Source organism: Vidua chalybeata, chromosome Z, assembly GCF_026979565.1.
Source record: "Vidua chalybeata isolate OUT-0048 chromosome Z, bVidCha1 merged haplotype, whole genome shotgun sequence".
Lineage (NCBI taxonomy): Eukaryota > Metazoa > Chordata > Aves > Passeriformes > Viduidae > Vidua > Vidua chalybeata.
In genome coordinates this window covers 14,710,411-14,998,768 of record NC_071570.1, presented here as the reverse complement: position 1 = coordinate 14,998,768, position 288,358 = coordinate 14,710,411, and the positions used below count along the sequence as shown (strand labels likewise).

At 38.7% G+C, this 288,358-nt stretch overlaps 2 protein-coding genes and 3 long non-coding RNA genes across 9 annotated transcripts; all 5 read left to right on the top strand.

Annotated features, from left to right (window-relative positions):
* Window positions 1-33,384: 33,384 nt before the first annotated feature.
* Window positions 33,385-39,010, top strand: LOC128781906 (uncharacterized). The gene is made up of 5 exons (XR_008428557.1): window positions 33,385-33,670; window positions 34,491-34,579; window positions 36,111-36,251; window positions 37,055-37,199; window positions 38,185-39,010. It is a non-coding gene; the product is annotated as an uncharacterized LOC128781906 (long non-coding RNA).
* Window positions 39,011-133,015: 94,005 nt separating this feature from the next.
* LOC128781707 (translation initiation factor IF-2-like) lies at window positions 133,016-133,915 on the top strand. The gene is made up of 2 exons (XM_053931522.1): window positions 133,016-133,272; window positions 133,387-133,915. The coding sequence occupies exons 1-2, from the start codon at window positions 133,016-133,018 to the stop codon at window positions 133,913-133,915; spliced, it is 786 nt and encodes a 261-aa protein (XP_053787497.1).
* Window positions 133,899-227,966, top strand: LOC128781969 (transducin-like enhancer protein 4). Of its 3 annotated transcripts, none has more exons than XM_053932011.1 (20): window positions 133,899-134,002; window positions 134,431-134,528; window positions 135,642-135,705; window positions 137,106-137,150; window positions 161,508-161,570; window positions 169,528-169,602; window positions 184,608-184,809; window positions 185,216-185,232; window positions 213,826-213,945; window positions 214,491-214,544; window positions 215,562-215,714; window positions 216,895-217,027; window positions 217,294-217,487; window positions 217,678-217,754; window positions 220,930-221,179; window positions 222,253-222,500; window positions 223,394-223,541; window positions 224,172-224,322; window positions 224,642-224,718; window positions 226,224-227,966. In XM_053932011.1, the coding sequence occupies exons 1-20, from the start codon at window positions 133,958-133,960 to the stop codon at window positions 226,329-226,331; spliced, it is 2,322 nt and encodes a 773-aa protein (XP_053787986.1). In that variant the 5' UTR covers window positions 133,899-133,957; the 3' UTR covers window positions 226,332-227,966. The 3 variants fall into 3 exon arrangements, with proteins under 3 accessions (XP_053787986.1, XP_053787987.1, XP_053787985.1); XM_053932012.1 differs by having other exon boundaries at window positions 184,605-184,809; window positions 216,895-217,012; XM_053932010.1 differs by having other exon boundaries at window positions 184,605-184,809.
* Window positions 227,967-252,863: 24,897 nt separating this feature from the next.
* LOC128782039 (uncharacterized) lies at window positions 252,864-254,994 on the top strand. 3 transcript variants are annotated; one of them, XR_008428629.1, is made up of 4 exons: window positions 252,937-252,974; window positions 253,093-253,204; window positions 253,653-253,810; window positions 254,580-254,994. It is a non-coding gene; the product is annotated as an uncharacterized LOC128782039 (long non-coding RNA). The 3 variants fall into 3 exon arrangements; XR_008428628.1 differs by lacking the exons at window positions 252,937-252,974; window positions 253,093-253,204 and adding an exon at window positions 252,864-252,931; XR_008428627.1 differs by lacking the exon at window positions 253,093-253,204 and having other exon boundaries at window positions 252,944-253,051.
* A 6,100-nt stretch (window positions 254,995-261,094) lies between these two features.
* On the top strand, window positions 261,095-262,163 carry LOC128782476 (uncharacterized). The gene is made up of 3 exons (XR_008428801.1): window positions 261,095-261,211; window positions 261,615-261,661; window positions 262,065-262,163. It is a non-coding gene; the product is annotated as an uncharacterized LOC128782476 (long non-coding RNA).
* Window positions 262,164-288,358: the final 26,195 nt, after the last annotated feature.

Here is a 288,358-nt window from a genome sequence, read left to right as displayed (position 1 = left end):
CCCTTGGAACTTCACCTGACTGCCGTTACTTTTCAAATGTAAGGGAGAATGGCTTGGCTGAGCCTCAGCCTCAGCTGCCTCAGCCAATTCCCTCAGGACTTTGGGATGCGTCTGATTGGATAACTTACACTTGTGTGTGTTCAGGTTCCTCAGATGGTCAAAAACCTCATCTTTACTTACAGTGGGAGGGACTTCGCTTTCTCTGTCCCCATCCTGCTGACCATCCACTTGAGATGTGTGGGAAGAGAGGTGCAAACTGATGCAAAAACATTGTTTCACACTTGTTTCACACTTTTCACATTGTTTCATAAGCCTTTTCCTTGTCTATACTTACCAGTTTTTCACTCATGTTCATCTGTGTGGTTAAGAGTTCTTTGACCTTCTTGTAATAGCTGATAAACCTTTAGAAGCCTTTCTTATTATTCTTTGTTTCTCTTGCCAAGTTCCTTTCCATGCTTTGGCCTTCCTCAACACATCCCCACACAACTGGATTGTGTCCTTATACTCTTCGTAGATTACTTGCCCATGTTACACTGCCTGTACATTTGCTACTTGCCATTTAGTTTGACCAGCAGCTCCCGACTTAGCTATGCTGTCTCTTGTCACTTGTCTTCCTTGCCTGATTCCTTACACCTGAGGATCACAATCTTTTGCACTCTATGGAAAGCATCCTCAAAGATCTTTCCCACTCTCTTGTCCCTGAGGGCTGTTTCTCAGGGAATCCTACTGTTTAACTCCTTCAAAAGCTGGAAGTGTGCTTTCTTGAAGTTCAGGGTCCAGATTTTCTGCTTCTTCTGACCTATATCCCTCAGACCTGCAAACTCCCCCAGTGCAGCATTGGCTGCTTCCAACCTTGACATTCCGATTGGCTCACGTAGTGATTAGTGCCTACTAGATTCAGTAGCACATCCAGCTAGGGTCATATGTGTATGTTGGCAAATTCCTAAAACTTCTCCTGTTCTGCATCAAGTATTTTCTAATCTGCTAGTGCTGGAATCAGTGAAAATAGCCTAGTCATATACTTGATCCAAACAATCATGCTGAATAACTTTGGCTGTGGTTAGATTAGGATCAGGTGTTTTTGACAAACAACACTGTTCATTAGGCATGGAAGTTTCTCCCTGAATTCAGTTCCTCCTTAATTTTTAGAGCAATCAAATATATAGACATCTGGTTGAGCATTAGGCTTTTTTTTCAGAAAAATAATGCACAGCTTTTGACTTCTTGTGTAGTATAATGTCCCAATGAAATTTTTTTCCTACTTTTGTTTTCTGCCTTGCTGACTGTCTTTCCTTTCTTATTTTCTCTGCATCTTACTATACTGAAAACAGGACAAAATGCCTTACCATTTAATGAAAATGCAAACAATTTTGACTGGAGGGAATTTTGGAGGTGTTTGAAGTTAGATGGTAATGCTCACTTTCCCGCGCAACTATCTGCTTTCTGCTTTCAGAGGAACAAGGAAGCAAATGCACTGTGGTGAACACAACATTTTGTGCTGATAAGCCAATATTCTTTGGGAAAAAGGGGTGTGTCAGAGAGAAAGTAACCATATGGCTCATTAGTACACCATGAATCAGAAGAATGTCAAGAATTGTGAAGGCATTATGGCACAGAGTTTGGTGTCTCCTTAAGCCAACACTGCAGACCTATGAAGTGAGGTAGATGTCAAGCAAGAAAACTGTTGTTATGTTGACATGAGTACTTATTATACTCAATTCATTATTTATCTGGTCTGAAGAAGTAATCTGTGGCAATGGCTTGGTTAAATATTAGCACATTGTTGAGAGAAATGTACAAAATGTTCTTAAATTATTCATCTAAATTGAAATTGGGTTTGCTATTTTGGAGGTAAAGAGCTAGAACAAATTAGGTGGCGAGAACATTTAGGTTGCTTTGTGAGATAGCAGTGGAGATAAATATGCTACGCTGCATCTTAGACAAAATAATCTCAAACTTAGTCCAGCTACTGACATGTCTAACCTAAGTGTAAGATGTCTCAGTGTAAAACAATCCTGCAAAAAAATACTGTTGTAGCTGCTAATCACAGAAACTATCTCTACATAGACATACTAAACAGATTTACAGTTTTCAAGCAGGGCTTCTTTGCACCCATTAGGTGACATATTGCAACCTCAAGTCACCCATATCAGTCTATTTTTCAGTGCCTGCTAGTATTTGGTATGCCTATGCAGTCTTCCGCTCAGTCAGCTTTTCTAACTTTTTAGCAGTTAATTCTGAAGACTTTTTAGACTCTATGCTAGTTTTGGCTGAGATTGAGCTAATTTTCTTCACAGTGGCTGGTATGAGGCTGTGTTTTGGATTTGTGCTGTGCAAAGATTTGATAATACAGAGATGTCTTTGTGATTGCTGAGCAGGTCTTGTACAGAGAAAAGGCCTTTTCTGCTTTTTGTACTCCATGCTGATGAGGAAGTTGTGAGTGTATGGGAGGTTGGCAGAAACACAGCTGAGATGGGTCACCCCAACAGACCAAAGGGGCATTCCATATAATAAGACATCATGCTGAGGAGAGAAAGCTGGGGAATGAAGGAGCAAGGGGTAGACTTTTGGAGTGATGGCGTTTGTCTTCCCAAGTCACTGTTACATGTGATGGGGCCCTGCTCTCCTGAGGCTGGCTGAGTACCTTCCTGCCCATCGGAAGCAGTGAACGAATTTCTTTTTTTTTTTCTATGTGGGACTTTTGTTTTCCCCAATAAAGTGCCTTTATCCCAACCTAGGTGTTTTCAAGTTTTACCTTTCCAGTTCTCTCCCCCATCCTGTTGATGAAGGAGTGAGTGAGCAGCTGCATGGGGTTTGGCTGCTGGCTGGAGTTAAAGCACAACAGTGCTGGTGGGAAATGTCTCAGGCCTTTCCTTTTGTTTTATAATACAACAAATTTTGCTTTTGTTTGTTTGAATTGATTTTAGCTAGGTGGCAAGTATTTGCATTCTTGGAGATCATGATGAGTGTACTTTTGAAAGGAGGCTTTGCTTCCAGAAAAATAGTGGGAAATTTTGTACAATGCTTTTGCCTTTTTCTGGTTAGATATACATTCCATGATTAACTGCTGCTAAAATGAATGATTAACTGCTGCTAAAAATTGAAAGCTACTCATGAAGACAAGGCTTGATAAACATATAACATCATTATTTTGGCATGTCCTTTGAACCATTAGCCTACCAGAAAAATTGGTAGAGCTTTTTTGAAAACTTTTGAAGGTAACTTGGGCATTTGTATGACTTTAAAATATGAATATTGTAAATATGTGAGGTTGGATAAAATAACACCTTTCCATAAAAGGGGTTTTGAGAACAGAATTTCATATATGACCTGAATGTGACATGACTGCACAAACTACTTGGGTCCCAGAAGCAGGCTAGGGAAACACCATTCCACCAGCATCCACCATCAAGCTTCAAAAACAAGTTCAAGTGGAAATGCAGCTTCATGGAGAGTGAGGTGGACAAGCAACTTTCTTATTAGCTGTTTTACAACATACGATTTGAGTATTCCTCTAACTCCTTCACTAAATTCAATCAGTCTAGGGAGTAATATCATGACTCGGAGTGGGAGTCTTTGGATGTCAAAAAGTCTAAAATGACAAAGAACTTTTTCCAGGCAAGTGCTGCATACAGGGAAATCTTCATAATGGAAAAAAAAAAAAAAACCAAAAAAAAACCACAAAAAACAAACAAACAAACAAACAAAAAAAACCCAAGACCAGAGTGCACCCATTTTACTGCAAGACTAAAGGTCTTAACATTCAGAGGACTTTCATGCCAACTTTTTTCATGCCTTAACTGTTTTTGCATACTCCTTTCTTCTGGACACCTGTTGGATTACCAAAATGAAACTACTAAGTTCATCTTTGTTGTCAGTTCATTTTCTTCATGTCCTGTATTCCTGTAACAGCTCTTAACCATATGTCCTCTGAAAGGACATATGCATCACTACTTAAGAGATCCTGAGTAAAAATCAGAATTTGTATGAGAGGTGACATAATCTGGAAGATGAATAAGAGGAATAGGGGAATAAGGGGAATAAGAGGGAAGGGAAGTTCCGGGAAGGGAAGGGAAGTTCTGGGAAGGGAAGTTCTGGGAAGGGAAGGGAAGGGAAGGGAAGGGAAGGGAAGGGAAGGGAAGGGAAGGGAAGGGAAGGGAAGGGAAGGGAAGGGAATGGAAGGGAAGGGAAGGGAAGACTTATTCTACATTTCTCTAAGTTTCTATTTGATCTTGGGCAAGACTATTTGTTGCATCGCGGAGTTTGGGTTTAGATTAGGGTTTTTAATTTATGTTAAAATAAGTCAAGTTCTGTAATCCCGCATTTCCCCCATGTTGTTCCCCCCCGCGGTTTCTGGCCCCATGTTGCCTGCTGCCGGATTCTTACCCCTGTGCCGCTCCTGTAACCACCCTGCCGTCCGGCCCCGGGAAACCCCGTGCTGGCCACCTCAAGCCACACGATCCCGCTCAGCCCAAGGCTCGGTGCCCGCCCCTGCGGGGTTCTCTGGTTGGTCGCTGTTGCTGGCGTCACCGCCACGGCAGCCGCCCCTATTAGGCAGCAGGCCATGGATCCTCTCGCCCCGCCCCTCCATAAAACCCTATCCTGCCGGCACCCGGGCGCCATTTTCTCCCATGCGAGTGCCGGGAGCGGTCGCGTCTTTCCATCAAACCGCGCCATACGTGACCAATAAACCGTTCCTGCCAAGCACGGAGTAAATGGACAAATTCCTTACCTCTTTGCCGGATCCCTAGTGCACGGTAACAGAGGCTGGCCAGCCCACGCGCCCGAGACACGGAGCCGTGTCCGGGAACCCGCGGCAGCAAACCCCGGCAGCACGTGGAAGCTACGCCACAGCCGGGCTCCCAAGAGCCCCGTGCAGCCAGGGAGAACGAAAACCCACGCCGCACTATTGAATCACAGTTTCTCCAGGGCTGTCATTGAGTATATATATTGCTCATTTTCTGATAATTAATTTAAGATTTCTAGATCTTGATTCCTAGAAATGCTGCACACTCACATATGCAACTGAAGTTGATGGAACCGTTATTTTGAAAAAACTCAGTTTCAAGTTGGTTACACCATACTGATGGACACTTCAACTGTTTTGGTTCTGTTCTCCATGAATATTGATTTTTCAGTTGTAAAATACATACAGTAATAATAACAACATATTTAGTACTCTGGCTCAGTTGGTTAGAGCATAGTGCTATGACCCAGGTCATGGGTCCAATCACCTTATGAGCAATTCACATGAGAGTTGGACTTGGTGATCCTTTGGGTCCCTTTCAGCTCAGAATATTCTGTGATCTGTAATTAGGTCATGATTACAAGAAGTTAAAGAATTAAAAATGTAGATCAACAATATCTCAAAATGTTTCTTTAGATTTTTCATCTAGATTTTGAAGGAATCTATAAAACTGAAGGAAATACAAAAAAATTCATTAGAATTTGAATGGCTTTTTAAAATATTGCTTATATCACTCTTAGTAAGGCCAAGATAAAAATGCTAGGTTTTTAAGAACTGGAGTTAATTTTCTGATGTCTCTCTGTGGAATGTTTATCTTTTGAAATCTGAATTTTACCAAACCTGAATTTTACCTAAAATATTTTATGCAGTTTTAACAAAAGAATTCTTCACAGGGGTGCTGTGAAATTTATCAGTGCTTATGAACTAAGAAAAGTATACCTGAAAAAATATTTAAGGCTTTATTTTCATTGTTCCTACAGTGGGTTTTGGTTTTTTTGTCTTTTTAAAATGCTAAGGATGTCACCTGCTGTGTTCCTTAAAACAGAAGCTGGGATATTTTCTTGTGTTTTGTCTCTTCTTGCATTGTATCTGAACTCACCACATGAATGAGAACTGTAGTTATGACAGTGGCATGTTCTTTCATGTTTTCCTGCTTCAAATAGTGAAGTTTATATCTGGTGAGAGGTTTCCTGGGCAGTCCTGTCAGTGACAAGAACACTTTAGGAAGCTCTCCTTCTTCTTCCTGTCTCATTTATGTCAGAATTGTGTATCTAGCTGAGAAAATTATCAGCAAAATACCAGAAGCTTCTCAAGGTCATCTGAAATCATGTTTTCTTTCCTTATACCAGACCAACTCTTGTGTTGGGGCAGCTAAGGGGATATTGGAGAAGGGAAACTGAGGGGATACCAGAGAAGGAATGGTGGCTTCAAAAGACAGCCAAGCAGGGGACAAAGAATGTAGATTGCCAAATGTTACCTTAAACAAATACCTGTGAAATCTGGCTTAAACTAGAGCGAGTAGAGTTTAGAGATAGTGTCTTTCTAGGAACAAAGTTTACACATTCTTTTAAATAATGGATTGCTTTAATGTTGCTCAGTGGAAAAAAAAAATATACACATATAGTTAGAGAACAGAGCTGTACATACCCTAAGGCAGTTTCAAATGGAAAAGGGAAAAGGGAAACAGAATGAGATGTCGTTGCCAATATGAACCTCTACTGATTAAATTTGATCCTATGAGCTCTGCTGGGAAACACACAAACAGTACCTGGTAAACTTGCATCAGATACAACATTGAATAAACTTTACAAAACTATGAATGCTCTTATTAAGAAAAGGCAGAACAGCACTTCTATGGAAGAAAATAGCACACTACTTCTTTATTCGCATTGTAAACCCAGCAAAACTTTAGGTTCCAGCTGCCTCCTTTTGTCTTAGTAAATATTAAGGCTCAGGTCAGCTGGTAGGATTAAAGTCTACAGAGATTTTTTTTTTTTTATGTGTACATGTTAAAGACCTTTTACCTCATAGCTCAAGGACAGTTTTTTCTGTGGTTCAATATTCAAGATGTCTGTCAGCTTGATATACAAATACTGCAATTTGCCTTCTGTCATGGCTTAGGAATTATATGCCCCAATTTCTTGCTTTCAATGAAACAGCCCAAATCATGATCTGCTTACTCACTCCCTCATCTACATCCCCTGGCAGCAGGATAGAGAGGAGGATGGGAGGCACAAAGGGTAAGGGTCACAGGTTGAGATAAGAATAAATTACTGGAAAACAGCAAAGAAATAAGAAAATAAACAGTAGCAACTTCAATATCAGTAATGGAGGGAATTGGTGCAGTCTGACTGTTCCCTCTGCCATGGGATTTTATTTTATTTCACTAATCTAAAGAATCTTCTACATTCAAAAGAGAGAAAGTTGATGGCTTCTTAAACTTGTATACTGTTGATAAAGTGTGGAAAACTTCTCTTCCTTAAAACAATATACTACATCTAATGGTAAATCACCAGCAAATTCCATTATGTTAGTGGGCTTGACATGCAATGCTTATTAAATGTAGGAACAAAGCCACTTTATACATCATAATGTTCACATTACAAATTCACTTCTTATAATGGTGCTGCAAGTGTGTATGCAATTTTTCTGAACTTATGAAATATATTTCTGACACCTCAGGTATTGATGTATGCATGCATGATATTGTCCCAGTGCAGTAAGGGAGACTTAACTGATGTCTGCAAGATTTGATTTATTACAAGTAAATATGATTGCCTTCATAATCTGATTTTATTATGTTCGGGGCTCTCGCAGGTAAACTTTTAGTAGAAAGAAGAAGACCAGTTTTATTAAACCAGTCTATGTGCAAACCAAATCACTTATTGACAAAAAAGAAGAAAAGAGAAAAAATAAGAAAGGTCAAGAAGGATTAAGGATGATTTTTTTTTTATACCAAACTTCATTCCCCTACATGAATATTCTGGAATGCTGAAAGTAACTTTTTGTCTCTTATTAGACAAGAGGCCAGAGAACCAACCTGTCTGTGTCACTGAACCTCAGTAGAATTGAGGCAAATGCTACCACTAAAACTTCTGTAGTTGCAACATTATGTAATATTGTCTTGGAAAGTCTTGCCATAAAGTGTGGCATCAGATCTTAGTGTATTGTTCAGCAGAAGATAACATTCCATACACACTTCTGTGCATTATACTTTTTTTGTTTGGTTGGTTGGGTTTTTTTAGTATATAAGTATATAAGAGGTGACAAAGAAAATTCTTTCCTGAGAGGAATATGGGATTATTATTGACACATTTATGCAAAAAAACCAGAAAAATTTACAGTAGTATTCTGTATCTTTCCATGCTGCTGAGCCAATTATTATCCAGGTTAAATGCTGTCTTATTCCCCTGTGAAAGTTAAAATGTTCTCCAAATTGTCCAAAAAGAAAAAAAAAAAGTTTTGTTCTCTTTTATGTTGATGCAAATTAATACTGAGACAATCCAAAGAAGACAATATAGTTGTGGGCACGTTATTGTATGAGCAGAAGATAAATAAAGTGATTAACTAAAATAACTGTCTAACCAGTGTTTCAGAAAGCTGGAGAGCATCCTTTCCATAAAAACAAGCAGCAATTTAATAGTTGTTTCATCAGGGTAATTATCTGATTTGAAAGTGATGACATGTTAGTTACTGTGAGCTTCCCTTTCCTGGTAAGACTTTACAAGTCTGGTATGCATCCTACTATACTAAGCTGTTAAATTCTGTGATTTATAAGTCTGTGTATGCTCTTTTTGGCTACAAACATTTAGACCTCTAAATTTAATGTAAGCTTTTAACTTGTTAGCATTTAACTTAGACCACTAAATTTAGTGTAAGCCTTTAACTTGAAAAAATTTTTGAAGACAGTGTAGAGAACAGTATTTCAGAGAGCTGGCTTCTTTACTTTTCTGCTCATGTTTCAAAAAAAAAAAGAAAAAGTGACTTGGTAAAAGCTGCTGTTTGACTTCTTTGAATGGGATTGGAGCTTTTGTCCCATCTGTTTATTTATCATTAAGCTCCTTTTCAAATGTAAAAATTGGAAAAAACTTGTTTGATATACTACTCTGATTCTCTAAAATATAGTTAGCCAGCTTAATGACACTTTTGGAACGTTTCTGTTTTTGCTTTGTTGCTGATGTGGGTGGTAGGACAGTCAGTTTGGATGGACAACAGTAGACGAGCACTGAGGGTAGAGCATTATAGTGATGAAGTTTAATTTTTCCTTGTATATGCAACTATTTTCATATATAAAATTTATTGCATACTGCTGTTCAAAAACATCACCTAGAGATACTTTTTTAAAGTTGTTTTGATTGTTACTATATTCATGATGATTTCTATCCAGCAGTAGAACAGACCTATTTCCATAGGATGTAGGTGTCTCAGGCTTAATTGTTGCTGTTACCTATTGCTGTCCTTTAAGCAGTAGAAGTGGTAACTGTGCATCTACAGCTAAATCAGGGACAAGGGCATACCTCGGTTTCACTGAAAGCTGATTGTATGTGTTGTTTTTTTGGGAGTCATTCTTACACCACAACAAATCCAGAATCACATTCGGAGACTGAAAATATGTAAAACCCCAAATGTATAAATCTAAGGAGCAGAAATTCCATCATATCCAGGGGACAGATGAACTTATTTCAGTAGCTCTCAGAAATGGACTAGGAAAACCACCACATTATTAATGGGGGTGTATGTGTGTGTTTACTTGTATGAAATACATATTTAGATGCTGCCAGTGGGAAACACAGCCCAGCAATATGTCTTTATATTTCTTCAATGATGTTATTTCTTCGGCCAAGGGTAACAAAAAGTTTAGTTACTCTATAGACATAAGTCTCTGATATGGTATAAATACCATATGTGATGGTGGACAGTGTAATGGAATTTTATTTTTATTCAGTAGGGATGACTGTACAGAATCCATTAGTGGCTTTGCTTTGTTCTGCCACCTGTGAGTTATGCAGTCATTCCTAGCTCATGAAAATGAAGTATGCTGTCCTTCCTGCCATCAGAAACCCCATATTTATGAACACATACAATGGAAAATATATTAATGTGTATAGTACTATAGTTAATCTGTGGACCTTCAGGTATACATGGACTACACAGAACATTCATGTATAAGTCTTAATGTCTGGCTATATACACCCATAATTATATAGGCCTGAGGTCACCTTTTATGGTAAATGAATTTATCATTTTAATTGAAGATAGGCCAAAAGACGTGTTTTTACAGGGAACTCAGCCAACAGGCAGTTACCAATACAGGAACAAAGGCAACAATTTCTGTTCTAAACACTCAAATTGAAAACTTTGGAATGTCACATAATGCAAATGACACGCAGAGTCATAACAACACATTATTATCATTTATATTGCTTCACTTCATGACACAATCACTGATAAATTGAAAGTAAAATTACAATAGCAATGTGAATTGCTCTTCCCACCCCCCCCTCCTCCCCCCCACCCGTCTCTAATTTTTTTGGTAAATATAATCCTGGCTAGCATTTGAAAGAATTCATCATTTCCTCATTTATTAATTTCTTGTGAGTTAAAACTCTGTGTGATGGAGGACTTTCTAATACTAAAACCACACTCATTGCATAGAAATAAAGCTGTTCACTGCTCTTGTTTCCTGTCAATCCAGTATATTTCATGTGCACTTTAAGGAGAAGAGTCCATGGGAATTACAACTGAGTTCTTGAGGTGGGTTGCTGTCTTATTTTAAATTTCTCTATAAAATAGTAAATTCATTCAGGACACAAAGATCCCCTACAACGTTACAAGCTGGGGACAGTGTGGCTGGACAGTGTTCAGGCAGAAAGGGACCTGGGGATGCTGGTCGACAGCCGGTTGGATATGAGCCAGCAATGTGCCTTGGTGGCCAAGAAAGCCAATGGCATCCTGGCCTGCGTTAGGAATTTTGTGACCAGCAGGAGCAGAGAGGTCATTCTTCCCCTGTACTCAGCGCTGGTGAGACTGCATGTTGAGTGCTGTGTCCAGTTCTGGGCCCCTCAGTTTAGGAAGGACATTGAGATGCTTGAGCATGTCCAGAGGAGGGCAACAAGGCTGGTGAGGGACTTGGAATACAAGCCCTATGAGGAACGTTTGAAGGAGCTGGGGTTGTTTAGCCTGGAGAAGAGGAGGCTTAGAGGTGACCTTATTGCTCTCTACAACTTCCAGAAAGAAGGTTGTAGAGAGGTGGGGGTCGGTCTCTTTCACCAGGCAGTAACTGACAGAACAAGAGGACACAGTCTCAAGCTACGTCAGGGAAGGTACAGGCTGGATATTAGGAAGAAATTTTTCACCGAAAGAATAATAAAGTACTGGAATTGTCTTCCCAGGGAGGTGGTAGAATCACCATCTCTGGATGTGTTTAAAAAAAGACTGGACATGGCACTTGGTGCTATAGTCTAGTTGAGGTGTTAGGGCATAGGTTGGTCTTGATGATCTTACAGGTCTCTTCCAACCTCATTATTCTGTGATTCTGTGATTCTGTGACACATGAGTATAACAGATATTTGATACAAATACAAATGTTGTGGTACAGTTTTCTGTGAATTTGTCCTAGGTATATTTTAGCAAGCCCTGGGGTTTTTTTGGTTAAAGCTTTTCATGGGCTTTCATAAACCATGAAAACATCCATCAGCTAAGGAAGATTCAGTACCAAGAATTGAGGGAGTGAATACTCTTAGCAAATTCTCTGCCACTTTCAGTTGGAAGAAGGAGAGATATTGCAGCCTTCGATGACATCTTAAACCAGTGGTGTCTTGCATTTGGGAAGCTTGTGATAGGCTATGTGGGTGGTAAGTATGCTCAAAGATACATTAATGCGCTCCCTACAGTATTTTGATTAGAATTCATTGGTGTCTTATAAAATGGGAAGCAAAGTGGAAATGTTGTGTTGACTGCTCTGTTTACAATGGGTGCTGGCACTGGGACTTCAGATTTCAGGAAAATGGCAAAGGACAACATCTTCAATCAAAGAAAAATTATTGTACCTTTGTTTACAAAAGATTTCTCTAAGGAATATAATTATTCTTTTTGGTCTCAGAGTTTGGAAAATCAAGTAGAGGAAAGGGCTTAAATAAAAGAGTTTGATTTATATCTTCTTGCCATGGATGTTTCTGTGTACTGCTTAATAATTTCTCTCTCTTCAATGGTTTGATTGTAATGTTTTTTAATTATATGTTATTGTGTTCTTATTAACAACTCTTTCAAATCACTGCGGTCACTGTTGACAGCTAGGCTTTCAAACCAAAATCCACTAAAGTTGACATAACAAGAAGAGAATGCACTGGATGTAATTTCCATTTTCTTTTTATGCAAGAGGTTACCAACACTGAAGATCAGTTCTTTCCTTACTCTCAAAACAGACTCAAAAACTAAAAAACAAATTTTACAGAAAAGGTCTTTCCCAAAATGTCTTGCCTTACATTGCTGTATGATAATTCACGTCTCCTACATATAATATTATTTATTTTCTGAAAGTGTAACATAAAGAAGGCTTTAAAATAATGGACAAATTATAGCTCAGTAAGTAGTAAAACCACACATTTTTCTTTATATTGCAATATATCATGTTTCCTTAAATGAAACAAGTCCAAAATTCCACTGAATTTTGCATGTTCTAATATCTGTCTTTGTTAATGATTGATTATTAAATGATCATCAATTCCTGCAAAACTTCATCATTTGATCACTTTCAGCATTTCTACATTATAATAAAGCAGAAGAGCATAGCAAGAACATATGGGCATGGACCAGATATTTCCTGGCTCATATATATATATATATTACCTGACAATGTTCAAAGGGGCTACTAAACCCACCATTTCTTAGTCTTGATCTAGCTACTGAAGCTTAAAAGCAGATTACATAAAAGTTATCAGCCAAAGCACATGAACTACAGCCACCTGTGGTTTCTCTTTATTCCAAGCCCACGCTTCCATACAATTCCTTTTTCTAAGGACCTGAAAAGTCACATTGACTGTCCAATGGAAATGGGTCTGGAAATATATGCCCAGACATTTACTTAGGTGATTACTAAGAACGGCTTTGCTGTGGGATAGAAATGCTGGGAAGTCCTGCATTGTAGATTACTCATAAAGTTCTGTGGAAGCATTTATTTCTGTGATCATTCTGGGATAAGATTATATGTTAAATTCAATTATTTTTGCTCAATTTATTTAATTGTCTTTTTTTTTCTTTAAGGTAACAGTCTAAGACTATGTCCTCATGGTCTGTTACTCAAAGATATAGGTTTGCTCTGAACAAACTCTGAATAGACTAGATTTTTTTTGCATGAGTTAGCTCAAGACTGAACTCAAACTAATAAATTCTGCCTCTAATTGGTGCATATTAAACTGAGCTTTTTGCAATACTGAAGTATTATCAGGGTTTTGCATTCACACTGTTATGGTCAAGGAGAGCATGGGCAGACCAAGCTAGCTAAACAAATAAAACTTGTCCCTCTTGCTTACAACATTATTCATGTGCTCTATCTTTGAACACTTTATATATGCAAAATTTGTCTGACCTAAGCATATGACTAATGGTATTTCCACAGATTTTTGTAGCTTGGACAAAGTAAAAGGCTTTATGCTCCCAAAAAAATACAGCAAAGCCTGAATGGAAAAACCTCTTGACCTCACCATCTTTTACTGTCCATAAGTGTCCAGAGACACACAGAAATTTTCTATTCAGCTAAATAAAGTGCTAAGTGACTGAAAGCAGGGACTTGTAATGGGAAAATGTCAGGCAACCTCAAATTGATGCAACTTTATGAGTACTGTCTAGGAAAAAGCTGAGGATGTGCTGTTCATTCTTTTTAGTTCAGAGGAGCATGTGGTTCTAGGGCAGAATTACTGGAGGATCATTTGGCACAGACCATCATGAAAGAGTCTTCTATTTTGCTGTCTGTACAGAGATGCTGAGGCAGGGAATTGTGAAAAATTATTAAAAAACTCGACATGCATTATAAAATATGTGGTCTCTTCAGCTGTATACACAAATAAATACAGAGTATGTCTGATGCTATTTAATCCTAAACAGCATTCATTCACTCCACTGCAAAATGCAAACCTAAATTCAGACAAAAGTGTAATATTTATTACATGCAAATCTCAACACTAATATCTGTAATAGTGAAACTAACAACTTCACCTGAAGCTGACAGATGTCCAACATGGTGAATCACAACTTAAAACAGCCATAAGTAAGTCAGTGGGACATAACCAAGCAAAATATAGAATAAACTCAGTCTTTCTGATACAATGGAGTTGCCTGTTAAAGAGGGAAACTGTAAGGCAGTTTTCAAAGAAGAACTACTTTGAAGGTGCTATTGATCTCACAAAGGTGAGACTGAACCACAAAGATGCTTTCTTTAAAGTGGAAGACTTGCATCCTTTAGTTCCCACAGGCAAGGCTTGACATTAAATAAGTCCAAGGAAAATCCTGCATAGTCCTTCAAGTAAGGAAAGAAAATGCCTCATAATACATAGTATTATGCTACAATGAGAGTCAAGAACAATAGAGGAGGAAGTCAAAAGATGAATTCTAACCACATTGTGAAGGCCTGTGCCAAGGATAGGCTTTCTATATCGAATGCTAATTCTCAGATACATTTCAATGTCTTTTTGAGCCTGTTGCTCCACATAGTGCTTTTTGAAACTTTTTACATTGGTCAACATGTGAATAGTTCATCAGTAAACAAATTTAAATGTAATTGCTAAGGTGAGGAAAAGGAGTGTGAGGGGCAGAAGTTTGTGAAAACATACAGAAGTTGTAGATTATGCTTCTAGAAGAAGAATCAAGGTTTCTGGTTTTCCTGTCCCTGACTATAACAGATGTCTGCTTCTTACATCCTAGTGAAACAGGAGGCTTTCTGGATCCTTAATCTCTTATTCATGTTTGTATGAATGTGGGTGTTTTCAGGACATCCCTGGACAGTTATTAAACCACTGACCAGTGTAAGCTCTGCTACAGATGGATTTAATTCAAGACTGGTGCTATTATATTAATGGGTTTAATTTAAACAGGACTAGCCTTGCTGGCCAAATGACTGCCATTTAAATCAATTGGCTTAGGGGAAAAAACAGCCTGACCATAGCCATTAGCCTTCAATTTATTACTGTATCAGTTTTAAACTGGGTAAGGCATATTGCTCAGTGTCTGTCCTCCTGTCCTTTGGTGCTGCTTCCTCTCCCCACCATACAGTAATAAAAGACCTACAGGGCAAAGAAAAAAAGAAAATCTGAAACATCACATTAATTTAAAGTCAATGTTTCATGAGCAAAGACCAGGTATCTCGTGAAAGAGACTCTCCATAGGATCCAATACTTGCCTTTGATGTCAACTCATTAAATTGAGATTCAAATGATCTAACAGATGTATTAGTTTAAAAAGACATTTTACTGCATTTTTTTAAGATATAAAAAAGTCGCAACGTCTTTTTTTTTTTTTAACACATTTCAACCCGATTCAAATAGAAAAGCAAAAGGGAAGAAAATGCTTTAGATGTGCTCTTTTGATTTTTTCCAATCTTGCCTGAATAAAATGGAATGGGAGATCAAGAACACTCAATTAATTTCAACACTAGGTGTCAGAGGGAAAAGGAGAAGGAGGAGGAGGGGGGATATTATAGATGCACAACACTTAACAAATGCATAGATTGAAAGAAGGAAATATGGAGGGGAGAGAGATAAAAAACCATGTCTATATTTTATTGCACTCAGTAAGCTTTTCACTTGTATTTATAGCTGCAATTATATCTCAATGAGGTTTGTCTACAGTGTTGGCTTCACGCTAATTTTCCCCCTCACTGCATTCTTGGAATAGCCTCGGACTGTTTATGAACCAGACATATTGACCTCATTTACAGCTAGCAGTTTAAATCCATAATTTTTCCACCCACAATCCCTCTTTGACATTCCGGCAATGCGACCGGCTCACTGAGACTGAACTAAAAGTCTCACACTTCATTGAACACCATTATGCGGCTTTATGCTTATAAGCCTGTTTCCCTCAGCTGCCTTTCAGCTTTGCTGGAGATCTGTTTGGCCACAGGCCGGCAGTGATTAACTGGAAGAATCCAATAAATCAGCCTGTCAGCCAGCAGGCTCTCCTCACTGTGTCTACAAATCGACATTTGGATTTGCACTCTCTTTTTTTCCATCCCCCTTTGCTCTCCTTCCTTCCCTCGCCTGCCTCCCTCTCTCCCTCCTTTCCTTGCCTGCCCCCCTGCCTCTCTTTATTCAGCCCCCATCATCATCTCCCCCTCCTCCCTCACACACCCTTGTCGAGGGCAGCAGGTTGCCCCTTTTCTCCCCACTAAAAGGTGAGCTTGAAAGAAGGCTATTAGCATGGCTGGACATTGCAAACAGTCCTTTGGTGAAACTAGTTGGTTTTGAATTGTGTGCTATGCCAGTGGGCACTCTATTTCCCCATTTCATTTAAATTCCATCCTCCCACACTCCACACACACACACACACACACACACACACACACACACACACACACACACACATATCTCATTAACTTCGCTGTTCCCCTTACATAAGACAGAGAGTAATGGAGGTGATTGAGAGGCAGAGAAGATTGACTTTCTTGCACTGGCTTTCCCATCTGCTGTTAAAACAATAGGCAGAGAGAGCCCAGGAAAACAGGGGTACCTGCCACTGAGCACAAGAGCAATGGCTCATCAAGCTCTGTGTGACCTGACCCTTTCTGCTGCTTTTATATTAGAAAATTATAATTAGGTTCTCTGCTTGTTTGTTTGTGTGGGGTTCTTTTCCTTTGATTTCAGGTCTTTGATAAGTGCTGCACTGGCAGCTGGCCTGCTCCCACAATGGCATGCTTGTGGACACTTCCAAGTGTCTCTATCTGCCCACTGTTGTTACACAGGGATCTTGATTGCCCTTTCTCTCTTCCCTCACTTTGGTTGTGGTTCTGAGAGAAGGAAACCTGGACCCCAAGTGCCTCCTATTTCATGCGCTCTGGATGCCCAGACAGAGCACTTCCCTCCTCCAGCATGCTTCTGGGCTTCATTTTGGGCAGTGCTGGACTCTTCTCCATTGGTATACCCATTGGGGTCACCCTATTCTTCCATCCAGGATTACATCTGCTCTCCGAGCACAAATATTTTCATGGCGTCTGGAGGTTAAACAAAGTGCTGCCTAGCAGCTGGGGGAAAGGGAACCACCACAGACTGACATTTCCTGGGACAGCCTCACTGGGAGCTCTTCCTTGCCACCACAGCACGTGTGGCACAGAGGAGAAAGACCTAGGCTGAAGGTGATGAGCAGCCTTCTGTTAGCCAAGCAATTGCTAGCTGTGACAGGTGGTAACACTGGATATGTCTGCTGTCTCTCCAAATGCTCTCAGAAAAGAGAGAGAAAGCTGGACAGACCTGCCTGTCCCATCTTTGGATGAAATTTAAAAATTAAATCCCAAATGTTTGGGGTTCTCAAAATCACACAAAAGAAATTGCAAAACCTTGCAGGCTTATTTCTTGTCTCCTTTCTTCTGGGTAAGGATATTCACCCTCTCCTACCAACTTCTGCCAATCACAAGCCCTGTATTGAGCATCCAAGAATACACCATCAACCCTAATGCACACCACTGTAGACCCTAGTACAGGGAAGGAATGGCTACTGGGAACTCTGCCTGCCCCATTACCCATGGGTGTGCTGGCCCTCTGTCATCCCAGGATGACCTTTGACTAAAGCTGCCATTTGGCTCTGTGGGAAGACATTAGGTTATATCAGTAAAATTAATTGAAACTTTGATATGAGAGATGCAGGCAGGTCAAAAATATTAAATTTACAGGAAGTAGGAGGGTCTGGTAGCTCGTAATTACACCCCCACTATGAAGGCAGTATGTTGTGGGATGCAGGAAGACAGAATTATCCTGTGGAGTTTAACTGGTGGGTTCCTTTTACCTTCTCCTCAGATGGCAGCCAGAGTAACTTTCTCATCAAAACCCACTACTATCATAATTTTCTCTTCTTTATGGTTTCACTGGAATGGTGACTACTTCTCTCGCTTTTAATTTACATTGCATCGCTTTATTAAAAATAGATGAAAAAGGTGTGTGAAATGTCTTGCTTCAGGTCAGAAGATCATTTTATTTAGATCTCAACAAACCAAATATATAAAAGGAAAGAAAACGGAATTTTCATTGAAGTACAGTACATTGTTATTTCCCTATTTGCAAAAAGTCCTGTATATTCTTTGGCAATAACTGATAAAAAGTAAAAAATATGTAGCTGACATTAATTTTTTCTTTTTAAGAATATGTTTATACTGCATACAACTTCTTGCTATGCTTACTAACCACCTACCTAGCCACACTCCAGACCTTGATGTGATATTGTGGTGATGTATTTCTCAAATTCATTATAGACAAAAGGCCTTTCTGAAATTTGCTTGCTTTCTGTTTTCTCCTGCTCTCATGCTATTTGAAAGAATAAATCTGAGCTGAATATTTACTTTCTCAAAATTGTTCTATGTGCCTCTGACTTCATGAATTAAAAAAATCTCATTTTGCCTTTATATATCAGGTCTCTCCATTATTTTATTTTGCTCTTTGGCCTTTTCTATTTTATATTTATTTCTCTCACAAGAAAATATGTTAGGTCAAATTTGCAGACTCTGAAAATGCTTATGAATCAGTTTCTGTTATAGCATGAAATTTTGAAATTATTATGAGTTTTCCTTCTTTATAAAAATTGTACCAAGAAATTACCTACAAAATTTTTTTGTTGTTAAAACTTCTAAACTTCTAAACTTACATAAAATTCTTAAAATGGAATTAAAAAAAATTAAAAAGCAGCAGGTTTTGAGAAATCAAAATCAAAACTGTTCAAAATTTCTTTTTTTTCTCTGTCTCAAATTAATTTTCACTTTTCAATAAGCCCTAATTTTTAAATACTTTGTGTGCTAATCATTATTAGATCCCTCAATAGCACTGAATTTTAAATAAGTAATTTTGGGTTGATGTCAATGTCCTAATTTTAGTATATCTCACCCTTCTCTCTTATGTTCTGTTTATGTTCAGTTTGATATGAAGTAAAATGATATTTCAAGCTGGAGACTCTGAATCAGAAAGAAAATTAATTCTTTTATGCTTAACATACAGGTTTTCTTGCATTTTTTATTGAATGAAGAATTACAGCTCTATTACCAGACCTGTGCGCACCCTACAGCTGTCCTTAAACAGCCAGAGTAGAGCACCAGTAATTTCAGGCTCTTTCTACCTTTATTTCACTTGTTGATGTGGGGGATACGTGTAGTATCTATACAGAATATATGGTGAGGGAGGTATATATATACATATTACTGCCTTGGTAGCTGAGGACTTGAGAAAAGGAGTTCCAAGAGATTTTGTGGCTAGGCTGAAGGAAATTAGACAGAAGGAAGATTGCTGAGAATGCTTTCCTAGAATGAGCACATAGAAGAATACCCAAACCTACTCTAAAGTCTTACTAGCCATGGTCTGGGATTCCTGTTCCTCCTTGATACATGAGTTGACCCTTACAGAGATCCTGTTTGGTCAAGATCTGCTTGCTGTGTCTGGGCAACACCCAGAGAGCTTTGTACGGCTGGGGCCACTCAGGTGTATGTCCAAAGAAATTAAGTAGCTGTGGCTATGGCAGAGGTGGACAGAAGAAGCTGTAGGTTATTTATTCCCCTCAATAGAGAGTAAAATTCTGGTTTGCCTCTCTTAGCAACCAGAGTTGCTCAGGAGTGACTATGCCTCCAGTATTTTTGCTGTTTGCAGCATTACTTAGCACTGCCTGCCCCAGGGCCTGGCAGAGGTTAGGAAGAGGCCAAGCTGCCAGAAACCTGTCCCTGCTATGAGTGATAACTTGAGTCTGTACCTCTTATTGTGCTCCTAATCTCTCTGCTGCTTAAATGGTGTGCAAGAAGATATTTCTGAGTATTGGGATGTAAGTATTTGGGCAGTTTAAAACCTATCAAATACAATAAAACTGTTTGATTAATACTGGTCATTTTGCAGTACTGATCCTGGAAACATCTGCAAGGTAGCATCTACTACCTTGCAGTCTATGAAGGGGACCTCCCTAGCCAAATGGATATCTTTATGCTAAAAATGATGGAATTCAGTCTGATGTCCACCTTGAATCATGATTGCAAATGGCAGTATGCTATTTCTTTTTTTACTGACTTATATTATTGATTGCCTTTTGTGATTCAGTCAACAAATACACTAATCCTGGGTGTCCTTTCAAGCCAGATCTGGTGGGTCTAAGTTGCATCTAAATATAACCAAAAGGGAGGAACTGATTGCCTTTTAACTATGCTAGCTTTATTATTTCTGCATTATTTGAGCATCAAACTAAACTGTTCCAGCAGCTGCTGCTAAATTTGTAAGGCTTCAGAAGCTGCAAAACATCCTACTCTAGCTTAGATGGAAAGGTAAACCATTGCTTGATTTTTTTTTTTTCTGTACAGCAGAGTGCCTTCAAGTTATCTCATTAAGACTGTATTTCACAGCTATGATGCTGCCACTTCCCTGCAGGCCCCAATATCTTTGATCAGTTATACAGCCTGAAAAATAGAAGCTGGAGGCTGAGTCCCAGGAGGTACAATAACAGGTGTTCGTGGTCCCTTTTCCTGAGGAGAAGCTAACTAGTCTGTTCCTTGTCCTCTGCTGCAGAAAGAAATAGTCCGTTTTTTTTACACACACAGTCCCAACACTTCAGTTCAGACGTGTTGCTGCTCTGCCTCCTTCACTGGCCAGGTTCTGGCTGTCTTGGCAGGAGCAGGAGCACAGGGGTAGCAGAAGAGGCAGCATTTCAGGAGTCATTCTGACAGGGTGACGATGACAGAAGTGTAGTGCTGAGGGTTCACAGCAGTGGGAACAATAGCTGAGAATACCAAGTGCAGCCTGTAAATAGGGAAGGGCATGCTCCAAGCACCCTTGTCTCTTGCTTGACACTTGGCGCTGCTCAGAAAAAAAGAGTTGTCTGCTTTTCCTCTGCTGAGGCCTTTAAAGGGTGTGTGCTCTTGCCTGTATCATGCCCATATTCATGATAAATTGAACACAAAATCTTGTATGCTTTCTAAGCATATAATTTCAGGTATTAAATGGGCTACTGGAAAGCTACAGTTTATCTTGTAACTCTCATATCTCTCAAATAGCCCAATTGGAGCACACATAAAATCTGAATACAGAGTCATGTATGGCACCTTTTTAATTGCTAAAGTAAAGCACTTTCAATTGCTGGCAAAGAGGCTTCTGCTGCTGACATTAGAAAACGAGTAATATGTCTATACCGTAACCACTTAATTATACACAGAGGCATACTCATATAATGTGTCACTACTCTGTAAAAAAAATTCTGCCTGTGAAACTTGTACAGAGACATCCACAGAAATATGAACAGTATTGCATTCTCAAAAATGTAATTTTCAGAAGTGACTGAAAAAACACAGCTTCCTTCCTGTGGGGACTATCCCAGTATCAAAACTGGTTTTGTCCTAAGCTGAAAAACAGAAGAACAAGAATTTTTGTAGAACAGAATATTATCTAGGCTATATCAACTGTTATCACAAGAAGATATTTTAATTTCTGTCAGTGTGAAACCTTGTCTGCTTCATCACTCTTCAATGGAATAGCTTATGTTTTCTAATGGGAAAAAGACTAATTTGGCATAATTTTTTCCTGCCATTTGAAATTTAACTGGATTTTTTAATGAGGTGAGATGTTAACAGTTTGCTTTTCTACCTCCATTTGCACTCAGACATTAAAACTCCCTTCTTATTTTTGCAGAAACTGACCCAATAAATCATACATTAGCTGTTTGAATACCATTAAGGTATTATTTTTTTAAGGTACCTATCCTGCCTCTAGTGCCACCTAGAATAAAAGTACATTGTGATGGTAAGTATTGTGAGGAAAAATTACTTTCATTATCTGTACACAAAATTGCACCCTTTTTGACCTTTATGAAAGGTCAGGCAAGATCTGAGTGATACTATCCAGCCCAGACAAGGTTGTGGACAACTAAACAACATAATTTGTACTATTAACAGCTTTAAAAAATAATAATACCTGTGCTATCACCTGATTTATTTATGTTTGTTTGTGCACAGCTTCAGGAGCTGATAAGGCTAGACATGTGTGGGTGTAAGGTTCACTGAAATGGGCTGAGAAAACCTGAGAGATATCCCATTATGATTACTAACTAGTATTAAAGGGAAAGAAATGATAGGAAATAAGATGAACTAATTCTTCTCTTACAATCACCCCTAGAATTCCTTCTCTCCTCCAGCACAGGGTATTCCCCATTAGTGGGGTGTCCTTGAAAGAGTGGTCAAGGGGTCATATTGATCAAAATAAAGTGAATTGCCTATGACATAATACATGTATTCAAAGCAAGATATGCATAAATGGAAGGAAAATAATTAGTAATTCCAAGCGTCATGGTGATGATGAGACACCTGCAGGATAATCATCCAAATCAAATATTTGTCTCAACTTCTTCAGATGATCTATCTCTTCCAGCAGCCACTGAATGTCAGTGGTACAGAGCGTGTGCTGAAAGGCAAAGCTGCCAGCTTGACAAAGGCATGAATCCTTCTCCCACATGCAGCAGCAAAGTCCTCTTTCCCTCTCACTATCAAGCTTTGCCCTCAGTGGGCAAAGCTTAATGCCTGGCCACAAAACTTCCACATGGATACTCATAATAAGTTTGTAGAAATTATATTTCTTCATCTATACAGTACTTTCTGTAAAGGATATTGGCTTTCTGAGGCTTTCAGGGCACATCAATATGTGATATTTTGTCTCAGATAGAAAACTTCTCTGTTAAAGAACTGCTCAGTATTTTTAAAAGCTTATTCAAGGAAAGATTAGCTTGAAGGCAGGCCAAATATAGAACAATGTGCTGATTTTCCTCAGGTATCTAGGAAAATAATTAAGTTGGGTTTTCTCTCCCCTAATTCACTGAAAGGGCATATTCATTTGACTGGGAATTTCAACTGTGTCTAGGACAGATAGCTATCTTCCAAAGATTAGGGGAAATGAAATCAGACATTTGAAGAATGTTTCCAGCTTTGGCCTCAGTGCTGCCTTTTGCACAAGAATCATGGAGATTTGCACACTAAATGTAATTTATTTTTTTTCTACAAAAATGTCTAGTTCGTACCTTTTGTGTTGACAAACATTGCCACATTGGAAGAAACATTTACAAGCAATTGTGGATGCTTCCAAAATCCACTTGGGGTTCACAGAAATGCCTGCTGTCAGGTGTTATCAAGTAAAGTTGCTGAATCAATATCTAAATCTGTTTCCTTTCTGCTTCTAATGTTGTGGCCAATTTCCACGGTTGTGATATCCACTCTTCACTTTCTCAGCAAAGGTTTTATGTGGCTTTCTGGGGTCAGAGAAATAATGACCTGGAGTATGTGTAGGTTTAAGAGATATTTATACATCCTACAGGGTGTGCCTGCTTTTTTAACCTTCCTGACAAGAAAAATATCCTGAAATCAAATCACACATGTGAGCTAGAGCTTTCAAAATCTGTTAGATTTTGAGTAATCACATAGGCTCAGGTGACCATGAAAGTGAGTAATAATTGAACTTTTATCAATGAAAATGTCTCATGTAGAATTTCCAAGTCCAACTTATTTCTGAAAATTTGAAACTTCATGCCTGTGTGTAACTCCACTGTAGGCAGCAATAACAAAGTGTTCTGGGTTTACTCTCTTTCATGAGGTTAGAAACTCATGTGGATAAAATTTAAGTACTCTGAAATATAGACAATGAGTACATTTGTCATCTTGTCAGTCTACCTCCCTGTATTTAATTGCTTTTCCTGTAATTTAGCTGAAGACCATCGGAAAAAAATTTTAAACTAACAGACATGAACTCTCTCCCATCCTCCCTCGATGCTGCATTTTGAATCCTTTATGCATATGAATATGCATATAGTTGTGTATACTTTGGTCATAATTAAGGTTCAGAGAGAGATGGATAATCCAAGTAACTTCTTGGAAACTGCTGCTGTTTTGACTGACCCTTGTCTCCAAAACTTCTAAGATTTCAATTGTTCAGATTGTGGCTTACCCATTGTTTTGATAACTCCAGTTAACATGTTTTCAGATATAGCAAATATTATATGACCATACTACACAAATGGTTTGTGACTTCCCTCTGAGAAAATATGTGTTTAAACAACATAATTCAGCCAAGTTGTTCCAATGACAGGTACTTCTTCCAAAGTGAAATGAAAATAAAAGGACTTGACAGAAGGAAGCCACGCTCATGCTCATTTTAGCTTAGAAGTCTGTTTGCCCATTGATAGTGTTGCTACCCTAGAGAATGGGACAGGGATTGCCAAAGATGTTCAAGTTCCTCTTAAGGTATGCACCTCACTCATATAACTTATATATGATATGGATTACACGTGGCTTCTTTCTCCCCCTTGCCCCTCCCCCCCAAACTGATGAAGTAGTGGCATAAATTCCTAAGATCCTGTTTCTTATTCTTTAGCTATAAAGCTGGCAGAAAAATAAAATCCGTGTGTTGGGGTTTTTTGCTATGCATATCATGAGCCTAGAGATAGATCAGAAGACATTATGAATATGAGTTAGAGTGAATGTGGCAACAGCCTGTAGCCACACTTCCTTGGGCTGTAATCTTGTTAAATCTTGCTAGCTAAGCAGTCAGACATTTCCTGATACTTAAGTAGAAGGACTCAGGTGTATTTAGTAGGAGTGACTCTACTGAATTTGCTTGTTGATGTGGAGCAAATAGGTCACTGCTGATGGCATTATTGCTGTCTGTGGCTTCTAAATATGCTATTAGGAGAATGTGTCAAAATGAATTTTGAACTTTGAATGGAAAATCTCATTGCATAAGAAGCACTTTAAATATTATATCTCAACATAACTATATAACTTTAGCAGTAATTCCACTCAAATTCATTATTCAGTGGAACAGTTAATACTTCGTCCCCTTTTTTGTGGCATGCTAACATTTTTAGAGGGAACTGTTCTTCAGTTTGTGAGACCAATGGTTTAAGATTTGAGAGTGCATTTTTCTTTGAGTCACAGTAACATGCCTATCCCTCATCTTTTCTTCCCAGACACTGAACAGGAGAATTCAAATATGGTAATAAAGTAGATAATGAGAAAAAAAAATCTGTGTATGTAGACAGGAACTAAAAGAATTATGAAAATTAATTTTGCATGAGATCTGCAAATGAAATCTCATTGCTAATACTGATCAGTGTCTTCTTTGGAATTCTAATGTGTCACATCCCTAAGTTTGAAAGTGTTTCCTTCATTTTGTTCATGTTCTTTGTGAAATGCTCCTTTCTTAGAAACAATCCAGAACAATTTCAGCTATGACTTTTGACTCAATTCTTAAGCTTAGTTATTATTTAATCAGTGATTTCTCCAGAAAAGATAATATAGTTATCTGACTATATCCACTTCTATTTGCTGTTGACTTGAGGTTTTTTTACTTCATCCTTTCTGTTACATCAAGAACTTTTCACTGGGCATCTGACTGCCAGAATGTCTGGGAATGGTTTACACTGCAAAATACTGCACAACATACTTTAGTAGTCCATAAAATGCTGATGTGGAAGAACTTTGCTGCAGGTGATATGATGATACACACACAAGGTGATAGATTTAAACTAGCTTTAAAGATGCAAAAAAACCCCAATCTAAAGTTCCAGCAAGGTAGCATATTTATTGCTTTGTGCAAAACAACAGCAACAACAAATCTTTGTATTAATTGATTTTAATCCTTGTGTCTCCTGAGGCCAGGGTGAATTATTTATTCATGTTTTATATATAGACATTTCTTATAGACATATAGACGTGACCTTTGAACATCATGTGTGTACATGATAATAATCTTCAAATGAATTCTTTATGATTTTTAACTTTTAGTATTCCTACTATATCTGGTATAATTTTAATTACAAGAAAACTAGTCTATAAATCACAGGCCTTTAATATTTCTTTGACTATGTAATTTTAATTTATATACAAATTTATGTTTGTACATCAGACAGGTGACAAAAAGTATGTATTTTTTGTTAATTTCCTGTTTTGTTAATCTTATGGCTGGCAGATTTGGTCTTCTAAAGACTAAAGTTTAGATGAGAATGGATTAGAAAAGAATGTTTGGAAGCTAGATTAGATGAGCTTTTCACCAGATCCTGGCGTTTTTAGCTCTGCTGTGAGAATCTGTGGCAATGTAGTTGTGAAGGTAGGTAACTGCCTTAATTTCATGTCTTGAGTTTCATTTCACTTCAAGTCAGGTATTTGAGTAGTCTTTATTTTAACTTTTGTCTGGTTCAGGTTGTCCATATCTTGGTAATCTATGGGAAAAAAAATACCCCACCTTAGGAATGTTCATATTTACATTTCATTTACTGCCTTGTTTGTACCAAGTGATTCACATTGAATAAGCTGAAATTTTATACTCACCTATTCCTCAAAAAGCTAAATGATTGCATTTTTGAACTTCTATTATATCATATATGTATAGAGAGAAAAAGATAGTTTCTTTCAGGAAGCAAAATTTTCCCAATTCACAATTAAACAAATAAATTAATTTATAAGAGGTAAAGTGAGGTGCAATTTCAATGATTTAACACTATTATTTCAAAACTCCAAAGGTGGAAGTAATCTAAATTAGTGCAGTACGAAGAACTGGACACATTTTTATGTTGCATTCAGCCACTGGCAAGATAAATGTTTCTTCCCTGATTGTTTGTACCATACTGCTGCATAATAGCTGGGGCATCCTAGTGATCCATTCATCCATTTGACTGAACTTTCAAAACTAGCTAGGAGCCTTTACCCCCATACTTCTCTCTGCGTAATCTTCAAATTTTGAAAAGCCTGTAAAAGAGGAACATATTTTTACTGGCAGTCCTTTGCTGACAGCTTTATACCATAAAGCAGTTATGTTCACCCTTCTTCCCTCTCCAGTGTCATACTGAATATTTTTCCTGATCATTCTTATTTGGCAGTGCTCAGTCTGGCTTTTTAAGGGTCAGATAAAAATGCACTGTTCTGACAGGTGCTGGTAAAAAAAAACAAATATCAAAAATATTCATATTTCTTTGAACAAAAGATATTTGCTTATTTGGTGCACTTAAACAAAACCAAAACCAAAACCAAAAAAAACCAAAACCAAAACCAAAAAACCAAAACCAAAACCAAAACCAAAAACAAAACCACCACAGAGAGATCTTTAATCAGTGGGGTTCAAAACTTTTGAATCCCAAATCTTCAGGAAAAGTACTTGAAACAAGATGGGTGGTTTGTAGTTGTAGCTCTGTAAAGGCTGCCTGGGAATTATATTGAGCCTTGTGTACAACAAATACTCTGTGTGAGTTCTTCAGAGAGTACTCAGTGTGACAGGAAGGGAGGAACAGTATATGGAGAGCCTGAAATGACACTCTGCTAAAGTGTCTACCATGAATCTCAGAATCATGTCTGTGCAGAGCTATGTGAATCTGAGAAAACAGAACTGATGAACAAACTCAATATCTCCCTAATCATCTACTATATCAAATGCTTCTTGAGCATAGTTCAAGAAATATGTGAGATGGATAAACCAAGAATCAGTGACCTCCAAGACTGAACAAATAGAGCTAGAGACATTTTGTGAATAAAGTAGTTGAAAATGCCTGGGAAAAAGGAAACCCTAAAGATGAAGACATTTAGCATTTTTCCTCTGCAGATTTGGATTCTTTCCTTAGGCTATAATATGAATGGAAATTAATACAGTGATCTTTCCCAAGGATTTTATTCACAGCTGAGTAGGACTGTCTATATTGACCTCAGTGACAACCTGCCTTGGATTCCTAGTCTCATTTGGACTATTTCATGTTTCAAAACCTGTAATATAATTTGCTATATTTGAAAATTACTGCATTATAGGCATCCAGGAATAGAATTATAGGAAGAAAGGGAGTTCAGCTCCTGAAAACATGAGCAGCATTACTGTAATGTTTATTCAGCACTAGAGAAATTAAACATTTATTTTACAATAATTCCTGTCTAACTTGTTCCGCTATCATATAAAGACTGTTTTTCTGTCATAAGTCTTTTAATGAACATGAATTATAAAATTACTTGAGATTTACTTTCTTGGAACTTTTTCATCATTGATTTAAAGAATCAAAGGCATCAAGGAGATGGAAATATAAAGTACAAAGACTATAAAATATATAGAAACAAATCTATAGCCACAAACACAGAACTGGCTGTTCTAACGTTATGTTTCCCTTCCAACTTCACAAGAAGAAAGCGCTGAGCTCTCTCAGTTTTTCACAAAAGCGAACTTTCTCATATTGCAAGTCAACCCCAAGGATTCCCAAATATCTAAAATGATCTGTAACAGACTTGTTTTGCAGTCTTGTTTTCAGTCTTGTGCTAATGGTGCTGCATTTGCTCTGTATAACACAGATATCTGGGTTTTTTCCATCTCAAATTGCAAGGTCTTCCTTTTCTTCTAATTTCCATATTGATCTTTCTAAGATTCTTGTGCCATTTTGTTTTTGTATTCTGGGTCAATTTTTTTCCTGTTTTCTGTGTAACAGGTCTTCCCACATCAACAATAAAACGTTTACCTTCAACTAAAATAAGTAGCACTAAGTCATAAGGTACAGTCTCACAAGAACTTAGAATTTCATTTAGGGCAAAATAAAATAAAAACTTCTGGTGGTGCAGTGAAGCGCTTAGATATTCTTCTGATGCTTTTCTTTTCTTTTTCTTGCATCCTTGTGTTCAAAATGCAAAGCCCGTATTTTCTCTCATTGACTGATCACAGACAAATATGTAGGTAGAAGTGAGAAGGGGAGGAAGAAGAGAAAAGAGTTTGCTTTAGAAAAGATCTTTCCTCTGAATTCAAAGTATCCCAGAATCAGAATGATTCAAGCATCAAGGCTAGGCAGCAATAGCAACAACAAGCCAAGTTTGATGCCTATCCCTGATTATTCTTTCCTGACCTGTTTCTACCCCCAAGAAAGGTTAAGCTGCATGTGAAGCATAAAGAGGTCTTGAAGGGTCTAGCCAATAAATCCTTTCCGTTTTGCAGCACTGTGAGTGAAGGAAGACAGGTACAATTGGCCTGAACCAGCTTTAAATCAGTGACTGTTTTTTGGTTGTTTTGTTGATTTTCTTTTTCTTGATCAGCATTAATAAGAATGACAATAAAAATGCATCTGCTCTAAAGTGGCTTTGGTGGTTGATTTGTACTCACTCATCTCTTAGTTTCATAGATACTTAAGAGGCTTAAAGCCCTTCAAAAGCAGTATTTAAGGACTTGATCCATTCACTTTCTTTCCACAGTTCCCTTATTTCTGGTCCTCAAAAGATGTTTTAAAAACAAAGCTCTCCAGATAGTCTTGTCCTCTGTCTATGTGGCACCCTCTCTACATTTTCATCACTGTGATTCTGACACATTCATCTCTATCAGTTGCCCCCCCACCCCCCCCAGATGATTGCAGCTCTGTGATTTCAAAACTTGGATTTGTTCTAAATTTCACAGTAGAAATCCAGAGTGCTGAACGATTTTCATTCCATTTTTAGAACTTCTCTTCCTGATTGTTTCCAGATTTACAGCTTCTTGCAGGCTTCTGTTGAAGAGACCACAGGGACAGGGTCCTGGAGTAACCAGGAGATGTACTGGCTCCTCTCAGTGGGCAGAATGCAACAACAGCAAATGCTGTAGATGTTGAACTTTGACTTTCAGCAACAAGCTCCTTGACTGTCTCTTCCTGGGTTAGAAGTTCTGTCTAAATGCCAGTCAATCCCTTAGCTCTGTGTTTGCTTATCATCTTCTCACAACTACACCAGACCAGTCAGCACACCTGGGTGATTATTTTCCAATGAACAATTTTCATTTGTGTATTGGAGAGGTAGTAGAGTAAGCCAATGGAAAGTAAAGACACGTTCAAAGACAGTTTCAGAAAATGCTCTTCTGAGTGACATGTTTGTCATTGCCACCTTTGCAAAATGAATTATATGATTCCATCTTCCTTTCACACTGCTCGCCCAGTTGTAGTGGCTTATATCCTTACAGTGTATGTTTATTCTTCCTTCTGTACACAAATAGTAATACTCAATTTTTTCACTGTACTAGTGCAAACATCCTAATAACATCAGACTATAGATTGATTATATCTATGAATAGCTGTCTCAGATCATGCAGCAGATACTGAGGAAATGAATTTGAGAACACTGGAAAAATTAAGAAACCAAAAGATAGGAGCATTGTTATAGGAACAACAAGAGGCAAACAAACTTTCTAAACCGTGTATACATTTTCCAGCTTTTTATACATTTTTACATTTTTATACATTTTCCAGGGGTTTTTAAAGTTCATTTTCTTTAATGAAACAACACTTAAATTGAGATATGTAAATGTGCTTTTTCAACTTAAATGCTTGATTGCATTGATTTAGTGCACGGACTGGTCATCAGTAACTCACAGTGATTAATGCACATGCTGCTAACATCTTTTTCTTCCATGTCTTTTGTCATTTGGTTGCTCCAGTCAGTTTTTCAGCATTTGTAGATAATATATCTGAGAAGGTCAGCTGTGAGTCAAAGATGCTTGGCTGGCTCTATATAAGCCAGTCTGATATGAAGGAGAATATATCCAATTTCAGCCAATCTGTCCTGTGTACTCATCTGTTTGTTTGGTCACTAGCTCAGGAATCTGTGTTCCACAACCAGCTGTCACTAATTTTCTTATATCCTTTTTATCCTCCTTGTCATTTTCTCTGATTTATATATATGTTCTATGTCATATTTCTCACTTTTTCTCAACTTTGGTGTCTGACTGTTTATTCAGGATAACAGAAAATTGACAATACAGATGTGTAAAACATCCTGTGTTTTAAAGAGCATTGCATCTCCACATTCAGCTAATCAGGGCTCCTTTGTCCCTGGGTGATTAAGAACTTGTCCACAAAATGGTTTTCACATTCATATGTCACATGGACCTAGCAGTTGACTAAATATGAGTCTGTGTTTTATTTTCAACTGTCCCCTTGGGATATAACTGTTACAGACACTACAGTAACCATAGAATTATCCTTTCCCTTCCTCTCCCTTCTTTCACAAGGATCTGTTTTTACAGTATTTTTAAGGGAGACAAAAATAAAAATAGAAAAATTAAAATTAAAAAAAGTAAAAGATAAAGCACAATGCCCTAGCATCTCCTTATACCATCCCCCGTAACTTTCTGTAGTCAGTTTTAGATGTTAAAAGGTATTAGAAGCACCTTAGTAGAGAGAGGGCAAATAGGCTTCTAAAAAAGAAAGTAAGCCTAAGGCAAAAAACCTGAAGAGATGTCCTGAACTCTGAATTCTAGTGATACTTTTGGAAAAAAAGTCACTGTAAACCACAGTATCTACTGCTTACTTTTTGAAATGAATAAGCAATTTCACTATCCTTTGCTGAGAACAAAGTAAAATGCAAATGGTGACGATCTTTTGTAAATTTCACAAGTATTATCCATGTTTGTGGGGCTTAATTTGGGACAGAATTTGAATGTTTGTAGGAATTTTTTACATCTTACTTTATGACAAAAGGAGCCTTAAACTTATTATATCAAACACTTGCTGGATTACTTCTAAGAAATGTACTTGCCTCTCAATCCAGCCAAATGGATAAAAATGCAGTCGGCAAGAAAATGGATCCATAAAAAGAGAAGAATGGCAGTTTTTCAGCTCAAAGTTCCTCGAGCACAAACAGTATCACAACAGAACTGAACCCAGAAAGAAGAAGTTGTCCTACTTGTCCCTGAGAGCACAAGCTTATCCTTTCACTCTCCTTCTGAACATCCTTTAAAACCTGGCAGAACAAATGAAAGCAGTAACTAACAAGACCTTTTGTACGTCTAATTTCAGGTGGCAGTTTGTACTTTTATTATTTCTAAAGCAGCTTGTAAGATGCTTTGCATCTGATCTATGTTTTATTTATCTCTTGGTAAAGCTTTGATGGAATTTCTTATTTTCAGCTGTTCCGTTCTAACAATTGTCCACAAAAATCATGTCAGACTCCTGTCTTAGTGATGTCAGAGTTAAATCTTCAATAGCTTCCATGATTTATTCTTAATCTACTCCAGCTAGAAATCACTCTCAGCCCCATTGAAACTCATTATACCAATTACATGATGGCAGCATTTGTCAGAGTTATTTATTCACTATTTCAATGGAGAATTACTAGGTACGTGAAGATACAGTTGTCTTATATGTTAGCAGCAAGAAATAAGTCAGTACTGACATATTTACTATATTCTTTAGCTCATTTACACCTCTAAAGGTGACCATTTGCACCCCTAAAAAGCTTCATGTGGGTTTAGGTGTTATGTGTGTCATTGTGCATTGTCAATAACTGAATGTGGCTATATGCTTTTTCACATGTTGAAACAATGTAGGCACTTTCCTCATCGTGCTTGGTACCTAGTGGTAACTCTGTATTCACAAGCATTAATCATCCTTGATGCTGGATAGCAATGACCTATCTTCCTTGCCATTTATCATGGTAGAGGCTTCCTTTGTGTCCTGTGGGGTGCACTCATCCTTATTCTTGAGAACACACCCCTTCTACAGGGTGAAAGGTGAATGAGATTTTGCACTGCTTTTAGGTTTTCCTGTAATGATGATCCATTTGTTGTATATATAAAGTATCAAATATGGCAGTTTATATGGCAGCTGCCTAACTTCCAAACTGACTTGGAGAAGACAAGATCAGGGGAATTACATGACTTTAGATCTAAACACTTTACTGTAACACTGTTGAAATGGAGCATATGTGTTAAATACATAGAACATGGTATAGTTCATCTAGCTGGCACAGTTAGTCCAGCTAACACTTTTTGTCTGAGTGAATTCACGTCATTTTTTATATTTATTTGGTCAGGAGAGAGAGGGGTGGGGGTATTTTTTTGGCCCTAATTACTGGTACAAAGAAATGAAGGCAAATATATTTGTATAGCATAATTCATTACTATTGACTGAGATGAAACACTACCCTGAAATTCAAGGGTGAATGAAATTACTTTAGCTTGTAGGGCTAGACACTGTTGGACTGAGTATCTTGTTTATATGTTTGGAATCTTGGAAGAGAACAACTCTCTTCCAAGCATGGCACTGATGCTTATAACCTCTGCAACATTAGCAGACTGAGACAGCAAGTGTTTCAGACAAAGTCAAGACAAACTCTTCTTTAAAGGTGACACAAGAAATTATATAGATGACTACAGGTTACTTAGAGATGACTGGCATATCATGTTAATGTGATTACTGTATGGAATAATTGCACCTTATGTCAGGAGTTCTGGTGACATGGTCTTTACTCGTGAGATATTTCCCACTACCAAAAACCTGAAAGCATGTCAGCCCAAACTTCTGTGTTAAATTGTAAAATCAGTGACATTGTGTTAATATTTTTTTTTTCCTTTTCTCTCTCTCTGATCATAGAATTGGTCAGCTGTGCAGCCTGGGCTACAGAGCGTGGGAAACTGTGAGGACGGGTGTCTGGCAGCGCTCGCTGTGTGCGAGGGCAGCGCGGGTCGGGCCCGGCCCTGCTGAGGCGAGGCCCGGCGCGCACAGCCCAGCCCCGGGCCCGTGTCCCGGCCCCGCCGTGGCCGCCAGTCCCTGGCCCGCCCGAGGCCGGGCTCACACCCACCCTGGAGCCCCGGGCTGGCCTGGCCGTGGCCAAGTGACCGCAGGTCCCACCTGGGGGAAGGGCCCAGGAAGGCCAAAGGCTATTTAAACCAAATTCTGTGGCAAGCACACGTCCTGACCCTACCTCCTCTTGGAAATTCTATCGGCTGAACACCACTGGAACCAGCACTGGTAGCTATATTTGCTCTTTTCTACATCTTTTCTGTCTTTTTCTCTTTCTGCTTCTTCTTCTAATTCCCTCTTCCTGTAGTTTTGACAAACTTAAAATCAGATGGGCTTAGAATTTGTTTACTCCAGTTAAATGTGCTAAGTTAATCCTTTGTGAGAAGTTTTGTGCTGATTGGATGCTGCTCTACACTTTTGCCAGCATTCTCTGATTTTCTGAAGGTTGTCAGTAAAGTTTTTTGTTGTTTAACCCCTTGAGAATATTTTGTCAATATTTTTTTTTTGCATCTAACTCAGGGTACTACCAAAACCCGTAAGTTCTTTTAAGAGTCTCATCAAGCAAGATTCTGGGGCCTAAAAAGTGCATTTACTCACTTGCAATCTTCATGCTATAGTGTTGGTATAATTCTCACAGCAGTAAACCGAATACAATGTAAAGGCAGGCAATGTAGCTGCAGGCAATCCAGAAGACTCCTGGAATGCATGGAGGATAACTTCCTGAGGCAAGTAATAGATAGATGGCTCTGCCATTGGGGATGATGTGATACTCGACCTGATTGTCACCAACAAGTAAGTATCACCAATAAGTTTGCTGGTTAGCAGACCAGCGGGGGACATCAAGAAGCAGCTTAAGCTGCAGTGATCATGCATGTGTAGAGTTTGCAAACCTGAGGAATATGGACCAGGACCCTGAATTTTAGGAGGAGGAGTTAATCTATAGGGCCTGCTGGGAAACTGCCCTCTGGAACAGGAAAGCAGAACAGAGCTGGCAGATATTTATGGACGCTTTTCATAGAGTGCAACAGCTCTCAAATCTCATGTGCAGGATGACAGCAAAGGATGCCAAGAGACTGATATGGGTGAATCAAGAGCTGCTGGTCAGACTTAAGCATAAGAAGCAAATGAACGGTCTGTGTAAGTAGTAGGAGGTAACCTGGGAAGAATATAGGGACACAATCAAGTTATGTAGGGATGGGGTGAGGAGGGTCAAAGCATGGCTGAAGATTAATTTGACGAGATTAATAATAAAGGCTTCTGCAGGTATATCAGCCATAATGGGAAGACCAACCACATGGATGAACACAAGTGGTAAATGGTAACTATGGACAGGGAGAAGGCAGAGGCATTGCCCCATCTCTGGAATTGTTCAAAGCCAGGTTGTATGGGGCCCTACATACTAGAGCAACTTGATCTAGTAAGTGGTAACCCTGTCCACAGCAGGGACTATGTGATCTTTAAGGTCCTCTCTAACCCTAACAATTTTATGATTTTATAATTAATTCTATTCTATAAAAGTATGTATAAGTTTGCAAAATAATTAGACTTAGAAATTTGTACTTAATATTACAAATTAATTTGATTTGCTCAATTCAAGTCTCAGATGACAAGAGAAAGATAAGAAATAAACTTTTTAGACTGAATTTACTGGACTACATTTACAGGACACTTTTTGCAGTGTTAGGAACAGCTTGTTTTTCTTTTTACTTAACTCCTCTAAAAATAAAAATATAATGTTGGTTTTAATAAGTTAGATGATAGCTCGTTGAAAGAGTTAGTTGGATTTTTCTTTTGCTAATGGACATCAGAGAATTCCTCATTAAAGAATGCGTAAGGAGAATTAGGATGAAAGAAGTACAATTACTTTTAAATATCTGTCCCCAAAACCTGGGTATCAGACTGGTGATAGTCTTTATTTTAAGCTGGGTCAGCAAACATTACTCATGCCAGATGCTGTCCTCTATTTAATGCCAAAAAAGAACCTAATGGTTTATTAATTGCCATTAGGGTAACTGACTTCAAAATGTAGATCCTCTGTTTACACAGATGTTGTACAACCATGGAAACCATTAATTTCCCCCAGCAATTTTCTGCAAAGCTTCTTGTATGTTTTTTCTCCTGTGGTTGTCCAGGACTCTCAAAGCTTGGTAACATTAAGCACCTGCATATTTCACTGCAGTGTCTTATCTGTCCCACATGAAATGTCTTCTCCAGTGGACATATAGTATATTTTTGTCAGGTCAGACCTGGAGCAACTTAAAGACAATTAGAGCTCTGACCCAATGCTCAAGAAGAGTATTCTTCCAGGTCTGTTGGAGAACACGTTCTCTAATATCTGGATTATAAAAGGGCATTTGCGCACTGTTCTTGGGAGATGATCTGGCCATCACACTCAAGGATACTTTTATACTGTGTTGTCCTGAGTCAGTTTCTTTGAAGCATACATATTCACCATCAGAAAGAGGGTGTTTTCATCTCATCAATCCATTTCATAGGATTTCTGTGGGAGAGAAAGAAGATAGGGATTCCAATTTCTTCTCCAAAAAGCACATAAAACCTAACCTGACTTAAAACAATCGAGTTTAAAGCCCTGTTCTTTTTTTTTTTTTTTTGCCTATTTCATTCTTTCTGCGAATTCATATTCAAATTTACTTCTTTTGCTTTATAGCCTTCATTAATTCCAAGTGATGAGTGAAGTTAATGGGAAGTTTTCTTCCCACTGAGGTGCAGATTTAATGGATGCTTAAGAACACAGAGGAAGCCTGTCTCAAACTGAAAGCAAAGGGAATATGCATAGGCTCTTTGAAAGGTAAGGGTTATAAAAATAAATTGCTAACATCTTCACTGTTTGTTTCTCAGAGGCTGAGCTGCCACTAGTACATTATTCATGTTGTTTTTTTAAAGACACTAATTATTTTACATGATGTTTATTAAGACCTTTATATCAGCGCTATTCACCAGCTACCCAAATTCTTCAAGTGCAAGCAAAAGAAATAAAGGTCATCCACGGCTTTGACATGCTTTTGATGAATATGGTCTGTATAACATTTACCACAACTCAGAACAGAAGCCATTATTTAAGTAAAGCTGGTTATTGTTCATTAGTACAAAGAGTGTGCAGTAAATACAATGAAAGATTACTCGGTTTACTACATCTTTGTCATCCAAAGCAGCTCTATGAATAACTACAGGGATTTGTCTTTGAATGACTTATTTGCTTGCTGCCTAATAAATAATATGTAATTAGGTTAATATATTGTTTTCTAGTTATGCTAGCAATGTAGTAGAGGTAAATAAAAGGGTGATTTCACATACAAAAGAATGGTAGATAATTTTAACACAATCCCTTAAAACACTTGGACTCATTAGGTATGGCTTAAACTGCTGGGAGGTCTATGTGTAAAGGAAAATCAGGAGATAGGTTTAATGAGTTCCTTATTACTCAGGTCATGAGTTATTACACAGGTAGTATAAAACTGCAGCAACTATTATGCATTGAATAAAAGACCCTTGATGACCTGACACTGGAGAATGACAATATACTGTGCTAGATTACAAGTCTGGACGTTTTACTCAATCTACCAACATTTTTTTCTGGAACTTATATTTCAGGATCAACAGTGAATAAGTGTCCATTTGCATCAGCTGGCTCCACTGGAAATAAATGTTTGATGAAATGTCTTGAGAAGATCTCATGGCACTCAGAGGAGTTGCTTGTTTACTGTGTGAATGTTGAACAGGCTAAATGCCATGATGTGTAAGGGCAGTGACAAAAAACAGCAGTAGGCAAAAAAAATATTAGCTCTTTACTAAGAAAACAATGAATATGACGTCACCAGTGGTCCTTTAAAGATTAAAAGCTTGTTCAGTAATATGCTCACATACCAGCATCTTGTTTTAAAAGAAATTTAGGGATGTTCTTCAGGATGTTAAGACAGTGCATGTGTCCCTTAGGCCATTTTAGAATTCTCTTAAACTACCAATCCCAAATCATTCACCATTTGTAGAACTCAGTATTAGAAACAATGAGGAACAGTGGTCTTTAGACATCTGAGTAGAGGCATGAGTGATTGTTATTCACATGCAATTTTTCTTTTCTAATGTAAATATCTTACTTATTCCATAATGTCACAGGTTTTATGAATTTTCAAACTGGGTCTATAGAGAAAAAAATAAAATTAAATCATTATTTGCAGTCAAAAACATACTCAAATGCTTTCTCCAAGTCTTTTTGGGCTGACAGAGGAATTACAGATGAGGCTTAAGTCTCAGTGACATGGATCTTCTACTGTTTTTCCTTCAGTAGGATCTTTGTTCATGCTTGCTAAGCCTGTTTATAAAATATGTCAAATTCTTGGTCAATATATATAAAATATTCAATCACTGGTCTTTACCAGACTAAAATACTCGCCTGTGAAAGTCGCCACCTCACACAACAAGCTCTTTTCCTGACCCATACTTCTGAGGCAGCATGGCCTCTATTGTTGGCAGAGACCAGAGGAGAGGATGTTATTGTCATAATCACTAAGTTGCCAAGGAGATTGATTTGCCTCAATAAAATTGAAAAGGAATCAGATTTGTCAGGTGGCTGGTGATGAACTGGATTTGTCCACACAAATGATGGTTCCTATCATCTGTGAAAGGATGTGTCCCAGGGACAAGGGCTGACTTTGCTGGAAATGATAAAACTTTTCAAATTTTTTTATTCAACTTTAGTCAGGGCTTTGTTCTCCTTTGCTCAGGGGCAGAGGAATTGAACTTCCTTTTTAAAAGAAAGAGAACATTCTCTGTTCATCTGGTGATGCCTGACGAGCTACAAATTTGGAGTAGACAGAAGATACACAGGAGATAAACGTCAACGAACATAACTCAAATCATCACCCCTTGGAGAGGTTACAGACACCAGGTCTGGAAAAAGATTGATAAGAGAACCAAAGAATGAGGACCAAAGTAGCATTGAAGGCAAAGTGAACAATAACCAATAGGAAACTGAATACTACGAACTGTGTAATTTAAGACGAATGTTTGAGAAGTTCTTTGGGTTTTGTCTGTATACGTATGTGAAAAGTCTGGTAAAGAACCATGTGTGATGGAATAATTTTCACTGCACATCCCAGACATGTGTAGATGAAATTATTTCTATTGTGCATCCTAGCCAGAATAAAGTGATCCTTGATCCTCTAACATGAAAATATGTTGTTGGAGCATTTCTGTTTTTCACACATTTTGGTGACAGCTTGATTGAAAGAGGCTTTGTTGGTGGGTGTCAGCTCTCTTACTGTCTGTGCTGAATCCGGTTGAGATAGATCTAATGTTCTATGTGGTAACTCATAATGTGCTGCTTCTTTATTTCCTTATTTGGTAAAACTGTGTTGATACACCAGTGTTTTGTCTGTTGCTAAAAAATACCTGAACACCTTCAAGGTATTCTGTTTTTTGTCCCCTGTTCCCAAATTGAGCAGCCTTAGGAAGGTCAAGAAATTGAGAGAAGACACAGCCACAACATCTGATCAGATCTGACCAAAGCGATATCTTATACCATAATTTGTCGTGTTCAGCAACAAAAGTTCAAGGGAGGGGGAAGACAAGGAAGACATCTGGTCTGGTGTTTGTCTTCCCAATTAGCTGTTATGTGTGCTCAGGCTCTACTTTCCAGGAAGTAGCTGGACACTGACTACCCATGGCAAGTAGTAAACAAATTCCTTTGTTTTGCTTGCATGCACAGCTTTTGCTTCACCTATTAAACTGCCTTTAACTTGATCCATGAGCTCACTCACTTTCTTTCTATTGTGTCCTGATCCTACAGACGTGTGGGTGCTCAGTTGTTTGCTAGAGTCAAGCCACCACACTTTCCTTGTAAACTTGGGACAGGTAACATGCAGTTTTAGAAAAGTAGATTGTAACTCCAACCACAGTTCTAGGATTTCTTCAGCTCCTTTTGTATCTTGCATGGTATGTGTTTTGCACCACAATCTATTCTCAGCAATTTGAAAACCAGCTTGTATTCCCTAAGAGTGGCAGGCAACTGACTCTGCACACACTACTTTGAACATCTAGCCCTAAGGCTCTGGCAAATGCACTAAGGAAAGGAATTTTAGAGATGAGATTGTTCCTTTTGTCCTTACCTCACCCCATTGGATTTACTAGCAGCTACTATTCACTGTTTGGCCTGTATCACACACTGTTCTCCCAGTCCTGTGCATTGCCAGAGGCACAAAGCGACAGATAGAGAAAAGTGATCAATTCTCAGTTTGAAGTGAAATGGCAGGTCAGGAATAGGCAGGAATATAAAACATGACTTTGGTGTGCAACACTTGATATGTTTTGAAATCTGCAGTGTACCCAATTTGAGAACAAGCTGATACTTACCCCTCAATTGCATGCTTCCCAAGTACTTTCAGTCACTTTTCATGGACTATTTAGTAAATAACTGATTTTAGTACATGTTTAGCTTGCTTAATAGCATTATTTAATACTGTGCATTATTTTGGGTAAAATTGTTATCGATTTTTAATAGGGAACTGCATCAAACTTAGGACATATACTGCCTGATCTTCAACAGGTATGATTTAATTAATTAATTAATTAATTAATAATTTTGCAGGAAATGATCCTTTATTTATTGTCCCACTGCAAATTGATCCTCTGCATGTTTATTTAAATGCTCTAGACAACCATCAGTTATAAATTTTACATTATGTCCTTTTAGATCAGCTGCCTGCGTGAACAAATTTGAAATATATGGGTGTGCATAAAAACACATACAAAGAGGCCTCTGTTTAAGGCCAAGTTTCCTGTTAAAGAAGAATCTGAAAATCTGACTTGTAAGGGCCTTTCATTACCCTCCATCTTCCCTTTATATTTTTGCACACAGTGAAAAGGACCACCTCTAAGTGGCTATCTGAAGCCCCCCTCATTTTCCTTTTGCCTTCCGACTGCCACAAGGAGGAACCCCTTCCTCCACTGTGGTTCTGGCTTGGAGAAGATGACAGTGCAGGTGCAGTTGCTGTACCGTCATGCTAGCTGTTCCGAACAAGGCCTGACAAGGACTTGGCAAGGAATTGGCAAAGACCTGGCATGGACCTAGCAAGGAACGGGCTGCTGTGATGCCTGATCACTCTCCACCCTTAAGCTGAATGAACTTTTGGGGTGACTCTAGTGGTCTCTCACTGAAGACCCCTCATCTGCCTCATTACCACTGTGACAGATGGAGATTGAAAACCCCCCTCCCAAGGACTGAGACTGAGACCCCTACCACAGGGAGTGAGGAAAGGGATGGTGTGACCACTAATGACATGACCTGTTCTCCTTCAGTAATTCCAATGGACTTATTCTTCATTGTGTTCGTCCTGCGTTGGTGGTTTCAGTGGACTCACCTGTTCCCCCGCAGAAACTTCAATAGACTCTCATTGTCCTGCATGTTCCCCCCTCTTTCCTCTGTGGACTATAACTGGACCCCTGAGTTAACCAGAACTTCAGAGACTCCTCCAACACGACAAGACAGATCCCCATCGTCAGGACCACTGAGGATCTCGCCTGTGTTGGTAGCTATTCCCATACCCCTCTTCTCTCTCTCTCTCTATCCTTTTATTTCCTTTCTGACCCCACTATTGCATTTACTGTTTTGGCCCCTAATAAAGGTGCATTTATTGTGATTAACTAATAGTCCCCTGCTGTTTGTCTTTTGCACTTTTGGGATCGGTGAAAAGAACCATCACGATTCCTTTGCCCCTACGGGCAGATTGTGACACCAACATGGCCCCTTTTCAGTGTTTAAGTATGCCCAGTTCAGGGAAGTGAGTGCTAGCAAATAGTCTGGTTCATTCTGCTGAACCAGAATGAACCAGAATAGGAGTGAAGTATTTGCTTAAATGTTTTGCTAATGCACTTTAATGCAGTGCTTACATTAGTGCCTGTGTTAATTCAGCATCTATTAGCTGCAATTCAACAAGGTGATCAAGTAAGGGCATAATGTTACACTGCACAGTCCCCCTACTTCATCACCAGCAGCTCCTAAACTGGAAGTTAAGCATACATTTAACTATTTTACTGAGCTGCCTCTTTAGTGAATATGTTTTATTTAACGTTTTCTAAAGTTAATTTTCCAAGCTAAGTATTCTGCCTTTCTTTCAGTTCTGTTCATAGTCTGTGTTTGCCACTGCCCATGAAATAATTAATCAAGAGGGAAACAAATGTATCTTCTAATTAACACAGACAACATAAACAGAACAGTGGCATTCCTTAGTGCAGTAAGACAGCTAATTGTTTCCTCTCCCTCCAGTGTGGGAGAGACAAATGCACATGCAGGGAGGAAAGCTTTCTCCATTGTGCTGAAGGGGTTGTGCACTATTTATCAAGCTGACTGCTCTGTCATATCAGTGGAAGGACCCTGGAGAGCCCTGACCATGAGATTGAAGGTTGGTACCAATTTACTGCAACACAAATGCATTGAACAGGAAAGAGAAAGCTTCTAATCTCTTCAATTTTCTTACATTACCCTGAAGGCTAGGGAATTAAACAGTAGCTGGTGACAACTTTAGAGGATCCTGAATGCATGACAGGAAAAGTACTAAAATAGCTCAATAGTTTTATTTTACACATTATACACTTTATACATTTATACATTTTATACGTTAATCTTACCACTGCAAGAAAAGAAAAGGAGAAAAGCTTACTGAATTCAGTGCCTGTTTGGTTCAAATTTGTTAGCAACATTTATAAAAAATATATTAAAAATATATAAAATCAAACAGAACATATCCCAGGGTCTTGTAATTTTCTTTTAGTTCATTGACTTTGGCAAACTTTCATTGCATTTTTGATATTTAGCAGTGCCAGTGTCTGGAAAATCATTAGAACAGGAGAATTTGTAGTGCCAGTCACCTCTCATGCCCACTTCATCTAGAGTCCTTACACCAGTCTTTCCAGAAAAGTGTGAGAGATCCATCCCCACACTGTGCCAATGGGAGGAAATCAAGATCTTGTCCAAACACTTTGGCTAGAGAATGCTTTAAATGCCAAACATCCAGCCTTATTTCCTGATTAGTCATTTCTCATCTTGCATTAATTGCTGCAATGCTGAGTATTTATAGCTATATAAATGTCCATCTCCATCATTAAATCTTGCTTGTTTTTGATACTGCTGAATGCTGCATGGAATCCTCCTCTCTGAGACTGCAGTGTTAATTCACAAAAATATGAAAAGAAGGCATTTATATGGCATCATCTTCTACACAGATTTAATTCTTGCTCAAAACACAGAGCACCTTCCTTTACAAAGCTACCCACAGGAAAAGCTGTGCTCCAAGCGCTGCTAGCAAGATATAAATAATAATAGTGCCACATGGTTATATATAAATGGGAATAATCTTAAGGCATCCCTATACCTTCAATTTAAAGGATTGCTAAAGGCCATCATTTCCCATTTCCTAGTAGGTTGGGGGAGTCGGGAGTCACACAATAAAAGGATGTACAACAATTATTATAGCATTACCATTTGCAATCCTAGAGCTAAAGGTCAGTGTGGTTTGCTACTGTAATATTTCCAGGGATTTATAACTTGCCTGCATAAAATTTTTCTCCAGGTTAATATGTTTTACATTGAGTGTTAATCTGGATCTGATTTTTCTTTTTTGTCAGGATAAAACAACAAGAAAATGTTTCACTATAGGTATGAATGCTGTTCCAGTCCCAGGTTGTTTTAAATTTATGCTCTCTTGTAAACATACACATCTTAGACTTCACAACTCTGCTTTAGAATGTGAGATCTCATATAAAATTAGTCAAAGTCATTTCAGAGTTTGGAAATAAAATGAGAAATATAACACTGAAATTATCATTTTCATGTTTTATAATGCCTAAACATTTTTGTGTCTATACATGTATATCATGTATAGATTTTATTAGTCACAAAATGGCACATGTCTTAAACAGGTATTTACTCTTTCAACACTTGAAAAATAATTTTATCTGGACTATAAGAATTAGAGATCTGTTATCACAGGGCGAACATAACAGTTCTGCAAGGTAAGTACCCACTTCCTCCCAAGAGAGCTGCTAAGCATCTGGGCCTCAGAGCAGTAAAGTATTTGAGCATATGTTTTCCTAGAGAGCCCCTGGCAACTGGGGCAGGGGCTGATAGTCGCTATGAGTCATTGCCCTTCATTGCAAGGGCTTTTGCTGTCACTTGGGAAGATCAGTAGGGAAACTGCTGCCTCCCCAGGTCTGCAGTCTCTCCTCATCTTTACTTCCACTGTGATGACTTCCAAAAAGTCTCCTTGCTCCCACCCCGTGGCCCACCCAAGTGACCAGCTTTCCCTTTTCCACACAGACACATGTTCATTCCAGGTGCAATTGCAGCCCTTTCAGCTATCTTAGCACCTTCTGAGAATCTCACTGCAAATCAGTTTGAATGCTGTAGATTTAAAATAGTCTTCTTTAAAACCAGCTTCTCATGATACTGTTCCTTGCTAAGCCATGTTCCTTCATTAAAAACTAATCAGGCAGATTAAGTAGGTTTTCATCCTCCCACTTCCCACAGTTTTAAGCTTACCTTTTTTTGCCATGTAAAAGAGATTCATCCACACTAGAGTGCTGGTCCTTAGGACCAAGGAATATGGGACGTCTTTTTTTTAGCCTTTTCCCCAACCTTAACTTTTATCCCTCCTTCTTTTTCAAGAGAAATTCACTCTTAAAATGATAAACCCAGCCTTTACCAGGTCATGTGGCTTTGAAGAAAGAACAGGTATGAGGGGCTTCATGCTGTGAATTGCTGCAAGGGAGATACCTCTGTTTTCCATCCGAATCCATGTGTTCCTTGTACAGGAGAAGTCATCAATAGACCCTCGGAAACTTGGATCTGTAAAGGTCTCATTTTCCTTGTCTTTCTTTTCCTTCATTATTGTAATCCTTTTTTTTTTTTCCTGCATCTTGATGCACCTCATGCACCTCTGCATAGCTGGGGACAGAACTTCAGAAAGCACTTAAACCTTATCCTGTCATTTGAAATAATGATCTAATTTATGTTTGTTCTTGTTTTGTTTGAATTATTCCTTTTATGTGTCTTTTAGGGATTTTTTTTTTGTTTTGTCAAATTATGTAAAAAAATATTTCCAAAGGGAAAAAGATACAATTTCCATCCACAGTCTCATGAAAACACTAGTTTATCAAATGTTTACACTTTGCTCAGCAACTCAGAGTCTTTCCTCATACTAAAATATGCCTGAGACTTTAAGAAGTAGGTTTAAATACTACTGTTTCTAGTTTTAAATCACAAGGAAATAGATGACAGCAATCCACTAAATTGATTTGCAGTAAGATTGTGTCCCACCCTAGTGGAATTTTTCAGCTCTCTCTCAGTGTGTAAAAGCATTTCCTCTTTTAAACGTTCATTCAACGTGAGCCCGAAAGAAACAGTGCTTCCCTTTGTGCCCCTGTAAATTGTAAAACTCTGCAGTGCAGAATTATGACAATGAATTTAAAATCTGCTTTTCTTACATTGACTAAATTATTTCCTCTTTGTGAGGAGACTTCTTCTTTGCAAAAGCATGTTAAATCCCCTGTCTAGGCATTTCTTCTCTCCTTAAAAGGTAAATGGCCTTGTGGTGGGTTTTTTTTTTTCATTTTTCCCATTGGAAGGATTTTCTTTTTGAGTGTTTTCTATTAATCATTACCCACATTGTAAGATCTAATCCTAAGAAGCTTCCAAAAATGACAGAATCTTTTAAAATGCTATCTTTTTGAGCACAAATGCTAAAAGAATCTGTTTTAATGTGAGTGCAGTTTCCTGATACCTGCAGCTGTAATGCCCTTTCAGGTAAGAAATATCATGACATTTGATCTACTGTCATGGTGGCATCTGTGCAGTCTAACTCAGGACGGGTGGGAGAGATGACAAAATGCTTCTTTTATTAGGAAGGATAAGAATTAAATTGCTTTCTACAGAAAATGAAATAATGATGAATGAAGTAATTAGCCAATCAGTTTTTATGATTTGGGGTGTTGAATGTTTGGGTACCACTGTTAAGAAATGATGTAAGTTCTCTGAAGGTCTAATCCTGCAGATGCTGGGTTCCACTGATTTTTGGTTTGGTTTTGGCTTTTTTTCTCCCCAGGGCGTTAATTACAATGCCACGAGGGTATGCTTCTTACTATTTATGGAGGATATGCTTCTTAGTATTACTAAGAAGTAACTGAAGGAAGAGTATTTCACAAATGTTTTAGAAAACCTAGAACTGTCTCTTTGCTAAAGAATGCTGTCTTATTACTTGTATCTTCAGTAGGGAAAAGGATTTAGATTTTGGTTTCAGTCTTGCTGTGTACTTTCACATGAACAGGTTTGGTGTGGGCTACTGTATGCTGAATGAGGCAACAGAAAGTGGAACTGCATCACACATCCATGAAAATTGCTTGACTCATTTAGTAGAGCCTTTCTGTGCAGCCTGACATTTTCAGATTTAACACACCATCAATCTGACTAATTAGGCTGGGCAGAGGGCCGAGCTGAGGGCCACAAGGGGTTTGCCATGCCTCAGTCTCTGTGCTTCACTGTACTGTGCAATGGGAGCAGAGCAATGGGTCATGCACCCAGCTAGAGGTCACACAAATGTGCCTGTTCCCCTTGTCATGGCGCAGCACAGAGCTGTGACACCAAACTGCTGCAACCCTTTTGTGTCATCAGCCCAGTCCCACATCCACCAGTGATGTGGAGCTCTTAGCTGGAATAAAGATAGTACTCCACCGTGGGAAGGGGGGGCAGGATGTGTCATCACTGCGTCTAATACTGATACTGTTTACTGATACTGCTGGTGGCCGTCTCCTCTCCTTTTACTGATCAAGCTCAAACTCCTGAGGATCTGGTGGGCACTTGTCATTCAATCAGGAGTCTGAGCTTTATAGCAACTTTTTGTAGCCTGTCATAACATTGTCAAAAGCAGTCTTCAGAGACTGAGACTTGGAGGCAGAAGGCAGGTAGATGCATCAGGGAAAGCACCTGAGTGAGAAATGGCAACTGCACATAACACAGGCTTGGGCAGCAAGTTGCTGGAGGGAATGTGAGAAACTGCACTGCCATCTGAATATGTCTAGCTAATGGACCTTAATATGTGTGATGAGTAAGCTGGCTTAAAAACACATAGAGCTTTTACCTTCAGAAATAGGTTTAAATATTTCTGCTGTGATTTATCTCTTTCATAACATATTGGCAACAAGAAGTGCACTGGAAAGTGGGGCACTAAACAGCCACTAAATTAGTAGCCACATATGTTGTGGTTTACAGAAGAAAGTATTTTGTTTATTCAAATTAACCTGTAAGTACACAATTTCACAAAATAAAAGCCAGCAGCTTTGTAGGATCAGAAGGAGAGAAAGAGACTTTTATGCACTAAGAAACCAGCCCTATTTCTTATTCTGAGGCTTGATAATTTAAAAAAATGTGACAGCTAAAACCCACTGGCACATGCTGCAAAGAAGGATGTGATAAAATAATGCTACTCATCTTCAAGGCTGTCAGTTCAGCAATCAGTACTTCTATTCATCTCTGCGGCCTGCTAACTCAGTGCTACCATGCGATAGATAAACCCTAATCCAAGTGACAGCGTTCAAATCAGAACTGATTTGATTGTTCACATATGATACCACAAGACACCAGAAGCCTAAAGAGTTTATAAAAATGCCTGGGTGTCTCTTCTAGACACACGTCCCCTCAGAATATCTTGCAGTGTAGGATACACCAGCTCTTAAACCAGGGGTAATTTGTAGGTCATGAAAATGCTTTGGTGGCACAGTCAGTTCTTATCACAGTCTAACTCTAGCAAGAGAAGGGAAAGCTCAAAAATAAAATGTGGTTCAGACCATGTGAAACCCACCTATTCTGCTTTCAAGTCTCCCTTGCAGGAAGTGAAATCCTTTTCTTTCTCTGCAGAGACCAGACTCACTCTTGAAGAGATCAAACATGAATACATTTGTGTTCATGCATAAAGCAGAGTACATGGGAGAGTGGTTTTATGGCACGTCAGTATCCCGAAAGTCATCCTTGCCTCTCAGGATGCAACAGAGCTCCTTTCAACAAAAGCTGCAACAGAGCTACTATTCAAACCTGAGGTAGTAATTGGGATTTTGCAGGCATTCGGTGGGAACATTGCATTTCAGTTCTGAAACATAATTCTGAACAAAGAACTGACGATACTGGTACTTTGTGGAGATTTCAAAGTGTAGTGTGCCTTTATTTTCATACTTTTCACTAGTGTATCCTGAAGTTTTAGGGTAACACTTAGGAGAATAATTGTTCAAGCAGTTCAAGAAGACAATGGCAGTGAAGTAATTGAAAGCAGAATGTGACCTGTAGCTGTTCAAGATCAAGAACAAAAAACTGAACAACTTTTCAAGGAAATTGTCAAAGTGCTTGAATACAGAGTGAAATTATGGGACTCCAAGAGACAATGGGTTTTCCTCTTGTGTCTGGGTCATTTCACAAAACAAAGGGTAAAGTTCTCTTTGTAAAGTCATATGTTAAGGAGAACAGATGTCTCCATTTAACAAGGTACTTAAGCCTGTGTCTAGTTTCAATTTTAGGAAAAATTCTTCACTCCTGTGCTTTAAATACTCAGCTGAACTAGGATCTTGAAGCTAAATTGCTCTGCAACCAGACTTTGCATCAATTATATGATGACACGTATGCATTTCACATTATTGTACACATATGCATTGTCTATAATTAATTATTTGTTTGTTTGTTTATTAGCAAGATTGTGTGGTTCTTTTTCAATGGATATGAATGTGAGACAGGTTTTTCTCACATGTTTGATGTGAAGTGGCTTATTGGTCTCATAGTACTACTGTATAGCTTCTATATCTTCTTTTCACACTGATTAAAATATATAAATGTCTTTTTTTTTTTTCCTAAGCTTTTTCCTCTAAGATTTAGAGGTGCATGGAATAATATTTTTCTGAGGTTTTTCTCAAGAGAAATGCAATTTTAATTTGTCTGAATTATAGTATAATTATTTTCTTGGTGTTCTGCTTATTCTGTCTTTGGTTCTGCTTTTGTTAGTTGTTGTGGGATAAATGTTAATAGACAAACAGAAGTCCTGTACTGAAATATTATCAAGTTGTTTGAGAAAGAAAAAAAATTGCCATGTGCAGTATACAAAAACATACAGACAGCCTATATATGTACTTCGTGATGTCAGAGGAATTTCAGCACTTGTTAAATTTCCCGATACACTTCCTGATACACTTACAGCTCAGTTCTGTGAGCTTCAGGTATTTAAAAGTCTTTTAAATCTGATCTTTTGATTTTATTATAGGTGGTGTTTTTGTAGTACTTTAGGCTGGTATAACTATTGCTATCTTTATACTACATGTAGGTTCAAATTGAGAATTTACATTGCACTCAAAAATACAAATCTCTTTTGGCAAGTTTACTTGTGTTGGTGTCACCATCCCTGTCACATCTGAACTACATTGGATAGCTGTGGCCTCTATCAAGACAGAGTAGGTTGTCTCAGAGAGGTCACATTTCTCTTGTTCTCTCCGTATGAGAAGTTTTCTGACTATTTGCAACGTATCACCCTGCCCCAGGTTTTGATGTGCTTGGTCCTGAGTCACTAATACACCAGTATTTAACTGTTGAGACTCTCCACACTTAGCAAGGGCATAATGAACTCAGTCCTGGGGACTGAAATGCAGGCAGAGTCTCCAAATCTGTGCAGAAACTGACCCTGCCTATACTGAATGATTGCTGCTCAGTAACCACTGACTGGTTCGTCCCACTGTACAGGTACACTTGACAAGCCAGAAATACTTGATTTTGCCTGGGACCCCTGAGTATAACACCTGCTATGATTAGTGTTTGCTTTATTGCTAGTGAAAGGATCAACAACTTCTCCCAGAGGCTTGATTTTATGATTTTAAAGTCTGTTCGAATGAATAAACAAAAATTTACTGCACCTCTTTATTAATGGTTATTTTGATTAAAACCCTATGATTTTGCATTTCTAATTGAAGTTAAAAATTAGCATTAGAGTTTGTATAGTTTTTGTTTGATTTGATGGTAAGAAAGCTGTAACCTTGCTGAGAGGGTGACAAATTCAGATACAGACAACCAGTACTTGACAGGTTCTATCAGAAAACCAAACAAGGGAAGAGTATGTACGCCTGCTACCAGCTGTCACAGTATTGAACAATGAATGTTTGATGAAGCTGACCTGCAAATACACACATCCCTCTGAAAGTGAGCTTTAAGTACTCTCTGACAAAATCAAAAAGAAGAGGCCTTTGTTGATAATATATATAAATATATATGAAAAAATATTTATTTAGCTCTCCCTTTCTAGAAGTACATCAGTAAAATTTGAAGCATAATTCTATTTTTGCTAAATGAGATCTGATGGAGAATTCAAATTATGGTCAGATGGCAGCTGAAGCTGATGGAGATCTGTCTTTAACAGCTGAGATTAACTTGGACCATGCTGTTTGTTCCTTGAAAAGCTCTATTGTCCTCAAAAAATATCACAATGAATCTTGCAAATAGTACCATCAAGTGATGTTCTGAAGATTTTTTTTTTGTTTACTGTAATAGCTCTGTAGTTTTGCTACAAGTAAAAACCAAAACAAGATTGAACATAAACCAAATCCAAAGCAACAAAAAGCCAAAAAAACCCCAAATTTAGAAAACCCACAAAACCCCACAAAAATGGTTGTATTGTGTTTTCGTGTTTCTGTAATTGTTCTGTAATGGTTTGTCCCTCCACCCCCCATTTTCTCCCAATGATTTACCCCGAGCTTTCCCGCCTTTTCCTCAATGTCAATCTCCTCGAAAATGCCTAGTCACCCCCCTGTTCCCCTGCGGCTTTTGTTCCCTGCGGCCTCGGGCAGCTGGGAAGCCCGGCTAGCGCTGCCTTTTGTAAGACTGCGGCTGCCGTGTGCACGGACGCTCCAGGGCTGAGGTGTTCGCCTCACTGCTGGTGCGGAGCGCTCTGGCGTGGGTACACAGCTTTCGTAGCCTTACGCTGAGAGGAAGCAAAGGGACAAGAGAAGGCACATGTTGTCTGCAGGCCTGAGAGATTTTATTTCCCGTGTGGTCGCAGCGATGGGCAGAGTGACCATCCCCAGACAGTGCAAGGGCAAAATGGCAAATGGACAATGAAAGCATTGGGTTAAATAGGGGGCGGGCGGACAGGGGCAGAAATCCCCCTCGCCCAATAGGGACAGACAACGGGGGAGTGACAGGGGAGTGACAGGGGAGTGCTGTGGATCACAACAACCTATGGGAACATAACTGAGGTGGGTACAGTGTTCTGGGACAAATAGCAATGCAAATGTGGGGTGATTGATACAGAACTTTCAAGAAGAATCAGGGAGTGGCTACAAGATTGACATGTAAAAGCTCCTGTGGTAAGTAACTTGGAGCAAACCATTGTGGGGGAAAATAGGGGTACAGAGGACCGACCTAACTAACATTTATTAAAATCCCTAACTGAACCAACCCAGCATAGAACATTCCCCCCTTGGTTCCTTGTCCATCACTCGGCTCCCCATCCCACACTTCCAGAATCTTCTACCTTGGGCGTCAAGTGATTGGGCAAGGGTCAGGGGCCGCTCCCTTAGACTTCCCCTATTGGTTTTTGTTCCCGTCTTATCACCTTCCACTCCCCTAAATCCCCTCATTGGATAATAGGCATTCCTTCCCCACTGTTACTACCCCTGTATTTAAACTGTTGCCAGGGTGCAAAAAGCATTCTCGGCTGCTGGGTCCTTTGGTGTTCGGAGCTCCTCAGAGCCTGGATTAAACCTGAGCCTGTTTCCCCAGCCTTGAGTCAGCTCCTTTATTACCTCCTTGGACATTGCGTCTCCTCCATACCAGACTGACAGCAAAGCGCTCAGTCTAAGCCGCTCCCCAACTCTCCTCGAGATACAGGGGAGTGTCCCCTGCAGCTGTCTGTGCCACAGCTGGGCAGGCGAAGCCAGGGGGCTTCAGGTGGGCACAGTAGCAAAAAAACACAAAACCCCCCCAAACCAATCAAACAATAAAAACCTCAAACAAACACATGACAGCAAGAAAGTGTAGTTAGAATTGTCCAGCTTCAGTAAATACTTTGTACATCCAAAGGATAGTAACCCTCAGGCTAAGACAACTTTTATCATTAGAATGAAGATTTGCTTGTAAAGACAGTGCAGCAGGTCCTGGGTATATTATCCTATCTCATTGCAGTCAAATGAGGTTCTTTCCTTTGCCCTCTGTTACTGTTGCTTTTACCTTCTTGGAGAAAATCCTTTTATGTCTTTGTCCTTATCATTAGAATGCAGGTGCTAATGATATTTTTTAATCTGGAGGAGATTCTAACAAGGGACAGAGCATTTGGTACAAATGACTTCTTGAACTTGTCACGCTCTTGGTCAACAATGCTTAGCACTCATTGTTTTGTTTTACCTAGCTACAGCCCTGACATAAAATGTACCAACCCTTAAAGAATGAAGAGTAGCACAAAAAAAAAAAAAAAAAAAGCCTCAAAGGGCACTGATGTTGGGCTGCTTCTGGGCTCCGCTGTTTCTTTTTTTCGCTAGGAGCTCAGAGTTTGGGCCAGCTGTTCTAGGTATTCTATACTTTGTCCCTCGTCCTTGTATTGAGGAAAGCTTCATTTTGTGTGGAAAAAATAGCCAAGGACTGGATCCTAAGTAGACCCAAAAATAGGAGAAAAAGAAAAGTGCTTATACTCCAATTTAGGGAAACCAGTATTTACCCATCTAGTTATTTTTGCCTTTATAATCTCCTCTCTGACTCTGTCTTCTCTTTGCCAAAAGAAAGAAATTTAGACTCAGAGAGTTTAAATTACAAGTGACAGTAGGCAAAGTTTGGAGAACTTCTGTCTTTCGATAGAGTGGCTGATGTAGTGAGAATAACAGATGAGCCCTTTTGGAAGACAGATCTGCAGCTGGTCTGTTGTTTTTGGTTTTTTGTTTTTTTTTTTTTTTTTTCCCTCAAACATGTCAGTTAGTCTACATAATAGATACAATTTTTCCTTACAGAACTTGTTGTGCTAATAATATTCTCAGTTTCTTACAGTTATAACAGTACTAAATCAGTGCTAGAGATGATAACAACCCATCTGATAAAAAAAATAAATGATCCCATAAAATATGGGATGTCTGATCCCTCAGCTTTAATGCAAAAAAACTGTATTTCAAATAAGAACAAACAAACCACACAGAGTCACATGCTTTGTTGCACTTAGTACTGTAGTTTGAGAAAATTGTCAAAATACAATTTTTCAGAAGATTATTGGACTATTAGAAATGCCCGCTCAGTGTGGGATGTGATTCAAAAAATGCCATTCTGGCTTGGAAAAGGCAGTAGTTGAGAACTACTATCTTGAGTTCTGTTTCAAAATTTAAAGGATATTAATATGAATGACTTGCTTTGTTACTATTATCTACATGTCATTGTCTTGTGAGACCTTTCCTTATCTGCTGAGGCCAGTGTGCAAGTGAGCTGTTAGGTGCAATTCCACTGAAATCAATGGTGGTACCTTCCCCTCCTAGGATGCAATTTTTTAATATTTACCTGATAAGATGCCTCTTTCTTTTACTTTGCCTGTTTCTCATGGAAAAGGCAATTTTTCCCCCAGTGGTAACAATGGGAAGTTACATATATGCATGAGCATCTGGTTAGAGATAAAATCTGTAGCATGTGAGAGAGAAAAAATTTCTCCTACATCCTGTTCCTATGCAAATATTAACGGATTTCACTGACAAGCGTCAGAGAAAAACTTGTCAAAATTCTTTTACATCAATACTTTTTTTTCTATATCATAATGAAGGGATAATATATTGCAGTAATAAACTTCAGGGGCTTTGGTAATACGGACTGCAGGTGGCTAGTAAGGATAAGTGAACTGGCACACTGCCTGGCCTGGCATTTGCTTCAATAGTTCAGTTTTGGCAGCTTTTCTCAATCTGAGATTACTGCCTCCCCTTCCCACCTCTGATGTAACCTTTAAATAAACGAATGCCAGTGACAGACCAGGTATTTGAGTGGAGAACTGAGCTAATTTTTTTTTTTTTTCTTTCTATAATAGGACCATTCCCAGGTTACCTGTTGTTATAACCTGCCCGAGAAGGTGACAGTCACCCAGGCTTTTGTTAATATATCCCTTAAATAGATTGAGTGAAATGATAGATAGATAGATAGATAGATAGATAGATAGATAGATAGATAGATAGACAGATAGATGTTGCCCTGATTTTTAGAAGTGTTAAGTTTTCTTTTATCGTTCTTTTGAACGTTTTAAAGTTGTCATAAAACTTCTTTAGCCTTCTGATAATGTTTACATATTTGAGAGTCAGAGTTCCCACACAATTGCATGTATAAATAGAATAGTTTACATATTTCTCTGTAGGTGGAGAGAAATGATTGATTGATCTTTAGACCAGTGTGGTTGGAGAGGTGGTAATTCCATCCTTCAATCCATGGTCACTTTTGGAATTCTGTAAATACCAGATGTTTGAATAAAACTGTCTGTTTTTCTCTTTTGAACTTACCAAGCTTCTGTGAATTCATTTCGTGTCCAATAGCGATAGATAGATAGATAGATAGATAGATAGATAGATAGATAGATAGATAGATCCCTCAGATGGATTAGAGTGAAATGACACTCAGTGATTGGCATTTATAAATGTATATATGTAGGGTTTATTTTAAAATTGCTTGGTTGCAATTAAAAGTAGGTATGTAGATGTTTTGGTTATTATTATCTATAGTAATATAGCAATATAAAAGCATGAAAATATCACTTAAGAAATAATATAAGGGAAAGAAATAAAGGGAAAGAAAAGAAAAGAGTAGACAGATACCACTGCTTGTGGTTTCAGCAACAAGAGTTGATTGTTGCAGTTTAGATGTCCCTTGGTTGAAGTGATGGTCATAGTGTTGACCCCTTGGTTGTGGGGGAAGCCCACAGAACACAGAGTTCAATGGGTTATATACATCCAGGTTCACGTAGGAGTGCCTAACCATCTTCCCTGGTAGCAGGGATCTTTACACTGTCTGATGAAGCACTGTGGAACAGGCAGTCCTCCTATGGAAGGCCCCAGAAATGAGTCTGGGGGAACATCAGGGGTCTTTAATGGTATATGACACCTCCCAAGACATGACAGTTGCCTCTCACGTCAGTGTAGTTGAGTCAATTATGCCCCACCAGAGAGAATGCCCCAATACCTTCCTGACATTGTAGGATTAAGTCAGTTGTGTAAAGGAGGACTTTGGCAGAATAAAAAATGAGGGTGCAAACTCCGCCCCAGCAAAGAACCCTGCTGGCCCTGCAAATGGTTTGTTGTTTTGACTAGTTAACTCAAAACATTCCAATCTCTCACACCCTTGCAGTATGATCCCACATGCATGGTAGTACCAGACTGTGTTATTTTCTAAGCGTATTTTGAGAACACTGTTGAGTTGTATAGTCATTTCAGTAATTTTATCATATCAGGGATAATCTCTTTTGGCTATGTTGTTTAAAATTCCATCTCACTGGTACTTTGGAGAACAGCAGACAGAATAAGTAGCTGCCTGCTCTGAGCTATATCTACCTGACTACTGAAATAGTATTACAAGGAGACAAACTGGAAGCACCGTGTCCCTGTACGAGGCAGTGCATAGTCTTGGTTGGGTGATGCAGTCTCACATTGGCTTCTTTTGTAATTCTTCAGGCTGAGACCACAGACACCATGCTTGCCTCTGTGGAAAAGCAGAGGTACTCTGGTTAAGCCACAGCCATTCCCACAGTAGAGGCAATACAATTAACTTCTGATAGAAGAGTGCTGATACTGGTATCTCACTGGTTAAATGGTATCAGCTCATGTCAACTTACCTGTGTTTCACCACTGTGCAATGAATTATGAATCTGACAAACAGATATCCTTAATGATAGTAATAGTAATAGTTTATATATATCTATTAGATTAGTAAGTTTTTATATATATTATGAAGTATAGTTAAAATATTTGTAACTTCTATTCGCAATAATGCTCTAAAGATATCTGGCTAGTAAGTGCAACATTTAGGTGGATGCAGAATTTTGGAAGAAAATAATTCTGACTTTGCTTCAATACTTTTCCTTTCTTTTTATTACCTTGTGTGCAACAATCATATATTTTTATTATCCTTTGAGTAAGATGCTGTGATTTCACAGCACATTAAAAAAAAAAAAAGTTTACATTATTCTTCAAAACCTGTCACCTGTCATTTAAATATCTTTATTTTCTGACTCTGACACTGCCTTATTACCAGCATTTCTACCTTGCTCATACTTTTCATTATTTTCCTCATTTGCTCAACATCTTTGCTATTCTGAGCCACTTTCACCTATTTTTCTGTCCTTCTATCCCTGTTTCTTTCAATCCTCTTAACTGTCCTCTGTCTCCCTGCTCTCTCTCACACTCCCAGAGCTTGGTGCTGGGCCTGTGACTCTGTGAGATATTGAAGCTTACATATTTTTGTCCAGCTTGGTGATTTACATTTTGGATAAATTCAGCAGTGCTGTAGAGCTGGACCAGCAGCAGGGTAAATGTCATCAGCTGAGCATGCTGACTCAGAAAATGCTGCCAAGCCTCCAGCTTCAGAGGCTTTGCCCTGCTCCTTCAAAGAGGCTGAAATACTGTTCTGATATTCACTGCTCTCACCTCAGTGCCTCATGGTGAGCAGAACAAGCTATTTCCCATTGAAGGCCCCGTAGGGCAATAACTGGAGCGTCCCAAGGACCCCATGATGCCACTGTCATTACTTTCATTTAAGTGATGTCTTAGTTTCACCACACCTCAAGCTTGACATAGAATTTCTGTCCTCTCCCAGTTAGGCAGATGCTTCTATTACATCATTCCTCATTCTTCTCTTCCCTCCATGGTCTGACATGGTGAAAGATTTGCCTGCAGGAATGGCCCTGGCTGCTCCTGAACAGCTGCGTTGTTCATGGCATGACTGAACCAGGCTTGGTTGCTTATGGGTCTGGCTCTTGCTTTATGGGTTTCAATGCAGTTCAGCACTATGAAGAGTAGGTGTCTGTGGGAAATACAGCTTTGGAAATCACAGCATACTGGAAGGGCAAAATAAGGGCTACCGACATATGCACCAAAAAGACAACAGTGCCTATTGAGAAATAGTTTAAGAGAGACTGGGAAGACTGCAGCACTTGAAGAGATCTAAGCACAGTTGATTTGTACATAAGTTACATACAGTCTTACTTCTGTCTTTGAATGGGTTCTCTTGCGCAAAGAACTTAGCAAACATGGAACAAAGCTTGGGTCCTTCCTGGAGAATATAAAAATTCAAATATAGTCCTTGCACAACAGAAAAATAGTATCATTTACCTCCAGGTTAAATACTCCTTTCAGGTCAGAATGTTTTATTGATACTTGATCAGTGTATTGATACATTGTTTACTTCTACTTTTGCAGACTTCTGAAACACTTTTATTTTGCAATGGATTTTTTTTTTTTTTTTGATGGATACTAGGTCTTGAAATACTGACACTAATGCTTTGAGCAGTGGAAATAGGAGGCATGATCTTTTTCTCTGCCAAAAATTTTCCTCCTCAGTCAGGCTCAGTTAGTGACAATAATATTGGCGGCTCTCACTTTGGAATGCTCGAGGTATAATGTGATTTCAGGCTTTCAAACTTTTCAGGTTGAAAGGTTTTGGGGGTTTTTACTCTTTTTTTAAAGAAGAAAATCTGTACTGATCAAATTCTTATTCCTTGACTGGGTTACTATCAACTATCTTGTCATGAAAATCTCACAGCAAATAGAGACAACACATGCTCTTATGCTGTAGCTTGGCTTAGGTTCAGCATGTCTACATAGTTAGGACTTCAGATCAGTGTATTCATTTATAGATGACGTTTTACTGTCTACGTCTGTTTTCTTGTCCTGCACATGCTGCTGGCAGGACTAACAGATTCTATACTGCTCACAGCTAGGGGTTAGTGTGTTCATATCTTGTAGGCTATGGGTTTAATACAATTTTCTTTCTCATCCTGAGTTCTTCATGGTGTTTTCCCTTACTAATTAGTGCTCTGTCACTCTTTCTTGTTGGGGTGAATGGTACTAATCTCTTCTACTAAAGGAAGAATGGGGTAGCAAATGATGTAAAAAACATCACAATGACAAGGTGCAAATGTATGAGATACAGTAACAAATGTGGGTCACTTACCTCAGGAAGAGAAGAGAAGGACTTCAGAGACAGCTAAAGAGGCCTAAAAGATCAGCCTGAAGAAATCTGCCCATATGGAAAGGGGCTGAAAACAGACCTGTTTATGATAAAAATGGTAGGTATAGGAAAGGTAGGTAGGAAGGAATATAGAAGAGCGGAAAAAAGTGGACAGATTATGCTAGAACTCTAGATTTTAAAAATTATTCCTCTGAAGGATCTTTGAAGCACTGTTCACTTAGTATTGGACTTAAATAGGCCACAATTATCCTATTGGCTCAGACAAATGTCTCAGTAGTAAAGTACATTTTTTGACTATATGTTTTAAACTAAAATTAGTACATTCACCACTCTGTTATTCCAAACAGAGTTGGCTTTAAGCAACAGAACAAATTGAGTAGACTGTCTTGCATCTTTTCAAATTATTTCCAACATTCATCTGTGGCATTTTAATTAGGAAAGGAGAAACATAAGCTTCTACAGTCTTATTCTGATTTTGGGTGGCATTACCTACATAACATGCTAGTTTGGCTATTCTTGAAGCAACAGGGGGAGAGCTGAACTTGTGTTTATCTTAATGACCGTCATATGGCAGCTCTTTGAAAAAGTGGTTTTTTAGAAAGGATGCTCTCCATTTGTCTGGGAAGATATGGATTGACTGAGGATTAAGGGTGGATATGTCTTCTGAAATGTATACTGCAACTTTTTTGACTGCAACTTGTCAACACAATTAGAACGAAACACCTAGTTCTGCTTTGGGGAAATAGTGAGTGATAAATGAAATGAAAACAAGAATGTGGTAAATCTGTTTCTTGGTAGGAGAGAAATTAAGGAATAGGGGAAGAAGGGACTTTTAGTGTAATGAACTTAGAAATGAAAATCTGAAGACAAAAAACTACCACACATAATATAGATAATAACAGATGGTGGTATAAACACAAAATTCCTTTTTCTTTTAGAATTTGGGGAGAAAAATACCTAGCATGTTCGGCTGAATATTTTTTCCCTTTAAGGAGCTGCTTTTAGAAAAACCTGAATTTTTTTTTTAAGAAAAACCTGATTTTTCTTAAAAACACTTGCGCATGAAATTATTTGAATTGTATCTGTTCCTTGATGAATGGATGAACACCCAAATAGCAACTTTTATTTCAGTGGTGCTATTAATGTAAATAATTGTGTGTAAGTGGGAGTGAGAAAATTACAAATTTCTTCCTTTGCCATTTCTCTGAATAGCTTCTCTTTTTTTAAATTGACTTTAAGTGAAAGCATCTTTCATGCTACAATTCTCTTTTAACTGTTCCAAGGATTGGATAGAAAGCATTGGCACACTCAAGACAAATACCATTAGCAGCAGTCTAACTTGGTCTTCTGGCAGAAACTGTCAGGCCTGGGGTGGATGTTATCATTGAAACACTACCTGCACATACTGTATTCTTTTCACATGTTCATGGAGAAAAATATCTGGCAGTGTGACAGGGCAGACCTAGAATGAATGTTGACCTGTCCTTCTACTAAATCTTCCAGATTAGTGCACTTAAAGTCCTAGATACTTTATGCATGGAGGGCAGGTTGCCAACACTCCTGATACTTGTATTCCATCTGGTACCAGCAGTGGTTCCATTTAATCCATTATGGGAGAAAATGTAGCATTTTAAAATCAGTTCTCTGGAAATCATAAGCAAATTCTCTTCTCATGTTATTACTGTTACAGCCTGATCTCAATGAGATTGCTCTGAAGGGAATTCCAAATTCCAGCAATGGTTAGTTATGAAATTAGCTTGGCTGATTAAAGCATGGTGCTAATAACACCAGGGTTGTGGGTTCAATCCCTGTTATGGGCCATTCACTTAAGAGCTCTCTAAGGAACCTCTTGGTCCCTTTCAGCTCAGAATATTCTATGATTTAGATGTAAAAATAGTTATGATGAATTCCAGTGATACATGTTTTTGTTGGTAAAATGAGAACAACTTTGCAGTTACTACTTGATACTCATTTAAAGCAGCATTATTACCAAACAGCCATCCCATCTCTTCTGCCAAGTCCTTGTTCATGTGCCCTACTTCTGTATTATGCCACCACAACTAGCTGCACAGCCTTGTAGAAAACCATATTGATAAACCAATCAGCTAAAAATTCCTCTTGTTCCCCCATTTACTGTTGTTTTCAATTGAGTCAGGCTCCCAACTTTGTTACTTTACAAATCCTTTACTGGCACAATATAGGGATTGGTGTAAGAGTGGCTTCAAATGAGCAGTGGAACAGGACCAGGTTTGGGGATAGATGTGCACTTTCCTTGGAGGGTAAATTGAATTATATATTTAAATTTAGGCTTCTAGTTTAAACAAATTCAGAATTCTTTTTCCATGGACATTGTTCAGTTTTCATTTAATTTGCTGTTTTCCGCCAACATTACTACCAGTGAACATTTCTACGTTTGATCTGAACAGAAAGCATCAAAAGGAAACAACAAAGATAGAGGGTCTTTTTAATATCTTAACTTCAGTAGATTTTTTTAATTACTCTTGCCTAGATTTTTCAGTTCTAATTAGTTCTGTAGAATGATTACTGATTTATTTACCTGAATATAAGATTTTGTTGAATAGGCAAGTAGTACTTGTGATTAGAATTACGGGAAGAAATAGAGTTCCTTTGTTAGTTTTTTCACAGCTCCACTGGCATAAATAATAATCCTTCACCAATAAAAAAATACTCATTCTTGTTTCAAGATGAAGAAAATAGACTGGTCATTAGCCATAAATTGAAATTATCACTTTTATCAAAGTGAATACACTGGTAATCTACCTGTATTTAAAAGCTATGTAAAAAATAGTAGTTTTGCATCTTCTTTTGGCACTTACTCAACAAGGCGTGATACATGATGCAGTTGCCAATTCCCGAAAAACTTACTAGACAACATGACCACTTGTAAGCACAGAATACTAATGTTTAAATCATTATATCACCTACATTTCCATAAAATTTTTCACCAAGTATTTAATGCACTACAGTAGTATAAATACTTTCCCATATTAAGAAACTTACTCAAAAACTAGAAATAATAAAATGCTATATAAAGTCTTTTGCAAATTTCATGTTATTCCAGACTTGGATTTCAGCCAACGGACCTAAAATTTTAGAATGTAGAATGCTTCTCACTTTGTAATATAAGTGCATATAGAGGCAATGTATGGGACCAAATCACCTTCAATGTGAAGCAATGCAATTCCATTGAAGTCAGCAATTTGTAGCAGATGAGGTTATGGCCATATGCTCGTATCTATATGTATGTACTTGAAACACACCCATGTACTTATGTGGGATATAAAATCATGTGTGCATGTAACAGTGTAATCACATAGAATTGCTTTCTTCTGCAGCAAATTTTTCATTAGATTGGAAAAATGGAAAACCTTAATGTACTTTAGATATTAATTATTTCTGGTCATGAGAGGCATATGGTTTTTCATATCCCTCCTGATTTTTAGGGTGTCCTTTGCTGAAACAGTGCTGAGATTATTTGTCTGAAAGTCATTAATGATAGAAATACAAGACTTGAGGAGAGGAGGAAAGATGGAAGTTTAATTTCACTGAATTTGTCCATAGAGAATACACTCAGTTAATATTATGACTTCTAAAATGTGGTATGCTATTGAAAAACTATTTATAAAGCCTTGCTATACACATAGTACCTGGTATGTAAGATCTGTAGAACTATGGTTGAATAAAGGAAAGAGACCTTCACATTGCAACAACTGCAAGGTGTCAGGGCAGGAGATGGCTCCTTTTCCTCCACTGGCTGCCGTTTCAAAGGAGAGAAGATACTGATGGGAAGAAAACTTCTGAGCAACTTTAAAAGGAAAGTAGAATGGTACAAATTGCAAAACCTTTTGAAGGGAAAAAAGTTATCCATAAAATTTCAGGTGCAATGGATTAAAAGATTGAAGAGGTTGATAGACAAATGATTAAAGGAAGCATCTCAGGAGGCAGAAGGTCCCTCTCTCCTTTGTGTATGTACACTACTGATTTCCTTATAGCTGTTTCCATACTTGAAAGTCTTGTTTCTTTTTTTTTTCTTTCTTTCTTTTTTTTTCCCCCTTTTTTTTTCAGCTTGTTTGTTATTATGCTTTATAAACATACCATGAATTATTCCCAAGTGGACAACAAACTTAATTATTTTCTAAGCTACACCTTCATAAAACCAATATAATTCTGTCAAAATGAATGGATAGAATAGTACCATTATTTTGCAGAGTGTTAAAAACAGCCTTGTTTCTGCAGAGGCAGGATATCTGTTATTCTTTGAGCTTCCTATTATCTATATTAAGCCTCTAGGCTACTTGTTACTTCTATTGTGATTGCTAATGCATGTTCCTGTTTAGCACTGGTATTATCTCTTGCAGGTCCAGGGATAGCTTGTTCTATTTGGTGTTAAGTGCTGGTGAGATGCAATCAAATTTTGTACCTTCAGACCACCATAAGTGACACAGAAGGGGAAGATTCATCAACAGTAACTGCTTTAATGGACCTCTTCAGCGTGACAGAGTATTATGTGAATCACATATTACAATGAAATGTACCATTGAAGAACAAACTGCAAAACCTAAAGAAAAAGAAAGTATTCAGGTCAGTCAAATAGTGATCTCAGTTCTGGTTATAACCAATGCTTGTTTCCAATTCAGAATTAACAGGTCTTCCTTTGTCCTCCTGACTGGCCAACTTCTAATACTACACACTGTATCTTGGGTTTTGCAGTACTGTCACAGAATATCATAATGTATAAAGTTGATAGGGACCACAGTGGAGTCATCTGGTTCAACTCCTTGCTCAAGCAGAAGCATCTCAGAGCACATGGCACAGGATTGTGTCCAAATAGGTCTTGAATATCTTCAATGAGGGAGACTCCACAAACTCTCAGGACAATCTGTGCCAGTTCTTGATCATCTGCACTGTACTATGTTCCAGAAATGCTCAGCACTTTCTTTAATCTATCCTTTGTATATGTTTGATACACTTATGTTTTCCAACATCATTGCTTTACCTCCTTTTCCTTTTCCTCCCATTTTTCTCTCATTTTACTTATAGTGTACATCAGGGTTAGTTTTTCTTTCATGCCTTACTATTTCCAGCAGGTCACCACCTTCTTGTTGAGACACTCCTGGTTTAAAATCAAGCACCACAGGGACATGATGCCTGCTGACATAACTGGGGACTGAAATTCCTCAGAGCAGAGGACAAATTTGATAGATATTTTCTAACATTTTGCTTCTGGAAATATAGAAGAATAAGAAATAAGGCCTAAAGGAAATTTAAAGGATGAAGGATGACAATGAGGTACTCTTTAATTATTGCCAGAAAGAATTCAGATTTTGTTGATCATGACAGTTCTTACTAAACAATACACATTGAAAAAGATCCATATGTAGTTTTGATTCCTACCATAGGTTGAATACTTCTGAGGAGAATGTAATTTGTGGGAGAGTAATATGTGGAAAAACTAAGATTATCCTAAGTAAAATGCATTTTTAAAATATATCTCCTGTGAATAAATCCTCTGTGTTAAAAAATATTCAGAAATCTTGAGAGTCTGACGTAGCAAGAATCAAAAAATATGTGTTCACAAAACAACTGAAATGGTCCAGGCTTTGCCTGCGGAAACTTTTAGTCATTTCACCTATCTGTAACTACAGGTGAAAATTACAAGTATTATTGACTGTAGTCATTCCTACCTTCAGAGACAATGCTGAAGAGTTTTCAAGCTAAGCATCAAAGTGTATATAATCACATCTTGAAGAGAAGTTCATACTTTGCAAATTCAAATGAACAGCTAAGATTGTTATAGAGAAAATATGTCATTTTACCCTCTTTACAAATTGGTTAATGAGGTTCCATTGGAATAAGTAACTTCTCAAAGTTACTTCTCAAAGGTCACATAAGTCTGTGGCAAAACAATGAACTGAAATTAGCTCTCCAAGGTGCACAGTGTGACAGCGCAGGACTGTCTTTATTTCTATTCTCATGGTATTTGTTTAATCTCTGCTCATATTTAAAATTTCCTTTTAATCTTAGAGAATGTTAAGAAACCTCTTAAAAAAGCCAAAATCCTTAAATAGCCCTCCCAGCCTGTGTTCCTGAATGCTTTTCTGTCCCTTAGGTTACCATAGGAAGTCATGTTATGATTACATTTAATTGTATAGGCTCTATTCTTGGCAAAGAAAGTAAACCTTGACATTAGGAAACGTGAGGGGAAAATCTTTAAAAGGGAAGAAGGCGTTTCATATTGGAAAGATTTGCATGTGTTCAGCATTAGATAGAGAGGTTTAAACAAAACACATAAGAGTCTGAGCACTGAGGCTTTTCTGGATTCCCCACTGGGGATGTGATACTGCACTTGGTTAATATGTTATAAACACAAACAGGCTAGCACTTGCTGAATTTACACTGCACATTAAAAGTTTGAGGTTCCAGAGGGAATTCAGAATCCTTACTCTTAAAGGAACTGCTTTTCTCTGGGGAGATGTAACAAGCCACCGTTGTGATCAGCAGCAGCATGGAGACAGGCGGTTTCTGCAGTAGTAGAAACACCCATTGCTCCACTTGTTTAAACCACAAAGTCTGACTCTACTCTCCAATGCTCTGTGTACATGACTATTTAGTATAGATTGCAAGTCATTCATATGACATCTCTAAGAAAGGTCTTGTGATAAAATCAAAATCTGCCCTGCACTATGCAGAATATGCTTTAATAACAAATTGTTATTAAATTGTCTTATTTCTTCAATGTAATATTTTAATAAAAACTCTTTGGTATTTTTCTTTCTTACCAGTTTGCTAATAGAGTGATGCTTTTGACATATTTTTTAGAAAGGAGAGCATAATTCTGTTGTCCTAAACTATGTTCTACAACCGACAAGAAAATATTTTTGTTGTACATAAAGCTGTAAAAAACAGATCTAAAAAGAGGACGTTTAAGTGGGAGTGTGAAAATTTACATCCTTAGATCTTATATAGCAATCCTGACAATGGCTGTTTTGCTGTTGGCTAACCATCCCAATATTCCCTTTTCAGATGGTTCCCATCTCATACTTTCTACCAGCTGCTAGGCATCCCATCGGCTGTGCCCATTGGGATTTTTGCTGTTCCTGGGCACTCTCAGTGCTTACCGGTGAGCTTAGTGTCAGACACTCGGTGAAATCAGCAGAAGTTATGTGAAGAGGCATCTAAAACCTATGGTTTTGTGGTGACTCTTTCTTTATGGCTACAGCAGAGTCAGCAGCACATGCCTTCACCATGCCTCAAAGCAAAATTCTCACCCAACTCTAGCAAAGTCAGAAAACTTGGGCTTATTTGTGTCTAAGGTGAGTTTCACTCCTCATCTCCAATTCACTGGTTTACAAAGTGCCTTAAAATAGCTCAGCTGTCAAAGCCAATATATGAAGCCCTCGTCACTATACCAATGTAAATTATTACTTATCTAAAATTTTTTAAGGTGAAAATATATGGCATTGCAAAATGGCATTTGACAGCAAAATGTGACTGAACTGACTGATGTGAGCTTTCAGTCTGCTGTGCTCCTAGAAACAAATGGACTGCTTGCACACATCTCCAGTCTCCAGGCCTGTCTGTGGTTACTACAATGACTTCTCTTTGTTCTGTACTTCAGTGCTGTAAGAGTCAAGGGCTCATCTGTCATGTGCTATAGATAATCTCAAAAACACCTTAACAGACAACATATGAACCCCAAGGCTGTTTATATTCATGAAAACTATTCCCCCCACAGAGGTCACATTGAGTGAGATAAACCGTGTCATCAAATATTCAGCATACATTGCAACAGGGGTCTGGCATTGCAGGTGGAAGACTTTTTGTGAGTTGTGTCAAGGAGGACTGTTTTTGTCCTTAGCTTGATGAACAGTTGTACACAGCCAGCACTCTTGTAGTTCAAATGTAGATGAGAATACAAGTTACCACTATCCTCACTTCTCTGTACTGAAATGACAAAATGCATTTTCTCTTACCTGACTGCTTAATACCCAGTGAAGAGCAGATATACAAGTGTCGTGGTTATAATATGTATACAATAAAATAGACCTAATAAAGTTAAACAGCTGTGTGTCGGCAACATTGCAGAGGACTGTCTTTCTGTGTTGCAGGCTGCAATATGTACCTGACACATAATCAGGTCACAGGCTGTATTTGTACCTGTGGCAATAAAGATAATATTTGAAACTGATACAATAGCTACTTTTCCCCAAAATATTTTATGACCTAATCAGAGGAACACCCCTAGAAATTATTGTGTATTTACTGTGTAGTACTGCTGTTATCAAAATCTATCAACTACACCTGAAAATAAAAATAGGCATGTCTAGATATTTGCAGTACACTCCTACACATCCCACATCCAGTTTTCCCTTGACTTTAATGAGTTTTGGATTAGTTCTTTTGAAAAATTACTAATTAGTTCTATTTGAAAAAAAAAATTAAGGCTGCTTCAGTAGAGCTTCTTACAAGCATGTTGATATTTGTTTTGTCTTGTACTATCACTGTAAATAACTTCACAGCCATCACTGACACCTTGTATTTAGTTTTTACAGAGTTGATATGCAAAATGCAAGTACACATCAATTTTCTAACAAATATTAAGAGATAGCATCTAGCTAAAACTTGTTATGAAGAATTTAGTGTGCATATTTTGCCTCCACAATTGTTTTATTCTGCTAAATAGCCTATGCGGAAAACAATTTACTTATCCATTAAAAAACAAAACAAAACCACCATACAAAAAAAAACCCTAACAAAAAGCGCCCAAGAACAACAACAAAAAAAAACCCCAACCCTGTTTCGTTCTGTTTTGGTTTCTGGGGTTCTGTTGTCATTTTATCCTAAAGTGCTGTTTCCTCACATTTGCATCTACCAGCCTTTTTAATGTGATATTCCATTTAAACTGCCTTTTAATTGTATGTGCTGCCTTGGCAGAACATGACTGATGTACTAGCGTTAATTAGGGCTCCAGTCAGCAGCCTATGCCAGCTGGAAACTGAGAAACAAGCGTAAATTATTCTGTCATCAATCAACTCAAAAATGTTTGAATCACTAATTAGTTTGCAATTTGGGTGACAGTTTATCTGACGCAGGCGGTGTCAGAAACTTCAGATCTTAGATGAATAATTTGCCAGCAACAAGCACATATTCCCTGCTTTTAAATACATGAAGGTTTATCTGCATGTTGAAAGGTGGCTCAGCAGTCTTCATTAACTTCCAACTGGGACTATGTAAATCAGGAATCAGTGTGAGGCACTTCAGTCTGTGGTGGCTTAGCAGATGATATTTAGAAAAAGAAAGCTTCTTTTCTCTCTTTTTTTATTAATAATTCATAAACTGATAGACGAGAATGTTTGGGCTTTAACAGCTTAAAGAAATCACAATGGTTAAAAAAAAGAAGGCAATCACCCCCTTTTACATGAAAATTAGTTGTGCTGCATCTTGATGTTTAACTGATTTAGTCTCCTCCACTGTCATGTGTCTGGAATGTTAAGCAGTAAGTGATTAGCCCTTGTCCTTTAAAGCAGGATCATTATTGGGGTTTTATTAAATGGCAGACTTGTGTTTCCATTTAAAGGGTAAAGGAGGTGGGGGAGGGGAAACAAGAAATTGCTAACAGGAAGCAGAAAAGGTTACCAGTGTCTCAAAAGGAGAAACTATTCAACACTGTAAATGCAGTTGAGTGGGTCTTAACATCTGTGTTATTCTTATCTATAAGAGAGATAAGTTTAATATCTTGCAACACATACACCTATTCTATGTCCCATAGATAAAACAAAACTGTAAAAACAATTGAGGGAGACAGTATTACTGGTTAGAGAGACAGCAATGTGTCTTCCACCTACTCATCCATCCTTCTGGAACTGCAAGATGGATTTGATATGGAAAGGTGCTACAAGATCAGACCTGTAAGCTGACCGTGATGGTGCCAAATACAAAAAGCAGTTGAGGATAAGATTCTGAGGTTCTCTGTGGCTGGCAAAGGGCATGCTCTCTGCATTCAGAGCTTTGACTAGGTGAGAGAAGTGGGGAATATGATACTGTGTAATTACTATTAGCTAGTGCCACTCTAAGCACAACACAACAGTAGCATGCGTGGGGGTGCTAATGCTTAGTAAGTGTTAACAAAAGGATTTGAAGTAAGAAGTCAGTGACAGTTTGGTGACAGTCCTTTTCCCTTCTGTCCCAAGTCTCTCTGCTTTCAAGTTCTGTTTGTTATAGCCAGAACAAAAATGGTATGTCATATTTTCCGTGGTATGTCATATTTTTAACACCTTATCTACATTGGTTTAAAACTTTACTGAACTTTGTCTACTTTGGTACATTTTTTTCCAATATATTAAATAGACTTACGTAAAATAATTATGTTTTCAGAAATTTCTAGAAAATTAATTTTCTGCTTTAGGGGAGAAAAAAGCCCAACTAGCAAAACATATTGGTTTTGTATATGGCAAAATTTTTGATTCTTGGGGCTGCTTCATTGGGAATTTTTAGATGTTACAGGCAAAAATTTTTAAGGTCAGCACAATAAACAGTCTTCATGACACAGCAGTATTTTGCCTCATTTTAGTGAAAAGAAAAAGGCAAGGTTGGTCAAATTGCAATATCCTTAAACAACTTCACATCACCAAAGACCAGGAGAAATTAGCTGGAAATACAGTAGATGTGGTCTTTAGAAGTTCCCTAGCTGGGGGATGACATGAGATTTCACACACTTGCATGTGGCTATGTCCTGTGAAAAAATCAGTACTGTACTCGGCAGGAGGCTGCAGAACTGTCAGGCCAGCCAGGGTAACAGGTCCTCTCTCCTCTTGACCACCATTTCATCCCTCATCCAGGCTAAGTACCTTCCGTGGATAGTCCCTGACTGTGCTCCTTCTTAGCTGGGTGTCCAAGTGGGATTCTGAGGACTGGGAAATCCTGACTGCTGACTGCCCTACCTACAATCAGGTGGGAGGAAGGTGCAATTACAGAAAGCCCTATGTACAATACGTAGCCTAGGAGATCCAGGTTTCAAGGTATCAGATCAAGCACTCAACACAAGTGGCATATGTTACTTTAATCCCTCTGTCTCAACTCTCTGTCAGCACAATGCTGGAAAAATAAATTCTTGTTTGTTAAGCACTTTAATGAACTATATAAAAAGCACATGCAGAAATTAATGAGTCTGGCTTTAGAGGCAAGTTTAAATAGAAGAAAATAAGTAAAGGTTTGGACTCTCTGGCATGCTCCAGAATGATGGTAAAGCAAAATAGTGAATAACTGCTTACTCTGCAGGCTCTCCTCTATACATTGAGTAAGGCTGTGGTCTGCATAGGGACACAAAAAAAGCGCTACATGGGAATTTCTTTTAACAAAAACTATTTGCTTGTTTCTTTGTTTTAGCAGAAAATACCAGTTTCTCAAAACTGCTATCTTTTATGGCAAAAAGTTCATATGAACGACAGTTTTGTCAACAAAATGCCCAGAGCAGAATTTGTTGTCAAAAGGTAAGCTGGAGAGTGATAAACCCACTGAGGCAGACCCACTCCAGGGCTGCCCACTCCAGGGCAGCTCAATGGTAAAGCAACACTCAATGCAGTGCTACCATAGAAAAATTCAGCTGTCTTGTAGGAGTAGGTGATGGCTGGAGGTCATGCATCTGGCAACAGCCCTCTTTCTTCTGCATCATATACCTTTCTTGTTATGTCCTACTCAATATAGGAAGAAATTATGCTACTTCTGCACTTTCTTGACACTTCCCATCTTGCTTTCTACATCGCACAGGAGATCTGAGGTAATTCAAGTACTGGATGTCTGTTTCTTCTCTTTTTCTCTCATTGCTTTTCTTTCAAAAGGTCTATTTTTATTCTTAAATGGAATTTAAACCCAGCAGTGTTTTACTAATAAATAACACTGCTGGACCCTAGAAATCTTTTGACTCTGTAAAGCAAATGGACACATGGACAACTGTTGAGATCACTGTAATACTGTCATTTCTCCTCTTTTGACTGATTCTTCAACCTTAATACAGAAAGTACACATGCATACGCATCTGCCTAGTCTGTTGACACTTGCCAGAGTGTAAAACTGCAAACTCCATGAGATGTCTAACAAAAAAAAAAAAAAATCCCCAAATCAGTTTAAGCTAGTACATATGGACTATGTATTTATTTATCACAGTATTGACAAACGACTACAAAAATCACTGTCCTACTCTATATACTCTACATACAGAGTCCCTGTTCTCAGCCCTCTACAAACTAAATAGATGTGACAGATTACTGAGGAGAAGAAAACTGTTTCTTCTTCAAAAAGGAAAATGGCTGCTAATATGCAGAGAAAACTTTGTATAAAGTTGCACTGGAAGCCTTTGACAGCATTGGCAGCTGAGCAGCTGTATAGTGAATCCTAGCTTAAGGCTTTAAGCTCTTGATAGTTCTTTCTATTTGCATGAGGTGCAGAGAACTTCTACTTGTTCATGTTGTATTTATTTTTAAATGATTACAGACCTTTTATAAGTCTGAGGTCAGCTTCTCTGAGTTTAACTTATCTTAAAGACAAATTATGTTTGTGTTAAAGAGATCTTTGGACCAAGGGCAGGTACTTTGTCTTTAAATGCTCACTCAGTTCTAGAAAAATAAGAACTGTGAGAGGTTGTGGGTTTTTTTGTTTTGTTTTTTTTTTTTTTTTTTTTTTTTTTTTTTTAATTTTTTTTTGTTTTTGTTTTTGTTTTTGTTTTTGTTTTTTATGTGTAAGTTGAAGTCAGAAAATCCATAATTCTCATGTTGTCAGAAGCTGGTCTCAGGAAAGGCATACTGCAATTGGAGGAAGGGTCTGAGTACTAGCTCCATGTGGCTCAGCTGGAACAAGTCAGTTCCCAGAGTCTACTCTGTTATCTCAGGACTTGTTGGTGAACTACACTATCATGACATCAAGGAAGAAGAATGAGTTAAAATAATAAAAACAGATTGTTTAGAATCACAGAGAATAAATTCCTGATATGCCTTTTCTTGATGCCTGCTTAGCAGTTCTTTTAAATGCTATGAAGTATTTTAGAACTTCTTTGATTTTGTTTTTAGGCTTGGTTTTTTTTTATATTTTTCTATTCAATGCAATTATGTTTGTCATATGTTGTTGCTATTGTGAAAGGATGGAACCTTTACTGTTGGACATCAGCTGGCATGCTTTGTCACCTTTGAGGGAGAGGTGTTCCAGGAAAAGTGTTAGCTTTTGTTTACCCATTTACTGGCACTGATGCAACTAGTGAAGATAACATCTCAAACAGGTTTTGAAACTATTTTTTTTTCAGAAAAAGGTAAGTTTTTTTAAAACCAAATATGTTTCAAAGGGAGTACAGTAAACGGACTTTTCTCTCCTAGTTTGTTCTTCTGATTCCTTCCATTTCATACATCTTGATAGACAGAGTCAATGAGAAAGAAAGATGAGGGTGCAGAAGTCCTTAAACTCAAGTGAATATCCTTAAGGAAACCTGTTCAGAGACTAGTATGTAGACCTCATCACAGAGAATGAGCCAAGACAGGAAATATCTAGGGTAAAAATCATACTAATATGAGAGACTAGTGAAAGACTAGTGAAGACTAAAAAGGGGCCATGGGTCTGGATGAGCTCTTGTTTATGTTTTGATATTCATAGAATCAGAGGATCGGTTAGGTTGGAAACGACCTCTAAGATCATCAAGTCAAACCTATAACCAAACACCTTGTGAACTAGACCATGGCACCAAGTGCCACATCCAGTCTTTCCTTAAAAAACCCCAGAGAAAGTGACTCTACCACCTCCCTGAGCAGCCTATGTCAATGTCTAATTATCCTTTCTGTGAAAAAATTTGTCCTAGTGTCCAACCTGAACCTCTCCTGGCACAGTTTAAGAGTATGTCTTCTTATCCTGTTGCTGGATGTCTGGGAGAAGAGGCTAAAACCCAACCTGGTTAAAAACTCCTTTCATTAATTGTAGAGGGCACTAAGGTCCCCCTGAGCCTCTTTTTTAACAGGCTAAACAACAACAGCTCTCTCAGCCATTCCTCAGAGGACTTGTGCTCCAAATCCTTTGCCAGCCTTGTCATCCTTTTCTGGACACTCTCCAGCTCCTCAATGTCTGTCCTGCAGTGAGGGGCCCAGAACTGGACACAGCACTTGAGGTGCAGCCTCACCAGTGCTGAGTATAGGGGGGCAATCAGTGCCCCTGGTCCTGCTGGCCACACTATTGCTGACACAGGCTAGGATGCCATTGGCCTTCTTGGCCATTTGGGCACCTCTATCCAGCCTGTCCATGTCCCTCTGAAGGGTCTTCCCATCCTCCAGGAGATCAACACTCCCACCCAGTTTGGTGTCATCTGTGAATTTACTGAGAACATACTTGGTCCCCTCATCCTGACCATAAATAAAGATACTGAACAGGACTGGGCCAATGTTGATTCCTGGAGGATACCCCTAGTGACTCAATGACAACTAGGTGCAGCACCATTCATCACTGGTGTCTGGGCCTGGCTGTCCAGTGTTCTTAACCCAGTGAAGGCTGCACATGTCCAAGCCAGGGGCTACCAGCATTTCCAGGAGAATGCTGTGAGAGACAGTATTGAAGGCTTTAGTGAAGTTCAGATAGACACATCCACAGCCTCTCTCTCATCCACTGAACCAGTCACCCAGTCAAAGAAGGTGATCAGGTTGGCCAGGTAGGACCTGCCTTTCCTAAACTCCTGCTGGGTGGGCCTGATCACCTGGGTGTCCTGTATGTACTGTGTGATAGCACTCAAGATGATCTGCTCCATAACCTTGTCAGGCATCAAAGTCAGGCTGATCTTGCTGTCAGGCCTGTGGTTCCCTGGATCCTCCTTCTGGCCCTTCTTATGGATAGGCATCACACTGGACAGCTTCTACTCATCTGGAACTTTTCCAGTTAACCAGGACTGATGATAAATGATGAAGATCAGCTGAGTGAGCTCTTCCACCAACTCCCTCATCATCTTAGGATGAAACCCATCTGTCCCCATACACTTGTGAGCATCCAAGTGGCATAGCAGTCACGAATTACTTCCTCATGGATTACAGGGGGTCTGTCCTGCTCCCTCTCCCTGACTACCATGTTGCTCTGAGCATAGTTGCTCTGAGCATAACTAGGCAAAGAAGGCAATAAGTATCTCAGCCTTTCCCTCATCATTGGTGACTGTATTTCCCTCTTTGTCCAATAAAGAATGGAGTTTTACTTTGGCTGGCCTTTTGTTATTAATGTATTTTAAAAAACTGGTGTAACCAATAGCAACCAGATTAAGTTTCAGTTAAATTTTTGGCTTTCTAGTTTTTTTCTACATGACCTAACAACATCCGTATACACTTCCTGAGTTACCTTTCCCTTTTTCCAGAGGTGATATACCCTCTCTTTTTCCCTGAGTTCCTGCGAAAGCTCGCTGCTCAGCCAGGCCAGTCTTCTTCCCTGCTGTCTATTTGCACATAGGAATAGCTTGCCCCTGAAACTTCAATACTTCTTTTTCGATGTCCCACCTTCTTGGCCCACTTTGTTTTTAGAGGCTGGTTCCCTAAGCTCTCTGTCAGCCAGTATCCTGAATAGGCTAAAGTCTGTACTGGGGAAGTTCAGAGTAGATGTTGTGGTGCTCTCCATGAATGTCCTAGACTACCTCTTCTGTGCTGTGGTGAGTTTCCAGCAGACATTTGGCCAGTTAAACAAGAGCTAACAATCATGAAACATCACCATCACATCATAGAATAGTTCATCCAGCTCCTCATCCTGGTTGGGTGGTCTATAACAGACTCCCATCAGGATATCTGCCTTTTCAGCCTTCCCCCTGATTGTCACCCATAGGCACTCAACCTTCTCATCACTATCCTAGAGCTCTGTACAATCAAAACGCTTCCTAATGTACAGAGCCACCCCACCACCTCTCCTTCCTTGCCTGTCCCTGCTGAAGAGCTTGTAACCATCCAGTGCAGTGCACTTGTCATCCCACCACATTTCTGGCATCCTACCCCCAGGCTCATCTTTAGTGAGCTTGTTCTTATTCCCATGTCCCTTCAAGCCAAATGCTTCAGGTAGAAACTTGCATGCTGTGGAGGTCCTTGCTGGTCAGTCAGCAATTATAAGTATCTACAAAGTTGTTAAGTGGCTGGGTTGTCCATAGCCCCCTACTGATTACAGGGTTCAGCATGCTCCTAATGTGAAAGGAAAGCCCCCTTGGAAGTCTGGTCTTCTCTGCTTCCTAATCATTTGCTGCTTATGGAGAGAAAGAGTACTTAGGGCTATTTTTCTCTTCATCCCTCTCATCCTAGAGGACAAGTTGCAGGACATACTAACCACAGAACTAGTCTGCAAAATTTGATAAGTGCCCTGCCTCTTCAGACAATCTTGTATCACTGCTACTACGTTCCTAGACCTGCCTGGTGGTAGTGATGACATCCTTTTAGTTTTTCTTCATCTTTTTTAGGATAAAAGGAACTGTTCTGTACCCCTGCCTGATGATGCCTTCTTCCAGGTGAAGAGGGTTGCATGGCTAGTAACTGATCTGTCTCTGGCTCCTTGAAGTTAGCATGGAGCATTTTCATTTCAAGAAGTCTTGAGATATCCTAAAACACTTGTAAACTAAATACCATAGTTCTGAAGGTGCAGTTGGTTTTTTTTTTTTTTTTTTCAGGGATACAATGTATTTTAGAAAATATTTTCCATATCTCACACATTCTGTCTTTCTTAAATTGGACATTTATGAGGTATAATTGTTCATAATTCACTAATACTTAACAAAATATACCCCTGGAAACCTTTTAATCAACTGCCAACACTTTGGGCATGAAGGATCAACCTTTATGCCTCATATTCTTGCAGTCTTTTTGATCTCTCTATGATCACTCATTCAGAACACTTTCTTGCAGATTTTCTTCACTTACCCTTATGCTCTTTGGTTAGAGTGTTTAATGCCATAGGGGTGATCTTTCTAAGTAAGCTCCTTCTCTGCCCTCTTTAAATTCTAATGCACATTCACTGGATCCTGATCAAGTAGATAAGAACTGTTGATTGATCTTTACCTTGTATAAAAACAGTTAAAGAGAAATGTCTGTCTTTAGTTCTACCTCTAATCCTGCAGGTTTGAAATATCTGTAGGTTTTTAAATGAGAAATTGAGTTTTTCTGAACTACAGGTATATTTCCAGTACTTCACTGTTAATCTAACTTACTAATATGGGTTCTTTATGAACAACTGTTGCTTTATCAGCATGGTTATCAAAATCAGCTTCTCACAATACTTCTGATACAGTAGAAATTGGGGTGAGATTTGGGAATTTATTTATTGAACATGCTGGGAGGAGTTTATTACACTTTTCAGCATGACAAGGTTAAACCTAGGGCACTTAATATTGAGAAATTACATTAAATGCATGATTTCCATGTTGTTTTTGTCAGGTAAATAGATATTATTTCGAATTCTGTATCGTTCACAGTACTTCCTTTAGAACAAGGCAAACCTGGAAAATGTAGATAGTGTTTGTCACAGGCACAATGTGAAAGAAAGTTCTTTTAGTACTTACCAGAGGCTCCTTAATGTCTTTCAGTACTGACTCTTTCCACGAGCTATCATGAAAATTACAAATGTTCCCCTTTTTCTGTAATTCTGAGATAGTATCATAGCTGATGACACTTTGCTACCTGCTGTGACAGGCGATGAAGTGACTCAGCTTTGTAAAAACTTAAGAGGTTCTCCATCCACTGGACTTGTATCTCATCAGCAGGTAATGAAGCCAAGATTGTTCCACCTAACTTCTACCTCATCTGATATTAGAAACTCAGTGTGGATTATTTTGGAAAATGTCGGGACAGTGCTCTCTTCCTATGAGTCCTATTCCTGGTGTCTTGTACATCATATAAACACAATTAGAAACTATTTTCCACTAGTTTTAAAAAGTCTTTTGCATCTTGGTATATGTTATTTCTGATTACATTCTACTATGCTAGAACTTCTTGAAAATACCTGGTGTTAGATGTAAATTCCCCATTATGTAGACATATTTTTTTTCTCTTAATGCTGCTTTTATCCTTTTACTTTCAAAGGGTAAAGTAGGATTATGGAATAGAACTTTATAAAACTGCATAGTTTATACATTTGTATCATTCTGGATGTTGTAGGGTAGCCTGTTGACTTTTCACAAGGTTTAACTGAGCAACTGGCACAGCATTTTTAATGTACTTAATCAAGAAGTCAAGAATGTAGTCTAATATGCTTTTTCATTGTGATTTTGTTAAATGTGTCTTTAATCATTAAACAGATGATTGATGACTTCAGGAAAGATGCATTTTACACTAATACATAGAATTTGGGCTGCACTTTTCTTCTTGCATCCTATTTAGAAGGTAATAAAAGCAAAGATGAAAGATTCATCTTGTCTTTCTAGCATCAGATTGTCATAAAGTGCAATTTGGCCCACCTTAGCAGTAATTTAGACACCATGGGAAGGCCTGGTTCCCATTTTAATCAGGTTTGAAAATCATAATGGGGGAAAAAGGTAACTGGGTTTGCTTGATCAGACAGATGAACCATTCAGCAGCAAACTTCAGGCTTATGAAAATGAAATAATGAAGCTCAGAGTGTAAATTAGAATAGTAGAAATTACAGAAATAGAAACTGAGAAATATAGAAACTGAGAATCCTTGCATGAGCATTGCATGCATTCAGACCTTATAAAGAGAGGTCCTTTACAGAGAAGTATAGGAAAGCTGGTGAAGCCACAGAAATTCATAATCAAGACTGAAATTCTCAAAGCATACAATAGGTTTAAAGAAAGGATTTGAGAGGATTTCTAGTAGCACTTCTGTGGATAAACTTCCTGCAGTATTTGAAAATCTTAATCTAATTTTCTGAAGTTGGATAAACAATGACCAGAATAAGATATAAGAATAGCCTATATTTTCACATATGATGATAAATACTAGATGAAAACATCAAGATGGACTAAATCCATAATGAGGAATAAGATGATGACATTCAAAACAGAGAAAAAGGGACTTTTATTATTTTTTAATGCAGACAATGAGATATAGTTTAGCCATAAGATATTACTGCCCTCTCCATTGAAGCTTTAGCCATTTGTCACAAGATTTTTAAAACTAGTTAGGATAAAATACTAGGAAATATACTGCTATGAACCCTCCTGCAGTAAGGAAGGAGCAAATAGTGATATATTTACTTATTGTAGTTGCAAAAGCTTCATCCACCTAATGTCTGAGTGTTTCTTCAAATACTGTAACTCACTTATCTGATTATAATGAAGAAAGTAATTGTAATGAGTTGACCCTGGCTGAATGCCAGACATCCACCAAAGCTGCTCTATCCCTCCCCTCTGCAAATGGATGGGGAGAGAAAATATAATGAAGGGTTCATGAGTTGAGATAAGGGCAGAGGGAGATCACTCACCAAAATACTGTCATGGGCAAAACAGGCTGGAATAAGAGATATTAATTGAATTTATTGCTAACAAAATCAGAACACGATAATGAGAAGTAAAAACAGACCTTAAAACCACCTTTCCCCACCCTTCCCTCTGTACCTACTTTCCCCAGTGGTGCAGAGAGGCGAGGAATGGGGATTACGGTCAGTTCATCAAAAGTTTTTTTACACTGTTCATAGAGAGGAGTCATTCTCCTTTTCCATTGTGCGATCCCTCCTACAAGAGATAGTTCTCCATCAGCTTTCAACTGTGAGTCCATTCCTTGGGAAACAGTTATCCACAAAATGCTCGAATGTGGATCACTCTTCTATGAGGTGCAGTCCTACCAGGAAACCTTCTCTGGTGTGGGCTCCTCTCTCCTCAGGTCTGCAGGCCCCTGCCAGGAGCCTGCTCCAGCACAGGCTTCCCATGGATTCACAGCCTCCTCTCAGGCTCCAGCCTGGGTCTCCTCCATGGGCTGCAGGTAGATCTCTGCATCCCATGGACCTCCATGGGCTGCAGGGGCACTGGTGCCTCGCCATGGGCCACACCACGGACTGCAGGGGAATCTAAGCTCTGGCTCAGCCCTGGAGCATTCTCCTCTACCTCTTTCTCCACTGACCTCGTTATCTGCAGATTTGCTCCTCTCACATATTCTCACCTACTCTTTTCTAGCCACAATTACAACTGCCCAATAATTTTCTTCTTCTTCTTAAGTTTGTTATCACAGAGGTATTACCACCATTTCTAATTGGCCCAGCCCTGGTCAGTAACACATCTGTGACGGAGCCAGCTGGCGTTGGTTCTGCTGGACACAGAAGAAGCTTTTGTCAGCTTCTCACAGAAGTTATCCCTGCAGTCACCCTACTACAAAAACCTGGCCATACAAACCTAATAGAATAATTTATTATTTTTTATATACTATTTTGTTTTCAGTAATAATAGGCCTATGCCAAGCTTCCTTTCAGTTTTGGCTCAGATGGCCAACACATTTATGCCCATTCCCTCCCCATTAGGCCATTAAAATCCGTTAAAAGGGATCTGACTGAAATGGAAGAAACTTTAAATATGTCTTGGAGGGTTCATGTATTTGGAGTCAGAAGCACCAAGAGAAGAAACTGGATCTTGGTTCAAAATAAATATATAAGCAAAGCCATAGCAATATTCTGGTCCCTAGGGTATAATTTTCTCTCCTCTTGTAAGTGGGGTTGTAAATATATCAGAATATAACCATACTTTTTTCTACACTGTGTTTATGTTTCTATCATCTTTGGAAGAAACTGTGTTAAGGCTTCATAGATTTTTTTTTTCTCCACTGTGGGAGACTTTCTTTTTCCTACAGCTATGCCTGGATATTTAACTACAGGCAATAGCATAATGAGTCTAAGAAAATGACTATTGAATTTCAGAAACACACTTAAGTACTTCGCAGAGAAAATGTCTCTGCTGGGCTATGGTCTACTATTTCCAAAGTTCAAGGGGAAGAAAAATAATGAAGAATTGTACCTTTGATTATTGAAGAGCTGCAGCAAGTTTAATCCTTAAAGCTTGAAAGAGCTTTCTGTAAATCAGCCAATTTGTTGAAAACTCCTACCATGAGTATTTACAGACAAATCACTATATGAAAATTACTGTGCCCCACTGAAATCTGTAATGAAGTTATCACTGAAAAACCGTGGTTGTTCAGCCATGCTGATGATTATTTCTAGTGTGATCAGGTAGGGCTGGCCTGTGTAGAGCTTTATGCAGGCATTTGATTCAGGTATTGAACACCCAATCTACTGAAACTATTGAAGACAGATAGCTATTTTTTTTTTTTTTGGTGGGTATCTTATAAGGGCAATATTGTACTAGGTCTAGTTTAATTTCTTATAGTTATATTGATGTATTGGTCAGATGGGCATCTTTGGCACTGCAGGCACGCAAATGAGAATGCTCACCAGTGTTTTCTCTAATGTTATGTTTATTGCAGGTACACAGCTCAGCTATTAGTCAAAAGTATAAAGAAGCTCATTCTGACAGTAATGTGTTTTGATTTCATAAAACTAAAACATCTGTAGGTTTCAGGAATCTTAATTTCTGATATGGAAAAAAAACTCTGTGTATATTTATCAATTTTTCAAAGGCTTATATGTTGACTAGATATTTCAGATTGATGTATATTATATAAAACCTTTATTGTCTTTTTCTAACAAAGAAACAGAAAAACTAATTGAAGAAAAGAAGACATTTGTAGGTAGCCTACAAAGAAATCCCACTTGCAGGCAGAATTAATTGGCAGAATACTTTATGATGTGCCAATATATTTAGACGCAGCAAAGCTCTCCATTCTGGTAGAGCAGAATCTCCACCAGATTTCCAGTGCTTTGCCTGTCTGAAAAAACACTTGGTGGCATGGTGATTTTCATTGTCTGTATGTTTCAAAAATAAATTATCACGCAATTTCTAGAAATGAGAGAAAATTCTTTCAGGGGCTGTAGTTCATCTTAAGGACACAAAGTGAACTGTACGCTGGAATTACATGCTATTCTATAGCAGGGGCTGTTCACCATTTCTCAGACTTCAGCCCAGAGAATCACAAATTTTCATAGTATTTTGTAAAACAAAAGAACTTTGGTTTACTAGAGAGATAGGGCTCACACGTCTCTACCTATAGCTGCAGTTCATATTCATCGTGGTGAATGTAACAACTGCTAAAACACTGATAATCAGCAAGGCAGTAACTGTGGTTTTGCCCATCTTAAGGCAGCTGAGAAACTTATTCCATATAATTAGTCGAGTTTTGGTTTTAGAGAAAAAAAGCCCTTCATACTTAATTTTGGGCATCACTGCCCATGTTTCTCTTTTCTTAATTCTTTAATTTTTAATTTATTGCAAACTTAACTTTTGAAATATTCAGAGCAAAAATTTCTATGCCATGAGGTAAATAACCTATATGTCAATTATTTCAAAATAGCCTAAAGGGTGTAAGTGTCCAGGCTTCATTTATGACTTCCTCATTCAAAAATATTATCAATCCTACTCTAAGATGTCCAACTGAGGAATGGGAATCTTGTTATTAAATGTACAGTCATTTTAGGTATCTAATTTAAAACTATATGGCTAGCTTTTTCAGCATAATTAGCTATCATTTAATAGATTCAGAGGATTGGATTACTGATCTCACAGTTGTGACTGCTCAGCACTTTGCAGATTATTCAGTATGGTCTTAAAATGCCACCCATAAAATAGAAATGCACAATTAGTGTCTACCTATGAAAATATAGGCAAACTTTGGTTTATTACTTGTCTGAAACAGCAAAGTTGCTGCAGCAGTGACAGGACATCTTGGAAATATAAATACTGGTACAACACTGCTTTTAAAGCTAGGCTGTCTTAAGTATTGCACTAACCCTATCCCACTAGCCCTATTCCACTAGCCCTTTCATGAGCTCTATTCAGTGGCACCCCCGAACTCCTGCAACAGTTGTGAGAGGGATCCCATTAGCAATCTTTCTGTTACTTGACAACTGGAGTAACATGCCCAAATCAAACTTTTTCTTTATACTGAAGAAGAATGAGGTGAAAATAAATGCAGGGTTATGTAATAACTATGCTTCACTGACCGACATTGAAAATACTCTTAATATTGATATTTCTTTACTTCTGCGTGCTCATAATCCCACCAATCATTCTTTCAGTGAGTATATGAAATTTTCTGAAGTTTTAAAAAGCATTTTAAAGCATTGACTCCTCTTTCCTTTCTGTCCCTAAAAATCACATGGTATCAAACTGAGACATGAAAAGCATTGCCTTCCTGGACCTGTATCACTGCAGCCAAGGGGCAGCAATAGCCATCACACCTGCTGTACTTATTGGCAGCGAGGATATGTTCAATCTGATATGGACTTTAGGGAATGTGAGCAGGCACAGTTCCTTCTGGCTTTTTGAGTCCTGACACAACCATTCCAGCTTGTTTTTTCAGTTCTACCACTTAACTGTCATTGTTACTTTCTTCTTCAGTTTCCTAAAATAATTTCTAATACAAGCAAAAAATCTTCTCAGATCCACCCAAAACATTTTGTCTAAGCTTGCCAAAAAATTCATATTGAGGTGGTTAATAGCAAAGTAGAAATTCAGTCCTAAACTGAATGATATTATCAATATGATTGTATAGTAAAAACTACAAAATAACTCTAACAATAGGAAAGTGTAATATGAGCTCGCTTGCTCTTTTATCTCATCACTGTGATGTAATTCTGCCCATGGATTTACTGAAAGAAACAGGAAGGAAGAGGGAGTTGGATAAATGGCATCCTATCATTCACCAGGCTCAGATTTATTCCATATAGTCTGATATGATTTAAACTGAGCAGCCTCCACTGGCCACCAAACGGAAACACCAGCCCATATGTTAAGCTAGAATTGCTTCTGTGGGACACAAAGAGAATTCATCCCATATGCTCAATAAATTGAAGGCTTTAAAGTATTCACCACTTTCACTGGACATTTAGTTTATGCTTTGTTTAAGGATGACTGAGTTGAATACACCCTCAATGTGAAAATTGTAAAAGGCATACTGTTTCTCTGAAACTGTGCAATTGAATCTGAATTTAAGGAAAAAGGGCTGATGCATGATTGTGATGCATCTTTGTGCTTTAGAGAAAACTAAAGCTTCCACAGTCAATCTGCTGGGCTGTATATGCCATGGAGCAAACATTTGTAGTTGACACTTCCTGTGATTCAGGCAGTTTCTTTCTGAAAATCAAATTAATTCATGCTGCTTTTCTGCACCAGAATGCTTTTTTTTAGAGATTAAAAAATATTTCCTTATTCATTTTAGAATATGTTGGATTTCTCAGCAGTCACATAGCAGTGACTTAAACAGCATTTTTATCTGACTTTTATTATCTGATGGTAAGTGAAAGTGAGGAACAGGAAACAAGAAAAAAAAAAAAACTACAGCAGTGGTGTAATTGAAATGAGTTGGAATTTATAGTTGCCTAGTACTGAAGACGTTAAAGATACATTTTGTTTCAAAGCCAAGAAAAATTAAATAACAATGATCTGATTTAGGATAGTTAAGTGAGATTATCAGCCAAGAAATAGTATTTCATTTAAAGGAAGTACCCTGGTGACACCAACAATATCAATTATAGAAATGTTAGTAACAACAAAAACAATCTATTTTTTAACAAAGGTCAACAGTAAATCTATCTAAAATACGTAAGACTCATAAAAGTCATGGCTTTGAAACCGATGTTCACAAAGTCAGCATTTAAACATGAAGACACCATAAAATAAATGAAGACAGGATTAATTTAACAAGTTATCTCAAGAGTAGAATAAGGAAAGTGAATTAACAGTTACTCATGAAATTTAGAAGGACACTTTTTTTCTGTAAGGTAACGGAAAACAGAAGTGAGAACATTGTGTTGAATTCATTCACCAGTTAAGTTTGCTGACAGCTGTATAGATCTGCATGTGCAACAAGGCAGCAGAATCTGTTGTATTGTTATCAGGAAAGAGATCTGCCATAATAAAATTGCTATCTTGTTCTTGTATAAGAATAGAAAGCAAGCCTTATTCTCTCTGTAAAAGTTTCATACTGACTCAGCTGCTCCAACAGCATAGGTCCACAGCAGCTTTTAGGAAGACGGAATTTGGGAGAATCAGATGACATTTTTGCTGAAGAGCCTGGAACATTTCAGTGTCTTCAGATTAAGTCCATCTGGCTTCTATCTTGAGGCCACATATTTTTATTTTTTTTTTTAATCTAAATGGTAAGCAACAGCTATAAAGACAGTCAGTAATTTTTCATGTTTTCTCTTTTCATTCCCTGTTTACTTACATAATGGTTTTTCTCCTTCCTTCCTATTCATTCTGTCCTTGAAGGGAAGAGAGAAAGAGAGAAGGAAAGACTGAAGGAAAGAAGTAAATACTGCAGGAAAGATGGAAAGAAAGAAGGAAGAGAAGAAGGGAGGAAGGGAGGGAAGGAGGAAGGAAGGTGCGGAAGGAAGTTGCAGAGGGAAGTAAGGAGGGAAGGAGGGAAGTAAGGAGGGAAGTAGGGAGGGAAGGAGGGAGGGAAGGAAGTTGCGGAAGGAAGGAAGGAAGTTGAGGAAGTTGCAGAAGTTGAGGAAGTTGCGGAAGCTGCGGAAGTTGCGGAAGTTGCGGAAGGAAGTTGCGGAAGGAAGGAAGTTGCGGAAGGAAGTAAGGAGGGAAGGAAGTAAGGAGGGAAGTAGGGAGGGAAGTAGGGAAGTAGGGAAGTAGGGAAGGAAGGAAGGAAGGAAGGAAGGAAGGAAGGAAGGAAGGAAGGAAGGAAGGAAGGAAGGAAGGAAGGAAGGAAGGAAGGAAGGAAGGAAGGAAGGAAGGAAGGAAGGAAGGAAGGAAGGAAGGAAGGAAGGAAGGAAGGAAGGAAGGAAGGAAGGAAGGAAGGAAGGAAGGAAGGAAGGAAGGAAGGAAGGAAGGAAGGAAGGAAGGAAGGAAGGAAGGAAGGAAGGAGGAAGGAAGGAAGGAAGGAAGGAAGGAAGGAAGGAAGGAAGGAAGGAAGGAAGGAAGGAAGGAAGGAAGAAGGAAGGAAGGAAGGAAGGAAGGAAGGAAGGAAGGAAGGAAGGAAGGAAGGAAGGAAGGAAGGAAGAAGGAAGGAAGGAAGGAAGGAAGGAAGGAAGGAAGGAAGGAAGGAAGGAAGGAAGGAAGGAAGGAAGGAAGGAAGGAAGGAAGGAAGGAAGGAAGGAAGGAAGGAAGGAAGGAAGGAAGGAAGGAAGGAAGGAAGGAAGGAAGGAAGGAAGGAAGGAAGGAAGGAAGGAGGAAGGAAGGAAGGAAGGAAGGAGGAAGGAAGGAAGGAAGGAAGGAAGGAAGGAAGAAGGAAGGAAGGAAGGAAGGAAGGAAGGAAGGAAGGAAGGGAGGGAGGGAGGGAGGGAGGGAGGGAGGGAGGGAGGGAGGGAGGGAGGGAGGGAGGGAGGGAGGGAGGGGAGGGAGGGAGGGAGGGAGGGAGGAGGGAAGGACCATGAGGAAGGGAGACCATAAGGAAGGGAGGAAATAATACTTCTCCTTATTTCTTTGAACTAAAAACTCATGTATTTGAAATACATTCTTCTGTCAGCTGTTTCATCCTTTGTCATTCCTCTCTGAAAGGGTATTATGGTATGTGACTACCAAAAATCCAGGAAACAAGGACCAAGTTTTCAGTGAAGGTTTCTGTCTGTTTATATCAATCATGAAAACTGCAATTGCTACAGTGTCCCCGTAAACATTTGTTTTGACAAACTATTAGTATGCTGTATTTCATAATAAGCATTAAACTAATAAATAATGTCGAATATTCATTTACATACAGATCACATGTCCCTTCTTGTTTATTTTCAGCACCACATTCTAAAATTAAATTTGGTTTTTCTGCTTAATTGACCCTTTTCCTCTAGTCTGACAGAACTATAATAGTTCTCTTCTTAACCTCTAACTCTCTGCTCTTTAATTTTGCTTCATGTGTCATTCTGAGGATTAACAAAGCAGTCTTTGTGAATTGCAAACAATGCAAGTACCACAGCTTGAAAACCACAGCACTCTAACATGTAGTTACTAAATTACCATTTTTTTCACAGTGTAAGAACAAGAGTTTTCACTTTCATTCATACATGCTTGATTTCTTCCATAGGTAGAATAGTTATATGACCTGAGATGTTAACATGTCTAAGTAAAAATTCCCACAAAGCAATTCACAAATGTCACAAAGAAATATAAAGGTTCTCTGAGCAAATCTCATCTAATCATAATAAAGATCTAGGACCTACAATCCCCTTTTTACTGAGGCACTATGTTTTGCTGAAGTGCAGAATAATGACTTGGCATGTGGAGTTTCCTTAGTACTGTATAGGGCTACTAAAAATTTTCTGTCTGGTACATTGAAAATTGCCAACACCAAGCTATTTCTTCATTCACTGATCTTTCTCCTGTTTTGGATAATTTCTTCAGCATATTTTATCTAGGAAGACTTTTCCAAAAGTAGTTCCTGAAATATCTATTGGAAGAGCTTAGAGTTACTTCTTCATTGAAAGATTCTCTGTACAAACCAGACCCTTTGAGCTTATTATAACATACTTCGAGAAGATCTTGAGGTAGTGAAGTATACAAAACCAAACAACAGTATGCTAAGAGAAAAAACACAGAAGCATCTCACCTTAGGATGCAATTAATTGTATTCAAAACATACACCTAGTGCATATTTACTCAGTAATTAAACACAGTCGCTGAAGTCATGTTATTTTAACATGAACATTGGATTCTCTTCATAGTTAATTTCTCTTGTGAAGGGTGTAAACCTTCTCCTGAAGGCTGTGCATCCTGTTTGTATTGGTTTGACTGTGATATTAACTTAGTGTAGAGGAAAAAAACATTAAAATGTCACCAACTAGAAAATGCAAGCTTACCTGAATAATAATAATAGTAAAAATAGTGATAGTAATAATAATAATCTTAGTAATTATCATAATAATAATAATAGTAACATAACTATTTTATAGTTGACTGGCACATATATATCATAGTCTCTCTGCATTTTTAAAATACTTTTCATCTAATTAAATAAGACACTAATTTTGGAGAGTAACTTCCACTAAAGCTATCATTCTAATAGTATTGCAATTTTCCTCAAGGGAAAAAACCTTTTTGTCTACCATGTTGGGTTTTTTTAACACACAGGCATTTAATGTTTAAGTAACTTAATTATGATGCACTTCATAACACAAAAGTAACCAGAGCTTTCTGCTGAAATGATTTATAGCTTTTAGTCTCAAAAATAAATGGCAGTCTTTGATGTTTTCAGACATACCATAACAGTTAGTCCAAAGTGTGTTTCAATCTTGCATCCATCAGAGTTTTTTACAAATTTTGTTTTTCTCATTTAGACCTTGGAAAGCTGAGAATTATGTATGTTTATGATGGTTGCCTAGTTAATTGCTGAAATTTCTCAAGCTCTGTAGGCAAGCATTAAATTATTTAGATATATAGTTTATTTTCAGGTAATCCTGTAAGGAGTGAAGGATTTGATTGTTTTTTGACACTGTCTCCCATGTTACCCTTAGTGTCAAAGTCCAGAAGTGTGGACTGGATAAATGGATGGTGAGGTGGATTGAGAACTGGATGAATGGAGGATTCCAGAGGGTAATGTTCAGTGACACAGAGTCTAGCTGGAGGCCTGTCACAAGTACTTTGTCCCACTTGGATGAAGAGACAGATGCCTCCTCAGCAGGTCACTGATGATACAAAGCTGGAAGCAATGGCAAATAACCCAGAATGCTCTGCAGCCCTTCAGAAGGGCCGTGACAGGGTAGAGAGATAGGCACAGAAGAACTGTCTGAAATTTGATAAGAGCAAATGCAGGGTCCTGCACTTGGGGAGGAAGAACCCCAAGCACCAGTACACACTGGGGCTGATCTGCTGGAAAGCAGCTCTGAGGAAAAGGACCTGGGGTTCCTGGTGGACAGCAAGCTGTCCATGAGCCAGCAGCCTGTCCTGGTGGCCAAGAAGGCCAAAGGTGTTCTGGGGTGCATTGGGAAGAGCAGTGCCAGTGGGTTGGGGAAGATGATCCTGCCCCTTTACTCTGTCTTGTCCTTGTGAGCCCATGTGTGAAGAACTGTGTCCAGTTCTGGGCTCCCCAAGACAAGAAAGACATGGAGCTGCTGCAGCAGGCCTAGTCAGGGGCTATGAAGATGATTAGGGGACTGCAGCTTCAATTATGAGGAAAGACTGAGATACCTAGGAGGAAGAACTTGTCAATGTATTCAAGTATCTGAAGGGAGGGTGTCAAGAGGATGGAGCCTCTGCTTGGTGATGCCAAGCAATAGGACAAGAGGCAACAGGCACAAACTGATGCACAGGGAAATTCCGTTTGAGCACAAGGAAGAACAGCTTTACTGCGCAGATGATTGTGCACTGGCACAGATTGCCCAGAGAGGCTGTAGAGTCTCTTTCACTGGAGAGCTACAAGGACTGTTTGGACACAATCTTGTGCCATGTGCTCTGGGATAACTCTGCTTGAGCAGGGAGGTTGGACCAGATGACTCCACTGACAGTTCCTGCCACCCTTACCCATTTTGTGATTCTTGATCTTTATAGGTCTGTTCCAAGTTAAGAAATCCTATGCTTCTTTGGTCTTTCACCTTTTAATTCTTGAAGGGATAAAAGCAAAGGAAGTGTATGAGGCTATTCAGTATTCCTCCTGGCCTCCAAGAACATTGTTTGTAAGAGTCAAGGAGATAGAGCTACAATTTTACCTGTGCTTCCCTTCCCTCCTTTCCACAGCAATGAAGTAGTTATTCTAGATCTCAAACTTTTAGTTTTTTTTCCAAAAATATTCTTTTTCGTTTCTTTCCAACATCTGATCTAGTCCAAAATCCAGTCCTCCATTTGTTCCCCTACATATTTCCACTTGTAATGAATCTGTCTGCAGCAAGGATGACCTCAGAATCCTGCACAGTTCTTGCTTTCCAACTCCTGTTCCTGTCTTCCAGCATGGACACCTGAAATCCTCACTGCCCCCTTGCCTCTCAGACCTTTCAATCAGAACTCTTTGCACAACCCTCTACTCCAGGTCCTGGTGTTCCTAGAGCCCTCCTAAGCCCTCAGCCTTTCCCAATGACACCCTGGTGCAGCCATTACTCTCCATGAGCAGGGGCTCTGGTAATCCATCAGCTTTTGCACCTGTTTCCCACCCTAGCTCAGCCCCTGGATGCTGTTGTGCAGGAGAGGGGATGCAAGCTTGGCTCATATAGCCAAGGCTCTTTTAACAACCAGAGCACACCTCAAGCCACAGGTGGGCCTGTGACTGCTTAGCCCCCATTTCCCATAGCTAAAAATACATAAGACACACCTAACATGTGTGCCTCACTGAAAAAAAGGTTAGAGAAAAAGCATAAAGGTTAGAGGACAAGATGTTATTTTTCTACCACTTTTCACAGCATCTTTACCCTTTCTTTCACATAGTCTGCACTTCCTGGGCAGAGAGTTTTCCTGGAGCTATTGGTGACCAGTCTTCACTTAAGGCAAATGAAGGGCACCAGAATGGGAACAGTCAGTCCTTTTCCCTTCCCTTACAGTTAGCACAAAGACGACTCTGAGGAAGGAAAGTCTGAGTGAGGAAAGAGAAGTAAAGGGGAGGGGGAAAATACAGGGAATTGACAGGAAAAGGCTCTGCAATGATCTTTGAGCCAGACAAAAGAAAAGATCACTGAGAAGTCAGAGGTGAACATTTAAAGATTAAGAGATAGAGAAGAAAGTAACGTGTTTCACAGCAAGCATTGCAGCACTGTAATTCCCTATGTGTTTCTCACTGGCCATTTCTTCAGGCATTTGCTCCTCTTTTAACAACTCCCTGGAGACTCCCTGGGAGAAGGCTGCTGAAAGTACTGCATCAGTGAGGCATTGGGGCTAGCAGCAATTCTCATTTCTCAAAACAATCCCTTTACTCAGCTGGAAAGTCATGTGCTAGGTTTTCATCTTGTCTTTGTATATTAGCTACTGTTTCAGATCTTCTGATATCACAGCTTAAATAGGTAGGCTCTATGTGAAGGACATTCAACTTGGCAAAAGATAACAATCCTGCTATTCAACAAAGTGCACTTTGTTGCCTGCGTAGAAACACAGATTATTTGAAATGAAAGCCCATTATTTGGAACACATTGGTTTCAAAATTGACCATGCCTCTCTCTGTATTGTAAGAATTCAAAGTAAATTTTGATGACTTGTCATTTTGCACCGTTTCATCAGACACAAAGGGAAAAAATAAACCCACATCAGTTTATTTTTATTCAGTGATGTAAAAAGTTAGATTTTCTAATGACTTTTGTCAAGTGGTGTGGCTTATAGCTTGTCTACTAGAAGTTTCTTGTCCCTTTTTTTGCTATTAAAGTGTTTACCATCCTTCTCTTTAGTGATATGGACCCCTGATGTGTTCAGAAATCCCCTCCACTTGTTGTAGCTAAGGGTTAAATCTCAGAGTCTAAGAAAATGGGAAGCCCGCAGTCTACATAAAATATTGCAATGAAACAAGACTAGAAACAAATTTCTCTCCTGTGCATCTTAACTGAGACTGTAGCAGTACTTCTATTCTTTATCAGTGTAAAACTAGCATTTTTGACAGTGATCTGTTTGCTTCAAGAAGTATCCCAAAGTTGGGAATGATTTTTTGAACACAATTGTGTTTATACTCATCTCCCAGTTTTCCTTAATATTGGCCACAAAATGTATCCTGTGAATGAATGAATGAATACAAGACCAAGAAATATACAGAAATCTCAGGCTAACTCTTGTGTAGCTCTAAACTGGTTTTGTGTTTGACCTGGGAGATGTTTATTAATTCATGGCTTGCTCCCTGTTTTTTAATCAGAAATTCCGTATCAAATCTGAGCAACACTTTTGATGGAAAGTACATCTGAAACCACTGCACTTTTGGATAAACCTTCTTGTGTGTATTGGACATTTTTTCTATGAAAAGCTGTTTTATTAATAAAGTGCTTCATAATATTTGAAGCTGTGTTGGTGCCCTCAAACAAAGTTTAGTGAAAGAATTTGAGGGTAACAATGAGAAAGAGTAGGAGGTAAGGAGGACAGTAAGCTTTTTTCAGTATGCTCTAAGCCTGGAATTAATTGCTTGAAGCTATTTCAAGGGAATCTTTTTACAGAACCTTACACAATTTGGAATTGAGTTTTCATCCTCACCATTAGCACCACAAAGCAAAGACTTGCTTATCTATTTGTATGAAGTGAGAATGTTGTATTTCCTCCATACAAAAGTCGTTTGAACATTAAATCTGGCATTCTCTCCTAGACCTCTCTGCTTTCTAATACCAATTTGTTGTTCTGTTCAGCATGGGCTGTCACAACAATGTCAATATTTTCAGCTGTAAAATGCAATTGAGCCTGTGAAGTTTTTCCAAAATAATGCCATTCAAGCCAGACCATATGCTATAACAAACAGTATTTTCAGTCTGTTGGCCACCAGTGCTTTCATTCATTTTGGGATGCTTTCATTTATCTTTGTATTCTGTATGTAGAACATAATTCTGTGATATTTCTATATTGATCTTCAAATGTGTTTTGGTTGGAATTGGTTTAGCCAGGTTTTTTAGGTTAGTACAATGTATTCATACCAGAATAGCAGAACAGTGGTGGCTGATACTTGTGTTACTGGTTTTCCCTCAACTACCTCAGTTTACCATGCAAGTAAACAACCACTGTTAAGCCACGACCAAGGAAACATCTTCCGTATACTCCTAAATACTACTATTTCAGAAACAGCTACCTTTCCCCAGAGCTAATGCTGTAGAGTAAAAGGTTGCAATCTCACCAGAAAAAAATATAGCAAAAGGTGTTTGACACTAGAAGTCTTACTCCATAAACACAGAGAAAGAGTGCTGCAAGCATATGTGTTCTGGTTTATAAGACATGAACAAGTGTGGTCTTTTAACACTGTTCTTGAGATTATGTCTGTAAGAGCCTGATTTCACAGAATCATTGAATCACAGAATGCTTTGGGTTGGAAGGGACCAATATCTTCCATTTTCAACCCTCCTTCCACCCTAGTGGACATCTTTCACTAGACCAGGTTGCTCAGAGCACCATCCAGCTTGGCCTGGAACAATTCCAGGGACAAGGAGTCCACAGCTGCTCTGGACAAGACACTCGTTTCTTACCACCTTCATGATGAAAAAAAATTTATTCAAACTGGTCCACTTGAGGTGTGCTAATGTGACAATCATTCTCCGCAATGTAAGAAAGGTTGCTTGTATTCTGGTTGAATACAAGGAATGTATTCTTTTGCTGTTCTCATGTCTGTCTAAGCTTTTTATTTAGTTTTCAATCAATGGAGATGAATTTTTAAATTTTTTTTTCTCATCTGAATGGTCTCCAGAACACCATGTCCTGCAAATTACAAAGGCTCCTACCCTCCCATCACAAAAAAACATTGCCAAAGGTTTCTTTTTTTGCCTGATTACAGCAACTAGTTCTAATTTCTTTTATGCCCTCTGCCTTTCCAAGTGAACCACCTTCAGTTTCCTAGGTGGAATGATTATGCGGAAGCAGCATTCAGAGTGCTACAGAGCCCAAAGGGGAAAACCATGGCTTTGCCATCAGCCCTGAAAAGGGGCAGTGCGAATAGGAATCGCTCTATGTTTTACTGTTTGTCCTCAGTTTGGAGTAAGCACTAGGCACTAAGCACATCTCTCATGCAGCCTTGGCCCACACAGACCTGATGATGTAGGGACCCTCTGTCAACCCATCCCCTGCTAGAAGGTAATTCCAGGGGTGCTCTTTTTCACTGCTTCCTAGTTGACAGAGAAGTAAGAGGACACTTTAATATATACTACATTTCTATGAAAACCATGCTTCGGCACACAGATACATGACTTGACTTAAAGACACAGAGCACCAAGATGAAGCTTTTCTGCTTCACTGCATCTGCTGTGTTTTTGACCCACACTTACAGCTAACATACCTGCATGGTAGTGTTCATGCAGGGTAGCCCTCAGCAAGGGCTCTACCCTGTTGTGGCACAGGTTTGTTTCCTGCCTGGAAGGAAATAGTCTAAAGCCTGTCTGGACTGTAACTCTGCCTAGTTTTAAATCCTAGCAAAGGACAGCTACTGCAAAGTGTGCCCATATTTCATTGGTAAGAAGCAGCTAGTTTCCAGTATGGTATATAATGCATGCTCATCTTTTTTTTATACCTAAAATACTGTCATGCACTCGCACAATCTTATAATACACAGAATATATTTTGGATGTGCCTAGGTGATATTAAAAGATGTTTAATTTATTTTGTCAAAAATGCTTGCAAGAGACATGCAAGATATGTTGAGTTGAATCAAGGTTGATCAGGAAACATATACAAAAATGCAGCCACAAAGCACTTTGGGGCTATAGGGCTGCATGTTCATTTTCTTTCAAGTAAATTGGTATGTGTGCTCCATAACTACAGTAACAGTGGCAGATCTTTAGTCTGCTTCAACTCACTGTAAAACTGTGCCTGTCGTACAAAAGGTAAAACACTTCATAAAGTATTTTTCAAGAAGAATCTTCCATTTTAGCTGTCTATGCACTTTTATAGAAACACAGGTAATGCAAAAAAATTGTGGCCAGCAATGTTAGTTCATTCTTTTTAGACTTAGTCTTTAAGATTTTTGTTCGCATATCCAAATATCTTGTAGCAGTAACTGTTATTTAGTTGTAGGAAATTAAAACTAGCCTTTTTAATTAGGAATTTGGCTTTAAAAATGTTTTAGTTATAGCTAAGATGTATTATGAATTCAGCAGTTAACATGCAAAACACATCACTTAGATCAGGAGACAGGGAAGCCTCTTCATTACACAGTTCATTAACCTCCTGCCCCACAACAGTCTGATAAACTTATTCGAAGTTAGTTAGAGGTTAAAGAATGAACATTGGAATATAATCCTTTATAGAAAATATGCCATATTCTGGTATGTTGAAAGTAGATCTGTTCCCCACAGACATCTTTTTCTTTAATGGAGAGAGAGCAAAGTAAAGCAGGGCTCATTCTGGCAAGGTTGTGGCTCTGTCCGAAGAGCCTGTTATCTCCATGGAAAAGTCTGCAGTCCTGTTCTCACAGCTGACAAGACAAGAGGAATGATGCTTGGTTTTCTCTTTGTGAGTTCAGTTTCTTTCCTAAGGAAAAGTGCAGCAAAGACGAAGGGAAAAAAGTGAGAGGTGGATGATGTACACAGAAAGTTTATTAGGACAGGGCTAGGACATGTACTGGATTTGACAGCTGAAACATGCTTTCAGGTCCCCAGCCAGCACAAAGAACTACAAAATCTCATGGCACATAACAGCATGTCTTCAGACAGACATCGGTTGATGTCAAACTGATGTGAAATGAAAGCTTCTTTTCAGTTTGTCAGATCATGACTTTTTGATTTGGGCTGAGCTGGGCTAAAACAAAACATTCTGGTTTATTTTTTCTCATTTGAAACCAAACAACGTATTTTCCTTCCACATCAATTTCTGGTTTTTTGGAGTTTTTTTCCCCTACAGATATTTATTGAGCCTCTTTACAAATACCTGCAAAGGTCCAGTTAGATAGAAAATATCCAGCCACTTCCAGTTTTTTAAGGATTGAAATCTGTGTCTAATGTCATTGTAAGGCATATGTTTAGACTGCAAATGATGGAAGGCCCTCTGGAGATGATGGAAAACCCTCTCCTCTGCCCTTTCTGACTTCCTGATGCTGCAAAACATAATCTGACCTGCACAGCTTGACCAAAAGCTCAGCAAGCCTGGGGTATAACTTTAAAATGTCACTTTGAATCAAATCCATGTATTAGAAGGTTCTCTCCAAATCATACTGCTTTGTTCTTCTAATAATGTTTCTTTTCACTAAAATTGTAGTGAGAAAAAAATCATAGAGCTGCAGTACAAATGTTTTCAGCAGGATTTCATAAATCATTACCCTTAAGATAACTTTGAAGGATAGATTACTTGCAATACGAGAAACACTTTGTTTAGGCATTACCAAAAAACCAAATAAAATTTGTGTAATTTTGCAAACCATCTTACAACACAAATAGGAATATGCAGTCACATATTTAATCAGGGAAACAGCAAGAGAATGTGCCACGTGTGAACTGTGCCTAAATCAGCATTTTCCTAGGAGCTGAACATTAGCTGAATAGCTGAACTCAGCAAAATTTGCCTCTTACTGTTTCATGAAGCACTTCTGAAGTCAGCTGAAATAGTCAGAAAATACTATAAGCAAATCATAAGCATTCTCTAGGTACCTTTTTGCACAAAGTCTCAGGTGTTGATGTTTAGAATGCTAGTTCTGGAAGTAGTCACCTATGTCATGTTAGTCTTTTCCACTGCTTGGATAAACGAGAACAAATGTAGATAAAACCCTTTTCCTTGATAACAATTTTGTGTTGACTTCAAGACCAAGCCATCTCCAAAGATCGCCAGAGACAAAGCTGCAAATAGTTTGTATTTGCAGTTAAATAAAAGGCTTCCCTGTTCTAGAAGTAATCGTGAAGACATTCCTGATTTGCCTAGTAGTAGTTTCAAGTAATTCTTGTCTTATACATAGTTCTGCCAGACTTAAATTAAATACATGAATGACACAGAAATGTTTTACATTGTGTAAAAATATCACTTGGGTATAACTTAATTTGTACATTTCTCTAGAACTAGGAGAAACATCAACACTGCATTAGAGTCAGGATAAATTAATTTGGTTCTTCCTCTGGCTAAACAGACACAGTCTGACTAAATTTTTGTTAAAGATTAATATAGTCTATATATGTTTTTGCAATATTCTTAAAAATAATAACATTAAAATATAATCTCAGTCATTATCTGCCTTTCCTCATCAATAAAAAAGCAAAGTCTCCTAGAGTGTAGACATTATATAAATTGTACTGTTTAGTAATAGCAGTGTTCATTATGAGAGGCCTAATTATGGTCATAATTTACAAAAAAAGTCAGTCTTGCCACAGAAAGCATAATAATGAATGCCTATCTTTTTTAAAAATGAATGATTTTTTTTCTGAAGTATGAAGTCTACTGGTCTGAAGGATGTCATCACTTTTATTCTTCTCTTTAAAATAATATTAATGAAAAGTATATTACAAGTAATTGCAAAATTAGACTATTTTTAATACTGCAGTTGGACATGCTTGTTTATTTACTTGATAAACCATGCAAAATCCAGAAAAGGGTACAAGAATAAAAGACAAGTCATTTTTAGTTATGCAGGGATTATTCTATATGCAGGACCAAGTTGACCTCTTATTTACAGTGGTGCAAATAAATGGCAAATTTAATTATACTCCAATTTACAGAAGAATGGTCATGAACCTCCTTATTTCTAGGGACTAATATATAATGTGAGAAGCCTAAATAACAACTGTGTGTTCCTCAAGGGGAGATGTGCTCCAGTAGAGGAGTCCAACACAGTACTTATGTAAGGGGCTTAAACTGGGTTTATAGGCATGGGCCTAGGCTTTACAAACTCAAGATTCATTAGGATTAGTTTTAACAAGTCAGGAGGATGGAAAGCAGCTTTTAGCTTTCAGAATAACTTATATTTTAGATATTTTAATGTTTTTTTTGTAGCAGGCTTTGGTTGATGCGTAAATTGTACAATATAATTGCAAAAACAAAAGTTTGTAATGAGCTCACTGACATTTTAAATTTCAGTTTTAATTCATCTGTAGTAACTCTGAGTTTGGCGAAACATGGATTTTTCATTTAAAAGAGGCATTTTGTCCTTAGCTAACCTGGCAAAGCACATTGGAGGCTCATAATTTTGAAACTTCATAAAAATTACCTATCTGTGTTTTCTTCTTGCAACCAACAATATAAAGAATTTGGGATAAAAATTTTTTGTTCCACCATATCAAAGGAATATCTCTTTGTAACCAGATCTTTTTGTGATATCTTTTGGGATCAGAATTTACAAAGATGGTGCTTGGACTAGACTCAGAAAACTCTCACCCTTCCAGAATAAATTAGCAAACAAAAATGCTGTTGGCAAAGAAAAGGGTTTAGAAGCTAAAGTGTTAGGATAATTAAATGCATATTTCAGCAGTATTTATTTGGCATTGATTGGCTGAGGCCACTTACTGTGAAGAGTTGAATAGTTAATTCATGTGCTAGACATCTCCTAAAGGAGATGACCTTGGGGTCATATAATTGTAACAGTAATTTATTTAGTCGAAGCAAATGAATATGTTTTCAATTAGCTTAGCAGGCATTATAATAACACTATTGGGATTTATATTTGCTAATGTCACTCTGCTGTAAGAATAAAGTTATTGAATCTGTTTGCCTGCATTTAGTTCCCCAGTTCATGATTCTTCACAGAAGAGATGTAAAAGTTTTCTCCACCTGATTAATAGGTGACCAATCCAAATGCTGCAAATACTGACATAATCACTCAAGGGAGCTGTGGGATATACAGCAGTATCATTGGCAGAAGACAATGTTACTTACTTAAATCTCTCATGCTAATTTTTTCCGCCTAATATGTATTCTAAAATTTACCCCAAAAGTTGGTGCCTGATGTAAGGTTATTCCACCATTGGGGCTCTTGAAGTTTTATCACAGATATTTTATTCTGCTGGGACATTTTTTCCCACTGCTTTAATCTGCTGTCAGTATAAAATTGAAAAGCATCTAATTCAACTGTGCTCTACCTCAATAATGCTGCAATCCTCTGGTCTAAACTTCCTCATGTATTTTTTAATTTTTCAAATATTAATACATTTTCAGTCTTCACTGGTTGGAGTACATGCCAAAGAATGTATGACCTACCTGACACGGCAGCATATGATTGATTAATGGAAACTTGCAATCTAGAGTTGTCCATTATCACCAACTAAGCAACCATTGTGATTTTGTAGTAATTGCTCCATAAGAGAGCTTGGAAAAATGGGTCACCAAAAAAAAAAAAAAAGAAAAAAAAAAAAAAAAAAAAAAAAAAAAAAAGGAAATCTTTTCAAGGCTTGTCTTTCAGCAACCAGAAGATTGAGTAGAGGCTTATCGTGGCCAAAGAGAGGAGCCCAGCGTGACTTCCTGAGCTCTGCCAGGAGAGGTCTCTGCAGGACACACTACTGCAGAAAGGACCGGGCAGACTGTGTGTGGTCCCAGCCTTCCTCTGGCAAAAAGCACTTGATACATGTTGCGACTCAACTCTATGGTTAGGATGTAGGCAGATTAGCTTCATCACATGCTTCCATTTATAAAAATTAGAGGCAGGTTTGGAAATCCTTTAGAGTTTAGAAGTAGACTAATCAAGTTGTTTAAACAGTCTGGCCTAGTTGGTTTGCTTCATTTCTAACAAATACCATTCACATGCCCCAAGAAACATTTGAGTGAAACAAAAAGAACCGTCTTCTTACCCTCCCTGTGGCATTTACAAATCATGCAGAGCACTTATGTCCAAGCTTTATTCTCTTACGTATACACATGCTTAAACATTTCATTGAGCAGAGCTGACTATCACTCAGTCTGTAGAAGAATTCCTTGATTGTCTTATTTTTCCAGTCCTGGGGAATCTGCTCCCACCGTTTTCCTGATTGTAGGAAGTCAACACATGCACACAGCACTCCCAAATGTCAGAGGACATTTGGTGGTTGAGGAAACTTTGCATAACCTGCTTAAAATTCCATGTAATATAGAATATCTGTCCTCCAAAGTGTGCAATAGGCAAAACTGTGTTTAATTTTTCTAATATTTTGCAATCAGTGATGGTACTGAACTTAGCATATAGATACAAATAATTTTGTAGCCACTGCCATTTTACAAAAGTTTTCAAGGAAAAGATAGTTTCAAAGTACGGTCATTTTTCTGCCTATGTTGTGAAGTTGTGCAATTCTGTCTGCAGAGGTTTGGGAGAATTGTTTAGTTCTTTTCAGTCTCAAGCTCCCTATCGACTAGGATAATTGGAAAGAAGAAAAACCAAATGAGAAATTTACAGTCATAGTAGAAAACATTTTAGGAGCAGTAAGCAGTATATTTTCCATTTACTAGTCAGTGCTTTGAAAGAAATTTTTGGCAACAGTAAATGAGTAACTTTGATCAGGATACTAATTTTGGTGTTGGAACATTGATTTCAGTGTCTGTCTATGGACATTGGGGCTTGGCTAAAAAATCATCCATCCTTTCCAGTAGAGTCTCATCACTTCTTAATCACTAAAAGGTGATTAGGAAATTTTCACTCTGTCCCAGCTCTCACTCTACTCACTGTGTGAGGCCTCCTGTTGATGTTATATTAAGGCCTTTAGGCCATGACAAAGGCTATTGAATATTACAAGTTAATATGCACATACACCTTCAAATTAACAATGAGTAATCTTCACAACAGCTGTGAGAGTTCTGGCTTGTTGTATGAAATGCAGTATTCCATAAGTGAAAGAATATTTTTGTTCAGTCTTTCACTTTGAACAGAATAATTTTGAAGAAATATTCTGTATGTTATGTGTCCTGTTTTATAGCAAGTGCTGTAGTATTTTACAAAAGCAGTCTGGAACACCAAGGTTTACCATATGGATTTTACAGTGACTATTGTAATGTTTTGTGTGACTGCTTCATATAAGCACTTTCAATCTACCGAGCTAAACATTAGTTTAAATACTGGAGTGCTGAGTGCTGTAGGTCCTAGTTAGATCCAGTGTATGTAGGCAGAGCTTCACTGACTTGGAGGAATTTGAATCCACTCTCACCAAATCTGACCACGCCCATAGCAGTAACATCAAATTTCTTTATATGAGATAATCTGCAGTCTATATGTAACATATATGTAATAGAACATATTTTATTTCATGGCAAGCCCGGTATTTTAACTTGGTGGTGGAAAGGCTGGAAGAGACGGGTAGAGGAACTCTCTCCATCCCTTCACACAGGAAGAAGTACCAGAAAATCACTAAGATGCTTCCCCTATGCTGTATTTCTGTGATATGTCCTCCAGGAACTCCATATCCCTGGCCACATGCAGCCTGGGGGATAGTATCCCAACAACCAGCACTGCTGCCTTCAACCTTAGTCTCTCTCACAGTGACAGCAGAGTTCTTCAAAAAAATTGCTGCTCTCTGGCCTCTCCCCATTAAATTCTCTAGTCAAACAACAGTAGAAGGAAAAGATTTCCCTGCTAGTTGTGTTGTTCCATTTACCCATGTTCTGCATTTTATGCTCACAGAAATTCTAGTGACCACTGAAAAAAATGTTGTCTCAGATTGTAATCAACTGTACAGGCAAAAGCAACAGAACAGCAGATAAATTATGACATATGGAAAATCTGTGACATTTTGAGTTGTCTATTGAGAAAAATGCCACAGGTCTAGGTTTCCCACTGGTGTAGGTTATCTTTTATTGGCATCAATGGCACTTGGCAGATAAGCTTCCTTGGAAAAATTACTGTCTTACTGTCCAGATGGCTGACCAGTAACCACATGAGGAAATCATCATGCTCATGGTGGAACAGTAGGTTTTCTGAAGATAGAACACATTCTACCTCTTGGTAGAAAAGACACCTTTCATCTCTACAAGATTGAGATATGGGAATTTAACATTATAGTCTTGCTGAAATGAAAGTGCCATGGGTTATATCAGTACATTTTTAATAAAATTCTATTACATTGATCAATCTATGCCCTTAATGTAAAGCTGAGATTAATTCCCCAAGACACACTATGGAACCGTATTAATACTTGAAAATGTTTATTTTGTATTTGGCGTAACTAGTGTACCACTATAGAAAATGCTTCTATTGACCTTCAGAATACAAATTTGTTGGATTATCATGACTGACATATTCAGAATTACTCATTCTTGCCAAACATTGCATAACAGCTTTTTAACATTCTCTTTTCTTTCCAACTGCTTCCACTTTCATTATATGAAATATAGCTGTATTATATATGCCCTCTCATTGCCTTACATGTTTTTTTCAGAGTTCGAGAAGATTTACATTTGGATCTAAATGTTTCAGTGATTGCTCTGTTGGATTTCATTATACTAGTGTAGTTAATCAAAGCAGGTCCAGCCTTGCAACCATGATTCATTGTACTTTTTCTGAACTTAGTCATTTATACTGAATGAATATACACATTATCACCGGAGTACCAGATTTCCTTTAACAGCCTGCACAACACTGCACTGTAGTGCCTTAGTAAACTGCTTATGCCATGTGCACACTGCAGCTGCTTTTTTGTTTTCTTATTTTTTTCCCTTTTTGAGGAATTAATTGAAAGCCATTCTCCTTTCCAGGGGAATGAGGGACTCACTGGGTGTGCAGCCAGTGCTAGGGAGATGGTATTCTGTTGTGGTCCTAATGACTGCAATTTCACTATACACACGGATATTTTCAGATCTACACACTACAGGGATATTTACAGATCTACTACACATGCAGCTGGGTGCACAATAGTCATTAATGAGAAATCCCCAAATAATTGTAACTTGCTCAAGTTTGGCTGATGTTTATTCAACCACATGCTTAATAGTGTAGTTCAGTTACAGGCAAGAGAACCACTGGGTTTGGTATGGCTGAGAAAAGATTTTGCGGTTTCTGTTTCCTTCTCTTGGACAATCTAATCTTGGTTTTACCACTTCTCTTGAGAGATAAAATTCTTTTACCCTCCAAGAATCCCTGGAGGTAAAGATTTAAGGTAGTAGCCGATGTTACCTAATACTTTCTAACTATTTTGCAGAGTCTCATGCTGCCTAGCATCTGCATTTAATGTGCTGGCAGAGTTGAGTTAAAGCCTCAGCAACCTCTTTTAAATGCTATAAATCAAACACACAGAACTATTTAGCTGCCTAGAGGTGAAGATGGGTGTTTAGTAAGATTTATCTAAATGCCTAAACAGGTCAGGTACTTAATTCCCACTGAAATCGAATGACAGTACTTCCAATACCTCTGTAAATCAAGATGCTTGTACTTCTGCCAACAATGGATTTTTGAAATGTGCTAATACTAGCACATGCTATTGTTGTACTTTTATTCTCTGTCTGAACACTTGTGACAGTCACATGCTTTTAGTATAATGTGGAGGAAAGCAGTACTATGTGGAGGAAAGTAGTACTAGAAAAACCAGTTTTGACAAGTGTCTAGATAAAATTCAGGCACAGCTGACTATGGTTTCTCTGTATTCCTAATCTCTGTTTATGCACAGCTGGCTCATTACAGCATACTCTGTGTTCTTCATCATTTCCAATACAGGCAAAACACACTGGCTGTTAGGTATAAGGTGTGACTGAATGAAAAGCCAGTCCATGTAAAGAGAACAAAGGTGATTGTCCACTTTGCATCAGTTTCTTAGTAAAAGTAAATGTGGCAGGAAGGGAAAAATTATTAATCTTGTAGATAATTCAGTATGTTACTCTTCTGTGAAAACTGATGCCAGTTTCTAAGCTCATCTACTGTAAGTCTGCATTCAGTATGTTAAATGGATACAAATTAATTGGATACTGATATATAAGATTTCCTTGGTTACAAGTATCCTCCACTTATTTAAGCCCCCCCCCTCCCCAACAGATCCTCTGACACAGCTCCTTTTAGCCATTGTCATAGAAGAAGTATATTACAAAGTGAGAAGTGATTTTCACCTCCTCAAGCAACCCTGAGGACAATGGTTAGATAGCACAGCATGGAACAAAATCAATTTTGAGGACGACTATTGGATGGCTGTTGCTACTGTCAGCCTAGTTTTCTACTGCCTAGGAACTATTTCTCGTTTTAACAAAAGGTACCCAACAGCATCAAACAATTACAAAAAGGGGACATAGACAAATAGTATGCAAATATCTGCCCCTGGGATTGTCTTTGTGTCCTCAGTGTCACTTATCTGCCCTACCAACAGCATATTGTTAATTCATTCGCCTGCCTAAAAATGAGATTGTATATTGTGTGGCTATGTGATAATGACAATCCCCTTTTGTGTTTGCTTTCTACACTCATTTGAATGATTGCCTTTTACTGGCACAAATGGTCATAGAACACATGCTCCTCTGTCACATGCAGGGGTATTCACTAAAAACTAAATGTCATAGTCGCATGTGTAAGTATTTCTTTCAGAAGTATATGCTTGTTTTTCTACTGCATGAATAGAAAGAACAACTTATGACTCATCTGGCTCATCACAATTAAACAGTCCAACCAAGTTATCAAATACTTGCATATTGGTTTTGGATTCATCTACATGGTTAATAGTTACCTTTTTAAAAAATTATTTCATATAACAAATGAATCTGGAAAATGATGAGCTATTTGCAAAAAGAAGGCAACATGTGTCTGATGAAATATTAATTGTGAATTATTCACCAGACTCAAACTGGAGTAAGTGTTAAGATAAAAGATCTATAAACTCATCAAACATTCAACATTCAACAAAATTCACCAAGCCTGCTGCATCTTTTTTTTTTTTTTTTTTTTTTTTTTGTTTTTTTTTTTTTTTTTTTTTTTTTTTTTTTTTTTTTTGTTTTTTGTTTTTTTGTTTTTTTTTTTTTTTTTTTGTTTTTTTTTTTGTTTTTTGTTTTTTGTTTTTTGGTCGTGGCATTTCTGCCTATGAAAATATACACATGAATTTGCAAGATTCTACATATTTTTATGTTTATTTCCTGAACTAACAATTATTCAGCAGTTAAAACAAATCTATATTTCCAATAGATCTGTGGTGTTCTTTTTTATTGCTTTACTTCAAAGATATATTAGTATTTCTCATAGGTTAATGCTTCTTAGAACACATAGCTTAATTTCTTCCCAGTGCATATGATTCCAACAACTCCAACTCTCCAACAAGATGGGAAGATTATCCAGTCTTCCTGATATTAAGTAAAAAGAATGCAAGTAGGAGGAAGTAGTAGATAAATATTAATTTATCTTAATAATCCTTGTGATTTTATATTATTAACTTACTCACATGTAAAAGTTTTGTTATCTCTACTAAGCCCTGATTTGAGGGCATGCATTGTCCTCATACAGGGTGTTGAGCTATTTGCTTCTGGTGAAACTTTCCCCAATGTACGAGGGCTTATATATGTGAAGACAGCTGGGAATTTTCCTATGGATCCTAATATTGTAAAGATACACCTTCATAGATAATCCCTATTGCAAGCACCTTGACTGCATTGTGATGAGTAAATACAAATTTTTGGCCTTTTTTTAAAATATCTAAACAGTGGAATGTACACTTGTTGATTTTTCAGACCTAAACCATCATTCAGTTAGACTATTTTCTGCAATAGAACTTTCACCACAAAAAGTCTGACTACATAATTTCCTGATCTCTTTATAGAAAGTGATTGTATTTTATGACAGGCTAGAAAAGGGTTTATTGGGGGATAAATAGCCTTCTTAGATGGGTTTCTTGAGAGAAGTCATCTAGCAGATCACTTTGAAGATTGCTTTTTTAATCAGAAATCCTGCACATAGTTACACTCTGATAGGAAATACAGCATGGGTTTAAAAGAATAGCACCATCCTTTTTTGTAAAACATACAAAAAACTATACTGCTTTACTTCCAATTAGTGAGTAGGAAAAAAAATGTTATACTGAATATGAAAATATGTATTTTTAGAGCATTTAATTGTGAATACATAGAATTTTTCAGGCAAACACCCTCTTCCCCCAGTTCTTCAAAAATCTGACTTCTGAAATCTATAAATTAGGAAGAGGCAGGAAAAAAATCCTTTACTTTTTTTTTTAACATATATAGATAGTGTGGAAGAAAATGTCTATCTAAACATTTGGGAAGATGCTTAAAGTGTGTTCACAAACCCCAAAGCAACAGTTAGTAAGTCACCAGATGGAGATACTAGAAGGCGGCTTGTAAGTATTGATCTGTTGTGTGCTTTGTGATTGGTCATTTGTGTCTGTTGAAGGTGTTCTAATATTTTACTGTCAATGACAACAGAATCCTGGAGTGGGATCACTCCAACATTGTTAGCATTTCCTAGGATAGATGCAGGCCACATTTCTACATACATCCAGAAGCACTAAGTGTGAAAAGGCATCCTTCCTAGCCAACACAGTTAAGTGCTAGTTCCCAGTACAGTATGTCCAGGCACTTGAGCACAGGGTGTATTGGTCTCTTACCCATTCATTCAGATTTATTTATTTAATTAATGCCCTTTATAAAAATCAAATGCTTACAAAGTGCATGAGGAGACCTCAGGTGGGATGAATCACCTTTATCTTTTTCCACCCTCAGTAATCCTGCTATTTGACTCATGATAAGAGAAATAAACCCCACTTATCAAAATCAGGCATTTGAAAATAGCTATCTAATGGTACAGAAATGTGTCTTACTAATTTTTGATCCAAAGTACAGGTACATATATGAATGATCATTTCAGATAAACTAATTTTAATTAAGACTGACTGTAACTTAGGAAAATGTTATTTTAAGATAAAAATAAGATAAGTACCACCTGTATTCTCCAGCTCACTATATGAAATAGGAAGCATGTCAGAATACACCTCAGGGTATTAAAAACAACATATGCTCCCATCAACTGCATGGTACATACTACAAAAGCCTTGCTGCTAAGACTACATCAGAACTGAAGTGAACAGGAAGATCCTTTAAAATGATTAGAGGTTTTAATAATGAATTTTTAAAAATGAACCCAACCTAAGGAGAGATAATCTATGTCCATGTTATCTTATAACATCTCTTCATGATGTGAAAAGTCTCCTAAGCACTACTTACATGTACTTACATGCACAAAATTGTTGAGTTTCCTGCTATTTTAAAGGCTACATTTAAAAAATCAGGTTTATATAGGAGGTAAGACTGCAAAACAACCTGAGCAACAGAATGATAAGAAGAGATGAACAGCTCTTCTAAACAGTGTGTTTAGGAAAAGGGGGGGATTTCTAGAGCTTCAGTGTTTTATTTAGAGGCAGTACTGTTCTGGATATTACCAGAAAAAGGCCACTTTGAGGCTGAGTGACTCAGTGTGAATGGCTGTGAAGATTAGCCCAGGCTAGAGCATGATGAAGTGGGAGCAGTGGTATTTAATGCAAGGCCAGCAGGTGAGTGCCTCCTTGGGAGGTCCTCACAGATGACCCCATATCTGAAAACCTTCTGTATATGTTTTATGTGAGTCAATTGAAAAATTCATTGACTTAATAATCAGCACCTCCTTAAGTCCTTTCTTGAAATGGGTCAAAGGATACAGGAAATAAAAAATGCCAGACAGAGAATAAATAAAATAGGCAGAGATGAAATTAGTCAATGCAATTACATGCTTTGGTTGTTTTATCAAAAAACCAACCCACCAAACATACCCACCAAAGCCAAAACATCCCAAGAATACCTTGCATTTATTTATTTATGTCTTAGCTTTACTTGCTTCTTATAGAAATAGTCTGTGTTGCATTATTATTATTATTAGATTATTATTATTTAATTTTTCCAGAAAGGTACATTTTTTCTCTCTGACTCAGGGGAAAGTATGCTTAAAGGTAAGCTATCTTGGCAGTGTTCAGCCCTTTCTGTCATATTCTTCTGCTGTGCTTATATTAATTTAAATGTGTAAGCTGCAAAATTATTTTAGCAGTGTAAAGTTTTTCTTAGCTCAAATAAAAGACAGAAGACAAAAGTGTCACCAACTGTTATGGAATCTTCCCTGTCCAAACATCCAGGAGCCACTCTGGCAGTCACTCTCGTGGCATCTTCACAGCTACCCCTCTATGCTCACACAGCCAGAACAGGTTTCCTGACCAGCATGACCCCACATTTCCATAGCACACTCTGGCATCTTGATCCTTAGAATAATTTAATCTTGGTGCAATAACTAAATAAGAAAAGTAACAGCTTGAGATGGGTGCCTCTGAATAGACCCTGAACAAAGGATCCCCTGGGCTTTTACACCCTCACAGTCTAAGGAAAGGAAAGGAAAACTCAGGACTCATCTGCTCCTGCTGTGTCTCAGTGTCCCCCCACTTGGCCAGGCCACAGGTCCCCAAGCCCTTTGTTATGGAAACGGTCAGCAGTTCCCAGCCTATTGCCCAGTGCCCTCACCTGCCAGAGCTCAACCTGCAGCTCCTACTGCAGCTGCACCCACAGCTACCTGCACTGAGCATATTCTTCAAAAATCACCACCCTCCTCCAACCTACACACTTTATCCTAGGCATCATTAAGCTGGGTTTAATTTCTATTTACTTATTTTTCTCCAAATCCCTTGGGCCCTGTGCATCATTATCTTCAATGAACATCTTTAGTAAACAGGACATTTAAGTGTATTTGTGTTGTTCTGGCTTGTTGCAGTTGTTTAACTGATTGGATCACATGCAGCTTTGATCATTTAAAAGAGAAAAGGTTTTTACAGCAAAATACTGGAATAAATACTGGAATGTTTTGCAGCAGCAGAATAAAGAGAGAGTTGTATTCATTTTGTTTATTTTCTCAATGACATATCAGTTTTCAAATACCTTGGAGATTGCAGAATCCCTCCCCACACACACACACACCTTCTGATCATCTTGACTTTGAAGGTTCGAGGTTAATCACTTCCATTGCATAAAGAATTCATTTTTCCTTAAGATGAAGAATCTTCTGAGGTTAATTTCAAAGTGCACTTGAGTTGGGGCCTGCCATGGAATACTTCAGGTTACACCACACAAGATGTTGAACCTTAAATCTCTTGGTTTGTTGCTAGTCTAGGATAAGACAATTGTATTACTGATACCTACAGACAAGATTGGTTCTTTCTTGACAGTTCTGTAACTTTGGACTGATCTTCAAGTTTGAATATGAATATATTGTTCATCTGATGAAGTTTGCAATAATTACAGTTAACTTGAAAATTCTGCCTTAGTGGTAGAAAGAAATAAAGTGGTTGCTTTGAGTAAATCCATGCATGCTTAAGTAAAACAACAGCTCAGAATACTGAAGACTGGTTGTTCTATATCATATAAGGATTTCTTTATGTCTCAATATATGGGAATTTAAATTGGATTAGAACTGATTTGGGCTGCCCACAGTAAATCAGCATGCCAGTAGCAGAGGGAAGTGAGGTTGGTCACCTTCGCTCCATTGCTCCCTCCTCATCCCAACTACTAGACATAGATATTAGCTAGCTCTTTTTGCTGTGTGTATCCCATATAGTCATATCCCATAAAGTTCCAATCATTGGTTGGTGACATGATACTACATTTCCAGCTTGAGTGAATGAAAATCCTATCTGTTTTAGTTTTGGAAAATTGGTCCACAATCCAGAAGAAGTGAAGTTTTAGGGTCCAATCTTGAAAAAAGAAAGCTGAAAAGCTACATGAAGAGTGCACTCTCTCTCTGACATGCACATGGGCATTTGCTCACCTGCCTGTTGCTTGCAGCTCCAGTAATACAGACAAGCATTTTTTAATCAGATGTCAATTTTTTCATATGCCACTTGGAACTCCTGCTATGAAATTTTAAATGCACAAACATGGTTGGTTATACTCTTTGTATGTAGATATTCAACTAATATTAGTAATGAATCACTTGAGTTTTCTTTTGTATTAATTCTACAGAATGTTTTAGGTGAGCTTCATATCTAAGCACAGTGAATCTGAACAATGCTAATAAATCCCGATGGTAAGTTTTTACACTAATTTTGCTTAGCTAGAAGTAGCTCCTCAAGGCAGAGAGTCAAAGAGTGAATACTTGTGGAATTAGGCCCTGTATATATTAGGCCCTTCTTTCTCAGGGATTTCAACAGCATTAATTAATTCTCATCATCCTGCTGTGTGTAACTAGAAATTTTACTATCCCCATTTTATAAATGGATAAAATTAGTCATATAAAGGTTAAGTGATCTGTGCAAGGTCATGTAGTAACTCTGTAGCAGGGCTGAGAACAGAATTAAAAGTCACAACCTGTGTTACCTTGGGCTAATGACAAGTCCACATGCCATGTGTTATCCTTTCATAAATGATAGATACTCTGACAAGGGCTGACTATAAATTAAGTATTTAAGAGATTCTTTATATAGATAGCTCTTCATATTGTATGTATCATAAAGGGGTTCAGCTGCACCTGATCAAACATTGGATTCTCTGATTTGAGAAATAGCCTTGCCCAATTGGTGAAATGCATAACTTGCACGGCAAGTATACCAAATGCTCAGCTGATCCTAGTGCTTGGTGAAAAAGTCTGTGTACAAGACCATAGGGAAGAACAAGTCAACTAGATTAGAAGAATGAAAACAATTTCTGTGGGAGCATCTGAAATTAAATCCTTCCTTCCATCCTTAAGAGACCATGAATGCCTTGTGTAGGTGGAAAAAGAAAAGTTCTTGCAGGGTTCACAGTGAGTAGATTCTCCAAATCTCTGACAGAATGCAAATAGTTGAGAAAGTCTTCCATTGCTGCAAGACATAATTTCCTACAGTTGTCATCAATGCTGAAGCTAACAAAACTCTCAGTGTCTGTCTCATCTATATAATTCAGAAGTAATTTTATAGCTCTGGGATAGACATTACACTTCTTGCTTCTGCTTGTCACTGAATAAAAAAAGTGTCTGTGTTAAATGACATGGCCTTGACTGGACTTGTGGTGGTGGGGTGGGGAAACCATGACATTCAAGGCATTTATTTATGAAGAGGAGAAATTATGTATGTCAGTTTCAGATAAAGCTTATTGTTCCAACCTCGAGACAACAGACAAGATACAGATCTTAATAACTTGGCAATTTAAAGTAAAACAAAATGCGAGGGCAGCAAAAAGAGGAAGGAAAATTTCACTGCTTTAAAATAATTTAAGTTTTACTTAAATGTAATAAAAATTAATTATATAAGAAACTGGCTGAGTTACTAATAAGAAATGAAGTGTCAGATAGTACTATTGCAGGAGTTAGTAGTCAGAGGTCAATTATGTGTTTTTCTAGTTTGCATTCTGATGGTACCCAAAAAAGTCATCAAGATAAGAACTGGGTTATCATTTTTCATTTTTTTTTCTGATGTGTATTGTACTAGGCACAAGGAAAACACACAGTAAGAGCCATCCCTGCCCTGTCCCTTACAGTCAAAAACAGTTACTGGGATAATAAAAGGGTAAAGTAGTATCTCAGCGGTTTCATTTCCTTCACTTTTAAAAATTCATTTATTGTCATTTTTATTACAGTAATGGGGAATGAGGAAGTTTAAAATGGCTGAGGGAGATGAAGAAACAGCAGAAAATTAATTAGAAAGGAAAGAGGACACCAGAGTGCAGGTGTGGTAGGAAGGCTGAAAGTCAAAAGCAGAATAGGAGAGAAAGGATGGAACAAGGCTGGCAAGCAGGGAGCCAGATGAAGCCAGTTAAGTATTTTAGAGCGGCTGTAGGAAAGGGGCTTCCCTATATAATTTTAAAAGGGCAGGGACTCTCACAAGACTCCAAGACTTCTTTCTTTTGTGCTATATTGTCCTAGTGATGAACACCACTAAATTTTTAACACCAATTAGCAATGGCAGAAGCTTCAGATCAGTTCTGGTGCTGATGTTTTGGTTCTCCTGGCTACAAACTACTTTTACCCTTCCAGCATGTAAACCTGCCCCCAAATTGCCTGCTTCCATTATTTTTAATGACTGCAGAGATACTCTACTGGTGGGATGATTTTATTTTATCAAGTGGATTTGGTCAAAAATGTTGGGGGGAAAATGGAGGATGCTGGTGGGAAGGGAGGTGTGCAGTTAATATATTGATGTGAGGCCTGTAAGATCAGAGATAAAGCACAACCATTACCTTCTCATACCTTTGCATTACTAGCCATTACTGAATGACATGATGCAGAAAGGCTGTTAGAGAAGGCTAATGCCTATACAGCCAGTGTAATGAAGAAATGGAAGATTTAGGCACAGGAAACCACAGCTCCAACAGAAGGAGCTGAAAAGATATAGATAAGATTAGTGACATATGTAAAGGCACAGATAATGTGTGACAGAGTCTGCCCAGCTGAATAGGCTGAAGCCAGCAGTAATAGGAAGTCCATGTTCTCCCTAATCCTCCCAGATAAGCTGTTCCATCCAGAATTATCAGCCAACAATCTTCAGGGTATCAGGCTGAAAATGAAGTTTCAGACTGCTTTGATGCCTCATCCATAAATGAGAAAGTGCCTGAAGGATCTTTATTTATTCTTGCTCCCTCCGAAACACTCTTCAAAAAGTGCCAATATACTAGCAACAGATGCATAAAGCCTCGCTTACTTTGATTGACAGAACATGATATAAAGCAACTCTCACTTGACATTTCAGTTTCATAAGGCTTCAAACAAGTATATGTGTGCGTGTAACTTTAAAACTTCACAAGGAAAGGAAAGGGGATATAGGCAAATTTCAAGAAAATGTTTTCTGAGTAGAGTACAACACTTCCCTTGTTTCAAGATCTTGTATGACAAGTAATTTCACTGTATTGTTTCAGTCCTATGTTTATTAAATGCCTGCAATACTTGCACCTGTTGGTTTTTGTCAACTTTCAAAATAATTGATATATATGTCCCTAGGAAATATGTTTAATTTGAAAAGTTTAAAAGTTTAGAAAAAACTTTCAGAATATAAATCAGCATGAAAAGGAATATGAATTCATATATTTTTTCAAACAAATTAGAATTTTCAAAAAGGTAAAGGAAGAATTTTTGTTGGATTTTGTGTTTCTGTTCCATACAGGGATGAAGGGAGAGTGGTGGAACCCACCTGTTGTGTGCCTGTTTTCCTGATGTAACTACTGTAGTCTGACTCCCCTGAGGAAGAAATCTGGACAATGGTTATGAGAGATATTTGCACTGTGTCCTCATTAGTTTTTATGCTTTAGTATGTTTTTCTATTTTTACACATGATTTGCCTGGTGCTTCCAGTGACAATATATTCTAAATATGTGAACACTCCAGAACACTGACAAAGCTTGAGGATTAAACAATTTGTGCCTGGAGAGAAAGGAAACTACTTGAAAGAATCTATAACCCTCAACCCTTTATGATAGGATGCATCTGCTCTTCCTAATGAGGAATGCTTTTCACCTCTGAAAGAAAGAAAAAACCAAAACTCCTCTGTGTGTAAGTTTTGTTGGGGAAAAGAACAGAACCATGATCAAAGGGAACTGGCAGGTTTCTTACTTTTATTTACAATGGGCAACCAAGATAATTAAATAAAATACGACTAGCAGAAGAACATTAGAAAAGGGAAATTGTTCCTGGATATTATCAGGAAACTTCAAAGAAAGGGTGAAGAAATGTAGATGAAGCATTCCAACTTTTCTTTCCTCTGGTTCTATTTCCCCTACAAAAAGCTGTAAATTACCTGCCTCCAAACCTTAAAAAGTGCTGTTTGCACCTGTTAATCAATTGTCAAAAAAAAAAAGCTGCTAATTTTTGCAAAGCAACTAATATTTCAGAATACTAATTATACGATAAAATAACGAACAACTAGTCTTTTCAGAAATAATCATGATTTTCAGATATTGCATGACTTTTTAAGGCACTTTACCAATACTACTAGCACAATTGTTCTATTTTTCTTGCTCTTGCTTGATGTTATTTAACGTAACAAAGATAAATTATTGAAATGTCCTGTGTTATTTCCTACAGGGAAAGAGTAAAACTGAAGGAGATTTCTTTCTAATATTAATTGCAATACAGTTACATTTTGAGGAAGTATATGTGAGCTTTGAGAACACGAAATACATTCCTGATTGGTTCTCCATAGTGTTTTGCATTTTCCATTTTAATTTGTTCTATTGGCATGACTGTAAAGAATTTCTCTTTACTATGTATGCTGGTTAACCTGTGCTGAAGAATGGTAGCAGGTCATTACCAAATCACTTACAGGAATACACTCTAAAATCAATGCCCCTGCTACTGAATGCAATGACAGGCCTAACAGAAATCTCCAATCCAAGGAATTCTGTGGGAAAATCTGGGAATAAAGGAATGAATCTTAGCTAAAGCAGAATTAGAAAGGGAAATCAGTAGAAGTTAGAAGAAAGGTAGGTTTGGAAATGAATACTTCATCTTCATATGCAGATGAAAAGTGTATTTCTTGTCCTCCACTTACTGGGCCATTCATATCTTTTCTGAATTCCTAAAACAGACAACTTAGAAAACAGGATATCTTTGCCCAGCTTTTCATTTCAATATATTGTAGAAAACCAGAAATGTAGTTTTGTTTCTACACTCTTAACTATAAGGGAGTAGGAAAACTCCTGACTCTCTGTCCCGTTACTAGACTCCTGTTTGCTGAAAGATATTAAGAAGAAAAATAAACGAATATTGACATTGTTGAGTGTCCAGTTGAATACTGCAGAACAGTGGTGGGGTGTAATGACCACGTTCATGCTTGGAATCATGAGACACAAATGCAAAGTCCCACCAAGGTCAGTAGGGATTGTCCTTACTCAAATGACCTTGGAACTGAATCCTTTTGATGTATCTTTAGCCATCTTATCAATTCAATTAGTGGACTTCAACAGATGTTGGCCTTTTTAATTTACAGGTGACAGCCATTGTGATTGGGCTAAAGACAAGTCTGTAGGCATTGATTAATAATTTTCCTTTGCTGCAGATGATTCTCTTGTACATTGCAGCTAGATGTTTGTCTGTGGATATGGAAAAATGCCTTCAAGTACCATATATATTTTTAAGTGAATAGTTTTTGTCAGCCATGCTTTAGGATGAATTTCAACTGGCTAAGACAAAAAGCACAGTTGGAAGACTGCTCTTTGTGTACCAGTGAGACCATGCTTTGCCCATACATAATATGTGAGAGAGGGCAAAACAAGAAAAAAGAGATTAAGGGAAAAAAGATAGGTTCTGTTGATTTCAAACAACCAATTGAAGACATTATTTTGAGGACAAACAGGACATTGAAAGGATTAAGAAATCTGTTGGGTTTCTCAAAGCCTTATGGCAAGGCTGTTTCCTCCACCTATGAGGGTAGGTTAGACAATGAGGTGAAAGCTTGTAAACCTCCACTTTTTTGTTCTGCCCAATTTAGTTAATGTAACTGTTGTTCCCAATGTCTTCTGCACAATGCAAAACATGTTCTGGAAGCCCTGTCATGCTGGCATAACCTGTATTCCAAAACCAAAACATAACAAAACAAAACAGCAGAAAAAGAAAAAAATACAAAGAGGAGCTCAGCAAAGAGCTAAAGAGTTAAATAATTTGAAATGCCACAAAAAGTGCTCCCACAGTTTTAAAATGTTAATCAGTTATGAAAGTGTAAGTCATCCCCTGCTGATAAAGAAAATGAACACAGGAACAGAGGAAAAATTGGAGTTTCTGAATTAAGAATCTGTGTGGCTTTTCATCAACACTTGGTAGGCAATCCAAAGACTCAAGTCTGTCATCTAGCAGACTGGTATACATTTTGCATCTGCATTTTGCATTACATATGCACTCAGAACCATGATGCCTACCTGTGTTTCTGTGGTAGCCATTTTTGCTATGCAGGTGCTGGGGATGACAAAGGAGAGCTCTGAGACATTTAGAGGTCTCTCTGAAAGCACTGAGCTCACTGATTGCTTTCATTGCCAATTACCATGATTCTAACTCAGATAGTCCTATGGGAACTATCACCTGCCCTATATCCTTTGCTCTGGCTGATTTAGCTCAAGTAGAATAAGAGAGAAAGAAACTGGGAAGTTGTTACTGCTCTGTGGGTATTTGCAGAGACGGATCCTGGATTCCCACCCTGCCACAGAAGCCTCTGTGCAGAATGAAGGGGAGCTCTCTAAATCACATTAGCTTTACCTTGCAGTACATCTGCAAAGAGATTTTGTAGTTATTTCAAGTATCGTTTTTCTTTTGGTCTTCAGCCTTTGTCTTCCTATTTTTAGTTTTTAGAGCTTAATTTGATAAAGTGAGAAGAGAGGATGGTTAATTCTGAAGAACCAAGATGATGAGAACCCCACTCGGGGCAAGTCTTCACTATAAGGAGCACATGGCATAGTTTTTTTTCTGTAAATTATCTATTATAACAAAGCTGGGAGAGAGACAGCAAATATACACCATATTTTTTCTTCTTTTGCTGCAATCAAAAAGATGCCTTAAACTTCTTGCACAAAGATGAAAATACACAAAACAGACTTTTCTAATTTTAAACTGGCATTTGCTTTTTGCTTGTGTATTTTAAATATGTTGCATTTCATAGATTCAAAAGAGAGTGGGATGCCTCTCATGGCCCCAAGCAAACATCTCTATTTTATAAATCCTATTATGCATGGATGAAAAGCTAAGCTAATAACTAATTTTCACCCTCACAACACAGCCATCTCTGACAAGATTAAAAGCGATTGTTTCTAAGGGATGTTTGCTAACATTAGCTCAAAGTGGACAAGTGGGCAAGTCAGGAGGCAAAGTGCGATCCTGCACTTTGAACATTAGAACCAGGCCATTTTGGTACTGAACATATGAAAATATACCACATTCAAAAGACAGGAAAAGACATGGGCAGAGACCTCATCACATTAATGAACTAAAAGCAACAGAGGAAAAGACTGAAGAAAATGCCTAAATGATTTATAAATGAGCATTTAGTTTCATGCTGTCTGTGAATATTACACAATCTTTCTTCATCTTTATGCCCAAACTGGATGTATTGTGCACCACCACAGCATATATGAGAGTATAAGTAACAACTGTATAACAGAGAATAACTTCTTCCACATTCATATGTGTGCACATACAGAAATTTACCTCCTTATAGTGAAATAATATAAATATTTTTCATCTTGCTAAATAGAACCACTTAAGGAGCTCTCAATAGAAACAGAAATGGTATATCTGGTCATGAAAACCATTCCTTTGTTCAACTTCTTAATAACTGCTGTGGGTGCACTACATTTTAGCTTAGAGAAAATACTTATCTGTTTGTGGTCATTAAAGGCACTATGATACTTCCTATGGAGATGCTTGTGGAATGTCAGTGTCAAAGTTAAACTATAGCTTGGGTATCAAGGTCTACCTAAATTTTCTCATGTGGTTTGTCTGAGGCTGTTCTCTGTTTCCTTTTCTCTCCAGGATGGCCACGCAGTGCAGCTCTGAATGGCCTAATAATTACCACATTTTATCTGGTGCTGTATGTGACTGCATCTCAGCGGAGAAATTAAAGATTAATTATACTCATCCATGTTTTTCTAGTTTAGTTTTGTTGTTTTGTTTTATTTGGTTTGGGTGTTGGGGTTTTTTGTTGGTTTGTTGTGAGAAGCCAATGATGTTTGTTACTCCTCAATAAAGGTTGCCAGAGGCATATGGGGGAGGGGTTGCCCATGCGCCATGTCCAGGAGGCAGCCAGGAGATGGAGGAAAGCCTTGTCTCTGGGGGGACTTTGCCTGGCCACCAGTTCATGTCTCACAGGGAACAGGCAGTCAGCAGGGGACCACCGAAGGCACTGTACCCCAGAGACACTCTCCAGTCAGACGCCAGAAGGTCTCTGCCAATGGATGGCACTGGGACATCGGACTGGGCCATGGTCTCCTGTCAGCAGGCGGACTCGGGGAGGAGCCGAGGGCACAAAAAGTAACTGCACCAGGGGCTCCGGAGGCTGTTCTGGCCCTTGCCTTTCGACTCTTCTGGGGGCTTTTCGAACTTGCTTTTGAAATTCTGCCTTTTGGCTCTCCTGCCCTCGCTGGCTCTTGCTCGCCCTCGCGTCTGCCCGGCCTCCCTGAGTCCCTGACCAGCGCCCTGCCTGCTGCGTCCCAGCAGCCCTGTCCCTGCGTCCAGCCCTGCCCGCCTCCGAGCCTGACCGGGGCCCATCCTCGCCGCGACCCTGCCCAGGCTCCTGCCCTCCTTCCCGATCCCCCTGACCCCGAGTCCGGCCGCCCTGCCCAGGCTCCTGCCCGATCCCCCTCCCCTCGTGTCCGGCCGCCGCAGGAGCCGTGCCCCGGCCGGCAGCGTGCACAGCCCCCCCACAGCCATCGGGGACATCGGCGGCACCCCCCGACCTCCGGGGGTAACGCCCTTTTTCCCTCTGACTCCTCTCCCTCTCTCTCTACACCCCCCCTTACTTTCCCATTTTTCTTCCTCTTGCTCTGTCTTCTCTAAAGACAGCCCTCTTTAGTGGTGTATCTCCTTTTTATTTTGTCTTTTTGTTACCAATAAACGGTTCTCAGATACAGCGTTTGCCTCATTTGGCTTAATTTCCTTCCCAACCGACCATTTTTAAAAGAGTTCATCGCTGTTCCCCACACTGGAACACGACACTTGTGTTTTGGGGATTTTCTTTCTGAAATGCTGTGCACCTTTAGAAGTCTACTGAGATTTCAGGGCTGTGAAAATACTCTTACTCATTATCATTACTAGCAACACGGAGATGCTGTTTAAATAAAAAACAAGGCTAAAAGTCCTGAATAAGAGAAAAGACATCAAGAAATTACCCTTATAATTACTGATGACTGCAGGTGAAATATAATTGTAAGGTTGACACATAAATTGATATGGCCATTACCAGACTGTGCAGCTTGTGATGTATCTCTTAATGTCAGAACAAGATCAATTGCTCATTTTGGCCAAAGAGACAAGAGTGGATATTGCCTGACCAGGACCAGTACTGAGTTTACACCACTGTACAAGAAGCAACTGCAATTTTTATCAATGCAGTTAAGCTAGATTTAAACTAACTCTGATCTCAATGGTAGTGTAGCTGTAGAGATGCAAACTTAACTAGTTAAAGGCATTAACCATACCCATTTTCCCATGGTTTACACCTCTCTCTCCAGAGAGCCGCTGTAACCCTATTTGTTCAAGTAAGTTTATTCATAGCAGAACTGAGCATTTCTTTCAATATTGCTGTCACACCTGGAGTGTGACTTCTTTTGCCTCTGTTTGAGTGGTACAACCATCTGGAAAACAAATCTAGCTGACTTGCTGAAGATTACCCATTTGTTAAAGCACCTGCCCGGAGTATGGCCCACAATACCTGACCTTCAGTTCTGAGTGATCCCACAGAATCTCAGGTAGTCAGCAATGACAGAGAGTTTTAGATGGCTCTATTTGATGCCAAACTCAATCTGGCCTCTGCCAGTCCCAAAATCACAAGACTGTAAACATAGATTCAGGCCATGCTTTTCCCATCTTTCCTTGTAGTTCAGGCAGACAAAGGGCTTATCCAGCAGCTGTACACCTACTGATTAACTCAGAAAAGTCTCTTCTTAAACAATTTAGAAATTGGACCTAAAAATAAAAATAGTTTATATTTAGGATATTGTAGTTGAGAACTGAAATCTGAAAGCCTAGGACAGCAACCTTAAAATGCAGCCTTTTCCCCTTTGTTTATTTTTCCTTCTACTCAAGAAAGAATAATTTCTCAGGGAACAAAACACACTTATTTATAACACAGTATGTAATCAGTTCAATCTACCCTCTACCAATAGAATCGACAAATTTCTACTCAGAACACTGAACAGAAATACGTAAAAATATGACATGGGCCCTTCAGAGGTTTTCAATTATTAGTTTTGTTGCACTGCACAAAAGTGCAAGCTGTCATTGTATAGTGGCCTTTTTAAAATTCAGAGTATGAAATAGATGAGTTTTCTCCATACACAGATGTTAAGCCCTACAATTGCAAGTTGTAATCTCTCCCTCTTTTTAATCTCCTTGTTTCTTTAATGATTCTTGAATCATTTTACATAGATGGAAAATATAACAATGAAAAGCATCAGAGCCCATGGAACAGGATATGAATCTTTGGGATGCTCTGTTTCTTCTCCAGGCTATGTCATTAGCTCCCCATGTTGCCACAAACGGGTCATTTGGGCTCCCTGTTATGCAAAGAGCAACAAGACCACTCATCCATGTTTTAAAAAATTCTGAGGGAATAAAATTGGATTTACTTATTAAAAAATTAGACTGATACCAAAATTCAAGACTGAAATAAAATTCATTATAATAAATATTATTCGTAGTAAGAGTTTAAATGCAGATAATTATATATAACTTATTTAGATTGGCACTTTTTATTAAGTATATAAAATAATTCTACTTCATATCTTTATTTAAAGATGACAGTAAAGCCAAATGAACTTCTCATCTAAATTTGTTCCTGTTGTTGGAGGCTACCATATCTTTAAAAGTCTGCTAGTGTGGTGATAGATTCTAAAAAGTGCCTGTTAATATAACATGTTTGTGAACTTCACCCAGTACATAATTATTTAATAAGTTTTTTAGACTAGGGAGAACAATATAAAAATTATAAAACTTATAGTCTTGAGTTATAGAACAGAGTCATCTTGTGCACAGAGTTCAGAGATCCCTGTTATGTCTTTTAGCTTCAGGTAAAGACATTCTTAAGCACAGTGACTGGGAACAATCTATGTTTTCACACTTCCATAGGAATTAGTACTTCCAGCATAAGAATGTGAAAAAACCTAGCTTAAGATATGGTGTTTGTCACATAAGCCTTTCCAAGATTGCAAAGAATATAATGGTGTCTGAATTTGTCTTGCCCTTTTGTAGTCAGCCGCTCCTGGGAATATGGTATAGGACATATACTTTCTTTAAAACTCGTACAATTTTTGGCTTGTAATGAGTACTTGTAATGAGTACTTTCTGCAATTAATGCAGCAATAAGTATATTGTCAAAGAAGTTTAAAAAACTGTACTACAATGGTAGACTCTTAAAGGATTCGTTTGTACCAATGCTGCCATAATAGCAAATAGCAAAAACTTGAACATTTCAATATATTTTCTAAAATATTAGCAAATGTGCTTTAGAAAAACTCTGTAGAGATTGATGTAAAAACAGAAGTACTATGCTGATATGCTTTCAGCCATATGTTATGTTGTTTTATTTTTCAGCACATGTCATCAACAGTTTTCTTTTGGTATGATTAAAGAACCATACACATTCACTCAAATAGGGTATAAAGAAATCTGTGCTTCTTTTTTTCTCTAGTTTTCAATCCTTCATTTTGTCTGTTCTCTAAACAAGAAACTAGGAATGTTCTCATGGCTAAGATGTATATCAATTAAAAGTGAAGTATGCGCTATAGGAACACTAAAAACTTCAGCATCTTTCAGATATGTATATTAATGGTAGGAACCTGATTACAACTCCAGGGAGATACTGTCATTGTCACAAAAGGAAAAATACATATACAGATAACTGGATTAAATAGAAGCAACTATTTTGGGTTACTGAAATGAGCTGGTAATGGTATTGCTGTATACACTCTTAGCTTTCATTACTGGCTAGAGGAAAACATTATTATATAGACTTGTGTTTTTCTGGCTGGGCTCCACAAATGCATCAAGATAAAAAGAACTTTGATTTTTGAAAGGATTTACAATAATGGTGCAAAATCTCCTCACACTCACTAATGCCAAAATTAGAGATTGATGCAATAACATAAAGCCACCGGACATATTCTACCAACATTTTCCTGATCCCATGAAATCTCCTAAGACAGTTTGTACTAAGATGGAAAATCTTTTAAGGATGCTGATTATATTCATTATAGCCAGTTTGCACTAGAACACCTATGCCTTCAGCACAGGGAGAAGGAACAGCCTCATGGGAGGGTAACTACTTTCCATATTTTACATGTTAAACACTGAAAAATCATGACTTTGGCCAAAAAGTTCTCTACCAGTGTTAAAATAATGAGGATTTCTGGGAGCCTTTTTATAAATGCACCATTCAGATTCTTCTCGGATGCCCTGTGATTGTCTTCCTTCAGAGAAGGAAGGTTGTGTGGAAACTTCTTTTTGGCAACTAGAGAATCAAAGGTTGCTCTATAAAAAAAAATTGTAGACACTTTGGCAGATCCACAGCTCTGAATGTGATCCCTGATCTCCAGTGTGTGGAGCCTAGAGATCTTGCTTTCATACCAAGCCCCACTTATAACTGTCCTTAGTGCAGTTCAGCACTCTTCCAAAGCATTATCAGAGCTGAATTTGTACTATGTCTGTGTACTATTTGTACTATGCCTTTTTATTTCTAGTTTTGATTGGCAAATGTGACTGCTTCTGTGCCTACAGAAGAAATGTGTTTTGGCCATATTGATGTTCACAACAACCAATATGACAAAACTATCTAAAAAAAAAAAAGTATCAAATGCCTAAACTGTCCTAGATATTGCTTCTCTTAGTAACGTAACGCTATTTTACTTCAGAAGGTCTCAGGTTTCTGTGGAATGAGCATTCAGCTTCTCTAGATCTGCCACTACACAGGTACTGCTTAGTCTGTCTGGGGCAACTATAAGCAGACAGAGTGTGTGTTTATATACCATGGACACAGCAAGCTGGGAGCAGAGGCTCTTCCTGTTTCAGCTATGCAAGTGCTCAGTTAATTGATCATGGATTTAGAGAGTAACACAGGAGCAAGATACAAGGTGTGCATGTCTAAAAACATAATGCACAAATGTACCATCACAGGGCATGAAAACTTTTAGAAGGGCCTGGGACCAACACTATTTTGTAGATTTGGTGCTAGCACAGACTTTTTTAAAGTGAAGTTGAGAGTTTCATGACAAGACTTGGAGCTGAGAATATAATAAAAATATCAAGTACTGCAAAGTTGTTGTAATATTATAATCACCAACACTGTCATGCTGAAATCCTCCCTTCACCAATTCAGCAAGAGTTTTACAGAGGACCTGAGAGGGAAAAGGACTTCATGTTATGTTTTTATAGGTGATATAAAACTATGTTAGTCTTGACCTACTAATTTCAGCTTGCCTACTAGAGCCCTGGAAACTTTTTTAGTGATAGCCTTTTTAAACTAGAAGAACTGTTTAAATACAAGTTTCTTAAATACTGAAGACCAAGCATACCTATGTGTCTTTACACATATATGTCCAGTCACAGAAACTGCAATTATCTTAAAAAAAAAAGAAAGAGAGAAAAAAAAAAGAATTACAAAAAATAGAGAAAATGTACAGTACAGACAGACAAGAAATGAGATCTAATATATAGCTTCTGAAAAGAACAGAGAAGTTAACCCAAGGATCTTGGGTATGTTCCAGTTTAAATAATTTAATTTTAGCTCTTTGAATTTCTTCTGTAATTTCATACAGATATAGAATTTTTCAATCCCTGTCCTAAGATGTTGTGTAGATTTGCTGTTCATTAATGAACAATGCCATTTTCCACTCAGGCAAAGCTTAAGTCATACATAAACTACCTGGATTTTATCAAATTAACTATTAAGAAAATGCCCTAATTCCAGCTTAGTCACATGTAACTTCTCAGGTAGTTTCACTGGTAAAAAGGATCATGGTTCTCTAAAGTTTTACTTCTTCTCTTCAGATTAAATATCTGAGATTTTGATATTACAACACACAGCAGTGATATCTATTGAATAAAATAAAAAGTATGTTATTCAGATGACCGCAAAAGGAATTGTGTTATTGTAGGCAAAAACATTCAACAACATGTGTATCTTCCAAAAAAAAAAAAAAAAGGGAACAGTTTTTCCTGAATTTTACTCTGTCACTGGTACATTTTTTCTGATGTTCAGCCTTTAGTGAGTACATTATGGACTTCTCTAGGGAGCCGAAAATGTGTTTTTTAAGTAAACATGAAATGCTTTGATAAATGAAAACACTCAAATGAGACTGCTATTGGGGGAAAAAAATCTATTCAGTTAAAACTCTTGTTCTATCATTTAGGATAATAATAAAACCCTTTATCCCAAAAGACTGAAACAAATTTTGATTCATTGTGGCCATACTGCACAGTTCTAAAAAACTAAACTGTCATATTGAATATAAATAATGTATTCCCATAGGCTAATCAGAACAAAATGAGAAATTGTCTAGTAATCAGTATTTTAATGCGTTAATAAAAAGAATCCTCAACTTTTCAGTATAAATATTCCTGTATCACAGATAGTCATCCTTTACTCATTTAATAGGAAACAAAGAAACCTCTACAAATAAGCCACCCATCTTCTGAATATTGACCTGTGATGGTAAATTTCAGACCACTGCTTGAAATAGTCTTACCTAATTCCAGAGGATTGTTTTTAGCAAAACCCTATACTTCTTACCTTATACTGTTTTAAGTTACACCTTGAAATCTTATGGCTATGCAGGGATTTGTTTTTATGGAGATAAACACCCAAATATCTACTTTTAAGTGAAAGCCTTATGTTTCAGCTTTAAAACCCAGACTTTAAGCCCAGTACTACAAGGCAATATGCACTGTTCAGCAGTGCCTGCTTTCTCCAATAGGCTCCTTGCAATTAATTTGAGACTGCTCTGTAAGTGGAAGATGCAACATACATTTTTACATGCATTTCTTGTGTACTGTACTACAAGTGATAAAGCTGATGTTAAAAGTAGTGTTGAGCAGGAGAGAGAGAACTTCAAAAATGTAACATGTAGTAGCCTCATTGCAGTTGCCTGAGGCATGGTGGTTTAGAGCTCTATAGATTTTAGCTTTGAGAAAAATAAAACTAATAAATATGAGCTACAAGAATGAGTCATACACAGTAGAATTTGAAAAGTTTAGATAACTAAATAGGAATTAGTTAGTGATGGTACCTCTAAATCTTGAGAGATCTCTTGCCCCAAAATGACTTTCACAGAAATCTAAGTCCACCAGTTTTAGCTGGATTGTTGAGTTCCTAAATCAGAAGCTCTGACCTCAGCAAGTTTGTAAAGGACACCTAAATCATACACCTAACAATCTGCTAAAAGTCCAGCAAAGCATTTAGGCATGACCTTAATTGTAATGTAGTGATTAGCTGCACTGAATTAATAGCACAACTCATGGGCTCAAAGTTAAGCGAACACTTAAAGCATTTTACTCAGTTTCAAGTATCAGATCAGGGTTTCCCAGTGCTGCTTTTCAAACACTCACAGATTTGTAGTTATTGTGAGACTAGAACAAGTGTTGATGTCTAAGAAATCCCTGAGCTCTGTTAAAGCCAAGGAGCACACAAATTGCATGCCTTTGCAGGGATTCCTAAATTTACATATGATAACCTTGGAGCCTCTTCCTGAAATAAAATAAATAATTTATAGAATCCACAGTCCTATAATGCCAATTACAGCAAGTATTTTCACACTTCCTTAACCAAACTGAAAATAAATTGTCCAAAGCCAGACAGTGAGTGGCGAAGCTGGTATCAAGCTTTTACTATCCATTTATTTGATCCTCACTTTGCTTTGCTATCTGATTCAAAGATTTAAACACATTTGTTTGACATATCAGACTTCGGGCTGAGGTTATTGCATTTAAGCTAATCAACCCTAGGTGGAGGAGCTCTAAAATTCTTCCTTATTTTTCTTGTGCCTTTAGTTTCCAGGACGGGAAGTAGATGAACTTTTTAACTTGGAAACATAGTATCAACTTTTAGGATTCCCTAAGTGAAAGAATGTGCTACAGTGTGCGAGTACAAACTTCTCCCTCGAAAATCCAGAGGAAAAGCACATCTTGTTGGAGGGGGATGTGGATGGTCTTTGTTCCAAGTGTGCTTCTAGATACTCTTACCAGAACTGCACCTCCATCATCAGCTCTTTCCGCTTAAAGTGCACCTACTCCTGCATTGTCATGAGGATCTGCATTCTTCTCATGACAGAAGTTGTGAGCTCCAACACTTTACTGTATGAAATAGCATTCTAAACATTAGAATCAAAGGCACTTCTGTATGAATCAATTAGCACTCTTAACCTCTTAACTATACTGCAGTCTGTAATTTGACAGTTATCATTAGGAGACCCTATAAAACTAGTACAACAGATGTGTGCACAGTGCCCTCTAATTCAGAGTAATAATCTTTCTACAATTGTGTTCACTGTTGTTCATTTAACTTTAGGAAGAAAAAAAAAAGAAATTTATCAATGCAATTGAATGAACCCAGTATTTACCTCTCCCTTACCATCTCATATTAAAAAATTACAGAGCATTTTTCATTATATCTGTTTGGTAAAGCCAATTGTAAAAGGCTGGTATAGAAAATAAGTGCAGAACATTTAAACAAAAATACTCATGGAATTTGGTAGGTATACAACTTTTATAAACTGTTTCCTGCTGGGTTACTGTATTAGGAGTCTCAAAGCTTCCTCCAGTTAAGGTTAATTTATTGTTTATATTAGCACATATGCCTTAACAACATAAAGAGCATTTCCCACAGATCAGTTGATAAGACGCAATATAGAGAAAGGGCCAAATAATGTTTATTACAGTTTACTTAGTAAAGCTATGACTACAATACTCAACTGCTGAAGTCAGTGAAAAGACACCAGCACAACACAATCCCAGAAAATGCAAGCTGATATAGCACAAAAGATTCTTTGTTTAAGAGCAGCAAAAATTTCCAGCAACTGTCTGAAGATGCATGGCATAAGAGAATGCAATTAAATAACAGAACAAATCCAATCTAAAGGACAATAATTATAAACTAGGACAGGGACATTTTGTTTTAAGTGCACACAATGAATTTTAAAGATCTTTCTTTAGAAGGGGAGTGGGATGATGACCAAGGAGCTAGGGAAGGGCTAAGGCTTACTATCTAGGGCCTACACTGTGTACTCTCTGTGTTATCTTTGCAGATGGAGATCTGCATAGTCAACATCAAGAAGGGATGAACTGACTGAAGGAGGAAGTCCTATGGAGACAGGAGGATGGTCCTGTTTTGGCTTTGAAGAATGACAGAATGGCAGAGTCCTATGACTGGAATTTTGAAGGACACCATAACAAAGAAAAATTAACTTTTGCCTGACTAAGGGTTATTTAAATTGTAAAGTGCACATTCTGCATATGTTAACAAGCTCAATTAATTACATACTATGACACGTATTACTATTGTACACAACTTGCTACCTGTATCTGCTACATGTAATACAGGAGGAGGGGAATAAGATTGGACTGTATATAAGAAGGGTAGAAATTTCACTTAAGAGGAAAACTCAAAAAAACTTGGGACAGAGGACTGGCTACTCTCCTCCTTTTTCTTCTGACCAGTTTAAGTTTCTAATTATTATTACCCAGGTTAACACAATGTTACTGTTATTGTTAGAGTTCTATCTCAGCTAGTGCATTTGTCAACAGCAATTCCTAATATGTATTTCTGTTGCTTCAATAAACTGCAATATTCATGAATTTTTGCTCCCAAGGCTCTTGAACTCTGAGGACCAGCTGGAAAACAAGAGAGTTTATTTTCTGCCAGATTTCTTAATTTTAATGAAAAAAGTATTATGGAGGAGTGACACATTTGATGGATGAGTGGGTTCTGAAAAAATCCATTATCAATTACTTTTTAGTGTTTGTTTCTAGTCCAGCAATTTTTATTTGAACAGGCCACATGTTAGTATGGTTTTGATTGCAAGAAGTGACTGACTGTTCTTAAACGGGGTACTGTTAATTTGCTATCTTCAACTTCATCCCTCCTTTTTCTGATAGGGATTTTGTTATGTCAGGTCCTGTTTTTAAATTTAAGGGGAAAAAAAGTCATGAAAAAAAGTTTGTTTAGTAAATTACTCCCTGTTTTGTTTTCAGCCAGCTCATATCAAATTCAATCCAATAAATCTTGCAAGTTATTCTGAAAATAAGCAATTTAATTGCCCCTCAAATTTAGCCCAAATCAGTTTGACCCTGGGGGTTGCATCCTTTCTCTCTTTTATACCAGTGTTCATCCAAAGCAGTGCTATATAACCTGATGGAGTCACTTGAGCTACAAGCAAGTAGGGAGTAAATCTTCATTCATTGTTTCCTAAAGTAAACTTTACAGAAGTTCATGAGATTGCCGTGTTGAAAGGATTTGTTATCAGGAACAAAATGTCATTGTTTACCTTTCAGGCAGGTGTGGGCTAAAGGGCTGGCTGATACCTGGAGTGACAATCACTGCATGCATACCCAGTTATATAAATAGATGGAGTCCTTCAATAACAACCATTTCCTCATTACTTTCTTTAGTTATGATTTGTGAATGTCCATTTGTCAGTACCCAGTGAAGTGCATTGTGTTCAAATTTCATGGAGACCAGACTCTGACCCAATTATAAATCATACCTAAAAGAGAGAGCAGAGTCTCCCACTAACAGAATCCACTCTTCTCTGCTCCAGGAGAGTGACAACAGCTCTCCGCACAACACCATCCCACAGTGTGGGAGGGGCCCCTGCACTCCCGTGGGAGGTGGCAGAAGTCTAAGGGGACCTGTTCGGCAAATACTGCACCCTCCCTAACTAATGTCAATCAGCGTTTAATGTACTCCCCTGTTCTAGCAAGTTCTCTGTTTCTGTTACCCTCACTGGCTCCTTTTGTAAGACTTCTTTCCCGTGCCCTCATTGGCTTTGTGTATGTCACCCCATCCTTGCTCCTCCCCTTAGCCCTTTCCCAATTGGACTGTTTGTACCCTAACCACGCCCACTCCTCTCCTGTTATATACCCAGCCCTGCCTTTCCTCGGGGCTCTCGGAGCCTGCTCCCTCCCTGAGTGGTTGTCTCCCTGCACCCTTCTCTTCTCCCTCATCCTCTGCCTTACCCCCAATAAACCCTCGAGGAACATAGCAGCCTGAGTGACCTCTCGTCCTTCTGGTGGAGCTATCCGTACCCCATCAGTGCCCCCTGCGGACCGGCCAGTCGAGGGTCTCTTCGCCTGACTGGGCACCCGGGCTGAGGCGCCAAAATACACCACAGAAGATACTCTGGAGTCCCCACTGGGCTTCTCTTTTATATTGGGGGCAGGAAGAAGAAAAAATATATTTACAGCAGCTATTTGCTGAATTTGATCTCTGCTAAATATATGTATCTTTATCATATAGTAATTCCATAGCTACTATAAGAGGTGTGTACATATTACTTCTGAATTATGCTCCTAAGGAAGGGCTGAAAGAAATAAAGCTGCCTCACAATACATAGATCTAAACTCCTGATTCCTGTGCTGGCAGAGTCTGCAGTATAATGACAGCATGCAATTCGATTTCAATATATAATTAAAAATTAAAAGCGAAATGGTGTCTTCACCTTTTCAGAGGAACTAGGAAATTTTCAGTATAGGATGAGAAGTGAAGTACAAAATCTTATTTACACTCGGAAAAGAAGTTTAAAATATTTTTTTGAGGTTCTATATTAGATAATATTTTTGTGCCACTCAATTTACTTAGTTTTGCCAAAGTTAATGTTAATAGAGCCACTATAAAGAACATTAAGCTAAAGACATACTATATCCAGTTAGAATTATTTTTCTTTCTTTTGGCCTCTTACCCTTCAGTATGAAGTACCCTTTTTTCATCCTATTTAAAGCACTTTGAACTTGTAGAGTTAAGTTGGTTTGTATAGTTCTCTTGCATGTTAAAATATAAACAATTTGAAAATGTTAAGTTCCAAACTGGTGGTTTCTCTTTCATCAAAGTTATATGACAAAAATCTCCTTTTCAGCTTAGTATTTAATTTTGAAAAGTTAACGTTTTGAAAAATGTGGAATAGTATTTACTGCACCTAGGAAAATGTCAGTTAAAAAGTTAAAGAATTTGATTTAGTAATTAAGATGTGCCAGAGACGAAATAGTGACATATTTTAATGGCATTGCAAGGGCTGGGAGAACTTCCTTTTCATTCAAGGCCACAGACTGCACCTTGAGTAGCAAAAATATATGCTAAGTCTATTCACCTCATCTTCTAAAACGGTTAGTAAACTCCTAACATTGCAGTAAGCATTGAAACCTTGTTAGAGAGATTGAAAGGCAAGGTAGAATGATAAGCCACATGTTCTACTATAGTCATCACTCCTGATAATGAAATCCTTGTTCTTTTACTGGGGTCAATGCAAGAGAAGCTCTGTTGTGTGAGTGGTTGACTTCCTTGTTAAAACTCTGGATTTTAGCGCATACACTTTCTTACAAAACTATCTGATTAGTTTTCTGTAAGCTAAGAAAATTGTGTATCTCATGTTGCAAATCAAGTGGTGGATTTTAAGTTATTGAGACTAAGGTGTTTCTTATGAATAAATGCAGTAAGAAACTGCATTTCCTATCAGGGGTATAACCTGTGATGTAGACACAATCTGACTATAACTGTAAGAAAATGCTTTGTTCAGGTCCAGTTTTGTCAGTTCAAGCCTTATTGCATTCATTTCATGTTTACTGCAACTAAGAATATAACCACAAAATATGGAATAAGCAGCCTTATAGCTATATGCATTTAGCAAATATTGCAGGTGGGCCTCAGGACTTAAGTCGCTTGACTAGGTAGCACTCACATATTGAACATTATAAAAAGACTTAAACACAACTTAATGATGGCATAGGACTTTATGAGACTTCTCTAAGAGAGTTAATGTTTTCCTCCCGAATAATTTTTTGGGGTTTGGCCATGGATAAAAATATTCGCTGCTGTTGCTCCCACTCAGAGTCTGCCCGAGTGACCCAGCTAGAGGGGCACTACGAACAGCAGAGGGCACTCCCTTGGGATCCCTCAGGTTTTCCAGGAATGCCTCTGGAGGATGGAAGATGTACAGCTTTCCACTGAAGAAGCCGACTCTCACTGAGGGTAAAAATCCAGGAGTATATTGGGAACTCACACGAGCCCAACTACTCCCAGGAACACCCACCAGCAAGAGTCTTGAGAGGGACTCTGCAAGTTTATGAATGGGGGGTGGAAAGGGGAGGGGAAAAATTCAACAACCAATGGGATACACCTCGGGTGTGGCTCTCAATAAGAGGGGCAGGGATGACAGCATATCAGGGAAGGTTAGGGGAGAGACCCCTGGTCCTTGCCTAATCACTCGACGCCCTTGATGGAAGCTTCCAGACTGTTGGGATGGGACGTCGAGTGATGGACAAGGCACCAGGAAGGGAATACAGGAATGACTCAGCAGTTGTACTGAGTCAGGGGGCAGGTTCAGGGAGGATTGACATGGGTGAAACCATAGGGGTAAGGAGAGGGTACAGGAACATAGACATAGGGATAACCAAAAACAATATATAACAATATAACATATAACAATATAATTCGCTACTGCTAGTTCACAGATATAACTGCAGAAAGAAGCAATGACTAAGAAAAATTACATTCATTGCAAATATCTGCCTGAGCCATTTTGCACCATGTAAGTTTGCAAACCCAGCTTCTAGTACAGGATAACTAAATATTATTCTTCCTGCAGAAAATAATGCCAATGTACTTTAACACAGCTTTTCCTGCCATATACCAAGTGCAGTTCTTGTAAGCAGAACTATGTCATTGCAAGAATTCTGCATGTAGTGAATCAAGTAAACTCAGATCATAATCCAAACCACCAATGCCTGTAAAAGAACTAAATAAAGTGTGACTTTGGCAATGTAAAAGAAAAAATACTTAAATGAAAAATAGTTTCGAACATGGAAAATTCTTGTTTTGCAAGGGAGTTAGATATAAATTGGTACATAAATCATTGCATTATACATAGTACCATAAAGTCTCTTAATGTGCTTACCAGCAACAACATATCCCTAAGGTCACTGACTAATTGTAGGTAGGGAGTGTTTTAAAAACTTGCTGAGACAGGGTCACTCGATAGCACTTGTAAAACAACAGATCATAAACTGTGTGTCATGCTGTTACATTATTCCACCAGTAGAACCCGACTTAATACCATCATTAAAATTTTTAAGCAGAGAAAACTTAGTTTCAATTCAACTAACAACCTCACTGAGTTTATCTTTCTGAAAGCTAAGAAGAGCACTTGTTACGCATTGAACTTAAATATGTATAGAGATTTAAGATTTACTCTGGGGCATTCTGAACTGATTATCAGTTTAACACTTTATTTTTATGAGTGTCTGTGATTCTGTGCGTGTGTATGTGAGTATACAGCTAAGAAAGTATGGTGACCTTGTAACTTGGTCCCAAAATAAACTAATAAGTTGCAGTGCTAGGCACAACGGTCTTGGTCTTCAGCTACAGTCATTCCAGACAGGGAATATGTGGGGTTACATATAAAACAGCTTCAGGATTGGAACCTTTCTTAAGGGTGCTGATAAAATCTGTACTAAGGTTATGATGTGAATGTAGAAAAAAAAAAAAGAATCAAAGGAGTCTGAAAGTGGGTTAGAAAATTTTCCATGGAAAAGAGTGTTTTTTTCACTTATTCAATTAAGTACATATATAAGCACCTATTGTTCTGTTGACTTCACTCTAAACTTTGAATGTAAACAAAAGCAGGCTAGTTCTGAACTATTAGGACTAAATAACCAGTTGCGTTTCTTGACAAAATAATGGAAGTGATATTTTGCAAACTCTGGCTCCTCTGAGATATTTTATAAGGGTTTTTCTACACCAGTCAAAACTCAGCACACTTACTGCATACAAAACTGCCTCAATATTTCTTGCAGTCAATTCAATTATGAAAAATCATTAGACATATGTGTAAAACATTTAAAATTTAGCTTCTCCACTTCTGAAGTAACAGTACAGGTTATATAACCTACCCCAAAAGATTTTTCATAAAAGAAGGAAAAAACAAGGAACTTTAAATACAAAACAGCCCATATTTAAAGATCCATCAAAGCTGTGTCAGAAGTGACAAAGGATAGGAAAACAGAATGACAATGACATTCTGATCTTAATTCACATAATTTAAAAGTTATAGCACACTTCCTCTTAAACTTCTGAGTCTCACGGATCTTGGCAGAATGCTGTGAAACAGTACCAAAATAGACATTGATTAGTTACATAAAGAGTTAAGTATATGGATATACATGTATTGCTGTAGCTTTGCAAACCAAGTTCTGCCTTACTTTTAGCTACACAAATTCACTTAAGACCAAATGGGCAAGCAAGACCAAACACTGGTGAAGCTTCAATCAACATTGCTGGTAAACCGAGAGGCGCAAGAAGACCAGAGATTGTTTTGACCAAAAAGCTGTACCCTTTTGCCTTTAGGTTTGGAGCTCTCTACCTAATGTCAAACTCATGCGGGGCAGCACGGAACAATGAATCCTGCTGTTACTTGCAGAATTCAATTTCCTCAGATATATGATTTATTTTATAACTGGACTTATCCTTCTCCACTTTGTGGATTTGATAGTGATATCCACTGTGAACACTCATCAGGGTTTCTAAAGATGTTTGCAGCTCTGTGGAGTGAATTGTTCTGTTCTGTTCCTGCACAGCTTTCACACTCTCAGTGACAGCCACTTAAGCATTTCTAGATTTGGCAGCCATACTTCAGAATGTCAAGACTTGGTCCAGGCATATGGAGATTGTCCTCTATTTCAGAGGAGTTGGAAGTGCTCCTCTGTTTAGTGAGCGGTGCTTGTGATTGATTTTTTAAAAGCACTTTTAGTGATGGAAGATTTAGACATGTGAGAAGCAGCATTTTCATAATTAGGCAGGTGTTCTATCATGAAATCTTTAAACAATATTTAGATGTCTCAATCCCTATGGAAATCTGATTATGACCTTGGTAAATATAAAAATTAGAGCAGAAACTACACATGCAAGTAGACTGGAGGCTGAGTACCACAATACATAACATGTAGATATTTTTGGTGGCATAAAAACAGAAGGTGACAGGGATGGACATATTGTGGTCCACTTTGCCCTTGCCATTTGCACTTGCAAAATCTTTTTTCAAAAGGATTAAGGATCTATTGTGTCAAACTGCTCTAGATGCTAGTGATGCACTCACCATAGAGGAGCAGATTTTAGTTACAAACTCCAGAAAAAAGTAGAATTTCTACTGTGTGCCTCTTGCAGCTGAGTCCTAGGCAGCAACAGAAGATGGATGCCACCTTCATCATCACCACAACTGTTCCACTGGATCAGTCCTTGAAGATCGCTTTGCAAGGCAAAACCTCAATGGTAAAACTTTGGTGGCATGTCCTATCAAGGTCTCAAGGTGCTCAGTAGCTGCAGGCCTTAGCCGAGATTTGTAGGCAGTAAAGAAATCTGTAGGCTGTAAAGAAAATTTACAGCCAAACCTCTAAGCATACGTAGTTTAGCTACCATCATTAGGGTATTAATTGCTGAGTGTATGTTTTGAGACTATAGATTTGGTATACAAGCATCAAAAATTACATGACTAAACCATATCTATTTTGCATGCAGGTTTAAACTGCAACTCATCAGGAATACAAACTGCTTGAAGGCAAATCTAAGCATGATAGACACAGAGAAGAAAAGAAACCCAACAATATATGAGCCTATCCCTCATGTATGCATCATTGCACAGCACTGCCTAGAGAGGAGCTCTGCAGAAAAATTGTTCTGGGGTTTTTTTAGGACACAGCACTACTACGTGCGAAATCGTTCCTTTTTTTCGGGAGAGTGTGTGTGGAATCAGGTGTTCACGTTCCAGCTCTTCAGTGACAGCCCTGGAAAAAGCATGTGACACTCAGGGCTGGGAAAACACTTTCTGACGCCTGCTCCCCAGCCTGCAAAACGCAGCAGCCGCAGCTGCTGCAGTGAGATGAAGCCGTAGTTTCTGTCCTTCCCTCCCCACAGGTCGCTTCCAGGTGTGTTTACTGTACGCTCCAAAACGTGCAGTACGCAGAGGGCGCAGCCGTCCTATGAAGCCAGGACAAAACGCCCCGTCGAACACAAACGTGGCATTACAATAGAGCATTTAACGACCGGGTCTTGAAGCGTTCCTCTTGCGAGTGGAGAACACCCTGGCCCTGTCACCGCTTCTTCGAAGAAAGTCGGAGCTCCTTCAGTAAAGCCGAAAAAAAAAAAAAAAAAGCCCAACAAAACTTAAATCACGTCGCATTCGGCGACTGTAGCAGGGCATCGCTCAGCGTGCCCAGTGGCACTGGGAACTGAGGGAGCCATCGGGCGGCAGGGGCTGCCTCGGGAGAACGGCCGCGACCCCTCCCGGGCGCTGGGAAAGGCCCCCGGCCCGGCCCGGCCCGGCCCGGCCCACCGAGTCGAGAGCAGGCGGGAGCGCCCCGCCTTCGCGGCGGGCAGCGCAGGGGCAATTTCGCTGCCCGTCAACGAGGGCACCGGCGACGCCGCACCCGCCTATTTAAGGCGATGTTGCCCCTCAATAACGCCCGTCCCCGGCGGTGTCCGCGGGCGGAGCGCGAGGCGGAGCCCCCTGCCGCCCCCCGCTCCCGCCGCGCCGCCGCCCCGCGCGGAGGAGGAGGAGGCGGCGGGAGCGGCGGCGGCGGCGGCGACAGCCGACACCGGCCCCACGTTACTTTGATTGACGGCTGAACAAATGTTTCCCCTGTTCGAACGCCGGCGCCGCGGAACGCCGGCGATCTGCGGGCCCCGCCTCGGGCGGCGGGCCAGCGGGGGCGGGGAGGCGGCGGAGAGCCTTCTGATTGGTTGGAGGTCCGCGGCGCGTCGGCACCCCACGTGGGGGAGAGTGCGGGGCCGCCCCTCTGCCCGGGCCCGCGCGCCCATTTGTCAGCGGCGAAGTGATGGGCATTAGTGCCGAGAGGCGATTAATGGCAGCCCGCCGCCCATTGGTCGCCGCCGCCGCCCTTCATGGGGGGCGAGGCTGACGGCGTCGCGGTGCTTGATGGGAGAAGTAGTCCTCGGAGCGGCTGCATGCGTGCAGTCTTGGCGTCGGCAGGACTGTGACTCCCAGGATGCCCCTCGGCGGCGGCCTTCCGGCTGCTGTGAATATGTATCAGAATGTTAATGACGAGCCGCTGCTAAATTTGGTCAAAGGAGTCACTTCGGCAGAGCGTGCTGTGGGAGCGGCGGGGAGCAGCGATCGGGCTGGACCGGGCTGGGCAGGACACGGCTGGGCTGGGCCGGACCACGCTGCGCTGACGAGCCGAGTACGGGGCTCCGCTCCGCGCGTCGCCGCCGGCACCACCGCCACTTCCCGGAGTTTCGAAAGGCGCGGAGGGAAAAAGAGAGAAAAACAAAAAACCCATAAATAAAGCTGCCCAGACCGTACCGTATTTTTAAATCTTTCTTGCTCTTTAATTTTTTTTTTCAATTAAACCAAAAGGCGGTCGAGCAGCACTAGCGGGGGAGATGCGGTGCGGGCGGTAGCAGCGAAGACCGGACCGCCGCACAAAAGGGCACCGCACCGCACGCACCCCCGCCGCAGCAGCGGAGCAGCCGCCCGACCGCCGCAGCCACCGTCCCCGCCGGGGCTCCGCGGCCCGCTCCGCCCGGCGCCGGGAGAGCCGCCGGCAGCACCAGTAAAAGTTTTCAGGAAGGGAGGAAAACTGCCGGCGGGGGGAATCTCCGGTGGAGCGCGCGCCGGCGGAGGGGCTTTCCCCGCCCTCCTCCACCTCGCCCTCCGCCGCACGGGGCTCGCAGCCCGCCGGAGCCCGTGGAGAGGCGGCGGCGCTCGGGAGAACCGGCCGGCGTCGCCCGCTGACCGCCCCCGGGGGATGTGGCAGCGGCCCCCGAGCGTCGCGGACGCCGCCGCCGTCGCGCCTCGCTGCTGCCGGCGGTGCCCCGCCAGCCCCGGGGCGGCGGGGCCGGGGCGTCCCTGCCCGCCGTCTCCGCCGCCGCGCCTGCAGCCCTGATCCCCGCCGCTCCGGCCGCCAGCGCCCCCCGAAGCGGCGTGGATGATCCGCGACCTGAGCAAGATGTACCCGCAGACCCGGCACCCGGTGAGTGGCGGCGGCGGCCCCGCGGGCAGCGCTCAGGCGCGGGCACCGCGGAGTTGTAGCCATTTTCTTATTGTTGTCCGCCGCGCCGCCGCCGCCTCCCAGGGTCGGGGTTGGCTTGTTTGAGTTGCCTTCGCTCGGTGCGCTGCGGTCCGGGCGGGAGCCCCGCGTCCCGTGGCTGCCGCCGGTGCGGAGGGTCCGAACGGGCGACACATCTTCCAGCGCCCGTGCTGCGCCGCCGGCGGACACGTCGGGGCAGCATCTCGGTGCGCTTGGGGCATCGCGCCTCCGCCCGCGGACGAGCGGAGACCTGGGGGGCTGCGCTTCGGCGGAGCCCCGGTGCGAGGGCCGCGGCGGTGGACGGTGGCGGGCGGGAGGTGGTGACCGGATGACAGGAGGCGATTAAAAGACTTGATGTTCCTTGCTTGCAGGCTCCTCACCAGCCAGCTCAGCCCTTTAAATTCACCATTTCAGAATCCTGCGATCGGATTAAGGAGGAGTTTCAGTTTTTGCAGGCTCAGTACCACAGGTAAGATTGCCTACTTTGCCCGAGCCCTGCGCGGTCTTTCCTCTCGCCGTTTTCAATGCCGCGCCGGCGGGGCGCGGGACCTCCGGCGGAACCGGGAGCGGGGCGGACCCACCCGAGCCAGGCGCTCCTCGCCGGCTCCTCCACATCCCGCTCAGCTCCCGACCCTGGGGACGAGGGGCTCCTGTGGGCCCCGAGCCGAGTGGTGCGAGCGGATTTTCTTGTTTTCCCCGCGTTCCGTTTTCGTTCGTGGCTTTTTTTTTTTTTTTTTTTCCTTTTGTTTCTTTTGGTCTTTTTGTTTACTTTTGGATGCGGAGTAGGGGAGGGCGGGTGTTGATAGAAAAATACGTGTCTGGTTGGAGTCGTCCTTTGCTTTTCTTCGAAACGCCGCTCAGGACAGGCATCTTGTCTTGGCTCGGCCCCCTCGCGCCTTTCATTGACATGTCAAGTGCTGATAACCTGGAAGTGAGGCGGCGAGCTGTTTCATTATCCTTAGGTGGAACAGCGCTGTGTCCTCAAAGTGACAAGTGACTTCTGGCAGGATTGTTTAGCAGGCTTCTGAAAACAAAATAAACACTGGAGGCGTTGGTATTTACCACGGTATTCATTAAATTACACGCAGTATTCTACTTGCAGTTCTATCATCAGTAATAGCAAAGAGCAAAAATTCAAATCCACAAGTTTTTTTTCTTGAAGCGGTAATGTTCATTTGATTCTTCTCTGGGTCGAGTAAAAGAAAGAGATGTTTCTAAAACACGTAAATAAAAACTCTGAAACCCAAATTACGTTTTTGTTAGTAGCTTCTCAAGCTTAACTGTTAAAGATACGAACCCCTGTGTGCTTCTTCTGTGAACCAGTGTCTGTTCAGCTTTTTTGTTAGAAAAATAATTTTCTGTGTATGTCTGCTGTTCTTTTAGGAGATGAAGATGTTGCATAGTATCCCTTGAAAATGGAAAAGTGCAAATCTCCATCCTAAACTCCCAAGCAAGTGCTGGAATATGCATTTGTATTTGGGTAGTAGAGAAATGTTTGAAAAGGGGAGCAGCCGGTGCTCAAGAAAATGTCACTTTAGTGTTATGAAGTACCCATGCTTTTTCCTTTTTGTCTCTTGAACAGTTTAAAGCTAGAATGTGAAAAACTGGCCAGTGAGAAGACAGAGATGCAGCGACATTATGTCATGGTAAGCAAGCTGCATAACAAATTCAAATGTCTATTAGCCTGGTATACTGAGACTGACATACATTTGGATTGCTGGAGGCAAACAGGAAGATTGTAGTAGCACTACTGTTGTTGAGGTTGCATCAGTGCTTCCATTATGAATCAGTAGTTTCTGGGGTCTTTTGACTTTTTTGCAGCTGTCAGTATCTGTGTGAATCTGGCTTTTTAACCTTTTAAACAATTGAGGATGTTTCTTCCAAATGCTAGCAAATCACTTTTCAGCCCTTTCAAACTGCATGCAACTTCCATAGTGTACCTGGGGATGATTTCACTTTTGTTGACTTTTTCTAGTGGTCATATCTCTGTAAAATGGTTCTTGGTAGTATTTTTTCCTATGATGGCAGTAAGACAAAATTTTACCTAAGTGCATGCAAATCCAAAGTCTACTTCCTAGAAGAACTGTTGCTCTTCAGCAGCTGAATCATTGTTTCATTAAACTGAGAATGTCAGGGATCTCAGCTGTGAAAGGGATTTCCTCAGTTGGTGTGGTCTACCTGGTTAAATAATGTGCGTAGAAAGACATCTCTAAATAGGTAATTGTGTGATGGATCATGGTAATTCTAGAGGAACTCTTGCTATCTCTTCTCTTGTACATCTCTGAAGGATTAGCCGTTTTCCATATGCACATGACAAGTAATACTCTTGTATACACAGAAAGAGTAAATAACCTTGAAAAAATCTTAAGGGAGAGCACAAGCAAATTGTAAGGCTCACAGTTGTCATTTTAATGCCTGATATGCCTAAGTCTTGGAGATTGTTTGGTATTAACATTGCACACTGAGCAGAGTTCCCTGCAGAAATCGGGCACAGCAGGACATACTTAGATTGGTGTGTCTGCTCTGGCCCTGAATTTCCATGCTCTTTCCTTTTCTTTTTTTTTTTTTTTTAATACCTGCAATTTAATTACATACTTTTTTTTGTGTTTTTTTTTTAATTTAAAATATTGAATCGGTCTGTTAGACATTGCTGATTTGTATGTTTATATGCTTGAAGTACTTTGGGTGGTTTTTTTGGCATATTTTATGCGTGCTATTGAATAGAATCTTCATAATTTTCTGTTTCTAATCCTTGACTCTGCTTGTGATTATTTTTCATTATTTTTTGTTGGCTGTTTTTGCCTTGTTTTACAGCTGTTCTTTGTTGTAAATGTGACATGAAACAATGTAGATAAAGCAAAAAAAAAAAAAAAAAAGTTTATTCTGAGATATGCTCTTGGCAGCTCCAGGAACTCTTCAAGGCAAATTAATGTCTGTAGGTCTGTATGTCTTTGTACAGATGATGTTTCAGTCAAAGTGAATTCCAAAATAGTTTTCACAATTGCTGGTCTAAAAGGTCTAATAGAGTAATTTTCTCTTTTCTTAGTATTACGAGATGTCCTATGGGCTGAATATAGAGATGCATAAACAGGTAGGTAAAGAATTACTTTTGTTGTAAGAATGGTCTGTATAATTTCTCCCATCAATCTTAAAACACTCGTATTCTGTCTGACTTGCCTTAATTGCACACTTGAGTGCATCAGAAATTTTTTTCTTCACCTAATCTTGAATCTTCTGTCTCATGTTTGGTATACAGACTCTTTGTAGTTTACGGTCTTGTCTGCCAATCGTGCATTATTTGATTGACTTTCCACACGCAATTTTTGCACATGCAGGCATTCCTATACTTGACAGGGAGGGTGTCTGTGAGTATGGATGGGTTTGTGGGTTGTATCTTCTTTTCTATCTGGTCTCAGACCTTTGGGGTTTATTTTTTGGGATGTGTGTATTAGGAAGAGGAGTGTGTGTGGAAAAAAAATACCTGTTTTTGTTAACCTGGGCTGATTTAAGCTGGAGCTGCAAATGCTGTTGATGTTTCCCTCAGGCTGCTTACTTGGGCTTCTATCCAGAACCAATGTGTTAGCATCTCAAACACAAAGGAGTAAAGGAGCTTTCTGTGAGGGTGTAAGCATAGAATCACAAAATGCTTTGGGTTGGAGAGGACCTTAAATATAATCTGGTTCCACCCCACCCTGCCATGGGCAGGGAACCTTCTGCTAGATCAGGTTATTCAAAGCCCTGTCCAGCCTGGCCTTGAATATTGCCAGGGATGGGGCATCCTCAGCCTCCCTGTTCCAGTGCCTCACCATCTTCATAGTAAAAGAATTTATCGTAATATCTAAACTGAACCTGCGATGTATTCAGTTTAAGGCCATTTCCCTTTGTCCTATCACTACATGCTCTTGTCAAAGGACTTTTACAGCTCTCTTGTAGGCCCCCTCTAGATACTGGAGAGCTGCTATTGGTTCTGTACCTTGAACTCTAACACTTAGGCCGAGATTAGCAAGCGATTAGTCAGCTAGAGCATGCTAGTATAAATTAGAGTTTATTTGATAATGTGTGTTTTTTAACCTTCTCTAGAGGAGAATGCATTGAATATCTGACCTCTTTTCCAGTGAGGGAACTTTTTTTGTAGTGGAGTTTAATACTGACAACTCATTTTAGCAAATGGTTGAGCAATTCGCCAGCGTTGCTGGGGAGTGTAAACTGCAGAAATAAAGAAATGATTGGATGGAGAAGAAAGATCGCCTGAAAATTGGTTTGTATGGGTTTTTGTTCAAAGTTAGGGATTTGCAACTTCTCTGGGTTTGGAAATAGGATTTCTTTATCTTGTTGATCTTTATCGGCAGACATAGAATTCCAAAGATTTTTCATGTTATTTATTATATTTTGTATTCCATTAGCATGTCAATACCAAAGAACTGATTAGGGCCATTTTTGCCAGATGGCATACATATGAAGACACTGGGATTTCCCTCCTCAAAGCATTTTGCATCTACAGCTCCAAACTTATGGAACCTTGTACATACAAGTTATTTTACAGACATATATAGATCTTCTGAATTCTGTGGGTCCTTCTCACAGATAGTGTTAAGACTCAACAAATGGCTGACAGGAAAAGGCAGTGATTTCAGCAGATCAGATTGTGTGCACATGCTGATTCTCTGGACCTGATCCTTGTCGCGTGTGCTGATGGAAAGATTGGTCACTGACTCTAAGAGGTGTTGGGTCTGTTCTAAAATGAATATCCAGATTGTTTCAGGTCCCATTAGAGTAAAACAAAAAACAAAATAAAACCAAACAAATCCTCAATCAGTAAAGCTGTAGATATGGAAACAATTCACAAAGACCAGAGTCTTTACAGGCCACCTACAAAGCAAATTCTTACAGGCGTTTGAAAGCAAGCATTGCAGTGAAACTTGTTTATATTTCTAGATACCCCATTTTTACAGCAGTGCTTTAGACTTACACAGACAGCACAAAATTCTTTGCAAAAAATCAGCTTGCAAGTGCAATGTGTAATGGAATTGTATTAAGCAAGGGGAAAAAAACCCACAGCAAAAGACTTTTAATTTCTAAACGCTTTACTTCAGATATTTTATACATTTATGGTGATGGAGTTGTCAGTGGTACTCTGCAGAAATTAAATACTTAGTGATAAATAAGTGTGGAGATTACAAAGGACTGGGTTTTAATTGAACACCTTTTTCCATCACCATTCATTTTATTCGGGTTTTAAGTATTGTAGTCTCATGCAAAACACTGAAATATTTTGTCAGACGATGAATCAAATTAGTTGCGGCTAAGAAACTTGTTCACTTTCATTCTTAAATCTGATATCAATTTCCTGTCTTTCATATCTTCCTTTCTATTGACACAGTGTTGTAGTTTTCCTTTCTCCTCTTACCTCGGCAAATGCAAAATATTACCATTTTCCATTATGATCACAGTATTGCGGTCCAGTTTGGTCTTTGTGTAGATGGCATTGATTGCTTCATTCGATGTGTGCAAAGCTTTTTCAGTCTACCACCTTAAATTCCCTTTTCCTCCTCTCCCATCTTTGAATTTCACTCGGCTGAAATTGAGCGATTCACCCTTTTTTATTTTCCTTCTCCCTCGCCCCCCCAGTTTTCTAAATTCAATCATATAAAAAATCCTGAGGGCAGTTTATCACATTATGAAATACAGACAGCCCTGCAAACCACCTACTTATTATATTTTCTTTCTTTTTTTCACTTTAGCACAGAGGCATATCTGTCTTTATTTGTTTTTCTGGGCAAACAGCCTTGGTTCCTCTCAGGTTCTTTTCCAGATATACTCAATGGATGCCCTTGTAATGGAAAGCAGGCAATAATGCGGTGAAGTTGCCCTTCGGCTTAATTGGGCCTAGTTCTCAAGATCAGGTTAGGCTTATTCACTTATTAGATTTGTGTCTCAAAGGGTTCAAGAGCAGGACTCCCTGGAGTCCTTGGAAGTACCCTAGTAATTGGTGGCCCTGATATTTGAAACCTTTGTGTATTTTTCTGTTAAAGCTTCTGTTCTTCTTGGCTGCTTCCAGCCACAGAGTATTTATTTTTAGAGAAATTTTTCACTGGAACAGAAAATGATGTGTGATAGAGTCATGACTCTGTGACTTAGCAAATTGATAAAAGGATAAACGTGCAGAAAGCAGCAGTAGTCAGTGTGCCTGTGTGGCTGGAGGCAGAGAGGGGGGGAAGAGCATCGCTTTTCCCACCCCTTGTGTGATGCTCATCATCAGTCATCCTGTGTTGATTTTGATAGAAGACTATTAAAGTGAAACCTATGGGGAATTTGTCATTCTGAAAGGAAAGCTAATGTAATTAGTACCAATTAAAGTACATTTAGTAAATTGGATTTAATCTTAATTAAGCCTGCATAATGTTGCCAATTTTTAACAATTATGTTTGAGAACATAATTAATTTAAATTTTGGTAACTGAGTAAATAGCATAAGACTGGTAGAATTATGCATTTGTAATTTTTTAAAAGACAAATGTAGGGTATGTTGTCACATGTGATGTTATAGCCTAATATACTAAGCTGATTTTTGATATTCTGTATTAGGATCAATACAGCTTCAAAATCAACACGTTCTGGAAAAAAAAATACTAGATTAGGAATTTTGGGTTGCAGTATAAGCAGATATGTCCCTACTGTTATAAATTTTAATATCAACATAATGGTTGAGTATGGTCTAAAGATGCCCATTTGTTACTAAGTTGCTTTTATAAACATTTTTAAGAGGCTCAGTTGATAGTTTATGAATGGTTAATTGACTGATTTGTGTTTCTAACATAGTGTTGGTGCTTGGAGGTGGTCAATGGGTTTAATTTCTGAAATTAGAGTGTTTTAATGTTATGGTAAACAATTTATTTAAATTGCTGTAATCAAACACCCTTGCTGCATGTTTAATTGAGAATTGTAATTGTAAAATAAGTATCTGTATTTGGCTATAGACAAGAGATATTTATGAATGGGACTGATGAAACGTATAAATAAGATACGGCATTAATTTTTTATTTTATATTTCTTGGAGATGTTAATACATAAATTATTTTTTGCACTTTTTGCCTAGACTGTCATCTTTGAACTAATTCATGTACTAGAATGTTGAATTTCAGCATTTTTGGAAGGAAAATTTAGGTCTTCTAAGAAGTTGGGTATTAAAAAATAAATGAAGTGTCTTTTTAAGATCACAGGGAAAAAAAATCAGCCCAATCCATGTAAATTTTATTACAAGACTTGGGTAGCAACCCATTTGAGTGCTGCTAAAATATTAATTGGATAGAAATGAAAGGGTTCTGCTAGCTGATAGGATATCATAATCATAGCTGCAGTAGTCGATGGTAAATGATGATAAATGGCATTAGGAACCTTTTAGCAAGCTGTAATAACTACGAGGAGGGAAGCAGTATGGATTTGCATTATATCTGATACCCTCCAGTACCAAGTGGATTGCCAATACTGCTTGTTTAGCATTTTCTAAGGGCAATAGGATATTGATTTCTGTCTTACAAGGAATAGCTCTATTTTCACCATTGAAAAGTATTGCAGGTTGTTAAGAAGAAATTGACTTGAAGAGGCCTGACTGCTGCCCATCATGGAGCAAATAAAGCAAAACTGCCGAAGCATGGTGGAGCAGTGAGATGGGGCCCTCAGCAATTTGTTGCTATTAATTTACCATGCTCGACAGCAAATCAATCGGCATCTACTTCATCTGCTGGAGAAAATGCTGTCCAGGGCAGATAAAAGGCCCTGTGTGGTACAGGGAATAGACTGGATTGGCCAAACAGAGCCTGCAGTTAATGTGTAAATAAGTGAAATCAAGGCCACTGTTACCAAGAAAGCTGTTTTTAATTAGGTTAGGGCTTTATAGTGAGCTATTTAAGAAAGTAGTATGGAGAGTAAGGGGAGATTTATTGCTGACTGAGTTAATATATGGGCTCTATGACATCCCAGCCTTTACTCTGCTTGCTTCTTAAGACTTAGTAAATTATTTTCCTACAGGGCTAAAGATGGGAATCAATTTGTTTAATTTAGGGCAGAATTTTGACTGGTTTTCATCTTCATGGTGATAAAACATACATTACAGAGAAATGTTTTTGTATGCTCTACCTGTGCAACAGAAAAATACACTCCTCTTTCTTCTCTTTATTTTTTTGGCAAAAACCTGGGCTTGGCATGAATGCATGTGCATGCATGTGTGGACTTTATTTTTGACACATTCAGTAGCTGACTATATGTTGTCTTGCATTTGAAAAATAGCTGGAAAGCCAACTAAAATTATACTGACTGAATTTGTTCTCTATTGTAAACAGTAGGAAAGATTTAATAGAGATACAGGCAGTGGGTAGTCAGAACTAAACGGAAAAACTTTAAAGTAAGAGATTAGGAGTGAAATTTTGAAGACTGCAGCTCACACAGTACTGTTAAGGAGGAAAAGAAAAATAAGTGGCGTTTTGATTAAAGTCACAAAATGTAAAAAATAGGCTGTCAAATCAGTTTGACAGCTGAAGCTTGTTTGTCCCAGTTTTAGGTTATTTAGCCTCTGAAGCCAGCAGAAAAGCTTAGAAGCTTATGAAAAGTTGGAAAATCTGTTATTCTGGAGTTAAACCAGAAACCTTTTACTTGGTAATAGCTGCTAAATTCTGTGCTTTCTGTGGTGCTTTTTAAGGTTCTGTGCTTTCTTTTCCTCACAGCTGTTAGGCAGCTGTTCTGTGGAGAGGTCCTGGTAATTACTGAGAAGTTTGTTGTTGCTACTACTCCATGAGTTACTGTTGAAATAACCTTTCCCCTTGCAACTGCAGAATATCATGTGTGACGACAAGAACTTCCATATAATCCAGTTTTCACTGTTCATCAGCAAAGTGTCGTTTTCTCCCACTTGTTTAGGCAAATTCAGACAGATGCTTAAGACACAGGAAGTAGCACAAAACATGCTGAGCAAATGTTTAAATTAAGACATATGCTCTGTTTTTACTGGCAAAAGGCTGTGCTCTACAGTGCTTAACATAAAAGCATTTTTCTACCTTTGAAAGATACTAACTGCTGTGATGCTGCCTCACTGACTGTATTAGTTTATGGGCTGACTTGCAATTACAGAGGAGGCCAGTGGTGACCCTGTGGTTATGGTCACCTAACAGTTCCCCTTATTAAAAATCCTTGCATTTTTATTTATTTTTTTTTTAATTAAAGGAACTGCTATAAAGAAGAATGTTCCAGTGAGAACCTTCAGCCCCTTTGGGACAGTGGTAGAGGAGGGAGAAAGTAGAGGGAGGGAGAAAGGTGATGTGTACCTTTGCAGTGAGAAGTTCCCCTCCTGCCTGCCACCACTGCTCTTTGGGTTGTCCAGTGTGGCTGGAAATACAACACAGACATAAGGCTCCTTTTGAATAATCAGGACTTGCTATCCACCAAGCAAGACAAGCTGCGTCACCATTTTGTGTATAACTTTTGCACCATTTTGTGCGGTGAGATTTGCTGTCCTTCTAGGGGCAAAAAAAGTAGTGCTGAGGTCATTCAGCACAGGAAAAAAACATTAATTAGCAGATAGGTTTCAGAGTGAAGTATTGCTTTGCTGGGATGCCCAGGCTTTACAGCATTTGTGTAAACTTGATCCTACCCTATTGTGTATGTGCATTGTGGTGCAGGTTTTAGTTATACACTCGCTGATCTCATTACCAGTTTTCCTAGAGGAGCTCTTTCATTGCACAAAATAGACATTAGGAAAGTAGAATTAAGACTGCAGAGCTGATTGTAAAGCTGGTTTAAAAGTGTTTGGCTGCTTGTCTCAGTTAAGGAAATAACTTCAAACATAAGGATTCAGGCATGTGAAATAATTGCCATTGTAAGCTCCTTAAGATTCTGATTTTGATTTATGTTACAAAATGTGAAGGGGCTGCTTACACCAGTCAGTGACATTGAGTACCATAGACTTGGTGAATTAAAACTGGTGAAAAAATTTTAACATCGAGGTTCTCAGATATAGAGAATTCAGAATTATCAATTTGGTCTTACTTTTTTTTTTTCTTTCTTTTATGGATAATTGTAGTATACTGTTTATGGATGTAATAGCGAATTGGGCTGATCAAAAATGTGGGTCCGTTTGTGAGCAGTGCAGTTGTTAAAAAAGTTACCTTGGTGGTCTACAGATTGTGTACATCTCGTCACTGACTTTCAGAAAACCTGTTCAGCCACAAGGTGCAATGGGAGCAGAACAAAGATGATAATGTGAAATGTGGGCTATAAACTGTTGCTTGCATTAGTTCGCAGGTGACAAAAGTGTATCTGGAAGCCAGACCTATCTATAGTCAAGAAATGCTGTTCTAAGTCAGAAATTGAATGTTCAAGTTAAAAATAAATCTTTGTTTTAAAATGCAAAAATATGAATTGGTTTTAAGAATATCTATTTGTCTTTCTGTTTATCTGTGTTCTTACAGGTTTTGTCTTGGTTCATGGTGATAGTTCTACAGTTTCAGTGGTACCTAGTGGAAGATGTCTCTGCCTAATGGCAGGGACTAGATGAACTTTAAGGTCTCTTCTAACCCACTGTATTCTGTGTTTCTACTTCTTGTACTTCTCTGAATTTTTTCCCCTGATAACTGTTTGTCTTAGTGGTGGCACAAACTGTAGTTCAGTGTAGCACAAATAGTTTTAGGCATAATGTCAAAAGCAGGTGTCCATATTCCTTTTGTTTAAATAATAGTTTTTAAATATAACTGAAATATGTAACAAATAATAAATAGAACTCTAAATAGTGATTTCTTGCCTGTGTGGATAGGATTTCAACATAAAAATTGTCTTAGCCCTGGACAGATACATAATGCTCTGGTATTGAACACTGTGGTGTTATGGCTAAGACACTTAAATAATGCAAATGTCAGGCAAGTCAAAGTTATAGTCCTCATACTAAACTTGAATTGGTCTCTTTATGGTTATGTAGTTGTATGGTATGCTGTATTGCCAACTCCAAATGTTAAATCATGCCAGTCACTGAAATATCATGAGACTGGCTGAAAATTAATAATGAGATAAACATAATAAGTTTGGAGTTCATTTTACTTCCATTTTCATTTTAAGCTGCCAAACTGTTCATGTCTCATGTTTCTTAGATTTCTCTCTTCTTTCTTCCATAATTAGTTTGTTTTGCAAGTAAGGAGGAAAAAATACCAAGATTCAGGATAAAGCCAATGGAGCGGAGTATGAGATACAGCTGACAATTTTTTGTCGTAATTTCCAGCTCTCAGAAAATGTGTGAGGTGTACTCTCCTAAGGAATAATAGTACCAAACTGAAAATATATAAAGAATCTTTCTGGAACTACTTGTTAAGTTTTTGTGTTATAAGGTGGCAGAGGTAGGGTGGTGACAGTTCTTCATGTGTTAGAAGGAAACGGAGAAAATAGTTTGAGTGCTGATCTTCTAAGTTGGCCTCTCTTTTGGTCTATTTAAATAGCTTCTCTGCACAATCACACAGACAGAGGTTTTTGACATTTGGTGCAGTAGATTCTAATTCTTCAAAGAAGAAAAACTTTTCACTGTTATGTTTGCGATGTGAAACATTGGCAGTAAGAACGTGTGCTTTTCTTTTTTCTTGTGTTTGCTTAAAAAACTTTGGCAGAACATCTCACAATTGAGCAGAAGTAAAAGTTTGTCCCCTTCATGTTATAAAGAAACTGCATAACACTAGGCCCTGCTGCTAGATTTTGTCTAGTATGTATTACTTACTGTGTGCATGTCCTGAATGATTACAGACAGCATTTAATTTTTAAAAATGCTGCTCTCTGTCTAAAGTATAGTAAACCTCTTTTATGTTACTCTGCTTATGGATGTGGCTTGGCTGTTTGGAGACTTTGCAAATGAGAAAAAACCCCTCTGACCCCATTCTAGCTTACCCCAGAAAGAAGTGATTGCCCTAGGGCTGAGTAGCCAGTGAAGGTGTAGTACCATAGAGGGGGCAGGACTAAGCTGTTGCTGAGACATCATCTGCATTTCAATTACAGGTGTAGCCCATGGTGCACATATACTACAGCAAAAGCGTGCTTCAGAGAGCAAACAAGATGTTATCCATTTGTCTTTTCTGACTTTGAGCCCATAAGCAACAAGTCAGAACAAGGCCAATACAGGTTTCTCTGCAAATTCTTAAAATATTGTGGTACTTGTCAGCAGTCACAGTAATGCTTTTCAAATTTAACACTGACCATTTGAAGACCAGGAACAACAGCAAAAAGGCATAGCTTGGGTCTATTGTGTCCTCAGGGCAGTTGGTTTCCTCAGAACTCAGGAGTGCCCATGGAGTTAACAGCAACAGGCTCAGTTGTGGATGAGGGGAGGAGCAGGTAACCTGCTCAACTGGCACAGTGGTGAGATCCTTGTAGAGGGTGGTAGAACACTTGCTTGATGGTGCACAGACCTCAGAGCTGGCAAAGTCAGGGTTACAAGATGTTACTGACAGTTGCTCCATGGCTGAAGCTGTCATTTGCTATGTTAACTTGACAGTATTATTTAAAATTATTCATAAGGGAAACTTGAGTGAGCTTTTAGCTGGGGGTTAAGGATGAGAAAGCATTTTGATTACACTTTTTCAAGTCTCTTTGCTTCTTGGCAGGACAGGTGGATCTTCATTTTTGCACATTCCTTATAATGAGATAGACAGTGGGAGTTCTAATTTAAAATATTTTGATATCTAGTTAATCTCTCTTTCTCAGTAACTTACATGTGCTGGTAAACCAATTTCTCCTATTTATCATGCAATTCAAATGTTACTTTTTAAAACCAGTGGGAAAACAGAGAAATCTTTGAGCAAAGTTTTTATCTTGGATAGCCACTTTTCTCCTTTCCTACCCTTTTACAGGGGTGAATAAGAAGTTCAAAGCCATGCTTCATATTTGAAATGATTCTCAACTTCTTTTTGACACAGTGCTGTTTTCCAATTACACTTTCCTATTAATAAGTGCAAGGGAGACAAAATAACAAGTGCTGTATTTTCACCTTTCTGCATTGAGAGATCCTGTGTTGGAAGTGGACTAGCCACCATCTTGCTGCTTGACAGCCAAGAAGCCAGTGGCAGCATGGATTCCATGTGGGCGTTTGTGTCCAGCAGCAGAGCCAAACTGTGTCGTTTCAGTTAAGAGGGATTTGAGTCTTCACTGTAGTTTTATGGTGGCTGCAGGAGGCAAAAGTTTGGTACTCGTCCTTCATGAAGCATCTGCAGAGAAAGTCAGTGTTACTGTTTGTTCTGTTTTGTGCTCTGGATAACTGCTGATGCTTATCCAGGGGCTTGCTTGCCTCAGATCCATGGAAGAGGCCATTTTTAATTTAGGACATCTGAAAATGGGGTGGCTGGGGTTTCTCCAACTGTGAGTTTGTGAGTTCTGCAGCCCTTCGCAGAAGTCTTGTGACTTTTCTGTCTCTGACTGAAATGGTAGTGATAGGTATATGATGGGGTGTGACCTAAGATTTAGTTTCATAACATGCACTATTAGATAAGAGATTCTAGAGAATCTCTGCATATTGAATGAATATGTGTTTGCTGTGGAAGGAAGAGGACTTCTTCCAAACCCATGTTCACTTGTGTAACAAGGTCCAGCAGTACCTTAACTGCTTTGGAGTCTCCTTTGTCCTTATGCTCCAGGGGTTATCAGGAGATATAACACCACAAATACTTGAGCTGTCCTCCTGTCTGCAGTTCTGTTAATTGTGTTTGGAGATTGAAGTTGGAAATTGCAGAGTCAAGTCTTTGTGATAACATTTAGAGAAGGAAAGAAAAGAGTGTAAGACCAAACCTGGCCAAAACACTTACACTTTTCCATTTGAGGGAGAAGGCAAAGAAAAGGGAATGTTTGGAGGAAGCTGTTAAATTGGTTTTCTTCTTACATCTCCTACTTCCCTGCAGTGCCATTCACTCTGTATGAGAACCATCCACTTTCTTAGTGCCCTCTTTGAAAGATGGCACTGTGCTGATGTGTAAAAGAGAGTCAGCTACAGCACCACTAATGTCGGGTTTCTGTAATTTTGTAGAGCATGTAACTAGATACAAAGTAGGTACCTTTTCTTGAGATACACATCCACAGTCTTGAATAACATAAGGTTTGAAAGACTTCGGGCATAAAACACTCCCTGTATGCTTGTCTCAGTGTGTTAACAAAGGATAGTTTGTCTATTCTTATACTCAGTTTGACCAGTAGACTTTCTGTCCTGATTGTAGAAGGGTGTTGCAGTCTGAACATGTTGATTATTTACAGTTTTTATCAGTACTTCCTAATTCCTGCTAGCAAGATGTATGTTTCTGTCTCATCCTAAATATTATCTAAAACAACAGCAAAATCAAGCATTGCTGAGGCTTTCCTGCTTATTTGCTGTATTAAATATCTTTGGCAACTTCATCCAAATGTCAAGGGACTTTTTATTTCAGAGCTACCTTCTATGTATTTATTCTTGAAAAGCAAATTATGTATAAGTTCTTGATTTAATTAATTCAAGAGAGGTACCCTGCTTCCTTTGCATCTCCCTGCTTTAAGTTTTTTCTAGATGTGGAAAACAAAGCTAGTAATGTGTCTTGAATGTGAAGAACATAAATTGGATATTTTCCATTGGTATCTACAAGGCAGTTAGTTTTCTTACCCCCACAAAGTTCCCTGGTTTATCTCTATAGACTAGTGACACCAAAAAATGCATCCTGTTTCAGTTGTTGGTGGCATAAGAAAAGGTCTTACAACTGTGTGCCTGTGACATCCTAGAAATTTCTGGGGCGTGGTTCCTTTCTGGCATTTTTTCCTAAACCCACAATCTGCCAAGGACTCAAATTGTTCTTAGGTTTGATCATGTATATAGAGATGTAAAAAGCAACAACGCCACAAGACTGTACAAGAAGAGAGACCCTGTGAGCGTACATGTGGTTGCTTTTTTCTTTCTGAGGTTGTAGATTCCTGTTTGAGGATGAGTTTTCAAGCATGTATACAAGATGCTTTTAAAACTAACATAAGCAGCCTTGCTATTGTACATCTAAAGAACCTTCGTCCATGGAAAGACATGAGACTTTTCTTTGGAGATACAAATGTCTAGCTTCTTTGCATATGCAACATTTTTTTTTCAAATATTCTTTCAGTCAAATGGACATAGAGGCCTTACGAATGTAGGAATTGTCTTTTGTTTAGTTGCTGTTAGCTCTATTTTGTGCTTGGAATTCAGGTTTGTATTTCATCTGAAGCCTTGATTTTTTTAACATCTCTTTGTGTAGGTGAAAGAATCCTGGGGTAATCTTAGTTTACACATTTTGAAAGAAAAATGAAGCGGTAAGTATGCACTGCATTAAGGGTCAAGAGGGTTTTTTTCAAGCCTGTGACAGACCTGGAGGGCCTGAAAATCTGTAGACACAGGAAATACCTCTCTATATTAATATAGAGCAAGGCAGAAAGCTTTGCATCATCAGATGGATGAGATGCAGCTGCCAGGATCTGGGGTTTGGAGGTAAGCTAGTGTAAGTTTCTGGACTATGCTGTCAAGGGATTCCCGTGAGACCTTGGGTAAGCGACTTTGACTGCTCTCTACAGCAAGATGGGAGCGATGGTGCGGGTACTTTTACACCACTGGGCTGCGGAATGAGGGCAGACAAGTGCTTGATGTGTATGGTGTAAGTGAAATGGTACCAAAGAAATGTAGCACAGATTGAGGAATAGGCATTCATAGCGGAATGTTGAAGTTGCAGGAATGTCTCAAATCTCTCATTGCTTGAAGTCACCACAGTAGGTGCTGTCAGGACACGTTGCTTTGACTTAGTAGTTTCAGAATCACTTTTCAAAGAGTGGCATCTAATGTTTATATCAAAGTAGGAGCATAGTATGGATTTTTCTTAAACAAGCTGCAGGAGACAGGACTCTTGATTCATCTTAGTTCAGCTGTTTTTTTGTCTACTAGCAAGACCCATGTTTCTTCTGTCCCAAGAAAATGGCTGATATACCTAGCAAAAAACACTCTGGTTTGTGTGAAATTACTAATGGTCCACTACATCTGAAAGAGGAGAGGTGCATTCTGTGTTGTCCTCCCTGGAAAGACTCTGGTCAGCTGGATGACTTGTACTGCGTTACAGTCCCTGCCCAAAACCTATTTACATGGTTTAGGCTGTGGTGTTTTTTCATGTACATTGGTTCTAAACAGGGACTGCAAAAGAGACTTTTCTTCTCCAGGGGAAGCAATGAGCGTATTTCCACTTTTCACAGAATCTATGAGACGAGGAAAGAGAAGTAAAGAAAGAATATTATTAAGTGATGTATAATTGGTCCAACTAAACTCTTTAACCACTAAGCTGTTACACGTAAGTCTGTCTGATCTCCAGTCTTTTTTTTTTTTTTAATGTGTTGCTGCTGTATTTTATATCTGAATAAAATGCTAGCAGAGGTTCTCAGCTGTCTGGGGAACATGGCTGGAGAAGCACTGAGTTGCAGGAGTTGCAGGGACAAGGTTTTTGCAGGGCTGAGTTGTGAGCTGTGACAAAGAACTCAATATTTAAGCCAAAGACTCAGCAGGGCTAGTGGGTAGCTTCAGTGCTGAAGATGGAAACGTGTATGTGCTTTTGGTGACTTCATCACTGTGTCATTCCTGAGTGGGGAGACTAGGGGCTAAAGACTAGTTTGGGATTTTTCTGGTAATGTGCTTTGTTTTTTTTTAGGATTCAGAGCTGCAGTTACATAGCTATAAGTAAGGGTAGAAGCTCCCAAGTGCTTAGGTATTCTAGAAAACCTCTTGAGTATTTGTCTGTTGCTGACCTTCTGCAGAATTGCATGTCTAGTCTGTTAAGATATTTTTAAAAATCCCATTACATATCTTCTGGAGACTTCACCTGTGGCTTTCACTGCTTCAGATCTCTTTCTGGGAAGTGGAAGTAATACTGTTTCCTGAAGCATTGCCCTTACCACAGGGGATTGTTTGGAGAGCAGTGTGTTAAGAAATGGGAGGTGAGACGCTATTACATGGGAGTCACTTAGAAGTGGCTGTGTTTATCTAATACGGTGGTATGCTTGGGACAAAGTGCTCTTTCCCAAGACAGTTTTGTCCTCGTTTTGTTTCCCACGTGAATCCTGCTACCTTCTGTCCCAGCTGCAATTAACAGGTTCCAGAAATGTACCCGTCAGTGGTAGTGCAGTTAATGCTTTGGTTTGTATTGCAGAAGTTTGCCTGTGGTAGTCCATCTTCTCAGCCTCTGTCCTCCATTTGGACAATGTGGTAATACTGTTTTTTTTTTACCAGGGTGGGATTTTCTGGGGAAAACCAAAACAAAATTTCTTACCTTGTGGTAGTATTCATGCGACCTGTGTGCCCAAACCTTTACAATGCATGTGTAGCTATGTGTGAGTGGTTGCAGTGCAGGGGGATCTTGGTTCTCTGGTAGAAGCAATTACATTGTAAAGTTAGGGATAATAGGGAATTTGATACACTTTTCTGTGCTGGGTGGTTCTATGTGGAACTATTAGTCTGAGGCAGGATCTTGGTGTAGCTCTCTAATAAATAGTTTCTCAATCTCTTTTTAATCACGATTGTATTTTTACCTGCCCACTAGACAATGAATTCCTCAAGGCTCTTTCTTGATTTATTTGTTGCAGATGTTGAAGGAAGGAAGGTAATGACAATGAGAGATGTCAAAAGATTAGACAAACCAGCTTCATATTCAGTAGTCAGGATCACAGCTTTGACTGAATCATCACTCTTCAGTATATGAATACCCTACACGAGAGAAGCTGTAAATGTAATTTGAGCATAAATGCAAGTTGAACTTCTGCAAATAAGTACTAGTCTAAGGAGTCTCTTCAATACGCTGTAAAAGAAAGGTTTGATATTTTGCTCTCTCTGCTGCAACGCTGCTCTGCTTTTCCACTTTGATGAAGCAGTGGAATTTAGGTGGTAAAGCACGTCACTTTCTGTATTTGAGCATCAGTTCCTTCTACCTATTGCGATTACCCTCCCTCAGAAGGGAGTCAGCTTTGGATGCAGAACAGTTACGAATTCAACAAAACTATAAAATCTCTCAGTGTACAGTGTAGATTAGTCAGTAGAGCTGGAGAAAGTCTGATTTACAGCCATAACACAGGTTCTGCAGTGGATATTGAGAGTAATTCTGTATTGCTTCAGACTGCAGAAAAATAGCACTTACTTTAAATACTTTTTTTACAGGTACAGAGTGGTGTTTGGTGCATGTGGATGGTATTTAAGAGTATGACTGAAGTACACACAGGTGTACTTGAACAGACTTGCTCAGGTCCTAATAATTGAGGAGTTGGCAAGTTTTTACTGTGCCGATTATTCATCCAGCTCCTTGGGTTATTCTGTAGATAGTTTAAAGCAACTTCGGTTTTGTGTTCAGGAACAGAAGTTATACTTGTCATGGTAAAAGTAATTGTATCCCTTGCTGGGGACATAAAAAATAAATATTTTCTCTCTTCTCTTTTCCTTGCTTTCACCTACACTTGGTGTGTTATAGTAGTGAAAATGGGCTTATTTCAATAAATAAATAAGTAATTTTAAACTTATTCACTTTATATTGAAGTATACTATTTTCCAACCTATTCTCACATCTTCACTGTAGCTCACGCAAAGGAAGCACAGTCTGAGCTATCTGCCTGTCGTCAAACCTATTTTCCATCCTACTCCTCCCAGCATTTTCTGCTTCTTTTGTGAAAAACAGATAATGATTTTACACAAGCAGGTTTGCAAACTGTCAGTAGGTAATTCAGTAATTTTAAGGTTTCCTTTCTTGTATTTCTGGTAAATTTCTAGTGTAAACAGAACAGCACAACCAAGTCTCTACTTGTCATGGGAAGCTGCTATTACAAAAAGGAATAATTATGATAGTTTGTGCAAACCAGATTTTCATAAACCAGAATATATCCAACTTCTGTGTATTTTTGTGAGTAAAATGTTAGGATTTGAATGAGTATTTTTCATGTAAATACTCGCCTGAAACCTTTTTGATTAAAAGAGTGGCAAGATTACAGACCTAGCAAGCTAAATATGAAATTAACAAGCTCAGAGATTGCATTTTGGTAAACCATAGAATTATTCCATATCAAAAAGCCAGAAATGCATTAAATCCACAAACAGGGCACGGAAATGTGGTTTTGCTGTCTCTCATTCTGTCTTCTATAACTGAAAAAAAACATATATTGTTTTGTGAGTGTGGGTTTTTCTTCACAGTTTTGACCACAGTATTTAATTTCTTCATTTGATCAGTACTGACTTGGTATGTTTGCCACTAATTTGCACTAGTTTATGTTTATTTATTGTTTTGAATTCACTATGAAGTTGGATATTGGTAATTTGATTTACCAGACATCTAACAGGTGGCTGTAAAGGCTAGCTGAAACTTCAGGCTAAACTAATCATGATACTAACCTGAGAAGTGAAACGTTTAGGATATGATTGATACCAATATGACTTGATGGCAGTGTAGTGGAAGAAGTGAAACAGGGTGCCTTATGTTGCCCAGAGAACTACTGATATCTAATAAAATGAGCAGCTTGGCAGAAATGCTGCTGCATGGTCTTAACTGTGCTTTTGTTTTCTGACTCAAAGGAGTGCTCAGAAAAAGTCTCACCTTGGAGATTTTTTGTGTCTAGGGCAGAAGTCTTCTGTGCACTTTGAGCGGGCAGAATATGGCAGTAGTAATGAAAGGGGTGATCCTGCATTTGGGTCAACCCTGTGGTAAACTGGGCCAGGGATGGTGTGGGTATTTGAAAAAAAATAATTGTTTCATTTGGGAGTGGACTCTGCTTCATTGTGGTTAAATTTATTGCTTAGTTTATCACATGCCCACAAAAATGTTATCAATAGAAGAATGGCACAAGAAGGATGGTGCAAGAAGGAGCTGGATTAAGGGCTACTTCTATGGATTAAGGCATCTTCTGTGCCTAGTGCATCATAACTGGTGAGTGTGTAATCCATGTTTCTGGCCCATACATATTTATAATAGAGGATCATGGGTGTGAAACTGATACAACTTTGTGAAGGAATCGTCTTCTGACTAATGCCTCCTTTAATATGAACATATTTAAAGAGAACTGCTTTAATCACATGGTTAATATGTTTAGAGAGTTATTTACCCCCTATATTTGCTTATATTTGATGTGTTTACCATGTTCTAGATGCTCTTATTTGAGTTTATAGGTGTAGTATCATGAAAAGCACATTTAACATATGGTGTGTCTTGAGTATTTGTCTGAAATCAATGCAGTTCGTAGAGCTCTCCACAAAGGGTGATCCTGCAGAAGTTACACACTGGAAAACGTTCCATGAAATCTACATTTCCTAACCAGATAGTTCTTCTTCCTGTTCTGCTTTTTATGGCATTGTCTTAAACGTTGCTTTTCTACAAAAAGTTATTTTGTGTCGAAATCCCTTTTAGATGAAGTGTGTGCGAAAACTTCAATAATGCTGCCGTAATTTAAAGACAAATGTCATTAGGTATTGCTTGACTCAGATTCTATCTGTTCTGGTAGGAGTTTTACTGGGGAAAACTGGGGAAATGCCATTCAAATGAATTGAACATCAAGATGTACTTAGTGTATCCAGCTGTCCTGGATGAGGGAACTTTTTGTGAACATATTAAGATGCATGTCTTAAAAATGTCTTAGCATTTGCTTTGCAAATATGTCTTCTTAGGAAGGTTGAAAAGAGAATTGTAAACTGTTCATTTCTGTTTTCCTACTTGCTGATGCAAGTTGATACTAACAAAGTACCATCAACTTCATCAGGTGACAGGCTTGATGCATGTTTATATGTCACCCTACTTGACTTGCTTTTTATTGTCTTAATCATGAATGATTCAGGATGTATCCTTTTGTGCTCAGTTCAGCTCTATATGATTCTTGAGACATTAAATAAAAGCTGTGTCTTATCAATTCATTTCAGCAGCACACAGAGCAGTACATTAGAAAATTGATTTTGAGAAGTCTGCCACTCCAGTTTATTGCTTATGCTGCTGTTTATAGTATTTTTTTTGCAAAATAGGCAAATAAATTAACTTAAAAAAAACTAAACTTGCAAAGGGAAAGTTACATCACTTTATGAGCTTAGCTGGGATGTTTGTAAAAAAGCTGGTAGGAAAGTGAGGTGGAGAATGCTACTTGTGGTTATATGGCAGTCTGGTGGTGGTGGTTAATTGTATGTGCATTGCTAAAATTGTTTCTCCTAAACATCAGCAATTGGCTTGGTGAAGAAGATCTTTTTTGTTTAGTGTCCTTCTTACCGCAGAAGGTAAGAAGGTCTTTTCCCTCCATTTGATTTAACTGCAAGGGTAGGCTCTTTGTGTCTTGGTTTCCAAACACTATTCCTTTAGGGCTGAAGAGAAATTTCATATTCAAGGCTTGTAGTATTTCTTCCCGTTCTGTAGAACTGGAGTAAGCATTTCCAGACAAAAGTCTGTGATTAAAACAAAACACATTCTTCTTTATGAATGAAGAGTTAATTTTCTGTGAAATACTAAGATTAGCTTTTTTGCTTGCTTTATTCAGAATCATGCTATGTTTCATACAGTGTAATAATGTTTTTTTGTTCTCACTAATTTGTGAAATGCTTGTTTAGGGTGTGTGCATGTGTTCTTGGTAAGCACTTAATAAACTAGATTGATCTTTTTGGCAAAGGCTGCATTGTGTAGAACAAATTAAACCTGAAATAACAGTTGTTGCAGATTATTTTTCTGAAAGCGTAATTGCATATATTCTTCTTCCTACTGGCTGCTGAAATGGGTTTCCCAATAATGTTTTATTATTCTGGTTTATTTCAACAATACATATATAGTAGTTTTGTTTCTATTCCACTGACAAACCTAGAGCCTCCAGTGGTAATTCTTTACCAACAATTTTTTATAATTGTAATAACCATGGAACTTTGTGAAATATAGTGGAAATATTTTCCCAAAGTTTATGTGCTATAAATAAAATCCCAATTTTCTTTTTTTCCACAGAATCATTTATGTTTTTTTTTCCCAGGAAAAAGGGAGTGCAAATAGATATTTTTCAGCAACAAATTTATTCTGAACTCCCTATCTATTAGAACATTTCTGAATACTTTAAGATCTGGAGTTTATATGACTCTTTTTTTTTTTTTTTTTTTTTTTTTTTTTTTTTTAATATCCATCAATGCTAAGAACTGGGGTATGTACTAAAATGCTAATTAAGACATATGAATATGCTTATGTCCTATTTTAGCTGTGTGTGGCAAGGGTAAATGGAATTAAACCACTATGTTGCCCTCCTGAAAGGGATTTAGGATTCTAATGGTCAATTACATGCTCCTCTTTTCCTACAGCTGATAGCTATGGAGCCATGGCTGTACTGCAAGGACCAGCTTTGCTGAACCTCCTTCATAGACTGGGTCACCTCATGTGGCCTAAGGTATAGCCTTGTCTGTAGACTTACCTTTGAACATTTTTCAGAACACTTTATAGGCACTTGTGAACTTAAGTTGTCAGGTTTTTGGGTGTATTTAGGAAATAAAGTACCATTTAACTGTCAGGTCAAAAAGATTTTGCTGTCTGAATCAGAAACTTAAGTTTTTGCTCTTGTGTGAATCCTTGCAACAATTGTGAGGAGACTTTTAAGTGATATAGGTCTTCGTAACTTTACTGGGATCAGATTCTGGCACAGTGATTTTATTATCATCTCTTTATATGCAGAAAAAAAGAAAAAAGTTAACATTGTAGTTAATAAATATTTAATCTTTCTCTTTTTAAAATGATGCCACGTAAGTGTCAATGAAAAGATCAAAATTTTTAAAACAGTGTCTTGTAGGTATCTCCTAAAAGATGCAAACAGTACAAGCTTGCATTACATAAGCAAAAAGGCAATTCAAGACCGAGCCTTTCCGTTCTGCTTTTCCTTCATCTTTTCTGGTTCCATGCTGGTGTGTTTTTATGCAAAACCAGGCATCTTCTGTGTTCAGGGAAAGGAGTAATAGAAGTGTCGGTGTTTGTTAACAGATTTGACAAACTGTGGCAGGCAAAGCTATCTTTTTTATATTTTGGCATGAACAGTCACCCTTTTATTGGGCCATTAATGCTGTTTCAGAGCGTCGCTCTGTATCCACAGGCAATAATTTAGCAGTTGTTTATCAGGACCTTTCATAAAGCTTTGAATAGTATTATAACATTCAGTAACACTAACAACAGCATTTCGGAAAATGTGCCAGTTTACATGGGATATCCATGAATATAGTTGTTTGGGAATGCATGACCCATATAACCCATAAATGTAATTGGAATTTACAGTGCTGGCATAGGCTGATGGATAGCAGATTAGAGCCCTGATTAACCATGTGATTCACAGGCTGGGAATATATTGTCCTAAGAAAGATTCATTAGATGCAATCAGAATTTCAAGTGGTCAGATGAAATTCAAGTATGCTGTTTGCTTTCCTTCCTCCTCACCCCCCCCTTGTGTTTTTCTTTTTAGGTTGCCCTTGTGCTCATTTATTTATTTATTTTATTTCCAGAGCTGGAAAATACTACTTTGATGAATCTGTTCCTCACCCTAAAGCTGTCTGTCTGTTATTCATCAGAAAGCAGGTCGCAGTTCAGTGAGCAGAAGAAAAGATTTTAATAGAAGCTGTGCCAAGGGCTGTAATGCATCATTTTAGGGCCCTAATTACATTACAATGACAAATATCAATGGTGACAACAGCAATAACCTACATCCTTTAATGGCTATGCTGGAAAAGGAGTTTGGGCACTGCGCCATCAGATTCAAAACATCGGCCATTAGAAGTGTGTGTGTCCACAGCATTGCTAGCTGATAACTGGAGCCCAGTGGAAGGGCCTGTAAATAAATGAAGCCTTTCTAAAGCCTGGTCCTGTGGGACAAAAGAGGTAAAATTAGATGGCTGTGGAAGCAGCCATGTTTCCGAGGCAACTTTGACTTTCTGTGTGAGGAATTGGATACCTGGTTTTATGAAATCATACTTTCTCCTTCTCCTGGCAGTTAGACTGATCATGCAAAACCCATTGACCTGATGCCTAACAGAAGAAAGAAATTCTGAGCTGTTGTTCAAATGTAGGGTTGTAAAAATGTGTGTGAGTGGAAATGTGAATGTGTGCTTTACCTTGTGTCAGAGTTTGTACCTTAGGCAAAAAAGGAGTTTCCAGGCTTCCTTCAGGAGTACTAGGAATAGGTCTACTGAGATGCTAATCTATGTCATCAGTACCTACACCTTCAAGCTTCAGGGCGGCATCTCAAGAAACTCACCCAGCTAGCTTCTGGCAGCTAACACTTTTCTTTCTTTATGTTTCTTTCTTTCTGTATGTTTTGTGGCAGACAATCAAGCCTGTTGCTGTGGCATTATCTCCTGCAGTTAATTGCTGAAACAGTTGAAGTATTGAGACAGAGTGTACTTCATATTTACTGTGTGAAAATGTTTGGTGTGAGACTTCTCTTGGTGCAGAACGTGTACCTTCCTATCATTTGTGCATGTACACAGTGTTTTCCTTTATCCCTTCAGACTGCATGTGGTCTCCTAAGGTAGGCAGTCTGCATCTCAGTCATGCTGTGTCTCTGCAGTCTGCTGCTGTTCAGCTGGGCTGTTTCCTTGCTACCTGAGTTTGGAGGATGATACCTATGCACAACTATGCAGCTGGGGATGCTTTTTGTTAGGGAAAGTGAAGACTGTTTTAATAAGGAAAAATGCAAACACTTCAAGATAGCAAGGGCTTTTTGGCTTTGTTGCAATTGGCCTAGCAGAGAAATGCTGCTGAGGAATGTTTTGACATCACTTGAAGCTGTTTTAGCTATTTTTCTTCTCCATAGGCTAAGCTGGGTGCTGTCTCCATCAGCTCACTTCCCTGTATACAGCATGAAAGGACTCGTTCTGCACTCCAATGGGATTGATACCAGGAGATTTATTGCCGTTGTGTAATTGTGCATATTCAGCCACCTGTTTCCAGTTACAGCTTTTTAGAAAACTCTTTTTAGTTGAACATTTTCCACGTACAGAATATGCCAGAGGTGAATTTTTTATATAAATACTGAGCAAATACATTTCAGCCCCATTTTGGCCAGACAAGCAGTAGAAGAGAGACATACTTCTCTTGGGGAGGGGGGAGAGAAGTGATTAAAAGAAAAACGTCATAACTGAAATAACTTGAAATATGGTTGAATACCTTACTTGAGAAGAAATGCCTCAAAGTGAATTGAATAAAATTATTTTTGTTGACTAAGCTATGTTCTAGCTGAACGGTAATTTATTGGTTTGATGGGGAAGCCAGTGAAGTTTTACAGCCTGAGTTACCCAGGAGGTCAAATAAGACAATTGTAACAGTCCCTTCTGGCCTTAAAATCTATGAATCTACAAGCTTTTTAAAATTAGACGCTGAGCTCCTGCCTAGCACTTTGAGCTGGTTTTGTTCTCAGTTCCTTAGCAGTGCAGTAAAGGTATCCAGCTGAGGTAGCTGTAGTAGAAAAGGGGTTTTCCAAAGGCTACTCCCATGGAGCTGTGCCGGGCAAGGTTGTGACAGGCATTTTAAAGATGGGGAGGAGTTACTTTGCAGTGGAAGAAAGCATGTTGTGCTTTTTTTTTTTTAAACAAAGGCACATGTGTGTGTTAAATGGCAGGTCAGAGTGGCTTCAGCTTACGCCAAGACGGGGGCACTGGGGAATTTTCTGCTATGTGGAAAAGCCTTGAAGAATAGAATGTGTAGTTTTCTCTCTGGCTTTAGGGCACTTGGGAGATTTCTCAAATAAAATAGCAGTGTAGCTGAAACCCAAAATTTGGAAATGAGTAAACTAATGGTGTTTGAACCACTAAGAAGAGGTACTTTACAGCTATGCATTGTATTACAGTCTACATTTCCTTAATCAAATGCTGTTATTCAAGTAATGCTGTACTGGATTGTGCAGCCTTTCTGGCTGAAGCATAGGTGCACACGACTTGTCACTCCCTGTGCTGCTCTGTGTAACAAGTAGTTAATAAATTTCCTTGTCAACTAGTGTAGTGAATGCTGTCTGATTAATGGAATATTTAAGTTTTGCCTTGTGGGATATCTGATATTATACATGTATTTGCAGTTTGTGGATAATTTAGATTTTTGCTGAACAGAACATATCATAAAGTATCCTATAAGGTACCTATGCTGCTGAATAAATAAAAAAGATGTAGTAAACAAATACAAAAAAATCATTAAAATGCATAAATTTAATGACATGAGGACTTGCATAAACAGTGAAGACCATTGGGGAGATACAAGGACAGTTTAACATAGAAATTGCTATATAAATAGCATATGGAAATCTAGGTGGATTTCAGAGAAAAGGAGACGTATTCCAAAATAACATGTATTAAGTTGTGTGTATCACACAGTATGCACAAGGGGGCAGAGTTAGTTTCACATGTGCTCTTACCGCTTGCAAACTATGCCTGCTGGTTACATAGCTCTCTAACAGTAACATTCCTTGAACCCAGACTAATTTTATATGAACTTCTGACTTTTTACTGCTACTTGTGAGCCTCTCTGATCTACACATTATTTTCCAAGTGTTTGGCATTTAAAAGACAAGATAGCAAAAAGGCTGGAAGGTTTGCTTTTAGCAGAAGGAATGCTAAATTGAATGTTAGTATGTCTTCATCCCATGATTCATGACTTTGCAAGAGGAAGATTCTGTCCAATCATAAAATGAGGAATGGATCCTGGTTAGAATTTAATGTAAGAAAATTAAGATTTATGGTAGGAAAGTCTATGTGGCTTTGAATATTCTGCTTCTGGAGCTGTAATTCTTGTGTTATTTAAAAAGATCTCCTGTCTCTATTGAGATTTTCATATTAAATACAGAGAATTTATCTCTGGTATGAAAATAAAACATCGTGTATGTTATTTTGTAGTTACAGTTGCCACATAAAAGTAACTACTACTGACCAGGAGAATAGATAACAGCAGAAGTGTTACAAGACTGCAGTATTCCTTTCTGAAATATAAGGTAGAATGATTATCAGTAAGATTGTATATTACAATGCTAATGTTCTCATGATATGCACTGTTACAAGTAAATGGTGTATTTGTTCCCTTTGCTTACAATGGCACTGCTCTTATTTGAAGAGATCCTTCCTTTTGCGTCATAGGAGAGAGTTCAGTTTGATACACAGAATTTTGTTTATCTTTTTTGTTACATCTCCTGAAGATTCTGTTCTTTAAATTCCTGTGATTGTGTAATCAAAATTAAGTACTCTTTGTATCACTTTGTACCACTTCAAAATAGTGGTTTTTAAGGAAAAGATTTTAGCTAGAAATTACTAGCCTTCTTAGTACATTTGGATCCATGTGCAAACACTGTTGTTATTTTGAGAACATCTCAGAGAATGGCCAGAATTGAAAGAAAACAAATGTCTCTTTAGGGTTCATGGGTGACAGTTGCATTTGATAATTTATGTAATTGAAATTCTTTTTTCTTGTGACTTGCAGGCAGAAATTGTCAAGAGGCTGAATGCTATATGTGCACAAGTCATTCCCTTCTTGTCCCAAGAGGTAGGTAGTCATTAGTACTGCTTCTGATCTAAACAATTGCATCATTGTATCTATTACAAAAGTGGAGCTTTCTGTTGAGACTGTTTCGTTATGGATCTCTTGGCACTTGTAGATGACTTTCAATCGTGCTGTTATCACTTAATCATCATTATCTTCAAGTTTATTATAATATCATTTAAATATATTTATGAAATTGAATGTGTTGTAATGTCAAAGCAGAATTTTAGTTTAAATATTTATTCTTTAACGTACAGTGTAGTTTCTCTTGCAGTTATGATTTTGTGGGCCTGAAATCAAAGACAGCTTGCAAAAATGCTAGAAAGGCATAGTTTGTGCTCCATCCTTGGCAATGAACATTAAAGTTTGGCAGAAACTTTTGTTTTGGTACAGGAATAGTGATGTCCAACACAGCAGGCATAGAAACACAGTTTTTATGTTGGCTTTTTTCTCTCTGTATCCCTGATTATTTCCTACCTTAAATCCTTTTATGTTTTTGTATATCTGGGGAATATAAACAGAAAATTGAAACTCACTATGAGCTAATTTCTCTAACCATTAATTTTCTCCAAATTATGATTTGCTAGTATTATTGTGAGTACACTGTAGGTAATTTAAAAGGCACTGAGATTTAGGGGAGTTGATGGGAGTTAATGAGGAAGGTTCTGAACAAGTAAATAGGAAGTGTGGTTCATGAAAGGAAACCTTTGCTGCATAATGGCATCCCTTGTCCACCCCTCTGAGGGAGATGGACTGAATACTGGGATCTATTGGTGCAGGTTAGTGTGCATCAGTTTAGCGCATGGTTTAATTTCAGTACAATATGTAGCTGCAAAGACAGAATTGAAAGGTGTATTTTTATGTATTGCATCCTTAAAATGTCATGCCTCAGAACATGATATGATCTTCTCCTGGCTTTTCAGTTGTTACATAAAATCCTGGTGCTTTTCAAGAGAGCTGCTCAGCTGGCTGCAAATGAGAGGCTGTGTGCTCCATGTTGCTGTTCAGCTAATGAGCTTTGTGCGTGCCACACCTGTGTGTATCTGTGTGTCTTTGAAACAAGAATTATGCCATCAAAACTAGAACCTAACAGTATTTGTGAGTGTCACTGTACCCTCTGCTTATTGAGATGGATTTGTGGAAACTAAACTATGTGGAATGTTCTTGCTCCATTGCTGGAAGACCAGAATTCAAGTCCTTCAACAAGAAGCTGTTTTGTATTTTGACTGCTTCAGAGTCTCTATAGGTGTAGTTACATGGTTTTATTTGCTGTTCGGAAATAGCATACCATATATAGACAGCAGGGAAGGATTGAGAGGGAAAGCATAAAAAAGCTTTTCATGTGTCTTGACAGTGCAAATGCCAGTGACTTTTTTTTGTAATGGGTTTAGGAAAATCTTGATGATTGTTTGACCTCTTCTAGTAAGAATACATATTTAAATCAGTTTATATTGGCATACGCTGATGTGTCAAAAGAGAACTGAGCTTCAGGTTTGAGTATACTGATAGTCTTGGTTTCTCTCTAATTTGTGTCTTTAAAAAGTTAATGTCTTAATGGAAGTCTCTTTATTTCATCATCCAGATTAATAGAGAATTGAATTGCAGCATGCTTTTGCTGTTTATGCATTTTACATGCAGTCTAATTGTGGAATAGTGGCTGAAAAATGTGATCAGGCTTCTTTATATTGTGCCTGAGGGAAAAATGAACAAAATACAGTGGTTGCATGCACTGATAGCAACATTATTGTCTCATAATAGCACCAGGTTAACTTGTCTTATTGCTTGTTAACTTTGTAAGGAATCAATGGCTTGTGATAACTCACTCAGAAGAAAGAAATTGTGGGCAAAATCACTAGAGGTCTTGTGAAAAGGATACATTGGTAATATATCACCCTACTGTGTACTACTGTTTGCTTTGTTTCTGGGGGCAGTCCAATAAAGTATTCAGTAATTCCCCAGGTCTCAGTCAGTTTTATTGTGCTGTACATCATCGAAGCATATATTTAAAACAAAGTTTCTAACCTGCCTAAACACACAGTCAACTGGTACCTTCTTTTTACATTTATTCCAGTTCAGGCAGACTGTAAAAAACAGCACCAAGAAATACAAGCTTCCCATTTTTGTAGGAAAGAGTGATTCTGTGGTCAAAAATGTGAGATGAACCTCAGGGGCAATGTGTATTCAATTTCTGCTGTGGTTTTGGGCTTCCTGTGCTGCAACAGTCATTTTCCACCTCTGTGTGATACTGTGAGATACCAGTGTGCTCAAAGTAGTTCCTATTGCATAAAATGAAAGGGGTGCCTGCATGGGTGTAGGTTGTGGTCATTCAGTTTATTTAGTTTTATCTGCTGCAGTTGGTAGTTCAGTGTTCCCATGCTTGAATGACCTAGCCAGTACAGTGCAATTAATTTTATGTCTATAGCCATAGACAGTGCCTCTGCTAATTGACACTTCTCAACTGAATTTACCAGCTTCAGCAGAGTATGACACTTTCACAACCCTGTGGCTTTCAAGTTGGGGCTGGTTCCTGTCAGCTCAAGGTGGTATGCATGGCTGGTTAAAACCTTTGGCTATTATTGTGGGCTAAGTGCTGAATGACCTCAAGTGTTGGATAGTGGCATTTCTTCAGTGTGTCTGGAGACACATATCACAGTCACCTTCTTTTGAGTAAATACTGTCTGTATTTATATTCATGAAACACATGCAAGCTGGCTGATGTACAGCAAAGGCTGTAGTTGTGGCAACTTGGAGCTCAGCACTACTTGCAAAAGCTGCTTGAGAAGCAAGTATTGGTCCCTGTCAACTCACATGCCTCAATGTAAGCATTTTGGAAGGCTGAAGGAGGCTGTAATAAACTTTTTTGGGGGGTTCACTTTCCTTTCCAACTGCCAGTGAGCTAGCTAATAACAAGCTAGATGGATTGTTTTTTAACAGGCATCTTCAGTTCCCTGTGCCCATTAAGGTAGTCAGATATACCTTCTAGTATAATAAAATGCAAAGCACTGTCATGCAAACATCAAAAGGAAATTCTGCTTGCAGTCTTTTTTCAAACATTTTGATATTAGTTGATGGTTTTTCTTTTAAGAGGTTGATGTGGACCATAATATGCTTGCTCTTCTTTGTACATACTTGCCCTAGAGGTGTTCTAAAGTCCTGTAAATTTGAATGAGGAATATGAGATCCATTATGTAGAAGGAAAGTGGGAGTTCTTATGTATTGATCAAGAGGAAATAGCTTTTGGTCTGAGATGTTAGATTGAGAAGACAAAATTATTTGCCTCCATCATAGACTTGCCCCAGACTAGAGCTAAACAGTAAATGCAAGGAAACAGTGAGGTATCTGTAATCCTTCTGCCAAGGAATGCATCTCATTAGCATTTCATGCATGTATTGTTAATAATGCTCTCACATTTTTCTGTAGCAGTTATTATATCTTGTCTGAGTTATGGTGCCTGAATGCAGTGACCCACCTTGTCCCTTGTAACTTTTACAGTGTGTGCTGTACTCCATGGTAAATGTGTATTTGCTTTCCAATTCTCACTAGCATTTTCGGCACGGCCTTGTCTCATTATGCTGTCTCTAGATAGGGCTTCCAAGAAGAGCAGTGCTGTAGTTCTTAAGCAAGACCTGTACTACCTCTAAACATATCATAATACAACAAAATAATACAAGTAAGAAATAGCAGAGGCTTGCATCTTCAAAGCAAAATTTTCAGTGAGTTTTGGTTTGGATATTAGTGGTGATTCTGAAGACAAGCTATAATTAGGAGTTTTTAACACCAGTATAATTGTGTGCGTGCCTGGGGGAATTTTGGCGGCTCACTTGCTGTCAGCAGAGCTCCCCTGTCATTGGGAGTTGTGGAGAGCTCTGACATGGTATAAAAAGCCTGGGAATTTTCCACCTGTGCATTAAGCCAGGGCTAAGTGACAAGTGTGTGGTGAGACAATGTGATGGTGAAAAAACCTAGATTCTTCTTGTGGTCTCTGTAGTTGTTGCTACACACTGTGAAATTTAAAAGAAGTGATTTTCCAAAATGAGGCAAGTACAGGCACAGTGCTCATTATAGAACTCAAAAAGGAGAGAAGAAACAAGAGAGTAAGTTAGAAAGGAGCAGCAGTACTAGTCTGCATGACAGGTGGGGCAGGGTATTGAGCTCATTGCTCTTGCATGTTAAGTGCAGTGTAAAATACTGTTTTCCCACAACTGAAAAAAAACTCAGCTCTATCATTTGCTTGTGTGCACAGACGAAGGCTAGCATTAAATGTGTGTGAAAATTGCAACCCCGTGTCTATATTTGGTTGGATTTTTTTTTTGTTGTTGCTGTTTTTACTGGGCTGTAAATCGCTACATGATCACTTGATGGACAGGTGGATAGGTACTGCTTGGTTTTAACATAATGCTGCTTGTTGCTGGTGTGCTGGCTCAGGAGGGTGTTCAGGCACATGTGGTAGGTATTGGAACCATCCATCCTTGGATACCAATTCAGGCTGGGCCAGCCAGCTGCCATCCTGCTCAGTGGGCCCCTGGGCTCCCTGCCCCTCATCTTGGTTTGGGTTGCAGTGGGTCCCTGGACACCCAGCTAGGCTCCTTCTTTAGGTGTAGAGATCCCCACTTGTTTCTATAGCCATGGCTGCTAACATGGAGCCCCCAGCCCACCCCAGTTTCAAAAAGGCTGTGAGCAGACAGCTCTTCAAAACTCTGCATGGGGTTTTGTGCACCGTTTTTCACTCAAGTGTGTGTTTTTTTGTCTGTAACTTGAAGTAGTGCCAGGGTCACTCGACCCTGGGTGGTTTTGGGAGCTGAGGAAGTGCCTCCTCTGTTGCTGCAATGAGCTGGAAGTGATGGTAAGGCTAATTACAGATCATCTATTTTGAGTCTTTTGAATATAAAGCCACTGAAGATTAAATCAATGTTAAAGCAGCTAGCAATAAGAGTTTTAATTGTCTCTACTGTAACTAATTTAGGTTCAGTGTTACTAGGCCCTTGGGTTTTCTCCTCTCTTTGAAGTCTTGATCCCAAACCTATTAGAATCAATGCAAGATGGATTGTGTGACTGCTGTGGCAGAAATCTGAAAGTGGTGTTTTAGTAGTCCATCCCTTCACCTTCTCTTCCTCTGACCTAAGAATGAAATAACATTCTTCCCAAATTCTTCTGAATGCTATTCTTTATGTGTTTACTGTAAGGGAACAGAAAACACTCTAACTCTTGTGGAGTTGACTTATTTTCCAAATCCTAGATGCAAATTGAAGTAATTTCTACAGTAATTTTGATAGCTTTAGGCCAGATTCTGTAGATGCCTTAGAAGTTTTTCTTCTCTTGGGAAGAGGATTTAAGTAAATGGATGTTGGATTAGAACACTCATATATACAAGAGCTTTCTTTACCTCAGTGCAAAAAGCATTGCCTATGGTAGGAAAGAAAAGATGACAATAAACCTCTCAGTAAATGCTTTTATTTAAAAAAGTAAACATTTTAAAACCTCTGCTTTGTTCTTTTGGGTTTTTTTTTCAATGAATTCATGAAAAATTCCATGGTGAATGACTTCTACCAGAAAATAGTGGTGTAATTTTTATAGTCACCCTGTTGACATACAGAGTCATGGGTCACCAGGCTTGCAGCTATATAATCGATGAAAGCTGTACCTATCCTTAACAAGTGATAACCTGGAGCTGATAACACATTATCAGGAGCTTGAATATCATTATTTCCTTTTTTTCTGGTATCTGTGGCAGGGGTACACTGCATTTTTAATTTTTAAATTCTTTTTCTTGAATACCAAGAACATTGTTTACTGATGTTCAACCTGCTTTTTAGTTTTCACATTGTCTTCTTATAAGACAGATTAGGCAGATTTTGTTTATATTGGCAGTGTAGTTTTACAAAACTCTGGACAGAAATTGTGTTTCTGTTTACACCTAAAAAGTAGCAGTATTCTAAGTGGTCTCCAGTAATTTCCTTCATTCCCTTAAAAACAAACAAACCCTAAAACCATTTTCTTCCTTCCAGGAGTGTTTGTAAATTACAACCTTCATTACTTGCATTTATCTGTTTTTCTTAGTTGGGATCAGAATTTCTTAGTGTCGTTGGTTAGGAATGGCACTCCCCAGTTTAGTGTTCCCACTAAGAAGAAGACCATGCAGCCACTTCCCCCACCACCTTCCTTCATGGGAGAAAGAATTTGAGATAATAACAAATTACTAGAAACAGCCATGAGATAAGAAAACAGACAGTAATAGCAAAAATGCTAAAAACAAAAATGTACAGAGAGAGGCTCATATACAAGCAAAATTGCTCACCTAGCCCAGGACCAAAAACCAATGAAAGACAGATCCTCCAGCTGCCATGCTTTCCTGGACCAAAAGCAATTTCTTCTGGAAGCCCAAGAGTCCCTTATTTTTGCCCTGAAGCAATGAGGTGCAGTGGTATAGAACAGCCCAGACACACCCAAACCTCATGGCTGCTGCGTAAAAATAACTCTGTACAGGCCAAAATCAGGACATACAGTTATGGGTGGGTTTTAGGTTTGTTTTTCCTTGCCCTGAGAAATTTTATGCAAGAGGGCTTGTAAGTGAAAATGCCATTTTTGTTTGTGTGTTGCACTGAGAATTGTGAAATCTGGGCCTGCCAAGCCCCTGAAGTAGCAGCACCCTTTTTTACAGCCCCTCCCCTTTTAGCCCCTCCTGCACTGGGGCTTAGGGTGCTCCCTGGGGAGTCCTGATGCTCTTCACCTAACTCTTGAGTTGGAAGTGGCCTTGAGGATTTGTGTCCTTGTTTTATTTTATGCAACTTCTGGCTTCTGCTGAGGATGCAGAGGAGGAGTTGCTGTACAAGATGGTCTGTACCTGGGCTCTGTTCTGCCCCTATACACAGCCATGGGAGGGCAAACTTGAATCTTTAAAGGGACCTTCGAAACTTTTCTCTTAAACTTTGTGCCAATAAACATCTGGATGTTAGTTTTGATGCAAAGCTCATGTTTCATTGTTACAGTTTTTGCACCCCTCCAGATTGTCAGGACCTCCCTCCTTTTTTTCTGTTCAACCTGTGGCTGTAAATCAACAGTGTCTCACTCTCAGTGATGATCACACAACCCACTCCACAGTTCTCCATGACCCCTCCTTGCACCTATTTGTTCCGTGTCATCCTGATTCTGCGAGGCTGCCTGTGAAGATTAATTTGCCACTGGTGGAGGTCTGAACAGGCATGGATCTGGTTGCAAGATGAGAACCTTATTTTCTTTGTAGTTGATGTTTTCAAATAAATACCAGCCAGCTTTCAACATACAGCCATTTTGAATTTAGTGCAGGAATACAGTATCACTCAAATTCATAAAACCGCTGGAGTTTGTAAACTGCGTTATTAATTAGACCATGTGTTTTTGATGGACTTTTTTAAAGCTATTAAAATTTACACGTTGGGGATTGAAATAATTAGGTCTCTTTCACATGTTTGATAGATTTTGTGAATGTTATTTTAAATTTTCTTCTTACTGTTGGGCTGCTTTGAAATGTACCTAGAAGGAGAATATGTATATTCTTCAGTGATGTGGTTGCCGTGTGCTTGTTGAAAAGACACACCTTTCTTTTCAGAAAACTGGGTGGGGTTTCTTCATAAAGTTTCCATGGCTGTAAGGAAAGAGGCTTACATTTGAAGATGGCATTTAAATTCAAAAGCACACTCTGCTGATGAACAAAAGGAAGACAGCTTCCCATTTAGCCAGGTTGTGAAAGAGCTCTTCAGGAAGCAAAGGTGTAATTCCCAGCATGTGATGGCATAAAGATAAAAATCCTCCCCTTGCCTATGTATTTTTACTTATGAACAGACTATGTGACTGTCTATTAGAGAACAGTTACTTCAAATCCTGCATGTCTTAGAAAAACAGATAAAAACAGTAGAAGTAAGAATCTGTGCTTAATAATTTAGAAAGCAAATAATTTTACTCTGTTTCTGATCTTCATTTATAGCACCAGCAACAAGTGGTGCAAGCTGTGGAGCGTGCCAAACAAGTGACCATGGCAGAACTGAACGCAATCATTGGGGTATGTGGTCTTTCCATTTTAGCTCTGATAGTGTTTGTAAATAGCTCTTCATTTTCTTTCTCTCTTGCATGAACTCATTTCCATCAGGTGGGGAAATGTTGTGGGTAGTGGTGAAGTTCAGTAGCTTGATCTTCATAAAAGCGGGTTACTACCTGAAGACTTTTGCTTGCACTGTGCCAAGAAGAGTAATGGAGTAATTAATGTCTGTGTTGTATCTATTCCCCAAAGCAGGCTCAGTATCTGTTTTTTTTTTTGTTTTTTTGGTTTTTTTTTGTTAATTGTTCTACTTAAGTAACATTGTTTCCTTTGTATACCAACTGCCAGTCTGCTTCTGCAGCTGCGGTAACAGGTACCCTTGATATAATAGACTTTTTTCCCCATCCTTGCTGCCCACATCTTTTTCTGCATGTTGGTTCAAGACTCTGAGTATTAACCACAGTTTTTATTTTTACATCAAAAAATAGCTGTTACTTTAAAAAAACAAAAAAAGCACCCACGTACCAAACCAACCAACCAAAACATGCCCACGAAAACCAAAATACCCAAATATACAACCAAGATCAGCAGCAGAAAAACTCATCCCCAGTGTGCTTATAGGTATCCTGCTCTTAGTCATCTATAAATACAGGTGTGTGGAGCCCTTTTGCTGACAGTGGTATTAGCCCAGTACAGAAATTTTATAGGTGTGTTTATATTTTATAACTGAAGAAGAGACATAACAACAAAAACTCTGGCTGTTCACACTACATAAAATAAGGTGAGAAGTCATAGCTTAATAACACATTATTCTCCTGTATAATTATGCAGCTGAAACAAGCAGTTGTTTTAGTTATTCTAATGAAGACACTACAACTGTACTTCTTATCTTCTGCATCCTCCCAAATGCTTTTTCTTTTGTGTATAGATTATACATAAAAGTATTTTTCTTTTTTTATTCAGTGTATCATGCTCACTTTGAAATGCTAATTATTCCATTTACTTTCATTAAAATTCAAATTGCTGAATGAAGATGTGGATAAGGGTCGCCAAATAATCAGTCTGAAGTGAAGATACGGCTTCAGTTATGCCTCTGTCTTTTAACAAGGAAATCAGGACTTTCTGATCATTGCTGACAGTAGTTTAGAGCAGCGGTCTGATTGTAGCTTGTTTTTAATAGGCTGTTTCTTACTTTATTTTGTATACCTCTGACCACAAGAAAGCACTGGTAGTCAATTAGAAATTATAAATGGAAAAGAGTAACCCTTATTTCCTCTGAAGTGCCCGTTAGAAAGAAGGGGGTGATCAGAGCGCATCGTGTAGAATCATGAATAACATTTGTTGTATGTCTATTATGCTCTAGTGGGGAGAGTGGGAAATAAATAATTTCCCAATTAGTTTTCATTACCTAACCAAAAATATTGCCTTTTATTAACATTATTTGCATTAAGTAAGTAGCTAAAGGTTGGCTTTTTTGTTAAAGTTTTTATATGTGTGTGCAGCATGTGCATTTGTGGCACGTGTGTATATGTGCATGTGTGGTTTTGTGTGTATGTGCACACTCATACTTCACAGTCTACCTGTGCATGTTTTTGCCATTCACCTCTGTTTGCATTAGAGAGGCTGCAAAAAGAAACTTGATTTCTAGTAAAGGAAGCAAGTGTAAAGTGTGTGATGTTACAAATACTGGCCTTCATACTAGTTACTTAAATTTGCCCTGCTTTGTTGGACCACTAAACCACACAGAATGAAAATAAACAGATGAGACACTTGTCTGGGAGCCTGGCAGTAATTCTCTTGGTCTTCCCCCCACCAGAGAGAAGTAAATTTTCTTTTCTCTTTCTGTCTGAATTTATCTTTTCATGTCAACTGAAATTCTATTGTCTCAAACTTCTCTAAACTCTCAGACTTTGGGTTTGTGCATTAAAGTCGGCCAGCCCTTGCCTCCTTCACAAGCCTGATTTTTACCTACCTTTTTTTGCTCAGCCGTTTTATGTTGACTTAGGAAATACTGTGTGTTCCCCTTTAATTTTAGAAAAACAGGAGCAATACAGCAATAAATTGTGTACTCATTAGGTTTATAGATAAGTAATCTCATGCAGTCTTTTAGTGATTAATTTTTTAAAAATGGAATAAACAGGAGCACAAGTTATCTAATAAGCTTATGATCATATTGCAAGAATCCCACAACAGTGTAATGTCTGCACTTAGAGAGATTTAAAGTCTGAAAATGTAGCACAGGGCTAGAAAAGGCTTGTCATACTTTGTAAAGTGAATACCAATAAAAATAAAACAATTAACATAATTGGAAAGCATGGGGTTTTTATGTATCTGATTATGTTGTCTTATGTTATTTTTCTGTTTAGTAAGTCTGGCAGGGTTTGTGTTCTTTTAACCCTATGGTATTTTAAAAGCTTCCAATGTTTGTTTAACCTATTGAACTATGTATCAGACAGAAACAGAAGAAGCATTTGGAGTTTTTGAAATAAGATTGTAGCTTAGGTCTCTCTTTATTTTGTGGCATCCTATTTGGTTCACCTCACTCACACTAAACTCTCTAGGTTCAAACAGAGCAACTTTGGCCTTGAGTTAAAAATTCATGCTACCAGAATGGAGTGTGGCTCAAGGAAAGAACTGAAGGTGCACAGATCCTATCTCTCTTTGTGTTTCACATGTATATATTTTTGTATGAATGTGCTCTGATTTAATGGAATCTGATGAAGCACCTTTTAACTTTACAATATTATTCTATCTTCATTGGTAAATGAACCAAATCACTGATACATGCAGTTTAAATGCAAAATACTGAAGTGAGCCCGGAACCCAGAGAGACTGCCTGTTCTCCTGACAATAAACTAGTTATGTTTAATGGAACGAAGCAGAGTTATAATGACTTCTTTCACAGGTCATGTTCAGTTTAAAACTATTGATGGGCTCAAACAAGTTAAATATCATCTATCATCTTCTGGAGAGATGCAGTGAGAAAAGCTAAACCAAAACTGGGTATATCATAAGCATGCTGCAGGAGGACTGTAAAATCTGCAGGCATCCAGGGTCTACCTCTGGTGTTTGCCATGGGCAGTGTGTTGCAGCATTCTTGCTCAGGGCAGTCTGTAGTGCACATCCAGAGCTACTTTTTCCTTTATTAATAAACTGAGTCATCTAACTTTCTTAAAATGTTGGGTTTGTTTTCTTTAATCCATTATACTATACAATTGGAACATGCTGTGTGAGTGTGGTTACATTTTAATAAGGGAACCAGGGAATTAACTCGTAACTTTTTAGGAATTTTATCTGTTTAAAATAGTAATTTTTCAACTGCAGTTGGGTAGTAAGGCAGAAATGAAGGCTTGTGTGCCTGCTTATCACATGGAGAGAGATAAATGTACCAAAAACTTAAGAACAGGTATGTGATGGTGTTCAAAGAAAATGCAGTTTAGCACAAGAAATGCTGAACCTCAATTTTTAGTAGTGACATTTTAATGATAGGAAGTCTGCAAAATTATTTGCCATCAATTGTGAAGGCAATAACAAGCCTTGGTGGTTTTTCACACCCTCTGTGTTAAGTGCTTTCAGAATGACAGCGTAAACTGTGTTGGAGAACTCCAAGGAAGTAAAACTGATTAAAATGTTCATGCTTGAATGGTGCTGATGGAATAGTTCATTTGGACTTTCTCTACCTCCTGCAGCTCAAGCTGAAATATTAAAATTCAGTGAATTTAAATCTCTCTCTCCTCAGCTCAGGAAAAAAACATTACATTTTAATAGGTTTTAAACTCATAATTCATTGGTTTGGAGCAGCACTATTAAATCTATTTAAATATTACGTGTATTACTAAGGAAATGATTGAAATAATTCTTTTTCTTTACCATTCTATGCATCTGGGTGAAAAAAGAATGGCTTTGGTTTAATTTTTAAGCATTTTGTTTTATCATGCCGCTTTTATTATCTTCTTAAAAAATAAGCAAATGGCAGTTACTGAAAGAAAGGACTCCTTCTGTCTTGTCACATATAATTACTATGTTAAAACGTTTCTTCTTAAATGCACTGTTTGTCACAATTTCTACCCTGTGTTTGAGGCCAAGGTGCTTGTTTGACCCATCTCAAAAGGTCTGTAATTTTTGTTTGCTTTCAAGAGAGTGATTGTTTTACAGCTCTGGAGAACAGCAGCTGTTTAGAAAATAGGCACGGAAGCCTTTGAAAGCAGTGTGGTACAGATAAGTACACACAACTTGAAATGAAGAGTTGGCCTCAGTGCCTGCCATGATTGCCGTGACTCCTTGTCTAGGGTTGCAGATGCCAAATGCTGCTTAACATGAAGAGGCATCTCCTGCTCCTCTCAGATGGCGGCTTGTTTCTGGCTCATGTGTGTGGGTGCTGTGAGGAGGAGTGAGGGTTTTCTACTTGAACCAGTACACAGTTTGTATGGAAAAGTTGTTCCTGCCCAGGTGTGTGAATTCATAAATGGTGGTGTCAGGGAGATTGAGCAAGGGCAGTTAGAACAAATGTGTTGTAGCATGGGACAGCAGACACTTCTTTCTCCAGCCCTTCTTTTTTGCTCATTCAAGGTATGACAAGCAGTGGTTGAAGCTTAAGTTCTGTAAAACAAGTTGGTGGTCTGCTGTATGTTGTACACAGGTTGTTAAAGTGGGACAGTAGAGGTTGACTTAATAGCTATATGCTTCGAGTTATGTTTATTTGTGTACCCTAAGGAAATCCATTGCTCCCCATTTAATTACCCTCGTTCGCTGAGTTACTGAGTGGTGATATGCTTCTGCAAATATTTTGATTCTACCTAGAGACTGAAATTGATTTGTAGAAAGCTTTTTGGGTGAACATTTTTGGTTTTGAATTACTCACCTGAAATCCAGCTAAGTTAAAGACACCCTGTTTTTTGGTTACAAAGAGGTGTTTTTGAGGAATTTATCATCTTGTTCCTTTATTCCCATGTGCCAGCCTCAGAGAGAGCCTTGAAGGTGAGGTCTGATTTAAATAAATCTCTTCCATATGCAGCATCTTCATTTAAAGAAACTGAAAATTATCTTTTTAGGGATTTTTGAGGGAATTAATTGGAATGTAAGCAATTTCCAGGTCCCATATTGCTGAGGATGGATTTTAAATACTGTTGCTACACTTAGAGTGGGCTGACACTGTCTTCTACTTTTTGTCCTGTTTTCAGTAGCTGTGGTAGCTAGTTGAATTTATATTTGTCTATCACTATATGAGCAGTCAGTGGTGTTGCAGTATGAAGTGCTGACCACTTACAGTGTTTCACTGCCAGTATGCTGGTGCCAGAGGCCTTTGCTCATTCTGCTTAACTAAACACGTATGACACGAGTGCTGTAGCTTACACACCCGGATCTCATCAGGCAGAAGAGCTGATCTTGGCCTCCACATTTCTCAGGTTTTACAAATGCTGGTGTCAAAGTTGTGTGACTGTTGTATCTCGTTTTTTAAATTAGGGTTATTCAGTGCAGATATGAAGAGTCTTGTGATATTTTTGTGATATTCTGTAACATGAACATTTTTATTTTATTTATGACTTGTATTTTATTTATTACTTACATTTGTGTGCTTTCACTTCTCACGCTGTAGAAAGCAGACAATACTGTTGCCAGTGGGGTCTGTACTCCAGTAAGTGGAAGCTGTTGCCAACCATATACAGTTGTGTTGTGCTCCATTTTCGTCTATTATATGCTATGTATTGCCTTCAGTGATAGCTTTATACAGTTTTCTGGAAAAAAAAGAAAAAGTCTATCTGTTGTGTTTTGAAGTAATATGAAGACAGGGATTTTCCAAAACCACTTGACTGCAAAATTAGCAATGTTTATGTACTCATTTACAATGCTGTCTATTTGAATAGATAACCTTACTATACAGAATGGCTTAAAGAAAGGTGCTATTATATCATGGTTTCATACTATAGGAGTTCTGATACCATCCCTAAACAAGGTCATATATTTGCCACCTATACTTCTTCCCAACCACACTTCGTAGGCTTCTGCCTACAGCAGTGAATGAGGACCAAGACTCTATTGTAGAGTAGGTCAGTTAAATGTTTGCTTTGCTTCAGGTGGGTGGATAGTACTTTTCATGTCTTCAGTCTTAAATGTAGGACCAGAGCAAGGGCTCTAGTGCTTAACTGGGATGGACACTGAATTACTGCATAAGTAGAGTATTTCAACATGTTAAGTCCATGGGCGAAGAAGGAATTTAGGAGGTCTTAAATTCTTACACTGTCTGATATTTCAGAATGTTTGATTTTTGTAAGCAAGGCTGTTATTTGCTTATTGCTTGGCGAATTCTCCATAGTCATGGCCTTGGGTGTATGAATGCATCACAAACACTGATGAACTAACTCAAGGAATGTTTGTGGAACAGGGGTCTACTGCTTTCCCTATTGTACTTTGTAAAGAGGCTAAGGCAAAAAGAAAGTTGATCCTTCCACAGTCTTGGGGCTGCAACTTAAATCCAGGTGATTTTGATCCTTGTCAAGACCTTTCTTTATCGAAGCCACTGCAACCAGGAAACTGCACTAAAGCAAAATAATTCACTTTAAGTTTCAGTTACCTGGCTAATGGGCACTACATTAAAGAGGCAGAACACAACATTGTGTAGTGAAATCTGCTTGGAGAGAGGTAATGGTATCCACATGTCCCAACACTTATGGATAGAGGCTGCTCACCTCCAAGAAGAGCAGGCATTACAGTCCTCTGCACAGGACCACAGCTGCACCAGAAATAGCCATCTTTACAGACACAGAATGGGTTGGAAAGAATGGATCAGTCTGCACAACCCAGGTTTTTATCTCAAGGAAAGACGACTTGCTGAAATCCAACACAGTGTGTACTTGTGTGCTGTAAGCATGAAGAAACATGGTGTGAGCACTTACAGTTAAGGAATCTCTGCTTCTCAGTAATTGCTATGTAGAAATTTGACTTGGTAAGGATTAACATGATAATATGCATTAGAGAAATGTATCTGTGAGATGCATAACATGCCTCTATTTTATATTCTTACATTATATTACATGGCTCTAAAACCATACCTTGTGAGGAATCTTAGAAGTGAATTTTAGTTGCCACTTTTAAAAGCTCTGGTAATAGAATTGCATATAGATTTAGCCACTTGAACCTCTCTGTGACCAGTGCCATTGCTTAACTTCTAGCTTTTATTGTTTGATTCGTGATACATTTCAGATGGTAACTTTTTCACTTTTTAATGCACGGTTTCAGGAACTATTTACTGTGGTGACCCTAGAAGATTATTTAGAAGTCTGCTGGGAAAAGCACAGACGTTACTCTCATTTATAAAGGAAAGGACCAAAATTTACAAAGTCCCAACAGAGATGTTGTCTTTTTACTGTTAGTCCAGAGGAGAAAAAAATCTCTTCCCAGTGTCTATGGATAGGACATTAGTGGAGCATTTGGTAAATAAGGTACCTGAACCAGTGTTCACCTGCTTAGACAGAGATTAATTTTGCCATCTGTTTATGCATAGCAGAATACACAGATTTGCTGCCTTGTTATTTTTTGCACTGGTCTGTGTGAAAAGATTTTGAAGCAGAGGTTTGGTATGTCAAGGCACCTATCACACTACTGGCACACCTCATGGCAAGGCCTTTAGCTTACAATTTGTGGTTTCTGCCTTCTCTGGCAGATGTGGATTTTCTTTACCTTAAATAGAAATGGATGGGGGAGAAGGAAGAAGAGAGTTTTAAGTTCTGTGATTTATGTGGGAATTTCTACCCTTCATTAAATGATAATAGAAAGTGATTTTGAAGAGTTTAATTTTTCCTCCCTCCACCTCCAGTGTGAAATTGAGGTGAAGTCCTGCAATCAGAAGAAGGAACTCTAATACCGTGGGAAGGTAAACTTAGCCTTTTGCAGAGGACTAGGGTTTTCCCTTTGTAAGATTATGTCCAGTTCTTGGCCACTAATCTTTTATTTGTTAGTAGGTTGTATTAATTTTTTGTTCTCTATCTATGCTGTTTCGCAGGGTGAAAAATAGTCATTAGAGTGGAAGGGAGGACAAATGATGAAACATGTACCCTGACAGATGTTCCCATATATATGATTAAGAACGGAAATGTGCTCTGCATATATTGCCTTTTGTCCCACAGTATGATTTGGGAGATGACTTTTTGTTCCTAGATCACTTAAAAGATATTTGAAGCAATTTGTAGAGATATGATTCTGATGGTTTCTTTGTTATTTATGTAGGAGCTCTAAATGCTCCTTTTCTGATTAATGACAGCTATCGATTTTTTTCCTTCTCCCCTTAGTTTTGTCAGTAGGGCTTGATTTTCTTCTGTGGAATCAGCATCCTCAAAGACATAAACTGCTGAATCTTAGAGAGCAAGTAGCATGGCATTTGATTCTTAAAAAAAAAAAAAAGAAAAAAGCATTATGTATGCTATCCTTATTATTATTACTAGTCTGCTCCTTATTCTGTCTCCTTTTTCATAATTTTTCATTCTTATTCCTGGATTTTTAAGGTCTGTGAACAGACACATCCAAATTTTCTAGTAGATCAGTTGCATCTGAGCACTTAGAGTTTCCATGAATTGCTGATACATTTCATAGAATCACAGAATTTTTTTGGAAAAGACTTCTAAGATCATTGAATCAAACCATCAGACCAATACCACTGTGTTCACAATTAAACAGTGTTCCCAGGTGCCATATCTAGAAGTTTTTCTGAGTGCTCCCCCAGTTATGGTGGTTCCACCACCTCTCTGGCCATGGAGATGCATGTTCTGATGCATGACTGTGTTTTCAGTGAAGAGGTTTTTCCTAATATCCAATCTAAACCTCCCCTGGCACAACCTGAGGCCATTTCCTCTCATCCAATAGCCAGTTGCCTGGTAAAAGAGACTAACTTCTGCTGCACTAGAACCTCCTCTCAGGCTGTTGTAGACAGTGATAATGTCTCCCGAGCCTCTTTTTCTCCAGTCCAGACAGCCCCAGCTGCCTTAACCACTCTGGACTCAGGTCTGGACTTGTGTTCTGGACCCTTTCACTTGTTCTGTTGCCCTTCTGTGGACACACTCCAGCATCTCAATGTCTTTCCTGAATTGAGTGGCCCAGAACTGGACACAGAACTCCAGGTGTGGCCGCACCAGTGGGAGTACAGGGCAATGTTCCCTTCCCTGCTCCTGCTGGCCACACTATTGCTGATAAAGGCCAGGATGCCATTGGCCTTCCTGGCCACCTGGGCACATGCTGTCTCACGTTCAGCTGCTGTCAACCAGCACTCACAGCACTCTTTTTCCACCAGTCAGGTCTCCAGCCACCCTGACTCCAGCCTGTAGCAGTGCATAGGGCTGTTGTGACTTGGTCTTTTTGAACCTTATTCTGTTAGGCTTGGCTCATTGATGCAGTCAAGAACACTCAGCAGAGCCTTCCTGCCCTCCTGCCCAGTGTGGTGTCATCTGCCAGCTGAATGAGGGGACACTCAATCCCCTTGTCCAGATTGTCAGTAAGGTTGTTCAGCAAAGCTGTCTTCAACACTGAGCCCTGGGCTGCCAGCTGGTGTAATTCTACTCACTAACACTGCGGCCCCAACCTTCCACTCAGTTTATCCTGCAAAGAGTGCATTCATCCACACCATGAGAAGCCAGTTTCTCCAAGAGAATGCTATGAGAAAATGTGTCAAAAGCTTTACTAAAGTCCTTATAGACAACATCCACAGGATGTGGAGGATGTGCTTTTCATAAATCCATGCTGGCTGGGCCAAGATGGCCTCTGACCAGCACCTTTCTCACTAATCCTTATCTGTTCACAAACAGCAGGTCCAGTAGGGCACCAGCCCCTGTTGTCCACTCATCCCTACTGTGTCAGGAAATTGTCCTCCAGGAACCACCTGGACTGTTTTCTTTCTGTTGTGTTGTATTTCCAGCATACATAAGTTGACATCCCTTATCAGAGGAAGGGCCTGTGGTTCTGAGAATTCTGCTAGCTGCTTATAGAATATTTTGTCTGCATCTTCATGTTAGTGGTCTGTAGTAGGATTTCCACCAGGATATTTCCTTTTAGTCTGGGTACTGTAATAATTTTCAAAATGCTTACTCTCCCTTTAAAGAGTAAGGGTAGTAATTTGTTCTGCTCTGCATCAGTACCATTGTTTCTTTATGCAAACCCATTATTTGGGATATATCTATGTAGCTCCAGAACCATTCCACTGGAGGAACTGCTATATGACTCTCTTTGTGGGCTGTTTTGGTGTCTTGTATCATAACATCAGAAAAACTTTTTTTATTTGTTTTTTAAATATCTGCCAACAGAGAGAGAACAGTACAAAGGAAGTACAAACAGTGCAGATCACATCAAGGATGTGAACAGGCACAACAGCTAGAAGTTCATATAATCTTAAGTACACTCGTAACTGTGTATGCCAAAGAATTGCCTTTGCTGGTTTTCAAACCACTGACATTGATATGGTGTACTCTTGAGCCATTGTTTTTATGTCTTTGTTTTCTCTTCATCTTGGGTTCTGTTTTGTCTGTATGTTATTTTACTAATGATTCACTCTGAGCAACCAACCACATCACTTAATTCATTTCAAACAAACAGTGAAACTATTTGATTCAGCTTTTTTGAGGTCCTCTTCTAGCAGTGTTGCAGGTACGAGTAGTGAACATATGTAAAAATATAAAAGAGAAAATATGTTTTTGAGACATTAGTTTGTTAACATTAGAAATTTCTTCAGGTTAGAGTAGTATGTCCAGGTTTTTTGAGTAATGGCCGTGACTTCTCAGGGTCTGTAAGAGGGAAAGAGGTAGATTAGTGCAACACAGAGCTGCTTGGAAAGTATCCAGTAAAAACTTGAACGTCTTCCAGGAAAATAAGCTTTGAATGTGCTGACTATAACAAGAGAGCATTCAAAGCTAATTTGTTAGTGGGTTTGTTAGCACATTTTACTTAAAAGTTGATCTCTTAAGATGTGTTGGGCAAAGAATTAAGCTAAGCATCAAAATTTAGAATGATGGTTCTAAAAATTACTGTTACTCAGATAAAAACCTTCAGCAAATCTTTTTTACCTGTTTGTGTACATGTGACTTTGGAGTTATTTTATTCCTTACTCTAGACAGCCTAGAAGAATATATAGAAAGGAAATACCATTAGTAGCAGCCAGATGTTATCTTTATTTGACGTGTGTTAAGGTGTTTTGAAAGCTTTACTTCAGGTTTTTATTACTCAGCTGATTTAAATTATCATCTTTCTAAACTTATTGCTAAAAAGAATGCAGTCTTCTTTTTTTGGCTTCTTTCTGATTGCTGTGTTTACACTGTGCTCTTACATTTTGTGTGTGTTGAATACACCTTAAAAACATTGCAATCTATTTTGTAATTCCATAGGGTGTATTTCTTGCTAGTAACTGTTGATGTTTTTATTTTCAAATAATTCTGGAAAATTTACAGCATCATAAAGTCTACCTTTCCAAGTTTTCACCTATTGTGCATTAATGCTGAAGATGTATGCTTGACTTTACACATACTGTAGTCAACTGTGATGGGATTGTCTGAAGTTAACCACATGCTACACATGCTAAGAGTTCATAAATAACATGACCAAAGATAACAAATTAAAGAGAAGATGGAGAAGGGGAAGAGAAGGCATTACAGCAACTTCAAAAAAATTATGTAGTTGCTCAGTTGGCTCATTTTCAGGCTCATTTTTCAGGCTTCCCTTGCAAGTTTTTAAATTGTGTCAGGTTTTATGATCTAAATTCATACTACAGGCAGAAATAAGTGTGGACTTTCTTCCATAGTGAATATTTCTTTGTGTGGAGAGTAACTGTCTCCATACTTACTCCTCCATAACTTTGGCATTTTGATGACTAGAGGAGCTACTTATCAAAACACTTTTTTACCACTTCGTAGTATTAATCTCATGCCCACTGGGCTAAGGAATTGCCCATTTTTCTATAACTTCCCATTTAAAGAAAAAGCTGCATGTAGGCTGCCTGATGCTCACCAGTGATGCCCATAAGCAGTGGAAAAACAAAGTCAAGCTGTTATTGTGTAGGTATTTTAATACAGTAATAGGAAATGACAGAGATGTCACTTCATCTTTACCTTCTTAACTAAGCCTATTAGCAAACAGCCTTATTAATTATGTGATTATATACTTTTATTTCCCTTTCCACTTATATATTTTGAGAGCAGAAACCTACTCAGTGTTTCACTTGTTTCTGGATTTGGACCAGTGCCTCATTTTTAGTGTTCAGCATTGCCCCTTGTATTGGAGGAGTCTTTCATAGTCTTTCCCGTACCAATCCAGTCATAGTCCACGATCCTCCTTCTGTTGTTGTTTTGCTCTCATCCCATCTAACAGTATGCAACAATACTATCCTTGTGTGGTACGAGATGTGGAGCTATGCTGAAATTTAGCTTAGACTTATTTCGCAGTCTAGTTTTCATACCAAAGCATTTTCTTTCTGCTGTTACGAAGTGACTTAATGGCACTAAAATTCTGCTGTATAAGTGAATGACACTTTGTCACTTCTGAGGCCATATTCTTACCAGATTTCAGGTTCCAATTACTTCTATTGGAAGAACTTGGTCTCTTCAGAAAAGCTCTCTATGGCAGGAAGGCTCTGGGTTTGGTTTTTTAATTCACCACTCTCTGCAGTTATTTTCAGAGCTCTCTGCAATTCAACTTGCAGTGAAAACACTGATTTTTGGGCAAGAGGGACTGGGGCAACCCAGCTGTTCTGGGTTATCTCAAGCTGCTAGGCTACTACTCTTAAAGACAATTATGTCTGAGTCATTAATGATATTCAGTATATCCAAGCTTCAGTCTGTGCTGTTGTCTTGCTGAGTGAGCTATGTAGAGAGATTCCTAACAAAGAGAAGTAAAAAAGGGCATTACGTTCACAGTGTGGTTTTCTTCCAGCTCTTTGGAAACCATCCTATGTCAATAGAGGAGGTCATATAATGCAAATTAGGTAGGTCAGTAGGCAGTTCTGTATGGATTGTACAATAGTGTGTAATGAGCGTTCCTCTTCAGTTGACAGTATAATAGTTAACAAGGGGAAAGCTCACTGTTGATATTCTCAGGCTCTTCTCAAAGTCTTTACTTTAAGCCACTGGCAGATTCAGACAGAAATCTTCATGCACTGGTATAGCACATTCTCAAATAGGAATAGGAAATTCCTTGTTCAGAAAAACCAGGTAGCAGAACACAAATTATTCCATTCATCCCTTTTCTTTTGCTCGTTCTTCTCCTCCCTCCCCAAGTCAAGGCATGCCAGATTGTTGTAAGGCAGTCCTTTTCAAACCCTGAAGCTAAACAATACACTATTTTCTCTGACTTTGTTTCATTGTAGTTAATTTAATATTCTGAAGAATGAAGAATGATGCCATAAGAGCATCAAGCAAGCAGAATGGGTTTGATGCATTCTACAAGAAGGAGCACCTGCTGGAATGACATGGGTTCGCAAGCAGGAAAAAGATTTACCCTTGCCTCCTTCTTCCACTTGGAAGAATGTTCTGTCTGGGTTTTTGTTTGTTGGGTTTTGATTTTGGTGTCTGCCTCCCACTCTCTTCTGTATTTTTATTCCCCCATAGCTTTCTTGCCCTATTTTCTCTGGTACTGGTCTGGATTAGATGATGTGTGCATGCTGCTGCTAATCTGATTCCATTGCAAGAGGTTTGTTTCCAAGCAGAAGAGAAGGATCTGTACTTTCAGGGTGGGGTGTCAAGGGAGCTCTGTGTAAAGTGTGCTGCAAGGGTTATCTGGTGTGCTGTGACTTGCAGCCTTTTACTTTCAGCTCACCTTTATATTAGTAAGTCCTAAAAGTTTAAAGTGGAATGGTTTTATGCAAAGTAAGTTAGTTTTTATTTCTTCTAAAGTCCTGTGTACAGTCATGCAGGTGGGAGAGAATAATCCTAGAGGACTTAGGATTTGATTTATCCTGAGCAATAACTGCTTGAAAAAGAAAATTTCAGGGGTAATGTGGTTTTTCAATGAACAGAAATTAGTTGGATAGTTAGTGTATAAGCCTTAGACCTAACCAGATCTCTCTCGGGATGTATTTAACTAAACTTTTTCACCTGTTTGGTGTTTGTTGTTGATTTGTCAGGGTTTTTTTTCCGCTGCCTTCCCAGCAAATAGGAACAGTCTATCTACCCCACAGTGGTTAGTATAGCACAGAGCTTGATGCAGCCCTTGTTGAGGTCAAGAACTCCAATTCGAACCTCTCAAGGGCTTTCTCTCTGTGTTGCCAGTGTACTGGTAAAAATGACTTTAAACTCTTGTCAGTGCAGTTACTGGTGCATGCATCACAGTCCCACTCAAATAAACCTGTCACAACACAGAGTCAGCAGCTAGAGAAGAGTACAAGGGCAGGCCTCTAGCTTTTCATTCGAGCATCACTAAACGTGCACAGAGTGCCCAATTATTTCAGCATTATTGAGCAAGCCTACAAGAGGACCCAAGCCTTGCTACATTAGATTTTCTTTAGTAATTTGCTCAAGTACCGCTGAGGACACTTAAAGGGCTTAAAACGGTGGCTGCAACCAGTTTCCTTTTCTGGATTGTTAATTCAGGTTTTCTCTTTCAAATTAACTTTCACTGCATGCTGTGCAGTAGCGCTAGGAGAACTGTTTAACACTAATTTTCTCAATTTTCAGCTTTTTTTTTTTTCATTATATTACTGCTTTTACAGTTACATATGTTTTGATTAGATGTGTACATGGTGCATTTCTACTAGAAAGAGAAAAGCATAATACCTTTGTCAAAAAAATAAAAAATTCACCAAAATGATAACATTCATTTGCTTTCTTTTTTTATTTTTTAATTTCTGTTGTTGTTGTTTTCCAGCTCAGTCTGAGTTTTACCAAATATGTTGTGTCCAAACATCTGGACATTTTTAAGGCACCAGGATGTTTGTGAGCATTGATATCTTGGATCGGTTAGATGCATTGATTGATCTGATCAGTCACGGTTAATGTAGGTGATCAGTTAGGCAATCCCCAGCTCTCTGAACAAATTCAATATCTGTGTTATGTTTTTCACAGCAGCAACAACTCCAGGCCCAGCACTTGTCACATGGACATGGTCTTCCTGTGCCGCTCACTCCGCATCCCTCGGGCTTGCAGCCTCCAGCCATCCCACCCATTGGCAGCAGTGCTGGTCTCCTGGCACTCTCCAGTGCACTGGGGGGGCAGTCCCACCTCCCAGTTAAAGACGAGAAGAAGCACCATGATAATGATCACCAAAGAGGTAGGCGCTGCCAAAGGAGTCTGTGGCTTTGGTTTCCTTCTTTTTTTTTTTTTTAATTTTCCTGTTTAAAGCAAGCAAAGGAGGAAGAGGGAGGAGAAATTTTCAGAAGAGTTCCTAGCTAATTACTTTAGTGTTTATTATCTAGCAGTAGCCAGAAATCATGTTCAAATGCTAGAAATCCAGTTTCATAAATCTGGCTATACACCATTAATAATTAACTGTACAGAAAGTTAACATCTGTGCAATTTCTTATTTAACAGACATCAGGATTCTTTCTTCAGAGTATGATAAATGTATAATTTTATGTAAACTAACTAGTATTTTTCTATTTCTTTCTTCCCCCATATGCTCATCCCCTGCCACCATATCTCCCCCTCCTCACGCACGGGGGCTGCTCTGCACGCAGACAGAGACTCCATCAAGGTAGGATTCCATTTCGTAGGTGTAAAGGGTAGCTCAACAGAGCTGTGTGAACACTGTATTTTTCTGAAGTGTGGCGCAGAGTGGTGGAAAAAGTCACAAACTGGAACTGGGTTGTGATGCTTGTGTTGATTGGCAGCACCCTGCATAGCCTAGTGTGTCACATTTAGGCAGTGGCTAGTAGTGGGGCAGCTAGGATTGCAAGCAACATGCTGATGAGTGAGTTTACTGGAAGAGCACTAAGGCTGTTCTTGGGTGGAAAGAAAGGTCTGCCTAGAGTCTGTGTCCAAGCTTTTGGGACAGAAAGAATAAGCCAGTAGTCTTAAGTCATTTGGACTCTCTGTATTGTAATTCTGGTATTTCCTTATAATGCAGTTGAGGAAGGAGAGCTATGGCACTTACAGGGGGAGATGTGGGGTACTGCCTGCTGTCCTGTAGTTGGAGAGGAGTAAGCTGCCCTTCCCTCTACCCTGATGAACGTGGTATGGAAGCTTGCACTGAGGATTCTGCCTTCGTTTTCTAAACATTAATTTTCAGGTTCTTAGTGACTCTGCAGCATACCTGTATCCTGTGTAAGGTGATGTTCATAAGTAGATGTAACATACCTTGCAACTTGCATAATTTTGAGTATTCAGTAATAGATACAAGTATGATTCAGTGAAATGTGGTGCTTTTCCATACTGATAGCCATCAGAGTATCTCAGCTACTCCTGGGGTTTTCATGCTGTAGATGGAGAGATGTGTGTTAGCCCTGTCCTCTTCCTTGATGGGTCTGCTCTCCTAGTTTGCTTGGTTTTCAGAAACATAAGGTCAAGCCTTATTAGGTGCTGCTGATTGTGAAAAGATACACTTCTCTTAGAAATTGCAAGACCTGTACCAACCTTATGGAGCACTTAGAAACAGTTTGTCAAGTTTCTAGTGATGCTTTTTTTAGGAAAATATAATATATTCTTGGAGTTGGGGAAGTGATGAAAGAGATGTTCACAGCATGAGTCTAGTGTTCATTAGACAAGATTAGCAGGATATTGTCAGGCAGATATTACTAGTGTTCCCTTATGGTGTTGGGAGAATCATGGTTCTGGGTGCAGGCTTTGCCCCCACTAGAGGTCTGTCCATCCAGGGCTGACACAAGAGGTGACACCTTGGTTCCTTGGCAACTACAGGTGGGGACGTGTCCCACAGCCTATCCCAGCACACTCATTCCGCCACTGGCACTCCTGACATGTCCCAGCCAAGCGCAACTGAGCCAATAGCTGTCAGTTTTGCTGTTACACACATGGCTCTGCATAACAACCAGGAGCTGACAGGAACTGTCAGTTTTCACTGTGAGCAGAAAAGGCACTGAAGCCGTCTATCTGCTGACATAAGACAACAGCGTGTTGGATTTCACTTCAGCCTCTTTGTCATGAGGGCTGGAAATGGCTAATACTGCTTAATGTGATGAGGTGGAACCACACATTTATGATGATTTCCGTAGAAAACCGAGTCTTCACCATGAACAGATAAGTTTAGTCCATTTCCCTTTTTCCTGCACTCAAAATAACAAATGCAAGTGGGGTGGATACCTAACTGTGAGAGAACAAACCCATGTGGTTTCTTGAATGACTTAGCTTACCTATATAGTTGAAACCATGATGATTTCATTCAAGAAAGTGACTTGAGAACTGCGAATATATGCCATTCACTGTTTCTAAACAATATATGCTAGTCGTGTTTCTGTAACACTTGTGAGGTGTTGGGGCGTTTGTGCTGGCATGGATGTTAGGGTGAGCATTTGTACTGAAAAGGCTGATTTTTCTGAGATTGATTCAAAAGTGCTGTTACTCATACAGCTTCCAGAAGGAATGAAGGGCATCTACTTTGTGCAGTTTACTTTGAAATGATAAGTAGATGTTTGTCTTGCACGGTGCTCAGGTTGTGAATTGGCTTGTGTGTCAGCATTATGGGGCTTATTGCCAGCTTTGTAAGGTGAAATAGTTTGCTGATTTCCTTGAATGTTTTCAGTGATGCCCAGAGTAGCAGTTAGTTGCTTGTTCAATCGATCCCTCCTCCCTTAAGTGGTTCCTGGTTAAGAGAGGCTTTTTATGATTGTCTGCTGTGTGACTTGAGACACTTCTTGTCAGCCAGAACCAGCTGGAGTCTGTGTGCTTGTATGAAATAATTTATTCATGCAGGATAATGCTCCTTAACATTTAACAGGTGATGAACGTGACATAAATTTCCTTCTTCCTTTTAATTTTTCCCTTTCCTCTTCCAATGTGCAAACAGGCAGGCTGTGGTACTCTAAATAGTAAGTAATTTTTGGCCATCTGTCAAAAGGAAATTTCAATACAAATTTAAATTAATGATGCCTGAAATTTTTTACAGCTCCTCTAAAAGCCTCTAATGTGCAGAAAATTCTGAATCTGCTGGTAGTAATTAGTGTAGCATGTAATGAGGATATGGGCAATGTTATACAGCCCCAGTGTAACGTTTTGATATGGTAGCAAAATTTTGATTTATATAAGGTTGTGCCTGGGTTTAATTGTGAGAGACACTTTAAAGTGTTTTCTTGCTGATATAGATTATTAAGCAGAGTGGATTTTAAAATAGCTCATGATGTGTAAATTTATGCTTTAGTGTGCAATTCAGATAACAAAGGTCCAGTACACATTACTACAAAGAAAGGAATTCGGCTGAAATGACCCATTTCTTGCCACTGCTTACAGTACTTTGGATTTGCTGGGCAGTTTTCTTACTGAAACTTGCTGTCTCTAGCTGTGCTAGCTCTGACTCTCCTCTTAGTTCAGGCTGGGGAAAAGGCAGTTCACATCACTCTACCAGACATGACATGTTATGCCTGATCCTGCCCAGCACCTCCCCTGACTGAGTAGTTCACTGCTGAAACTGAGTAGTCACCTTCAGGTAACATGAGATTGTCAGGAGCTGTTCCTAAATAATAGATCAGCATTGACACAGCAAGCTCTGTGGAGAAGGGCATCTTTAGGAGGTCTTTGATTTCTTCTTGGATCCAGTCCTCCAAATTCTTTGCAAAGTTTGAGGTATGGGAAAATTCTAAACGCAGTAAACTGGGTCATGGGAGTGCTCTTTGTGCAGTGGCAAGGCTGTGGAGCAGACAAAAGGAAGGGAAGGGTGGCATGTGCCAGGGCTGTGCTCAAAGTGCAGCCCTGGCTTAAGGGCTCTGAGGGAATATAATGTGTTTAGACAGAAAGACAAACAGCTCTGCAGTAAACCAAACAGCTTTTCATGGAGGACTTGGTGTGTCTCCTTTTCAAAGCCATTAAACTTCTTTTTTTAAAAGAGGAAAAAAAAAAAAAAGGGAAAAGGATTATTATTTTAAGATGATTCTTTCTTGCAAATTGCACTTGTACAATTTTTTGTAGTTTTTTTCCACCTCCTGTGAGAACTCTTGGTGTAGGAGACATAGCCTTCTTTCCAGCCCCAGTATCGTCTCTGGGACAAATGTGGCAAAAGTTTCTCTGGTGCTTCACAAGTTCCTTTTCTAATACATTCCCTTGGGAGAAGCTATGGAAACATCTTGTGTAAAAAAGCTCCACCTGACAGAAAGTAGTGTAGTGCTGGCACTCTCTGCCCATAACTCAGTGCAGCAAATGGAATGAAGGAGCTCCCAGATGGTGGCCAGGCTGTGCGCCTGCCAGAGGTAGCCTGGATGTCCCTGAGCAGATTGTTCAAGAATGTTAGAGTCTCCTGAAACATGTGAATTCACACACAGGATCCAACATGTGTAACTTTTTATCTTTTCTAGTGTAGATCTCTTATTCTTTATATGCCTGTTATGCTCTGCCTTTCTTTTGGGGTTGGTTGGTTTGTTTCTTTGGGTTGTTTTTTGGTTGTTGGGGTTTTTTCCTTTATCTGATTTTTAAATTATTTGGGGCAGAGACTATGCCTATAGTAAGACTTGCCAAGGCAGTGAAACCTTTTTTCACTTTGATCTGTTTCAGCAGTAACAAGTGCCAATAATTGAAAATTGCAGTCTTGTGACAGGAATAAAATAGTTTGAGATTCCTCTGGGGGGAAAAAAAGAATTTTAGAAGAAAGATCTGAAATAATGCATCAAATGGAGCTTTAGGGTGGATTTCTGGCCAACATACTGGTGAATTGGGAGAAGTCTGTCAGGGCAAATTGAGGTGAATTTAGAAATAAAATTACTTTTGCCTTAATCTGTGTGAAAGCTAATAATTACATATGTGGGCGATATAGGGAAAGTGAATGGATGTGATTCCCACATTCCATTTACATTTGTGGTAGCAGGTGCTCCAGTGCTTCTCAAGCTTTTAGCCACTATTAAGTGTTTAGACCTCTTTTCATTTAGTTGTGAGTAGGCTGCTTACTCCTGAATCTGTGAGTAACCTGATGCTTGGAGGAGTTGTGTGAATGCACTTCTGGAAAGTACAAGATATTTTAAAATAAAAATGCCCCAACATACACTATAAGACTTCTGGATATTACCAAATGTAATTAGGTTGCTGACTTTGTTCTTCTGATAGAGGAACACCACATAAGCTGCTGTTATGTATTCTATGGATTTTGCCCTAATTGTCAGGTTTCTTTTAATTGGACTTCCTCTAGAAGTCTGAGTGTCCTGCCAAATGTCTCTGCATTCAGTGTCTTGTAAACAAGCCAAAAAATGTGGTTACTTGTTACAAACTTAAAGAAATTTGCAAAATTTATTTCCTGATCATTTTGTTATTTCGCCAATTAATCACCATTCAGCTAAAAAGCACTTCACAGGCTTGTTAAAATCCAGACATTTCACACTCACATCATGGATTCTGTTTGTACCTTTTGCTGTTCAGGAATGAAGAATTGCATTTATTTTGCTTTCTCTTATGATGAAGCGGTAGTTTTAAACAGAGCAGATTTGAACTACACTCTCTGCAACAGGTGTGTTTTTGATGTTCGTGGGTGTTTTGGGGGTAGCATTACCAAATAATAATGAGTAACTTCTGTTGGCTTCTGATACAGTAATTTTTTCAGTATTAATTCATATCTGCCTCTGGGTGTGTAAGCTGTGCCGAATGTAACAGGTGCCCTAATTCCAGAAAATGTGTTGTAATTGTTTGTTTGTGGAACAGATGAATAAATATCTGTGGGGCATAGCTGGTCCTCAGGTGGTGAACGTGAGTGGATTAATGATGTGATTGAGTGCGACATGCTTGTTTGTTGCAGTCTCGTCCACTAACTGTCTGCTGAAGCAGAACAAATATTAATTAGCTAGTCCTGTTGGTTGTCTCAGTCTATCTTATGGAGATGATTTTTTGGCACTGCTTTTTTTTTCTTGATAATCTTTTCATGGCTGAACTTGTAGTATGTCATTCAAGCCTTGTGGTTTTTAAAAGGAACATGAAACTAAACCTCAGGTGTGTATCTCCCTGCTGTGTTTTTGTCTTCTTTCCTCCCTCCCCCACCCCAACTGAGTTTTAAATTTCTTTCATTTGTGCAGTTTCACATCTTTAGTCTTTTTCAGGAGGTCATCTGGGAAGTTTAATTTAGTGTAGAGTACTCATATGAAAGTGACAGCATGTAATCTGGCATCAAAGAATTAGCTGCTTCTGCTAGTTTTGATGGCTTCACCTCTCTTACCCAATAGATTCCTGCCCACTTCTGTCTATTAATGGCACACTGTCCTCTTATCTTACAGCTTTCTGCATGTTACCATAGGGTGATTTTTACTCTGTGGTGTGCCCACATTTGGTCAAATTCCCATAGTGCATCCCACTGTCAAGCTTACATATTGCCACTTGGTGATTTAGGGTAACTCAGATATTCTTTCTCCAGATGCTCTCCTCACCCAGAAGGCAAATACATACATGGGCTGTAATTTCTAACCTGAGCAGTCATGTCTAATTATTTCCATGGCAACAGACTGTGATGTTGATAACACAGGATTATGATTTCACATAATGGAGTTGGAAGAGGAAGTTTGCTGGAATGAGGAGGTGGGTGGAAAGGTCTCCAGTGCGAAGGCTTTGACAATATAATAGCTGGGAGAAGAGAAGTAAAGGGAGGAAATTTGTTTATTCTATCTCTTCAAGTTCTCCGTATTGTAAGCATGCAATTAAAACCATACTTTACATGCTGTTAATTCATGTCTTACACTAGTTTACTCATGGTGGATGAGTTGGAATGAGGAACACATTTGCAGGTCAAGTTACATAGGTGTTTGTCAATGTAATGGGAGAAAATAAACAACACGTATCAATTTTTGTCAAAAGTGGGAGACAGGCTAGGTTTTTGCCTTAGAGATTTCTGCTGGTGCTGTGATTTTTTCCTTTTTTTCTTTTCGAGTATGTAACATTTTGATTTTGTCTCTAAAACCCTTAGGTCCAAAGTAACTTGAAACATCCCTTATTTTTACATGAATCAACGGATTCCTTGGGCATGCAGATTATCTGCTAAAGGGAGAGAAGGAGTGCGCCTTCTGGATTCAGTGACATGTATGACATACATTGGAAGTTTCTGTCATATGGGTGAAGTCACTGAATGCTAATAGTATATTTGTATTGCTCTTATCTCTGTTCTGGCACTAGTAAAGGAGCACATTCCTAGTCCAAGATGATTAGGTTGATTTTAGAATAAGTTTAGGGAAATGGGTAGTCTGACTGATATGCAAGTTGTTATGCAACATTGTTGAGTGCAACATGAACTACAAAGTTTTAGTTGTGCTTTGAGGGGAAAAAGCAATTAGACTGGCCAGCAGGAATTGGCCATTGAGGGAAGTTTGCAGGAAAATTGCACTGTTTCCTGCCTCTCTTTGGTACAGCTCTAATTGAGTCGAATAGTTAATTAAATATCTAAAGCTCGATTAGCCTATTCTGCATAGCAATTTGAAAAGTTCTGTCTTTTCTTAATCGACATTTGGCCTTTTGAAGAACAAAAAAACTGGAAATGCTAATGTTTTTCATCCAACTAAGGGAAGAAAATAAAAATGTCTCCATAGCAACAAAGCTTCTTTCTACATGGTTTCCTAAAATACGCCTGAACCAGAAGCAGATGCCTGATTTGAGAATCTTGCCTTCTTCAATGTAAACAAATAACTTATAGGCAGGTGTTGGAAATAATATGGAAATCCTATTAAAGAGCCCTGGGTTCCTGTCAGTCAGGAAGCCCCTGCCACAAAGGGGTTGGTTGTCTGAATAAAGGAGGCAGAGTAAATTCTCATTAGGCTTTAGCTTTTCCCAGGAAATTATTGTCTCTGCATGCTCTTTCTCCTGCAAGTCTGAATGCAAGCCGTTTCTTCTACTGATCCCTTCTGCCTCTCTTCTGCTGGATTAGTGCTTGATGTCAGTGGCGGCTGTTGCTGCTTGGGGCACTGTGTCATTTGTGATTTTAACCCCTGTTACCTCCTGCCTGCAGCCTTGCCTTGACTGGTGAGAGGACAGCTAGGGGAGATACCTGACACTGAGAGCAAGGGAAGTTCTCTATGTGAATTTATAAATTTTGGTAAAGGTTTTGGCATGGATGGTTTGCTGGTGTCATGTACTGGGCTTTCAAACAAAAGTGTGTTTTTTCATGTGTCATGTGGCTAGAAGGTTGATGAAATGGTCTTGATTCTTTTTAATCTTCTTTTGAAGAAAGTACCTTTGAGAAAAGGTACTTGCCGTCACTTATCTGTTAGTCTAGTGTGACACCTTTGCATTTGCACTTTCTGATGTCAATTTTGTCCCAGGCATGGCTGTACTGAGGTCTGCCCTACAACAGCTTATCTGCCACCTTACCTGCAGGCTGTAAACTTCAGTGCAGGGCAGGTGGGAGCAGGTGCTGAGGACATGCTTTGTATGGGTCTCTAAGCTGGAAACAGAGATGATGTGTTTGCCTCCTCACATCCTGTGTCTGCATTCCTTGTCATGCCAGACATAGTGGTGCTCTTAATAACACTCTGAGGGTTAAATGTGGATAAACACAAAACAAGGCTTCTGAAAAGCCTGAAGATTATCATGCAGCATTTCTCGGACTATAGCCCCCGAGACGCACTTCATAAAGCCAATAAAGCGCACACTGGTGGTCTCCTGTTGCCCTGGCAACGGACCACAGGGCACCGTGTGTGTGAAATGCATGAACATCTGCGAATTAATCTTTTTAAGTTTGTTCTTTCCTTGGCACCAGTGGAGCTGTGGTGGCTGGTAGCAACAGGGCCAGAGCTGGAGGGTACCCCAGGGATGCCCCAAGCTCCTGGCAGAGGGGGTGGAGCCAAATCCTTCCCCAGCAGTGCTTCCCACAATGAAGGGATTGAAGGAATTCGGCTTGATGTCATTTTTTTTCTGAGATGCTGTTAACTTGCATTTGGGTGCATGAGGGGAAGAAATTTAAAAAGTATTTTTCCTAATCTGAGGTATTGTTTGGCTTGTCAGTCTTACATGAAAAAATAATCCAAGAGGAAAACTGAAGTAAACTCCTGTGTTCACACAACATTTTTACTGGACTTCACCACTCATGTGCTTCACTGTCACAAGACTGTAGAAGAAACAGAACTTGAGGGGTAGAAAATCTCACAGAAATCGTAAAAGGGAGATGTGTAGCAAAAGTCAGCAGTGTGGCAGTTGACCCTGGCAAGGGGCCCAGCTACAGTCATGCTTAAGAGATGCAGATCCTGGAGATGGTATTTTCCATTGCCTCCTGAAGGAATTACAGAGATCACTAGTGCAGGGGTTATTGACTTCCTGTCGGTTTCCTGTTAGGTGCTTGGTGTTCTCTTCCTTTGCCTTCTGCCACCCTCACCCCTGCTGCAGTGCACCAGGGTACGGGTTTTACGTCTCGTTCCAGAAGCTGTGCTGGCTGTTGGCTCTGATTGCTGGCTGCCAGCTCAGGGCTTGCCCCAACTTTCCACCAAGTCTCAGGGAGGACTGTAGGGGGAACACTGTGAATGTTTTATCATCAGCAATTGCAGGATGCAATCAATGTTTTAATGAAGTATTGGAAGTGAAATGCCACTTTAATCTGCTAATTGCATTAAAAGGACAGCAGATTACTCTTCTTTTTCATCTGCAAATTTAACAAAGAGTACCAAGGAGCTTTTAAGTGAGGTATAGCAGCCAGTCCAGTGCTACTTGTTTGCATACGAATATTATTAGGCACAGCTGCACCTCTGTTTTTCTGCCACACAAAAGGTGATGAATACAGCTGTGGGAGTGTTCTTAATGCATACTTATGAATAAGTGGGGCAGAGGGGTAGGAGAAGGAAAATATTCAACATGAATTGTTCCTTTTTTCCATTAACCGGGTGAGCTGTCTATCATAGATTCACCATACAGAGAAGCTGGCATGTTTCAAGCCACTATATTGTTTGAAAGAGAGCATACAGTATTTTCTTTGCTATATTAATTTGGACAGATCAAAATAAACAATAACACTGGTTTTGCTAGCAGGGTCCTGCTTTGTCAGACTGGCATGTTCTGCAGAGCTACAGTGCAGGAATATGGAAAAAAGTCCAGGAGAGGTGTCTCTCTCCCAGTTACAGCGACCCCCAGAAGGGTTTTCTTCAGTTGTGTGTGGTTTGTGTTTGGCACAGACCACACACAGCATAAAACTCTTCAGCTGCAGCAGTGTATTCCTGAGTCCTTTTCTCTTTTTATTATATTAACAAAGTGGACTGACTGTATGGAAATCATTAGTTACATCGACTTGAAAAGCCAGTGCTGACCTAAATAACATAAAGCTTTGCCTTGTGATCTTCCAATACCAGGCATTAGGAAATCATTCTATCTGGCTTGTAGTAATTGTACCTATGTGCTTATATTTCTTCTTTCTCCCTGATACATTTGTTGAAGCCATATCTTTAGATTCGATACTTCTGTCTCACCTCTACATTTCTTTTAAAAATATCAAACTGCAGTTTATTTTAGCCCTGGAAGAAATTAATGTTTTGCTTTTCTTCCCTGCTTTGAGAAAAGTTTTGAGCCATGACCTCCAACTACTATTTTGTAATGAGTCTTGCTGTCCAATACTGCAGTTATTGGAAGAATTCAGTGTCTGAATAATTTAAAAATAATCTCTTTAAAATCAACTACAGTAAGCATTGTGAGCTTAGAGAAACCTTCTGTTATTTCCTTGCAGTGCCGTATTTTTCTGAGTGCCTTGTCAGTATATATAATTGACGTGAGAGTAGCAAAGGGACCCCACCTTAAGTATAAAGGCATCTGTCCATGATCAGTTTGTTGCCCTTAGAAAAAGCAGTGTGTGCTCACGATCTAGGGTAGCCTAAAAGCTTTGTATCACACTGCAGGAGTTTGAAAGCAGTAAAGTTATTTTACAGACCTGTAGGACTCTGGTGTGCTTTTATGAAGGTTTTCTGGTTAAGAGCGTTACCTTCAGCTCTGGCGAAGGCTGGGGATGCTGTTTTTCTACACTTCTTCCTGTTCTGCTGGATGAGGAACAGGAGACACCATCAAAAATTGTGATGTTATCTCTCTTTCCCATTCTGTCTAGAGTATCTAGCATCAGACTGTTTCTAGTGTATCTAGCATCAGAGGTTTATCCCATTTAATCTGCATAAGTCACAACTCTTTTGATATGAGGTGTTTTCTGTTGTACAGTACCTCTGTTGTGTCTTTGCTTTCTGTGGACCTTAAGCAGTTTTACAAATCCTGCAAATGACTATAACAGTCCTGCTAATAATAATAAACAGACTTCGTGTTGTAAATAGCAATAACCTGATTTTTAATAGTAAATCTAACGGAAGTTTTCCACCAAGTAGTGTAGGGCTGTAGTGGGTACTAACAGCTGTGGTGATCACAGCGTGATGGAGCTGCTGCTATTTAGTAGAGAAATGTTTCGTGATTGTTTTGGACAGAAAGAGGAAGAAAACTTTATTTGATAGAAGAAGTCTCTCATGTTGACAACACACAACACCAGATTGCTACAGTGCAATCACTGCAAAGCCGCATGTTTTGCAAACAAAATATGTTGCAGATTCTAATTATAAAAACAAAAATATGTTCTTTAATTTGACATACATAGAGAATTTCTCTTTTTCTAAGCCTTAAAACTGCCAGGAATCCCCTCTGGAATACTAGTTGCTCAGCATGCGCAACTGTTACTGTAGATGTCAAGAATAAAATATTCATAAGTGTATTTGATGTTGTATTCTGGCTCAAGATACATATCTGTCCAACACTGCACTGTGATGTATATGTAAACTGGTCATAGGAAAAACATTTGTTCATATCTGGGGTTGTTCTTGCCAGTAATGAGATTAAATCAAAACAATCACCATTTGTTACCTAATTTGCCCATTTTCTTAATGTTTGCTAAAAGTTTAAAAATAATACATTAATGTAATGGAGCAAATTGTGACAAAAGCCAGCAAAATCGGGGAAGCTCACATCTGAAGGTGGCTGTTTCCCATATTTAAATGGCAATGAAAGTAAAACATGTAATGGATTCTATGCAGTAAGACTGCTTTGTCCTGCTCTTTGAAACTGTAAACATGAACCTGTGTGAAACCTCTGGAAGAAGGTGAGTGAACATTTGAATTGTGTCAAATGAACTTGGGGGGCAGTAGAGGAAGAGAGATATGTGCGAATAAATGCATGTTGCCTCTCTGCATCCACGTGTCTAACTACTGTGCTTATTTTTACCTACACTTATATACTCTCTGGAGAGAACTCTTTTACAATTTGCATGAAAAAAAGGAAGAAAAATTGTACACAACCTTGATTGTGCTGTATAGAGATCAAGCAGCTAGTAAATTGATGCATGCCTAACACTTGTATGTTAGAAGCTGTGTGTTCTTTATATCAGAAGCAAGGTGTTAGAAGGCGTTAATCCTCTAAACATGAGTGCTTTTCAAGATCACAGGTTACCATTGCCCTCTCTTACGTCAGAGTGTGCCTTATGTTCCCTTTTCTGCTGTAGGACATCTGGTGGTTCCATGGAAATATTTGAAGAGCCATCGTTTAGCAGTTTGAAGGGAAAGCCTTGAATAATTCACATAACAAATGATTAGGCAAGCACTTGTCTATCTAACTGAATTATTCTGCATGTTTGCTGAAGCAGTTAAGCAGCAGAACAGCATTTTCTTCTCTGGAGGCTTTACAGTGGTAGTATTGACCCACCTAGTTATTGGGTTTCAGCCTTTTGTTGACACTGTTGTAAATGAAAGCAGTCTGGACAGGCACTGAGCAGCTGGGCTGGATAATTGTGAAGGATTCATGCTTGATGCTGTTACCCTCAGTGTTTATAGTGGGTTGTTTGCTTTGACTTTTGTTGAGCTGTTGACAAAAGCATTAGATACAAATGGGAACAAATAAAGTGGTGAGATGCCAGGAGGGCTTGGCAGAAATGATGATTTTCATTCCAACTTAAATGGCAAATGTCGGCACTTGTCTGGATGGGTAAAGGAAGGTGTATTCAGCATTTATGTGCTTTTCCCTCCCCTTTCCCTTTCTTTCCTTACTGCTAAATAGTTTTTGGCAATCAGGTGAATAAAAACAGAGCAGAGGCAATTTCACCATTACCTTAACTCCTTGGCACTACGTTTTTGAATCTCTCTCTGACTGTGGATGTCTTGCTGGGAAAATCCAGTTCCCGAAATGAAAGGATTAGTATATAAAGGGAAGGGGAGAAAAAAAAAAAAAACAGAAAAGGATGGGAGTGTAGAACGGCTAGAGATGAGGAAAGAGAGGCTTAAATAGAACAGTATACACTAAGTAGTATAGCCAGCAAAATTGAAGTCATTTACTGGAACACTTTTAATTTGGTTTAAACAAAATACTCTTTTGTATATTCAAATGGGGAGTAGCTCAGCTGTTGTGAAGCCAGAAAATTAATGGTATTTTTAGTGAAATAGCAAACGCATGTCAACAACATAGCTGTGGATGATAATGTTGGCATTTTATTCATGAGGAATTATCAATGCAGGTTACTGGACAACATAGTGTGACTGGAATGATTGAGCACAGGGGGGAAGCAGCTGTCCTTCTGTAAAACGATTTCATTTTACATTTATTCGAGAAGAGAAGGAGACAGAAAGAAAGCATTTAAAAAAATATATCTGAGATACCTATCCTTGTGGTTTCTGGGTCCCAGAGACTAACCTCTTGACCTCTGTCTGACACATAGTTTTCTGGCTATCCTTCTTTTCAAGTCTTTCTTGAGGAATGGCAGAGAATAGATGCAGAAGAATATCATCACATTAGAATATCTTTGCTGAAAAGGTAGTTTTGGCCCTGGAGGAGCTCCAGGCTTACTCTAGCCATCACTGGCACTTGAGTTTTGTGCCTGAGTATTGTTTGATTGGGACCCATAGTGCATCTAATGTGTTGTGAAATATGGTTATGCTGGCTGGTTGTGGAGCAAGTTAGCATATGATCTGGAAGGTCTTGCCTCTTGGCAGGAGAGATGCTTTGTGTTTATTATTTTGACTGTAGTTTTCTTGTAGTGATCAACTTCAAGGTGTTGTGCAGGTCAGCTGGAAAGTGGCAAGTCAAGTTCACAGGGGTGAAGACACCACTGCCGTGGAAGAAGGCGGCGCTGTTCAGTAGTGCTGTCTGAAGGCATACAAAGGTATTCCTTGCCTCTGCTGTAACATGTGCACTTGCTGGTATCTGAGGTAGCCACAGGGTTTTGGGGTACCAACAGTGTGGTATGCAAGGTATTTTTTGTTGCCTGCCTTCATGGATCTTCAAGTTGTCCTAAAATCAAACGCCATAGTAGCCAGGTAATCATGGTATTTATGGACCCATTTTGAGTAATCATCTGTAAGTGTTTTCATTATTCACCTTTGTTATGGTTGCCGTATTTTTCCTGCTCTCATCACGATAAGAAAAGACGGGAAGCACAAAAAGAGATAAGGAAGAAATTGCCTTTTACTGCTGTCACTGCTAACATGCAGGATGTTTGTTGTGTTAAACCATAGCCCTGTTGACATCAGCAAGAAGTGTTTTGCCCAGATGTTAAATACTGTGAGATCAGGCCTAAATTTGTTGTTAATTCTACAAATATCAAAACAAAGGGTAGAAATACCGAGCTATTTCTAGCAAACCTATTTAGGAGTGGTGTTACTGTACATATCAGTTTGTGCATGATGAATCCCCAATTCTTTTCTCTTTGGAAATACACATAACAGTTCTAAAGGGAGCTAAAGGTATTATGATAGCAAATTTCAACCTCGATTGAAGGTAAAATGAGGACTTTTTGAAATGCAGGTACTTAAAGCCCAATCAAAACAAATATATTCCATAACCGTGTTTGAACAGCATTTGGAAAACACAGTTTTGGATCGCCTAAATTGTATGAGAATTCACAAAAACTAACTTCTGAATGTTCTGTGGCATTACCTTACTTTTTTTAGACACACTTGGATAGTTTTGTGTTTTCATGTGAAATGTACTTTCCCCCGTACTTAGTTACACAGAGTTAGCTCGTTAGGGTAATCTGCTTTGCCTGCTGATCTGTAAGAAGTTTTGCCCCAAGTTTGCTTGGAGTTTCACAGAGTTTGGACCAGGAAACAACAAGAAGGTGCTTCTGGAATGAATTTGCATTGAAGTTACAGTAGTTTTGAGTGGAGCAAGGAGGGAAAGAACTGGTGTACTACATAGGCTGAGATTGAATTGGACTTACTCAAGTCACAAAGTGATTATGCATCAAGGGGCAGCATTTTTCTGCACTGTCTGGTGTGAGATAGTACACAGCTGGAGTTCTAAGCTGGCCAGACAGGAATAATAGTGAATGTGGGAAAGAACATTCAGTAATAGGAAGCACTAAAATAAGATGGAAATAACAGTATAGCAGATAGATGAAGCCCTAAATCAGTGGTGCACATCCTTCAGCCACAGAAGGTCTTAACTGGCAGCTTGCCATGAACCAGTGGGCTGCACTATTTTGAATATAATTTATATTGGATTATAATCAGAAAAGCACAGACTGTTTGTTTTTCATACTTAAGTAGTGCTTTAAGTGCAAACATTGCATAGCAAAAAACCATAAAAGACACTGTACCTGGTGGGTTATAGTAAACAAAGTGATGATGGAAAGACTGGCTCTGCATTTCTGCAGAAATCAGGGCGGTTCATCTGACATCTGGCTGTCTTTGGGAAATTTTACACATTCTGAAGTAGGGGCTTTAGGGTCACACAGTTTGGCTGATGAGTTTTAAATACAATGGAGAAATACTTCCTCTTTTACATTTCTTATGTCTGAATCATACAGATTTATGCAAACTAAGAATTGGCTAAAGTTCTATGTTTGTAAATTTTCTGGAGTTTAGTACAGGTACTCTGTTACAGCAATTGGATTGCTCTAATCTTCTAGTTGTGTTTTCACTGATAGAAGGAACATTGATTACTCCTTCCTCATTTTTAAATTTCAGTCTAGCATATGTAATAGATCCATTTTGGTGATATCAGAGTACCTGTAAATCTTCAATCCATGAATCCTCACAACAACCCTGTAAGGGAAAGAAACACTCTCTAGACTTCTGAAATTACCCTGCTTTTTGAGGCATGAAGAGGAATTAATTGACTTCATGTGATCAGACAAAAGAGCAGACTACTAAACCTACATTACCAAAATACAAGCAGTTTTCCAACCCCACTTTTAATTTTTAGCTCAAGCATCAATGTTACTTTGTGATCCGTCTGTACCTAATTCTTCCTTTTGAAACCTCGCAGTGATTTTGAGTCCTGTTCTTGGCAAGTACTTGCATACTTCTAATTTGACCATTTAGTCCTTTTGAGCTATTTCCAGTTTCATTTGACTGTCTAATTTCTGCATGTTTTTGCAGAAGACAAGCTTTGGTTGAATTTTTCATCCTTCCTTCAAGCTTGATTATACTGTGTTTCTGTGGCTCCTTCCACAGCAGGTTGTTGGACACAGGACTGAAAGGGATACTGAGCATGTTTTCAGATCATACAAAACTGGGAGGAGCTGTTGACTCCCTCGACGGGAGGGAGGCCCTGCAGAGAGACCTCAACAAACTGGAGGACTGGGTAATCACCAGCCACATGAAGTTCAACAGGGGAAAGTGCTGGACCCTGCATCTGGGATGGGCCAACCCTGGATGTATGGACAGACTGGGAAATGAGATGCTGTAAGCAGTGCCATGGAAAGGCACCTGGGGGTCCTGGCAAGCTGAACATGGGTCAGCAGTGCCCTGGCAGCCAGGAGGGCCAACCCTGTCCTGGTGTGCATCAGGCACAGCATCACCAGCCGGGCAAAGGAGGGGATTGTTCTGCTCTGCTCTGAGCTGGGGCAGCCTCACCTCGAGTGCTGGGGGCTGGTTTGGGCTACAGAATATGAGATAGACATTAAACTGTTAGAGAGCATTTAAAGGAGGCCAGTGAGGATGGTGAAGGGCCTTTGAGGTGAAGCCGTATGAGCAGTGGCTGAGGTCACTTGGTCTGTTCAGCCTGGAGAAAAGGAGACTGAGGGGAGCCCTCATTGCAATTACAATTTCCTCATGAGAGGAAGAGGAAGGGAAGTCACTGATCTCTTCTCTTTGGTGACCAGTGACAGAACCTGAGGGAACGGCCTGAAGTGACAGGGGAGGTTTATGTTGGCTGTTAGGAAGAGGTTCTTCTTGCAGTGGGTGGTTGGGCACTGGAACAGCTCACCAGGAAAATGGTTACAGCACCAAGCCTGACAAAGTTCAAGAAGCATTTAGTGTGTGCTCTCTGGCACATGGTGTGACCCTTGAGGGCGGTGCTGTGCGAGGTCAGGAGTTGGACCTGATTATCCTTGTGAGTGCCTTCCAACTCACCATATTCTGTGATTCTGTGATATGTAGCTGAATCAGCAGAAGCCACGGCACTGTTGGGAGGTTCCTGGCAAAGGGAGTTTGTGTTTGATTGTGTTGCTCACCCTGGGCTAACCAGCTGTCACACAGCATATATACACTATGTAACAAAGAACAGTGCTGAAGCCCCAGGGTTAATGTTAGCCCCTCTGAGGGCCACACCACCCACCAGCAGCAGTGGCTCTAGACATCCCGGCACTATGCCTGAACTCTTCCTCTGTGTTACTTCCAGCCTAGGGCCACACAGGCAAGGCTCTGCCACTTTCTGTGCATGGAGCAAGATTGTTCAGCTGCAGATAAGGATTTTGGGCATTGTGCTCCACTGACTGTTAGCAAGGTGCCCAGCAAGCCCAGCTGCTGCACAGCTGGAAGACTCTTCCAGACTTTCTGCAAGGCTGGGGGAGGGGAGCAGCCCTAGAGGTGGATGTGGGAATGTGATTTTTGTCAGTAGTGAAAGTGCCCAGTGGGGAGAGCATACAGGCAGGGAAGAAGGATTTCCATCGTGGGCTGGATACAGTTGTGCCTGCTGTGAAAGAGTTTGTTACACTTTCTTACTGTAAAGGCTCCTTCTGGTGCTCTAGGTGTCTTTAAATGAAAATCTGCATTTTCTGTCAGAACTAAAGTCTATGCACAGTGAGCATTCTGTTGGTATTATCTGTCACAACAAATAATGAAAGCTTGTCCTGCACTTGAACCCTGTAATATGAAAGGGGCAAGGAAAGGCAGTGAAATGAAGGGGGACAGACTAGGTAAGTTCAGAATCTGTCCCCATGTTCGCAGGAAACAGTAGTGAAGACCCACTTTAAAATTCAAGGTTTTCTATCTTAAAAGAGGACTTAGCCCATTACCAAGAATAAGCAAGGTTGCAGTGCAAGGAAACTCAAGCAGCTCAGTAAACAGTGGTGTGAGTTCCAGCTCAGCGTCTTAAGTTCTGGCTAAAGACATGCAGGCAGTGCTCTGTGTACTCAATGTAAAGCCCCACTCACTCTTCAAATTTGAAGATGATGTGTGCAGAGATCATCATTGTAGTCAAGCCTTGCATTAGGAAACACTTTGTTAGGTATTCTGAGTAGTGCCTTGAAAAGGAATGATCTTGGTAAGCTGTTATGGAGAAGAAATGCACTGACAAACTATTGTAATTTGAGATTTAGTAACTTCCCAACAGAGAAGCCCATTTTATAAGTCACCCCATGTGTTCATCTCAGCTCCTTTTAACCTTCTCACCTGGATCACTGTTTACAACTAAATTCATTCTTGACTGTGCATAAGATCAAGCTGCCTATTTAGGTGTCCTTTAAAATGGGGGTGTTGGTTTTTGCTGTACTCCAAAGCAAGTAAAAAAAAATGCATGTCTGCACTGTTTCACCCAGTCAGTGGGTGCCTAGAGGAAATTATATGTATTGAAAGAGCCTGTGGAGGCTCTCCCTTAACCCTGTAATTCCAGCTTTTATAATGCTGCTTGGGCCTTTGATCTCCACACTCCTAATTGGCTCACAGGGAGATTATTTACAGTCAACAAGAGAAGTACATTGAACTTGTCATTTTAATAAACTTGTTACTTGCCAGCTTCTCCAGAGACATCCCACATGGAAATAAACATCTTTCCTTTTGTTTTATAAATGAATTTTTAAAATGGTTTCCTGGAACCTTGATTAAATATAAGGTCTTTGCAGATCTAAATCCACACCATAAGTATTGCTTGGAAACATGCTTGGTGTTCTTTAACATGTACTTAATGCTAGATTAGAGAACATAAGACTTTTTTTTTAGTCCCCTGTTTCTACCAGCTCATTTCTAAACTATTTGAAATAAAGAGCCTGAGCATGTATGGTATTTTAAAAACCTTTCACGTGAGATTTTTAAAACAGATCAATTTCAGTATTAGAGTGTTAGCAATTCATCAAAGGAAAATTCAATTCAGGATTGTGTAACTGTAATAATAATGTATTATATCCGTCTTGAAAATTATTTTAACAGTAGAGTTGAACCTAGTGAATTACATAATTCAGGAGCATTTGCCAGAATGCTGTTTTAGGAATATTACTGTAGTCTTCCCTTAAAAGCAGGTGGAAAGATGAATCGTATTATGAAGCACTTAAATGAGAGACAAGAGTCTTCAGAAATTACCTAAAATAACTAATTTGAATAGAATAGAAGGTCATGTGCGTGCATGCCAAGTTAATCACATTTAACTACTTGGCAGAGTGCAGGGGGAGTACAAGAGGGAGATTTTTGCTTTTCCTTTTCTCTAACCTAAATTAAAAATGTATTGGCTACTCATTGCTAACACCAAAACATTTCCAGCTAGCCTGAAGTCAGTATTTGATTGTGCTTTTAAGATTTTAAAAATAAACAGTGAGACCTATCTAATATAAATAATGGAATGCCCAGAGAAGTAGAAGCTACTGCTGCTTCTCTTGGCAAAGCTCTGTGATGTTCAGGAGCTGTAATGCATCTAAAATTCTGGCAGAAAGGACCATGTGTTTTATTTTTTCAGTCTTCAAAAGTAGGTGTTACACTTATGATGTGCTATTATATACTGATGTAACTGCTTTAAGGATGACTGCAGAATCTGTGTTCCCACCCCTCCTCCATCTATTCCACTTATCAGAGTTCATTAGTGAAGAATGAAACTGAGGACCATTATTTTTGCAGCAGGCTGAGGTCCAGATTCAGAATAGTGCACAGTAGGCATCTAAAGTTCAGCACATACATACATTCCACTGATTTATTTTTCTGCTTTGTGACTTCCATAAGATCAAAGTGTGTGTCTCAAATCTGGCATCTGCTCAAGTGCTTTCCTGAATAGGAAATGGGATAATTTCCTGAACAAGGGTCTTGGGAACATGAGTAAGTGAGGGTAGATGAAGTGAGGCAGATATAATGGGCTAGGATATTATTCGGGCAGAGAGGAGAATAGTAGCACTCAAAGATTTTTTTATGGAAGATATTTTTAATAGATGGTTAAGAGAATGTTTTGTTTCAGAATCAGCATGACATGGAATCTGCAAACATTTAATAGCACCCAGTTATGTTTTATTCACACACCCAGTTAAGAGTTTGGTTGGATAAGAAATTCTGTTTTCAGTGGACACTTACCAGTGTCTGTGGCTTCCTAAATTGTGTAGGGTACTAAAAAAAACCAGAAAATAAATCAGGTCTTCAGAAGCCACACAAAACCTAATGGAGAAGAGAGGACCAAATTGGTAATCTCTTGCTTAATACTGGAGAAAAACATATGAATGTGTTTCTGCTAACAGAAGCAGTCAGGATGTGGAGTGAGTGTTTCTGTTGAATTTTAGGGGGCTTTTTGTAATCATGGTAGCATTTTGAAGGTTGTTTTTTTCCCCATCACTTTTCTACTGATCAAATCAGGAACAAATATGATTACGAATGGGGATAAGGGAGATAACTAGTCATAACATGTAGAAAGAGATCATCAGTTCCATTTGTGAATTATTCAGTTAAAACAATAATTTGCTTTGTCTTCTTATCATCTCCTAGGCCACCTCTGCAGCAAGACAACTATAAAATCCTTTAGAGACAAACAAGCAGAAGGGAAGAAAATGAAAGTGTTTTTCCCTGGAGGGTTGGTACATATGGATAGATTGGAAGGGAGCAGAAATGTGAAGACTCAAAACTGATGTCTTTGCCATGAATATAGCCTTTGTTAGATAGAATCAAAACTGAAAATGTAGGATACTGGGGCACAATACCTGATGGAGGGAAGCTAAATTGAGTGTCTTGTGGGACTGTCTTCAGATGTGATCTCTGTGGTTTTAAAGCAACAACAAAAAAAAAAAAAGGCACATTAGCAGTAGGTTAGATCCTTCTGGTCAAAATGGAGAATAGATAGGGAATGTAAGTCCCAGGAGAAAGTTGTTAGGACCTGCCTCATGAAAACTGAATCTACTAAAATATCCCTGGAGAAAGCAACACTTAAAGCCTGATCATTTTGCTGCTTGAACATGGAAAATTTAGGGGGTGTAGATGTGTGTATTTTTTACCTCCTAACTTTTGTTGCCAGTACTGAAGGGATTTTTATAAACCTTGTGCCTTGAGATGCTGCAGGAAAGTGTTTGCATTCAACTTGGCTCTGTGCCTTACAGTCCATTTCAATCACTTTGCAAAGTGGAAGGATAACAGTTCTTCTATGGTGCTTGGTCTGAAAAGAGGACTCTGAGCGAAACCCAGTTATTCTTCAGAGGGATTTCCTGATTCTTGCAGGAAAAGAGTGTAAAGCATACTGACACAAGCCTTTAATGGTTATCATAAAACATTCCCTCTGTAGTGTTTTATAGAATTCTGAAAACTAACCAAGTATCCTTGTGTATTCTGTTTGAATGCAGTTGCTGTGAAAAAATAATTAGTGTTGATATTCTGGAGATATGTTGGATGTTGGGAATTTTTATGCATGTCCGTCATTGGCTTTTGAAGAACAGTAATGGAGTGCTGCTGCTTTTCCTTGCCTCATGGCATGTCAGTGATTCAAAACCTGTAATACAGACTGGTGGCTATTCTTCTCTCTCTCTTTTTCATGATGGTGAGCCCACAATTAAATTGCTGTATTGAATGCTTCAGCTAGATGAGCTTTTTCTCTTACTCTGTGATTACATGCTTTCCCTTGCTCTTTCTGCCTAGTTAACTGCCCATAGTCTCTATTCTCTGTTTGTGTTTCTGTTTTGTTAGAGCTGCTCAAATTGTTTCAGGTCTCTGCTAAAGGAAATAGCATGAAAGATCAGTAATTGGAACCCCAAATAAATATTTGAGGAGAGGAGGACTATAGTTTCACGTTTCCTTGGCACTGCTCAATTCCTCAGGTTTCCGAAGATATTTACCCTGAATTTCTGTAACTTTGATGACCTTTGACCCTTCCCTTTGAGTAACTCTGATTTCGGTTACAGTAACATTTAGAGGCTTGCAGTCTTTGATGACCAACATGCAGGTGTGTCTTAGATTTTCACACTTTCTAAAATGCCAGCGGGACATTTTTCTCTGGTAGCATCTCCGGGCTTGTGGTGGTGGAACACTTCTCCTTTCTGGAATCATTAGGGTTGATACTCCTTTGCAGACTGCATAAGCCCTGGGGCTCACCTATGCTATTGTCTATAGCAGTTGCAATTTGTACCTTAGCAGCTTCTTACAAATCTTTTCACCCCATCCAATTTACCTACTCTGCTATGTTCTGAAGCATGTATTGTTATTTTAGGGTCTGGTCAAGGGAGGAGATAGAATCACAGGGTGGTGAATGGAGAGAATGGATCAAGTGAATTTCTCTGTAGATTGAGTGGGGGTGGATGTTTGACAGTGCCCAGGTTGTCTCACTGTCAATTAAATTCAATGTTAATGAGTAGCAAAATGTGGGTGAGAACAGACTTCCTAGTAAATGTAATATTGTGAACTTGGAGGCTTCTGTAAACCTATCAGAAATGTTTAACTCTTTTCCTGCCATCTGTTTCTTTTTCTTTCGTTCCCTTCTGAAACCAAGTCCTGTTCAAACTGTTCTGCTTTACCAAAGGGTGCTTGTTCCTCTTTGCACATTTGATTTCACTATCTTAATGTGCCTTTGCTAGGATATACCTTAACCTAAACCTGGCCTTCCTTTTTTCACTTTCATCTGTGTTCTTCTGCTGCTCCACTGCTTGTCTTAAAGCTGCATTAGTTATCCCCATCCTTTGACCCTCACAGTGTCAAGTAGTGATTAGGCCTTATGCATGTTATGTCCTTCAGCCAATGATCAGTGGAGAAGCTGTATTTTAAAGGATTTATTGCAAAAATCCATCTGCAAAAGACTAGCCATCAAACCTGACCATTGCTTTAAACATCTACTTTCTTGTCACCAGTATGAACCTGTACACCAGGAGGGGCCAGAGAAGCATTATCACATGCTAATAGGATTATACATCAAAATTGCTAGGTATCTTGAACTATTGCTGTGTGGCCCTCTCAGCTTTTCCAGCAAATTGATAAGAATATACTGAAATACGACTGGAATTAATGTGTGCAACTGTAGTAGTTTATTGCTTCGTTTTATCACCGATTTCATAGCAAGTAGACTTTAATGTTTTTAATTAGCTCAGATTAAGTGCTCCAGTGGTAGCACCAATGGCAAGCAGGTCACTAGTGTAAACAGTTACATGGGCATTTTTATGAAGTTACACACACATATACATAACAAACACACGTATCTATATCTCTTGACGTAACACTTATGAGAATGCTTAGATTTTGAAGACTGCTGACCCTGCATATTCTCTTTTTTCTGGACTTTTTTATGGTCTTCTCATTGCTCTTGCAGGCAGCACTGCACATCCAGACTTTGATGTTTTTTTATGGCACTCTTATCCTCTAATTAACTTCATTCATTCTGCAATTAGTGAAGTTAATTAGTGGTTAAAAATGCTATATAAAACTTCAAAGTTTGCATTTTAATCATAGTTTATATTAAAAATACTTACCACACGCTTGATGCAGTTAGCTCAGACCAGGTCATGTGATATTAAAACCAGCTTTGTTCTGTATCTTTCCTAGCTAGTCAGTTGCATTTTTCACTGACAATTTCTGAGGCTTTTTCTGGAATCAGAAAATGCAGCCATAGAGAAAAGGCAGTGAGTAAGATTTAAAAAAAGGGGTTTTTTTAGGTTGGGCAAGCAGAGAGACAAGTTTGGAAAAGGGGGACTTGAAAATATTAAAGAAGTCCACCATGACCAGTGAGTGACACATGTGGGATTGACACTTGCCTGCCAGCATCCTCTGATGAACCATTTTTGGTAGTGCTGTGGTCCTGGTTGTACTGCCTGACTGTGTCAGCCTGATCATGACCCACTACATAAACCTTAAGGTCAGGGCATGGTAAAATCTGCTTGTCTAAGGGCTGCAGAGAGTGTGTGTTGAAAAATTGAAGCAAAGAGGACGAAATGTCCATCCATGCAGATACTAGGATGTAGTAATAATAATAATAACATTGCCAGCAACAAAATGGCTGTGTGAGTGTGGGTGACTTCAGGAGGTAGAGTTACTATGCAGATGCTCCATTATGGTATCTGTAGATCAACCCACAACATTTCACACCATATTCCTGAGTTTAATCAAAGTAATGCTTCTCTGCATATAGATGTATCTAAATGAATTCATTTTTTAAACAGGTAGACTGGTGTTACCTTAGAGCCCTTATGCTTGCTGTGTGGGAGCCCTTGGCTGCAGTTTCCTCCCTGAGCACATGGTCTTCTGGGCTGTATTTACACTGCCTCTTTTTCTTCTGCCCTGGCATCACCTATCTGGTGGGACATCTCCCACCTCATGCCAGAGCAATCTTCATCTCACCCTTAGGGTGCCAGAAGTCTTAACCCTAATTTCTTACTTTCTTTTCTTTTTTTTTTTTTTTTCACCTCTGATATAAGCTTACAGTCTTAGGCAGCTTAGTGCTCCAAGTCCAAACCTAGGGCAGTGCCTGAGTACAAGTTCCAGTGCTGTTACTTCCATCTACAACATTGGCATCAGCCAACACAAAGCAGCATTACTGCCTGGTCATTTCACTGTGATGCGTATTGTATCCATTTTTATAGTTTCTTTTATACTTTCAACAGTCTTTATAACAGCAATAATGTCATTCAGATAATTATACTGTAATTGACCTTAGTGTTGAGCATCCTTGGCTTTTACTGCAGTTTGCTTAATACTTCAGTATGGTCAATTATCTTGTAATTCCCACTTTGTTGGGAATTATTGTTTTAATTATTCCACTCCAAATACATCATTTTGGCATAGTAGTAAGGGTACACTGGGGAATGGTCATACTCGTGAATGCTTTAAAGAGTTACCAGCTTTAACGTGTAGGAAGGCTTTTCATCTTGTCATCTCTAGTCATTACTTTTAACACTGATTTCATTTAATTATCACTTAGTGTGCTCAGGCCAGGTCTTATCTGGAGAAGTCAGCATATGGGGAGTTGAGGCTTGCAGCTGGGTGGCTGTACAATTTGATTTATGATTTGCACACTGATTGCTGCCACATTACAGTGTGAGCTGCATATGTTGATACAGCTAAATTCCAGTAAAAGGTGGGGGTAAAACAGTGATGGTTTTTTTTCCCCCCCAGCAATTATCCCAAACAGACAGTGAGTATGCGGGTAAGAATTTTATGGCTGCATAGGAGGCTTGTGTGGCTCTCTGGATACTGGTTTAATTTGCACCTGTATGGCACTGATACTCCGCCAGGAGCAGCATTCTGATGGTGTTGGAGAGAAAACAGCACAATCCTTCTGGTGGGAGACCATTTCAGTTAGCACGTGCTCAGCACTGCCCAAAACGAGACTGAATCATAGCATGCTATGCTCTATAGCCTAGTATGAAAAATACTGTGGGAGCAGCACTAGAAAGGCACTGTTCTACTTCTTAAGTAAATTATGTGAACATGGTGATGTGCTCAGCCTTTCTATAAATGTATATGTTCACTGTTTTTTTGTCAGCATTTTGTGATGTATTTACCATGAATAAAAATGTTCCACCGAAGCAGAAAATGAAAAACTGGTATGTTTTGCTCAAACACAAACTGAGTGTAACCTACTTTCACCAAAGAGTGTTTTTTCCTATGTGTGATGTAATTTTTACATGTGAGCAAACTCAGCATTGTTTAGTAGGAAAATGCTACTCTTCTAGTAGATTAATGCATTTTATTGAAGAAAACAGCAGTGTAAAAAGACTTCATTTCTCTGTAAATTTTAATAGTTACTAAAACAAGGACTCTGGCCCATTAAGTTACAGCCTGCCAAGTCACAGTGCTGAATCACTTAATTTCTCTAAGTAACTATCCTATTCCAGCTTCTTAAAGGCAGCTGTTAGGAGAGCACTGGTGTTTTAATCATTGAACAGGGCAGAATATATCAGCTGAGCAGTGTGTTTTGATGGGGTTTTCTTTCACCATCTGCAGATATAAGGACCTCCTATGGAGTTTGTGGGCTGGCACACTCAGGAGCCAAGGTGTGGGTGGTGTGGGATTATTTGCAGGAATCTGATGTCAGTGGAAACCATGAGGACATTGTTACATCCCAGTATTTCTCAATGAAGGTAGGTCCTTGTCAGTGCTTACAGACTGAAAAGCTGTTACAAACAATAGAGGGAACTCAGTATGAGTAATACTGTTGTCTCTCACAGAGTGAACATAGTAGGCATTAGGTCCATAGGAAGATCTAGACCATAGCTCATTGTCTATGTATGTGACATATCTTTATTACTTAGCATAAGAGATAAATTTAGATCTATCAGCAAAAGTATCAGAGATCCATCCCATGAAGTTGCTGATCTTAATGTGGCAAGTGCATTTCATGTTGAAGGGAAAAGAAGGCAGTTCTGCAGGGGTATTGGTGCAAGGAAAGGGGTGTGACAGTTAAAAGTGGGAGTGTTTAGATTTGGTTTGTAGTAATTGACTCGTGAGGCAAAATAATGTCAGTCCTAGTACACTAGCCTAATTTCAGATTGGTGAAGGAGGTTCTGCCTGCTGTCTCAGTTTTTTCTGCTGATGTCAGGTAAGAATACTGCAGGAGGATCCTTTCATATTGGTATAAGGTCAGATCCATCAAGGAGTAAAACCATTAAGCGGTGTGTATTGCCCCAGTGCCCAATGTGGTTCTCATCCTTTAATGTGCTAGTGATAATTAGCTGCTTCATCTTTCTAGTAGGGACCTTCAATTTATTACTTTATTAAGTAGTGAAATCAAAGATTAAAATGGTATCTATAGCACATAGCTAACCAGATTGTGAAAAATGGAACTGTATGGCTTCAGATTTATGAAAATAAATATTTTTATTTAAATAAGTGCAGTAGTTTAATTCTTTAGACACCACTTTAATTTGTAGTTTATTGGTGATTATTTTCCTTCGTTTTAAAGCAAATTGCTTTCTGTAGGGTAAAGTTGAGAAATAATGAATTGAATTCACATTACAAGCTACTGCCTTCCAAATTCTAAATAAATATAAATGTAATAGGAGCTTAGTATAAAAATCTTTTGCAAAAGGCTATGCTATATCATTGCAGGAACAAATACATTTTTCAAGTCATCAGTTCATTTAATGTTGTGTCTCTACTTGGCCTTTATTATAAGGGCTTCTGTACCCTGGCACTGCTGTCTCCAAATGTCTTAACATGTGTTGTCGCTTCAGAGCAAAAAATAACTTTGTTAGTTTGTGTTATTTGCTATAATCGTTGATTAATGATCTGCTTTAAACTAAATTAGGATTTTAAGATGTATTTGCACAGTATAGGAAAGGCACAGGCTGTGCCTTCAACACTAGCTTTGTTCTAAAATTTTTATTTCCTCTCAATGTTCTTAGAGGGTAATTTACAATTACCAGTCAAAAATATGGAAGATTTTTGCAAATTCTACCACTAACCTAAATTCTACCACTAATGGTTAGGTTAACCATTAACCTAAGCTGCTGTTCTCAAGAGCTGGAAATTTCAGCTGTATCGCAGTAGGTAGTAACATTCTCTTGTGTGACTTGGGCAATGACCACAGCTTAATTTCTGTGGTTAAGTTTTTATAATCCTTACCAGAAGGTTGTGATATAATAAGGAAAAGAAGAAATTTTGTAATAGTGATGGAGCAGAAGTTACTCAGTGTAAATGTTAATTTCTTGGTTTGTATTTGTGTAAATAGCTGTACTAAAAACCCCAAAACCAAATTGCTATATAGTACAGTTTTATGTGGAAAAACAGCTGTCCATCATGCATAGAGAGAAAAAAAAAACAAGTGTTTCTGAATGAATGGGAGGATCTAAAATCCATCAGTCAGGACTTCTTTGGTTGTTCCTCACCACCCCAGTAAAAATGAAGGACAGAGATGGAAACAGTCAGCAGGATTTCAACTGGCAATTATTTTCATCTCCATTGCTGTCATTTCCCATTCTGCAAAAAGCCTGAACACATCCTTGCTTATGTGCGTTCAACCACTGACTTCAGAGTGAGATAAAGTTTAGTGCATGCTTAAATGCTTTCTTGAACTAGGGCCAAAACTGCTGCTGCTACTAAAATCAGTCCCAGAGGGAATGTTGCATCTTTCATTGTTTCCTTTTTTGTATATGAAGATACAGGCTCCACAAAGCCTTGGAAATATTGCAGAATTTGATAAATGTTGCCTTCCTTGTTTAACGGAATAGAGTGGAGTTGTTGGATGATAGTGCATAAAGTACACGTTATCTTCCTTTCTCTCCTGTCCATATGTGTGCTCTTTAGCAATCATTACTAGGTGAACACTGTAGAATAGCAAGAGAATCACTGAGACAGTCTGTGTTTTGTTTCTGTCTGCTGCAGGCATAGCCTGTAGTTGTAAAAGGCAGCAAAATAAAATTAGTTAAGGTGTTTTCTCCTCTTCTTGCCTGCTCCAAAACTGTTCAAAAGCTTGCTTCTTTCTTTGGTAGAAATCTTCATTCAAATGTTTGCTGAAGTGTGACTTGACTTGAGCCTCTTTGTTCTTTTTGATTTATACAGGCAAACACACACACATGTGCAAACACACACACCCCTCTTCTGGGACTATTGACTTAACCCTGCGTATTTGTAGAGGAAACAAACCAAAACAAGACCCAGTGCACAGTATTCATAAAATTCATCCCACTGGCAGTGCAGATAGCCACTATGATTTGTCAGTTGATCACCAATACATAGTGCAGTTTTTAGTATAAGACACTTGCTGGGTAGCTGTCACTAGTTAAAACCCAATGTACTGTCTGTGAGAACAGCTTCCGATCATACTATCAGCGTAAGATGTATTGAGGGGTGGTGACAAATGAACCACTGTTGTGAATAGTCAGGGCCTGATTATGCTTTCTTCTCTTTTTGGACTACAGAGCTCTTCTGTATCTCCCTCAGCCAGTTTCAGAACAGCAGAAAAGCACAGAAATTCAACAGATTATTCTTCAGATAGTAAAAAACAGAAAACAGAAGAGAAGGAAATAGCAGCTCGTTATGTGAGTAGATTGTCTACGTTGTGCAGTGTTGAACTTCAGTGTTCCTCTATAATTTCACCTGATTTCTGCTGCATAACTAATTTTAAAATGAGGGTCAGATTTTAACTGGTTTTTGCTGCCTACCTCTAGTGTCTCTGCTGGATTAAGCGTTTTGGTGCATATGATTGATACTGTTTTTAACAATATAAATGCAAAGCACCTGGAAGTTGTGTGACAGTAGTGCTGAGCTTTACTTAGGCTGGGACTTGTTAATGAAGTCTATCTTGACTCAGCTGTATAGTGCAATGCCACTTTGGATGAAGATTTTCATCCCATGTCCTTCTCCACCATTGTGAAAACTGGCAAAACTGCTGTAGTTGTGGCAGCCAGCTAAGCAGAAGCCCTGTAGATGACCGAAAGACTTGAATTGTATTACCACATAAAGTTTGGTAAAAGTGAATGGTACACTGCAGATTTGTGAGCAGCCTTCCTATGTTTTTATAGTTATTAAAAGACATTGCATATGAAATAAATTTTGTTTAACACATTGTGATTTGTCATTGCAGGACAGCGATGGTGAAAAGAGTGATGACAACTTGGTAGTTGATGTTTCCAATGAGGTATACACAATGATGTTTTTTTCAACCTTACAGAAATGGTGGTGAGGGTATCTTCAGTGGTTTCTGTGCATATTGGTTTTATGAATAGGATTATGGCATTTGAACTAGAAATGCCTGACAGAATCCACTCATATCCTCTTTAGAATACAAATCAGATCTGAAGTTATTTACTTCCACAAAGTTGTAAGGACTTCTACAAAGCTTGTAAGAATGTCTGTCTTTTCTTTCACTTTGGCCATCACTTCATGTGTGAACCTTATCAGGTCTGCCAAATGCATCAATTCTTTTTAATCTATCACTTGAAAAAATAGATTTACTTGCCTATTTCAGTACCCATAGATTTTTGGTATTATCTTTAGTGGTTTAATGGCATCAAATTTTAAGAATTTTTTTTAAAAAAACAAATTTTCCTTCATTATCCCTCTCAATTTTACAATCATATCAGCTAAATCAATTAAGAATGGAAGGAATATGTCACTTCTAGGACAGATCTTCATTCCAAATTGAGGTGATGCCTTGGGAGGCTACAGAGGCTAGACAGAGTTAAAGGAATAAAGTAGGTATTTATTAAAAAGCCTTTAAAGAATACATCTTGGGCAGTACAAGAGCCCAGCCATGGCTCCACCCAAGATGGACCCAAGATGGACTCCTGGGCATGAGTTTTCACACTTTTGTAAGTTTTGGTCCATTTACATAATAGGGTTAATTGTCCAATTACAGCTTCAGGTTATGAAGTCCCATCCTCCCAGACTGCTGTCCTCAACTTCGCTGTTGTTTATACATTCTGGACCTGAGGCTGTAACAGTGTCCTTGGTTCTCAGGCTGGAAAAGGATTGTTTTGTCTAAACTGTGAGGAGAACTTGCTAACACTTCATATGAAGTTCAGAGCTATATACTAATGCAGTACAGAATCTGGAAAATATGAAAGCTAAAACTTAAGGCATCAGAGGACTGCTCAAGACAAGAACTAGTGGCTAATATGAAGTTTTTATGCTAACCTATATTCCTGATATTTAGGATCCTTCTTCTCCCCGTGGAAGCCCAGCACACTCTCCACGGGAAAATGGCTTGGACAAGACTCGACTGCTGAAAAAAGATGCACCAATTAGTCCGGCATCTATTGCATCCTCTAGCAGTACTCCTTCCTCCAAATCCAAAGAACTTAGCCTTGTAAGTGCTACAAAATGCTTCTGACCCCTAATCATAGGCTGAAATACATGCTTACCAGATTTCTGTCTGGACACAATTTGTATTTCCACAGCTGTCAATAAAGCACTTTGAAACTTCAATTTAGTATTAGTTTAATTTATCTTTTCAAGGGAGTCTAATAGAAAGTCCACAATCTTTTTTGGGATAGGAAGAGGTTATTTTCACTGGTGGTCTGAGTAGATGGTGTTCTGAGAGATATTTTTCTCCACCCCCATATGAAGAACTGTTATTCTGAGAATAAATAAAAGTACACAGGGGTTTCTTGAGCTGTTTTCCTGTGCTGTGGTTTATAGCAAATTCAGTTCCCTGCTTGGATGTGATTTGGTTGTTAGCTTTGTTTGAATTACCAGGCTATATACAACAACAATAATTTTTATTTTCTATCTAAAAAGTAATCTGTTATTGACAAGAGCCTTCCTTGACTTGCATCGCAAATCAAAATGCAAAAGAAAAGAGCTGCCTGCAAGGGGTGTTCTTTCCTTTCCTGTTTGTGGCCACAGTTAATCACCTACCTGAGCTGCACAGTAATTCCCTTCTTGGTTCTTCACAGGGCAGGATATGCAATTACTTAAAGAAATAAAATAAATAAAAAGAAAGCTTAAACTGAATATAGTGCTCATGAAGGGTGATGGAATGACAGGTTCAGGCCTGGGAATCAGTGGTGTGTCTGATGAACGAGCCTGTCACAAGAGCAGTACTGCACAGTTCCTGACTTTATACCCGTCGCTGTCTTCATCCTGTGTTTCGCACCACACTTGGGTATGAGTAGTCGGTCAGTTTGGGGATTTTTTTCCTACTCTTCTTGTCCATTCCTAACAGAAAATTATAATGGGAGCAGGTCCATGAGCATAGTGAGACCACTGACTGATTTCACATATCCTGCCAATTGTCAGAGGGAAATGATTTTCAGTCATTTTCCTCATTCTGAATCATACAGATTCTCCTGATGAGAAAAGCAGTGAAGGCTGTAGTTAATTTCCAAAGCCATTCTGTCTTTTTCAGTGTCTTTGCATCTTCTCTTCATTGCCAGGGACTGTTGAAACCCAAACCCAAAAGCTAAATACCACTAATATCATTAATCACTATCTATAAAGATAAAATACTTTACAAACTCTCTTCCTTTTTGCTTCTTGGTGATTAGAATGAGAAATCTACCACTCCTGTGTCTAAATCAAATACCCCTACTCCACGGACTGATGCCCCAACTCCAGGCAGCAACTCCACTCCTGGACTGAGGCCAGTGCCCGGCAAACCTCCAGGTGTGGACCCAATAGGTTAGTGTCTGTATATTTCGGTGGTGACTATTTGTCCCTTGTCAGACTCCCTTTAAATCTCTAATGACAAGTTAGTATGGTACAGATGCTTAAACTGGGTGCTGAGCTGGTTCTTCAGCACCGTAATACAGTGTTATGTGGCTTTCCTTGGCTGGCTGGTTGGTTTGGGTTATTTGTGGGGTTTTTTGCAGTTTTCCAAACTCATGTTTCTTGTGATGGCTCTAGAATGCCTCTGTGACTTCTCACTTTCTCCCCTCTTCTTATAGCTTCAGGTTTAAGGACACCTATGGCAGTACCGTGTCCTTATCCTACTCCATTTGGTATCGTGCCACACGCTGGTATGAACGGGGAGCTGACCAGCCCTGGAGCTGCCTATGCTGGTCTACACAATATTTCCCCTCAAATGAGTGCAGCAGCTGCAGCAGCAGCAGCAGCAGCAGCTTACGGGCGATCTCCAGTGGTAAGTGTTTGCCGTTAGTGCATTTAGTTTTGAGAGCTGTTTATATGAAATAAAAGACCTGTGGGGTTAACTCTAGTTCGTTCGTTTTGTGGTTTGGGGAGTATGCTATGGCTAACATGAATTAAATAGTCTTCCTTTGCCTAACTCTTACTTTAATACACCTTTTTGTTTTGCCTGGGGAAAACTACAGGTTGGTTTTGATCCGCATCATCATATGCGAGTCCCAGGCATCCCTCCTAATCTCACAGGCATCCCAGGAGGAAAACCGTGAGTATCAAACATTCAGCTTTAAAAGTCAATCATCTCTTGGAAGTCATGTTCCCTTGCTGGTTGGAATTCCCCTTAGCTACTGAAAACTATTGTGTGAATAGAAATAAGTATAGCTATTCAGCAAGAGCAGGAGAGTCACTGTGTAATCTTAAAAGTTGCATCTGTGAATTTGTTTTGAAGACTAATAGCAGTTGACATGGACTGAGTGATACAAAGTAAAGGAGACAGAAATAAATGGAAAAAGGAGACGAACTTCAAATCTGACTGGTTGGTTGTTTATGGAAATGGAAGCTGGAATGGGATCTCAGTTTTCCATCTCTACTGTACTCTGCTTCTCATTAAAAAAAAATCATTTCTTTGTTCACAAAAGCCTTGCAATTACTTGCAAGCTTAGCAGCTGTGTGCAGAAAAAAAGGAATACTGGAATGTTTTGTTTGATTGAAAATACTGGAAAGAATTATTTTATGATAATATTCAGATTCATCCTTGATGGAACTGACCTGTATAGTATGACCTGCTTTACCAGTCTTTTCATGTTGTGAGCCTTGGAAGAAAAAATTACAGAGAGAAAGAACTCTCTGCTCACATTCCTCTTGAGGTAGAGAGGAGAAAAACTAAAGCAGCTATACAAACTGGCTATAAACAAACAAGCTATAAATATATATTGATCCAGATATTCTTTAAGGTTCATTCAGTTCCCCTTCCTTGTCACACTTCTGGGAGACAGTGACCAGTTCATATTGGAAAGTTTGATGGTCAAGGCCTTTTGGTACCAGTCCTTCTCAAGCTCTTTTATGTGTGAATGCTTTTGTGTAGGAGTGGTTGGGTTAGTCATACCCCTGGATTTGTATGAGTAAATGCATACGCTTACCTGCCAGTGAGCTTGCAGATGCACAGGATTAACAACATACAGTGACAAGTAATCCGGCCTAGTGCCTGTAACTCCTTGTGTACACACGTCCCACAAATCGTGAGCCAGGTCCAGATCTCTCAGGCATCTCACACTGGCAACCTTCATGTATTTTTCTGCTACTTGAGCCACTCTGTTAAGTGATTGCATAAGGCAGGTATGGAAATTGATGTACAGCAGCTTACAGACCAGCTGCTTGTAGTGAAAATTCTGTGGGGCACAGATCTTAATCCATTATATACAGTGGGCTCTAAGAAATGTATTGATGTAATGTTCAAATGCTTGCTGGATTTAAGTTCATCCCTGATGGAGTTAGTCACCTGGAAAGAAGTGTCTCTGGATCTACTAGACTTTGCTTGCTGTGGTGAGAGAAATGGCAATTGCAGGGTTTTAGAGATATCCCTGCTCACATCTTTCTTTTGTTAAAACTGAGAGGAATAAAACATGGGGCAAACTGAAATCAAAAAACTTCAATTCTGGTTTATCTCCAAGATTTTTAAATGTTGTTGCTCTGTTGATGTCTATTCTAAACATTTAAATATAACTGTCATTTGTCTACCAGAGGGCTTGAAACTTTTAAATTCTGTGGTTCTTTCAGCATGATTGTATTGACTTTTCTCTGTCTTGAGCATGATAGCTGTCACATCTTCCAGGATTATTATTTTCTCATCTACTCCATTTTTACCTTAGGGGGAAATCTGTGTAAGTTCTCTGCACTGTTGAGTGTCCTGAAATGAAGTGGGCAGCATATGGTACATTTGGGATCTGGCCCCTAATAACTCTCTTTTCACTTCAGTATTGTATCAACTCCTGAGTATTGTACAGTATATAAATACTGACAGATAGTATATAAATAAGAAAGATAGCTAATGCATTTTGTCCCACTGAAAATTATTGATCTAGTGCATTATGAATCTTAAATGGCAAATTCAGTAGTTTAATTGTGAATACTGCCTTCTTTAGTCACTTTGAAGTATCCATTAAGGAAGTGAACTTACAAAGGATTCTCATAAAACAATTTCTCTGTGAGATCTTCTCATCCCATTGTTGTGACAATGGATTTTTCATGAGCATTATGATGATGTTTTAGGTCTAAGAAAATTAAAGCCTTCCAGTAAGAATACCTTGATATGTATAGATAAACCCTTTTAAAAATGTTGGGCTCTTGTAATAGATGCGATGTATCAAGTAGCATCTCAGAACAAGGCAATTTCACAACTTAACTGTTCTCCCTGGAAAATACTTCGAGATACAGCTGTTGATAGGTTATTCACCAGTGGCATAAGTGGCAATCACAGAACAGATTCTTTCTCAGTGAGAGGCCTGATTTTGGCAAGAGAAATTGGGAGCTGTAGCAGTTGTGTTGAGTCCACACAAAAAAAAAAACAAAACAAAAACAAAACAAAGACAAAAAAACCCAAACAAACAAACCAAAACAAAAAAAAAAAAAAAAAAAAAACAAACCCAAAACAACTCACAAAACAAAAAATTCCATTGCAGTGCATTTTAGCTGGTCTGTCATGTCAGCTGTCAGCAACCATACCTTGAGGACTTAACTCCTCAGTGTTGGTGGAAGTTTCAATACACCCTTAGGTACAGTGCTGAGCAGTTTTGCTCAAGGGGCCTGGGGGCCACGGTACATTCAGGACAGATTGGCAGCAGTCCAGCTGAAGCTGCCACATAAGAGTCAGTAAAGTGAGCAGCCAAATGTCCCCTGGCAGGCAGGTACCCACCATGCTCTGGCAGCAACCAGCCAACTATTTCTGTCTTCCAGAGGGCCCTGACCTGACCTTCCTTCCCTTCTTTGCATGCTGTGATATCCCCATCCAAAGTTAAGAGTGGTGTCATATAGCCTCACTCATGCCAGAAATCATCATAATGTGAGTTGTAAAAGTTCATTTGATTGGTGCTTGACTTTCCACATTAAAAGCTGAACTCCTGTGTTTGTGCTTGGAGGGCCATGCTACAGATAAATAAATGTTTTTTTTCTTATGTGATTAAAATACGTGATATTAGCCCAGTTGAGTAAAGCATGGTGCTAATAACACTAAGGTCATGTGTTCAGTCCCCATACCACAATTCACTTTTGATGATCCTTGAGGGTCCCTTCCAGCTCAGAATATTCTGTGAAATATCTGTGAAAAAATTGAGCTGAGGGCACAACCTGAATGCCTGCAGGGGAAGCACATATTTGATTCTGTTTTCCTAAACAATCTTGAAGTAAAACTCCTTAAATCATCCCCTTATTTTTTTTCCCCTCAGAGCATACTCATTTCATGTAAGTGCAGATGGTCAGATGCAGCCAGTTCCTTTCCCTCCTGATGCCCTCATCGGTCCAGGAATCCCTCGCCATGCCCGTCAGATCAACACCCTGAACCACGGGGAAGTTGTGTGTGCAGTTACCATCAGCAACCCCACGAGACATGTGTACACGGGTGGGAAGGGGTGTGTCAAGGTTTGGGACATCAGCCACCCTGGCAACAAGAGCCCTGTCTCTCAGCTGGACTGCCTGGTAGGTGAATAGCAGCATACAACACTGAAAGAAGATAGGATGTTGTGTTAAGATTACAGTGATACCACTAAGGTGTAAAGGGCAAGTGGGTATTTGATTGCTGTCATGGTATCACAGGTTGGTATTGCATTTGTAATTTTGTTGTTTCTGTTAGAACTGAGGATGAAGTATGTTCCTCACCATACTTTTGGGTTTTTTCCCCCACAAAGAATCAAAACATTTTTAATATTCTAAAATTGTGGTAGGAGGAAAGATCAAAGACAGCACAACAAATATTGCTTATAAACTTTGGCATTTGCTGGCAGTCTTACAGCTTGTTGATACCCAATCATGCTAAAAATTGCTGTCTTGCAGCTGTATTCTCTGAGACTATTTGGGGATTGTGTCACATATTTTGTATCTGTATATGTGTACAAATGCATTGATCTGTCTTAATGTGGCAATTGAAAATATCCCTGAATGCTCTTTACAAATTACTTGAATGTGCTAACAAGATGAACTATTGTTAGCAGTTTTTCTCTTGTCATTTACCAGTTCTTGCTAAGATGTTGCTGTTTGTTACAGAGGCAGTAAAATGAAAACTGTGCAGTACGTGTAGGCTTACAATGAATTGATACACAAGTGAATAAAATTGCCCAAATATTTTCCTCTGACATCTCCTAGATGGTGGCAGCAAGTCTCATTGGAATGGGAAGGGGGAAAGTCTGCAGGGAATTTGGTACTCCCCCATGCTGAGAGGTTAATGTGCTGAAATAAACAGAGTATGAAAATGCAACTTTCTACACCAGCTGTCAAATTCAGCTATCCTGAATTGTTTTGGGCTGGGTTCAGGTCTTTGCATTTTGATGCTAATTAAGATTAAATATCTCTCACTACTGAATTTTGTAGATCAAGTTGAAGTACTTCCCTAATGTCATGTAATTTTCTGGCATTAATACACTTTATCATTGTCATAAGTATAAATGGCTCATTAAAACCAGGAGGGAATACAATACTTTTATGGATTTCTGCTCTCATGTTAATGCTGTTTTCTTTCCTCATGAGTAATCTCTTGATGGCTTCTGTCTCCACAGAACAGAGACAACTACATCCGTTCCTGCAGATTGCTCCCTGACGGCCGCACCCTGATTGTTGGTGGGGAAGCCAGCACGTTATCCATTTGGGACTTGGCAGCTCCAACTCCTCGCATCAAAGCAGAGCTGACATCTTCTGCTCCAGCTTGCTATGCCCTAGCTATCAGCCCTGATTCCAAGGTCTGTTTCTCTTGCTGTAGCGATGGCAACATTGCAGTGTGGGATCTGCATAACCAGACTTTAGTAAGGTAGGTCGACCAAACTGGATAATCAAGTTGGGGAGAACTGTTTAGCCACAGCCGTAAATGTGCTTTTACATATGTATTCTCTTTTCTGCATGCAAAGATGCTTCCAATATTTTGTTGTTCAGCATAGCCATGGTAATACCTTGACAAAAATCTATGTGATTATGTGTAGGTTTTGAGAGTTCCATAGTTCCAAGCTTTTGATCAGCCCATAACTATAATTCCCTGAATATCAGCTGATCTCAGTACTGCTGTAGATTCCTTGAACAGATTGTTGTTTCTGTTTCCATGCAATACACTGCTCTCTCTCTAATTCCTTTAATTTGAGATCCAGATCCAGTGAATATGTCTTGCGTAAAGATATGTGTAAATTACTGCATTGCAGACTTAGCCCTTCGGGACTAAGGATTGATGCTCAACACTGATAGACAATATGCTAAGAGCTGGGCACACAGAGCTTCTCTGTGCACTGCACTGTGTATATGTTGTTACATACAATATCAGCATTGCATGTAAGTCAAGCTTTTATTAACTGATGTTACCATGTAGACTGCTCTTTTTTTTTTTTTTTAACTGCAGTGACCTGGACATTTTTCTTAAACTAAAGTAATTTCGCTGATCATGCTAGGGGGAACTACTATTTTAAGTTGAGTAGTGGGTATCACACAGCCAGCAGTAGAGATTTCCAGAGTACCTGACTCTTAAAGTGTTCTTTTTGAAATCACATTAGCTGTCTGGCCTGATTGCATCATCAATTCATCACAAAACTCACATGATTGTCCCAAAGTTTGTATTCATCTGGGATTGCTACTGGAATCTAAGTTAGAACTCAGGGACTGAAAGAAGGTATTTGTATTTTTGCTCAGAATGTGCTGATCTTCTTTTAATATTTTCAGGCAATTTCAGGGCCACACAGATGGAGCAAGCTGTATTGACATTTCTAATGATGGTACCAAATTGTGGACAGGAGGTCTGGACAATACAGTGAGATCCTGGGATCTCAGAGAAGGGAGACAGCTACAGCAACATGACTTCACATCACAGGTTCAGTCTCAGAACCTTTGGCATGTTAACAAAATTTCTCATGTTTTTTTAAAACAAGCAAGCACTTTTAAATTTTTTCCCTTCTTTATAAGCAAAATAAGCAGTCTTAAAGAGAATTCCAAAGAATTTTTCAGTTAGTCTCATATTCTATACTCTCGTTTTTGGTTTTTTGGTTTTTTTTTTCTTGTGACAGCTAAATGTCTTTCTGGATTATGAGTGTTTGACAGATTAGTACCTCTCCCATGGGAGTAACAGAGACTCAATTTTCTAAAACAAGTGCCAGATTAAAGTGTTCCTCTCTGCAATCTTCCATTTCTGTAGATTCAAGTTCAAAAATGTATTATGAAAATATTTTTAAACGCTGTCAGATAAGCTTGGACATTAACTTTTATAGTTTGATTCAGTACTTCACTATTGCAGTTTTAATAACATTTAATAGCATAGTTTTGCAGCTGTATTTGCATGAACTAATTTATCTTGATTACTGCAGTCATTGGATTATCATGTTTTTAAAACTGCAGTAGACCAAAAATGTGACTTTGCATAGTGCTAGCACTGTAGCAAGGGTCAGTTTTGAATATCTCAAGCTCATTCCTTTACTGATTGAAGCATATGCTGTGCTAATTACAGATCTTCTCACTGGGCTATTGTCCAACTGGTGAGTGGTTGGCAGTAGGAATGGAGAACAGCAATGTTGAGGTGCTGCATGTTACTAAGCCGGACAAGTATCAGCTGCATCTTCATGAGAGCTGTGTGTTGTCACTCAAGTTTGCTCACTGTGGTAAGCAAATGGTTCAAAAATCAGTGTTTTCCTTCACGAAAAATTCATTCAAGGTTACCTTTAAATGAAAGTGCAATATAGTTATTAAATTAGGGAGTATAGTTTAAAATTAGGTATTAAAGTATTAAGTTTATTCTAAAAACTCTTATCTGACTGCTTTTTTCTATGTACTGCTTATTTAGTGATGGAACATCGTAGTGCAGATGAAAATGTTACTGTTCTTTGGATATGTGTGAAGGCTTTGTTATGATCATCTGTTTCTGGAGGTGTATTCCTTAAAAACAAAATGCACCAATAACATTTAAACAATCTATTGCAGGCAAATGGTTTGTAAGCACTGGAAAAGATAATCTTCTTAATGCTTGGAGAACACCTTATGGAGCCAGTATATTCCAGGTAATAATCTCCTAGAAGCTATTTTCCACAGACATTACAGTGCAGTAGAGCTGCGAATGGTAGGGTGTGTCAGTAGCCTGAGTTGTTTTCAGGTGGAAATGCAGATAATTACTGTAGTCCTTAAAGAGTTTGTCTGTTATTAGGGAAAGAAATGCTTTTGTCTTTTCTACTATTTCATTAATTCAGGTCTTACAGTAAAGTAGCCCTTTAATCTAAAATTTTTCTTATACCCTTCTTTCTCACCTTCTTCTGCATATTGGTGGAATACAATACCCAAGTCATGTCATTAGGTGAACAGGCACTGAAGCTAAACCAGTGGAAGTCATATTCAACATGTATATTTTTCTTGGATGAGATGTGTTGATGGATTGGACCAGCAGACTCCTGAGCTGAAAACTGAAGCAATACAGGGGGGCCCATTGAAGTGTAACTGGAAGCTGTAGCCTCTCCATAGTCCCTCTGTGGCCAGTTTTAATGGCATTCCTGTGCCACTATAGAAAAGTGGGATTTTTGGTGTGTCTTTCCGTTCTCTTACCTGCAGGCATATCTAGGTTGGGAATATTTTTATTAAATTTAACTGCTAACTGGCTCTAGTTTAAATGACCACTCTGATGTGTACTGATGGCTGCCATGTCTCCACTTTGGGAGACAGTGCAATTTACCTTGACATGAGAAAGGTAGGATCTATAGTAGAGGCTATTCATTTCTAGAATCAATCCCCACAGGCAGCCCAAATCATCCTAACAAGAGCACATCCCCCTTAAAAGTGATTAGCTCTTGTGGTAACAGGCAGAAAATGGTGTGGACATATATTACGGAAAGAAAACACGCTCTGAAACAGCAAGGTGAATGTGGCAATGCATACACTTCATCTTAGAACAGACAGCAAAGCCAGAAGAGACAGAGCTAGTGCAACCTGCTGTATCCTGTGTGCCATCCACTTGTTGTGTATCTGTTCCACCACAGTGTCTTCTCCTACTTGTGTCCTCTGTGATAATTAAATTTCTTTGTGCAAAGCTTTTGTCTTCTTGTGTTGGGGAAGCAGTGAGAGGAGATACAGTTATTTCTGTGGTGTCTCTTTGTTTCATACCTGTGGGTAGCGAGGGCTTTGAAGTGTTTCTCTGTATGAATTTCTTGTTTACAACAGAAGAAATGGGGAGAAGATGGATTTTCATTCATTAATTTTTATGCAAATAGAATGCATAAAATATTAATAAATGCTTATTCCATGTAAAGTTTATAGAAAGGACTAGTTCTGTTTGATTGATCGATAGATTACCTGTAGGTCCATAATATGCACATCCCTTTCTACCACTGCTTTACTTTAAAATAGATATTTCTGTGGAGCAAAAGTTTTTAAAAAAATTTTCCACTATGGTACTGATATTTTTATGACCTTTTCATGTATTCCCTATGTGTAAATTCTTCCAATTAATCTTCAAACTCTTCAGGATTGAAGAACTGGAAAGATATAAGTTTCTTTTTCCTTTTCTTTTTTCTTGTAGTCCAAAGAATCCTCATCTGTGCTTAGCTGTGATATCTCTGTGGATGACAAATACATTGTCACTGGCTCTGGGGACAAGAAAGCTACAGTCTATGAAGTTATTTATTAGAGGCAAATCTGAATGCAGACAGAACTCCTTCTCCTAGCACTTTGCTGTATATTCTTTTTTTTTTTTTCTTTCTAAACTGAAAATTTAAATGCTCATCACAGTTGTAGAATTTATTTTTACCTTCTTAAATTGATATTGATTTATGAATGTTCATTAAGAACTTGTGACACTAAATTGTCAGTTATCTACTTGGAAGAAGATGGAATAAGCATACATAACGGTGACCATGACTTTTGAATTATGTATTATAGCTTTAATGTATTCATTTTGTTTAAAGAAGGCTTTCTAACAATGAACTGACTAAATAAAGCTGTCTGGCCCGGCTTTAGTTTGAAAGATGCATCATATACTTGTGTTTTTGCAGGTTAATAAATTGGGGATCTTGGAGAAGGATGTTCAGGAGATAGTTAAAATTACACTAAATAGACTTGTAGTTTCTATTTAAAAAAATAAACTTTGTTATATTTTTTAGTCCTGTTCTTGGATGAAACCTCTAAGTGTTATTGCAGTATAATTATTTGGTGGGAAGATGCTGTATCTTAACTATTTTAGACAGTCTTGGAAACTTAGGAAACTGCAAACTGTAGCCAGTGATCTACATGCCTGTGATGAATGGCAAATTCAGTTCACATCTAAATTAAATTCCCTTTAAGTAAGAATGTGCTAATTTATATATTTGCAATGTTAATATAGCATCTTGTGTACAGATTTGTTCTCAATGCTTTTCTGTTGATAAACATAAAGCATTTTGGTGTCAAGCTAGGTTTTTTAATATAAACACCTCTCTTTGTTATATTGTAGAGAGTACAATAAGTTGCCTCAAAGAATCACCTTTGTTACTTCTGGAAACTTTTGCAATGTTTCCTTGAAAATGGGGATATGTGTCTTTGGGCAATTTTTCAATTACAAGAGATTATGAAAAATATTTGATATGTTCTTTGGAAACTGCACTGAAATAAGAATGGATGCCTACCAATATACAAACTACAAAAGCAATGACCTCTGAGGTAGGATTTACAAGAATACTCATTCCAATGTACTAAAAAGGAATGGATTCTCATTGGGATAAGGACTTGCTTTGTTCGCCAGCAGTTCAATCCAAGTCTTGATTGGATGTCCCTAAGACGGACGCAGACTGAGCCATTGTGCCAGAGACAACGTGTTATCTTTTTATGTTGTTGTTGTTGCTGTTAAACTATGATCTGTGACTTTCTTTTTTTTTTTTTTTTTTTTTTTTTTTTTGAATGCTTTAAAAAAAAAATCTTTAAGTCTGTGGATCTGCTGATGTACAGTGCCTTTGCTGCTATGGATCAAAATCAAGAGACCCGTGTAGATAAATCTTATTGTATAAGTAGAAAATTACTTAATTTCATACTAGAAATGGATTGATGCTGCAAGTTAAAATGGACTGTTTATTGAAGTTCCAAATGTGGTAGCAAAAAATGGTGTCTTAAGTGCTTAGTGTTTGATGTCATTAACAGTTTCGTAATACTCTACATTGTAGAAAGATTTTGATACTAAACTGTGTCATTGTACATAGTTCTAATGCATTGTATTGACCACCAGTACTTCTATAATGGTAGATTATTGTTTGTGCATTCAGACTTTTAAGTATTAAACATAAGTAACTTCTAAGATGCATTTTTCTTTTTTTTTTTTTCTCCTCCCTCATTGTCATGCTTGTGATAATCTCAGTCACACGTGCAGCCATTCAGTCACGGAACATACCACTACAGATACTTGTGGTTTTGCCACTGAAACACAGTGTAGAGTTTCAACTGAGATAGTGAAACCTATGAATTTACAGTTTCTCATGTTACCTGACTGCACTGACTCTGAACACTTAGAGGCATCAGACTTTGCCTGTCACCTAAGAGTTTGCCTCTTCCCAGTTTTGTGGTTTCCTATCTGACAAATCTGTCCCATACCTTGGGAGAGAGTGAAATTGAGCACCGTTACTGCTCACATGCCCAATGAGTATGGGAAGCTCAGCAGGATTTGGGAGGGGTGTTGCAATGCAGCATCACACCAGGGTTTCCTCATCCAGACCTAAAGTTTGTTCGTGCTCACAGTCTTCTCTCACTGACATTTGGATTTAGCCCAGCTTCCATGAAGTTAATGAACACAAGTTAAAGTGAGCTAAGGCAAATTAATCAATGCACTGCTGGGAGGGGTGAGAGAGGGAGGAGTTATGCTGTCTGTAACAGGAAAAAAAGGAAAAAATCCAGAGGCAAATTTGAATTTTGTTGTTCTATCATCATTTTTTTGTTGTTGTTCTAGCATCATTTCTGAAATTATGCTGTGCATGGTAGACATCCCAAAGCATGCAAGCCTGTCATCATATGCCAGCCTGTGGTGACTGCTGGTACATGAAACCAAGCTTAGAAATATTTTGGGTTTTCTTGAAACGTCAAAACAAGACATAAGTTGACAAAAGTCATTTATTTGTACTCTGAGTGATTAGGTACTTGTTGATGGAGGAAAGTGTAGAAGCAAGTTTCTCTGAGAGCTATCAGTTCCTTACAGTTAACGGTGAAAAGTTTTCCAGGTTTCCCCCAGAAAAATGTAAGGTTTTACTTATACTAAGGTTCTGTGCTACTTAATACAATAGTGCTCCATAAAAGTAAACATGGTACAGATACCTTCTGTTAATATTTACACCTGTCTGAAAAAATAGAATTTACTGGTTATAAACATATTGAAGACACCTTGTCTTTTCAAAGCAATTCAAAAATATAAAAGGCTTGGGTGTACACCGTTTACTAAAAAAAAAAAAGAGAGGATGTAGTATTTTTATGTAGTAGTTCAGGCATGAGATCACTTAAAACATCTAAGATAAAGCATTCTTTTAAAAAGAATAAAACATTGCATACACCTGAATTTGTAAGTTTTGACGACAAAGTAATACACTTCTAAAGCAGCCTACCATATATCTGCTTATTAATGTTTCTATGGATGGCTTATAAACAGTGTAGGAACAAATACTTTAATCCAGGATTACTGCAGTTAAATGTGTAGTCATCCTGATTTTTTCCCCCTTCAGGGTTGAGTGCAAGTGAGAGATGGTACACAGGTACTTTAGGTTTTTCTGTTATGCATACATAGGGTCACCTTCCTTTTTCATTCATTAGTTTTGTTTGCAACTGCACAGCAATTTTTTGTAAAGTGTTTTGATGCAGATGTGTTTCATACCACAAACTTCTGACAAACACGCTCCAAAGGTATAACCATCTCTTTCTCTGTATTCTTCCCTTCTCAAATCTTATTTAATATGGTGTTTAATTAAGAAAGGTATTTCTTTTTAATTTTTATATCTTTTCTGACTGGCCAGTATAGGTACACTTAAAGGGAACACTTCCTATCAAACTAGTGTTTTCTAAAGATATGCAGTTTTCTATTATATTTCTCTGTTTTTAGCCAAAAGTGATTTTCTCTCCTATTTTGTAAGTTGCTCCATTACATTAAAAAAAAAAAAATTACTTTACCAGCCATGATTTTCATGTATGAGGGATTTTAAATCTGTACTGGAATAGTTCAAATTAGATTTTGTGTATTGCATTGAATTCTGGCACCTGAAGCAACATATAAAATTCCTTCTTCCTGAAACGTTGATAGGTGTGTGGGAGAAGCAGGAAGGTAGTTTTGCAGGTCTACATATGCCTGGACAATATTCTACAAAAATATGCTAGGTTCTTGGCACAATTAAATGCTTCTCCTGTTACTACCTTATTTATTTCTGATGATTCCAACTGAAATCCTGATATAACAAGCTTCTCAAGGATTTGTGTTGTGAAAGAAAATTTAAATTAAAATATAAAATAAAATAGAAAAAAAAATTTAAAATACAGTTTAAGTGCAGGAGTCAAGAAATTTAAAGCAGAACTTAGTCTGCTCTTTCTGATTTATGATGAATATACTACATCTTTGTGGCACCAAATTAACACTGCATACAGCAATACAAGAACACTTTAGAACATCAAGTATGGCTACTGAGTAGAATGCTACTTCGAATTTTTCAAAGCAAATGCACTCGGAACAGCTCATCCAAAGAGCTGCTCTCACATGGTATGTAGTTTCCTTCAGTACTGGAGAGCTTTTCTGATGCTAACATTGCGCAGTGACCACAGTGGTGTTGAAGAGGGTTTAGCAGTTTGTGCTTGATGTGCAGCCAGCCAGTTCTGCCATATATTTACATGAGAATCCCCTTCCCAGACATAGCAGGAGATGAATCCTGGAGTGGTGTGCTGTAGAAGATCATCTCTGACAAGGTCTTAAATAATGCACCTGCTTTTGAACCAAGAGTTACAGAACATAGCCCTTGAGATTTCATGTTTCTTCCAGTATTTGGACTACAGCGTTTCCACTGCACAGCAAGAAATTTTTATGTCAGAACCAATAAATGTTCTTACTCTTAGCAAATGATTTTCTGTCCCAGTTACAAGGAAACAGTATTATAGTGTCTTTTTTTATTATTAAAAATGGTGTAGTCTGACATTTACAACATGTCCATAAACCTGCCATGGAGTGCAAAGAAGCTCTTCTGTGGGGTCACTTTGACTCACGTGGTTATGTTCTAAAACATTTCAGAAATGAATCTTTCCTTCTTTTGGGAGAGATTAACCTGTGATGTCATATGCACAGTGTACAAATTTAGGGGAAGGACTGTCTAGTGGTTACTTCTGCCTCTGTGGTTTGGATTTAGCTGATTACCCCAGAATGCTAAAATGCATCTGAAAGGTAAAATCAGTAAGTACAAATATTTAAGGATTTAAAAAACAATTCTGCTGTTCTACAGTAATTATATTGACCCAAAATGTCTTTTAAAGTCATATCAAGGTAAGCATCTGTATTACACTTTCTTTTCATATTCAAATAAAAGAAGGGGTGGAGGAATTTTAATCTAATCTTTACCTTTCAATCAAATCTGTCTTTAAAAGATACTCCAATGCGAGTGCTTCAAGAAGTAATTTTCTTGGGCTATTGTCATTATACTTGAAGAATTTTATAACAAATGTGCTGTAGCACAATCTACAGTAATGCCATAAATGAAATAAGTGATACAGCTGCTATTAAAAGTTAGGGTTTAGAGAATGCTATTAACACTGGGGGAAAACAGTTTGATTTGGTGGTCAAAGATGTTACCTCATTTCCTGAGCAAAAGCAATATGGAATTTTAGCTGCATGTTTTAATCCACTGTCTATCCAATATGGCTTAGGGGTTCATCTTCAAGGGGTTTCAGCAATTGTTTTGATTTTTTTTTTTTACTTTAATTTAGGACATTTTTGATGAAAAAAATGGTAATTAAGGACAACTCTGGTCCCAGGACCATGGGAAAGAGGTGGAATGTGGAATGGGTTACTCTGCTTCTGATTCCAGCCTGTGCTCTGTGCTGCCTGACACCTACCGAAATGATTTGCATAAGCCCAGTGTAAAATGTTTTTATGTTCTTCACTAAAGGCATTATCTAAAGGCTAGCTATCCATTATTTTGAAAAATTTGTCACATCTGTATTGAAATATAGGGAGGCATTTTCTGTTGGGAAAACAACAAGGAGAATCTCTGGGGAATCAAGCATTTCAACTCTATCAAGCACTGTAAATGTGCAAATGAGGTAGTCACACTGCTGTGTTATAAACTGTCAGTCTTCTGCTAAAGTGGGAAGAAAAAATATATGATACAAAGATAATAGACTGTCTTGTGTTTCAGCATTGCTTTAATGTATTAGGTATGAAGTCTGATTTGCACTCATTTTAGAATAAATAAAATGATACCTAATACTTGTGGTATTAATGTGGTTTTAATACTTGTGGTTATAATGATGGTGCGTCTGGCCACCTAACAAAAAAATAGCAGCTGAAAGAATGAGGATAGTTACCAGGCTTTCTCATCTCCAACGCATGAAGAAATATTATATATTAAAAAAAAAAAAATCTGCTCATTTTACAACCTCGTATGAGCAGCGATGTTAATATTTCAATGAAGATATTTTTTCTAAAGAAATGTTAATGTCGTCCTCCCATTTACCTATGCACACGTCTTGGCCTGAATAAAAAAATTCCCACCTCCATTGCAAATTTGCTTTTTTTCATCCAAGCTTTTAGAGATAATTAGAATAGCTTCTCTATGTCATATCAGTTTTAGGGTTTTCTTGCAGTTTGTGTGTGACTCCAATGATATTTTCTCACTTTTTCCTCCTGCGCTGAGAGCCTTCCTGAAGCTGGTGTTCAGTGCTCCAAAGATTCTCTTGCTTGTGGCTTGGTCTTTCTCTCAGGGGTTGCTCAGTGAATTCGGGAATGGGAAGCATTCACAGGATTTTGCTGGATGTAACAACTGCTGTGACGGCTGTTACAGACTCACTTATGTAACCTCCTTTCTCTGAGCAGTCTTAAATAAAGAGATGCAGTAGGAGCAGTCCTCTGTGCAGCTGACCCTTCTGCTTTACCAAGCTTCACAGGTGCTCATCATCTGGAAATGACAGAGGAGGAGAAGCAGCTAGGAGTTCTAGGTAGGCTCTATGTGCCAGTGGGCGACAGCCATGAAAAAGACAAATGTGATAAAGGATGTGTCTTGAGAGGCATTTGCTGCAGAAATAGGGAAGTATTGCTGCCATTATACAAGGTACTGGTGAGACCTTGCCTAGAATAGTGAGTACAAACCTGGTCACTCGTGTTCAAAAATCTTAATTGAAAATGGAACTGATAGGGAAAAGAGTATACCTTACCAGGCAGACTGGAAAAACAAGAGGATGGAAAATGTGTCATGTAAGGAAAGCCTATGTCCTTTTAATCTTTCAGGCTGGCAGACCAAGAACAGATACAAATGGCATCTAAAAATACTTCAAATGTCTGTTCATCAAGGGTGATGGTATTACAGCTGAAAGACAAATCTAGCACAAAAAAAAAAACAAGTGAAGGAAACTGTAACCTGGAATTAAAGAGGGTCTGTTAAGAGTGGGCTACCCTGCAATGGCTTTCCAGTACGGAGATGGCCAGGAAAAAGCAGTCTGCTTTTAAAACAGAGAATGATTCATTTATGAAGATATGATTACAGGATATTGGCATCCATAGTTCATGGGTCTTTCCCAGTCCTTCTTACACACTTGATCTGCATATAAAAAGAATGTATTATCATAATTGAATGAAGGGGTGTTTATTTTGGAAAGAAGTTTGGTGGGTGAAGAGAATGGGAGAGAAGGGCTGTCAAACATCCCTGGGGGAGACAGGTACACTCTCTAATGTTACACTGTATACCATGAGCAGTCCTTTGGTCAAAGGCCCCAGAAATTATTCTGGGAATGTTTCTGGGGTCTTTGATGGCCTATGACCCCCTCCTAAGACATGACCACTGCCTCTGCCTCATAGTTGAGCCAGTTGTGCCCCTCAGAAGGGATGAATACCCTCAGGCCTGTGTGTGAATGTGAATGACCCTACACCTTGGGGTTTTTTACACCTGAGCCAATAGTGTAAAGAAAGAAATTAATATGATAAAAAAGTATTATCAAACCTTGCAGGATCTGCTTGTTACTGACTTTCTTCCCTATCTGGCTCAAAACTCAGCTTATTAAACAGAGGTCAGTTTGTCCTGCTCATCCTCTGGTGGTGGGTGTGCACCTCTCTGCACTGGGGCTGTTTTGTTTCCAGAGATTTCCAGAGATTTCACCACCACACACCCAAAAACTCCTTCTCACCTTCAGCTGAAGATGCAAATGTGGCCTCAACAGAGCACCTGCTGCTTTTGCAAATGGCTGTTTTTTTGAGTCATTAACATTTCAGTCTCAGGCCAGGCTGGATGGAGCAGCTCTAGGGGAAGGTATCTAGGGAAAGGTATCCAGGGAAAGGGGTTTGAACTGGATGATCTTCAAGATTTGTTCCAAATCAAAGCATTCTATGATTTTATGAGTCAATGACTCAGTCTCAATTAATCTTTCAGAAAATAATCTTGTCTTTTATAGTGCTTCTTGACAATCTTTTTTCTATTAAAAATCACGAAAAATGTGTGATGTAGGCTTTTCATCTTCTTAGGACAGTACTTCATTGTGTTCAAAGTCTCCTAGCAGATTGGCAATTTCTGGTTTTCCCGTACTTGCAGCTCAGCAAAAAGTAGAAATCCTTCATTATCGCTTTTTCTTTCTGTGGCATAATTGAACAACAAAGTATAAGACAGTTAATTTCCTTAAGAATGTTACTGATTTTTTTCAAAAGATACAGGTTTGAAGCTTAAGGAAAATATTTAATATTTCTGCCTTTTACCCGGTATCTCTGCTTGGTGATTGGTGCTGTGGCAAGATATTTCTTATTGGAAATTATTTTCTTATTGGGGAAAAAAAAAGTGTTTGTGTTCCAGATTAGCTGTTTGACCTGCTCAGTCCCAGTGTGTATGCTTCATAGTCCTATTTACTAGCCTCACTGGATGAATCTTTGTTTTTCTGTTATTGGTCTTTTGCTTCATTTTGCACCACTTCTTTGATTAATGGAAGGTTTTGTGTCCAAAGGAGAGTATCAAAGAGGGTGATAGGGCATGACTTAGGAGGAGTAGCTGAGGATCCTAGAAGAAGGAATCACCTCAATGCTCTCACAACTTCTCCTGCTTGGGAAGTAGAGTTGTAGGGACTGATCTCCCTGTTGTTTGATGACAGGATGCAAGGGAATGGCTTAAATTTAATCAAGAGAAGTTCAGACTGGATATTAGGAAACAGTTTTTCACTGGAAGAGTGGTTGAGCACTGAGAGCAAGTTCCCCAGGGAAGTTGCCATGGCCCCAATCCTGTGAGTTTGCATGAAGTTTTTGGACAACACTCTTAGATACAAGGTTTAAGAGTCAAGAGTTGAACTTGAAAAAGTCAAATAAAAAAAGAAAGCCTCCAAGCAGCCCAAAATTTCATCAAAAATATGTTCTTTCATGGAAAATCTAAGATAATTGATACTAATTAACTTTTCAAATTGAGATTTACATTTCAGATTTCTTTTTTATCTGGAAGCTCTCTCATGACTCAGAACTCTGATTCTGCTAAAATTATGAGCTCCCTTTCTTTATGGCAACACCCTAGGCATAGCTACAGGTGAAGTGGGCAGCTCATGTTCAGTCCGCTGCTCTTCTGGACTCAGAGCAAATGTTTGTGTGTTGGCTGTTGCCAACATTGCTGGCTATTCACCCTAGCCATTGGATACACAGCTGTATGTCTGTGTGTCCTATCTTGTTTCCTTGGTTGCAGCTTATTTGGATACAGGATTGCCTTCTTTTCTGTGTATACAGTGACTGACCCTCTCTGAGATCTTCGTGCTCTTCTGGAACACAAATCAAGTTGTGTCCTTGCTGCTGGTTCTAGAAATATAGACTGAACTGTGGGCCCAAAGGTTCCTCTGAACAAATTGACAATCTTTAATCTGTTTTACAGTTAATATTTTTAATAAACATCAATTCATTGTAAGTCTGGGATTCTTTTTTGTTGTCTTTGGGGTTAGGATATATAATATCAACTCCTAAAATCCTATTCTGACCAAGCTAGAAGATTTTAAGGGCCTGTTTGGTGTTGTTTTGTGTTACATTATGTATGCCTGCAACACTGACTTCATTTTGAGTATTGGATATTAGACTCAGATGTGAATCATATTTCTTCTTTTCTATAATGAGTAGAAGATCTGTTTTTCCACAGTGGCTCCTAGTCCAATATTTTGATCATGTATTCCATTGATATCTATGGAAATTATTGTATGATGCTGCTCTAGCTTAGCTTTTATTAGTTGTTAAAACATAGTTGATAAGCAAGCTTCTCTGGGAGACATTTTGTTATCTGTGGATTAGAAGTGGGAATGTAACTGGAATGTTTTACTTAGGGATTCATTTATAACCTATTTAATATTTATTCCGTGAAAGATTACATAGAGGACAGAAACAAATTTTTAGCATGCTGCTTCAGGAAATTTGAGATCAAAACACAGTACAGTGTGAAAACCTGACACATCTGTAGACATTCCAAAACCCAGAATGCTTGCATGTTGTGTCTCATTATGTGGAATGATGTATAAAATGAGATACCTCCTGAGGGATATCGTAATGACTGCCAGTTGGTGTTTGCTGAGCACAGTGATGTTGCTCTTGGACACATGAGTCCCTCACGAGGACTTTGTGTTGTGGCAGGGGGATTTGTAGTATTTTCCCAGACAGACCAGAATTTTAAAATAGTTAGCTTACTCTGAGCCTCTAAACATCTTGCTAATGAATAGATCATCACAACTGAAGTCTCATTTCTCCTTTTTTGAACCCAGATTTTGGATGGGTGAACTTTGACAAAAGACTGCATTGCAGTTGAAAGCCTTCTCCAGACATTGTTATGAAAATACAGGACACAGAGGAAGTGTGTAACTGTCTCTCTCTCTTGAGTGCATCCTTGCTCATCAATTATAGCAATAGGTGGTAGTAGTTATGGAAGGCTGGTTGTTTAATATATGGCATTCTGTGTATTTTCTGTTCTGTAAGTTATGATAAATGTGGCACTTTATGTGAGTGGAGATTGTTGAAGGTATTTGATAAGATGCTTCCATTACTATACACCAGTATCTTTGCATTTTTATTTCAAGACCTACTTTATATGAGACTGATAAAAATATATTTGCTTTTATTACAGACATTGTTTATACAAGGATTTGAGACAAAAATGGTGTCATTAGGGTAAATACTGTGCAAAAACTAAAGGAAAACATGGACATTTGCTAGAAACAGTGTTTTTTCAAGGTCCCCTGTTACTAAAGAGTTTTAAATAGCCTTTTAGAAAAACCTAAGATTGTTTACATAAAAGCATTTCAAACTCTTCCTCTGTTATAAATAATGTGTGGTGACTGTATGTTAATGTTTGCAGTAAATCTCTTTATCATGGTAAAATAAAAGAAATATTTATCAGTTTTTAAAAATGTATTCAGCTCTCAGTAGATAAAAGATTATTCCTCTGAAAAGAACTATATTTCTTGCAGTTGTTAAACCACTATGAGCTGTATAAAAGTGCTTAGCCTGTTTAAGTATTTCACCTATCCAGTGGTCCTCTTGGTTGCATGCAGGTAAACTACAAGAGAATGGTATGCATAAGCCAAATATTTGATCTTAAGCAAAAAAAAGGGCTATCAGTTTCACTTTGAGGTACAGGTCCCATTTTTTGTTACATTTTTCTGATGGTTTTTTTATGACAATTTTTTTTTTTTTAATAATTGCAGCATCACTAGGTCCTAGGACATTACCATTCAAGCAATTACGGTAAAATATTTTCTTCTATATAAGCATCTTTAAATTTTGATAGACATCAAATTTGGGACTCAAGCTGGTACAAGAATATATATGGGTAGCTTAGTCATTAGCTTGAGCATGTGTCCAACAGCCAAAGATCTCATGTGCCTTTGTTCTGAGAAGAAGCAACAAACCCCTGAAAATTGTCATATCTTTTTAAAGATGCAATAAATTTTAACCTGCCTCTCTCTTTGCTGCAGGGAACATTATTTTTGCAATCTACTTCTGGGAATGGTACTTCCTCCTGGAAAGGAATGTTTTTGTTCCACTTTGCTTTTCTTAATTTTCCACAGGGCATCAGTTTTACTGAATAAATCACACAGCAGTGTAGCCAGATACCTGTAAAACAGGATGCTGAGCATAACTGTGAAGGTCTGCCCAAGGAACTGGTACGCCCTCTGTGTAGCCTGCCAGAGTCCTAAAAATGCACTGTCATTTTACAGAATCACAGAATAAGCTGAGTTGGAAGGGACCCATAAAAATCATGGAGCCCGGCTCTTGGCCCTGCACAACACCATCCACAAGAGTCACACCATGTACCTGGGATTTATCCCAAGCAGAACATTTACACTGCTCAATACCAAAACGGGGTTGAAATTTGTTCTTGCTGCTTTTCATTGCTGTAAGATCAGTGCTTCCCTAGTGACTGGTGATGTACTTATAAGTACTTGGCCTTTCTCTCAGTTTCCAAAAAATCTGATATTTAATACTAAAGTAATGGACACTATAACTGTTCTCTACAAAACACTTTTGAAATAAAAAATGAGCTAGATCTCTCAAGTTGGATTCTTTTACATAACATATAAAAGGTGTCTACATATAACAATTCAGTAGATGCGTTCATTCATTATGATATAATTCATTTGATATCCCATTGTGATGTACAATTCTATTTAATGTCTTCACTTGCTCAACTGAAGCACAAAAGCAGCAGAGGTGTAATGCAACCATTCAGAGTAATAAGGGATGATATACTTTTCTTGAAGGGACAGTCCTTTGATTTTCATCTAATATCACTGGGGAAAATTACCTTTTACTTCTATGTATATTTGCTTTGGGAGAAGACCTCATGTTTAGAGCTAAGAGTACGGTATACAGTTGGGCTTTTTAATTGCACCTTTTAAAAACTTTGTTTATATGTCTTTGCAACTAGTACCTCAGGTAGGAAAATGCTTTTGAAAAGTGCCTTCTTTGAATTCCAGTGTGAACCATTAAAAAACCCAAAGTAAACATAATAAATACATAGCCCAACATGTTTTAATCTTCCCAGAAGAAGAAATGGTAGAAAGCAGCTTTGGTAAAAAAAAAAAAAAAAAAATCCAAACTAAACAAAAAAAAACTAACTAAACAAAATAAACACATAGCCCAATATGTTTTAATCTTCCCAGAAGAAAAAAGTGGTAGAAAGCTGACTATCAGGTTTGGTTTGTTTAGAAACAGGGCAAATGTGATTTACTGCTCCTGTGGGAAAGTTGATAATAAAAAATGTTTTTTCTCTTATAAATATGTTGCTGAAATGAGTACTGAAAAATATAAGCTATACATTATGCAAATATGCATCTGGATACCCAAAGGTGCAAACTGGAAGATAATACCCGTATGCAAATATTTAGGTCTGCACTCTCCAGAAGTAGGTGAAAAGGATAGATTTGTAATTTTAAAAGTAATTGTTATTATAATTGAGCAATTTGTAAGACAACAAACAATCTTAAAGATAGTTCAGTGGGTATTACAGCTTGCCATGAAGTACCTGAAATACAGACCACAGAGGGACACTCACTAGAGATGGAGCTCTTTCTTTAAGCAAAACAAGAATGGAATAGGAATATGCTGTTTATCAGCTCTTCTTTTTCTAAGGTCCAAAAAAAACTGCCAGATGGATGTGGATTTGAAATTGCATTCTTTTGTTAAACATTAATTTTTTAAAATAAATAATTACAGATGAATGTAAGTGAATGAAGGACTCATTCCATTGTTTCTTCCTGCAGTATTATAAACAGACATTTTTAGTGGGATATTTTAATGTTGAGGGTTTTTTGGGGTTATGGAAGCAGAGGAAGAAAAAGGGAAACATGAACAACTCTACCAGATTTTGCAGATTTGTTCTTTTCTTCAACAGAAGGTTGATAAATGCCACTTATCTGATTTTGTTCCCTGAAAATTCCTGCCAAAAGCCTTAAAGAGAGTAATTTGATATTTTTCTCAGTGTTCCAACATCTACTTATTGATTATAATACAGTGTTTTGTGCATTTACTGGGGAACTTAACTTGAAATACTTTTAGTTCAAATCAAGTAACTCACAGAAACAGCAGATTAAGAGCTAAGCCGTGCAAAACCACAGTTGTTGTACAAGTGTATAGAACTTAAGAGAATTGAATTTGGCTGCTACTACACTTATTAACAAATTGTATTTTGTAAAATGTATTGTCTTTTCTGTGTATTGACACAACAAAGACCTAGTGATCTCTTGTACTGTGTGATTAGATGAGCATGAGGGGTCATACTGAGAAGTCTTTCCAAAAGATGGAGATATGCTTAAGAAATCATACTGGAATCCTGGTAACCTGGTAATCCTCTCTTCTCAAAACCTCAAGAGTTATGAGTGTGTGATTCTCACCAGCACTGGGTCTCTGTACCAAGCAGTGGATTATGTGTCGTGGCAGTAATCTGCCCATTTTAAGAGTAATAAAAATGAACAAAATGTATTTTCTACCTCAATTTGCTTTTAATCACCAGCAAAAAATCTTTTACCCAGCTCAACTGCTACTGTCTCACATTTTTTTCTCCATTAAAAAAAAAATTAAAAACTGAAGTCTGTTTCTTAATGTAGTTGCGAAAATCTCTCCCAGTATTCCTGCCTGTAGAGACTTTTAGAGAAAATGCAATATGAGAGCAGAAAGAGGCATTCCACCAAGAAGATGGACTGGGTGAGTCAGTATTTAAACCTCATGCCATTTGCTGCTGATTTCAAGGAGACCTTTAATTGTAGGGAGGTATTGGAGAAGGAGGATCATCTTGCAGCACTTTCAAGGTTCAAACGCTGCTGCTGACAGGTGTGCAAAATTTAGAGCAATGTATTACTGCATTTCATCCCTAATTTAGAGCTAGAGCATGTTTCCAAGAATGCGCTGACTGTTGCAGAAACCACCAGAATAACGCTGAGAAAGCTTCTCTCAGTGAAAGCAACCATGTTAGAGAATAGCTCCTGCTATGGGCTTAAAATCAATTGGCTGCCTGCCAAGGGGCAAATATTTTTGGCAGCCTGGGGAAAAGGATCCACAAAAGAAAGTCTGTTACCACAAGAAATACTTGCCTCTGAAAATATATCCTGGTTTGTGGAAAACCAATTAAATACAGTCATTGAATCCTTTTAGTGTTTTGTTTTATTTTATTTTATTTGCATGGATTACATTAACAGCATTTCAAAGGGTAGAAACTTTATTTTTCCTAGTATGAAATAATGAGATTCTTCAGACTTAGTGTATGTCACACACTATTTTATGCACTTCACATTGTGTAAAATTATTTACAATATTCTCTGGAAGTGAAATAAGGAAAGCAGTCCTTTGCCTGAGCTTAGATAATAAGGAGTTTAATGATGAGTAGTAATCACATATAAGATATAAAAAGGATTACCCACTATAAGATTAAATCAAAAGAAAGAAATTATAGAGGATACTTTCAAAGGCACCCAGACCCCCAATTCCATCTGCTTAAAATGGGAAATTTGGCAGGTAGATGTTAGCTTGCTAAATTATACTGTGAGATTCTCTGCTGTGCTCCTTTTCCATACCAGAGTAAAAGTGAAAGAGTGAATGGCTTAGCTTGAGCATTTCAAACCTTTTGGGACTTAAAGAACTGAAACAACCTTGGCTGGACAGACTTCCATTGTGCCTTAAGGGGGTGACTGCGTTAAGGGAACAGATTCCTGTATTTAGTATGGTTGGGGTTTGTTTTGGTGGTTGTTTGGGGGGTTTGTTTGTTTTTCCCAGAGCTGCATGCTTCATTGCTACATTGCTGTTTTACATTGTTGAAATTTTCTTGCAGTCTAGAAGAGAATTATTAGACACCTGCATAAAGTTGAGGGACATAGACCTTTCTTTGGAAAGCTGAACTGCACTAGGCCAATTATGTAACCTGAAACTCTGAAAACATGTTTTCATTAAAAGTTTGCAAGTGTTTCTAAATGTTTAGCAGGGCTGTATAACTGGATGTATTACAGATACGGGCTGTACGTGGATAAATACAGCTGTCTGCTATTCTTGATGGCTGTGATGCTCCAGTTTAGATAGCATGGACTTCTCACACCATGGAAGGATGAAAGTGTTTTGGGGGCACTTTATGCCAGGCATGTCCCCAGTCTGCTGTGATTGAATAAAATAATTTGATTTTATTTTTTTATTTCAGATTACATATGTTTTTCAGTCTTTCTACCAGCTATTTTGTATTTTTTTGGCCACTTGTAAAAGTCATCAAAGGTTTTCTAAGATATGAATTTGGTGATATAAGTAATGTCTACCATCTTGATCTTGTTCATCCAGCTCATGTATGTAATTGGTATACTTTTGTTTCCTTGTGAGTTCTCTAGACCATACAAGTCATATGCTATGCTTATGAAACAATAGTCTATTTATCTCCCTCCATCCCATTTTTCCTTTGAATCTTCTGAAACTTCCAGGCTCTGTGGCTGGTGTCACTGCCACCACACTGTGGTGTTTTCACAAGGGAAAGGCCTACACAGCACTAGATGCGCTGGCATCAGATAGGACCCACCTTTCTCATCAAAGGAGGAGAGTGTGCTTGGGAACTAGCAGGGCTCACTGGCAGAGCTTCAAATTAGATGTGGTGGGGGAAAGGGACAATATCAGGTTTGTCCCTGGCAAGCACTGGGATAAGAAGCAAAGGTTGGAGGAAGTGCAGGGGGGGACCTCATTGCTCTCCACAACTCCCTGAAAGGGTGCAGTGAGGTGGGGGCCAGTCTCCTCTACTGTGCCAGCAGTGAGAGGACAAGAGAAAATGGCCTTAAGATGAGACAGGGGAGATTCAGATTAGATATTAGAAAATATTTTTTATTGATAGGGTGGTCAGGCATTGAGTCAGTTGCCCAAGGAGGTGGTGGAGTCACCATCTTTGGAGCTGTTCAAGAGAAGTCTGGATCTGTTACTGGATAATGTGGTTTACTGGTTAAGGGGTTGCTGTGGTAATGCTGGGTGATGGTACGATTCAATGATCTTGAAGGTCTCTTCCAACCTTGAAGATTCTATGATTTGATGATTCACAATCCAGGTAATAGACAGGCCTATCAGAGGAATGTTACTGGATGTGTTGGTCATCAACACATGTGAGCTCATTGGAGACATCAATATTAGAGGCAGCCCAGGCTGCAGAGACTATGCAGTTTGCACTCCTGAGGGATATGGGTCAGGTAAGAAGGGCCTAAAATTAGGCCCCTGAACTTTAGAAAAGCAAGCTTCCAGCTCTTCAGGGAGATAGTCAGTGGGATCCCCTGACAGACTGCCCTGAAGGACAAGAGGGTGGAACAGACCTGACAGATTGAACAAGAGCTATCAATCCCTAGAAGCAAGCAATCATGCGAGGAAGGCAAGAGACTGGCATGGCTGAGCAGGCAATATCTGGACTTCTTTAAAATCTTTAACACAGTCCACTAGAAGATCCTTCTCTTTAGATTGGAAAATGATGGGTGGAACTCTTAAATGCATAAGGAAGTGGTTAGACAGCCACATCCAGAGGATAGTGGTCAATGGCTCAGAGTCCTAAAGGACATCAGTGACAAATGGTGTCCCTCAGGGGTCTGCATTCAAACCAGTGTTATTAATATCTTCATTAATGACATAGGTAAAGGAACCAAGTGCTCCTTCAGAGAATTTGCTGATGACACCAAGCTGAGTGATGCAGTTTCCACACCTGAAGGGCAGGATGTCATCCAAAGGGATTAGGACAACCCCAAGAAGTGCACCCGTGGCAGTCTCATGAGGATTAACAAGACTGACTGCAAGGTGCTGCACCTGGGTCAAGGCAACCCTTGGCATCAACAAGGGTTGATGGGATGATCAGATGGAGAGCAGCCCTGTGGAGAAGGACTTGGGGGTGCTGGTGGGTGAGAGGCTGGACATGACTGAGCAATGAGCACAGAAAGCCAAGCCAAACCATAGCATCCAAAGCACCATAGCCAGCAGGGCCAGGGAGGGGATTCTGCCCCTCTGCTCTGCTGAGACCCCACATGGAGTTCTGTGGCCAGCTCTGAGGCCTTCAATGTCAAAGCACAGACCTACTGGAGTGATTTCAGAGAAGGGCCACAAAGATGATCAGAGGGATGGAGTACCTCTCCTGTGAGGAAAGGCTGAGAGAATTGTGACTGTTCAGGCTGGAGAAGAGAAAGCTTTGGGGTGGCCTAATTGCAGCCTTCCAGGGCCTGAAGGGAGCCTACAAGAGAGATGGAAGGAGATTATTTACAAGAACACAGCAGTAACAAGACAAAAGGCAATGGCTTCAAACTGAAAGAGAGCAGGTTTAGATAGATGCTAGGGAAAAATCTATAGTATGAGGGTGTTGAGGCATTGGGACAAGTTGCCCAGAGAAGCTGTGGATGCCCTGTCCCTGGAGGTGCTTAAGGCCAGACTGCATGGAGCTCTGAACAACCTGCTCTAGTGAAAGATGTTGTTGCCCACAGCAGATGGGTTGGAACTACATGATCTTTAAGGCTCCTTCCAACCCAAATCATTCTATGAGTCTTGATTCAGCAGTGAAATAATTTCAGATTACTCCTGACTCCTTGATGAATGTTTTTAATGCCTCAGAACATCTGATATTCAAACTGGTTATGTTAATTAGATAGAAGTAGGAATGGTGATGATAGATTTATTTTGTAAGCACTATATCAGAAGTCTGATTCATGTTTGAAACTTAGGTTAGTCTTTATTACAGCAGGTAAGCTGGAGCCTTGTGGAGATGGAGATGGGTATGGGATGGATTTCTGTTTGTCCCTCTTATTCAGATTGCAGTTTCTAAACTACCACCTGAAACCTTTAGTTGCTGAAAATGGTCCACTACAGAATGCATTCTAGACTGGCTGATATCTTGTCTATATCAGTTTTATTCAGGAAGTGTTATTGCTTTCCCTTTTCATGTTACTATTGTTTTCCTTGCTACTATGTGTATGAGGCTGTTTAACTACAGTGTTGTTGAGTGAAAGCGTGTGTTTGCCCTTGCATGCATGCATGCCCATGTATTTGTTTGTGCCTTGAACACTTGTAGATTTCCTAGGACTTTTGCCTGATTCTCTGGTGCACTTTTCCTGCACCACCTGTTTCAGAGCATTGTTTCTTCGATATCTTAAGTTCTGAAATTCAGAATATTCAGAATTCTTAAATTCAGAATACTTAAGTTCTGAAATACAGTGGCACTTAAAGGTGAGTCTGAAGTGATTACAGCTTTTAAAACAAAAGTCTGATCTTAAAGAGAATTTTCAAGTATCATAAGTTTTATGTTGTCTTGGATAAAGGACAGAGGAATTTTCTTTACATTGAAAAATTTTAGAGTTTTATCTGTTTTAATAGGAGAGGGTTTGTCTCTCTTTTTTTTTAATTTTTCTTTTTTCATTCTTTCTTTTTAATTTTTCTTTTTTATTTTTTTTTCTGTCCAGGGAAAATCTGTACTTATATGAGAAGGATGGTTTTATATTGTCTATAGAACTCATCATTTTATGTAACACTATTTGCCTGGCATTTATATTTGTTCCTTGATAGTGTCTTTTAGTACTTTGTCTTGGTTTGAAAAGACAGCTGTCTGCTAAGGAAGGCAGGTGTCTCCTGTGAAATGGAAAATGTAAACCCCCTCCCTCTGAATTATTATGATTTTGAAACTAAGAGGCTCTCAGGCAAGGATATGGGAATGGGAATAACAATTCTTTACTAGGAAAATTAATATACAAATGCAATGGTACAAACAAACAAATAAACAAAAAACACTGACAGAGCCAGAATACAACCTGACACCCTGTTGGTCAAGGTGTTGGTAGCAGTCCTGATTCAATGGTGGCTGCAGTCCTCCTACAGTGACAGATGTGGTTCTGTTGGAGCAGTGATCCTGTAGAAGGGTGGAGCTTTCCTCTGAAGGTTCAGTGGTGGTGTAGATGGGCCTGGTCTTTCTCTGGGAATCCAGTGGGAAAAGGCTGCTCTGTTGTTCCAAGTCTCAGATTATATCCAGGTAGGAATGCTTGGCTACTCCCCCTGGGCAGAGCAATGGAATGATGTAATTTATGTAATTTTATCAATCAAGCAGTGAGACTCAATGGCTCATTAACAGAAGATATCTCCCCAGAGGAAGGATGGATTGTGGAAGAGATAAAGAAAACTGCCCAATTAAGAGAAGATAACTGCCCCACCTCTAACAGATGGCAAATAGAATACACACATATCTTACAGCCCAGGACATACTTGTATACTCCATGTAAATATTTACATAATTTCTTTCTCAGAGTGGGAGAACATGAGCTATAAATAATCCCCTGAAACTGAAAAAGATTTTATTAGATTCCTTTGTACTTGGAAATGTATTAATTTATGATATTCCACAGTGACTATGAAGCAAAGATATATTCAGGAGTTGATTAATTTCACAAAGGTGATCTACTCTCAAGATATCATCAAATTACTATTGCTGATTTTTTTACTATGAAGACTTCTTGGTTTTCAACATTTTTGGAGTATTTATGGGGCACAGACAGCTGAGGTGGTTAAATTTTGTGATCCTGAATGCTCGTCATCACTGGTGTTTTTGGGATTGCAAAACTCAAAAGCAACTGAATGAGCAAAACTGCTGAAAACTTTGTATAGTGCTTGTACAGAGTGTGACATTCTGTGAACAAAACTAATTCTCTTCTGATTTGGCAAATAATTCTAAGTGCAGTTTTCAGAGACCAGAAATCTTAATTTATTGGAAGTGCAGCTCTGTTAGTTTTCAGTTTCATAAGTGTTCACGACAGTTAAAACAAGAATAAAAAATTTAGGCATGAAGCTGGTATCACTTTAACCTGCCAGACCAAGAATTGGTTATATACCTCTACCTCATTCCCACAGATAATGTAGTATTTCTAAATGGAAGGTTGTGGATTGTATCTTGATTAAATATTTTTAAATATATAGATAAATAAATGAACTTTGTAATTATTAGTATAGATTCAGATAGTCATATTCCTTGTCAGTAAACATGCCCTCCAAATACTGAGTAGTAGAGTAGCTTTTGGAAAATAGCTCCCCCTGAGGATAGTATACCATTGTTTTATGAAAATGGTAGTATTTTCAGAATAAGGATAAATAAACCTTTGCCATTCCAGAAGTGAATGCTGAGGAAGAGGGGAGAGAGGTATCCTGCAATAGATACTGTGCTGCTTTTCCCAAAATAAATAGGCCTCTAGTTTTTCCCAAGTGCAGATCAGTTAAAAGTATGTCTAAAGGAAGTCAACATTTCTAAAGAATTATGAAGTTCAATACTGGACTTGTTAGTAGGTAAGAGGAGTTTGAATATGGATAGTCAAATTAAGAGACATTTTGCATCATGCTCACCTGCTACTTTGGTGAGAGGAAGTCTGTGTCTCTAGTAAGACACTTAACTGAAATTTGGGACACAGCATCTACTCTTACTGGTGCCAGGAATTACCTCAACCAGATTTTTCAGGTCACATTTTGGCAAAAGGTTGGAGCACAGATTTATGTCCCACTGATTGCAAGACATGTTTCATGGAACAGAGAAAAATTCCACTGCTACTTAACTTCTCATCTAAAAAACTGAGGAAAAATGCCAACCCTTTTGGGTCCCTCTCTTTGTACATTGTGCACTTGCATTGTCAACTTTCAAAAAAAGTATTTTTTCTGTAGAAATACACCCTCTTTGTAATGCATTTCTGCCAGGTGAATTGGTTCAAGCTATCAACTCTCATTACCAGCTCTCTAGCAGTCGTGACTTCTCCCTGAGATTTCTTGGCACACACAGTACAGCTCTTTGTAAAGAGACCTGCAAATAGTACAACTACAAGAAAGTCTATCATGCTTTCTCTACTAATCTTTGATCTGTCATTAGGTGAATGAACCAGTATTACTAATTTTTTTTTGCATTTATGAAATTTTTATTTTCCTCTTACATTTAGATGAGGTTCTTTTGTTTGTTTGTTTAAGGTACACATTATACTTGGACAACTGAGATTTCAGCAGAGTTGAATGCCTGTCATGTTTCAACATTTAGCAAGAATCTTTTGTGGCTCAAATGCATACATATAGTTTTCTGCTTAAAAGTAATACAAATTTATTTGTCAGTCAATCAAAACAAACTGAACCCCCCCCAAAAAGTTAGAAATGGTAGAATTTTATTTTCACCACTGAAGCTGACAAACTGTTTTCCAAGTCAATAATACTGCATTTTCAGTCTTAGTAAATGTCTATTTTACAATTAAAAAATGTAATTAATACAGAAAAAATATTTGGGAGCAGCATAAGTTTGCACGATTACATTTGCAAAAGTCAAGAAAACTGAATGCAGCATGTGGGACGCCAATGTAAAAACAGTTCTTGTTTAGTTATGCTAAGATTAAGGATTTCCTTTTCATGCAGATCTCCATTTACATTCTTACTTGTATCATTAGCCTTTGAAATGGAAAATTTAACAAAGTGATAGATTTCTAGAAGGTGAGAGCAACAAATATGATGCTCTTGGCTTCTTTCATTCATTCTGTCTGCTCTGAGGCAGGCCTCCTCATCTCAAAGGTGGGGACCTTTGCAGGAATTGCTTTGAGAATTGCTTATAATAGACAAAGTCCTTAATGTTCTTGCTTCCTGCTTATAAAGTTGCTATGCAAGGTCTGAGCTTAGTCATCTGCTCTCAAGTTTTCCTTAGCATTCCAGATGGTGATCTATACATAGGCCTGGTTGGGTATCACCACAGCATTTTTGCTATTGACAACTTAAAACCATCTTTAGGCAGCAGGTATTGAAAGTCTTTAATTTTTCTCCACATTTTGTTTTGATGTTGACAAGGCAATTGCTGTTGTGCATTTTCAGTTAAGTTTTTTGGTTTAGGTCAGGCAGCTGCATCAGATCTTTCCCACTTGTCTCAATACACTCTTTGCTGTTTAGAGTTTTGTTTAGATTATTTTGTCAATTGATCTTGCTAGTACCTTACTGTCTTTCAAAATGTTTGGCTTTCTTTATGCCCAAGACTGATGTACAAACATATATGATGACTGATGTACAAACATGCACACTGCCTTTCTTAACTTTGAAGGAACAAATTTATTTTAATTTCTTCAAGTGTGTGTTATATTTTGTGTCATTTGTTGCTCTTTGTGAAGGTTCCAAACCTTTATGTGAAGTACCATATACAAAGTTCAGGTCTTTTAGCTATTTCTCATCATCTGGCTGGTTCCCATCTACTCTAGTCAGCAGTTTCTCCATATCACAGTGGCTGATCATGGAGATGCAAACATGTACTCAAATGTGCAATCTTGAACTGTGTACATCACAGACAGACCTGGAGGTGTATCTGCTCCAGTTCAAATAGTTAAATCAATAGCAATGAATCATTTTCAGTTATTTAAAGGATTGTATCTGTATATATTTTCCTGATTAATAACTAACTTGACAGGTACTAATGCAAGTTATTTTCACTCCACAGATTTTTTTTCCGATCCTTTAAACAAAATACTTAGAATTTACTTTATTGTTTTACTATATTATTTCTAGAAATGGTTACTCCAAATAAAAGAAGAATGGAATTTTATTTCTCTGAGAAATTGTACATATTGTGCAGTAAGAATGAAATACAGAGGAGAACAAATGTGAGGCCTTTATAAGCAGTTCTAAGAGTAAGAGACACAGTTGTCCTCCTGCCTGTACTTAGGCTGGCATCTTCCTTTCCCCTCTATCTGGGGGACTTCTAGTCTCTCATATTGTTAGAAAAGCTGTTTATGTGTATATTCTGTAAGCTATTTGGGTCCACAATGCATCAGGTTAGCTAAAAAAGTGCAAAGAGTAGCTTTAAATGACCCAGTTTGATTCATTTAGAAATGAAACACTAGGAAGCTCAGATGGAAAATTTGAAGTCATGATAATTTTCAGTGAGGGGAGATGAGGGGAAGTTCAGCAAGATGACTTTTGCTTCTGCATGGTGTTGCTGCCGGAGTAGCTGCTAGTAAAGTCCAGGATAAGGAAGCAAAAAGGGCCTTTGCATAGTATCCACAGATGTTTAATTCAGCCACCTGGTGAGATGTTCAGGATCCAAGGGCACACTCATGGGGCAAGTCCAGGTTTCTGTGTCCCCAGAGGTAGGGGCTGACCTGTGGTCCTCTGGCAGTACAAAGATGACAGCCATGGGGGAATAGGAAGCGAGTAGTTGAGGGACATAGGAACAGGGGAAGGTGCCAATGGGGTTCCAACAGCCCGAGGGGCTCTTGTGTCTCCCCAACCCAGGGAATGCCTCCCAGGGTCCCCACAGCATGGGTGGGTTTTGGACCCTGCCTGTAATTTCATAATTTCTCTTCTAAGAAAAGACTATATAATTCTAGCAGAATTATTATTTATTGCTTTTGTAATTTCCAAAAGTCTCTGAAATTAACACAACAAAACAATGGCATTTAAAAGTTGATTTAGATAAAAAATAATCCGCTGGTTTGCTCAATGATTAATGAAATTTATAAGCTGGACCTCAACACATCATATGCTAAATGTTGAGTAATTGATGATGACTTATTTTTATTTCTTTTCTGGTTTCTACATTGCAGTAGCTGTATGGGTTTTTAATGACATTCTTGTCCCACATAAAAATATTACTACAGTTTTATATATTTTTTAATATGAGATAAGGTTTTAACTAGCAACTACCAACAGGTGTTCAAAATATGCTAACATAAAAATCAAGTAAAAAGAAAAAAATAATATGAAATCCCCCTGCTTATCAAAATAGTTTCTAATCCATACTCCTTTGGTAGAAAAGGTGAAAATATGAAGTAATTGACTGCATAACAACTTGACATCTGAGTCTCCAGTTATTTTGCTATAGGTATAAATAATAGAATATCAGTGGTGATTCCCTCCCTGTGAGATTTGTCTTCCCTTTAACATGTAGGAGGAAATATTGTTAATTGTATGAGTCAGAATGCATTGTTTGATTTTCACATGTGCACGTGTGGATATGGGCATACAGCATATCCTGTATGCTTTCTGGCTGGATGTTGAAAAAAGATGAAAATTTCCATCACAATGTTATTAAATTTAATGTGATATTTCCTGTTCATCTGGTAAAATCAGGATTGGAGCTCTGTGTTAGCGATAATCTATGATACATGAGTTGACTGATGAAGAAATAATCCTACTGTACAGCTATAAGTGCTTTCTAAAAGAGAAATAATATGACAAACATCAAAGGGTGAGCCGATGCTGGTAAAATATCATCAACTGTTTAAAGTAAGTCTGTGAAAAACTGCAATACCTTATCAATTTCAAACAGGAAATGCAAGAAAATTAATTCTTTCAAATTGCATTCATCTTAAATTGAATTTTGAGCAGTATGTTTTCTATTTAAAAATAATCTTTGTGGAAGACAGTTGTCTTTACTGCTAGTGAGTTTTTTAGTAGGAGTGCACACGTTAGCCATTGGTCCTCAACTTCTCCTGCAGAGTGCAGGTAAGTACTATTTTTCCTGAATTTTTAACTCTTCAGCCTTGTGTGACCTTAACTTCTGCAAGTTATTCTTTAACAGGAACAGACACAGCAGAGAGATTTCTAGTTTGTAAAGAGTTCACTGCATGCAACTCCAGTTCTACAAAGGTGTTTCATATGTCATATATTAGTTTTGAATTGAGGGGCACTGTGTGCTTGCCTGAGCAGGTGCACATCTAATATGAAGCTTGATCCTGTTGTGACTTTCATGTGAGAAGTGCAGTGTCTTAAGGCTCTTTTCAAGCTCCAAATCAGAATATCATAGAATCACAGAACAGTTTGGGTTAGAAGGGCCTTTAAAAATCACCTAGGCCAGCCACTCTACAATGAGCAAGGACAATTTCAACTAGACCAGGTTGTTCGGAGCATCATCCAACCCGACCTGGAATCTTTCCAGGGGTGGGGCTTCCACCATCCCTTGAGGCAACCTGTGCTAGTAATTCACCATCCTCATTGCTGAACGAGCTCATCCTACAGCTAATCTAAATTGGCCCTCCTTCTGTTGAAAACCAATAACACTTATCCCATTGCAACAGGCCCTGCTAAAATGTTTGTCTTCATCTTTGTTATAAGCCCCCTTAAAAATGAGTAAGGGCTCCTTGTAAAAGTATTTTCATGTCTCCATACTTGGAGTGTGTAACAGATACCCTGGTTTCAATCATATTCCCTTATCTCTGTCTAAGCGCAGCCACATATCTCGTGAAATATACAGTAGCCAAGTACAGTAAAGAAGCCTGAGATTTCATTCTACAGCTCTTCTGTTACATGTAGGACTGTAGCACAAAATGTTATGCACTTGAAATTTTAAGTCCTCAACACTGTGTGATACCAGAAACTAGCTTGCTTTATCAGATATGTAAAATAAATAAGATATAAGAATAGATAAACAAGGCGGTTTACACAGAAGAAAGTATTAGTATATTTTTCCTTTTCTCCAGCAGAAAATGTGCTTTAATGTAAATACCCTGCTGCTAAATTTCTAAAGTATCTCTGATTTTAGTTCTAGCTCTCCATGAAAAAGAAAGTTACAAAATTGTATATTATTAATATATTTTATACCTATATATATACACTTTACTTATATATATGTACTTTATATGTGAGAAATATATTTTATAAAAATATATTGTTAAGTGCTCTGCCTTTTTATTCATGGTTTTGATGTTTCTATCTGACAGATAGTTTGGCATAATTGTTCATGTGATGATATTATTGCCATACACTAATAAATCAAACTGTGACAGGCAACTGCTGTCTTCTAGAACTCTTAGTGTTTGCTCTCTTGTAGTAAATGGACAAAAAATCATTCTGGACAGTGTATAAAACCCAACATCTACCCCCTCAAAATGCTCTGAGACAGACCATAAAGATGTTCAGCGCTCCTTAACGCTTGTTAACTGTGGAGTTAAAACCCTGTGCATCAGTGAGCTGATGGGTGCAAAGGCAACTCCGTGACGGAGTCATGCCTGCAGGAGAAGGGCATGGCCCTCAAAGGAAAGGGAGCTTGTGCTTGGTTGCCATGCAGCATAACTGCATCACAGCTGTGGAACTTGGTACACACAGGGCTGGGAATGGAATCCTAGAGAAAAGCTGCAAGGGTAAGCCATGGCCAGGGAACAGAAGTGGTTTCCAAAAGATGTAGTAAGCCCTTTGACAGTGGTGGGTGGTGATGAGCTCAACTCTGCTCTGGTCATATGAACAGCCAGAGAGAGATAATGGTACTATTTAGAAGTTATTTATGCTAATGTTGCCTTCACAGTTAACAAGCTAAATCTGCCAACAACGAAGACTTTTAAAATATTTACTACATTACTTCTAAGGCAATCATTTCTGACATGCTAGGAAGTAGCATTAAAGCACTATGGAAAAAGGTTTATAATCCTCTTATACTTATCACTCATATTTCTGGGGTCAAAGATGATGTAATTTTTCAATGGTTGCCAGCAGCCATATGTTCTGCAATTACAAACAGTTCTAACAGAAACCTTAATTCGTAAAAAATCCAGATTTTTTGCAAGTGATTTCTCTGTATGGTCCTTCAAAATACCATTGTGTCCCTCATAGAATAAATACTCAGTGTTAATCCTTTTAGCCTTGTTAATCATTGAAGAGCTGTAGAGGGCTACTGTTACTGTCCCCATTTTTTTTTTTTCCAAACAGCATGAGAGGATGATTTTAAGGAATGCATGGGCCCAATATTTTAAATATCTCAAGAATGTTTTCTTTATAATAATTAATTTTCCCTGTTAAAAAGGAATGACTTCAATGAGAAAGCTATCTCAGTGTAAAACATTAGTAAGATATTCTTGTTCTTTACAGAAAACATGGCAGGTTGTATGTCAGTGAAGCAGACAAACATAACTTTTCTTGCAAAATCTCTGTTCAGCACAGCACCTAAGCATCCACACTTTGCAGTCAGTGATTAAATTTGAACATATGCCCTAGTGTTTATTGAATCTGGTTCATGATACACACCCGTGAGTACATTTATTTAATGAATAATCTTTTTAAATGTATGTTTCCCATTTCTGTAGCTCACTAAGCCTCCTTCATTTTGGATCCTTCTACTAAGCACTTGTGTTTTCCCTTCTGTTTAAGGAAGGTTAGATCCTTTTCTCACACTGTGACTTTGTAATTATAAGAATTTGGTTTCTGTCTCAGCAGATTTTTTGAGCATTGGCAATGTTAATTGCCAGATTTTCAATCTTTTCATTTTAACTTACATCCCGTAAAAGCTGACTTTATAAATAAATTTGGTATAAAGATGATCCTGAAGCAAAAGATAAATCATAATTATAAACATCACAACAGTTTTCATGACTTTGTACTCAATAGGCAAACTGCTGCAAGATAAATATTAATCTGTTTTGGAATTAAAAACCCTAATTTTAAACAGGAATAAATAACACCCATGTATACCATTTTCTATCAGGTTGCCAATACTCTATCAGCCATGGCAATATGCAATATTTAATCTATATAATGCTATTTGTACAGAAATTATCATTACACACAAATCCTTAGAGGCTCTCCTAAAAGTAGTGGTGAACAGACTCCATAAGGGTATATGAACCAAGTCCCCTTTCTGGTCCCGTGCACTGGAGGTAGGGTAGGGGTTGCTGGGGTGGGAGCAGCACTGTTATATAAGCTGTAGAATCAGGACAGAGCTGCAGTCTGTGACTGCAAAGAGAGCTAGCTATACACTGCCTGGTGCTGACTGTGGTCTCTCCATTTCTATCCAACCAGGGCATCCAGATGCAGACAGGGACAGAGGGCAGCCACGACTTCACTGTTCAAAGGCACCGGTCACCATCAGGGCTGCAGGGAAGTGGGCAAGAAAGAGGCACCAGAGATGAGTGCTCAACAGCACAGCTAATGGAGCCAGCTGAGGATGCCACTGTGTGCCTGGAGCAGTACACTCTGCTGTTCCTCTCTTTTTGCTGTTCCTCCTTTCTTATCCCACTGCTGTTCATACATCCCCCAAAGCCTCTCAAACAGGCAATATTATCCACCTCCTGCGTGACTTCCAAAGGTTGCATTTACCATTTCTGTAGCAAAAACTTAGGGTCTTTTAGTAAACTGGGTTATTACTATGCCTCAGATCAAAATATTAATTCAGGTTTAATTCAGGTTTGAATAAACTACTTTTATATGCCTCCTAGCCTTCCATTAACATTTCTATGTGTTTGTGAGGAAGTTATTTTATTTCTAAGCTTTCAGGTAATCTCTGCCATTCTGTAAGTAGATGCAGAAATCAAAAAAAATACAGGCTTGTGTAATTTTGCTGTAAATGCTAATACTACACAGGGAAAACATTGTATTCATCTATCAATTAAAAAAAATATTATAATTGCTTCCCACAAAACAAAATAAAAAACATATTTCCAGGAAAATGAGCATATGATCTAGCTTTCCTGATTGGAACACTACAAAATTAATTTCCTTCTTATTAATTGATACTGAAAAGTGCCATTTCATTTTAGGAGGTAAATATTTGTTATTGAAAATTGTAAAAGCATCTTGAAACATCAGTGTACATGTTTTTAATGTACACGTATAAATAAAAAATATTTTATGTTACATAGATAAAATAAGGAAAATATTGACCATAATGAAGATTGTATATTATCAATAATGAAGATTGTATATATATTATTTAAAATGCTTGAGAGTCATAGAGTCATAGAATGATAGAATAATTTGGGTTGAAAGGAACCTTAAAGATCATGTAGTTTCAACCCATCTGCTGGGGACAATGACTTGTTTCACTAGAGCAGGTTGTTCAGAGCTCCATGCAGTCTGGCCTTAAGCACCTCCAGGGACAGGGCATCCACAGCTTCTCTGGGCAACTTGTCACATTGCCTCAGCACCCTCATACTATAGATTTTTTCCTAGCATCTAATGTAAATCTATTCTCTTTCAGTTGGAAGCCGTCCCCCTTTGTCCTGTCAGCATATGCTCTTGTAAATAGTCTTCCATCTCTCTTGGAGGCTTTCTTCAGGTACTGGAAGGCTGCAATTAGGTCACCCCAAAGCCTTCTCTTTTCTAGGCTGATCAGTCCCAGTTCTCTCAGCCTTTCCTCACAGGAGATATTCTTCATCCCTCTGATCATCTTTGTGACCCTTCTCTGAAATTACTGCAGTAGGTCCATGCCTTGACATTGAAGGCCTCAGACCAGACAGAAATTAGAATATTCAGTCTTAACACTTACCACCAGGTCAAAGAATTCATTAAAGAAAAGAATCTGTCAAATCTCAGCTGTGAAGAACCTCTCCCATGATGCAAGGAACCAAAACCCTTCATTTTCTTTCAGAAAATTCAACTTCCATGGATGTAGAGTTGTGATCCAGAATACAAAGGGATAGGTGACTGAAGTGAGAGCAAAGTCACATTTTGGTACAAGGTCTTCCAACATACTGCAGAAAAACAGTTATACTTAAGTATGGTGAATGAGGGGTTGAATATCTTTGCACTGCATATTGATGCAGCGTGATTTTTACAGATTCCAGAGAGGGATCTTAATTTAAATCACACAGTCCTACCCATTCGTCAAACTGCTGATTTTATTTGCAATTCCCTATTCTAAATTTATAATAGTTTTAGAGCTAAGGACATTGGTTAAATGTCTGCCTGCAAAAATCACGTATCCTTTTTTTTCAAAACACTTGAAAGAAGTGATAAATAAAATGGCAAGAATGAAAAATATCTTAACTACATTGCTCTTAAAATACTATACTGAAATAAAAGTTTAACAATCTGTGCTTGACCAAAAAAATTAACAATTAAAAATTAACAATTAAAAAATTAAAAATTAAAAACATTAAAAATTAAAAAAATTAACAATTTTTAAAAGTTTTTTTTCCAGTGTATATTGGGAGTAACAAAACATTACAGTTAATTTTTAATGAGCATGGCCCTATTGTAACTGTAGAAATAATTCAAGGAAATGTATTAAAGAGTGCTTAAAAGAAATTACAACCTATTTGTCATCATTCCTAAGTGTTTAAGAAGTTTATAGATTCATCATAAGAAGAGTGTTTCAAACTGAAGTCAGTCTAACAATGTAAAGAATAAGAGGAAGGGCTTCTACAGGCTTCTAACCAGAAAAGGAAGGTCAAAAAACTTGTACCACCTTGATAAACAATGCTGGAAAACTGGTAACTCTGGATGAGGAGAAGGCTGAGGTACTCAACATTTTTGCTTCAGTCTTCAATGCAGCACTCCCACCCAAACCTTCTACAACGTGAGTCCCTCCCACAGGCAAAGCAGTCTTCAGACAACTACTTTTTTCATGGGCCATTAGTTCATGGGGTGCAGTTCTTTAAGGATGAGCTGTTCTGGTAGGAACAGCTGGTAGAAGGGTCTTCTTCTTCTATCTCTGGAAGCAAGAGTTCTTGCTCTCTCTGTTCTAGCCTCTCACCAGATCACAGCTTCTCAGCATCAACAGGCTCAAGTGTGCCCATCTTTTTTTCACAGGCTGAGGATGCATTCTGCATCCTCCCATGCAGTTCAGGAATTACAGGGAATTAGTTTGTTGCATTATAGTCCTCACTATGGCTTGCAGAAGAATCTCCCTTTGACACTCGGAGCACCTCCTCCTTCCCCTCCCTTTTTTTGCACAGACCTTAGAGTCACCATGTTCTCTTCACATGTCTTCACCTTTCCCTTTTTCTCTGACTCGGGAGAGAATTGATATTGATATGTTTGTTTGTTCTCAAGTTCTATCTACTGAAAAGTTTTTATAGAGTTCTGCAGCACTGAAAAGTTGGTTCTGTCTAGGCTCTGTGTCGGTGAATTGCTTGCCATGCCTTTTGCTGCTGGTCATGTGGTCCCAGCTGGCACTGTGCATGCCACACCGGATGCTGGTTTCACTCAGCACCTCTCCTCGTGAGGGGTGCTGAAAAGGAACAACTGCTGTCACCGCTTCTGCCCTTCTGTTCACAGCATGACTGGCTAAAAGCAGCTAAGTAAATAAAGTTCATTATGAGCCGTGCCGAGATAGCAACAGCTGTGTGGCGTTGTCCCAGCCATGCCAATCTCGGCCATGCGGCTGCTCCTGGCTGCGTGAGCGTTCCTGGTGCTAGCCCAGGCTGCATGGTTCCAGCTGCATGGCTGCTCACAGCACCAGGATGACCACTGGCATCATCCCCCACCCCGCCCCCCACCCGTCAGAGAGCAGAAGGAAAGAGAGCTTCTCGTGGTTTTTTTCGTTCTGAAGTATGTTATCATAGAGGCATTACCAACGTCTCTAATTGGCTTGGCAGCATGGTAAGCCTGTCCTCAGAGCCAACCAGTGATTGATTTTACCAGGGACAGAGAAAGCTGCTAGCAGCTTCTGACAGAAAATAACTTCAATGGCTGGCCTCTTCCCTCCCCACCAAAAATCAGGCCATACAAAACCAACACAATGGGTAGGTGATCTTGAAGTCAGGGAGGAAAGCAACCTTCTTTATGTTCTCCAATACCATTCAGCCTGCTTTACTTATCCAATTGAGATGTCCATTCCCAACTCTACTACCAGAAAGCTGATGGGGGTTTTGTTTGTTTATTTTGTAAAAACCAGTGACCCGGCCTGGGATTGCTGCTGGAACTGAGAGATAACATCACTTTTCAAAACCCATTTTGCATGCTGTTTCAAATATTTGACTGTAAAGGGAAGATGTCTGAATGGCATATTCTCTGTGACAGCAGTGGTGAATCAAAGCTGTAAGTGGGGTTGACATGAAAGAAGTAATAGACTTTAAATCAGACTGGGCATAAGTCAGAAGCTTTGTGACCCAAAAATTGGTGCACACATTGTCTTTGATTTTTCAGTGTTGAATGCTAGATCTACCAGTTCAACATTTTATCTGTTCTCCCATTCACTGAAAGCTGTTATATCTCTATGATGTCAACATGAAATGATGGGTCAGCTTAGATGCTCTTGCATATAAAACAACTGGGGAGCTTGCAATAAGCTGTAAATCCAGTAATTTTTGTAATTTTCTTATTTTTTTCTGTGTGCTTTAAGCCAGTCTTTTTAAGATTCTTTTTTTTTATACTGTTCTTTAAACTCAACTTCACCCCCACCTGGTGTGGTAAGAAATAGAAACAGAAAAGTTCCATCTTCTGATAATGCACCTTTGCTTTTGTGGGAGATTTTTTGTTTTGTTAAAGAAACCCAGTAGGTCAAAATCTCTCACTATATTGGCAGAAAGATGCTACAAATACCTAGAAAAAAAATTCTGTACAAGGAAGTTTTCTTGTGATGAAATCTTTGTTTGATGATTCTTGGGCTTGGATTCTAACCCTGATTCATGTAATAGAAAGTGCTACATGAGGACGCACAAAACTTCACTCTTAAGCACTTACAGTTTAGAAAATATTGGCCTTTGTACTTTGCCAGTCTTTGTATTGATACCACTCAATTCAGTGGTATCTGTTAGCTGAGCAGAATATGAAAGGAGGTACAGGAAACTGGAAGTGATCTCTTTCTCATATTCTGACTACTGGAACTGGTCCACCTTTCTTTGTCTCCTGCTGTGACAAACAACTTCATTAAGCACTGATACCTTTCTGAAGTGTTTCCTATATGTCCTGAAACTGCCAGATGTGAAGAATCTCCCATCATTCAGGGTACTCTATTAATTTTTACTGGTGTGGTTCTCATTCTCAACAGCCTCTCTCTCATAGCCTGAATGATTTCAGAAGAACCATGAACAATGTTTCACTATATTCAAAATAAGTAAGCCCTTTTTCAAAAAGACTCATTTTATTTAATGTATTTTTTAATCCCATATTTTCTTAACTGTCCTTTAGTGGGGAAGAGGAAAAATGGAATAAATAATTAAATTATGCTAGTTTTCAGAACAAGTGTCTTCATTTATATTGGATCAAAGGCAAATGTCCTGATAGTTGTATAGCCTTGAAGACTTATAAAGAAAACGTTTCTGCATTTATCAAAATAAATTATTTCCTAGCAGCTTTACAGAGACATCTTCAATCCCCTGGGTCTGTAGTCCACACAGAATCAGAAATGTTTAGCTGAAGGTTGTACAAATCCCAGAATATACAAAGTTGCAGGTTCTTTTATAACTGTAATGAACAAGGCTAAATTCTTTCTGACAGAGACTCTTTAAAGATATTTTTGCATGATGTCTAGAACATTTATATCTTGGTCAAGTCAAGTCCTTTGGATTGTGAAGTATTAAAGATTAAAAATCTGACAATTTCAGAGACATTGTGAAAGCCTGCTCCTATTAAGCGTAGTCTGCACATAAAACAAACAACTGCAAGAATTAGAAGTTTTGCTAGGTGGTCCTTTTACGTGAAAATGTGCCCATACCAAGTTTAAAGGAAGCTTGGACTAAGTTGTGCTTAAAAATATTGAAAATAATAATGTGTAAGATATCCTGAAGAAATATTTCAACCAAACATCCCTCCCTGATTGCTCCATCTGAACTGTTTACCAGGGAAGGAGATTTTGGAGTAGGTTTCCCAGCTGTAATAATGGTATAAAAGTGGTTTTGGTTGTATAATGAAATGTGATTAATTTAAGTGAAGTGATATGTCTATCTCTGCCATGTCAATAATCTTTTGATCTGTTCACTATTTTTACAATTCTGTAATATCCCTGAGTTCTATCTTTGTACTTATGAAGAAATCATAACAGCAAGCTACTGCAAGGATTAGAAACACAATTTAACATCTTTTGTTTGTTAAATTAAATTATGGAAATATTTGGGTGTATTTCAGTCATTCCAAGAACTTCACTTTCTATCATTACTCTGCAGAAGCCTAATTATAAAATATCAAGACTCACAGTTTAATCTTTTCCAAGTCTAAAAATTGTCACATAATTTCCTAAACAGTGGTTTGGGCTTTTTGTCGAGGTTTGGTTTTCCAAAAAAAAAAAAGAAAGGTCATCTAAACACCAGTAAGAGACAGTGAACTTTGACTAACCTCCAGAAGACCACTTGACTATGAGTAGTAGAATATATAAGAGAATTTATCTTTATTGATTAAATTAAATTTAACAAAGAAAAAAGCAAAATTTGTGAATGTGTTGGCCAAGGGGGTCCTGGAATGAGTACCTAATTTAAACCTAAACTAAAAAAAAAAAAAAAAAAAAAAAAGAAAGAAAGACAGAACAGCACCTTTAATCATTTGCACCTTCGAGGGACATTTCAGTAGGCAAGGTCAAGAGCAAAGCAATAGACTATTGGTACATGCAAGACTGAGGCAAGTTGCTAAAAAACGCTAAATACTGTTCACAGGTAAGAAACGTGAAGACAGTCATTCTTTCAAAAGAGGAAGTATTCTCATATGACAAAAAAATTATGATAGCGTAACTGGAAAGGAGTAATGTAAAAGGAAAAATTGAAAGCTTCAAAACCGATGTAAGTCAAATTGTAACCTTAGAAATATAAATCAAAGCTGATGAATATTACTTAATAGTACAGGTGCAGTTTTCCTTAGCATATATGTAAAGGATCAGAGAAACCTAATTGATCATAAGACTTGGAAGATTGTGATCCCATTTTTCAAGTATTGTGAGACATTATTAAGCATATGTTTGGATTGCTTTTGACACGCCATTTCTGTGGTCAGTTTATTAAGGTTAATAAGAGCTTGAAAGTAAATTCCAATAAAAGTGCATGTTTTGTACTGCAAGATGTTCACAATGTCAATACTCTGGATAAAAAATGTCAATGATTTATTGGTATTTTGCACAACCTTCTTGTATTTTGACATCATTTCAGCTTAAAATTCTAACATTCTTTTTCCTTTTTTCCTTCTTAGGCACTTCACTAACCCTATGAATTTCAAAACCTTCAGAAGAAGTAAAGGTTATGATAAGAGGGAAATGGGATAGATTAACAGTATTAATTATCTGTGAAATTTGTAAAATAATTTGCAAATTTGTTTATCTACTGCATGCTGTTTGCTTATTTACATTTAAATAAAAAACTAAGCACATTTCCTCATACAGTAGTTAAAATACTATTCTCTGCATAGTCTTCAACTTAATCGTCATGACTTACGAGACATGTTCTAATGGAAGTCAAGTTTTCTGCCTTGGTCAGGCTAAACCTCTAAAAGCACAGGTGCATATTTTCTTAATTTAAATATAGTTTATCTCTTTTTAAATGTATTACTTTATTTTTTAAAAATAACCCTATAGGCTGAAATTTTGCAATGTGACAGAAAGCAGCATGAATGATTACTTAACCAAGTGTCCCTGCTTTACAGGACAATTATAGAGTGCCACAGGCCATGGGCTACAGTACTTGGGCATGGAGAGCATAAACTGAAGCAGGAATCCTTGTTGCATCCATATTACTGGCAGTAGAACACCAGGGGTAAATGTAATAAAAAATGAATTGAATTTTCAAAAATGGGAACTTATAGACAGTCTAGGCTCATTTCTCAAATTCAGCAAGTACCAGAGTATGCATTTAACTTGATTCAAAGGAACAGTCCACTTACAACTGCATAATCCCATCAAAATGAAGTTTAAGAATGTTAAGCATCTGCCCTATTTCAGCTCTGGTGTTTAGAGAGGAGATTCACACCACAGCCAAACACCTTGTAATTTACAAGTGCTTCTTTGCTAGAAGGTACATTTTATTCTGATCAATCAATGTTATTTTCCAGGAAAGGACAACTATGACCACTGCAGTCAAGGGTGGGCTATGAGAAAATTGGAGGATTTGCCTCCTCAGCACAGCTCTTTGCAGAATACATATTAGATCTATGACCCAGTATGTGGCGGGTCCTTTGTTCTGAATGCAAACAAAAAGGAGGAAGGGATTAAATGACTTTGCTCTCCACAGAAGTGTCTCATCAGGAAAAAAAATGCCTTTTAGGGAAGCCTTCTAGACTATCAGCCTGTAATTGTCAGTAGGACTAGTAAAAACCATCTTACTCAACATCTTCTTACATGATATTGCCAGGTTGTCAGCTGTACAACAAAATAAAATAAGTTCCACTCAGTTTAAACATGTTCTTATATGTAGACAGATCTGGATTATTAAATGTGGCATCATTAAAATCTCTGTAGATGGGTAATTAACAGCATGAAGTAAATTAAGCAGAGACATGCTGTATCTAATTTGAGTTACTGTACACTAGTTCCTTATTGCATACCTCCAGAAACTGGCATGATGGAATGTGGAAATAATTTTTCTTAATAAGAAAAATTAGTGGCAATGTCTCAGAAGGTCGCTGGAAGCTCATGCCATGAAATTACTGCAGGTGTTTGACACATTATCATGTGTTTTGATACTTTCATTGCTTTTATAAACAGTATCTACATAAACCTTTGGGTGAAAATGCATAGGTCCTCTTTTTCTGAACCATTTTTCTATGAAATACAATATCGATAATGCATTTAAATTACTTAATATATCTTTTGTTAATGTCTTCAACATCTTGGCTATTTCAATGTGTGACAAGCATCAGCAGGAAACTGCCATGTAAGTTTTCAGAATGTGTGCTACAGATGCAAAAAGGTATGAAACACTGTTCTACAAAATTAATATCTACCAGGCCAAATGTATGACAGGAAGTTTAGCAGTATGAGTATGTAAATCAGTGGTGCTGTCAGCCAAATGTCACAAATTTCTGCAGGGGAACGGTAGAATTTCTTCATAATTCACATTCTGCTTCTCTGGGTGACTGGGAAAAGCAACTCACTTTGGACTCTTTCCCCACAGTGTAGTCAGAGGAGTTTGCATTTACTTGCGCCAGTGTACAGTCTTGCAACAACAGTTACATTTTTGTTGACACCTTCTGTATGGCAACAGCAAAATGAGACAGACAAGTAGAATTGTCTAACAGTATCTGCTTTTGGAGAAGTCTGATAGCACCCATTAGTGGAAAAGTTATAGAAGTTCTTTTTTTTTTTTTTTTTTTCTGTTTTTCTTACATGGCGAGGAAGTGTTTTACACGCTGATAACTGAGGTAAAACTGTAGTATAAACAGAGCACTTCCAGAGTTAGCATAAGGTCAATCAAATCAAGTCAGTTACAGGGGTATGGTACAGATTTGATCTTACCTGGATACTTCACAAACAGTGAACATACTTTGTCTGCTGCTAGAATTTTTGAGTGAAATAAATGAATGACACTGTGGATTTTTAAAATCTCATTAGAGAAAAACAATAGCTTTTAGTCAGTACAGAGAAAGCCTTAGTGTTTGCTTAGTGTTTTCCTTCACACATTCTCTGTCTGAAGAATTTTCTTGTTGAAATGTTTGCTGCAAAAGTGATTTTTAATCAAATGCAAGAATTGTTTTTAAAATAAAGAAACAAACAAACAAAAAAAGCACTGAGAAACTTAATTCCCAGTTCTGAGAGGTTTTGTTAGAAATCCATGTCTAAGTGTAACTTGCCATAAGTAAAAACCATGACACCTCTGTGTCCTGTTAACAAGGATATCTCAGTCTCTAGGTATTCTGAGTGAGCAGCACTGATCTATTGCATGTTTAACCATTATTATTAGAAATTATAATTAAGGAAAAAAAGATTTTAATGATGAATTAAGCTAAGGCAATTATAAACTGGGATGAGAATCAGAGGTTTTCACTCAAATGTGGCAGAAGCATTAACAATACTGACTCTCTCTTCTTTTGAGATTTTCTCATTATTATTTTGTCTGTCTGCCTTTTAATGCTATTGCTTACCAGTTTTATTAGAATAGTGTCAATAAACTTCCTCTGTGGATCAGAACCCTGTACAGATAGACCATGTATAAAAGCATTAGAAATCAAAAAATCATGTGATGTGTATAAAAAAAATATGCTCTTCTCAGCCTTGTTTCTGACGGTGGAACACCCTGCAAAAATAAGTACTCTGCAGAGCTAAGGTGTGCACAGGAAGATAACATGATTGTATGCAACACTGAAAGCCATGCAGCACTGCTCCTAGATTTTACAAGGCTTTAAGATTTCTTGGTGTAATTTCTTCTCACCTTGCATATAGCATACAGAGATTCAGATGAATAGTGGCTATGAATAAAGAAGCAAATTTAGCATTTAAGTTTTTTTCTTAAAATATTTTGGGTCAAGACTCAAACCTCCATTTCATCTGAAGGAATGATTCAAATTAAGTTTATTTCTATCTTTTTCCTTAAGCAAAAAGAGTGTCACTCTGGGCTTGAGATATTAAAAGTTGCTAGCTGAGCTCACTCTTTTCCCCTTTTCTGGAGTGAGGATGCCATTACAAAGCCTGTCTTCCATAGATCTGATTTCACAGGCTAACTGCAACACCTAAAAGCAGAAAAGAGAAAGTTTCTTCATAAAGCAGCAGGTAAAAATTATTTCAAATGGTTATTATTTAACTTCTAGCTTGGTCAACACTACATGGCATAATTCTACTGTGTGGTTTTTTTTGCAGAAATCTTGCAAAATTGCCTGGTTATACAAATAACATGATTTTCAGCTTCCAGCTACTCAAGGAATTAAGGCTGCAGGAATTAAGGACAACATTGGGAAGAACTTTGCAGTAAAATTAAATTAAAACTCCAAAACATTCTGCCTCTGACAGCTAAGATCATGGGGGAAAGATAAGAGCATAGCATAAGGGACTGCATAATATCATTTTTAATTAAAAGACATTTGTAAAATCAGTTGTAGGCAGTTAGGCCAACATAAGAAATAGACAGAGAACATGAGGTAAACATAGGCATCTCTGCTCAAAAACAATAGAAACATGTGAAAGAAATAAGAGCCTGTGGGTATAATTTTGCTCTCAGTCATACGAGGAGTAGAATGCACATATATCTTAATTAACTGCACAACATTGTAAAGAAGATCATAATCAGAAGCTATAAATTCACTGGACAGGTTAGGGCAAACAACTGATGAACCAGGAGCAACTCTTCAGGAAAGGACTTAGCGAAGTGAAGATACTCACAGCTGTCAATTAATGGGAGTCAATGGCCTTTGTCGCAGCGAGAGGTGGTGATCTAAGTGTGTTCATCCATGAAAAGCAGCACATTTGTTGTTTTTCATCTTCCTTTTCTCATTAGATAATGCTGAGAGCTCTGTTTCATCTGTGACATTTTGAAAACTTGTGTAACTTGTTTCCCACTCCATTTTTTGTCCTATCTGGCTTCATTTTTCATGATGTTGTGTTTCTGCTTTTCACAAATTGAAAGAGGACTCCGTTCATCAAGCTCCTAAATGTTCTCAGGACTCATCCTAAGATATTTAACTTTCTTAACAAATACATGTATAAAGGTTGCATGAGAAAATGATTCAGATTTCTTACTGGTCTGTTGCGGTGCAGCAACGGCACGCAGCAGCATGCTGGGTGCGAGCAGCAGAAGGGGGTGTGACACCTCCCCCGGGACCCGAACCTCCTAAGCAGTCGTCGAGCGATCAACGTGGAAAAGACGAGATGGGCCTTGCTTGCTTATCTGAGGATCATTTATTGTGCCAAAAGGGCAAAACTAAAAACGCCCATAACTCGAATATACAGCAGAGGCAAGGACCAGAACACCGGCAGGGCAGTGGGTTACAAGGGACAGGACTAGGGTGGAGCTTGGGACTAGGAACCAATAACAGAGTAGCAGGGGAGGAACATAAGGCGGGGATTACAATGTTCTAACCAATAGGGAGTTCCAGGGGAGGGGAACAGTTTAACTAAACCAATGGCACATCAAGGGATACATAAATGACAGGGAATCCTCTTGAACAAGGGGTAGGAATTAGGGAGGACTGACACCAGGGACTGAACCAATGCCTCAGGGGAGGCGGGGGTACAAACCCACTTAAAGAAAACAATAATATAACAAAAACACACCACAACACTGATCATGTCAGAAACATTATATACTTACGCCACAGTTTCTAGAGGTTTCTGAGATGTCTAAATGTACTGTTACCTGAGAAATTACCTCCTTGGCATCTTTCAAAAAAAATAATACAGGAGTAAATTCTTTGCTTGGAAAGCTAGAAACTGTTTGCAAATGACCTTGGATTAAATCTGGTCTGGTTGCAAGAACTAAAGAATGCAATTGACCTGTGTTCTTCTGGAAGACATTTTTTTTCATTATCTTGCATCTTGAATTAATTTGGTTTGTGTGCTCAAAGGCAACTCTATGATGAATGACATGGTGCAAGAGGTAGTGATGATTTCAGGAAATGCATTCTTCACTTGCTAAAGCATCAGTGCATCTGTATAGCTCAACATTTAAAAAATTATATGTTCAATTGATACAAAAGCAAAATATTCCTTATCAATATTTACCTCTACAAAAACTATATTGACATACATACCCAGAGTTTTCAGACTGCTCTTCTGTCAAAATATATTTGGATCCTCATTCAGTAACAGTTTAGTTAAACTAAATCATAAGTTAAAAATGCTAGAAAAAGATGGGGGATTGTTTTGCCCTTTATTTGGCAAATTTTATTTTATGAAGTGAAACCACTTGTCTACATTTTCCATTTATCTCTTTTTGATAGAAATTAATAAAAAAGTATGTCATCTGAACTCCTGATATTTTGATTTGGAGATGTTCCCATGGTATTCTATACAGGCTGTAGTTTAAGCCCTGCTATTCTGCTGGTTTTGTTGGTGACTTAATTTCCCTGGTTAGATCACATTTTTCTTGAAGTGTCTAGTTTTACTTCCAACATCATCAGCTAAGTCTGTATTTCAGAGAGTGGTCAGTAAAGAAGAAAATATTATTTATATTGTTAAAGCTGCAATATTTGGTTACTACATCAGGATTTCCAGATGTCCATTTCCAGTTTTAGTATTTTAGGTTTGGGTATTTTCTGCTCATTTATATCTCTTGCGTATATTTATTTGTAATTTCCACAGCAAGTGGATTTATTTAAAAAAAATCTGTTTAGTTAAAAAAATACTTAGTTATCACAAAACAGTTTCAACAAAAAAAAAAATGGTGTCTCTGCTTTGTGACTATAGTCTCACATGTAAAAATCAATGGTTTACTTTAACTGTGGCACAGTATTTTTCTGACCTATCTTCAAAAGCTGGAGTGAAATTAAACCAAGAGTTCACATCAACCACTTGAGTTATGAGACTGACATGATTTCAATTTTACACATTTTTTCCTCAGTCTGTTGAGAAAGATAAGCAAAGTGGGCAAGGGAGTAAGAATTTTCAGGACTGAATTTGCAGCTAATGTGGTTGTCAGAGCTAAAGACACGCACATTCCCAGAAGTATTTCTATCTGATATTTTTCCTTGAGAAGTATAATCTTTCTAAATTCACCCTTTTCAAGGTAATCAAGTATTCCCCAGCGTGTGGCTGATGGTGGTTGCAGGGCTGCATACTTCCTGGCATACCTCCATCAGACTTTGACATAGGGCAGAAACTATAATTTGGATCCAGCAGTGTAAACCCTGAGACAATGGAATTATTTTTAACTGACCTAAATCAAGCATAAACAATAGAGCAGCTTGAAAGGTTTGGTCTACGAAAAATGTCACAGTCTATGGAAGACTGCTTCCTCTGTTTAATCTGTCACTATATTTCTCAAAACATGACACTCCTTGAACATAATATACTTTGATGATAAACTAGATTAACTTTCCCAGTACAAATGAAAGGCCACCTGTTGCCAGAATGCCCATATTCCTTGTTGGCTGTCTTGTAGCTGTCATCACTTCAATGCAATCTGCGCCCAACATGCTGGAATATAATGAATATGTCAGGAGTTGGAGGTCAGCCATCAAAGTACATGAAAATTTGGCTTGCATACAGTGTCAGCATGGAGGCCTCGCCTATCATCTTGTGCAAAGGATTTCTGCACCACTTGATTTGTTTGCAGAAGGCTTGTTTCTGTTGGATGGAACACATTTACAGAGAGGCTTTTTGACAGCCCATTCAAACATTTTCAATTTGGAAAATGGTGCTTCCTGTTTCAAGCTCTATAAGTGATGGATGCTGTGAAATGCCACTGTAGCTGATCATACTTTTGTTTTTTGTTATTATTTTAGCATGAAAAGAGCCATGATGAGCCTTGAAGTATTTTGATGAGAGAAAATAATATAATAGGAATACAGTGTATCTTTCAAATCCTTTTCCTTATGTATAGTGAGCAGAACTTTACTTTTGCTTTATTCATCCTTGCTGGACATTATAGGTCTGTTTGGTGGCTTTGTAATTTGTCTGGATTAAAGATTTCAGACTCTCACCTATGGTGAATCTAGTGGTTTGAAATACCATGGACATTTCTTAGAATTTTTAAAAATTATTCTTAAACTTCTCCCAAGCTCTTGTCTTCATCGTGTGACCTCTTGGGTCCTCTATTAAAATATTTTAAAATGATCTTAAATATTTTTAAAGTGACCATATGAGAAAAGTTTGAATTCTCTTCCATGCATCTTCTCCACCTCTGTCCCATCATGTTAAAAAATTTACACATCTTCATTTCTTTGCACAAATATACTTTCTAAAGCTTCATATATTTCCCTGATTTTTTTTATTGTCAAGTTATCTTTCTCCACATACACAAATGAAGATGTTCTGGATAAGCCATAGTGATATGTTTAACCCTAGCTCAGCCTAGGGAGCTTCCCTTTTCTGAAAAAAGAAGTTTCAAAACATTCTGGATAAGAAAATGTTAGGTAAATGCAATTACTCCTGCAATTTCAGAAATAAATTTATATATCTTACTGTTTACATGCCAGCTTGTCAAGACAGTCAGTAAAAGAACCACAGAATACAGAAGTGAGCCATTCAGGATCAGGAGGTGGAGCTTCCTTTGTTCCCGAATGACTCATTATAAGGGACCTCTGGGGAGTGCGGCGACCTGGAGCGCGGTGAACAGGAGCGGGCAAACAGGGTCCCAGCAGTTTGCGCAGCAGCTCGCGCAGGCAGGGAAAGCAGGCAAGGTTGCAGGTTCCTGCTAGTCAGGAGGTGTTTTCATTGGTTGCTTGATTTCAGGCTTTCTCCTAGTAATGGTTTTAACCCAGTCAAAATTTGTGGTTGGTACAGATGTATGTGACCAAGCGGAGCCCTTCAAAAAGGATGCATTTGTACAGACCCATTCCTGTGTGGAGTGTTCGAGCTTATCCATGGTTTCAGGTGGTGCTGTGGAGGAGCAAGTGAACGAATGAACAACCTCCTTTCACTGGTGGCTGAGCTTAGGGAGGAAGTTGAAAGATTAAGGAGTATCAGGGATAATGAAAGGGAAATAGACTGGTGGAGTTCAGCCCTCACATCTTTAAGGAAGGCCCATCAAGAATCAGAGGACTCATATGCCTCTCACTCTCAGGGAATAGAGGTGCACTTGGTAGATGAAGGGGAGTGGAAATGCGTCCCTTCTTGGGGAGGTAGTAACAAAAATCCCTCCTACCCTCATCCCCTAGCCAGGTGCCACTTCAGAATAGGTATGAGACCCTGGACCTAGAGAGCCAGACAGATGGTTTAGAAGAAAATTATTTGCCCAGTGAGCCTCCCAATTATGATTCATCTAAAAAACGGATTACCACCTCTAACATCAAGAAGAAAAGAAGGGTAATCGTAGTGGGTGAGTCCCTTCTGAGGGGAACAGAGGGCCCCATATGTCGACTGGACCCATCCCACAGGGAAGTCTACTGCCTTCCTGGGGCTCAGGTACAAAATATCACTGAGAGACTTCCCAAGCTGATTCAGTCCTCTGATTATTACCCACTGCTAATACTCCAGGCTGGCAGTGATGAAATTGAAAGGAGGAGTGTCAAGGCGCTTAAAAGGGAGTTTAGGGCACTGGGTCAAGTGGTTCATAGGGCAGGAGCACAGGTAGTGTTCTGCTCAGTCCCTTTGGTGGCAGAAAAATCTATGAAAGAAATAGGAGAACTTGCATCATTAACAAGTGGCTCAAGGCTTGGTGTCATTGGCAAAATTTCGGATTCTTTGATCATGGGGCAACTTTTATGGCACCTGCTCTACTGGAATCAGATGGGATACATCTCTCTGTTAAGAGCAGAAGGTTTTTCGCTCATGACCTGGCAGACCTTGTTGAGAGGGCTTTAAACTAGGTCTGAAGGGGGAAGGGGATGCAGCTGGGCTGTCTGGAAGCAGGCCCAAGGATGGCAAGACTGTGTTAGGGGAGAAATCAGCAGCCCAGCGGAGGTGCATGTACACCAATGCATGCAGCATGGGTAACAAAAAGGGAGAGCTGGAGGCCATGGTGCATCAGCAGAACTATGATGTAGTCACTATCACAGAAACGTGTGGGATGACTCACATAGTTGGAGCACTGCACTTGATGGCTACAAGCTCTTCAGAAGAGACAGAAAAGGGAGAAGAGGTGGAGGGGTGGCCCTTTATATTAGGGAAGTTTTTGATGTCATAGGTATTGAAACTAATGATGATGAAGTTGAGTCCCTATGGGTAAGAATTACAGGGAAGGCCAACAAGGCTGACATCATACTGGGAGTTTGCTATTGTCCACCCAACCAGGATGAAGAGGTGGACAGCTTATTCTATAAGCAACTGAACAATGTTTCAGGATCATCAGCGCTTGTTTTGTAGGCGACTTCAACCTACCAGACATCTGCTGGGAACTTAATACAGGAGAAAAACAGCAGTCTAGAAAGTTTTTAGAGTGTGTGAAGGATAACTTTTTGTCACAACTGGTGGGCGAGCCCACCAGGGGAGGAACTATGTTGGACATGTTGTTCACAAATAGAGATGGACTGGCGGGTGATGTAGAGGTTGGAGGCTGCTTGTGGCACAGTGATCATGAAATTATAGAATTCTCGATAATTGAGAGGAAATAATAATAATTAGGATAATAAAGAGGAAAATAAGAATAATAAAGAGGAATATTAATAAGATCTCTACATTTGACTTCCAGAGGGCAGACTTTGGCCTATTTAAGAGACTTATTCAGAGAGTTCCTTGGGAAACAGCCCTTGAAAACAAAGGAGTCCAGGAGAGATGGGCAAGCTTCAAAGCAGAGATCTTGAGGGCACAAGAACAGACTGTCCCTGTGTGCCGAAAGATGAGTCGACGTGGCAAACAGCCAATCTGGATGAGCAATAAAAGAACTTAGAAATAAAAAAAAGACGTATCATTTTAAGGAGGGACTGATTTCTCAGGAAGTATTTAAGGAAGCTGCTAGGGCATGTAGAAAAAAAATTAGGGAAGCCAAAGCTCAGTTTGAAGTTAACTTGACAACTTCTGTTAAAAATAATAATAAAAAAAAGTTTTTACAAATATATTAATAGTAAAAGGAAGGGTATAACCAAGCTCTGTTCCTTACTGGATGAGGCAGGCAACCTAGTAACTAAAGATGAGGAAAAGGCAGAAATGCTTAATGCTTTCTTTGCCTCAGTCTTTAGTGGTAAGACAGCTTGTCGTCAAGACAACTGTCCTCAGGGGTTGGTAGGTGATGCCAGGGAGCAGAATGGTCCTCTTGTTATCCGAGAAGAGGCAGTCAGAGAACTGCTGGGACACTTGGATATTTATAAATCAATGGGACCAGATGGGATCCACCCTAGGGTGATGAGGGAGCTGGCAGACAAGCTTGCGAAGCCGCTCTCCATCATTTATCAAGAGTCGTGGCTCACTGGTGAAGTCCCAGATGATTGGAAACTGGCCAGTGTGACACCCGTTTACAAAAAAGGTAGGAAGGAGGATCCTGGTAATTACAGGCCAGTTAGCCTGACCTCAGTACCAGGTAAGATAATGGAACAGCTCATACTGAGTGCTATCACACAGCACTTACAGGATGGCCAGGCTATCAGACCTAGTCAGCATGGGTTTACGAAGGGTAGGTCATGTCTGACCAACGTGATTTCCTTCTGTGACCAGGTGACTCGTCTGGTGGATGCAGGAAAGGCTGTGGATATTGTCTATTTAGACTTCAGCAAGGCCTTTGACACTGTCTCCCACAGCACACTCCTGGAGAAGCTGGCAGCCCACGGCTGGGACAGGAGCACTCTTTGCTGGGTTAGGAACTGGCTGGACGGCCGGGCCCAGAGAGTGATGGTGGATGGTGCAGCATCCAGCTGGTGGCCAGTCACCAGTGGTGTCCCTCAGGGGTCTGTACTGGGACCAGTCCTATTTAATATTTTTATAGACGACATGGATGAGGGCATCAAGTCCTTCATTAGTAAATTTGCAGACAACACTAAGCTGGGAGCTTGTATTGTTCTATTGGAAGGAAGGAGGGCTCTGCAGAGAGACTTAGATTGGTTGGATGGATGGACAGAGTCCAACAGCATGAAGTTTAATAAGTCTAAGTGCCGAGTTCTACATTTTGGCCATAAAAATCCCCTACAACGTTACAAGCTGGGGACAGTGTGGCTGGACAGTGTTCAGGCGGAAAGGGACCTGGGGATGCTGGTCAACAGCCAGTTGGATATGAGCCAGCAGTGTGCCTTGGTGGCCAAGAAAGCCAATGGCATCCTGGCCTACGTTAGGAATTTTGTGACCAGCAGGAGCAGGGAGGTCATTCTTCCCCTGTACTCAGCGCTGGTGAGACTGCATGTTGAGTGCTGTGTCCAGTTCTAGGCCCCTCAGTTTGGGAAGGACATTGAGATGCTTGAGATGTCCAGAGGAGGGCAACAAGGCTGGTGAGGGGCTTGGAATACAAGCCCTATGAGGAACGTTTGAAGGAGCTGGGGTTGTTTAGCCTGGAGAAGAGGAGGCTTAGAGGTGACCTTATTGCTCTCTACAACTTCCGGAAAGAAGGTTGTAGAGAGGTGCGGGTCGGTCTCTTTCACCAGGCAGTAACTGACAGAACAAGTCTCAAGCTACATCAGGGAAGGTATAGGTTGGATATTAGGAAAAAAATTTTCACCGAAAGAATAATAAAGTACTGGAATTGTCTTCCCAGGGAGGTGGTAGAATCACCATCTCTGGTTGTGTTTAAAAAAAGACTGGACATGGCACTTGGTGCTATAGTCTAGTTGAGGTATTAGGCATAGGTTGGACTTGATGATCTTCCAACCTCATTATTCTGTGATTCTGTGATTCTGTGAAGTATAGAAAGTGGTAATGGTGGTTTATTTTCTTTGTGGCCCCACCATCACCTCTTCATGTCTCTTTTTGGGTGTCAGATCCTTTACAGCTAGCTCTAACTCCTCAGCCACACTTGATAAGCACTGTGAGGATGGCTAAGGAAAGGCTCTGTAGATATGATAAACTTAGCAGGGCCCTTTTTTATGTATGCCAAGTGGAAAGAAGAAAGAAGGTGGCTTAGATGTCTCCAAATTATTAGCAAACAGATTAAGTTGTACATTTAAATAAGAGTGAAAAAATGACAGCAACTTCTGAGCCAACAAGAGAAACATATTTTGACTACCTACCTTTTCCCAAGACACTGCCCTAACTCAATTTTTAAACTTGCTGGTCTGGATGATCTAATTTGGCTTATGTACCTTCATCTAAAATATGGTATATCCACAGCAATTCAAACATCCGGATGCCTAAAGGTAGCAAGCACTCACTGAGTCACAAATATTTCTACTCCCCATCTTGAATTTGATGCAAAAGGAGCCATGTCACCAGAGATATTTCTGATGCCTACTGCCCTTTCAATGTATGTTATTTTGGGCATGTAAATTTGACAAGGGATAAGGGATTTTAACCTGTATTTTTTACCTACTCCATATTTGTAAAATATATTTTAATATTGTGGGATTTACCTTAGGTAATCTCATGACACAGATGTATCCCCAAAGTAAAACCCTCAAAATATGCTAAAGCTGAAGACAACTTAAAACACACTGCTCCCTGAACAGGAAAAAGAAACACCCACAACCTACAGCATAGAATTTGTGCTGGCTAATAGCTTTTAGATGTCTTCAGGGTATATACTCTGTATCTGACTATGAACATTGACAAAAAGTAAAACCTTACAGGGAAGGACAATGTACAAACAAATTATTTTTCCCAGTTACTTTACATGAGTGTGAAGAGTGTAACATTTGCATGGTTACTTTGAAGATCTTGTTTCATGTAAATGGAGGTTTACCTATGGTAATAAAGAAAAGAAAACCTATGTTGTGAATCCCCACTGGAGTTATACTTAAGTAAAATTTTCAATATAGGGAACACTAACCATAGGCTAAGAGAGAATTTCTCATGAAAAAAACAGTAACAATGTATCTCAGTACAGACTTAAGGTCTTAAGAGTACATGCATATTATAAGGTAACTTATAGACCATTTATATGCCTTTATTGTTATACTAGCAAACAGATATAAACAGGTTTGAAGTCACAACAATTGCAAGTCCTTATTCCCATAAGATTTGGGTGGCTAAATTTAGATTTGATACATGATTTTCGTAAAACCCTGTCGGTATGTAACACAGAGATTAACTCATGAGCCTCACCAAAGATTGGAACTCCTTTTAATATTAGAATATTGTAGATAACAGAGCTTGTCTTAGAGATGAACTTATCTTAGAGAAAGATTTTTTTTTTCTTGAACTTGGACCCTTTCAATTGACTTTTATTATGATATTACGATTTAAGCATCTGTCAGAAATCAAGAGAAATTATTTTGTCAAAGCTGATATTTTCATGTGTCTACGAATTCCTGTGAGGGGCGGTGGGGAAGGGAATCCCTGTTAAATATTTAATACGATGAAATTGGGTTGCCTATATTTTTTTTTTCAGCAATTCAGTATGTGTGTGAAAATGTAAATTTCTACAAAAGCATTTTGATTAATTCACAATGCATGTGCGAAACAGCATTCTTCATACTAATCCAATGTCTTCCTTCAAAGATTTGAAGTGTTTTATGAACATCCATTAATTAAGTCCATCAAGCCTTTGAGAGGTAGGTGCATCTTGATGATTCAGGATAAAGAAAAGAAAACCTAGAGCACCAGGACTTCACCCAGAGCCAGGGAGCAGCTGCCTTAGTAAACATGTCCTTGCCATTCAGGCATTGCACTGGGAATTTTTGTAATTGTGCACCATTTGTGTGTCCATCATGGCTTTACTATTATGTCCTGAGGACATGTTTGTTTTCCCTGAGTAAATCTTAAATGTATCTTGTGATGAACTAAGTGGTGAAATACACTACATTCAGCTAGATCAAGATTTTGTGTCATACAAGTGCATTAAGAATTAATGCATTCTTACATTAAGAATGAGAGACATTTCCCTACCACACAAAGTTAGATAGCAGTCTAGATTGTTAGAAATATTCATATTTGTAATTTGTTTGTTTACCCAAAATGCTACAAAGATTTCTATATCTAATACTAGCCTTTACTAAACTTTTCAGTAAAACTGAGAAAAATTTGTGTGCAGACAGAGGTAAAGGATTGAAATGAATTTTAATTAAAAGATAATTTCAATTAGCAGAGAAAAAAATGCCCATATGTAACAAGAATATTGTCTCCATCCTACCCTGTATTGTACATTGGACAGTGGGCAACAGATGCTTCAGTGAAAGAAAGTGAAAGAAATCCACAAAAACATTTCTATTCATCCACAATGCATATTAAAACCAGTAATTTTTAAAATTACCTACAAAGTAAAATATGTTAATACAACTCATTTAAAGAAGTATAGTACCTTGAAATGATAGTAGAATTAGGATATCTTTAACAAGTGTTTCACCTGTTATATAGCTTGTTCTGTAAAAGCATTTAATAATTTGGTATATACACAATAGATCCCTTATGAAAATTTATATTAAATGTTAATTTGTGGATCCTAACCTAAAACATTACAGAGGAAAGGTTGTTATTGATCCCACGTTAAATCCTTGGCCTTGTTAATTAATTGTTTAATTTAAATTCATTATTTATGGAATTAGTTATCCATAAAGCAGAAAAATACAATATGTGTGGGTTGCTATGAAACATGCTTTCAATGCTAAATAAATGAATTTTCCACTGACCCTTGTTTAAGCTTCTTTAGGAGGGTCTGTCTTTCATTATTCAAGGATCTTTCTTTATTAATTGTTCCTGAAGAAAATAGATGTAGCTTTGCATAAAACTCCTGTGTCTGTTAATGATTGTAATTCAAGGAATGCAGACCAAACAATATCCTAGTCACAACTTCCAGAAAGGGGAAAATAATTATATAATTTCAAGATTTAACAGGCATCAGAAATTGCCCCATGTAAAAAAATTAAAATTAGTAGATTTAGGTACAATTGAAAATTAATAAAAATTCTGCCTGACAAGTTAAATGCATGTGTATATGCTTATATTTATGTGAATATAGACAAACATATATGCACACGTATGCATATATCAAAGCAGATTTCTATGAAAGCCTTCCTGGTAGTTCTAAGTATACTAGGCAGAATTTCCACTTTTTCTCACATATAACTTCATGAGAAGATTCTCTTAGAATTTCCCATCTCAGAATGAGAGAATTTCCTGACTTTTCTTCTTTGTTAGTTTTTGGATGTTGACTTATGGATAAATGTACATACAAGGCTAGAAACTCTTTTGTTGGTTTGGCTTTTCTCTTTCCACAGCTTATGTGTTTCTTTGTCTTGCTTTTGGATAAATGGCATGCAGATTTTATTAGGATTCTGAGCATGAATAGGGTTTACTCTTGAACTCTAATAACACTCTTATTTTCTCTGAATTCCTCTTTCTTTCTCCAAGCTCATTAAAAGACTGCTCCACTTTATCTCGTTCTCCAAAGATCACGACATATGTGTCCAATTACTGTTCCCTGCCTTAAAACTGGAATTTACTGCTAAATACTTAACTCTGGCTGGATGGGAAAGATCAATACAGTATCTGACTGAAGGCTGAAACACGCTGTGACTCACCTTCACAGATGAAAAAATCTGCAACAAATGTATCCTTCTTCTGGTAGAAAGCTATTAAGGAATCTTCTGAAACTTTCTGTGAGTCTCCTGGCAGGATTTGCTCAATTCTTGTAAAGTCTGAAAAGTTATGACATGGTCACTTCAAAGATAAAAAGTAGTTCCTGTGTAGTTTGTGACTCCAGGAAACCTGCAGGAGAGTGCATAAGACTGCTCCTGGACATGTGCAGGTGGAAAGGCAAAACTTACCTGATGAGATACTTGTTTGATATCAGTGCTGGATACTTGGTGCAGCTGTATCTGCACATAGGTACCAGTTTCTCATTTTTTTTTCTTTTTACGAGGTGATAGCCAACATCACTCCACTTAGAGAGCTCAAGGTCAATCTTCTTTGACACCCAACCTGTATATAACTGCCCTGTGTTCAGCTGCTACATCTTCACTTTTATTCTCTGCTTCTCATGCTTCTGACATTTATTGCACTATTTGGGAATAGTCTCTAGAAAGTGACACTGGCTTGAGTGTGTGAAATCCCCTGCTGCTGTCCTGAATTTGATGTGTTGGAACAGAGCTGCCCCTAATGTGAAAGGATGGTCTGATCCCCTACGCTCAGCTAAGCCATCTCTATCTCTTGCAGCTAAAGAGATGTTTGCATGAAAGAAGGGACAGTTCTCAGAAATTACCCAGAAACATCTTCTTTTTGGGTGGTATTTTAAATTTTTTTCTCACTTGACTCTATTTTCTCAGCCATATACCAACTGCCACTTTTGTGTGCATAGCAACTAAGAGGCACAAGTGAGACCAAGGACTGTGCCAAGAGAGGTAGCTTATGTACAGAGTACAAACTGAAAAACTGCTACAGACATCATGGCTATGATGTAATTCTTAACTAGAAGTCTTCCTTCTCCCAGTCCCCCTGAAAGGATCCTCTCTATCACTCGAGATCACACTGAAATGAAACTATATTAATTTACAAAGAAACTTACATGGGTGAAATAATATGACTGAGGTTCTTCTTGACAATATTATTTTGCTCATGCTGCACGCTCTCTGTCTTGTGATAAACATTGGCAAGTATTGTACATGCACTGAAAATACAGCTCCCAGTCTGTGCAAGATGGCTAAATTAATGCTCCTGTAATGACTGAAGCTGCAGCACTTACAATGTTTTCTTATTTTACTTTACCTTTGCATTAATTTTTTATTTTCACAATAGAGACTTCCATGCTTGTATAACGCTTGGCCTATTTGCATAAAGGAGTGAAGATAAATGCACACCTGCATATGTGTGTACACAAAAATAAGCATACATTCACTGAATGGACATATTAACTATATTCACAGCAAATTATATGAGCTATCGTCTTATTAAAAATTGTCTTTAGTTATGGAATCTTTTCTTACATGGCAATAATGTGGAAACATGGGAGATAGTGCTAACTGAGACAAGCACTTTGTTAGTATATATTATTTTCTTGGTGTCCGTTTTCTATTTGGGGTAAAAGGACAATTTAATGTAAAGTTTTTCAATAAAATGATCAGTTATGCAAACAAAATTTGATACAGATAATAATGAACCTGCATTTGCAAAATCTGAAAGCACTGAAAATTTGCTTTGGCCCTTCAGAATTTTATTTTCTTAAAAAAGTAGAAAAGAAAAGACTGCTGCCTTTACCCATTTGAGTCCTTCCTAGATGCAGTTTTAAAGTGTTAGTTAAGTACATAGGTTCATCCCTAAGTCTCTGGACATTCTCTGGTAAAGATCCAAAAATATACAAAAAATATACAAAAAAATCCAAAAATATACATTTCTCATTCTAGAAATGTGTATCAGAGGTGAATATAGTTGGTGCCTGTAAGTTTATTATTAGGCTTGATTTTTTGTTTCTATTTGCAGAATTTTCTAGTGATTTTTTCCAATTATTAAAGGTTCTGACTTTAAATTTTCTAAAGTAAGAGAAAAAGCTGAGGTTACTTTTCTAACACTATCAAGGTCAAAGCACCTTTCCTGCAAGATAGGCTGGTGAATAATACATGTGCATTCTCTATGTGGCCATGTCATGTAGTTTCTTGTAGAAAACACATATGTTATGTAATACACATATTAAGGTTAGATAAAAGTTCTGAAATGGTTTTCATAGACTTAGAGAATAATTTTCCCACAATATTTCTAAAATAAATTTGGTTTCCATGCCAAGTGCTTAGCTGATCAGTAATTGTATATCTACATAAAATTTGGGTATACATTTCAGTGTGGATGGCTTGAAGAAATATTAAATTTAATATTTTTGGGCCCTTAATTTTTTCTCTTATCTGTATATACATATAACTTGCTTTACAGACTACTAATAAATAAAACAACTATTTAATATCTTAGCTCTTTATGTATGCATAGGAAATGTGTTCCTTGGTCTCTATATAGCAAATTTCATTTCTACATGAGGTTAAGAGGCCAGAATCTCTGTGATTATGTAATTTCTTTATTTTCTCATATTTCTTTGTTTATGATAATGTCATTTGCTATTATGTTGAGGCCATGCCTGCTTTTTCCTTTCAGTCCATTTCTAGTCTAAAGTAATGCTGCAGGAAAAACAGCAAGCATAAATCAGTACATCAAAATAAGTCCCACCATTCTACAGTTTACAAATAGCTGTTGATGAGTTTGCCATGCTTACTGAACTGAATAAATATAAAAGCTTTTTGTGTGCATTCCTATTTTCAGTCCCAATACAGTGCGTTAACCTCAGAATATCAAATTGAATCAGGGTTTCTGAGGAGAGGTGGCTCCAAAGCAGTTAGAATGACACTATTCATTACACTATCTAGATTCAGGTTTCAGACAACCATAACCAGTGCTTTCACAACCTCTCACCTAAAGTCAGATAATGTACAGCCACCCAAATAAGCGCCTGAATTGCCCCGCAAGTGCTTCTGAACCTCTCAAAATGTGGAGCCTGTGGAGGCCCTGAAAACTGAGACTAAAATTGTTATGAAGAGACTTTATTGGATGAAATTTTTCCTTGCCAGGCACAAATAAACAGCTCTCAATAGGGTGCTCACCACACAGTGTGTCAGCACATATTATGCAGTCTGGTGCTGAGTGGATGTGTCAGCTGCCCATTAGACCACACTAAAATAGAATTGCTGGGAGCCTGAAGCATGAAGCATGATATTAGATAAAGTGATGAAATTTCACTCGATTAAAGAGCCAGGTCAAGGACAGTTACCTCAGGAAATTCCTTTTTTCCTAGAATATTCTCACAAGTTTGATAAATTTATCCTCCTTTTCTGCTTATTTTCAATTATCATTCAAATTATATGAATGGCTGCATTTACACTTGCTGGCTTATGACATATTGAAGATGACAGGGATGGTAGATTTTTATTATGTAAAAAAGGGGAGGAGGCAGAAAAGAATTGACTGCTTCACATAAGAGACTATAGGAAATGTTAGATTAATTTTTTCGATTTGTTTGTGTTTTCTGTATCTGAGGTGAGAGTAGCTGGGATTTTTTGTTAGGCTCACTGATTACTAGCATAGAGCAGCACCTGAGGAATTAGGTGATTGGTCCCTGTATCCATGGGAAATGTATTTTTGTTGGCAAAAGGATCAGCATCTGTTTTGCTTCTTGACTGGAGTGCTGAGGCCTCACCTAGTCAGATAAACCTGTGGATTTGATTTAGTGTCTGTATCAGCTCCTCAGAGTGCTCTGCGAGAAGAAATTAGCGTGCATGGCTATATCTGCTGCATTTTATTGCAGTTTAGAGTTTGGCAAGAGTATCTTTCTCTGCTTCCCTCAATTTCATTTCAATTAGGATCACAAGTTGCTTTGAAATCTGAGAGGAATCCAAAAGGTTAATTATCACTGACTAAGCCATCCTTGGAGCCAGTCTCTAACCCCTTATCCTGTGAGGCTTTGGTGCAATTTCTAAGCAGTATCTGACATCTTGCAAATTGTTTTAATGCTTATTAATTAGATCAAGCAAACTCTTCTTTCTAAGAGTGTCTCCTCCTCATGTTATGCCCGGTGTAAAGCACAATTTGCAGTTAATTCAAGCATGGTCATCCTTCACACAGAGTAGCCATTCACCCGTGTAAATGTATCATAGTGAACTGCATCAAAAATCACAGGCACTGTGCCTCTTAACTGTTCGGATGTATCAGTGTTGGATTCTGGGTCAGCCAGAGATTGGTGGTTACAAGACAGCCACCAGAGAATAACATTTATTCCAGGATAAATATGATTCCCTTCTGATGCAGTATTTTCTAAAATCAATAATTTAACTCCTACATATATACTTCGTAATATGTGCAAAGCTTGTCATGGAATTTTACTGGCATGATCACAGGGACTCTAATGCCCCTTTGGTATTTCTGATGCATCTGAAAAAAGAAAAAAATCTTATTCATCTTGAAAACAAGTAAAATGTTGCAGGGCTACAGTTATTGCTGGAGATACCTGTCTGATGAATGGGTTCATGAAATATGCCCATATGAACGTAATATAGAGGTTATCATAAAATATGAAACCTTAATATAAGTCTAGAGAAAATTACCTTTTGGATGACAAATAGCATGACATTCACTCCCTAATAGGAGTAATCTAGGAGTCTCAATAGACACAGTCATCCTACCCAAGCACACATTTAGAAGCTCAAATTATACTGCATGTAATATTTTGTGTATAACATATTGTTAATAAAAACACAAGATATAATATGGAGAAGAGATGCACAGCAAAAGTGAGGTCAGGCAATTGTAGAGGCATACTGATGAATTCTAATAATTGTTTCCAATTTCTGCTTTATCTGCTTTGTGAGTTTTTTTTTTACTCTCATTGTATAAGTAACAGTTTATTTTCTGCTTTTGTGAAAGGAACCTGAAAAAAAGTCACAGCATCCATTTTTATTTATTTAGATTATTTATTTATTTATTTTTAATGGTGAATTTTATCTGACTTCAAAAAAATTTCCTCACACATACATAAGTTCTCTATGAAGATGATGAATTTACTACTTTTCATCCGTATGAGGTTAGGATTAAAGTAACATAATCCTTAGGCCTTATTCTTCAAACAAAACCAAACCAACCAAACCAAACCAAACCAAGCCAAACTCCTTGAATTCTTTGCTTAAATTATTTTAACATAATAGGGATGAGAAGAGAAAGTGGATATTTCCTGCTGTTGACTGCACTGGGACATGCCTGTTTATTAAGGAGGCCATAAGAGGGAAATCTGATATGCCACTTCCTCCTTTTTCCTTTGCTGGAGGAGTGATCAACAACTTCTGCCAAATCATACAATTTACAGCAAAAGTTTCACTGTCAGCCTAATCCTTTCTATCCATGCCCCTGAACCACACCCTGAACTGGTAAAGAAATGTGGTCATACTTTTTTGATTTTTTTTTTTAACATTTTATATTGCCTAGTGTTTATGCATGCTGGTAAAGGGTAAAAGAGTGAAGTACTCTCCCTTGATTCTTGCACAGGACAGCCCTTTCCATTTTGTCTGTCTGTAAAGAAAACAATATGGGAAATCACAGAATCATAGAATCATGGAGTCATAGAATTATCAAGGTGAGAAAAGACCTCCAAGATATCCAAGTCTCACTTTTGACTGAACACCATCACTCCAACTAAGTATGACTACTAAATGCCACATCCAATCATTCTTGAACATTTCTGGGTGATGACTTCACCACCTCCCTGAGCAACCTGTTTTTACACTTGCCCACCATTTCAGTAACAAAATTTTTCCTGATGTCCAAACTGAATGTCTCCTGGTGCAACTTGAGACCATTGCCTCTTGTCCTATATCCTCACCCCCACCTCAATATGCCTCCTCTCAGGTGCTTGTACACAGCAATAGTGTCTCCCCTGAGACTCCTTTTCTACAGGTTAAACACCTCACAGATGTCACTGCTCACAGCATTGTGGTCCAGACCTATCAGCAGCTCTATTCCCTTCTCTGGGCACACTCCAGCACCTCACTCAATGTCTTTGTTGTAGTGATGGGCCCAGAACTGAACACAGTGTTTGACATGAGGCCAGTCACTGCCCTGGTCCTGCTGGTCACACTATTTCTGATAGAGTCCAGGATGCCACTGGTCTTCTTGGCTACCTGGGTACACGCTGGTTAATTTTCAGCATCCCCAGGTCCTTTTCTGCTGAACCCCCTTCCAGCCACTCTGCCCCCCAGCCTGAAGGACTGCATGGGATGGTTTTCACCAAAGTGCAGGACTTGGCATTTTATCTTGTTGAATCTCACACCACTGGCCTCGGCCCATTGATCCAGATGGTCTGGGTCCTGCTGCAGGGTCTTCCTACTCCCCAGCAGATCAGCATTCCTACCCAACTTACAGTCATCTATCAGCATTCTGAGGACACACTCGATCCCCTCGTTCAGGTTGTTAATAAAGGCTTTTAACAGTCAGACCCAGTTCTGAGTTGGCAAAACTCCCTAGTGACCAGCCACCAACTGAATGTAATTCCATTCACTAGCACTCCCTGGCCCCTGCTATCCCAGCCAGTTTTTAACCCAGCAAAGAGAGCATGTGTTCAAGCCATGGCCTGCCTGGCCTGCCAGCTTTTCCAGGACTATGCTGTGGGAGACAGTATTAAAGTAGCAAAGACTTTACTAATGTACTTTACAGCCTCCCTTCATCCACTGGGCACTCACCTGGTCATTAAAGGAGATCAATTTGGCCAGGCAGGACCTGCCTTTCCTAAACCTCTGCTGACTGAGCCTGGTCCCCTGGTTGTCATTTACATGCTCTATGATGGCGCTCAAATGATCTGTTCCATAAACTTCTCTGTCACGGAGGTCACACTGACAGGCCTGTAGTTCCTTGGATCCTCCTTCTGACCCTTCTTGTAGGTGGGCATTATATTGATATATCTCCAGTTGTCTGGGACTTCACCAGATAACCAGGAACGGTGATAAATGATGGACAGTGGCTTGGTGAGCTCCTCTGCCAGCTCCCTCAATACCCCTGGGTGAACCCCACATGGCCCCATAGATTTTTGAGTGTCTAAGTGGCAGAGCAAGTCACTAATGACTTCCTCCTGGATTACAGGGGATCTAATCTGGTTTCTGTCCCTATCAGCTATGGGGACGAATTGCCCAGAGGACAACAGGTCTTTCTCTCGAAGAGTGAGGCGAAGAAGGCTTTCAGTGGCCAAGTCAAATGGATCAAAAGAGAACTGTTCAGGCTCAGGACTAATACCAGAGTTGCAAAGACTGAGAATAGACATTTTCTTCATATCTCCCAGGAGTGTTTTCTTAGGTAAAAGCTTAAGCGACACTGGTCCTTTGGCTATTTATATAGTGCAGCAACCCAGCTTAGCCTTTTCTTTCTTCCTAGGCACCCTAACCTCCAGTGTGAACAAGTTGAAGATTCTTGGGCTTTTACAAGACCCAGCTGCCAAGGAATACGAATTAGACTGAAATGAAAATATCACCAGATTCCTGCCAAAACCTTCAGCAAACCCCAAAAGGAATTAGTGGTTCAGTCAGTGTTTCCACACTCCAAAAAAAAACGAATGCCTAAGCTGCTAAATAGTGTGTTTGCAGTTTTCATTAAACTGCATTAGTTGCTCTGCTTCAAGGGCCAGGAGGTGAATCAACTCCCACGAAGAAACTCAAGAGAGAGTATGTCACTGAAATGTTGTCTTGAGTACCAGGAACTGCTAGCTACCAGGCTGTGGGTGGCAGCGCGGGCTGCAGTGTCACATCTGATGGTTATGAGCTGTTAGCTCATTTATATCCTTAATATTTCCCAAGGTTTTAAAGTTGATTTCTAGCCTTTTCAAGCTTGTAAAGAGTGAAGCTTTTCTTCCCTTGTACCCTACTAGTCCATTGTTCATGGTTCAAGATCTAGTCAGCATAATTTGTATCATCCTATCTCTTTTCTACGGCCAGTATATTGCAGTTTTTTGATAAGTGACAGGATAATACTGCCCTTTTCACTATCATGATTTAAACAGATGTACAGATGACAGTACAAATTACTTGAGATAATATTTGTGTTAAGGCTTGATGATACAGGCTTGAGAGTTTGTGTTTGAGGGGGTTATTTCTTCAGCCTCTTTGAAAAATGAGATGGACAGTCAGTACTGGATGGCTAGCACTTAGGGTTTGGAGGGTCTTCTTTCCATAGTGACTGGAGGTATGTCATGACTGTTAATAGAAATGCAGTTGATAGAAGATAGAGTATCTGCCTTGACCTGCAAGCCCTTTCAGATTTATGTGCATTACATTTCGTAAAGACCAGTTTTTAAGTAGAGTTCCATTGCAAATGAATTGATTATTAAAATATGTACTGTAATACTAGAAAGTGTTTGCTTTACTTTGCAACCTAACTGGTTGTGAAATGTTATTTTTCAGAATCAACAGTTTTGGTTCAGAGGCAATCTACTGACTGTTGGAAAACAGAGAGATATTATGGGGCTTGCTGGAAAAAGTGAAAAATATCTATCTTCACATCACAGATGCAGTAGTCTCTGCTCAGAAGTCTGCAGGTTTATACAGTTCATACTGATAGGAGAGGAAATACACTAAATCCACCTTTAATCATTGCAGGCTCAGTTTTGGTGAAATTTCAACAGAACCACAACACAGATGTGTTGCAGCTATGTGGATCTGAATACACTGAAATACGTTCAGAACATTGCTCCTCTGCCATAAATGGCATCACCATTAGACAGTTCTTCAATCCTTTTAATGGATCTGTGTTCAGGGATGTATTGTTTTAAGTATTACAGAAAAAATACGGTACGTTCCCTCATTATAATTAACTTATCAGAACTCTCATTTCCCATCTCCCTATACTGCTGCAAGGGATTCAGGTAGAGAATTGGGAATAAACTTAAGCCCAGGAAGGAGGGAGATGTGAGGGGAAGGTGTTTTAAAGATTTGTTTTACTTTTCATTATCCTACTCTGATTTTTATTGAATTAATATTTTTCAAGTAAGATCTGTTTTGCTTGTGATGGTAGCCAATGAGTGAACCTTTCCCATCCTTATTGCAACTCATGAACGTTTTTATATTTTGTTTCCCCTGTCTAGATGAGAAGGGGAGTGATAGAGAGGCTTTGGTGGGTAACAGGCATCCAGCCAGGGTGAAACCACCACAAAAAGCAAAAAATGGTACAAAACTAAATGTACACAGGACATGCTGAGGTTGTACATGCATCTTTCTGTCAGTGTCTGTTTCTTTCAGGAAACTCTGTCACTCTGCCTTCCTTCATAATGTTTTGCCTGGTAGGAGGTTTATTCCTAACATGTATCCACGAGTGAACACTTTTTAACTCTTTCATTTTACGGAACTGGGAACACAGCTTTCCCCTTAGTAAGTCTATTATAACAAATCCATTGAAGCTTTTAAAAGAAAATAGTGCCCTGGCTGGCAATTTTTGTGTCACATTTGAGCTCTGGAGATGTGGCTCATCCAAACTGTTCAGAGGAAGCAGAAATGCTGACAGGTTCAAAATGACAGCAGTGACAGTGTCTGTAGCTGTACTCATTTGATTTACTGCACTTGTGGGTAGTGGTTTTATTATAGCTCATCTGAATATTTCCAAGATTTCTTACATGTTGGGGTGTGGGGTTTTTTGGTTTGGTTTTTTGTTTGTTTGTTTCTTTGGTGGGTTTTTTGTTTTGTTTTGTTTTGGGTTGGGTTTGTTTTTTTTTTTTTTTTTTTCCCCAGTATTGTGGCTGAAGGGCAAGCTTGTTGTGTGATTTTGTCCTGAAACCAATACACCTCTGTCAGCATGGAAGAACAACTAGAAAATATAAGGTGAAAATCAGTGGGCTGGAATTATCAACAGCAGACATACAAGATGGAAAAACTTGTATTAAGTACAAGAAAGATTAGGATATCAGTTAGATATAACTAATCACAAACAGAAATGAAGTTATTTAACACTGTCTTATAACAAACTGAGGAAATATCAAGTAGGTAAATGGATCTTGACGTCAGCTGAAAAGTGGATAAACTGTGGAGCTCTAAGAGTTCTGATCAGTGGCCCAAAGTCCAGCTGGAGGCCACCGATCAGAACCTCATCCCACATCTCAATACTGGATAAAGTACTGCTTATTTTTATTAATTAGTTGGATGCTATTTTGCATACACCCACAGAAAGTCTGCAGGTGATATACAACTAGAAGTGGCTGATATAACAACTGTGTGTACTGCCATCCAGGAGAATGCCAACAGGCTGAAAAAATGGGCTGATAGGAACCTAATGAAATTCAACAAGGGGAAATGTAAAGTCCTGACCCTGCATAAAGATAAATCCATCCACAAATACATGACTGAGGCTACTTAAATGGTAAGGAACTAACAGAGAGAAACCTTAGAATCTTGGTGAACAAGTGGATCATGACCCATTAATACACCCCTCTGGCAAAAAGGCCAACAGCTTTCTGGGTTGCATTAGGATGAGCCTCACCAGCAGGTAGAGGGCGATAATCCCTCCTCTCTGGTGAGACATACCTGAGTGTTGTGTCCAGATCTTGGCTCCCAAGTACAAGAAACATATGGACATCCAACAGTGAATCCAGTAAATGATCACAAATGTGAAAGCTTTGGAGTATTTGACATACTCAAAAACTTTCACAAGCTTTGAGAAGTTAAGAGACCTGTGACTCTTCAGCCTGGAGATAAAAATTCAGGGGAATCTTAACAGAATGCATAAATATCTGATGGAAGTGTTTAAAGATGGACCAAGACTCTTCTCAGTGGTGCCCAGTGGCAGGACCCCACACAAGAAGTAAAAGTTGAATAGAAGTAATTCTATTTGAGCTTAAGGTTATGGGGTTTTT

What these genes read in the sequence shown, in the direction of transcription:
- LOC128781707 (XM_053931522.1), top strand. Translation starts at nt 133,016, where the DNA reads ATGCCCCTCGGCGGCGGCCTTCCGGCTGCTGTGAATATGTATCAGAAT. An exon ending in ACTTCCCGGAGTTTCGAAAG is followed by an intron (nt 133,273 to 133,386) that starts GCGCGGAGGGAA and finishes TTAAACCAAAAG; the next exon opens with GCGGTCGAGCAGCACTAGCG.
- LOC128781969 (XM_053932010.1), top strand. Translation starts at nt 133,958, where the DNA reads ATGATCCGCGACCTGAGCAAGATGTACCCGCAGACCCGGCACCCG. An exon ending in TGCAGCGACATTATGTCATG is followed by an intron (nt 135,706 to 137,105) that starts GTAAGCAAGCTG and finishes CTCTTTTCTTAG; the next exon opens with TATTACGAGATGTCCTATGG. An exon ending in AACATGACTTCACATCACAG is followed by an intron (nt 223,542 to 224,171) that starts GTTCAGTCTCAG and finishes TGCTAATTACAG; the next exon opens with ATCTTCTCACTGGGCTATTG.